The sequence below is a fragment of the Acanthochromis polyacanthus genome, chromosome 14, assembly GCF_021347895.1.
Source record: "Acanthochromis polyacanthus isolate Apoly-LR-REF ecotype Palm Island chromosome 14, KAUST_Apoly_ChrSc, whole genome shotgun sequence".
In the NCBI taxonomy this organism is placed as follows: Eukaryota; Metazoa; Chordata; class Actinopteri; family Pomacentridae; genus Acanthochromis; species Acanthochromis polyacanthus.
In genome coordinates, this window is record NC_067126.1 from 18,713,976 (window position 1) to 18,916,306 (window position 202,331).

Below are 202,331 nucleotides of genomic sequence, written 5' to 3' on the forward strand. Positions count from 1 at the left end.
TTAAGAATGATGCATTCACATTTCATGTCCAGTTTCAAATTAAATGACTGATCATCATATACTAGGAAGAAAAAGGAAGATGGAAAGCTATTTTTATGCATATACCGTGGTTAAAATTGTTCACGTACTTGAATTTGAATGCATCAAAAAGCTGCAAAACTTTCCACGATCAGCCCTTAAAACACCTGAAGCTTGGTGCCACGTTTCAGAGTATGCTGCAACAGCGCTGGATATAATAATAGATCACTGGATCACCAAGACTGCAAAAGAAATCTCACAAATAATCAAGAGGCTCTGCTTTGGTACACGTCATATTGATGGATTTAGTTTCTTTGTGAACGTCTTTGTGCTCGAGGGAGATTAGAAACATGATGGAGTGCATTTTTGTTGTCATACTTAAGCTTCCCCAACACCACAAGAATGAGTGGTAAAAACTGGAATGGTCAGTAGAGAGTAAAAACAGCAGGTCCAAATGTGCATCTAATCCTTCTGAGGTAAAACCTTTCATCTGGACATCCTACTATGGCAGGAGAACCAAACAGTTTTACACATTATATATGTATAATGGATGTACCAAAGCACTGAGCTGAAAATAGTGGCATTATATGAAAGCCACATAGAACCAGCTGCCACAGGATGGAGCACAATACTGTGCTGTAGGTGTGGGCATTATTCATCACGGTTCAATGAAAATCTCTTGAGAACATAAATGAGGTTTCAGTGATGACGCAGGACAGCAGGGGTCCCACTCAGCTGAGAGGAGCTCTCTGTAGTCCACTGCTGATCCAGATACAGTGTGCAGTTAAAAGAAGCTTATATCCACGTGTTTACTGAGTGTTTATTACTTTTTATGGATGTGTGCCAAGCAGCTCTCATCCATGGAGCCTGGCAGTAATTACAGTTGTGATTCTGTTCTGTTGACATAGCTGGATAAATGCAAGTCATCCAAATGTGTGCCATGTACACTTTTTTTTCTCTGTTTACTACCAAACTTGACTCTAGGAGGCTTCTTGGTAAACAGTTTCACCAGGTCAAGGCAACGATGGTTTCCAAAATGTTTTATTTGTGCTGCGTAGTTTCACATGCACAAGAGAGTTCAGTTAATCTTTGACTTGTGTAATCTCCATACTCTTTTCTGCGACTGATTCTTTTTTTACCACTTAAAAATTTCTCAGATTCACTTTCTTTTTTTTTTTAAAGCATGCAGTTACAAAAATATCTCAAATTATGCTACTGGATTTGACAAAAGTGAAGTTACAAAATCACATAAAACATTTCTTCTGTGTCTAGGTCAAATGAATCCCTACTGATATTGGCCATAAATGAATTACTAACATGGTATCTGGCCTAAAACAATCAGCCACACATTGACTGAGAGGAGCCATATAACTGCAACTGGTGACATTTATAACCTATATTGTCCTACATTCAGAAGTGGAAAATCAGGGATGAAAAGTATTAGTAAGTAATAGCGTAAGTAAAACAGTAATCAAGTACAATCATATCATAAATGAAAAAAATACTGCATCAAAATGCCATTCCACAACATTTCAGATTAAAAAATTGAACTTTTTGGGTGTGCTTATTGACTTCAGTTACTATCACAGATTAAGACGTTATGTATAAAACATTAAACTACCCAACAGCGTATACAGTACAGTTATTCAGTGTAGTCACATTGCTGGCTTTGTTAAGAGTTTATTAAAAGCTTAATTGTTAGCTAACAATTACATGATACTGCATCTCGCGTGACATTGTTTAATAATGCAAAAATAATGTAATGATTAGTGTAACAAATTACTTTATAGAGTGAGTAAATAAGTAAAGCAATACATACATACATACTATATTTTCTTTCAAAAAGTAGCTTTTTGAAGCACCAGTACTTTAGTAATAGTTTAATGTTGTAATAAATAATAATGAATAAATAACACATTGAAAAATAAAAACAAAACTTGCTCATAAGGAATCTGGGGAATCCTTGGATTTGTTGGTGTTTCATGTATATTTTTGTGAGGTCATAACTTTAGTTCTAAATTATTCACCTCCACAATTAGTGATACTGTAGGGTCTTAACTTTATTATGCTACAGGTAAAGCTGAATTTACTGTCAGTTTTGTAGGCTTAAATCTTCAATATTTAAAATTCCCAGGTAAACTACTATCATAGATAACATTGTGGGATCTTAATCTTAATATTTTTAATTTGTTAGTTTAGTTTGTAACACCAGTAGTATTATCTTATGGAAATAACACTTGATGTGCTGTTCCAACAGTGAATGATCTTGATTAATAATAAAATAGTTAATGTTACCTCCACAGTGGCAAAGTGCTACTGAAACAACGAAGCAGCAGTCATAGTAAAGAAATAGGTGCAAATTTTCTTCTATATGTGAGATTTTCATCTAATTTTTTCACCAACATTTCAGCTTAAGTAACATCTTGAATGCGTGACTTGTAGAAGAGTATTTCTACATTATGGAGTAAAGGGTACACACTGATGTGAAAAAGGCTTGTCGGATTTTTTTAGTAGTAGAAGGACACACTGATTTATGCTGAAATATCTGTGTTGGTAGCAGACATCTTTGATGAGCTGTGTACCTGGAGCTGTTGGTCATTTCTGCAGAAGGAAACCAACATGTGCTGACAAGAGCTGCTGGGAGGTAAACAGGATTCACACAACAACTCACCAACCGTTGTGTGAGAAGGGCTAAAAGGTTTATCTGTGATATTGTGACAATGACATCTTTTCATGCAGCCTGCTCCGGTGTGTTTCTGAGGGAGGAGGGCCGCGTTTGTTTTTGACACAATGTAAATAATGGCGGGTCACGTGACCGCGGGGTATATTCGAGGCGGGACGTAAACAGAGCAGCAGAGCTCAGCAAACCGTCCACCGGAGCGACGCACAAAGCTGCTCCTGGCTTCGTGCTTCTGCGACTAAACGGCCGTTTAGGCTATTCGGCTATTTCTTTCCAACTTCAGCTACAGTGATAGCTAAGTTTGGAAAGGAGAAAAAGGGAGAAACGCCGTGCCTTTTTCGTTTTTGAGTCGTTGTCGACAATTTGATGTGACGGTAGCCTTGGTTGACCTCCTTTCCATTACAATAGAGGGGCTAGCATAAAGCAAAAAATAAAAAATAAAAAAATTCACCTACGTAGTTGTGCTATTTGGACGGCTTTAAAATGGACAACTCTGGACCTAAAAAGACATGCTGGGGTGAGTTACTTTACTCATTGCTAATTATTTCCCAGGAGAAGTCTTAATATCAAGGGAAAAAGATGAATAAAGGAAAATGTCATGAAATTATTCTGACCATTAAATAATTTCTCTGCAGAATCCATTCAAGATTTCTTCACTTCGGCTAAATTTCTTATTTACATGGGACATGCACTGTCAACATGGGTAAGTTAAGCATTAAAACTATTGCTATTAGTGATCACATTATTGTCTATTTAAATGACACCATATTACAGTAAATCTGTGCATGTTCATCACGACAGCAGGCTGATAATGTGGCTGCCCAGTGTCCAGCTAAATGTAAAACAACGTTAATGTGTTATTGTTACCTTACATGTTATTATAGCTGTCATTACAATACAAAATCACATGTTTTCCATGTGTAGCTCACCACACAATACTGGTCTTTACATGTAACTGTCATGGCTAAAGGACAAATCAAGCAGAAGAATCTATGAGAGCAGAAACAGTTCCTATTATTTTCCCATTATTTATGCAGCACACAAACCATATTTCCTATCACCCCCCCATCTGGATGCCTTGAATCAACTATCAACCAGGCCTATAAATAATCAGAATTTGAATCCCCAGGGTGACCGAATGTGGAACTTTGCTGTGGCTGTTTTCCTGGTGGAGCTGTATGGGAACAGCCTGCTGCTGACGGCTGTGTACGGGCTGGTGGTGGCCGGCTCCGTGCTCCTGCTGGGGGCCATCATTGGGGACTGGGTGGACAGAAACCCCAGACTCAAAGGTAAGGCAGCATGAAAACAAAGCAAGCTATGGCTATTTCTGATAGATGAATTGTGAACACAGTTTTTTTGTGAGTTAAATACTGAAACTTTGTAGACTAGATCCTGAAATGTAGTGTGGAGGACTGTCCATGGAACTGGTTTGAGCGTTGTATACAGTGTCCAAATATACTGTTTTTCTGCCCAACTTTAATTGTTAAATGCACCTCTCGTGGAATGCCTATCCAGAGGAATTTGGCACTATTAGATTAAATCAAGGAGTGGAGAATGCATCCAGCCATCGTGTGGAGGCACTCTTAATGAACTCGTGAATCAGACGGAAATCTGTTGCCTTTGGTCACATTTCTGTCCCTAATGCTGGTTGTGGTGTTTCCCCAGTGGCCCAGACTTCGCTGCTTGTCCAGAACAGTTGTGTCATCGCATGTGGGATCCTCCTGATGGTTGTTTTCCAGTTCAAAGAACAGCTTGTGGAGCTTTACAATGGATGGATTCTGGTAAGATCCCCCCCCTGTGCTGTCTCTTACACACTGGCTGTTGCAATGTGCTGTGATGGGGATTTTCACTGAAAGCGTTTTCAGCCCCTTCCTTCACCTTTAGCACTCTGACTCTATGAATGAAACTTGCCGGCGTTTACTGATATGAGCTTCCATGCCAATATGATCTAGGACTTGAGAGTGAGTTGATTTGTTTTGGTTTTCACAAGATTATTTTGCAAAACAAAAAAAATAATCTAATTTTGATGAACTATTTTGAAATCACAAGAAAACAAAGCTTGCTGTGTTACAGTTATAAATAATTACATTTGCTTGTCAAAAGGAAAAAAGCACGAGAGTACCATACATGCTCTCAACAGCCTGCTATGGAAAAGAGAGTTAGTTGCCTTGTGTTTTGCAAAAGGCTTGTTTACACTTGTTGAGCTATGTGAGTTAACAAGAGCTCCCCCACTGTAAAGAGTTGGACCTGAGTTTGTAAGTGACCAAGCCCGGGATGCAGAATTGCAAAATACATGAGTTTGCATTTGTCGCCGCAGACTGACTGGGGTGTCTGGCGGAGACACAAAAGCCCGTCTGTTGGGTAAATGCCTCCAACATTGCCCTTTGCATTTAAGGGACGTCTTCAGAGAAAGAGGGCGATTTTCACCCTGTGAGAGAATTTAGAGGGATGGCCGTTGGGAGCGCTTGTGGAGGTGGAGAGAGGTTGGTGAAACAGGAGATTAAGTGTTGAACGCTGTGTAGTCAGCAGGTTCTTCAAGGCCTGTCACATGACGGAGAAGTCAAGAGAGGGAGAGAAATGTGGCCAGGCCTGTTGAAGCATTTCAGTTGCTATTCTGGCCAGAGCAACTGCATTGCAGTGTACACACAGGTCAAGTGAAGCATTTGTTTTATAATTACCCTGTCAAACTGCTTTTTCTCTAACACTGAATTTTTTTTCACAGAATGTTTAAAATTTTTTTTACTAAAAGTTATTGATTTTTTTTAGTTTACACATGACATGACATGTGTCAGATGCACTCCGGCTTTGCTCCCAGTTATTGAAGTTTTTTGGCGTCAGTATTAGATCAATCTGTCCTTTCAAACTCATCATTTTACAATTGGATTTTGATTTTGATTTTTAAAACCCATATTCCCAATTTGCACAAATGTATTTATTTCTCAGTGAGTCCTTTTCTATATCTACCTTACAGGGATAATGCTGGTGTTATTTTACCTCCAGCAAAGCCTCTAAAAAAGGCCAAACCCAACAATGTGCTTTTGTTTAGTTTGACTTCCAGCACTTTGCAACATTTCTCACCTGTCTGTTTCACTCACTTCAATGCCTGTTTCCACCTACTGAATATGTGATACTTTTAAAGTGTAGCACAAATATACTCTTTATATTAAAAAAACATTTTAACAAACATTATTTAAACAGGAGAAAATGGTGCATTTGTCATGGGCTCTTCTTAGCTGCAGATTAATACACATTTGGAGCTCTATTTAGTGTCTTTGGCAGCAGGACAGTGTATGTAGGACTGAATCCAAATAAACCACAGTGTGTGTCATCATAATGAAGGAGCATGTCACCCTTTGTAACAGTGCGCTTCACTGGTGCCTTTTAAAGAGTTTCTGGACAACAATACAGCTCTGTTCTAAATCAGGTTGTTGATCACACACATGACATTTGTTGGTAGGATACACTTGCTGCTTTTGGTCTAGCCATGTGATTTAGTGACAGGTGTCATTTTATGACAAAATCAATACTGTGCTCAGTAATGTGCAAATGTAAAACTGCGCTTATTTTGTTTTTCAGACAACCTGCTATATTCTGGTCATCACCATTGCCAACATCGCAAACCTCGCCAGCACGGCCACATCCATCACCATCCAGAGGGACTGGGTGGTGGTTGTGGCAGGTCAGGACAGCAGCAGGTTGGCAGGTCAGTGCTCCTTAGCCTCTGCTGGCTTATCATCGGATGTAGGCCTCACATGATCTGCTATCAGATCTGTTCAGACTTTGAACCCCGGATGCTGACACACTCTCATTTTTTACCTTTTATGCCCTTGCATTTTTTTCTGATTGTTATAAGCTATTTAAAAGATTTGCTCACATGGTGCCAAACACTCTCAGCACTTTAAACTTGTTGACCCTCATCAGTGTGCTGTGCTGGTGCCATCGTTCTAGTGTAAAAACCGCCCAAATATGAAAGCAATAATTGTCCACTGTTTTAACACATTTCCTCTGGTTTTAACTGGCACTAAATGAGTTGTAAAGAAACTGTTAATACATCTCCTTCCATTGTTGTGTCATACAGACATGAATGCCACAGTGCGGATTATTGACCAGCTGACCAACATCTTGGCTCCGATGTTAGTGGGGCAGATCATGGCCTTTGGCTCCCATTACATTGGCTGTGGCTTCATCTCTGGCTGGAACCTGTGCTCCATGTGTGTGGAGTACGCCCTGCTGTGGAAGGTCTACCAAAAGACACCGGCGTTGGCTGTGAAAGCCGGACAGAAGGAGCAGCAGCAGGAGCTCAAACAGCTGAGCCCCACAAGAGGTAACCGCAAGAATCTTGTGTTTCTAGCTTTTGAATTAAAAACCTTGTTAGAATTCTGTATTTTTTTCAGGTAGCAACTGATTAACTGTAACTAAACTTCTATGATTCTGCTGTTTCACAGATTTGGAGAACGGCCAGAGTCCTGAAGAGTCGTCTCAGCCTTTGATGAATGAAACCTCATTAGTGGCCAATCCTGATTCTCCCAAGCAGACCGGCTGTTGCTACCAGGTGTCTGAACCCCTGCGCACCTTCAAATCCGGCTGGGCGGCCTACTACAACCAAAACATTTTCTTTGCTGGCATGTCTCTGGCCTTCCTCTACATGACGGTGCTGGGCTTCGACTGCATCACCACGGGCTATGCCTACACACAGGGCCTCAACGGCTCCGTGCTCAGCCTGCTGATGGGGGCCTCGGCCGTCTCGGGGATCTGTGGCACTGTCGCCTTCACTTGGGTTCGCAAGAAGTGTGGCCTGATCCGCACAGGCTTCATCTCAGGCGTGGCCCAGCTCTCCTGCCTCATGCTGTGCGTTGTCTCTGTCTTCGCTCCCGGAAGCCCCTTCGACCTCAGCGTCTCACCCTTCCAGGACATTTACTCCCACCTGATAGGAGAGAATACTCTGCCTGAACACACCGCTCTCACCATTTTTAACGCCACTACTGATGCACCGGCTGAAGAGCTGCCACCTCTGCAGTCCTACATGTCTGTCAGTCTGCTGTTTGCAGGCGTCATCGCTGCTAGAGTTGGTGAGTTGTTTTCCTTCCAGATCACAGGATAGATATCTAAACACTCGTTTTATTTAATTGGGCGTAGTGGAAAGATACACCATTAAAACCCAAGTAGAAGCTCTAAAGTGTAAGTGATCTTTGAAGATTGACTAGGTTTATCTTTATTAATATATTGTAAAGGAAATGAGCATGCCACTGCTGTATTGGCATGTTCACTTCCTTTGATAGGGTTATACAATTTTGCAAATTATGGCTTCTTAAGCAGGTTTACAGGATGGACTATGCATAATCTCCTGTCTACCACGGATGCCAGAGCAATATTTGCAACCTTTGATGCCCGTATTATTGCCTGATAGTTCCCTTTACAGCTACTGTTGAATTCTGAAGTTGTTTTTATGTGGCCTTAAAAATGCTATTAGAGCTGACCTCTGCCTCTGCCTCTGCCCCGCAGGTCTGTGGTCTTTTGACCTGACAGTAACCCAACTCATCCAGGAGAATGTGATTGAGTCAGAGCGAGGTGTGATCAACGGTGTCCAGAACTCCATGAACTACCTCTTAGACCTTCTGCACTTCATCATGGTGATTCTGGCTCCGAACCAAGAGGCTTTTGGCCTGCTGGTCATCATCTCCGTCTCTTTTGTGGCCATGGGTCACATCATGTACTTTCGGTTTGCCTTCAAGAGCCTGGGCAGCCGCCTCTTCCTCTGCTGCTCACCGGAGCAGAAGGTCGAGACGGATGACAGCCCCTCACTTCCTACCACTGTCTAACCCCTTCAAAGAGACTCTGTCCTGGGTACATACTGCTCAAGCCTTACCCGTCCCCCTGCGTCTTATTTATCCAACTAACATCACTGTTGTAGCTGGCTGAACGCTAATGCTAACTTAAACCAGAGTATGGTAACCTAACATGCTATGCGTAACCATTCATAAAGCATTAATCATTAACAGAAGGAGATTAGAAGAAAGCTTACAGTCAAAGAAAACTAATCTGTAGTGAGACTTTAGAGAAGGCAGGATTTCTGTAACATTTTCAGTCAGATGAGAGCCTCAGCCTTCATCTGTGGATCCATGCTCCTCAACACATGCATGTGTCAAATAAGGATCCATCCTTAATAGGCTCTACTGTGGGTCCTGTTAAAGAAATCAGGGGATACGGCACTGTAAAATGTTCTCCTTCAGATAGCCTGGATCTAGCTGTAAAGATTTTTGCAAGGTGCTTCAGCTAACAAAAGGGCAAAACGAGGGAGAAATGTTGCAGGGAAGCAGGCACTGAGGCTTGAATTAAAGGTAGCAGCTGTCTGCGATTTTAAAAGACAGCACGACCTTTATATTGTTTGCCTCTCAGTGAGTTGATTGGTGCTGTAGCTGTGTCCGCTCGCTGTTCTCTGAAAGCCTGCATGTGGTTGTTTCAGCTTACATATGTAGATACATGTATGATGAGCAGGTTGTGGATGTCTTCCTCCTGGGGGGAGGAGGACACTTATTTAACCAAAACACAAAACTGGGACTGGGATCTAGTGTCTTTATTACGTCTTTATAAGGGTTACGCATTTAACTGTATTTATTCAGGAAATGCCGATGGTGGTTTTTGTAATAATTGTTATCATCAGTATTGTGTTTCTTGCAGTCGTGCCATATAAAACAGAGAAACCCTATGCACCCTTATCAATAGAACTCAGTTACCAAAGTTGAAGTCCACAGGGCATAAAAGGAAGTGAGGGAAACCAGTTATCTCTGCATTCCAAATATATATTTTTACATCCGGTGAAAGCAGTGCAACCTTAATATATCTGAACCCACTCGGAGATTGTACTTCAATTTAGTTCTTCAGGTAGTTTACGTTAACAGTGTCTTTTTGTCACCTTTTTGATTTTCATGTTCAAGTTCTTTAGAGTGATTTTTCAATCGTGATTGTCATTACTCAGGCACTTTAAAGTGATTGACATCTGTCAGTACACCTAATGCGTGATCAGGCATTAGTTTAATATTATTTTTGCACAAGGTTGAAATCCTGACTCCCCCGAGACTCCCCCACCCACCCACTGCACAATCTTATAACCAGCCATGACAGGCTGTTGAGACAATTGGAGGGGATGCGTTTTTTTTTGTTTGTTTTGTTTTTTAAAGGCACATATTCCAACTCGCAGCGCCACATGTTCATGAGGAAAAATTATACTGGCTCCTGTGAACCGCCCCCCAGTTTACCTCAACCCCCCACCCCACCCCCACCCCTCAAAAGAAAACAAACAAAAAAGAACTTATCCAGCAGACCGTATCTGATATCATTTTGCTGCTTCAGACTGCCAACAAACCTTTTGCTGTGATCGCTGTAAGCTTGTACAGGGGCAGCGTTTCACTCAAGTCAAAGTTCTGCCACTTATGCTGACAGCCTTTGGCTTCACGGGTCCAGTCTAGTAATGAAATAGTACCTCACAAAAGCCTTTTTTGCGTACTACTTTTCCCGTGAAGTCATTTTAGACATTAATCATTGTCTTTGGAAAAAAAAAGTGTCAAGTTATACAGGATATTTACAAATGCTGAAGTCATAAAATTAGCTGAATATCAGTGTCTACTATGAGTAAAGCTTGGTAACATACAGACCAAGAAGGACTGCAGCAGTTAAGCCCAAAGGTTATTCCCTGTTAATTTAAACCTTTTATTTGTAAGAGATAATTAATTTCACCACGCAGAAACTATGAAATCTCACTGTAAATATCTGCCCGAAATACCTATTGTAGCTGTGTGTACTTTTTCCCCACATCTGACCCTTAGTAATTGCAGACGCCTTATTGGAAAATAGCCTTGACAGCTGTTTAACGCACATTCATGGCTACTTTAAGACAGTTAATAGCTGGACTTCAACTGAAAAAGCTAGCCAGTCCAGCCAAGATTTGAGTCGCGCTGGAGGGAAAATATTTAGCTTGGAAACAGCTAGCCACACCAGATGTAAGAGAACAGAGGGCCGCTTTTTAGTGGTGCATTCCTGTGAAACCTTGTCGAGAAAATGGATGTCTGCAGGTGTGCCTCGTGGCGCAGGCTTGCCGGGAACAGAGCTTCAAAATTTCATGTTCCACCCACAAAACCTCAGATTCAGTCTGGGCACAAGTACACGACCAGCTCTTAAAACAGCCGGTCTGCTGATTCAGGAAGATCACACAAGGCCATAAACTCTATATTTTTAATGTAAATAACATTATCTGTGAGTCGATATAAACGTAATGTACAATTGGAAAATGTTAAAAAAAAAACACACACACATTGTGTATACTGTTGTTATGCTGTTTGTCTGGAAACTTTTTTATTACACGTTTTTATATACTTAGTGTTGATTGTGATTTTTTGAAATTTGTTTTTAAAGTGCTTACTGCATTTCCTTTGAATACTTCTGTATCATAATGCTTCAGTCTGACTCTCTCTACACATATATACATGCAGCATATCAGTGTTATTGTAGTTTGATAGACAAAAACGTGAAATCGTAAAGAAATCGAATTGATTTTTATGTGTAATAATCACACTCCACTGAATATGAGGACACTGGTACTGCTTGTATTGCATGAGGTCTCTTAAATAAAGAAAATCTTTGAAATTGCTTGTCTGGAAAGTCTTTCGTGGGTGTGTTTGTATTACGTTCGCAGGCTTTCTCGGTCTCAGTCTTGGTCTTGGCTGCTGCTGTGTGAGGTCACATACCACAGCAGAGTTAGCAGCTAGTTTCCTCCCAGGAATCTCTTCTCTTTAGGCAGCTAGTGTTAAACTGACTGACTTTAAGCTGAGCTGGATGGCCTGTAGTTGAAGGGCTGCTGCAAAGACAGTGACCTTGGTTTGCACAGCACGAGCAGGAAGGAAGGGGTTCGACCTCAGACCTGATAGTGACTCGGCATTTATGGTCACTTTAGTATTTAAAGTACTTGCATAAGTCATGACTGCCTGCATTTAATCTACCTGCAACCAAGTTAGGACCGATCAAAGGGATTTATATAACACCAAATACCAATTCACTGCCATTCGCTGAGGCGGCTAATCAGTACACCTGTGCATTTTACAGTGTCTGCAGGCAGTTTGTACTTATAAAGCTGCAGAAAGGAACATCACAGACAAAAACTCATATTTTATCAGGCATTTTGCTTAATTCAAAATGTACACTATTAGGGAGTGAAAACGGTAACAAAAGAGTTCGCTGTAAGAACTGCAAGGATGAATATACCTCAGCTGCATGCAACAAGTGTGATGTTTGTGTAAAGGAGAATGCCATCTACTAATTAAGAGTCCTCAGACGTCAGGAATCATTATGATGTTGAAGCAAAGTCATCTGAAAATGAATGATATACTATTTTACTCTATGATCAAAACGACAAACGTCCGTCAAAAAAAAGACAAAAAATAACAAAAACAAGACAAAATATTACAAAAATGAGACGCAAATGACAAAAACGAGACAAAAAGACAAAAAATGAGACAAATGGCACAAAACAAAACAAAGAGACAAAGAATTAGACAGAAAAGTTACAAAGCGACGAAAACATGGACAAACGGCAAAAATGAGAGAAAAAAATTACACAAATGACACAAACGAGACCACAAATGGCAAAAACGAGAAACGAAATGACAAAACAGTGGCATTCTAGTCAAAGTCAAGCAAAAAGAAAAAAAGGTTCAGAGCTGTGAGTCAGACCTTTTATACCTGACGAACTGTATGTTTGTGAGGAAAAATGCCGCTGAGTGTGTCAAATGGTTGTATTTATATAGCGCTTTTATCCAAAGCGCTTTACAAGATGATATGTCACATTTACCCATTCACACACTGATGGTGGGAGCTGCCATGCAAGGTGCTAACCACAAACCATCAGGAGCAATTAGGGATTAGGTGTCTTGCTCAGGGACACCTCGACATGAGCTCAACGGGCCGAGGATCGAACCAGCAACCTTCCAGTTACGAGACGGCCACTCTACCCACTGAGCCATGCCGCCCCCGTGTCAAAAGTCCAATGTCTACAGACAGGATCTGGGACTCCAGATAAGTGCCCACGGTTGAGATATCATCTTTTTTATGTGTAAGATTTCCAGTATCTCCTAAAAATAGTGAGCATTCAGAGAAACAGACTGTTTCAAAAATAAGGTCACCTGTTTGACCAGCATCTCCTATTGAAGTCTGATGTACACTTATTTTAATGAAGCTGTAGTTACAAGTAAAGAAAAGAAAACTTTTACTGTAATTTTCCAGGAAACTTCAGTAATAATATTTAACCAATACCACAGCTGATAAGGAAAGCCAGGTGTTAGAAGTCCATACATTGCTCAAGTTCACAAGTCAGTCATTAGTCAGATATGCTATACAGCATGTACAGTATTTTCCAGTATATAGTAGTTACAGCAGTATACCCTGGATCTCCTTCATTATAAACTGTTGGTTAGGCTAGTTTGCCACAAGCTGTATAACGTTCCTCAGATGCTTAAGGAATTCTGTCATATTTTGGGAAATCTGCTTGTTAGAGTGAGATGAGAAGTTGCACATCTTTAAAGCTGACTGACACTCAACACAAGTACAGAAATATTACAAATCAATACATTATGTCTTAAGTCTATAAACAGTTTTGATGGCAGGTAATGTGACATCACTTCCGAATGGAAGTCATTACACCGATCCAAGAACTAGTCTGGCACATTATCCAACACAAAATGGTTTTCTGGTTTTGTGTGGACAGGAGTAGTGTTTTGGTCCGTGTATGTTTTGGATTTTCCGTTCTGAAACGGGTATTGAAAAACAAAAAACGAGTGGTTATTTGATTTTTATTTTAAAATACAAAAAATAAAATTGAAATACAAGGCGTTTTTCCTTTTCATGATCAAAAAGCGATATACGAAATTTTAAAAATGCTCTGATTTTCATTTTATATTTAGAGTAACAAAAATAAAATCAAGAAGAGACAAAAACGAAAAAGGTCCGTTTTTTTTTTTTTTTTCATTTTCTGAGACCGGAAGTGGTCATCAGCAAGTGTGGAGCCAAACGACAACAAGATTGTCAGAGGACAGAGCCAGACTACACTCAGAAAGAAAGCAAATGTGCTCATCTCCTACAGGGGTGGCAAACTTAAGGCCCACCAGAGGGTCCAATCCGGCCCGCGGTACGACTTTGCAAAGAGTACAAATTACAGAGGTGAAAATGAATACTTCCCTTGAAAACATTTCAAGACACTGAACACTGTGCAATATAATGTGAGTCAGCAGCTTCAGTATGACAGAGATGTGTTTGGTTGAACCCTATTGTTGATGCATCTTCTACATTTACAAGGCAGGGAGACAACTTAACCTTCTTCCTTAATAGTTCCCACTTTACTTTGTGTGGTGTGTCAGGTTTACTACACAGATGTGGAAATGAATGGGAATTTAAATTATTTTTTGGTCTTGACAAGTTGCAAAATAGTGTATTGTTCAGTTCCAAATACTGAATGTTAGTGCCCTTGTAGATACACTGTGATCTGAAACTTGTGATACACAAATGATCTTATTTTGCTTAAGAAATTTCAGGTTGTTCATAATGTTTTGTAAAAAGATAGTTCTTTACATGTGAACATTGTTAGAATGTGTTATTTTGCACTTAAACAAAGTCAAAAAATTTGGAGTTGTCATTAGTTAGCAGTTATGTTATGATTTTACTGGTCCGGCCCACTTGACATCAAATTGAGCTGAATGTGGCCCTTGAACTAAAATGAGTTTGACACTCCTGTCCTACAGTGACCTACAACTCCACTAATGACACCCTTGGGTCCAAAAATACACACGTCCATATAGTATTTCTACAAGCTGAAAGACACGTTACAAAGGAAATAAGCAGTCAGCACTGAGCATTTCCACCTTTAAGCGGCAGTGTAGTGGTGAAGCTCTCAAGCACATAGACCGCCATGATTCCATGTGTAACAAATCTCAAGAAACAGTTCTGTCATCTTACAGGGTGGGATTTTCTAAATTACTATTCATTTTTAGAATACATATTTTTATCCAAACTGCTCACAGGACTTTCCTTCAGAAGCCCTTTTCTTTGATTCTTGGTTGACTCTTGACCATCCTGGCCAACTGTCCTTCAGCAGCAGGTGATGGTTTGTGTTTTCTCCCTGATCATAGCAGTAACACAGCTGTACCATGCACTTAATACTTGCAAACAATGGCTTGCACAGATGATTTCGACTTTCTGGAGGATTCGTCTCTTGTCACATTTTCTGTAAGGGGATTGTCCAAGTCTGTTGATTAGGTCAAGGTAAAGTGGACTCTGAAAGGTCCATAGATAATACACATGCCCACAATGAATTGCAGTATGTTCCACTCCTTTCTGTTTGGCTGTAAGGGGCGTTTTAGAGAAGGTAGTTAAACATGACCTTTTACAGTTCCAGGATCAGTTTTACAAGCCCTAGATCACATCAAGTCAATAAAAGTACCGGATACAGCTTAGGATGAGGTAACATAAAGGATGGCTCAGTTTTATCAGCAGCAATTAAACCACTAACATCTGTCAAACACAGATCATGACAGAGCACATGAGATGATTCTTCAGCAGAGGGAGGCCCCCGGGCGAACAACAGCACCTCACTGAGAAAGGAACTGAAAAATGCTGAGATTAAAGTATACAGTCTTACCCAGCCGTGAGAACAAAATGTGATCCTCTCCTACGGAAAACCCTTACTCAGGACTTCAGCATTTGTTCCTCAAGAATCTGCAGTACCTGACTTTACAGCACCTATAATGTGCAGTTTTCCAGTTACACATTAAAATAAAGGAAGTGCAGTTTGATTTCAGAAAATGCAGGGAGTAATTGTACCACCAAAGATGTCAGCATGACATATTTTGTTAATGCCTGAATTCTTATCCTTTAGATGTAGGTCACACTTCAGCAGCTTATACAACAATGTGTGAAATATCACTTACATATATAACCTTCAGTCAACACAATAATCAATTGCATCACATAGGAACAATGGGAAAAGGCTGCGTGTTTGGACTCTGGAACTCACACTGATGTATACAAAGGTCAGAGAAGAGGCAAAGTCTTTGAAGCTGGAAGCATGAAGAAAGACTTACATTTTTTATTAAACTTCAAATAAAAAAAACAAGTTTGTATGAAAGATTTTTATCCTGCCATTGGACTTTATGTTGTAACCGACTCGTGGATGTAATTGGACACAAAAATACTTCAGTATACAAGAAAGATCAACAAATCTGATCAAAACAAATGATGCATTTACTGCCTTTATTATGGCATCTCAAAACCACCTGTGGCGCTGCATTTTGTTAGACAGTGTTGATCAAACAGGCATTCAATTTAACAACTCTAAGAGCGTCCTGGTGAAGACTTGGGGTTCTGACCATGTGGTTGTTGAATGAATGGTTAACACTCCTGTCACAAGCCAGATTTCCAAAGCCTAAAAACGCAGTCCAGAGGTGGTGCAGAAGTCTAGTTTCCTCTTAAATCACTTGAGATACAATATGCTGAAAGGTAAGTATGGTCAAACTATGCCAAAAAAAATAAAATACTGCATTTCCCAAGAACTGTAGGGAACACTACAGCACGCAGAAGGCTCCCATTTGACAAAACCAATATGAGAGACTGCAAATGCACGGATTGTAAAGAGTGGCAAGGTCATATCTCACAAAGACTAAAACTTCTGTGGTTAAATTTGCAACAGAGCTCATGTTTGCATGTGATCACTTGTGATCAATGAAATGCAACAAAAGACTTAGAAAGGGTCATATTCTGGTGTAGTTGAGTCCTCATACCCTAACACAGCCCAGAATTTAGCCCCCCCCAAAAAAACTGCTTCTGTAACACAATTTCTCTACAACAGAGAACCAGCAGTTTTAAACACAAGAAACGTAGCAGAAACTTCTATCCTTCAGGAGGGTAAAACCAACAGATATGTCCACAATGACCAACAGCTGCCAAAGCAGCAGATACTTATACAATCAAATATTTATCTTGTCTTTACACACAGCCTGGGCACTGTGTTTTTCTTTCCAGAAGCAATCCACTTTGTGATAATTCATAAAGCAATAACATAAAGAAAACTTCCCAGTGGCTGGTGAAAACCCTCTATAGGGACTGTCTGTGTGAGAGTCTGTTGCTGCACATGGTCGTGTTCAGGAGTCCAGGAGGCCTGCTAGCCAGCTGTGGTCAAGTTTCTTCAGCCTCCTCAGCTCTCTAACCTGGGCTTTCGTTAGGGTGGGGGTGGGGGCAGCAGATTCTGCTGCCTGGACACTCACTGCCGCCTGGTCCGGCCTCACGATCCCCGATTCCATTTCCTCCTCTGAATCCTCTTCCTCTTTCTCACTTTCCACTTCCTCCTCTGCCTTTTTGTTGTTTTCCCTGAGACCATTAGAACACAAATGGGAGGAAAAAAAGGTCAATGACTCTGTATATTTTCAGACATACAACAAAGCCCACATGTTCCTATGTGCACTGGTTTAGCCGGGATCTCAAGCTGCTGAATCATGCAGTGCCTCAGTTCCTCCAGTGTTTTATAGTCAGATCATGCTAACAGTATCAGGCCTGCAGTGATGAAGTTGCTGAGGTGTCATACATATAGATTTTATACAGTGCCATCAAAAAGTATTTGCCCCCCTGTAGAAATCTTCCATTTTTGTATATTTTTGACACTTAAATGTTCCAGATCATCACACTAATATTTATACAGATTGAATATTAGACAGAGACAACCCACAAAACACAGTTTAAATGATAATTTATTAAAGATTTACTGATATATCACCACTGTGAAAAAGCATTTTACCCCCAAAACCTAATATCTGACTGGTTCCTTGGCAGCAACAACTGCAGTTAAACATTTGTGATATCTTCTGATTAGTCTTTTACATCATTATGGAGGAATTCTGGCCCATTATTCTCTGCAAAATAGTTTTCATTCAGGTTAGGGTTACGTTTTTGGACTTTGACTTGGCCACTCCAAAACCTTAATTTATTTCTTTTTGAGTCACTCACAGGTTTACTTGCTTGTGTGTTTTGCCTCATTGTCTTGCTGCATAAACCATTAGTGTTGAGCTTTAGGTCATGAACTGATGATGGATATTCTTCAGGAGGTTTTTCTGATACAGAGCAGAATTCATGGCTCTATCAATGATGACAAGTCACCCAGGTCTTGTAGAAGTAAAGCAGCACCAACCATCCTACTACCATCACCATGTTTCACTGTTGGTATCATGCTCTTCTTGTTGAATGCAGTATTAACTTTACATCAGAAGTAGCAGACCCATGTCTTCCAGAAAGTTCCACCTTTGACTCATCAGTCCTTAAAATGTTATCCCAGATGTCCTGGGGCTCATCAAGACATTTTTTGCCAATGTCAGGCCAACTTCTATGTTCTTTTTGGTCAGTAGTGGTTTGCATCTTGCAGCTCTCCAGTGGGTGCCATTTTCTCCCAGTGTCTTCTTTATTGTAGAATCATGTAGATGGACCTTAACTGAGGCAAGTGCGGTCTGCAGATCGTTTGATGTTTGTCTGGGTTCTCCTGGAAGAGATGCTGCTCTCTTGTAGAAATGTTGGTTGCCACTGTTCCATGTTTTCTCCATTTGTGGATGAGGTCTCTCGCTGTGGTTCTCTTCAGTCTTAGCAATGGCTTTGTAACCTTTTACAGACTGATAAATGTCAATGACTTTGTTTCACATCTGTTCTTGAATCTCTTCAGAATGTGGCATCATGTGCTGCTTTTTGAGACCTTTAGCGACTTCACAATCCCAGGCAGGATCTATTTAATGATGTTTAGATTTAACAAGCCTGGCAGTAATCTGATAGGAATGTGGCTGGTGAAATTGAATCCAACTAACAAATGAATTTGGTCATTTGGCAGATTGTTAGCTAAGGGGGTAATTACTTTTTCACGTAGTGCAAGATGGGTTACACAGCATTATTTCGTCAAAAAATAAAATCGTCATCTAAAATCTGCATTTTGTGGTTTCTTGGGATGCCTTTGTCTTCCATTAAATATCTGTTTGATGATCTGAAACATTGTGTCTGTTCATGTTTTTTTTTTGTTTTACTGCTATTGCAGTCATCACTAGTTGAACATTGATTCAGAAATTCTGAAGAATTTCTGAAGGTTTAAAAAAAGGCTTTCAGACTGGTAGACCACTGACCTGGGGTCTGTGACAGAGATGAGCAGAGACTGCACAAACATGGAGCAGAGGAACGAAGTAGAGGGAAGGACGTGGGCTGGAGTCTGCAGAAGCTGTTAGAAGACAAATCACATCAAAACGATTGGTCAAAGACTACTAATGTCTTTTAGTTGAAAATTTTTAATGCTGATGCTTATGTACAAGTAGAAATGATCCATGCATGGCAAACTACCGACCTCTTTGATAGCCACAGAGCTCTGTGGTAAAGCTGTTCTCTCAGCTGACAGGCTGCTCACTGGATCTTCATTTTGCTGTTGCTGATGCCGGTGTTTCCCCAGCAACAAGTAGAATGGTGTCATGGCTACACTGTCATCAATCACAAGCTTGGAGAGGGGAAAAAAAAATCATGTATATATATATATATATGAAAAAATATCAATAGAGATAAGCCAGAGGTAAATCTTCAACAGATATTGATTGTGAAGATGAGGGAGAGACAAACACATATTTGGATATTTGAAAAGCTTCATGAATCTACAGAAGATTTGTTTTTTGGACAGGTATAGTACCACCTCAGACAGAAATAATAGACTGGTTTCTATAAATTCTTTCAAGAAGAAAACATATGAAGCAACAACTGAACACAGCTAACAGCTTTCATTTTGTTAGTTCTGATATGTTGTCCTTCACTGTTAGCTATCCCATATCAGCTCCAGTGGCTCCAGAGCTTGAAATATCCCTGTTAGCATGCTTGGTATGAAAGATTCTGAGGATTTAAGCAGCAGCCCAATTGTCTGCAACCCTCTCATGGCGAGAAGTGTTTGATGGACTAGTGAACCTCACCTGTTTGCTGGAAGCCATGAGCCTGTCATCCTCTGCTTTGGTGGTGAATGTCATGAGGTCCTGCAGAGGAAAGTCCACATCAGCAACAGCACAAACACACAGAGCATGTGCCAAAGTATTCAGTAGCAGCCCTATATATTCTATCACAACAGCAGTCCAAGGTTTATCAAGGATTTTTTGAGAAAACACGGGACTGAAACTCAAACTTTGGTTTTATCACTTCCCTGCAGACAAATGATTTCATTGAGTAGCTAGCTTAGAGGTCATCTACAACAAGGGGCAAAAAACAACAAATATCTTATCTCTTAAGAAATTACACAGTCATTATCCCTTGGCCAATCAGTAACAAACATGGCACAATATAAAAACCTCGAAGTGTAGCGCGTTGTTCAGACCACTCACTGCATTTCTTAAATTGCTGGAGCACAGTGATCTAATAGAATATGTAAAAGACAAAATCTGAACAAAAATAACTATAAATATATTTTAAAAATTGACATGTTTCCACAGAAAGCCCCTGGAACTTATTGTCTGTAAATATTCCAAGGACCTCAAGGTTTCTTTCAGGTTCTGTTACTTGCTTTTTCACGGCAGTCCCTTGGAAGATTTGAGAAAAACAGTCAGTTGATGTTTCAAAAAGTGAACAAAAAATTATGACAATTGTTGTTTTGAGGAGACTCAGATATGAGAGTCAAAGATGGTGGCTACTGACTTTGACAAATGCCTGGTGCATGAGCCCAAAAGCTTTTCTAGCTTCCACATTTGCTTCTGCGTTGCATTGTTCCCATTTGACACTCTGACTTTACAGAAGGTTTTGGGCTTTACAACGTGAATCCTTCATGGATTAAATATTCACATTAGTTAAACCCAACCTTGTGGGAAAATTTCATCCATCTCTTTGATAATATCGATCTATGGAGAAAATGGTTTGTTTGGTGGCAGGGATTTTTTTGCATTCCAAAACCCAGAGTGTCCACTGGGAAAATTAACAGGAAGGCTTAGTGTCAACACTGTGCCAACTGTCTTAATACATCCATGACCTTAACAAAATATTCAAGAAGACATCCTAAATGCAGATCACCCTCTCAAATTCCCACTGGATGTCTTTCTCTGCATAAATACTTAACATTTTAGAGGGGAAAACAATTTCCAGGGAACTTCCTTTCGACTAGATCACAAGTAAGTGATGTTGAACGAGGGCTCACTGTTGGGGCACAGATGGCAGGAGCTTTAGTCCCATAGACTACTCAGCTGTCTGGTGTTTCATAGAAACAGGGATTAAAAGTGACATTTGCATTGTGATCCAAGGGAAAACCATCAGAAACTAGGGTCTGAAATGGTGTACTGGTCTACAGTGATGCAGAAAAGTGGTATGGTACAGTACAAGCATGAATGCTTGACACCCACAGTGAGGTGCTCTGGTTGCTCTATTTGGGAGGAATTTAGTTCATCTCTCCAGAAGGCTTTCACAGACTTGTGGAATCAATGCATAGGTACACTGAAGCTGTTCTGGTGGCAGATAATGACCCGACATCTTACTAAGAATTGTACTGTTCTTTGATCTTAATGAAACATAAGATATATTTAACTAAGGGAGTTTTTTGTTTACCATGTACTGTGTAAGAAAGTGAAGCTGAGAGCGGTTGAGCCATTGGCCGTTCTCTTCACAGCTATCCAGCATCTTCTCTCTCGGGGCAAAGACAGCACGAGTTACGGTGCCTGAGCACACGGCCTTATGGGAAAACAGGGGCCGAGGCTCACTGGGCTTGAACACAAACACTGAAAGCAGAGAGGATAGAAAATCAGCAAAAAATCACTATTAGACACACAAAAATGAGTTCTGGCATAGTAACAGAAAACAAAAAAAGGTCACAATTTAACAAGTGTAATCATGCTACATTTAATCCACTGCAAGCAGCTTGTTTCTGTTTACTGATAATTTATACAGAACAACTTTGACCAATTTTGTCAACAAGCAGCGCAAAAAGCAGTTTGAAGGTGGTCAGTACTTGGTACAAACAGTAGTATTTTTAGTTCTATGGATAGCAGTGGTAGTCCACAACCTCAGTCTTGTCAGTAATGTCTTATCCTGCAGAATAAACTTGAACAGCTTTGGCGACTGCTTGATGTTTCATCTAGATTCACCATCAGGTCAAAAAATTATTTTTTTCCCCAATAGTTTGATTCATGACCCTTATAGCTAATGACATTTCCATCTTTGCAAATTAGCAACTTTCAGCATGCTAAAACATTAAAGAATGACGCTATATGTAGAACCTACTTACTTACTGTGAGCACATTCGTTTGCATGTTGATGTGACCATTTAGCTCAATTTAGTGCTGAAGCTGAGCCATGAGCATGACTGTTGGTGTGTCTTATAGTTACAGCCATGCATTTATGAGGCCACCAGTAACACACTGCAGCAAAAACAATGTACAGAGTCACAGTAACCTAGTTTTCTATCACAAGTCTGACCTTTAGCACTGGATGAGTTTCTGACAGGCCAGTCAGGTCATACTTTAACAAACTGATTTAAAATTTTTAAATTGTGGTTTTAGGTGAGATTGTGAATAAAGATTTGGGCACCCAGTTTAAAGCTTACAGTCGGTGCATCCAGCTTGACAGCAGAAGGCTGCCATGTTCTCAGAGAGGGGGTCAGCTAGCAGCAGGCTGATGTCCATGGAGGTGCTCCACTCCACTGCCAGACAGCACAGGAGACGAGAGAGGACAAGAGAAAACTAATGTTATACGTAGGAACTTCTTGAAATGCAACTTCAGCTGATTATTTGGACAGTAACTAATTCTAATTTTGCTTCTGTACATCACAGAGGATTAGAAATGATGCAATCACTTAGTGACTTAAGTGTACTTGTTCAACTTGAATGAAGCGCTTCGACAAAAAACGTTTATTCACAATTTAGGAATTACAAACACTTTTACATAGTTTCTCCATTTTCACAGGCTCAACAGTAATTAGACAAACTAACATTCATAAACATAAAGATTATTTTTAAAACCTAGAAGCAAATCCAGTGCAGTCAGTGACTGCAGGACCTCTGGGCCCCATGAACATCACCAAATGTTGAGTTTCTTCCCTTGAGACGTTCTACTTTAAACTGCTGTTTGTGGATCTGTCCTCCCTCAGTTTTGTCTTCAGCAAGTATAAAGTAACTCAGTATTTGAGGTCAAGTGACTGCCATTTAAGAACATTCCATTTCTGAGACTTCAGAAGCTCTTGAGTTGCCTTCACATTATGTTTTGGGTCATTAGCCCTCTGTATTGAATAGGGCCTTCCTGTCACTTTTGCAGCAGCTGACTGGATCTGGGCAGAAAGTAGAGCTGTATACATTTCAGAATTGATCCTGTTACTTTAACCAGCAGTTAATAAACAGCAGTGACCCAGTTCCATTGGCTACCATGCGGAAACACTTCCTCCAACATGTCGGACAGATGATGTGGTCTGCTTTCTTTTCTTCTCCAGACTCTTTTCCTTCATCATACACAAAAAGTTCATCTAGGTTTCATCTGTCTGAAAACTCTTGCTCCAGACCTGTGCAGTATTTTTTCTATTCTGTCTTTGCTGTTCTTGAGTGACACCAGTGGTTTGCATCTTGAGGGAAACTGTCTGTATTAACACTCATGAAGACGTATCTTGACTGACTGTAGACTTTGGTCTGTTCTGCTTTTTCAGCATCCTTCACTTTCATCGATATCTATTTGGACCACATCTTGCAAGTTCCCATGAACATAAAATGCAAATTTACTATTTGGAATAAAACCCTCACCTCTTATCTCATTAGGTTGTCATAAATAGCAAAGAAACAGGTCACACCTACACACGAGACTGCATATCAGTCAACCTTCCAACTACTACTGGGCCTGTAAAACTGAGGGACCACAGTAGGTAAAGAAAAACTATAAAGTCCACACTTCATTCAAAAGTTGATTTCTTCATTTTAAATCCACAGTGTTGGTGTACAGAGGCAAAATTACGAAAACTGTCCCACTGTCCAAATACTAATGCAGCAGCTGATATACATTTGAAATGTACAGAAGTTTTCTTACAGGAGCAGGTGAGAAGGTTCCAACAGCAAAGCAGATTTTTGGTGGTGGTTCCCAGCAGATACTTAGAACAGCTTAGTCGGCCAAAACAAAGATCCCTGATGGAGGAAAAAAAAGTTCCTTTGATTTTCCTGTGACTGTAAAGAATCTCAAGTGTAACCCCCCAACCAGGCATCTACTCACACCACACATATTTCATAGGATTATCTTTTGTGGACTTTTCTGCTTTGGGGGCTTCACATAGTCAAAAGCAAACAAGAGCTGAACACCCACCAAGAACCAAACACCCAGAAAATTTGTAAAAATCAATGAAGGGCAACAATTTATACTCCTAAATATCAACTTACATACAACTCTTACATTTCAATGAAAAAATGTCCCGTCTGGGCTATCTGGTTTATCCTGCCAGTAGCATATGCTTGTCTCAAAGATTAAGCCATTAAATGGCTCATTAAATCAGTAACTGATTAAATCAGTTACTGATTAAATCAGTAACTGATTTAATCAGTAACTGATTTAATGAGCCATTCGCAGTTTCACTGTACCGGCCGTGTGTACTTAGACTTGCATGGCTTAATCTTGTCAGAAGTTCTGTATCTGTTCTATCAGCCTTCACATTACTAATTTCTGAGGATACATGCAAAGTGTTAGGAGATAGTGAGGTGAAGGTCAAATAACTGACCCAGTTCTCCACATCTATAGATGGTAGTTATGTAAGTGGCACCAGGCAGCTGTCAAAACAGCTAACAATTAATGTCTTACCGTTTCCCCCCTTCAACTTTGAAGTCGTACTACTTACAAATTCCAATTCAGCCTTTCCAAAAAAGAGCACTTTTAAAAAGGCTCTCTGAGTAAGATTGGAGCAGAGCAGCTCATTGGTTACACAGTGTTAGTCCAGACAAGCTTACATTTATGTAAGATGCAACACAAATAAATGTGCATTTCAAGTAATGAGCAGGAGATATTTCTAGTCATGTTAACTACCTCCCCTTTAGAGTTTCTCAACAATGAAATGTTCACCTGATCTGGTTCCTATATTTGAAGATAATATGCAAGTCATCATGTTATTGTTTTTCTTGAAAATATGCTAAAAGCTGATTCCATGTTTTTAGAAAAGTGGTACAGAAACTAGCAACAGTAGTTTCGTGTCCTCAGTGACCTGAGGGCCCCACTGGGAGCAGAGAGGACTTCCGCCAACATTTCTGAGACTCCAGCAACATTGCGAAACTGTAGCCTGTCCAACTGTTTAGCTGGCTGATAGGCAGCTCTTCTTTAGCTCAAGCTGCCCTGTCTGCTGTGAGGAAAAACTCTCTGGACTTTTGCCTGAAAGGGTCGAAGAGATCCATCAGTGATGTATCTTAGCTACAATAAACTAAACTCTAAAACAGGCAAACATAGTGAGTCTGTGTACTTTAACTACTGTCACTTATAAGTTTTTTTGTTCTGAATGCGAGTCGTGATGTCAAAGTTATGAGTATAGCCTCTGCTTACAAAAAGAGAAAACACAATAGAACAGCACAGTAGCATCAAAATATGAATAATCAGTTATTCTATCCATAGCAGATTGTTTTTACCACAAGGTGAAGCTGTGATGCTTCCATATTAAGTCTGTAAGTTTGTGCAGTTAGTTACTACAATAGCTAGTTGTATATCTAGACAGTTTCTTTGGTTTTGTATATATATTTTTTCTGTGCATTTAAGTCTACAGATGTTTGGATGCAGAACTATGGATAATTAAAATTCAGTATAAACCATCTGACCAAGCATTCAGTGCTCATTACTAATACCTAACAATGCTGCAAACATAACCAGGTCAGCATGAACAGTACTGTGGTTCGACATCAGCTCTACTGACTGTGCAGGCATTTGTGTCCAAGTCTGACCTGATGGCTCCTGGCGGCTGGGACAGAGTAGTCAGAAGCTCCCAGGAGGTAGAGCTCCACACAGTCACCACCTCCTGAAAGCTGACGGCCAACAGAGAGCTGTCGGCTGAGAAACAGCAGCATTCAGGCACCAGGCCGTGATAGGTTCCGACGAAATCACACGACCAGGAGGGACCTTCATCTGCCAACCAATTCAACAAGAAAGAGAGTGGGAGACAGACAAAAGGAGAAGGGGATTACTGAGAAATACTGCCTGATTTGGCTAAAACCTATCATCTGTCTGATGTGTCGAAAAGCTAAAAGGGTAAAGCTTGGCACCAACAAATTGCTTGCTTCTTATTAATGTTTCCTTGGACTGCAAATGTGTAAAATCACACATTGCAATAATTACATAACATTATGATATGCAATAAATATGTTCTAGGAGAAATTCTAAATGAAAATATGATACATTCTCAAATGCCAAAAAGTCATTTAGTTTGTTTTGTCTAATGGCTACATATAATAAAAAGAACTAAAGCTATATTACAGTTCCTTGCTGAAACATTTGTTTTAACTTGCTTAACCCCAAGATCCACGAATGGGTTTGAAAGGCATGCAATGTTCGAAATAAGAAAGAAAGAAACAAATTAATAAAATCGCCCAAAATTAGATAATTTATCAAAGCAAGAAAATGGAAAACACTGAAAGAATAGTTGAATTACTTGAACTAATGCCTCATGCACTGCTCTGCAGGAAAAGTGCAACTAACCTAAGCTAAATATTGTTACATGCCATCAAAATCACTTCATTTTTCACATCTGAAAAGGTAACCATTTGCACAAACCAAATTCGATAAAAGCCAAAACATGTTATGCTCTTTGGGACAACCAAAAATCCATGATTCACTCAACTGTGACCGACAATGACACAACAAATATTTAGGGACTTTTCAGATGAACTGGGCTGAACTGCAGACTGTGCTTATAGAAAGCAGAGGAGCATGGAAAAAAACACAAGTAATAAATTACCTCTAGTATGTAGAGCCACCACTTTTTCCAGTAATGGTAACAGCTGTGGGCACTTGGAAAATAAATAATCTAAGAAATACTAGTTTCATTTCTTTTTATGATTTATGGCATTACTTTGTTATACTGGGCAAAGTACATTACGTTTCATAAGTTAGCAGAACTTTATGTGACAGCAGCAAAAACACCTGGAAACTGCATGGGGTTCATAGAGTAAAAACAGTTACAGCTATAATGAAGGGAGCTCACACATCTATGCATTTACAGGACAACATATAATTCTTGAACAGGAAATTGGCCACAGGTGGATACAGAAGGCCACAACAAAAGAACACAGTATCATCAGACTTTCACTGCTCAGCCTCTTGGTTGACTACAACATCAGACGCTGAGCTACTCACCCTCTGTGTGGGCTGGTGTGGCCAGCTGCCAGGCTTTGAAATGTCCGTCCTTGCTGGTGGAGACCAGCATGGTGGTCTGGCTGTCAGTGGCTTGGCGAAAGCACATGGCTGTAATCCTGGCCTCGTGGGGCGCTGAGATGGTCGTGTTCAGCACAAAACTGCATGTAACACAATTTCGGTTAGAGACAAAGAAAGAAATAACTAATTCCTTCTATTAAAAAAATAAAACCCTGCTTGACAGGACTGACTGACTGAGTAGCCAAATAGTTACAGCACATGCCACATAACCCAAGCCTGATTCCAACCAGGGCCTGTGTTGCATGTTAGATCCCCATCCCTTGGGCTATGTTTCCAGTCTGCCTCTTCACTTGAACACACAGAAAAACAGTCTAAGAGGAAAGCAGTTATAACTGACATGTCCGCACCTCTGCGTTTGTTCATCAAATGCCCACAGTTTCAAGTTAACCTCTAGCTCAGCAGATTTTTGCTTTCGTTCTTCTACGGTTGCTAGCCAGGTGCCGGAGGCATCGAATGCTGCTTTGACAACCTCAAACTGCTCCAGGCCCAGTTCATGAATGTACTCCTGCTGCACTATGTCCAGCTGTGGGGAACACAAAGGTGACAAATCAGAGCTTATCTATCAAGCTGGCTCATTCTTTAGACAGGGTTGAACTCAGGGGTAAGAAAAGCATATGTCAATAAATGGGACATTATGTGTGACACCTTTCAGCTCAGCTTCAAAAGCAGAGTACTTACATTGTAAAGCAGTTTGTCTCGTTGAAGGGAGTAGAACTGTAGGTGTCCTGGTTTCCCATTCAGCACCAAAGCTTTGCTGCGTGGGTCCACAATCAAGTCTGTCTGGACATTTTCTCCTGCACCCCGACAGAAAGAGAACACAAGCAGATAATTCAACAGGTTCAACCTTCTTCTGTTTGTCATCCAAGTAAGAATAAATTATACACCTACAAATTTTACATTCTTTTCTCCTGGGTCAATCTGCTGAGACAATAAAACTACAAGACGTAACACAAAACAACGTATTTTTTCTAAGTATGGCATAAAAGACTTGCTAAAGAGGTCATTCTGACAATACAATAAAGTTAACAGTGGTAAGTCCTTTCTGTCTGAGTGAATTTGTCACGCTTCGTACATGGCGATTTTTTGATACAGCAGCTAAATCTAAAATAGCAATTAGAAGAAAACAGCAGTTAGCATCTGTATAAGGACTCTGAGTTGTTACATCCTACCAGCTCTGATGTACAAATGTGAATCTTGGAACATAAATAAAAAATGTCAAACAAAATCACTGCAGCAGAGATGTGGTTTTACAGATGTACATATTATACAGCCAGAAAAAGCAATGAAGATGTTTTAAAATGACTAAACACAAATTATATGCTATTGAACAAAAGCAGGAAACAGCAAGCAACATTTTTTGGACACATCATAAGGAAAGAGACCCTGGAATATATCATAACAACTGGAAAAAATGATGGAAAGAGAAGCCGAGGCAGATAGAGAATGAAAAAGATAGATGGACTGACATCATGACTACACATGGAATGGGCAATGGTCTCAATTCAGAAAGCAAAAGATCAGATCAGACGGAGAGAAATGACCGCCTACGCTGAGTGGCATGGCACTTGATTGACTGAGTTATATCTGGCATAAAAGGAACCACCAGGGGGTTGTTTCATTACTTTCTTTTGTTCTGGTGATTAAACACAGCACTGTGACGATGGAAATTCAAATTTACTTCATTGCAACCAAAATATTTTTTATTTTCTACAGCTTCACATCAGCAATATTACAACTGAGGTGACTGGTTTATAAATGAGGCTGAAAGCACTGGTTGGTCACGATCCTTCACTCTTGTAAGGACGATTGTTCTCCTACAACTGTAATCTATGTTATTTATGCACCCATACAGCTTGTTTATGATCACTGTATGTGCTGTTGCCACCTACAGTCTGTACTCACCTTTGACCAGGCCCTGAATGACAGCTGACACTTTAACACAGCTCTGGATGATTGTGATCTCTAAAGGAGAAGACACAGAGGTCAGTTATTGCAGTCTTCCATTACCAAGAAATGACTAAAGAAAACCTACATACACATGTCACAGCTTCAGTCATTACCGCAATAAATGTTAGCTCTGTCACTCAATGACAAGTGAGCTCCTTTCAACAAAATGACATACATTCTACATTCTGGCTCCAAAAAAGATTATATACACAGCTGTTTACACTATTACCATAACTAGAATCATTGTGTGTGATACAGTTTACAGCTTCTTACTGTTGTCACTGTGTGAGGTACAGAACAGCGCTCCATCAGGTGAGACAGCAATGTGTGTGATGGCAGCACCCAAGCGGGGCAGGAAGTCCCGCTGACTCTCTTGGTTGTAACGCCACTGGACCAGCACCGACTCCACACCTCCACTCAGCAGGTTGGTGCCTGAAGAAACAAAAACAGATGGAGATACAGAGGCAGGGATGCTTTTAGTCTTTGTTCTGGTGAACGACCAATAAAAACTAGTCTTGACAAAGTGAGAAAACATTCAGCACACTGTGGGAAACAGATTTGATTTCAAGCTAGTACTAAACTATTAGGAAAAATGAATACATGTAATTAATACACAAATACCTTCTGGAGTGAAGCACAGTGAGCTCACAGCGTTGTGGTGCCAGTGCAGGGTGGAATATGTGTACTCCTTCTTATGGTTAAAGTTTCTCCTGAGTGGATAGACAACAATGTTAGAGAAACAGGAATGTATTGTTAGAGATATTAAAACAAAAATAATCCCAGGTAAAATCATATCAAATAGCCTAAAAGAACAACATTAAACTGGGCCATGAAGTAATAAAACGGTAAGTTTCTTTCACATCATGCTAGGGGAGTGGAGTTCACTGCTGCACTTATCAGAACAAGACATTCAAAACAAGTGAGCAGCAGACTAAACAACTGTACAAAACTATCACCATGCTGTGTGTGAGAGTGTACGCTCAAAGGTCACTCACCACAGGCGAATCTTGCCATCCGCATGCCCCGTGGCAATGCAGTCATCTTTCGGGTGACAGGCTACGCACGTGAACGTATTCAGGCCTCCCTTCTTGTTGTCCTCTTTAAGGGAAAACCTAACAACCCACACAGGGACAGATGTTTGGGGTTATTGAACATTTTCGTTAGGGATGGTTCGATCCGATCCGCTGGATCGATATCGAGTTCGATCCAGGCCAAAATGACGGGATCAAGCATCGGAGTTTTATATTACAACTCGTTCGATCCGATCCATAAGCCCAATCTATCTCATATCCTCATCTTCATTTTTCACGACATGCCGTAACACAGACGAGCTGTTGCCATGGTTGCCATGTGCCCGTGTTTTCGTCACGTGAGGAGAGAGTGAACAGAAGCAGGCTGCAGAGCTGGTCATGTCTGCCGTGTGGAATTACTATATGCGAACGGAGGAGAAAAGTAAAATAGCTGAGTGCAACGTTTGCAAAATGAGTGTCTCAAGGGGTGGCAGCAAAGCAGGACATTTTAACACAACGAACTTAATAAAGCACCTGCAGAAGCGTCATGGAAAGCAGTACGGAGACTTTTTACAGGCGAGTGCAAAACAGAAAGTGACCCGCGGCAACCATCGTTGCAGGAAGCACTACAGAAGAGTACAAAACTCGCTCCAACGCCAACATATAACAGAGGAAATTGTCGAGTTCATTTTTCTGGATGACCAACCACCTTGTGTGGTGGAAAATGTGGATTGTTGTAGTATTTTCGCGTGAACGTGTGCGCCTTACGTTTCACTCTGTGGCCACCTGATGGCTTTTCTGTTGTACGTTTACTTTTTTTTGTTGTTGTTTTCTACTGTTTTTCGGGTTAAATGTGATTAAGTAGTGAACTGAGGACATGTTTTCGTGTTAAATATGATTAGGTGACAGGTCTCTCCTCCTGTCCATCCCACCGGTGTCTAAATGGCATCAGGGGAGATCCTACGCTGCTCTCAGCTTCACTCGCATGAGAACGTTAGGACAAGGTTTAATCGCCAGATATTATTTATATTCCATTAGTGTTGTACACGTGTCAATAAATAATAATATAATTGTTCACTGTATTTTACATACAGTACAACATCAGTGGCTGTATGCAAAAGAAGAAAGACACTAGATTGCACTGTTTACCCTTGTTTTTCTGTTTTTGTTTTGGTGCAGCAAATCAGGTGTATAGCCTAGATTTTTATTGTTTTGATTGTGTGTCTTGAGAAGCCATGTGCAACTTACTGAATACTATCTACATTGTTCTAGTGGAGATGCTATTATTTTATGTTAATTCATATAATTATTATTGGAGTCTTGCAATGCCATTGAGGTGTAATGTGACTTTTCTGTTTATACACTGGGATTATTTAGTTTAATTTAAATATGTGCACCAAGTTGCAGTTTTATTTCAAACATTTGAATGGTGCAGCTGGGTCTGTTGTGTTTACAAACGCTGTTAAAAGCGATATGAGCTTTAAGTTGTAATAAAGCCACAGCAGTTACACATAACTTGTTGTCACATGTTTTCCTTCTTTCTTTAGGGGACCAGAACAGGTGCTGTACAATGAACGTGGTGTTTTTAGATGTCAGTATCAAGCAAATTACATCCATGTATTATTAACAACTTTTAGAATGACAAAAAGAATCATATCGGTATCGGATCGGTATTGCCCGATCCTCAAGGCTGCAGTATCGATATCGGTATCGGATGTGAAAAAGTGGTATCGAGCCATCCCTAATTTTCGTTTTTGTGAAAATGTGGAAAATTAGGGATTTTAGGGTACAACTGCTCTCTTACTCTGTGGCCAAATAGGCACAAATGTTACAAAACAAGTTATGTTTTCTTTAGATTTAAAACTGAAAGCAATGAAGAGTCTTGGTTTGAAGTCTAAAATAAATGTACAATCTGAAAGGTCGAGTCAACAAGTGTAATCCACATCACTTTTGGTCAAATTGTGTGCGCACTGAAAACATTCTGGTGATTGGATAAAGTCTGTAAATTGTAAACAAACAAAGAAACTGATTCACACAACACTATTTCAGTGTGTCCAGTGTATATTAAAGCTTGTGCACAGAAGAAGGTGAGGAGGACAGTTAATAGGAGACTGAAAATGTGAGCAACAGTAACGGTAAACCTGGGACACACTAACTATCTGAACAACAATTGTTGATACCATCTTTAAGTTCCATCTGCACACTTCGTAAGTGAAAAACTGGCTTACTCATATGACTTCTGCTTCTTGAAGAAGAAGACTTTCAACTGGAAACCTTTAGCTGAAGCAATATATTCCCCCTGTGAAGACAATGACAGTGAGTTAAGATCAACACAGGAAAAATGCTGGTGCCAATCTGAAGAGCAGCATTTACCAAACCAATGGCACTATAGTCATCAAAAGCTTATATCTGTCATATAGTGTATTCATTGAATAAGGTACAGTCACTCAATTCATGTTCCCTTTTCCCACAGTTGCATTAGGAACTAAAGCTATAGGCAGCACTCAGCAGAAAATATTGTCTCGTGGACATTTGGCGGTCTGCATACCCCTCTACCGAAGGCGATGTCTGCAGGGTTGGAGCTGACACTGCTGAGCACAGCAGAAAGTTCTCGGGACTCCACCAGCTGATCTCCACTCTGAGGCAGATGCACCGCAACCAGCTGGAACAACTCTGCACATACACATGCACACACAAACTCAGCCTGTTGCACATTCATACTCAGAGACCTCTAACCCAGTTTGTGTACTGACATTGTGTGTATATAGAGACTGCTAGTTGCAGTATCAAAACTACACTTCTGTCTTGGAGGCACAACAATAAACAGGCTCAAATCAACAGATGGACAGTACTTAATTTCACCATGAATGTCTCATTAAAATTACTTCCCAAAATGTCACATAAACATTTAACACCAGCATGAACACATCTAATGGTCTCAGTCTGGATATGTCAGTGACATTTATTCTAATTTTATCACTTATTTCAACAAAAATCCAGAAAACCAATGCAAAACCATTTGAATAATAAGCTACAGGAAGTAGTGGTGGAAAGTTTTCTGAAGACATCGAGCATGCCAGTTATCCTGGTTTTGGGTTCAGACTAAACACATAAAAATATCCACATTACATTTGTTTTACTGAAGACCACAGTGTATCTAAAGCTTAGGCATAAAACCAGTGAAAACTGTGAGATCAGATGTCACACCTACCAGATCTTTTGTCACTAAGCATGGGGACAACGATAAAGATGACTCCTTCATGGTTTGCAGATGCGTAGATGGAGTAAATAGGACATCCGATGACATAAGTCTGGAAGAGATCGAGCTGTCACACACACATCTGAGAAAACACAACACGGGCTCTCTCTGAACCCTATGAGCTATTTGTAGAGTGATTTTACGAGCCTCACTACCAGCTTGTCATCTTGGCCATTAAAACTGCTCGTCATATCTTCTTTTTTTCCCCTCCAAAAACAGTCTACGCTATCAAGATCGTCAATTATTTGACAATGCTTGCAGAGTTCTCAAATTAGTCTTTATAGGAAGGAATAAACATTTTGTAATATGATCTAGTTTCTACATGTAAAATGCAGACAGTAGATACATCTTTTCATAATTGTATAGGAGAGACTATCCTTTGATGGCAGGAAACTATGACTTTGTAATCTGGAGAAATAGATGGATCGTGCTTAACTAAAATAAACGTCATTGTTTTATTTAGTGAAGTTTTCATGTGCAGTAGGTGACAAACCAGGCATACATTTTCATTCCATAGACATTATTACTATTGTTTAGTTATGTAATGGCAAATTTCATGAACAAGTGTAATGGGTGTGGAGATGGACACAGAGCTATATGGAGGTTGAATATATGATTAAATCTCAAGGAAATTCAAGACTAGCTTTTCGCGGACACATCATCGTCATCACATCTTGTGGCAATAAGTGCTTCGCAAGCAATTCTACCAAGAAGGAGGATTGGGAATTTGTACCCAAAATGCATTCATCTTGTTCTTTACGCGCATGTCACACACAAAACTGTGCATGGATCTCCAAATTAAATAATACAGGTGAACTGTGACACAAGTGCAGTTCTGTTAAATTAACAGACACAATGTAGGTATTTTACAATATTAGATAGTAGTAAATAGTAAACACAGTATAAATTACTCCACACACTAGGTTGTAAACTTCCCATTTAAAGACAGCAACAGGAAAGCATGGTGATAGTTTGGTGTATGTTCCTAAAACATTGTTTATGAAGTTGAAAGATGTATAACATGTAAATTTCCTCCATTATCCGGCCATACACAGCTGATAGTAGAAAAATCAACCTGTTTGCAGACTAGCTCTCATCATCCACTTCCAGATCAGGCTAAGTGGTAAGTGTTAATATGGAAAACTCTCCATGGAACATACAAACTGAGGTAAAGTGGACAAGGCAAGTATGTGGAAGCTGGAGTGGGATGATAAACAATAACTGCAAAGACTGAAGACAAACAGCAGGAATCAGCTCTCACCTTGATGAGAATGCCGTCTGTGAAGTCCCAAAGTCTGACAGTGCCATCTATTGAGCAGGAGTAGACCTGCAACACAGTAAGAGTACCACACGAAAAGAAATATGTGACAACTAGAAATATGTAGCATATCCCAACAAAATTATCTTAAAGCTATTTTACTTCTAATACTCAGAACTTACAACTGAAATGTTTTCTCTCATCTATTACAACACTGTTACTCATCACTATGGGGCGGCATAGCTCAGTGGGTAGAGTGGCCGTCTCGCAACCGGAGGGTTGCGGTTCGATCATGTCAAGGTGTCCCTGAGCAAGACACCTAACCTGATGGGGCGTGGTTAGCGCCTTGCATGGCAGCTCCCGCCATCAGTGTGTGAATGTGTGTGCTCCAGGGGCGCTGTACCGTGGCTGACCCTGCGCTCTGACCCCCCCAGATGGGGGGATATGCGAAAAAAATCAGAATTTCCCCTCGTGGGATTAATAAGGGATATAAAAATAATAATAATAATAATAATGATAACAATAAAAAAGTGCTTTCTTTCTATGTGCATATAGTGAACTGGTAGGAAAAACATTAAATGAAACGGCGTACATTGACAATAAATATTGGGCTGTATTTAATAAAACTTAAAATTTGAGGGACTTAAATTTTCCCAAAACATCATCAAATCACCTCAAATTTACAGTATGAGTGCTGCTAAGTTGAATTTAGGCACAGAGGAATCCCTGCAATTTGTTAGTTAGTAGTTACTAGTTACAATTACATGTTAAGTTTTTCATCACGCTGTTATGGCCAGTATTGATGTGCTGTCTGGTTTTGGGTGGTTTTCTGTTGGGCCTTTTTCTAGGGAGATTGCATGTGTGGATTCAGCAGCGGCTGTTTGAGTCTCTGCAGCACACCAGCTGCCAGCCATTCCCACTGACGACTCCGGAGTTGACGACCTACACTGCAGCCCTGTTCTCCCTGCCTCCCGACCTTCCTGATTGGGCCACCCTCCAGCTCCCCTCCACCTCTGACCAACCAGACACGGCCACTGCCACACCTGCAGGCTGTATACCTGCAACTATGCTGTTAGTTGGGGCAGCTGGTATTTGTGACCAGTCCACCCTGGTGCCTCTCAGTGTGTGATCATTTGTTCGTACTTTGATGTGTTTTGGTCTGTAGGTATGTGTGGTTGGGTTGGTGGGTACCACAGACCACTTCGGTCTGTAGACACTCTTGGTGGATCGTAACACACGTGTAAGTGTAGGATACTGGAAACTGTATATAGGTTTTGGGCAATGATTAGGAAAAGGTTCAATCTTTAAGTTAACTAATTCTGTGGTTGTACTTCAACAGCCTGAAAAGTCCTTTTTACAGCATGTTGCATTAATTTTCTGAATAAATACAGAAAAACACAGTACCTGCAGATGGTTGGAGGGTCTGAGCAGCACACCTGTCACCAGGTCAGTGTGTCCCTGCAGGTCGTGGATACACTCCTCTGTGGAGGTGCTGAAAACCTTCACACAGTCTCCTGAGGTGCACAGCAGGAACCTACAGCAACATAAACCAGAGGCATCATTAGCCCTAACCGTCTGAAGCGAGAGCCTGAAAGTTTTATAAAGAGCCCCAGCTCTATCTAACATTTCACTCATGCTTTAAACCCGTCTGAAATTAGATGACATTGTCTGATCAAAAACCCAAGTTTTCTACATTTTATGCATACTCCCGCTGCATCAGCAAAGAATAAAAGGTCTGGACAGAAAGCACCCTGGCCAGCAGCTATTCAGCCTGCTGCCATCAGGGAGGAGACTCAGGTCCTTAAAATGCAGGACAAACAGGCCGAGAAACGGTTCTTACCTATAGTCCATCAGACTTCAGAACTCAAAACAATAACGCAGTGTCGCTTTTAATAATAAAGCTAGAGACTATCAGGTTAAATCTAAAGCCTGCAGGATTTGGGTTAGCATCAGTTTTTCAAGATTGTAACACCACCTCTGGCATAAGCCGTGTATTTTGTAAAGGATTTACACGTTTAAATACCAAAAGACCGTCATGTATTCGTCTGTAATTATGTATATTTGGTCACAGAAAAGAGAGTATCGCAGAATCAAAAGAAACTGGTGACATTATTTCGTAAACAGCAGGAGAAATATCAACAGCTAGCTAACAGTTTATATTGCTTAAGCTAACGGCTAGCATTAGCTTTAGCTCTCTGGTCAATAAAAACTGCATAAACAATGAGAATCTCTCCCAACTTAAAGTAAATGTTTTCGGACTGAACGCACGTACTAACCTTGAATCATTTGTGATGACAGGCTGTCTGAAGTCTATTTTACTGCCACCTCGGTGAACCACGCGGATATCCCCGTGTTCAACCATGTTTTCACTGGCGTCAACTCTCACCTCTGACCGCTGCTTCCTGCGCTCATACAGAAGATTTACCGCCACCTGCTGGACGGGAGTGTGACTGCAACACATAATGAACAGCTTCTCGTAAGGAATTTATGTTTTTTATCTTTCATGATGTCTGTCCAAATCGTATTCTGTTTGTTTATTAATCTGTACATTCAGATAGTTAATTTAAATATTCAGGTTTTAAATCTAAAACTGAGGCGACAGTAGAGTATTTTCTTTGTTGACTCTCTGTCTACATATTTGTGGGTTTTAGGTTATGAACTTCTATTGTTTTCTTAATGGACAGGTGCTCTGTGTTTAAGTTATATCGCCTAAACTCTCTTTTTTTTCTGACACCACCAGTTTCACATAACCCTCATTCCACCAAATGAAGTTTGTCATAATGTGAAATTCCTGCCTGTTTATTTTGTTTAAGAAATATGTGGTCTTGTAAGTTTTCATTTGCTGGTAATCACATGCAACTAAAGCAGTTTTATTGGATTTATTTATTTCTGCTTCTTCAAGCCATTCCTCCAATGTGACGTATAGGCTAGTATTTGTAAAACCCACAGACTGTATATAAAAGATCATTTTATTTATATATAATCTATTGTCAATCTTTGCAGTAAAACATCTTCACTTCAACTTTCATTTGCTGTTTATAATTAGTTACACCCAAATGAAGCATGTTGTAAATGTAGATTTAGTAATCATTTGAAATTAAATTACAATTGCTATCTTAAGTTATAAGAAATTAAGTTCAGTCGACACATGTTTACAATATGAGTGGTTCCTTAGTCTTCTTTTCTAGTCTAATAATTTTTTTTCCATGTTACCTTGTCCATATGGTGTTTTTTTGGATGCTAAAAGACGCATTGAAAGCAAAATAAGCACAACACAACACCTGAACATTTCACCTAGAAATTGCTGTGTACTAACAACATTCTCTAACCCATGGATAGACCTTCTGGTGTTTCATATTTGTCAAACTTAAAGCTGCTGTCCGGAGTTTGAATCGCAGCGTCTCCCAAAACACTGGTGGTCCCACCCTCCCTCCCTCTGATTTCGCCCCTTTATTTGTGCATGCGCGCAGTACATGAGAGAAGTGCCCGGAGTGCTGCAGCATCTCGCCTGTTTTGCTGTTTTCCCCTCTTCTACATTTAGTACATTTAGTAAATAATAAAGGAATTACGTTAGAATGCTGTATTGAGTCTAACTTGTCCTAATACCAAAATAACATGAATCTGCTAGGACGAACTAGTAAAGTTTCAATATGTGATTACACTCGTGTATCCCTCTCAATGACGTTTATCAAACTTAGTGCATTTACACGTGTATATGTGTTACATTGTTTATTTATTTCTATCTAGAGTTCAGAATTGCATGACTCCTCTGACGAAGAGTATGTCCCAGACGCCCCAACATCTTCCTCCAGAGGTCGGGCATCTAAACGAAGCCGTCAGGTGGGCTATGGAGGCCGTGGTCGGGGAGCGAGGCGAGCACCCCGACCACGGCATCTAAACGAAGCCGTCAGGCGGGCTATGGAGGCCGTGGTCGGGGAGTGAGGCGAGCACCCCGACCACGGCATCTAAACGAAGCCGTCAGCCGGGCTATGGAGGCCGTGGTCGGGGAGCGAGGCGAGCACCCCGACCACGGCATCTAAACGAAGCCGTCAGGCGGGCTATGGAGGCCGTGGTCGGGGAGCGAGGCGAGCACCCCGACCACGGCATCTAAACGAAGCCGTCAGCCGGGCTATGGAGGCCGTGGTCGGGGAGCGAGGCGAGCACCCCGACCACGGCATCTAAACGAAGCCGTCAGCCGGGCTATGGAGGCCGTGGTCGGGGAGCGACGCGAGCACCCCGAGCCAAAAAACGTCCTGCAGTCTCTTGGCCTGACAAGCCGTGGGATTGGTAACTTTTCTGGAAGTTGCTGAGCCCTGATGCTCTCTCCTCCACAAGCAAAACAAATGTGCGCGCGGTTGCGTAGTGCGTAGCTCGCCCACCTCTGCATGGGGTTGCTTGCTGTGCGCGTAACCGTTGATTGACAGCATGACAAAGCTGAAGCTCGAACTTGATTGGTCGGCAGCAACCGGCGCTTTTTGGAATAACATGGGGGTCTATGAGAGGAAGGCGGAGCTCAGGAATAAATTTTCATATCGCGTTATACTAACTTTATATTATAGTATCGAACTAGACTAACACATTTAAGCTTTGTTAAAAAATGATACATAAATTGAAAACAAACGGAAACTCCGGACAGCAGCTTTAAGGTCTGAGGACTAAAGAGTGGGCTTTCTGTACCGTTTATCTCCTTCAAAATTGAATTATCCTCTAATTTAAACATGTGTGACTGGATTACTCAAATTTGAGAATTTACAGTTGTGTAGTTTGGATTAGTTTTACAGCATTTGAGCAGATGAGCTGCAGCAAGTGTGGAGGGATGAGCGGAGAGAGAGGAACAAAGAAAGAATGTAGAATTACATCAAAGACACTTTAAGACAGAGAAGAATTATTTACATGGAAATGGCTTCTAATTATGCAACTTCAATACATAGAGATCAGATATTTTAGGAGTTAAATCAACAACCAGAAAGGGACTTCAATCGGATACTTCATGATGTCACAATTTCTTTATATTTTTGATAAGTCATTTTGAAGTTTTATTTCTGCCAAAGAGAAATAAGACAGTAAGGATATATTCAGGGGATCTGGTAATTTCTCTAGTATCTCGCAACTGTCCAACATTTCTTGCTACATTTTTTTACCAGTCAGTCAGTGTTATGTGTGTCAAACCCAGTTGAAATGTGTGTGGTAGCTGGATGGAGGGGAGGGACTTCCTGAATACCTGAGCTCAGCCCCGCAGGGTAAATGAGGTCGCTTCCTGAACAGAGACATCGACTTGAAAACGAAAATCAAAGAGGGAAACAAGCGCACATGTCGAGTCAGACTGACGGGAAAGCAGCGCAGCAACATCTAAGGTAATAAAGATGAATTTAAAGAGCATCTACCGCTTGAAGAAATGAGATGAGGTTTATAATAAGTATGAGTAATTATAGATGGTAAATAAATGCTGCCTTGTCCTATTTTCCCCCATTTGAAGCACTCTTTGGTGACAACAGCTGTGTGTCCTGTGGCATCTGTACACTGCAGCATGAGCCAGTGGAAACAGATTCAGCAGCTGGAGATCAGACTCCTGGAGCATGTGGACTATCTGTATGATGACAACTTCCCTATGGACATCCGACAGGGGCTAGCCAGCTGGATCGAGTCTCAGGATTGGTGAGTCCAAACATCCAAAACTGAAAAGAAGAGTTTAAGAAAATTAAACTTAAAAAAAGGAAAATAATAAATCTTCATCACATTAAAGACAGCTGTTTTTTCAGGTTATAAGATCATTTCATCTAAATAATAGAAAGAAAAAGCATATTTTCTCACATGCTGTTAGTGGATTTGGTGTGTAGGCAGACATTTTAGAGAGAAAGAGACATGTCAAAGAATGGAAAAAATGAGTACATTTAGAACTGTCTGCGTTGACAGGAACTAGATGTGAAGAAAAAATGTTTGTCATAATTTTCGTGAACAGACCCTTTAAGTTCCAAAATAAAATATAAAAAAAACACGTCTTGAGTCTCAAACACTCTTCAGCAAAGCTATGTGAATGTTTTTTTGCAGTGGCATGCCAAGTGGGTAGATGTAGCAAATCACTTAAAGGACATTGTTTTGTGCCTAAATACATGTGTGGAAAACCATTTGTTGGCAAGAAAACTTCTGCAAGAGCTCCCCAAACTACAAGTCAAAGACCTAAAGCACACAAACTTCACCATTCACCTGGGTTTTATTTAGAATTGTATCACCAGGCCGGTGCTAGGGTTTAATTTGAAGCTACAGTAGTCATTCACAGTGGATCAAAACCATGATACTGCCTTCATAGGAAGTTCTTCTACATGGTAAATTGGTGTTTATTAGCTCACAGTTTTGGCTTTACTGCCAACACATCATTGTCATGGACCACTTTAATGCAGGCTTTTATTTTATTTTAAAAATGTCTGGCAGCTCAGCCAGACATGTTCAGTGAAATGGAGACAAAATGGGACTGAAAAATGTATCCTATTGCTGCTCTGTGTCTGCTGGATGTGAAAGCAGGAATTTTGCTGCTATACAAGGTGACATTATGCTGTTTGGTTTGGAGTGTGTTTTACTGCCACCACGCGTTCAAAAACTCAGTGTGCTGCTTTAAATATTTCAATATTTTTCCTGTACTTTCCAGTTTAATTAATGAAATATTGTCTTTGACTGTGTTGCCAGCACCACATTACAAAGGGGTGTATTTCTCCAAACACTTCATTTGTCCAAAATGCAGCAAAGTAACGCATTATATTTCCTAGATGAAATAATTATAAATACTAATAGAGTGTGACTGATATTTTCTTTTCAGGGCTGCAGATTACTATTAATCAGTCAGACCGATATTTGAAACAAATGTGCATTTGTTGCAAAAATGAAAATTTTGAATAACAGAAACTCCAACCCACACTTTGTTGAAATGTTTTTGTTCACTTATGTTTATACACACTATCATTCAAAAAATTGGGGTCACCCAGACAATGTCATGTTTTCCATGAAAACTCACACTTTTATTCATGCGCTAACATAATTGCACGAGGATTTTCTAATCATCAATTAGCCTTTCGACACCATTAGCTAATACAATGTAGCATTAGAACACAGGAGTGATGGTTGTTGGAAATGTTCCTCTGTACCCCTATGGAGATATTCCATTAACAATCAGCCATTTACAACTAGAATAATGTTTAACCACATTAACAATGTCTAGACTGTATTTCTCATTTATTAATGTTATCATCATTGAAACAAGCTGCTTTTCTTTCAAAATAAGGACATTTCTAAGTGACTCCAAACTTTTGACTGGTAGTATTTAATTAAATGAGAACTTTTTATTTGGCTGTTACTTGTGACGTGTAACCAATCAGACAGTGCTATGGGCAGGGCATTACTCAAGAGGACAGAGTGACTATAGACAGATAAAGGTCATGGCATTAGTCAAACTAACATAATTCTATGGTTTATCTGATCTCTAATCAGTTTTAAAAAATAAAGATACCATATATGGAAATGCTGAATATTGGATCTAATAATTGGCCAGATCGATAATTACGTAAATGATCCCTGGTTACTGATCAGCCACAGTAACTACTTTAATTTTGAGGCAGTGAATCCCACTGTCAATGTCACATTGAATCTGTGAATCAGGTCTGTACTTTGGGATGTGTGAGATCATATAAAGTTTAGTGTTAGATTGGTAATTGTTAATTACAGCATGTGGCAACGTATCTCGGGCAGTGTTATGCAAAATGTAGTGAATAGAGTAACTTAATACTTTCTAAAGAGAATAAATAAGTAATTTTTGGAAAAAGTAGCTAGTATGCCAGTGTTTTGAACTCCACTATACAGAATACTTTTTCATCAGTTCAGCTGTTAGGATTTACTAGATTGTGCAGAAGTACTACTTCAGGGTCTTTTTTAAACAAGCTATATATCAGCCACCTTCTTCATGCTGGGAATCTCCTTAACACTGGACTGCTGTGTGTTTCAGGGACACAGCGGTTAATGATGAGTCGATGGCTGCAGTGATGTTCACCAACCTGCTGTCCCAACTGGACAGGGTGCGATCGCAGGAGCAGAACTTCCTACAAAGACACAATATGAAAATTATACAGCAGCAGCTGCAGGTTAGTGTCCCTTCATGTCCTACTTATATCATATTAAGAACTCCCTCTTTGTTTCTTGTTGTTTCAAGCTCACACAAAGCTGCAGACCTGCCTTTGAAACTCTCTTTTCTTCACTTCCTAGTTTCTACAGCATTCTGTAGTCTTACTGTGCCACTTGGGGAAATCAGATACTCTTAGCCCAACAGCACTAAAAGCTGATTGTTCATCTTATTATTTCATACACTCATCCAGTACTCATCAAATGGCACAAACAATTTTAACTGTAAAAAAAGGAAAAAGAAGTTTATCTAGAAAGAACGTCAGCAAAGAGTAAACAAATGAAGTGTTGAAACATGCTGTACTGCACATGGTGTTTACATATCATTGCAAAGGAAAGGTGACGTTTCAGTCAGAGATATGAATGGGAAGGGACAAGGTGCAGGCATGTTTTTTTAAACTCCAGATCTATTACATGATTATACACCAAGGAATAAGGCTTTGGTTAAAAACACAACAACTGTTGCTGCACAAAGTCCTGACAGCACAGTGAATTAAAAGTAAATATAAGCTTTAAATTTTGGTTTTACAGTGGAGACTCCAAGTGTTTGTAATACTCTGATGAAGCAAACAAAAGCCCAACAGCAACACAGATAAACCTGTGTTAATGCCCAAAGACATGCAAAGATGTAATTCTTTCTATTTAAATCTGTGATAGTGCGTTACAGCATGTTAGCATCATAAAGAATAGAAAGCATATTATTATACTTCTGTTGCATAAATTGTTGTACACTTCCTGTGCACTTGCAGCCAAGTGCTCCCTGCAGAACAAAACGGATCAAAAAGGAAAGCTATGGGCTTCATAGTATCAAAAAAATTCAACCAAAGATCAACCATAGTGTCACCATGTATGACAGATGTGTCCACAATAAGGAGAAGTAACGTTGTGAAGTCTGTGTTGTGTGTGTGTGTGTGTGACTGTGCATGTGTACAGGAGGTGAGAGGGAAGTAAATATGATGCTCTCAAACTAAGAATCGCATTAAATGTGTAGTTGTGTTGTCTGCCTGTGGTCACTGAGAGCAGTTTTTTACTATTCTGTCTCAGATATCAATTGAAGTGAGTAAGCAAGTATAATCTTTTAGAGTTTCATGTGCAAGAAATCTGTCTATTCTTTCTCAAATGTATGCATTAATTGGTTATCAATACTCTTAAAAACTATTTATTGAGGTCATCTTGGGTGGATGTAGAATTCTGAGGAGCTCTACAGGATGTTTGGTTGAGGTCAGAGCAGCCTCGCGTCATAAGCCTCGACACATCTTTTATTCTGGAAAAGACATGTACCTTTGCAGAAATAACATACAAGGCTCACACCGCTGTTTCCTGTGTGTACGAATGTGCATGTTCTGTGTCAAAGTCAACACTTCTCAGAGGAAGCAGCTACTCCCGTGCAGCAGTCAGAGGTGTTAGTGGCTTGTTGTTGTTGCTGTGTTGTTATGTGCGGGTGAAATTTGTCTCATCGGTTCATAAAACACAAGAAGGATTTAAAACCTCTCTGAGAGTCACAGTCCAGTATAATCTTTCTTGGGGAAACCCCTTCTAGAGCTTTGACCTTCACTGATCTCAGTGAGAAATTTAAGACGATGTCAGCACAGTGTTGGTTTGATAGTGGTGAACAGTGATGCGTTTAAACACCTCCACAGTATGAGATAAGCATCAGTGATGTTTCCAGAAAACATTTCTGCCGAATATTGGGGCCCAACTAAAAAGAGAAGTGAACTTGTGATTCGCAAATGCTCGAAACACTAAACCAGACATTCTAATGCGTGCAAATTCATCATTGTTGCTGTCATGAAAGCGAGTGTAGGTGTGTTTGTGCATCTTCAGACATTAGTCTGGCGATGATGCTGACGAAAACTTAGTCACAGCGGAAGGCGACAGAAAACAAAAACTCCCTTTTCCCACTGCAACATTTTGTGTACTTTTCGATGTGGGCTTTTGAATGGGCTGCTGAACTGAACAGCGCAACCTTCTTTCAGAGAATCGAGCGGTGATGTGGAGGCAGAAGTGGGGCTGAGGGAAAGTTCGTGGCTTCACATCCTGCTCTCACTGTGGACTTTGTTGCTCTTTAAGCCTTCAATATCCTCCACCACATATTAGTGGTTATGCCACTTCATAAAAAATTTCTCTCGCAGACCTTAAACATGAAAAGTGTAACATTAGCCTTACGCTCTCTCAGCTGCTCCGTGTCAGTAGTCCTGTGATTGCCTGAAATCACCTGTTACAGGTTAGAAGAAGTCTGAAACGGACTCAAGAGGAGATGCAGACGTCTAATTTTTGCTTGAATTACAGTGCACTGAAGGGTTAAAATGCCATTATTTATTAGTATGCAATGCAAAATTATTCAGATTTTAATAACCCAAAGCCTTCTACATAATAAAAATGAGTTACACAGACTTAGGCATTTGACAGGAAGAGAAGGTCTAAAGAAGAGATGCTGTGGTTGCTTAATGGGAAATGGAAGATTCGGTATTTTTTTAGAATTTGACTCATGCTAAGGGTTAAGCTTCACGATTCAGTAGTGCTTCTATCTATCTTACAAGAGTGGAATTGTCTTAATAAATGGCTGGTGTATCCCTTTAACACAATCCACTACACTTAAAACAATCTGAATTATTATTTTTTTACATTTTATTGATGGAAAATTGTCATTATCCATGAGCAAAGGTGATGCTCCAAAGGTATCAATCGTTAAAGTGCACTGTATGTTTTAAAGAATGTTGCAGATTTTACATATCCTGCCTAGTTATGTAAAGTTCTGAGCTCAATTGTATATTCGTCGAGCTGTTTCTGAGCAGTTTTTGCGGTGTGTCAGGACAAACTGGGAGAGTGTCGCTGCCATAACATCACATTGTAACAAGATGATCAGTTCCTCACTTCACCTGTTTGTGGTTTTAATGCTGTGGCTGAGCAGTGAATAGACTGTTACTTTTAAAAGGAATCTCCCTTGAATTAGCTTATTTACGAGAAGCTGTAATTTACCTAATCATTATATTGTTTATGCAGCTACTTTGGTTATAAATGCGGATCACGCCTTTGAGATTTCTCCAAGATTCAAATAAACGTTATGGTTACAGGCTATGTCGTTGAGAGAACTGGCTGTCCTTCAAGGATCTGGTGATGTTATCAGTCCTTGTACTTTGGAGTCCGGTTAAACCTCATTCCATTGTGGCTGAATTAAACATTTCCAGTAAGCGTATGTCTCTGAGAAGGCAGATAGTGCCAGTTCTCTATGAATACCGTTTCTTTGTTAACAGGTACCTGTCTTTACTGACTGCCAAGATCAACATAAACTATGGAAGCTAAAGAACTTAACCCTGCTGTGTGGTTGTGTTTATGCTCCACATTTAAATGCAAACATTTGAATACTATCAGTGAGAAAGTATCTCTATTTTCTTTATGTATTTATTCAATCTATGACCCTCCTCAGCTGAAATACACAACCAACCCTGCCATCATGGCCAGAGTTATCTCCACTTGCCTCAGGGAAGAGCGTCGTATTCTCTCCAGCGCCTGCACGGAGGAACAGGTTTGTCACATTGTCTGTGTTGATGGGAAAGTCCCTGTGCTTCCTGAAATAAAGGTGCTGCTGGTAAATCAGGGCCACTACCAGGAAGACAGCACTGCATAATGTACACTTCCCATTACCATTTCACTTCATTCCCGAGAATCCAAGTTGGACTGCCAAACACTTTCAGTTCTTCTTTAACCACCCTTTAACTTTGATGTTTTACTTCAGTCTCAATGTTATTCTTCAATCTCACTTTCAGACAGCAACTTCAAACAAATACAGAGCCATAAAGCCATGGTACATTACTTGGCCAGCACTAAACAGTAGACAGACACGGTTAGCAGCAAAGTACTGAAGATAAGCAGCTAAAGAGACAGATATGTTCTCTAGGAGATAGTAAAGAACAAAGGAAGACATTTGCCAAGTGACAGCCATGTAAAAGTTTGTTATATCAACCTAAAGGATAGTATCCTTCTGAGAGTCAGCCCGTCTATTGCCCATGTAGACCATCTATAGTTTTCTCAACAGAATCTGCATGACAGCCCTTTAGCACTGATGTTTTTATTAGAATTTTATCACAGGGGTTTATTGTCCATAATGATCATATACATCCTTGATTATTAAAATATCTAAGACTTTATTGGACCCCCAAAAAGGTTGAAAACTACCAAAAAAGACAAGGAACTGCACAATACTTGCTTTCCTTGGTTTCATATATCAGTGTTGTTTTACAACTTCTGCTGCCACAAAGTGGCTTAAATATCTGTGATTGTATCTTTAAACCTAGTCTAAGTTTATGTTTTTTGGAGGAAAAACGGAGGCAGTCCGTCCAGCCAGAATGATCCCACTGATGGAGTTAACATTTTACATGTTCTTGTTGTACATCTAGGCTGAAGCTCCTTGGCATGTCATTAAGTTTGTTTGTTAGTAATGTAAGTCCTTTGTTAGATCAGAAGTGCTGAACATTCCATCTTAAAGCCTAGATTGCAGATTTAAACAGCAGTTATCTTTCAGAAAATAGATAATGAGACCAAAAACTGACTAAACATTTGTCAAAGGGTCCGCTGGAGAAATCGCTGCAGAATTCTGTGGCCTTTGAGAGGCAGAAGAACATGGACAACAGGGTTGGGATCATCAGGGGCAGTGTGCAGGTAAATAAAACACTCGTGTTTTAGGTTAGATCCAAACAAAGACAGCACTGCACTTTATAACTATTTTTATTATTATTTTTAAATGTTTGAAGTTGATGGACCAGGCCGTGAAATACATTGAGGACATGCAGGACGACTTTGATTTCCGCTACAAGACACTGCAGTCTCGAGGTGATTGCTGGTATAAATTGTGCTCACGAGCTGTAAAAAATGATTTCCTAGTTTATAAGTGTCATTTTGTACTAGCATGAAAAGGAAGTGCACAGCCTGCAACACACAACATAGTCCAACATATGTAATTATGGTTTTCTCTGTCTGTCTGTCAGAATCATCAGATAGGAACTCTGAAACCATGAAACAAGAAGTAACGAAACTACAGGAAATGCTGAACAGGCTTGACTTTAAAAGGAAGGTATGCGTTTCTATCAACATACAAAGCTCTGAGTCTTACAACATTGTGTTGAGATACAAAACTGGCAAAAATGCCAATACCTTGTGGCTATACATGTCGCAGTTATTGAACTGTACGAAATGAATGTCACAAACCATGATTTATTAACTGTCTTTCATTCTTGTAACAGGAGATTCTGTCAAAGATGGATGTTGTCATCAAAGAGATCGATGATCTGGTGACTTCTCAGCTCAACCCGGAGCTGCAGGACTGGAAGCGCAGGCAGCAGATCGCTGCCATTGGTGGCCCTCTGCTTACTGGCCTGGACCAGCTGCAGAGCTGGTAATGAGCTTCAACAAAAGTTTGAAATAATTACTTTGACACCCGTTTATTTCACAAACACACCATACACAGGGAACATGCGCACATACAGGTACAGTATATGCAGAAAATACAAATATTAAATTCCCACTTGGATATTTAAACAGTTAGTTACTCACACTGTGAAGTTGTCTAAGCTCCAGTAGTTCAGATTTCTATTTTTAGAATAGTTCAAATGTATCAGGTGTAATATGAAATATGCCAGTCATTGTGACACACTCACAAACAATACTGATTCTGCAGTTCACCTCTGCTCCATGATTTTAGCATCTTTTAGCTCATTTTGTTGCTTTTATGACACGACATGGGCAGAAATATGAATGAATGTTGCCTTAAAGTCCTTCTGCAGTCGATCATTTAACCCCTAAAAACTCATCTGTGTGTCAAAATTATATATTTGTAAGTATATTCCACTAGAAGAATCCCATCATGTTTTACTCTATATTGTTACTTCAATTAAAATGTTTGCATTCATGAAGTCTGTCTGTTCACCTGCCACTGGAATCGGTATTGTGCATGTTAGAACAGTTTTCACTAATGGGGAACACAAACAAAAAAAAACATTTTTCAATCCAACAACTCAAGTACATCAGCCTCATTTCCAAACATATTTTCCTTCAGAGCTGTTTCAAGCTGTGCTCCTGTTGTCGTTACATCCAGTCATTTCCAGTGTGGATTCTTCCTGACATCACCTATGTAAATATCAAATTATCTGAAGACCGTTTACTTGAAATGAGCATAAAGTCTCTGTTCCCTTCGTCTCACCCCTCTCCTCAGGTTCACTCTGACAGCACAGAGTCTCTTCCAGATCAAGCGTCAACTGGACAAACTGGGGGAGCTGGTAGTAAAGGTCACCTATGAGAGCGACCCAATACCGCTGCAGAAACCTCAGATGGAAGAACGAGTTAAATTCCTCATCTACCACCTCATCAAGAGGTACTAACACAACCAACACCACACAGTGCAATGTAGCACAGTAATTATACAACGACACACACTGCATTACTGTCACTGTGCAGGATTATGACTTCTCAGGTGTTTTCTGTTTCTAAGAAGTCATTTTCTGGGAATTGGAAAGAGTTTTTATTAACCCTCCTGATGGCTTCATTTACAGGTACCAAAAAATATTGGTTTCTTGTCTGAAAAAAAATCCAAAAATTCAGGAAAAAAATTCCCCAAATTTCTAAAAATTTGCAAAACCTTCAGGAAGAAAATTCCAGTGATTCCTTAAAAAATGTATTTAAAAAAAAAAGTTCCTCAAATTTGGCAAGAAAATTCTCATAAATATTTCCGAAAAATGAGTAAAAATCTTCCAAAAAAAATCCTAAAAATATCTAATGTGATTACATATATATCAGTAAAACTTCTAATACTTTCTTTAAGAATATTCTTGTAAAAATCTACCAAAATCCAGCGAATTTTGCTGGATTTTGGTTGATTTTTATGTGAATGTTCTTTAACATATTTAACATTTCTTTTTTTCCACTAAAAAATGTTTCAAACTTTAAAAGGCCCATTTTGACCCGCAGGACAACAGGAGGGTTAAATAATCCGTTTTCAAGTTTTATTTTATAGTTTTGAATCTATGCAGCACGAGCTTTTATCCTGTCTATAAGGATATGCAGACATTTGACACGTGTTAACGAGTAATGACGATCGACTTCCTCACTACCTGCAGTACCGTTCACACGTTACACAATACAGAAAAGTGAAAAATATGCAATGAACATGACCAGCTGTGATTTTGAGTGTTCCCTCACAGGCAAGAGCTGTCAAGCGAAATTAACATGCAAATTATATGAGGTGTGGTTTGTTCTCAGTTCATTTGTGGTGGAGAAGCAGCCATGCATGCCCACTCATCCTCAGAAACCCCTCATCATCAAGACTGGAGTGCAGTTCACAACCAAAGTCAGGTAGCATCATGTCATATGATATTATTTCCTGATTTGTAGCAAAAAAAATAAAAATAGTAGCAGTCATTACAAATTACATAGTTTATCTCTTTCTGATTTCTCACAGACTCTTGGTTAAACTTCCAGAAGTGGATTATCAGCTGAAAGTGAAGACAACTTTTGACAAGTATAATCTTTATTCTTTCAGAAATAAATCTATTTATTACACTATCTGTTTGCAACACTGTCTGAGCAGTGACATTCCTATAATAAGTGTGTTTCTGTGTGTCTCTACAGGGACCTCCCTCCTGGCAGAGTGTGAGTACAAACAACCTCAGTACAGAATGTTTCACTGCTATTTAATTTTGAAAAAGAACAGTAAACTGCGCCAGGTTACAGAGATGTTTTTTACTTTTAATGCTGCACACAGTTTTGCCAACAATGTGCAACATCACCTAATGATTTTCTTTCAAAATGACAGCGGATTATAAGGAAATGTTCGATTAAACTTGCTTTTTTGGGGTTTTTTCCTCAGAAGTCGTCAGTTTTTCATCCTGACCAACAACACTAAAGTCATGGATATTGAGGACTACTCTAATGGCTGCCTCTCAGTGGAGTTCAGACACCTGGTAAGACAACATTCACTGTCTGCTTTCATTTTCTCTTAAAAATATTAACTAGTTAACGTTAACTGCCTTTTTTTTAGTTATGTTATGAAATCTGAACCAGCTGTTTGGTTCTTATGTTTAAACAAAACTGACAGTGACTTTGTGTCTTACAGCAGCTGAAAGAGAAGAAATATATCAACGGCACAAAGGGGAGTGAGGTAAGAAATGTAGAGGACTGTTAATGTAGCAGCAAAGAGCTTTCTTAGTGCTGAATCTCTACACTACTGTAATGCTCATTTGTGCATCATTTTAAAAAGATTGTCTGTGTCATTGCAATTATTATCTGAACATCATAGTAATGTTAATAACTCGGCACAAACAGAAGATGAGCTCTGAAACTGTCTGGTGTTTATGGTGTTGTGTGTATTTGTCAGGGCCTGCTCTCTGTGACAGAAGAACTTCACTCTCTCAGTTTTGAGGCGTGCTTCACGGTGCAGGGCCTCACCATCGATCTGGAGGTCAGCAGTGCAGGTTTTATTCATCCACTCTTTGAATGTCTCTGTTGCTGCTGTTCACTTACAGCTTGTGTGACTTTTTTCCAGACATGCTCCCTGCCACTAGTGGTGATCTCTAATGTGAGCCAGCTGCCTGGAGGATGGGCCTCCGTCATGTGGTACAACCTCCTGACTGATGAACCAAGGGTGAGCATCACACCTAGACAAGAAGCATTTAAAAAATGCTGTTAAAATTTTAAATGCCACATACCCTCATTTACAGTTTGATTGGTATGACTGGCCAAAACGATCCCCATGAGCATATATGTGGTGTGAATGTCTAAGATTTCAGTCATCTAAAGCAAAGCTACACCATCAGTGAGGTACAGAGCATGAATTTGTTTAAGAGTTTTGATAATTCGGTCAGTTGTGGGTCAGCCTGACTCTCTGGATGTAGACTTTTGTAGAAGCCTGCCCTTTTAGACACGTTTTACACAGCTTTCTCCAAACCCTGCAATAACTTCATGTCACCATTTTACAAATTCTCTCCAAAAGAGGAAACAACAAACTCAGAGCAGAAACCACACAATGACAATCACAAGTTTTGCTAAAGACTTGCATTATACACAACTTTTTTGGTGAATCATCCATTTTAATGACAGATATGACCTCCCTGCATGCAAATGTTCCATTAAAACAACTACTCTGATGATTTTTTCAGGGGCACCCTGAGTGTAGCATCGCCCAAGACAAATGTGATTTGTGTAAATACAAAAACCACCAGAACATTTTCTCCTCTAGAGCAAATTTGTCAAGAGGTGCTTTAGAGATAGGTTGGCTATGTGAGATCAGTTGTAGGTTGAAAGAGAGATGATTTTGATTAGTGCAAGGGCACTTGTCCAAAATCATAGGATAGAAAAGTAGAGGACAGAAATTTTCAAATTGCAACTTGCAAAACATTAATGTTCAATCAAGGTCTTCAAATAAAATCTTTTAAAAGTGAAGAGCTGTCTCTTTTGAACCTGTTCTGAATGTCTTGGAATAGATGACTGTAGTCGTCCTTTAAACGACTTTTCAACAATGTGAATACAGTCTTATAAAATGGTAGTTAACTTGAGCCTTATGAAGGCTGTGCTTTACAGTTTTTCAAAACTGAGAATCGTTTATTCAACGTTATGTTCATTTTCCATGTTACATAACTTCCATTATTCTTTCATAGAACTTGGCGTTCTTTGGGAACCCACCTCGGGCCAACTGGAGCCAGCTCTCTGAAGTCCTCAGCTGGCAGTTCTCCACTTTTGCTGGTCGAGGTCTCAACAAAGAGCAGCTCACAATGCTGGGAGAAAAGCTTTTTGGTGTGTTTCTCACTTTCTTTTAGAACTGCGCAGTGGAATCAGATTTTAAAATAAAGGATGCGTAGGATGATAAAGACTTTTCTGGTGTAGCTTTAAAGTGCTTCTTTAACCTGGACATGAACTTGTTGTTCGGACCACATAGGTACATACTGATTTATGATGAGTTCAAAGCACTTTAACTTCTAGCAGCTCTGACTTTCTGTATGTTTCTGTAGGTCAGCATGCCTCCTGCAGCGACTATCAAGTGTCCTGGTCCAAGTTTTCTAAGGTAAGAGTTACTATGGCCACACGCTGCACCATGTGGTATGACAGTCAGTGTGATTCAGCCATCTAGTGGCCACCAATGTGCACATTAGAAGAGAGGAACTTCAACAGTTTGAGTCCTGATGAAATGTGGTGAAAATATCAAAGCTTATTCAGTGTCTTCAAATAAAATACTGACACTTTTTTAAAAAATGCACCATTGACTCTCTTCTGATCATCGTATTCTGTACCTCTTGCTGTGCTCTTGATCCTGATCATATATTCATATTTTTACTGCTCTTCATATCAGAGTTAAATATAAAACCAATTCATTGTATGTCATTTAACATTTTCAAGGAGAACATTCCAGGGAAGCCTTTCAGTTTCTGGATGTGGCTGGATTCAATCCTGGAGCTCATCAAAAAGCACTTGCTGCCAGTGTGGAATGAGAAGTAGGCCACTCATTTGTTATGTCTCACCTCCATCACCTCCTCCACCCTTAACTGTCCCAATAAATCTCTGCTTTGCAGTAAAACTGCGACTTTTAGGATGTTACTAAGAAATCACTGGATAAATGTATTCTGTTTTGTGGCAATTGAATAACACTTATGTACCTGAGCAAGGCTTGGATCAGATGTTTAAATCGTTGTAGTGTGAAGTTAAAGCCACCTTTCCCCGAAAAATCTAGTACAGCTGTTGAAATGCTGATTTGAAGTTGCACCTTCCAGTAATTTCTATTATTTTTCCTGCATTGTTTTTTTTTTTTTTTGTTATACAGGATTGTTAAGGAAAAGGCAAAAACCAAGCAACACAGCCTAAAAACAAATTAGACAAGAGATGTTGCTGATAAAATGTAAATAGAATCAGGAAAAAGACATCCATAGAATAAAAATTTCATCTTCTTTTCTCTTCCTCCCTCTTTCACCACCACCATCCATGCAGCTATATCATGGGTTTTGTGAGCAAAGAGATGGAGCGTGCCTTGCTCAAGGACAGAGAGGCAGGCACCTTCCTCTTACGCTTCAGTGAGAGCCACCTCGGAGGAATCACCTTCACCTGGGTGGAGTACAGTGAAAATGGTGAGGCCTCTTTCAAATATGCCATTTCTACCAGACAATTGATTGAATTGATTTGTTGCTCCGCCAAAGAACATGGTTGAGTTGTATGACTATCGACGTTGGTTTGTCTGTCCGTCTGTTAACAACATTACTCAAAACGGATTAACGGATTTGGATGAAATTTTCAGAGAAGGTCAGAAATGACACAAGGACCAACTGATTAGATTTTGGCAGTGATGCTGTTTCTAGTCTGGATCCACAGATTTGTTAAATATTTCTGTATCATTGCGAGATAGTGGCACAGGGTCATTGTAACCATGGCAACAAGTGAACACTATGTCTGCTAACGATCACATGATTGTGATCCTACTACAAAATTGACTGCTGCGGACTGAGCGATTGATTAAATTGTTTGGGTGTTTCCAAGTCCCATCAATTCCCATTGCCCGCTACATATTTAGGTCACGTGATTCAGTATCCGTACATAATGCACACATGCATAACACAGACCTGTACTCAGTGCAAGGTCCTTTTGTTTGTGGGTACATCTATATTAAATAGCCACATTCTATGTTGCTGTGATTTCTTATCCTCAGTAAATAATAAACAAATGCTGCATAATTTTTATTTTTTTTTTTACAAAAAGCTGCATTTCTGACAATGCCATATGGGGGAATGAACAACCTTGGCAGAGTACAGTGCTCTCTGAGTATTTTTCTTGTTCATCTTGTAGCCACTTAGTAGTGAAATTTTATGAAAAACAGCGTATTTTTGCCTCAAAAGGTGTATTTTTACCTACAATTTGCTCCATTTAAGTATTCTCAGTGGGTTTCTGAATGTGATCTGTTGCTTCGCTAACAAAGACTTTTTACAACAGGTGATGCGAAGTTCAACTCTGTGGAGCCGTACACCAAGAACCGGCTCAGCGCTTTGCCGTTTGCAGACATCATACGAGACTACAAAGTCATCTCAGACGGGGTCATACCAGAAAACCCACTCAAATTCCTCTACCCCAACATCCCCAAAGACGAGGCCTTCGGACGGCTTTACAACAGTCAGCCCAGCAAATGCAAGAGAACAAATCTGTTTATTTATTTAGTGTTTATACTTTTTTAGTGGGTGACTAGAATGTAGACAACAGCACTAATCTATCTCATATGTCTGTTAATCTTCCAGTTTATCCATACATATCATCTACCTTGATCCCCATCTCAGAACTGCGGTGAGTTCTTCATACTGCTTCTCTTATTTAGCCTACTCCATACGAACATAAATCTTATTTATAAAATATTAATTATGTATTTTATCTTGACATTAAATTATTGCATCAAATCTAGATAATAAATGTAAACAAGACTCATTGCTTGTGATGTTTGAGTACAACAAGAGGGAATTTAAATACATTGGAAAATCTTACATGATATTTAAAAATGATTTCAATGGCTTGTTATTGATATTTTATTATCTTTCATCAACTATTTCAGCCCAAATGCCAGCACCACACCACCTTCTTGTCAGTCTCCTCAGCCTCCAATGACTCCTGGAGAGTTTGACATGCTGTGCTTCGACCTTGGTGATGTAAGTTTGCATGAGGGTGATGGACCCTCAAATATTCTCAAATATTCTGTATTTTTATTATTGTGAATGAATCCACTGAACAGCCGAAAACAATGACTTGATCGTACTAACAAACATTTAATGTGTATCTAGAGGTTGGTATATATCTGACAAATAAACCATGAACTCCAGCTTGAGTAATGTTTTTTTTTTCAAACAATCTAAACTGCTATAAATCTTAACTACTGAGAGACAGTTATATATTAAAGGGGAACTTCGTTTTTTTTTTTAACCTGGGGTCTGTTTTCATATGTCTTTTCATACATGTGAGTGATGGAGAAATGCATTTTCGACATAGCTCCAGTATTTAGCCAGGCAGGCAGCTTAGCAGCTCAGCTAGCAGCTCAGCTAGCGAAAAGTATGGGGCAACTTGCAGCCCCGCGTCAAAGTCCCCCCTAACATGCTTTTTTCCCCACACTGACCGGCTCGGATAGTCTCAACGAGTGTTGCCCCATACTTTTCGCTAGCTGAGCTGCTAGCTGAGCTGCTAAGCTGCCTGCCTGGCTAAATACTGGAGCTATGTCGAAAATTCATTTCTCCATCACTCACATGTATGAAATGACATATGAAAACAGACCCCAGGTTGAAAAAAAACGAAGTTCCCCTTTAATGTTTATTGGCTTTTCATGGGCTTTATTGTCAATAGCCAGAATGTTTTGGGGGTCTTTTTTGGTGGCTACACTTCTTATGTCGTTTTCCTTTTTGTTTTACAGATGAACTCTCCATAATCAGAGTGAAGTGAGATGAAACGCCCAACATTTTGATCAGAATTTCTCTGACAGTGTCCTCCCACAGACCTGACTTCATGCAGGCTCCATTCAATGTTAATATCATGATTATCATAAATCAGAGTCAAGTGTGTTTACTTGGTAATACAGGGGATTCATTCACCGTACTGTTGTTTTATGTTTTTTTATATATTCACAAGTGTGCTTGAAAGAGATGTTTCAATTGTCAGTCTGTTAATCTGTGATGACCTTATTTTGAATCATTTTGTAGTTTAGCTATTGACTGATTTTCCCTCTAAGGTCAAGACTGTAAATAAGACAAACTTTGATTGTAATCCACCATATTGATTGTAGTTAGATACTTTATGTCTACACCAGTTGTACCACTGTATCTTTTACTGAACTGGAAACAACTGAAATTGCATTGTTACACAATCTTCTGATCCAACATGATACAAACTGTACACTCTTACGTATTTGCATAACTACTTATCAGTCAGAATTCAAAGCTAGCTCATCTGCCACCTACTGGCCATCAGTGTGTACAGACAATTCGGCAGAGGTTAGTGCTTTTATTTTGGAAGAATCCTGAAGTAAAATGCCTGAATTTAACTACAACTTGATGCAAAAGACCTGAGCATTTGTCGAGAATCACGTGTTTCTCGGTGACTCACGCGTGGGCGTCCTGTGTTCAACTCACTGTTGTTGAGTGGGAAAGTCCACAGTGTGGTGGAAGAAGTCTCCTCAACACATTTAAGACTTCCCATTCAGGTACAGGAGATAAAACATTCATGTAGTACGAGCCAAGCACACAGCTTCAGAAGCATGTTGTAGATCATTTACTGCTGACTAGTAATACTAATGGAGTGATAATCTGTAACAACCTTAATATTGCATATTACAAACACACACACACACACACACACACATACACACACATACTCTTTTAGACATGCAGGAAGATACAGGGGGATATTCTTGAATACGGGTCAATGTTGTAGCAAAGCAGATTGCAGACCTGAATGTGATATTATTTGTTCCAGTTCTTGACAAAGAAGGTGAAATATACACTACTGTTCAAAAGTTTGGGGTTACCCAGACAATTTTATGTTTTCTATGAAAATTCACACTTTTATTCATGTGCTAACATAATTGCACAAGGGTTTTCTAATCAATTAGAATTCAATCCCATTAGCTAACACGATGTAGCATTAGAACACAGGAGTGATGGTTGCTGGAAATGTTCCTCTGTACCCCTATGGAGATATTCCATTAAAAATCAGTCATTTCCAGCTAGAATAGTCATTTACCACATTAACAATGTCTAGACTGGATTTCTGATTGTCATCTTCACTGAAAAACACTTCTTTTTAAAAAAAGGACATTTGTAAGTGACCCCAAACTTTTGAATGGTAGTGCATATTCAGTTCTCCAGCAGTAGTTTGTGTTGTCTTGCCAGATCTTGTGTAAGGACAAAGCATAGCAAGGGAACGCAAAAATATAGTGAAGGAACACAAAACTCATGTGGGGGAATGCAAAGATAGTCCTCCAAAAAAATCCTGCTGTTAACTTTATGCGTCTCTGTATGTTTCTGACCACAGTCTGGCCCCTGTCATTATTACTGTTAGCTCTCCTTTTATCAGCTAGGGGATAATTTGTCTTCTGCAGAGAAAAACACCATTAATGAGAGCTGAGATGAAGCAGCAATGAGCTCGAAGAGGTGACAGCAAAACAAAGAAACAACAACTGTAGAGCTACAGAGCTTTTCACATTATGTACACTACTCACCATAAGTTATGGATATTGTTATTCACATAAGTGTTTTTCATGTTTGGTCTGAATTTGAATGAAATAAGTAATAGTTCCCTTTGATATTACTATTAATGAATGAGAAGAAGCAGCATTTTCATTAGTGCAATATTTATTGCCCGAACAATTTGGACTATTACAAAGACAGCCTCAAATAACCAAAGTCGAAAAAGTCAGTAGTGGGTGTTTCCATCATTTGCGGCAATGACAGCTTGACAGTGATGTCTCATGCTCCTAACTAGCCTCATGATGTTGTTCTGAGGCAATGCGTTCCACTCCTCTGTAAATGCTACATGCACTTCTGCCAGGTCACATGGGGGTGGGTTTCGGCCATCCAGTCGCTGCTTCAGCTGGTCCCAGACGTGCTCCATGGGGTTCAGGTCAGAGGACATTGCTGGCCATACCATATGAGGCACTCTGACTTCCTGAAGTTGAGCTGTGACAATTCTGGCACCATGTGGTGGAGCATTATCATTTATGAACAGAAAGTTGGGGGCATGCCGGTGGAATTGGGGGATGATGATGGGTTTTATGATGTCTCTGAGGTAAGAACGTGCAGTGACTGAGCCATCTACAATCACCAAATCTGTTTTGCGCTGACTGGTGATGCCTGCCCAGACTGTTGCACCTCCTCCACCAAAGCCAACCCTGGGGATCATGTTGACCTCGGTGTATTGCTCACCTTGCCTTCTCCAGAAACTCAGACGACCACCATTTCTGTGCAAGGTGACCCGACACACATCAGTGAACAGGACGGTAGACCACTGCTGCATTGTCCAGGTCACATGGTCTTGTGCCCACTGCAAACGGTCACGGCAGTGTCTTGATGTCAGTGGAGTCACCTGCAACAGTCATCTGGCATTCAAGCCAAAGCGGTGGAGTTGGTTGTGAATGGTTTGTCTGGAAACCCTGGTACCCATCATTTCTCGTAAACAGGCCTCCAGCTGTGTAGCAGTTGCATAATGGTGTCTGAGTTCATAGGTCCTTAGGTACCATCATTGCGGTCCGTCACTTCTGGGTCTGTCACCAACACTGCCAGTAGTTCTGTGTGTTGCTGCTAGTCTGCTGGTGACACTTTGAGACACACCAAATTCACGAGCAACATCTGACTGCCTGCTACTGACCTGAAGGCGCGCTATGGCCAGGTGACGCCGCTTTTCTGTTGTGTGTTCATGTTAGCTTAAATAATGAACTGGGAATGACTTACTGACAATACCAGCTTTTTATAGCCCCAGAATGCTGAAATTGATGCCACATTGAAAAGGGTTGTCTTTTTGTACTTTTTGGTATTGGCCCCAATAGTATGTACGGCACTCTGTACACAGTGAGACCATTACGTGGAAAACACAAAATGAGGTGTGTCTAGCACCCTAATACAATTGCCTCCCTATCCCTAAAATCCCTGAAGTGAAACAAACACCTTTTGTATGAAATCCACCGAGGACCTCACAATATCTCTACCTTAATGTGAGTAGCGTGTTCCATGTTCCATGTGATTCAACATTAGAATTAGCAGGACTTGGAGACATGAGCTACAATGTAGCTATGATGATTAATATTAATTACAGCTGTGCTACTTCTGCTTCAGCGTGTTTAAAGTGTCTCATCTTTTTATTTTTATCTTTTTTACACCAGCTGTGTGCAGGCAGGCAAAATGGCAGGCTCTGCCTGAGCCACAGAATATTTTGAAAGCGGAAATAGTGACTGTGAAACTACTGGTGAACTTGACAGTGTCTTTCCTCGATGGAGACATTTCTCGGGAATCACAGGGTCAGTGGGAGTGTCCGCAGTCTATAAATACAGCTCCTCTCGGCTGCCATTAACACTACAGTGTCTTCTGGCTACACTTGTCCGACAGTCCTACTTTAACGCCAAAGCAAACAAAACGCTGGGTGTCTGGAGAAGCTAAAAGGCTTTGGATTAATACACCGCAACGACGAGCACTGACAGCGGAGGTAAGTGGTTTCATTGTTTGAACGGAGACACAGAACAGAAACGGACGTGTTTTTGTTTGTTATAGAACTACTCAGGAGATCCAGGCGCTAGTTGCGATACAGCTGCTATCGGTGTCTTTGCTTCCTCCAGATGTTCGTCGTGTTTAAAGCTGGCTGCTCCTGAGTGTCGTACTTTTTAAAGCTCTATTAAAAATTACTTTTTGAAGCTATTTAGAAGTTGCTAATTATCGAGAGTTGTTTAGGTTTGTCAGATAAATGTAAAAAAAAAAGTAATTCAAAAATGTAAGTTAATCCAAAAAGCTTGGCTCTTACGTGATTGTGTTTCATAAACCTCGCATTACATTGCATTAGAGGCGTCAGCGGCTTTGTGTTATTCAGCCTGTGTGTGTGTGTGTGTGTGTGTGTTGTACCTGCAGATGGCCCAGTGGCAGGCCCTACTGCAGCTGGATTCAGGCCTCCAGAGGCAGGTGAGCCAGCTGTATGAGAGAACCTTCTCAAGAGAGATCCGCCACTATGCGTGCCACTGGATCGAGAAGCAGGACTGGTAAGATGCAGAGGAAGTCTGACACATGCTGTCTGAGGCAGCAGCAGCAGAGGAGGCACTGCATGACTAAGACTTTTGTTTTCATCAGCTGTTTTTTGGAGGTTCACTAGACAGTGCTATTTGGGTGGAATAGTCCTCAAAGACTAGAAAAAAATGGAAAGAAAGTAATATTTTGACTGGAATAAACCTTTAAAGCCGCATTTTAACTAGGGCCCGACTGATATGGATTTTTTGTGGCAGATGCTGATTCTGATATTTGGCAAAATAAAATACAGATAATCGAGCAATTACTTTAAAAAAAAAAAGACTAAAATAGCTTTATTTTTGGTCCCTTAACACGCACAACAACAAAGATATGAATTAAAGGAAGAGCATTTTACTGTTTTACAATACTTTGGCTCCTCCATTGTTTTCTTTGCCATGAAGTCAGGACTCCTATGAACCTAAATACAAACCAGAGAGGCTTTTATCAAACTCAAAACATGTCATCTTTGACAGACCTGCATTTTAAATATATAATGGTCACAACTAGTCTGACACTAATGGTCCTCCATAACAACACTCACAGTGAGCTGCTGTTACAGCCTGTGTCATGTTCTAGTATTTTCTGACAAAATAAAACTAAGGGTGACATCGTGAGGGTTGCTGAAGACAGACAGTAATGTGACAGCAATCATTTGAAAATTAAATTGTTCTTTGTTTCTCTGCCACAGTGTTGTGTATCTGCTGTGTCAACCACACTGCCTTTGTTCTTCTTCTTCAAAAAAAAAAATCAGCTTTTTCGTATTTGATATTGTTTGGCTCTAATGGTATTATTTTAATGTGTATGATTTATTTATTTAGTTTTTTAGGGTCCGAGCACCGAGGGTGCGAAGGACAGGCGGTGCCAGGGCACCGACTGTCCAAGGCACCAGCGGTGCCAAGGACCCTATTGAAACCCTAGGGTTTATTATTATTATTATTATTAGGGTCCGAGCACCGAGGGTGCGAAGGACAGGCGGTGCCAGGGCACCGACTGTCCAAGGCACCAGCGGTGCCAAGGACCCTATTGAAACCCTAGGGTTTATTATTATTATTATTATTATTATTATTATTATTTTTTTTCTCCCGTAAAGTAAATTGGCTTTTTGGCGGCCTTATCATACTCCAAAACGCGTGAAATTTGGCATGTACATCAGGACTGGCGAAAAATTTGATATTTTATGGGAGTTGCGCATGTGCGTGGCAAAATGGCTCTATAGCGCCACCTGCAAAGTTGAAAAAGTAGTCATTAGGCCAACTGCCACAATGTTTCATGTACAGCTACAATATTTGGTGGGCATATGCAGAACATCTGGACACACCAAAAAGTCAATTACAGCCACGCCCTAAACCCAACAGGAAGTCGGCCATCTTCAATTTGCTGTAAATTTTTCAAACTTAATCGCTCCTCGGGAAATGACTTGCCTTTTTGGCGGCCTTATCATGAACCAAAACGCGTGAAATTTGGCGTGCACATCAAGACTGGCGAAAAATTTGATATTTTATGGGAGTTGCGCATATGTGTGGAAAAATGGCTCTATAGCGCCACCTGCAAAATTGAAAAAGTGGTCATTAGGCCAACTTCCACAATGTTTTATTTACAGCTACAATATTTGGTGGGCATATGCACCACATCAGGACACACCAAAAAGTCAATCACAGCCACACCCTAAACCCAACAGGAAGTCGGCCATCTTGAATTTGCTGTACATTTGTCAAAATTTATAGCTCCTAGTGGATAAGTCTGAGAGAACTGAAATTTGGCCAGTACATGCACCAGACCTTTCTGATGAAAAGTTATCAAAAACTCAACCAGAAGCCAAAAGGTGTGGCCATGGCGGAGCCTCAAACAACTGATCCTTCGCCATGAAACAGGAAGTGGTGTCTAATTCTTCTCAACATGCTCCAATCTGCCTGAAACTTTACATGTATGATGACAGTCCTGTCCTGATGTCATCCACATAGGGATATTCATTGACAGTCATAGCGCCACCTTGTGGTTTCAGGAAATAGACATCTTTTACACTTTCATGCCCTATTGTTACCCGGTTGATCATATTCACTTCAAATGCAGTGACAACAGCCTAAACACATTGATGATGCATCCCAGTGAAAATGGTGACTTGTCATCAAAGGGCGTGTCTGTGGCGGCCAAACCAATTTCGATGTTTCGCCATGAAAATTTAACGATTCATATCTCAGCTGAACAACATCCTATCTGCCTCAGACTTCACATGCTGGATACCAGGTCCAGTCTGAACACATCCACACTCATAAATTTTGGAAAAGTCATAGCGCCACCTGTTGGTAATAGTAAGTTTAAGGCCTTATATTTTCAGGTACAATGGCCCCAAACTTGGTGATATCATGCTGGAAATTGGTCAGTCGAGTCTTCACCTCTTGACAATCACACACTGTGAAGGGTGTGACATTTCATGCAACGCTGTTGCCGTAGCAACCAAATATCGCCATGAAAAACAAAGCCCTTTCTGACAGGTTAGGAATACTCCAATGCTCACAAAAATTACCACACACATCACCATTGACCCAAGGAACAACACTGTATGCATCTCGGCACTGCACATGCTATAGCGCCCCCTACAGTATTTTTAACAAACAGCCCCCCCAGCACGTTTCACCTACATCCATGAAATTTGGGAGGCTTATAGAGCACATCAGGACGCACAAAAAAGCCTCTTGGAGCCATGTCCTAAACCCAACAGGAAGTCGGCCATCTTGGATTAATTGTGAGATTTTTGATGATTTTTCTCATTTTTGAGAGTTAATACCTCCAAGGGGATAATTCCAGGAGACCTGAAATTTTGTCAGTCCACACAGCAGGACTTGGTTTGGAAAAGTTATCAAAAGTTTAACCAGAAGCCAAATGGCGTGGCCATGGCGACCATTAGAGTTTTGATGCTTCGCCATGAAACAACAACTGCTGTATAACTCTCCTCTGCATGCTCCAATCTGCCTCAAACTTTCCATGTGTGATCACAATCCAATCCTGATCACATCTACAGGCCAACAGACACTCTCAGTTGCAGCGCCACCTGTTGGAGGGACAATAAATGCTGTATAACTGGCCTCTACATGATCAAATCAGCCTGAAACTTTTCATGATTGATCAGAGTCCAGCCCTCATCACATCCACTGTTTGAAATACACTCTGAGTTACAGCGCCACCTGGTGGTGGATGGGCAGGAAATTCTGTATAACTAGTCTGAACATGCTCCAATCTGGCTGAAATTTTACGTGTGATTAAACTCTGGTCCAGATGTGATTCAGAGGCCAGCACACACTCTCAGTCACAGTGCCACCTGGTGGACGTGCATGGATTCGCCGACCAGCGTGGATGCGAGGACCCGTCCATCGCTGCTTGCAGCTTTAATTATTATTATTATTATTATTTTTTTTTTTTTTTTTCTCCCGTAAAGTAAATTGGCTTTTTGGCGGCCTTATCATACTCCAAAACGCGTGAAATTTGGCATGCACATCAGGACTGGCGAAAAATTTGATATTTTATGGGAGTTGCGCATGTGCGTGGCAAAATGGCTCTATAGCGCCACCTGCAAACTTGAAAAAGTAGTCATTAGGCCAACTGCCACAATGTTTCATGTACAGCTACAATATTTGGTGGGCATATGCAGAACATCTGGACACACCAAAAAGTCAATTACAGCCACGCCCTAAACCCAACAGGAAGTCGGCCATCTTCAATTTGCTGTAAATTTTTCAAACTTAATCGCTCCTCGGGAAATGACTTGCCTTTTTGGCGGCCTTATCATGAACCAAAACGCGTGAAATTTGGCATGCACGTCAGGACTGGCGAAAAATTTGATATTTTATGGGAGTTGCGCATATGTGTGGAAAAATGGCTCTATAGCGCCACCTGCAAAATTGAAAAAGTGGTCATTAGGCCAACTTCCACAATGTTTTATTTACAGCTACAATATTTGGTGGGCATATGCACCACATCAGGACACACCAAAAAGTCAATCACAGCCACACCCTAAACCCAACAGGAAGTCGGCCATCTTGAATTTGCTGTACATTTGTCAAAATTTATAGCTCCTAGTGGATAAGTCTGAGAGAACTGAAATTTGGCCAGTACATTCACCAGACCTTTCTGATGAAAAGTTATCAAAAACTCAACCAGAAGCCAAAAGGTGTGGCCATGGCGGAGCCTCAAACAACTGATCCTTCGCCATGAAACAGGAATTGGTGTCTAATTCTTCTCAACATGCTCCAATCTGCCTGAAACTTTACATGTATGATGACAGTCCTGTCCTGATGTCATCCACATAGGGATATTCATTGACAGTCATAGCGCCACCTTGTGGTTTCAGGAAATAGACATCTTTTACACTTTCATGCCCTATTGTTACCCGGTTGATCATATTCACTTCAAATGCAGTGACAACAGCCTAAACACATTGATGATGCATCCCAGTGAAAATGGTGACTTGTCATCAAAGGGCGTGTCTGTGGCGGCCAAACCAATTTCGATGTTTCGCCATGAAAATTTAACGATTCATATCTCAGCTGAACAACATCCTATCTGCCTCAGACTTCACATGCTGGATACCAGGTCCAGTCTGAACACATCCACACTCATAAATTTTGAAAAAGTCATAGCGCCACCTGTTGGTAATAGTAAGTTTAAGGCCTTATATTTTCAGGTACAATGGCCCCAAACTTGGTGATATCATGCTGGAAATTGGTCAGTCGAGTCTTCACCTCTTGACAATCACACACTGTGAAGGGTGTGACATTTCATGCAACGCTGTTGCCGTAGCAACCAAATATCGCCATGAAAAACAAAGCCCTTTCTGACAGGTTAGGAATACTCCAATGCTCACAAAAATTACCACACACATCACCATTGACCCAAGGAACAACACTGTATGCATCTCGGCACTGCACATGCTATAGCGCCCCCTACAGTATTTTTAACAAACAGCCCCCCCAGCACGTTTCACCTACATCCATGAAATTTGGGAGGCTTATAGAGCACATCAGGACGCACAAAAAAGCCTCTTGGAGCCATGTCCTAAACCCAACAGGAAGTCGGCCATCTTGGATTAATTGTGAGATTTTTGATGATTTTTCTCATTTTTGAGAGTTAATACCTCCTAGGGGATAATTCCAGGAGACCTGAAATTTTGTCAGTCCACACAGCAGGACTTGGTTTGGAAAAGTTATCAAAAGTTTAACCAGAAGCCAAATGGCGTGGCCATGGCGACCATTAGAGTTTTGATGCTTCGCCATGAAACAACAACTGCTGTATAACTCTCCTCTGCATGCTCCAATCTGCCTCAAACTTTCCATGTGTGATCACAATCCAATCCTGATCACATCTACAGGCCAACAGACACTCTCAGTTGCAGCGCCACCTGTTGGAGGGACAATAAATGCTGTATAACTGGCCTCTACATGATCAAATCAGCCTGAAACTTTTCATGAGTGATCAGAGTCCAGCCCTCATCACATCCACTGTTTGAAATACACTCTGAGTTACAGCGCCACCTGGTGGTGGATGGGCAGGAAATGCTGTATAACTAGTCTGAACATGCTCCAATCTGGCTGAAATTTTACGTGTGATTAAACTCTGGTCCAGATGTGATTCAGAGGCCGACACACACTCTCAGTCACAGTGCCACCTGGTGAACGTGCATGGATTCGCCGACCAGCGTGGATGCGAGGACCCGTCCATCGCTGCTTGCAGCTTTAATTTTTTTTTTTTTTTACAATGTTTGACAATAAATATAAATGTTCTGTTTCTCTGTTTTAGGGATTTGGCAACTGTGGATGTAAACACAGCCATCAGCTGTTTCCATGCTTTCCAGGATTATCTTGAAGAACTGTGGAAGCGTTCTGTCCTGGAGAACAGGATTTTGCAGGGACCGAACTTTTTAAACATGAAAGACTCCTTGGTGGTAAGCCAGCCATGATGTTATGTGGAGAGAAAATTAATGTGTTTTGATTACTTTTCTCAAAGCGGAATAATTACATATTCTAGTGACTTTATACCTGCCTGATTTATTTATTTATGTTCCTGAAGAATCAGTTTCAAAATGAGCCGCAGAACCTGGCCAGAATTCTCTCACACTGCCTGAAGGAGGAAAAGAAAATTCTGGCTTTGGCTTCCAAGACGCAGGTGAGATGAGTGACAATATTCTTTGTACCGGCTTTGTATAGTGAGATCCAAAAATGTGACACCACATTGAAAATCTGTCATATTTAATGTAAACTGAGCTCAAATACATCTCCGAACTTTAAAGGAATACTTAAAAACCAGAGAAGATCAAGAACTTCATAATACCACAGACTGTCTTCCATGGTCTCCTGACTCCAGCTCCACTAAACATTACATGAACATCTTCAAGCTCTCCACAAATGTTTTTTGATGTGACAAGATGTTCTGTGGAACATTGTCACAACATGCTGGGATAACATAGTGTATTGGGTTTGAACAAACGTACAAAATGTGGGCAATTTCAGACAAAGACTGTCCAAGATATTCTAAGACTCATTCACATTATTCAAAGCTGATATCATCATCTGTGATGAAAAATTACATTTGAACAGAATACATTTTCTTTTCTCTTTGTTTTTGTTAGGGTTGCAACAATCCAAGCATGGAACAAAACTCTACAGAGTTGGACAACAAGGTCAATGGCCTGAAACAGCAGACTTTGGTAAAGTCATTTGGACTGTAACTTTATAGCCATCCTGAAGAGAATAGTCAGCTTATTGTTTCTAAATGTATGAATTTTAACTCTAACGCAGGAGGTAAAGAGGGAAATTAAGACACTGGAGGATCTATATGAACAGCTTGACCTGATACAGAAGACCTGGCCAAGCAGAGGTATGTCAGGAGACATGCAACCACATTTGATAGATTTACACTCATACTTCACTTGTGTTTGACTTTATTTGTCATCACCAGTTCAACAGTGTAATGAAATGAACCAGTCTCGTGCTGCTGTGGAAGAAGATTGTCTTGAGCGGGAAAGTTTCATCACACAAACAAAGCAGGTACTGTAAATGTGGGTTTGAGTGCAGTGCAAACTGGAAAAAAACATCCATAGAGCAGTTAATGTTTTGAGCAATAGAAAGTAAAATTTTGTCTGCTAAATGAACTGGTTTTAAAAGCCAAGGCAGTTTTCCTTTGTCAGTTAGGTAAAAATTTCCCTCTCCGCTGTGTGATTTTTCGTTTTTCTTTTTTGTCTGACAGATTGTGCTGCAGCAGTTATGTGGCATTTTAAACCACACATCCCAGGTTGTGGCAACTCTCACTGATGTGGAGCTTCCAAAATGGAAGCACAGGCAGCAGATGGCCTGCATTGGAAGTCCAGTTGACACCTCTTTGGACCACCTCCAGAAGTGGTAACAATCTATTAGTGCTACCTTAGCTTCTCATGTTTCATTCTGAGGGAGGAATTTTGTGTATTGAAGAAAATTAGTATTTCTCTCCCAGCTTTTACACTGAATACTTGTAAACACTGTAGTACTCTTGTCTATGTGTGCTTATGTTCTTTTTGCAGGTTTACAGTTGCTGCTGAAGTGATAGTTGGAATACGTGAACAGCTGCTGAAACTGCAAGAGCAAAACAACAAATACAACTGCACTGATGCTTCCAGCCTTGCTGCTAACATGGTGGAAATTCAGAAGTTTGCACTGTCCTTGTTGACAAAGCTTCTCACAAAGTGAGATATGGAATGAAGACATTGTTGTACATACCACATACACACAGACTGGTTTGCAAACTGTCCTGATGTTGACTTGTCTTGTTGTGGTCTTGCACTGCAGTGCTCTGGTGGTTGAGAAGCAGCCTGTCATGCAGAATTTTTCACAACGACCTTTAATACTTAAGACTGGTGTGGGATTCAAAGCAAAAGTAAGGTAAGGCATCACTTAAAACAGAGTTCATGAAATGAACTAATAAATCATTTCTGTTTAGTTCTGATCAAAGAACTGTAATATCAGCTTACACACTTTACAAGAAATATGACTTTGTTTCATCTGCTGTAGTTTTAAATGTACTCTACACAAACAGGTGACAAATAAGGAGAAATGTAAAAATTAATACTAAGGTGTTCGGTCACTATGTTCTGCCAGAGCAGCTTCAACGTGCCTTGGTACTGATTCTCCAAGTCTCTGGAACTCTACTGGAGGAACACCATTCTTCCAGAAGATATTCCCTCATTTGATGTTTTGCCTTTTTATGGATTCCAGCAACTGCAGTTTTGATCTCACAGAAGTAACTGCTGATTCCACTGGTCTCACATCAAACAAAAAATCGACACCTAAAAACAAACAGAAACTTCTAAAACCACTTCTACAGCGTAATTCGGAAGTTTTTTGTCTGTATGTTTATTTGGTTTAATTCGGTCAGCGCTCATCCACTAACACATGCTGGGATGTATGAAGTCAGCATTCCTCCAGCCGTATAGCAAAGGTAACTGAACCCCTGGTGCAGTCAGTCATAATGCATCTGCTAACAAATATGGCTAAATTAGCATGTTAAATAATGTCCACTGCACTCGATTTGTGTTATCAATAATCAGTTATTGATTGATAAAGCTATTGATTAACAAAGTTGTTTAAAATTTGCAACTTTAGTCTTGACATACCACAAAAATCCTTGGCTGGACTGGGGAAAGGGACATTAGTTTTACTAACTAGTGACTGAAACTCTAATATGCTAGCAAGCTTTACTGAAGGTCTGTTTGTTTTTGTATTTTTATATAATTTTGTCCCTAGGTACTTAGCAAACCATCCTGAATTCAAGCACCGCCTCAGACCTGTCAAACCTGTTTTTGACAAGTGAGTCATAATAACTGTCTGAATCTGTGTTTTATTTAAAAAAAAAAAAAAACTTTATTATTATTATTTTTTTGTTTTCTCATCCTCTTTTTGTTGTCATTTTCCCCCATAACCAGGGATGTTGAAGAAGCCAAGACGGTCACTGGGTAGGCGAATGGCAATCTGAAGTGTAAACTGATTAATTGTTTCAATCAGCATAAATTAACACAAACTTCTTGTTGTAGATTCCGTCACTTTGAATTTGGAAGGGATGACAAGAAGGTGTTGGATGTAGAACCACCCGGTGCTTTGATAGCAGAATTTAGGAACATGGTATGAAACTTTACAAAAACAAGCAGCAATTAAAGGACTGAGAATGATGTGTGATGAACATACAGCTTTGTATTTTGTGAACAGTACATGCATGCGTTGCTCGACCCAAACAAATTCGGTACAGCCTCTCACGACTACATTTTCTTACAGACATGTAATTTCTTTTTCAGTCTCTCAAGGAAAGAAGAGAGAAAACTAAAGCATCATGTGAGGTAAGAGAAGACATTTATTTATCTTCAATTGATATTTGTAGGCATAAAAAAAAGCAAACACTTGATACTCCACCATGTGTTTCGGTTGTCACTTACTTACTGGTCGCTCATCTCATTTTTCAATTTATACATCCTCGACTCCTTTCCTCGTGTGCTAGTCCCTCCCACCAGAGGTCGTGGAGGAGCTGAGGAAGAGATACGCGGTGTCGCTGAAACATTTCTCCACTGTTTTGTTTTTTAAAACCTACGGCAGTATCCGGTGATTTATTTTTTTCCACATAAACAAAACATAATTCATGACAACTTACAAGAGGTTTTACAATTCATTTTAATTAAATTCACAATTTGGCACAGTGTGATGAGAATGTTTTACACAAGTGTAACGAAGCGAGTCATGACACAGAGGAGTACTATACACATGTAGCTTTCTGTGAAAAGTAGTTATTTTAATAATTATGATTTAATTATCCTTTTTGAGTCCCACCTTATTTATTCTACTTTTGTATCAGTTTGCTGATTGTACATTTGTCTTTCTGTTTTGTGCTCGTAATGCATTGTTCACTGTATCCAGGAAGCACCTTCTCCACACATACCTCTCTGCATTATGACAGTAGTGTCCAGCCCTCCACACCTGGATGTGTCACTCATTTCCAGTTCAACTAACAGACTGGGTTTTCTTCTCTTCAGGGCTCTGCTTGTCCTGCTGGAGCTCCTGGTGTCCCTGCCTCAGCTGCTGCAAAGGTACGCCACATGTTTACCTAAGTGATACCTCCACTACCGCTTCATCATTTTTTTCCTCTACATTACTACCTAAGTGTTTGTATCATTATATATGGTTTTTTTGCTTTATTCGTTCAGATTCGTCTGGGAGTCACTGAAGAACTCCACATCATCAAGTTTGTGACAGAGTTGGAGTATGCTGGACTGAAGTGTGACATCGAGGTGAGAGACCATGACGCTTTTCATTTCCAACTTCAATGGTTCTCTGCTGCTGAACATCAAATAATAGTTGAAGTCACACAAGAAGGCTGTTCATTAAGTGGTCTCATTCTCTGGTGTCGGTTCAGGCCAGCTCCCTGCCTTTGATTGTCGTCTCCAGCACCAATCAGGTCGCCAGTGCCTGGGCCTCCATCATGTGGTGCAGCATCAGTGGATCAAAGGTGAAGCCTCTGCAGCACAACATTGTCCTCGTGTATTAATTCGGCTCCAAATTGCAACAGTTTTCCCGTAGAACAGACTGTATTAGAGCTCTCTGACTTTGCTGTGCAGAACCTGTCGCTGTTTGTCGACCCTCCTCCACTCATCTGGGAACAGCTGGCACAGGTTCTGAGCTGGCAGTTTTTGTCTGTTGGCGAACGAGAGCTTGATGAAGACCAGCTCTCCATGCTAAGAGACAAAATTGCGGGTGAGTATTTGGCTGAATTGTTCATAGGCTTTACGTTGGTTGATTTCTTGTGGTGATTTGTGAAAAGGTGCTCGCATAAAGAGTAACAGCAGGGAATTTCGTTTCCTTTGTTGAGCCTACCAGGCTAGTGGTTTCAACATTTCAACTGTCTTTGCTAGGCTAAGCTATCCAGCTAGTGGCGGTAATTTCACATTTACTTCACAAACATGAGAATGCTGTCAATCCTGTCCTCTAACTTTGGGACAAAAGTACTTTCAAAATGTCTGTTTCTTTCAAACAGCATTAGTATCAGCTTAGACCATACAAGACAGAAAGTGTTTCTATAATTATTAATTAAGATAAATGAGAACATCAATGACTAAATTTTTAGTGTACTGAAATATACTTTTTGAATTGCACTCATCACACCAGATATGAAGAATGATACGTAAATTTCTCTGTTGGATTCCTCACAGATCCTGATGGTGTTGTGCACTGGAGCAAGTTCTCCTCCAAGGTGAGTGTTGGAGACAGATTCTTCTGTGTTTCCCACAGTATGGACTTGTAGCAGTAAAGGTGAAGGTCGTCATTTAGTGGAAACACTGTTGTTGTCATACAGTGGTTGACACATTGTCTACATGTGGGATTTCAGTGTGTGTGTTCTAAACAATTTGGCTCTTTTGTTCCTCTGTGTCAGAATGAAAGTCCCTGGATTTGGATTGATGGAATCCTGGATTTAATCAAGAAACACTTGGTGGATCTTTGGCGAGATGGGTAAGACATCCTAAATCATCTCAGCAATGTTTTACTGTTTAGCTAATTGTATTATAGTCCTAATAATTATCACAATGGTAATGAGGCAAACCTGCACATATGACTGCTGCAACAATATACCTGGCTTCTGAGTATTATATTTTTGGAATGTGGAAATGAGATTAAATCAACATCCTTCCAGTTAGCTGTGCTTTTCTGTGTGTGGGTTTCAGATACATCATGGGTTTTGTGAGCAGGGAGAGAACCGAGTTTCTACTGAAGCCAAAAAGGCCCGGGACCTTTGTGCTCCGCTTTAGTGAGACCAACAAAGACGGAGCCATCAGCTTCAGCTGGGTTGACCACACTAATGGCGGTAACTTTCTCTACATGTTTGTGTGCTTGGAAAAATGGAAAGCCTGGCAAAGGAAGCAGACATTAAAGAGGCTAATCTAACCAACCTAAGCTAAAAATATATCCTATACACATGATAATTTCTTTTCCTATATTGTAGCAGACAGCCTCCGGTGGTTCGTTTTTCCTGACTTGAATTAAGCTACTTTGACATGTCAGTCATTCGTTTGTCTTCCTGTGTTGACTGATTTTATGTATGTGTTTCCCCTGTAGAGCCTCATGTGCATGCAGTGCGGCCCTACATAAAGAAGGAGCTGTTGTCAATGTCTCTGTCAGACCTTATTTACCACTACATCCTGACTCACCAGGGAGAGACCAAGAATCCTTTGCTCTATCTTTACCCTGACATCCACATAGACACCGCCTTCAGACGCTATGGTATGTCAAGCTTTGGGTATTGTACCTTGCATAATTTTCTTCCCTGAGAATTAAATTCTCTTATTTAATTTCAGTTTCACTTTACTTTGCTTATATTTTCATCAAAAGGACTTAAACATTTTTAAAAAAAACTAAAAAAAATTGAAAAATTACTGTGCTGATTTGACTTCAATGCAACAGTTACAGACAATGGAGCTCCTTTCTAACTTGTTAATGGATTCCTCATGTTGCTGTTTTTGCAAATGATGCTAAATTTGTCCTGTTTGCTCTGCGTCACTATTTAATGCTGTGTGTAGTGACTGTACTATCCTTTGCTCATGCAGAAGCGCCGATACCTAGTGTGAGGCCTGATGGATACGTCGAAAGAAAAATTACTTCTGTATCTGTGTAAGATGCTAATGTACAAAAATGCTGCACATCGCAGATGTTTGACCATTGTCTGTGTTGTTCTGTGCTGTAACAGAACAAATTTGCCTTAATTTTGTGTGTTTTTTTGTGCAGCATTCCTACACCACCTCCCTCTCCACCCACAGAGCCCATGGATGTGAGTTTGAACTTTTACTGCCAGTTTTCTGCCGTCCTTTAAAGACTCTAATCAAAATCATCAAGCTTATTAATGTCTTCATGTGGTTTATTTTATATACAGCATGAACATGTAGTATATAAAACATTTATTTTATATGATGGAAAACATCTTGAAGTAAAGCGTTTTCACTTTGAAACTTGTGAAGGAAAAATTCCTCTTTCCCCTTTCTAAGGTCATAATAGCCTTCAGACAGGCAGATGCTGCAAGAGATTAGATATTGACTACTCTGATGTGACTGAGCAGATGAGTTGTCTCCATATTGAGCTGTAATCTAAATCTGACTTTCCCCTAAATATGATATATACCCAAAGATCAGAGAGAATCCTCCAAACTGGTGCTGCCACTGCTTGCATGTACCGCTGCTTTGTTAGTGTCACTTCTCCTGATATCAGTAAATCTTACTCGCAATTTCAGTCATCTGAGTCTCCAGTGTGTCTCTATGTCTGCCTCCTCATACTCTCGACATTGTTGAATTTCCACAACAAAACTGGAGTCTACCGAGGAGCAGTTATCATATGCGGACTGCTTGTGTAGAGGTGTGTATGCACCACAGCATCCATGCTGCAAACGAAAAAATAGACCATTCCTCCATTTATACTTTCAGGGTAAAATGCATACAGTCGTTTTGTACAGAAATTATTCATAAAATGTCTTTTATCAGTCTATAGCAAAATACCAAGTATCAAGCAAGGCTTTCAGTTCAGAGTCTTAATCATTTCATCTACATTTGTTTTGCCATTACCAGCCAATGATTGCATAGTGACTTTATCCCTTACAGAGTATCCTGTTGTCGATAGATGTTTACTTACCTGCGCGTACTCATTGAAAATCTTGAGGTTTCACAGCACTGTGCTGGGTCCGGAAAGGAAAGGCACACAAATCCAAAACAAAAGTTCACCATCTGGTTTTGCCACAACCCTACACCATACTTGTGCTGAAGGTGTAGCCACTAAAAAGATGCTTCTTCTGTTTTTATTTTTATTTTTATTTTTGGCACATCTGATCTGGGGCTGCTCAGTGGAGTAGTGGTTAGCACTTTTGCCTTGCAGCAAGAAGATCTCTGGTTCGAATCCCAGGGTGGGCCTGGGGTCTTTCTGCATGGAGTTTGCACGTTCTCCCTGAGCATGCGTGGGTTTTCTCCGGGTACTCCGGCTTCCTCCCACAGTCCAAAAATATGCTGAGGTTAATTGAGTACTCTAAATTGCCTGTAGGTGTGATTGTGTGTCTGTGTATGTGGCCCTGCGACGGACTGGCGACCTGTCTGGGGTGTCCCCTGCCTTCGCCCGAGTAGGCTGGGATAGGCTTCAGCACCCCCTGCGACCCTAGTGAGGATGAAGCGATGGATGGATGGACATCTGATCTGCCAACAGTCTGTTCAGTGTCACTACAGCATCAAAAAGACAGATTCAGACTTCCAGGGTTTTAAACATAACAAACCGAAGGATGGAGCTTTCTGTATCATTATTCTTCAGAACCATTTTCCTGTTTGAACATCCATCCATCCATCCATCCAACCATCCAACCATCCATTATCTATACACTGCTTAATCCTCATTAGGGTTGCAGTGGGGCTGGAGCCTATCCCAGCTAACTTAGGGTGAAGGCAGGAGACATCCTGGACAGGTCACCAGTCTGTCACACTTCTCCATATACAGACAAACAATCATACCTGCATTCACACCTATGGACAATTTAGAATTATCAGTTAACCTCAGCACGTTTTTGGGCTGTGGGAGGAAGCCTGACGAACCTGGTCCCGCGCATGCGTAGGGAGAACATGCAAACTCCATGCAGAAAGATCCCGGGAAGGCCGGGACGCAAACCAGGCATTTTCTGTTGAAACATGTATAGCTGAATTACTCCAAAATTGCAACTTTCCACTGTGTAGCATGGATGGATAGATGAATGGATGGATAGTTTATTCATCCCCACAGAGAAAGCACAGACTGAAGAGTAGTTTTACAGTGTTGAGCAGAGCTGTAGATGAGCTGGTGTGCTCCATCTGCAGTGAACAGGGAGGTGTGGGTGGAGAGAAAGGTGGGAACTTATTAGATCCGCACATTCCTGAGTAAGAAAGGTGTTGGGTTACATCCGATCCAATATCAGGCAGGGAGGGATTATTTTAATAGAATAAACTTCAAAATATGTAGCTTTGATACACAGAGATGATTTTTTTAGTTGTTTAATCAATGACTGAGAGGGACTTTTAAGCAGCATTCGTTCTTTTGCCTTAAGGCGTAAAACCAAAACAATGAGCTGTATGATGTCAAAATGCTTCATAGAGCACAGTAGAACTTCAGAGTCAGTATTATCTCTGAATGGCACCTTTCACATTACACCCAGCACATTTGTTCTTTAGTTCATATGGAAATTTGAGTTTGTGCTGCTTTAATCATCTCATCCATCCATCCATTCTCTATACACCACTTTATCCTCACTAGGGTTGCGGGGGTGCTGGAGCCTATCCCAGCTGACTCGTGCGAAGGCAAGGGACACCCTGGACAGGTCGCCAGTCTGTCACAGGGCTACATATACAGACAAACAATCACTCTCACATTCACACTGACGGGCAATTTAGAGTCATCAATTAACCTCAGCATATTTTTGGACTGTGGGAGGAAGCCGGAGTACCCGGAGAAAACCCACGCATGCACAGGGAGAACATGCAAACTCCATGCAGAAAGATCCCAGGCCCACCCCGGGATTTGAACCGGGGATCTTACTGCAAGGCAAAAGTGCTAACCACTATGCCACTGTGCAGCCCTTTAATCATCTCATGATTTGAATAATTCCAGGTTTTAAGATATGGCTTGATGCCGATTTAAAAAAAACAAACAAACAAAAAAACACACTGAAGTTATTCTTTACTGAATCTTTGTTTCACCTTAGACAGACTATCGACAACTGATGGAGGACCTCTTCCCTGATTTATTGAACTCACCTGGAGAAGATGTGCTCAGCTCACCTCCATCCACATTCACCTTTGGACTCCTTTGAATGTCTCTGAATCAGAGAGTTATCAGAATGAGAAATGTATCAAGCACAAGGTAGGTGTTTTGGCACAGATATAGGAATAGAATGCAATTATAAAAAGAACAAGATCTCTTAATGTAAGATTTACATTGCATTATTGTTTAAATGAGTATTATACTGATTGCAAAGTTATTTACACTGGATTTCTGTTCCGTTGCACATGCACAATGTAAATAATCTCAGCTATAAGTTTCTGATACAGTTTGTGATGGACTCTGTCATTTGCTCTAAGTCCGCTGGATAAAATAATGAACAAATAAGGGATGTATGAATGAGTAATGAAATATGTGGTGCTTTGTTGATGTATTGTTTTATTTTTTCGTTTTTAAATGTTTTTATTGATCTTTGAAAAGACAATGCCATACTGTATGGGTCCTTTTGTTTATTAAAATAAACACATTTTAATACATTCCAGCCCAGTGAAATACCTCCTGCATTGTTCAGGCCTGAACCTACAGCATAATAACATTATTTCTACAGAGAAAAGGACAGACACATTTAGTGCTCTCTGGTCTCACCTCCTCTGAAGAATCTGTCCTGGCATTACACCCCCTGATCCAAGCATCAGCATTTCAATCATTGGCAGTACCAAAAAAAATACCCTTTCAGTTCAACAGCAGCTCAATATAAAGAAAAATATTTGAAAAACTAGGAGCTGCACATCAGTTTACACAGAATAACATTAACAGCTTTTTGTAATATTGTATCCTTTGTCCATATTTTCAGTACTTAAAAAAGTGGACTCCCATTAGCAACAAGTGTTACTGATTACATGATGACTTGAATGTACAACTGACTACACCCGCAAACCTTTTAAATTTTCCTCAACCAGTAAACAGCTGAACCAAATCAGATTTCACAACACTTGTTAGTTCATGACACGATTTACACAACTACAGTTTTACAAGGTTGCAGGAGTGAAACTATTCTGTTGTCTCATCTAAATGTATGAAAAGAAAAACACAAAATGCATATTTGCTGTGTAAAATTATGAATGTGAATGTACTGTACCGAGTTCTCTGAAAAAAAATAAACAGATTGGGCTTTTTAAAGCTTCTTTTCCTCCTCACTTGTAATTTCTCGTGTGCTTTTCTCCGTGCTACCAGGGTGGTTGTAGAGTTGGAAGAATTTCAGACTGAAATATCTCAACAATAGAAGTACAGACATTGATAAAGCAAGTGCAGTGGCTTTGGTGATGCTGGCTTTACCAGTAGGGCCACCATGAGGGAATTTTTTGTCTTTACAATTACCCAAGCGAACATTTTAGACATCATTAGTGTCATTTTGCTACTATCCTGGCTGCATACTGACAAAACTATTTGTTTATCTATCCAGAGTGCATTTATCAACCCAAACAAGAATAGGCCCTTTACCTAATTTTAATTTAGCACATTACATTAAATGTAGTTAATGCGCTATATGATACCAACTATGTGTCCTTCCATTGTTGATCAAAACTGTAAACATATTTTCACAAAGCTAGACTTGTCTCCACAGCACTGTGTCAACACTGGAGAATGGTGTGACTGCACCTCATTATCATATTATCATTCAGCTAGAAGTGTGGAGGCCGCTGCTTGGAGGTTGTTTCCTGTAGTGAAGGAGATTTTAGAAATGGTAAGAAACGGCAGAAATGGAGGAGAAACATGTATTCAATGCATGGCAGAAATTGCTGGCTTATACCTGAAATCTACATCCAATGAGCTAGATTAAGTTAAATGTGGATCACTTAAAATAGATGTAAAGCAGCAATGTGTTTAATCACCTAATATATGAATGTGTACACAATAATTTTAACATTTGACTCATCAGTAGTAGTCTGTTATTAACAGTTGCCACTTCTGAGCCTTCATAGAATGTTTTCCTACCAGTGGATCAGTGCTTTTATTTTTTTCAAGATCAAACACCAACAATCACGATAGTGAAATAAAAGCTATCGAGCAAATTTTGATAGAAATAACATATGAAAACAAAATGTGAATATTAAGTAACGATTCTGGGCTTTGCAAGGCAAATCACAGCACACAATTGTGAAGCCCATGGTGTACACTGGCCAGTGGAAAGTTTGAATTAAATACATTTGAAATCAATAAAATTGAAATAAATGGAATTGAACTACAGCATTAGTGTCATTGTTTAATAACTGCACCTCATATATGTATTTATTTCTACTACCGCTCATTATTTTGTTAAAATAATAAATGATAAACAGCCCCATGGAATGTTAAAGTCTATATTTAAGTGTGTGTGTAAACACATTTTGTTCAATTGAGATCACAATAATTGAATGCATTGAATGTGATGTTCATGTTGATACATTTGAAAATCAAATTACACTGGAGAAAATGTCAAAAAACAAAAGAAAACTCCCACCATTCATAGACCCTGATTGCATATGTGAAAAAAAATACAACATTCAGATTTAACTTCTGGAGGTCTGTAATGTTTGACAATAACTGCAAGAAACCAGATTCGATTGTCAGCATTTTCATGAAGTTGTGCCTGCTTCTGAACATTATCAACATTATATTATATATATTCTTTGTAATAACTCACAATACAAACACACAATTGTAAATATATAGCCAAAAATAAAGAAACCAACTTGCCTTTAACCCAAATCCAACAAATTACACATTCTTATGTCTGTTAGATTAATTTCTTACTTCAAAACATTTCTGTGAAATAAATATATACTATTTCTATTGCCAAGTGTCGATACTGAAAAATACATTCGGAATACAATCTTTCATTGACTTCAGAGGTCATGTGGAGCTGCATAAAACCTGCTGATGACCACGCACCAGTCAGGATCTGACAACAGGTACATGGAGATTAACCGAGCAATAGCGGCAGAGACACAACATGTAATTTATAGCATAATTTCCACACATCTCACGATCTCACAACACTACTACGGTGAGAGTATTACTCAAACATTATCAGGTAGAGAATAACACAGTAACTAAACTAATGCACTATGATACAATCTATATCCTAAAAGTGTGACTTACAGTACCAACCACTGTATGTGTAATATACTGTAAACACCACATTACTGATATTCAGATACTGTATCTTTGTTTAAACAGTACTGGTAATGAGCTCACACACACATACACATTAATATGATAGAGGTGAAGAAGAGATAGGAAGCACAACAGCAATGTACAGCCAGAAAGCAGAGCACACCGGACTGGACACAGGAACTAATTCAGACATTTCAGCAAAGCCTGAGCGCAGATGTACAAAGTTATCCCAGAAAAGCACAAAGGTTCACTGTACAGATGTGTGCAGCAGCTCTACAGCAGACTGTCCAGGCTCTTCTCGGCGCTCTCCTTGTCGTCAGCGGCAGCGTGGGGGCTGTATTTGTCTTGGTACTCCTGCAGGATGGTGACGACGTCGTGGTGGCCGAACTGCACCGCTTCATCCATCGGTGTGTTGCCCCATCTGGACAATGACGACAATGCAAAAAGAAAATAAGCACCTCTGAAGCTCAACATGGAGGACAAAATCTGTCCCAATACATAGACAAGGTGCCTGCTGCTTGAAATAAGGCACACTGCAGCTTCTCACTTAAGCTGAAAAGAGAACCTTGAGTTGGACACACGGACATAATTTAAAAATTCTGCTACACTAGGAGAACTGTTGATTGCAGGGATACAGTGTTAAGAAAGGCGCTCTGGACTCACCTGTCTCTGGGTACTGGGTTCACCTTGCAAGCCTCCAGCAAGAAGCGTACCACCTCTGTGTGTCCTAAATGTAGACCACAAGTTAGAAATACATCTGCATATGTGGATGCATGCTTAATCTGGTTGGCTGGATTGTGGCTAAATCTTCTCAGGTAAGTACAGAATTCAGACAAAGCAGTTATACATTGACAAGCCACAGGATTAAATATGGGGTAGATCCCCCCTCCTCCACGAACATGGTGTCAATAAGGGGACCTACGGTGTCTGGTAGTGAATTCTTTGTGGTACTGGTGGCAGCCTGGAGATGCTCAATGAGATTGTGTCTGGGGAGTTTGGAGGCTGGGTCAATGCTATGGGCTCCTCATTTTTTTGCTCCCCATGAATAGTTTTTTGCCACATGGTGAGGCACATTGTCCTGTCACCTGTCTGTGGTTTTATTTTGTTGTTGCTAATCATTGTGTATATTCATATTTTCTTCCCTTTTGTCAAGACCTTGGGTAAAAGCAGTAACATCTCTTTATAAAAGAAGTACAGGCAGATGTGGAAGAGAAGCAGCTGGACCAGATGGGTGCTGCAAGAAAGATCCCCTTCTCCAAAATGTGGCAAGCAGACTTTCATCGTAAGTTCTTGGTACAATCCATTCACTATGTCCTACACAGCCTGATAAACCTTCATGTCTGGGGTAAACCCCTCCTGCTCTTATTGTTCTGGAAGATGATCCTTGGAACATCTCCTTAGCAGCTGTACTGAAGCTCTTAGAGACAAATGCGACTGTTGCTACAGTGATCCAATGTTTAAGACAGTTGCTGAGAGTGTAGCTCCACCAATCAACACCGCCACAAGGCAAACACGATCAAGTCCTTCAAAGCCAGAGAGAAGCCCCACCTACAACCTGGAGCAAAGTCTGGCCTCCTCGTCACTGTTATTGACTGGCAACTGCAAACTGACCTGGATAAGTAAGTGAAGTTCCCTCATGGAACATGCTTCATGGCTCAGTATACCACCAGGCAGGACAAGAGGAAGGCCAACAGATCTGCTACTGATGCTGTGGAGGAAGCTACTAGGTGGTTTTGGGTTAAGAGGAAAGATCTGTGGACACAAACTGGAGTCTGATCACATCTGGCCGTGGTGTCTTTGCAAGGGTGTCTCATGTTAAAAGACCTTAAGCACCCACTTCCCTCATGGCTACATCACTGATGATGTTTCCTAGCACATCTGCAAGGTGCATCCTTGACTGCACAGATGTGACGACTTGTTTGATTCTGAGTTTCTGTGTTTCTACAACTATGTCTATTTGTTGTACCAAATCACTGGCTACCTTCCAGCCCATCTTGGGTGCTCCCTACTGTTTGAAATGTACAAATATCTTATAATGCATCCATGCCGTAGGATGAAGATTTCTGTCATTTGGAAACAAGGCTCCTAGCATATAGAATGATAAACAGATTCATAAAATACAGCTTTTCAGACCTACCTTCGGCTGCTGCCACATGGAGCGCTGTTCTGGAGTCATAGTCTCTCTGCTCCATGTCCATGGATGACAGCGCAAACCTACACACACAAAAAGGTTGTGTGACTAACTTTCCATCGATTGTTGCATTCTTTACAAAAATTACACTACCATTCAAAGATCTGGGGTCAGCCAGACAATTTTCCATGAAAACTCACACTTTTATTCATGTCCTAACATAATTGCACAAGGTTTTTCTAATCATCAGTTAGCCTTTCAAAACCACTAGCTAGCACAATGTAGCATTAGAACACAGGAGTGATGGTTGCTGAAAATGTTCCTCTGCACCCCTATGTAGATAGTCCATTAAAACTCAGCCATTTGCAGCTAGAATAGTCATTTACTGCATCGACAATGTGTAGATTGTGTTTCTGATTCATTTCATTTTATCTTCGTTGAAAAAACTGCTTTTCTTTCAAAAATAAGGATATTTCTATATGACCCCAAATTTCTGAACTGTAGTGTACATGTCAATCTGCCAACAAAGGCAGTTTAAGTTTAAAAGACAGAAGAGTAGTTTTTAATGTGAAAAACCAACAGATGAAGAAAATTCACATTACCCTGAGATGCCTAAACCATGAACAAGTACTTACATGTGGTGATAAGAAGCATGACAGAGCAAAGATTAGTAGGAAGAAGACTGTAAACATGGATGACAATGGTAATTTACTTTCAGATATCTTAAAAATGAGCAATGCTAATGTTTTAAGAGGAAGGAAGTACGTGCATAACTTCAATGATACACGCAAGGAGTTGTGGTGGGTAGCAGTAAATGCTAAGCTCATAGGACATCTCTGAGCAGCCACTGGGTTGCTAGGACCTGTTGAGACTAGTTCAGAGTGGCTCCGCATTGCGCATGAAGACGGAAATGTTTAAACTTTGGCCAAACAAAAGAAGGTTGTCTCCACAATTCAGTTCATTTTGTACAAAGACCTCTGCCCACATAAGGTCACGCCAAGAGCTCAGCAGTTCCATACAGCTGTGTCTGCCAAGATGTAGAAGGTATGAGGTGATTTAAAGCTTGTCCTAGTCATTGTTGTTCAAAGAAAACAGAAATAACTTTCCTGAGCTCATAGTTTCGGCTGTGTTTTAGTTACATACTGAACAACATATTTCAGGAACTGCAAGAGGCTACCTTTCAAATGAAGCTTCACACATGCACTTTGGCTTTACAGGTTTTTCTGGTATAAGCTTTTCCATTTGGGTATGCCAAAAGGGTGGAAATTCCACAGAAGGGGTGGGAGAAATATTTCCTAAAGGTTCCTTTTGCTGCCACTTGAGGTCAGCAAAGTGTAAGGCTGACTCACACAGTTTTCCCACTTGTCAGAATCACAATCAGAATGCGGTTTATTGCCAAGTAGGTTTTTACACTTACAAGGAATTTTCTCTGGTGCTCTTGGTGCAAGTACAGATAAAATAAAATAAGATAGTAAGGTCAATTCAATTCAATTCAATTTTATTTATATAGCGTCAATTACAGTCAAATCGTCTCAAGACGCTTTACAGAACCCATATGCCTGACCCACAGAGCAAGCCCAAAGGTGACAGTGGCAAGGAAAACACCCTTTTAACAGGGAAGAAACCTCGAGGAGAACCCGGCTCTATATAGGGGGGACCCATCTGCCTGCTGGCCGGGCGGGTTGAGAGGGACAGAGGAGGGCAAGGGGGAGGGATGGGAGAAGAGGGAGGGGTGGGAAAGCAAGGAAAACACAACACACATTTGGATACATGCATGACAGGATATGTGACACAGACAAAGTATAAGCTAACATTGAAAACTGACTCATAGTTTACTCTTATGATGTACGGCTCTGACATTAAGCATACTCCATATATAGCTAGCAGTAAAATTCAAACAGTATGTAAGTTAGCATAACAAGTATAGTGAAGGCGATGCAGAGTTGACTGGTGGAAAAGGGGAGTTGGAAGCAGAGGGCTGGAGGAAGGTCAGCAGCAGCATCCCACAGTGGACATGATGGAGACTGGACCAGCTGGTGGAACATCAACCGCAGATCTGAAGCATCCAGCTCTGGGACCAGGGACACTCGGAGTAAATGTCAGTAAATGTAAGTAAAGAGATGTAAGAAATATGGATAAAATAGACAAGGTATGTACAGTTACTACGCAGTAGTAATGATTATAGTCAACAGAGCTGATTTGCAGTGGCACGGCTAGTGTTTATCAGCGATGCAGCAGAGGGGAAGAAGCTGTTCTTGTGGCAAGAGGTTTTAGTCCTGACGGACTGCAGCCTCCTGCCTAAGGGGAGGGGTTCAAAAAGTTTGTGTCCAGGGTGAGAGGGGTCGGCCAAGATCTTGGTTGCACGCCTTAAAAGCCTAGAGGTATACAGACCCTGGAGAGATGGCAGGTTACATCCGATCACCTTCTCAGCAGAGCGGATGATGCGCTGCAGCCTGCTCTTGTCCCAAGCGGTGGCTGCAGGGTACCAGACGGTGATGGAGGAGGAGAGGATGGACTCTATGATGGCCGTGTAGAAGTGCACCATCATAGTATTTGGCAGGTTGAACTTCTTCAGCTGCCTCAGGAACTACATCCTCTGCTGTGCCTTTTTGGTTATGGAGGTGATGTTCATCTCCCACTTCAGGTCCTGGGAGATGATGGATCCCAAAAGCGGAAAGACTCCACGGTGAGCACTGTGGAGTCAGAGAGCTTGATGGGAGCAGGGGGGGCTGTGTTCCTCCTGAAGTCCACCACCATCTCCACTGTCTTCTGGGCGTTGAGCTCCAGGTCGTTCCTGCTGCACCAGGTCACCAAGTTGTCTACCTCCAGCCTGTAAGCAGACTCATCCCCATCAGACATGAGTCCAATGAGGGTGGTGTCATCTGCAAACTTCAGGAGTTTGACGGACTGGTGTCTGGAGGTACAGCTGTTGGTGTACAGGGAGAACAGCAGTGGGGAAAGAACACAGCCTTGGGGGGAGCCAGTACTGATGGTCCTGGTCTCGGAGACTTGCTTCCGCAACTTCACATGCTGCTTCCTGTCAGACAGATCCATCTGCAGGTGGAGGCAGGCACACTCAACTAGAGGAGCTTGTCCTGGAGCAGGGCAGGGATGACTGTGCTAAAAGCAGAACTGAAATCTACAAACAGGATCCTGGCGTAGGTTCCTGCTGAGTGCAGGTGCCGCAGAATGAAGTGGAGAGCCAGGTTGACGGCGTCGTCTACCGACCTGTTGGCTCTGTAGGTGAACTGCAGGGGGTCCAGAAGAGGTACTGTGATGGCTTTTAGGTGAGGAAGCACAAGGCGCTCAAAAGACTTCATCAGCACAGAGGTCAGAGCGACAGGTCTGTAATCATTAAGCCCAGTGGGTCTTGGCTTCTTCGGGACAGGGATGATGGGGGGGGGGGGGGGGGGGGGTGTCTTGTGGGGCAATGCCACTGGGTTGTTGCACGTACACACTGAGAGGCTGTCCGGCCTGTCTGGCCGGCGTTTATAAAGTCCTTCAAATGTCCGGGTTTTTGAACTGAAAATTTTTCGCGCGCGAGCTGGAAGTGTGTCCTCTTTTCAGAGAAACAGAATATGGTCACCCTACCGTATGTTTGGTCCTGTTGTCGCGTCTCTTCCCTCCGCCGGGTGAAAAAATTGCTGGGCATTTGGTGGTTAGAGCGCTTTTCGTAAAATTTCCTGGCATGATTTTTCGTTTTCATGTGGTCTATCAGCACTTGGCATCCTCTGTCGCTGTATTTTGTCTCACCGTTGCACACCATGCACCTCGCTTTCCCAGCTACATCTAACTTTCGATAATGCTCTCCAATCGTTTCCAACTCGTGCTTTTGGTGCGTAAGCTTCATGGATTTCACCAACCACTCCCAATTCCACTTGACGCGACACCCATCGTCCACTTTCCTTGCTCTATTCTCCTCTTTCCTGTCCATAATTCTAGCCTTATTCCTCTTTCTCCCTGTCCTCCTTCTTCGCGCGACCACACAAACTGCCTTCCACTCTCGTAAAATGGTAGTTTTCGCGTTACTGAATTTGAACACGATGTACGTGAAAGTAAACATTGCAAGCCAGCGCACTGCTGACAACTACGTGCGATCCAACCCTATACCCCTTACATCCCATATTTTTTTCTCATCGAATTTGGGCGATTCACGTTGGGTCTCAACATTGATACCTCGATACGCGAATTTTTGCGGATCCGCGACCAAATAACATGCCTGACCAATTGACCTCAGCATGTTTTTGGACAGGGCTGCACAGTGGAGTAGTGGTTAGCACTTTTGCCTTGCAGCAAGAAGATCACTGGTTCAAATCCCAGGGTAGGCCTGGGATCTTTCTGCATGGAGTTTGCATGTTCTCCCTGTGCATGCGTGGGTTTTCTCCGGGCACTCCGGCTTCCTCCCACAGTCCAAAAATATGCTGAGGTTAATTAATACCTCTAAATTGCCCTTAGGTGTGAATGGGAGTGTGATTGTTTGTCTGTATATGCAGCCCTGCGACAGACTGGCGACCTGTCCAGGGTGTCCCCTGCCTTCGCCCGAGTCAGCTGGGATAGGCTCCAGGCCCCCCGCGACCCTAGTGAGGATAAAGCAGTGTAGAGAGAATGGATGGATGGATGTTTTTGGACTGTGGGAGGAAGACAGAGTATCCGAAGAAAACCCACACATGCACAGAGAGAGCATGCACACTCCAAGCAGAAAGATCCCAGGCAAGGACGTGAACTGGGATCTTCTAGTCTTCTAGCTGCAAGGTGATGGTGCTACCCACTGAGCAACTGTGCAGCCCCTGTCTATCTTTTTGCAGCCAGGTCACAATGGGATTATTATTATAGGTAATCGTGCCTTCTTTTACTCTGGCTGCATGCTGTTGTTTGATTGGTTTGATTGGTTGTGAGTGTGTCTGGGTGGGTATTTTGACCCGGAGGAGCAGCCGCCCCAAGCAGGTGGCATCACTGCACTCATCAGGCCCTTTCAGACTAGACCAGGTGGCATCACTCTGCTCATCAGACGCCAGGTGGTTTCTTTTGGTCAGTACATTGTGCCACGTGTCAATGGCGCCCTCGATTGTCTGTCTGGCAGCAAGTGGTTTTCAGTGTTGGGTCTGCGCAGTGGCTATTATCAAATCCCTATGGCTGAAGAGGACAAATAGAAAACTGCCTTCATATGTCCTCTGGGATTCTTCCAGTTTGAACAGATGCCAAAGGCGATCACAGGAGCTCCTGCTACATTCCAACAACTTATGGAAAAGACAGTTGGTGACATGCATATGCTTGAAGTCATCGTTTATCCGGACAATCTGATTGTATTTGGCAAAACTTTGGAGGAAAATGAACAAAGACTCCTCAAAGTTATAACCCACCTTGGAGAAGCTGGTCTCAAGTTTTATGTTAGGAATCAGCTCCACTGTTTGACACACATGCAACAAGCCTGAATGAATCCCTGAGCAATGTTAAAGGCTGTGTGAGTGTGAGCTTCACCTCCTCAGGGCAGATGCGTCTCCTGTGTAGGCAGCAAACAGCAGGTTGATGACTGACTTGACCTGTGAGCAGAGACAGAGACATGGCATTTGCAGGAGGACCTCTGAGTCACACTACTGTCATCAGGGCACCAGCAGCTAGAAGAAACATCAGCTAATTTAACTACCATTCCTACAAAGGACTAGCAGGGATAAAGCACAACACATATACAGCCAACGCTATACAGTTCATGTCTTAGTAGCACTGAAGGAATTTCCTTCTCATTATTATTCAGTCACATTCTAATTTAGTTCATTATGACAAAATATCCATTCATACTTGAACATGTAACTAACTGCTACACATACTCTTCAACATGACTGAATATCAGGAACAGAGATCCCTGCTTTGATCAAGACTTACCATCAGACAGGAAAGAATCATTTCCTACAAGCAAAACTTGAAGAGGTCATGCAAAGAAATATCGGAAATGTCACATTATGAGAATCAGGGCAGTATCTCAGAGAATGTTACACTTTTTGCAGTTTAACTTCAGCTTCTTTTAATCTCTACATTTATTTTCTGATGAATGATTGCAGGATGAAAGGAACGAACAAAACTTAGCACAAGTTCCAAGCATTGGTGGAAAGTAATGGAGTACAGATTTACTCAAGTACACTTTTGAGGTACTTTATTTTAGGACTTACATTTTATGCTAATTTGTATCCCACTCTACCAAGTCTAAGTGTAAAACATTGTACTTTTTTAAGATGAAGATTTTACTTAACGGTTAAGTGACAAACTTTTAAAATTTAATACAGTTACAGATTACATCAGAGGTTTGTAACCTGTTTGACTTCTTACAGAAAGCAGTGTGTAGTTGGACTCACATTTAGGATGTCTGAGTCATTACCAGCTAGACCAAATAGTGATTTAATCTTCTCACATGGTTCCATTTCAATAAATGTCCAAATGATGCATGTCAACATCCAAAAACTAAAACCAGATTTATGTACCAGAACTTTTTTTCCTTCCCTCTCCCATTAACCATGCTTGTACCCCTCAGATTTAACTGCTGTCTCTGTATGAAACTAGATATAAAGTATTACAAAGCAGCCCCAACTGCAACAACTGTGACACGCTCCTGATGTTCACTTTTATTAAACTGTATTATTGGTACTTTTACTTTGGTAAAGGATCTAAATACTTCTTCCACCTTTGTTTACAGGTACACTACCATTCAAAAGTTTAGGGTTACCCAGACAATTTCATGTTTTCCATGAAAACTCACACTTTTATTCATGTGCTAACATAATTACACAAGGGTTTTCTAATAATCATAAGTCTTTCAACATGATTAGCTAACACAATGTAGCATTAGAACATAGGAGTGATGGTTGTTGGGAATTGTGCTCTATAACTGTAGCTATTCCATTAAAAATCAGCCGTTTCCAGTTACAATAGTCATTTACCACATTAACAATGTCTAGACTGGATTTCTAATTAATTTAATGCTGCCTTCATTGGGAAAAAAAGATTTTCTTTCAAAAATAAGGATATTTCTAAGTGATCCCAAACTTTTGAATAATAGTGTTTGTAAAAATGTGTAGAAAGTTCAACATTACATTAATGACAAACAAATACAATTACATTAAAGTAGTGCTATTGAAAATATTGCTAATTCAACTGTTGCAACTCATGAAACTGAAATGAAAGCACACACTGAAAGAATCTGTGAAGCAACCGAGACAAACATCTCGCAACGAGCGGTAAAGTTTCTAGAGTAACCTAACACTCGGGTAATCTTGTTTTGCTGACTTCACTTTGCTGCACTCAGGTAAAGATTTACTATAGGACCCTGTGACATCTCTGCCAGCTGTGGCTGCACTTTATGCAGATGTCTGATGCTGAGAAACACAGCTGTTCAGCCTGAGGGAAAGATACCATTAAAGAAGCCACAGAGGACAGCAATGGAGCCAAGAACGAAACATTACAGGGCATCAGTTCAGCGCTCAAACAGGCCTTCAACTTATTACAACACCTAGAGCCACACAAGCCTTTAAAAGCAAAAGCAAGACCAGGAGCAACACTTGTTTTGCTCATCCTTCTAACTCTGTGTAGCAGTCCGTCACGTCACAGTAGTTTCATCCTGCTCCCAGTACCTAAATCTGCATTTTTCTGTCAGTATCAAGCAAGAACAGCTTTTATTTATAAATGTGTTCTATTAAAATTCCTGGTCAGATTTGACCTCTCTCTTATAACAGCCTCTACCTGTATCTAAACTGACACTGTGGGTCAGTGTGTTCAGTAAACAGCGATGATGTGCAGTGTTTAGAGCTAAACTCCTGAACTGCACCGCATCACAGTGTACAGTTTGTTTTTCCACTGCCAGTGTGCTACTGATGCCACTGTTGCTTTATTTTACCAAGGAAAAAAAATTTGATTGCAAGGTCTTAATTTATGCTCACTGAAGAGCAGTGAATCCTCTGGTTTGTAGCTCAGTTACCATAGTTACAACACATCGATGGGATTATTAAATGTAAAAGGCTACAGTGAAAACAAAAAGGGGAACTGGTATTTTTAAAGACATTTTCACCTTTTAAACATTGTAGCTTTAAATTTTTCTTTAAAGCACCCACTTGTGAAAATCTATTTTTTCCTTTGTAAACATGTCCATATGGTGTGACCACTGTGCAGCCCTCTGGCTCAAACGTGTGCTTAAATTTTCCAATGTTACAATTTGCCATTGTGTAGTTCAACAGTGTCTGAGCTGAGCTGTAGGTGAGCGGTTGTGCTTGAGCAGTGGAGGGGACTACATTTAAGCCATCTTAAGGCAGGAAGAGATTATTTTAATTTAAAACAGAACTTTAAAATATGTAACTTCAATCCCCAGAGATGGGGTTTTTAGGCTTTAAATGAATGGCCAGGTGATTTTAATAAAAAACAAACATCTAAATACAAGTTTTACAGCTAGGTCATGCTCTAAATATGAAGCTCCTTTCAGCATTAATAAAATAATCAATATTTCTTAACATATTTATGTTAGAAAAACAGACCTAGACGTAAACCTTAAATCTATTTCTCTGCTGGATCTGTAAAATGCTGCAAAACAGGAATACAGACCGTAATCGGTGGCTGTTATGCAACCTGACAAAAAGAACAAAGCAGCATTATTGTCAACAACAAGCTAGTTCAACCTTCAACATATCCTGGATAACTAGACTCATTTCCCTCCAAGGCTCTCATTTCTTTCCTTCTTCCTTCTTGTCTCCTCTCTGCTTCATGTGAACACAGGCTGCGATTCAGCCAAAAACTCTCTGATTTAATGACGTGAGTCAGTCGTGGCTTCTCAGCTGCACTGATGTTTAAATGGAAGCTCATAGAAGAAAGCGATTTTGATATATCAGTTTTAAGGTTAGATTTGGCATAGTTTCCTGACAGAACCATCATATGTGCTTACTGTAATTAGGGAGAGTATTTGGATGTTCAACATTCTGATGACTTGTTCTGTTGATACAGTTTCTGGCTCATAAATGTCATCTTAAAAAGCATGCTGATAAATTAAACCTGCTCGCACATTTTGGGGTTCAGAGAAATAACATTTAATCTATGCAAACACGAATGTTTATACAACAAATTGCAAATCAACTGTCACAAAAATTCTAATTGCAACAACTGGAGATGCTGTTCCAGTTTGACATTTAACATCAGAAAATACTTTGAGGCTTTAAGCAAACTAAAAAAAAAGTGTTCTAAACTCCTAAGTATTTGCGACTTTGCATTTTGTATACAGCTACTGGAGTGAAGGGTGGTGGCAGAAGAATCTAAAATCAAGGAACATGTGTTTGTTGATAAAAGAACAGCTGTGAGCGCACAGACAGGGATGATGAATAACAGTGCTTTATTTCGTTTCATACAGGGAACACAAAGGCAACCAAAAAAAAAAAAAAAAAACGGTAACACCACTTTTACTGTCATGTCTGCTCGTCCATCACAGCTAAAGGAGCTGAAGAACTTGGTCAGAATTGTGAAGCTCACGTCTCTGTGTCTCCTCCAAGCAGACAGGACAGTTCAGGAGCTTATGGAGACTTTACATACAGAATCACAAACAGAAAGGTTTGACAGTCAGGAGCTTGGAACTGTATGGTTTCATCTACTGAAGGTTTGAGTTTTCTTTTATGCATTCAGCTTTTAGGATTCTAATGTAACCATTCCGTAATTTTTTTGCATTTCGACAAAGTTCAATTAAATCTTTGGCCAAGAGACTTGCTTGTACGATAACATATACATAAATATCTGATATCTGACCAAAACACCCAAGAACCTTACAATTCCAAGGTCAAACTGTAATGGTAGTGATCATTATAAATGTATATGCAATTTCACAGAGGATAAAAATTTATGATCAGGACATAAGTCAACATAAATAAAAGACATGAAAGGAAATCAAGTGAACCATATGAAGACAGGATTAAAAAAAAAACATTTCTCATATACAACAACATGCATGCAAGATGGAAACTGAGAATTCAAAGAAATATCAACCCATACATGACATGAGCCAAACGATGTCAGGATTTCCATGGAAATGCGAGTAACTGCATTCAAAAGCCCTGCCGTCATGAATTTCTTTGTAATAATCAAACAGTGAGGAATGAGAGAAGGGTCGCTGCGATGCTGCCCACCCCCCATGAAAAGTAATATGAGTTTATCTGCCATTCTGATTTGGAAAGCAAAGAGGAAAAAGCTGAGGTAATCAATGCTGATGGGTTGGAATGAGGTTAAATCAGTGTCCTGTCAGAGCTGGTCTGGTTCAGTCTCGTGGACATTTTCAAGTGATGGATTTCAGAATTTTTGCAGATGGAGAGAAACATGATCGTGTAGCAGCAAAGAAATAAAGATCAGTCAGAAATGGGAGACGGACTCCTTTCACTGACATTCAAGAGAGGCGACCCACATGACTGAGACTGGTCAAAAATCAGAGTCAGGCTGGGGACCTGACACACTGAAACTGGAGTTACACTCGAATGCGACGGAAAATGGTGGTGATCCCACGGTAGCGAAATAGTTGCAAATGAATTTTCTGTTGAGTCACTGATTGTTCCAGATTTACATGTAAGGTAATGCTCCTTCAGATTCTAATATAAGTTGATGTGTTGACACATGGTTACTCATTGTTGCACCAAGAATGTGTTTAAACCACAAGTCCCAGATCCCAAATAATGCCTGATATGTCAACTTTTAGACAGTTGCTATTGTTTGGCAAATATGAAATATAATCAGAACTTATTTTATATCCTAGATAACCTCTGCAGTTATAGTTGTACTGACATGAAATCTCTGCAAAATGTGTGGGAAAACATGGAAAACGCATAACAATGCAAACTACTACAGAGTTAACTAATGTGTATACTGTAGACAACATTTGATTGTTGTAAGATCAAATGCAGCTAATGAGGTTGGAACGCAACAAAACTAAATCTGATATTTACCCTCCTGTTGTCCTTGTTTACAAACTTTACAGGTACCAAAAAATATTATTTCCTTGTCTGAAAAAAAATCCAAAAATTCAGCGAAAAAAACTGAAAATTTGCAAAACCTTCATCAACAAAATTTCAATAATTCTTTAAGTTAAAAAAAAAAACAAATTTGGAAAGAATTCTTGTAAATATTTTCAAAAAATTACTAAAAATCTTCCAAAAAAACCTATAAATATCTAAAGTTATTGCATATATATCAGTAAAACTTCTATTTTCTTTAAGAACATTCACACAAAAAAGTCAACCAAAATCCTGTGAATTTTGGTTGATTTTTTTGTGAATGTTCTTAAACATTTTTAACATTTCTTTTTTCCTCCAACAAAAGTTCAAAGTTTTCCCGAAAATGTGGACATCACTGTGAAAAAAAAACATTTTTGTCCACATTTTCAAACTTGAAACCGGGTCAATTTTGACACGCAGGACAACACGAGGGTTAAGCGTTGTATCAGTTTTTCCAAATGCTAATTTTAATACCTTCCTTAATGGTCCACCATGAAACCTTTAACAGAAAACCAGTTAAAACAGCGGTGAATCCACCCTGACGCGGTCCATCGATTCCAAAGAGAATGAATGACGACAGAGGCTTTTGAATACTTTTTACCTCGACACAATGATGAGCAGAAACTTAATAACACAAAGAAAAACACTAACAGAAGTCTATGAGTTGAAAAATAAAATACAACAGAAATTAAACGACTTCTCAACATGACAGATTAATAACAAGGTCTTCCTGGCTCCAGCAGCCATCGCGTAGAGCTCAGGTCAAACCCACCAGCACACACCACACAGCAGTTGTACATTTTCAACAATGACTGAATAACAAACAGATAAAACTCCCCTCCCAGTACAGTCACAGTAAAGCGACATCTAAGCTAAGGCATCTGCTGACATGACATTCATGTGCAAATATTTCTATTTCCTGGAGGAGATAATGTCACCACGTTGGAACGTTTTAAGTGTATGTATAATCAAACTCACTCTGCTGCTGAGGATCGTCATCACTCTGTATACAGACACACCTGAAAGCTATATACACCTGCTGCTATGTACATTCAGAGGTACAGTAAAATATGTATATGGAAAGAAGCTGTCACGATTTGCAGCCATACTAAAGGAATAACACTTTGAGACATCTCAAACAATACTGATTGTATTTTACGTTTGCATACAGATAGTCACACCACACTTTGAGTAGTTCTCTCATCAAACTCAGCTATCTGATATTGTAGGTTCAAGTTTTTCCCCCCCTCTAAAGACATGCTGCTGCAAGAAGGATGAATCCACCTTACTCTGCCTTGCCAGTAGATTTATCGCCATTAAAGTCTATGCCACAGAAAACGTTGATTTAAAGGTCTTGAGAACCTGTTTTCCCAAGCAGATTCTTCCTTTTAGTGAGAATCTCCTACATTAGCAAAAACTAGAGCCAATTTGGAACAATGAAGGCCTTTCTCCACAACTTGTTCTTCCATGTGGTAATAAAATAAGAGTTGCATCGATTGATTCATTAGTGTATCAATTACCGTCATGCTTAGTGATGCCTAATGATTGACTATTCATTTATAGTTGTTTATTTGCTTAAAATGCATTAACCAATATTGCAGAAGGTGGGGAAGGTGCAGTCTGTCAGAAAAAGTGCTGTAGTACCACTAGGTTGACCCTCTAACAGTTTATTAAGTGTCAATTTGATCTGCACAAATTAGAAAATATTGTCTGTCACTCACTGAACTATTGATAGTTGCCGTCATCAACAACGGTACGAGAAATTATTTAAATCAAAGTGTTGAAAAAAGATTACTCAAAACATCACTGAGTCATTCCCACGTGGCCTCTGTAGTCCAAGTGGGTCAAAAGTATTTAATTTACAGTAGCATAAGACAAAAAATGCTACTTTTTTCGTTTGTTTCATTGAGAAATAAATCCTGCCAAAATTTTGACTCGTACTGTAATTGTGGTATCTGTTATAGAATAATTCCAATCTCATTTTTTTTGCATGGTTGTCAGCTCTTCGGCAGTAGAAGATATATTTTTTGAAATGCTAATATTATTGTTGAAGTGTACACACTAGATTAAAGTTCCCAAATCTTGACCATTCGGGAAGCAAAGTTTTGTTTACTTTTGGGAGCTTATGACAGTGTCACACAGTCTCCATCTTCTGCTTCATCAATACTCTGCCAAGGAACAGACTTATGTGACGATCGGCGTATGTTTGTCTGTCTGTCTGCAACATTACTTAAAACGGATTTGGATGAAATATTCAGGGATGGTCAGAAATGACACAAGGACCAAGTGATTAGATTTTGGCAGTGAAGCGGCTTATAGTCTGGATCCACAGATTTGTTGAAGATTTCTGTACTGAGAGATCCCTGAAACTATTACTACAAGGGAACACCACAACCCTACAAAAATCCACTGCTGTGGACTTATCAGGACTTATCCGTTGTAAATGATAAAGCGATTGAGCAGCCTTGGCAGAGTACCCAGCTCTGAGTGCTTTTCTTGTTTTGTTTACTGCACGTCCTAAATGTAGGATTACATGAGGAACTAACAGAAAGGTTTGGAAGCGGTCTAACCGACTTTCTGTAGTTTTTGAGAAAAATGGGATCAAAGTTTTGTGTTTTCAAGAATGGTCTAACATTCAAAGTGCCACTGTGACACTATATTTGGGTTGAGGGTTGGACCACTTGGCCATTAAAATCTAGACCATAAATATTACAGAAATTATATAAAACTCAATTTATTTTTTGTGGGTTAGACCACTCTGCTTCTAATCTCCTGAACTGCCCTTCTCCTCAATTTTGATACAAATCTAATATCGTAATACAAAGAAAAGGTCACAAATCTCACTAGATTCTTTGATGCCTACCTTTGGCATGGCCCATTATTCTTTGCCAAAATACATTTCAGGCACATAAACACCGAGCATCATCTGCTGCTGTGTGTGTTCTGAATTTCCAATAATCTCAATAGTATTTCAGTAACAGGACAAATAAGTAATTCTTAGACCCTTTAAACTATCAGTCTGATCAATCGTTGCGCAGCCTTCATGTAGAAAGTAGGTTAATGTTCTAGAGAAGCCATCATGTTTGAACATATGCCTGTTTTTGTGCACTGTGCAAACATGCAGTAATAGTTTTGGAATGCAGCCCAGAAAAACACGGTCTTCACCTACTCACAGCAGAGAAGTTAAAGGTTGGATCAGGACTGTTCAGACCTATGGTAGCTATCAGGGGCTTTAACTGGAGGTCGCAGCAGCAGAAAACACACACCACCACCGCCACTAACGTCATACTGAGGATACTCGGTAAAGAACACAAACACAAAAGAAACAGCCACACATGCATACATTGGACCTTTTTTCTTCATCTGTACTCAACAGAATAGCAAAAAGCTGCAGCAGTCCTCTGAGCAGCTGCTCCTGAGAGCGGTCAGATGAGAGAGGACAACTGAGTCAAGTTGCCACGAGAAGCCTTATTAAAAGTCTGATGCTTTAGCTACCTCAGCTTTCTCCTATGCTGTTTGGCTGAGTACACTTTTCCTATCAAAAAAATCTATCCCAAATGCGGCCCAGGCACAAACACTGACTGATTCAGTTCAAGATAAAATCCTATTTTATGGCAATATATCTTTTTCAACATACCATCTCTGTCAAACAGCAGGTTTCTCATGACTGTTTGTGTTTCAAATGCCAAAGCTCACATCACTCTGGCTTGTTGACAGTTGTTCAGTAATGTCTCTTTTGTATTCTATTCCTAACATTAAAGATATGCATGGTGGCACAAATTAGTTATTCATTTGAATGTTTACGATGAAAAACTATTCCAGCACATACAAATGTGCAGAATAAGTTCTGGATATCTTTTGCAGACGAGGAAATGATACTGGTGGAGTTCCAACACAATTCACAGATAATGTCTGTCAGAAGGCTAGAAAATGTTGCATTATAGTCACAGTGACTCTAATAAGCTTTTGCGTGAGCGGTTAAATTTTCCTTCACGGTACAGGATGTAAGACTCAAACAGCGAAAAGACCTGCATTAATAAAATCCCTTTAGAATTTTACGCTCATTTTTGAAAAATGAGAAACTTAGCCAAACATTTTTGCACTCTGGCCCATGCGTTCACAGCTAAATAATAAGTTCATAATGTTCTACTTTGACCAAACAATTTCCAACAACAGTCAGAAACTGCATGCGTCTTTAGAGGCATTCTAATCGTGCACTACTCATTTGTACTTATGTGCTAATATTACTTGAATCTTAGGCCTCAGTGTGAGCTGCAGTGAGCAACCATTCATGTGAAGTAGTCTGACTGTTTAAAGACTGCTGGTCTGAAGGCTGGCTCCACACATGCAACCACACACGTTTGCATTGCTTTTTAAAGTTCAAATTTAATTTCAAAAAGCAACCCTTTTAAAGAACACTGTCAAAATAGGGGAAAAAACAACTATATAGCAATAAAGGGCTTAAGATGGAAAAAAGAGCACAACGTGTACACTGTACATCAGATGCTAGAACCGCTAAGGCAACAAGGAGGTGGAGGCTCATTTGAAATTCAGAGCAAAATAAACAGTAGCTCATCCCACTTTTCCAGCACAAATAAAAAGAACAAATTTCCCAGTCAATTCACTCAGTAACCGCTTCACAAGCAATAAATAATCCTCTATAGAATTTATATATAAATATATGAGGGTGAGGAAAGATAGTGCTGTCGTTGCAAGAGGTGGGGAGAGAGATCAGGCGAAGTGGGGGTGCGGCCTCTCCTTTTACTGTTTTTAAAGTTTCATTTGCTGGCATTGTCCATCCTATAGACTACAGTGGTGGAGCTGTCCTGATGCGACTCAGTGGGAGACACCTTTTTCCAAAGAGGCGCTTTCAGAGCTAGCTCTTGTTGGAGGCTCTCATAATCCATGGGTCCGAAGGAGTGTTGCTGTTTCAATCGATACGGATAACAAATTAGTATCACTCCCTCCATGTTTTTATGCTTGTGTGCTTTGTGGTTTGCTGCAACATTTTTGGAAAACTAGTCCCAAAATCAATACATGTTATTATTTATTATGCAAGTTTCAGTATGGCAAATTCTGAACTGTGCTTTTTTTTAAACTTGAGTCTAGTTTTTCGTCAGCTTCGGCCTTCACGTGATTTTGTCATATTTGTAAAAACTAGTGATGACCACAGAGGTGTTAAGTACCAGTTTCCTGCTTTTGTTATAACAAATTTATACACTTCCCTAAGACTGTTACACCATATACACATAATCTGCAGCAAACTGAACAAAATCTACCTACTTTAAAAGGTGACAAAGTATGTTAACTATGCTAGAAAACAAATGCAGTTTCTGCAACAAGAATTCCAAAGGGGTGACAACACACCCCAGAGAGAAAGGAGGAATATGTTTTCCTCTTTTGCTCTTTATGTGAATTTGTGTTTTTTCAGTTTAGGAATACTATACACACAGTTATGGAGGGCAATTAATGCAGAATGCAAACAGCTTCTAACTACAGTATCCTCCCAGATTGCTTGAGAGAAGATGTGTTGCTTTATGCGTCTGATGAACGAAATGGATAAAAGATTTGGTGTATTTTCCCCTCACAATAAGCCGTTGTGTGTCCTTACCCGCTGGTCCCCTCCTTCTCTACGAGGATCATGCTTCTTGGCAAAGTGTCTCAGATTGTCATAGTTGTGGAAGTTAAAAAGCTCCACCAGGTCCTGAAATGCAAACAGACACAGATGATTTAGAAAGGTAAATATATTCATCTATTATGTTTCACCCTTAAAAAGCCAATGAATCTAGTAGTATTACAAAGTGTATAAGGTTTCCTTTATAAAGGGGGAAAGTAATCTGATTACATATGTGACATGCAGATTCTGGTACCTTGTTTACTAAGATCTGTAGCTAGACCTGGCCTCAGAGTAATTATTAATCAAGCATCAAGTTACTTATTAAACAGGGTCAGTCACGCTGACGCTGTGACAGAGAAGTCGGGACAGAACAGCCACTGTTGAACAATTTGTGATCATTAATAACACTTTTTTTTTCCATTTTTTGTACAAACAATTATTACTTATTACTTCAAGCCATATAAAAAAGTGCATCAAAATTGAAAAAAGGTATAAAGTAAACCAAGTCATTCATACCATGTAAGGATACTTGACATCTCTGCTCAAGATGAATACAAACAATACTGCAGTAATGTTATAATGTACACAGATGAAAACCCTAGTGTAGTAATTTCTTGCACTGACTGTGTATTTATTCTTTGTAAATGCAAACTGCACTGATACACTCCTCTGTTTCCGGACGCTGCCTACCGTGCAGAACTGTATTCCTCTAACAGAGTTGCCCAGTTTGTCTAGCGGAGGCGACCAGCACATAATACCCATCACGTTGGGCACAACCAGCAGGATCCCCCCTGATACTCCAGACTTGGCTGGCAGACCGACCTACAACAGGGACAACAGAAATAACAGTTACATAAGGGAAAATCAACTGTGTTCATCAACAGTAGCAGCACAGCATCAACACAAAACTGAAAGTGGAAAATCAGCAAAGAAAGTGGACACAGCTTCAATAATTTAGCAGATACAGGAACCTGATTCTTACCAGCACTATTTTGCAAAAAACTGAAGATTCTTTACAAAATGTAACTAAAAAATTTGTAATTTTCTTTCACTGAGCACACATTTGATTGCTCACTTTAAAGTAAGACATACGGATAGATAAGAGGTTAACATTATGGCCAGTCCTTTTGTTTCCATTGATCAAACGGACAATTTAGATGAGATACTTCAATAGTCCGTCTACTAGAAGCAGACAGAAGGACCAACATACAATGTGCTGCAGCAGACAATTTCAGCAGCAAATGGATAAAAAACAGCTTAAAAAAGGTAATATATATATATATATATATATCAGATAAGATTGCATTATATTTAGATTATTTTCACCGTTTACTTTGCAGTCAGACAGCCCTTTAAAGCACTAAAGTCACACAGCAGCAGACCAGCATCTCCTCTGTCTTGCGAGATAAAATTACTGTTTTCACTAACAGTAATCTCTGGACTTTGAAGAGAACAATAAAAAAGCTTTGTCTCCTTGTTAGAAAGGTGTCTCTGAAAGTAAGGTAAAGTGCTAACAATCTAAATATAGCATAGACTGCTTTTAGCTGTGCCTTTTTTTAGGTGAAAAAATGTATTTTGCTGCTGATCTTTACCATAGTAGTGCATGACTTTCCTGCAGGTCCTTCTAACAGCTTCTCCAAACCATCTACAACAAATCTCATCCTATCAACTGCAGCTTACCATGAGAATTTACACCCTTCAGATATTCCCACGCATTGCTTATTTTCTCTACATTTCTCTGCCATCAGCATGTGTGTCATTTAAATGTGCCAGCCTACAACAACACCTTGGCCAATGTTGTGTCTCTTGATACAAGCATGTATACTCCACAGTAAATACAGTGTGTCAGCAGTGCTTTAAATTATTTAGCACTTGATCAGTGTGACAAATCAAGCCATTATGATAAATACTTCTGAGTGGGACTCGCTCTATTCATCCCAGAGGCTGACAATGCTGTCTACGACTGGGTAATTCTCAGTGAAAACTCCCCATTACACTTTGGTCTGAGGTTATCCAAGCTGTAAGCCAAATGCAAATAATAGCAGCCTGCTATCAGATAGCACCATCCATGACTACACTTGTACATATAAGTCCTTCTAATGCTCTACTGCACACATTCATTTAGTACTATTGAAATGTTGGGAATGTTTTTGTCCTAAGTAAAGGGTTAATGTGCAACTAAAGGCTTTATTAGGCAACATTTATGGCAAAAACAGATCATAAAGCAATAAACTATGTCATCACAGTAGTTGCTTCATACCACCACACATTAAGAAGCTTCACCTAAAAACGATAACAAAAAAGTTCCTGTGTCCTCCAAAATAATTTGCTAATGCTACTTTAAGGCTGGATGCTAGCTTGACACCATACAAGCACGGGTATTGTGTGTGCTTTGACTGCAACATGCATGAGAATATTGTATAATCTTTAATCATTCAGAATACTAAAATTTTAATTCATAATTCAGATACTATGGGGATATCAGTGTCCAGTCTTGTCTGTGTAGCTTTGAGTCTTTGCTCCTAAAGGTGTTTCCCTTCAGTAACTGACAGGTTCATACTTGCATTCTTGTAAAACGTGCATTGTACTTACATGGAAAGCAAACTGTCCTGAGAAGTCGTACATCCCGCAGGAGTGCATCAGACTCAGTGTGTTCCTCACAGCCTCGGGGCTCAGCACACGCTCACCAGTGATTGGGCAGATACCGCCGTTGGCCAGGGTGGCCGCCATGACACTGGCGCTCTCACAGGTCACCTCAATGGAACACAGCTGTAGGAGCACATAAAGAATAATTTGTGGAAGAAGAAATATAAAGGTTGGGTTGGCTTGATGAAAATGATGTGAATTATATGCCTTCAGTCACCACATGTAAATCAAACTGAACACCTACAGTATGCCTGGTTTTGGGGCAACTTATCAAAGAATATTTTTTGAAGAATTCAGCCTTTTTTCCTTGTCTGAATTGAAAATATACTGGTATCTCAACTGCATGATATTTCAGTGACTACAGACGTTCAGCCTGTAAGTATCATCTGTATAGTATGAAGAAGCTATAATTAGTACACAGTGAAATCAACATAATGGAAAACGCCCTGGTTTGAGGAAAAAAAAACTGTATGTGGCTGAAATTGATAGAGAAGAAGATCTAGCCAGGGTCTGAAGTTCAAGTACACATTCCACAACATAGTAAGAGCTGCCATGAAGCAGAAAAACATTCTGTAATTAAAAATCCAAAAACACACTTGAGTAAGGATAAAGCGGTGTATAGAGAATGGATGGATAGATGGAAAACACAAATAGAAATTACTCGTACTTGAAAGTAGAAGTCCAGTACGGAGGTCATGTCTGTCCCCTCAGGGAAACACTGCAGAGAAACAACAGACTTTAAAACAAGTAACAAGCAGTCTGTAGAAGACTGAGAACTCATTTTCAAGACACCCATAAGAACATGTAACATTTATAATCAGAGCCAAACAAAACACTGTGTTTATGACATGTCATAAAAAACTTGCATAACAAAGCTTTAAAGTTCTCGCTAAAAGAATCCAGTTCACTTCATGTCAAGACTCAACACCTGAGATGAGTTCTGCCAAGGTGATTGAGGATCTAAGGGTATCTGTGGTCAGGCAGTTACTGGACTGTGTACTGCAGTTAATAAATCAAATACTGTATGAACAAAGGTGCAAGACAGTTTAGCTGCCTCGCAGTTTTAACAGTAGACTATTGTGGGATAACCATTTCCTCCACTCCTGTAATGCCACTTTTATGCTTTCAGTATCAGCGAGTACATGAGGGTCTGCTAGAGTCCATATGATGTCCACATGAAGCCATAACACTGCAAGGACAGTATTGTGCCTGCGCAGAATACAAAGATCCTGATCTACTGCACATGTATAGAACATATTCTACAAGCGGCTTACAAAGTAGTATAAGCATCCATGGTGTCCGTGTGCCTGTCTGTAAGAGAGCATAACCTCGTTTTAAGAACACCAATTCAACCTTATAACAGGAAGAACAGGGATGACCATACAATAAAAAGGATTTACTGTAAGAAATGATGTGGAAGCAAGGCAGAACCAAATACTACCGTAATATACACACATTAAAATTAACTGAAAGGGAGTTTTATGGTTTGAAAAATGCAGGTGCCCCTCAATTTAATACGAGGCCTAATTAAAAGTTCGATTTTTGAGTTAGATACTGAACATTAATCTTGAACAACTGAGACTGTGCAGGATAAAAGTGGGGACCATATAAAGATGAAATGCCATTGTCACAGATGGAGGCTGATTTAACCATGTACCAGTCAGTTATTAAGAAGTAACATTTACTTCATCATGGAACGTGGCAGAGTTATGACAATCAGCGTATGTTTGTCCGTTAATCTGTCTGTCTGTTGGTGCACGACATTACTCAAAAACGGAATAACGGATTTGGATGAAATTTTCAGGGAAGGTCAGAAAAGTCACAACGACCAAGTGACCAGATTTTGGCAGTGATGCAGCTTATAGCCTGAATGCACTAATTTGTTAAAGATTTCTGTATCATTGCGAGATAGCAGCACAGCGTTACTATGACTACAAGTTAACACTATGTCAGCTGCCTGCTGACGATCACAATTGTGATCCTACTACAAATCAACCGCTGTAGACTTATTGGGACTTATCTGTCAGAAATCCTACAACGACTGAGCAGCTTTGACTGAGTACTGCATTCTCTGAGTGCTTTTCTTGCTTGTACTGGGATAAGGCTTTTATGTCCCTGATTCAATCCAATTTAGTATCTGTCGATATGAGATACAATTGTCCTATACAATACACACTGCACACATTGCAGACTAGCTGTAAACATCTCACTGTTAAATACTGTAGCAACCAGAGGAGGTGGGCAGTTGTGACTCGGCAAGCAAAGAGCATTGGGGGGGTTTGCTCCTTCAGTGGCCTCATGGCAAAGTCTTCTGTGACGCTTAATGACCTCTGGTCAGTACCACATGTTAAAGCAAGCTGCAGTCAACAAAAACGGCATCCCTGTGTCCCACTGGGGACTCAGTGGCCTGTAACATGTGGATGTTTGGCCTGGTACAGCAACATCAGTGTAGGATCTGTATCCAGTGTGCTGATGTGTATTATAAATAAATGTACTGTTAACTGACAATGTTGTATTTATTGAGAAAATGATATTAGCTGCAAAAAAGGACACAAACAGAGTAGGAAAAAGACTGAAGCTGTTGCTTGACTGAGCATTAACAACATGAGTTAAACAGTCTCAGCTCTGCTTATAAGGTAGGACTTGAGCAACAGTATCAAACGCTTCTGAGAAGTACGTGAGGGGTTAGCACACAATTGTATGTATATCAAGGGTGAAGGCAACGTTATCAATTACTAAAACGGCACATGTTATTGTGCTGAAACCTGTAGATAACGAAACTCTTGCACCTCTAGATAAGGAAGACATCGTCAAGTTTTCTTACAGTTAAACAACTTGGTGAAAGACAAATTGTTGTAATTAAAGTTTCCTTGAGTCAAGCTTCTTCCAGCAAAAGGCAAATGTAAACTTGACAATTATAATCAGCAGAGGCAACCACATGTTGATATTTTGTTTCAAATTAAACATTCTCAATTATATATGTGAGTATGTCTATATTCTTTGGCGAAGAGCATTACTGATTGGCCTTCAGGCAATAAACTACTCTGAGAAACTTTTAAACTCTGGAGTTGAAAACAGTTCAATAGCAGAAACATGTGGACAGATATAAATGCTTCATTTAAAAAAAAGATTAAAATTGAATATGTACACCTCCCTGAGAGACTTTCAATTTTCTGTTTCATTATGTATGGCTCTCCAGGTTGTTAGGTCATTAAAGCACAATAAATTTAGATAGCAGAAAACACAGTTAGCAGTACAACGTATGACTCATCCAAGGTCAGACCTTTTTTTCTTTCAGGTAGTAGCCGATGGCAAAGTTCCTATCTCCTGACTCACGCTCCGACTGGAATCTGTCACACAAACAGCAAAGCACTCCCATTAGAAAGAGGAAGAAAATATTGACTGTGTGTGTGTGTGTGTGTGTGTGCGTGCCCTTTTGTGTTGGAATTCCACTGCCCCACCCGTCATGTGTACAGTACAACCAGAGCTCTCATGTTATCACGTGGTGATATTGCAACATGAGCTCTGGATCTCTTCCTGCCAGCATGTAATGCTGTCATAAATCATGCAAGTGACCCTCAGATGCAAATTCCAGTCTTTACCCTAAAAGAATGTTCATTACAAATCAAATGTGGGTCATTGGGTCTAACATTTACTTTTTGACCAATCTGTTAAAATCAACAGAGACAACTAACACCTATACTATATTCTAACCGTTACATGAGGTTAGTGACATCACATAATTTTAATTACAGCGTTTATGGTCTGTTATTTTACTTTAGTTTCATTGGCAGTGAAAATAAAACTTGGTACGAGATTCAACCTTGACAAGTCATGTAAGATAATTTTTTTTTGTCTAGTAAAAGCTGTAAACAGGTTTGGAAAATTTCTTTTAAACTAGCACTGAGTCAGTTTGTCAACATATGTTTTCTTCTGGTAAGTACAAGAAGTGACCTAGAAACCCTGTAAACAGAAATCATCAGAGTGGGACTTACGTGGCATTGCTGAAACCCACATATTCATTTCCCGCCATCTTTTTCAGAAAGTTCATGACCTGGAGGGAACACAGCAGAAGATTTAAGAGTGACACAATGATCAACAGTAGTTCATGAAAGAGGTTAAATACTCTGAATGCTCTGTGGCCTGTCTGCTGTTACTTTCCATATTTAGAGTAGCTATGTGCCAACTCCAAACTGCCAATCATATGTAATATAATGATTTAGACGGCATACATTCTTATGAAGAAGCACTTAGCTGGTCCAGCATCTCTTGTGAAGAGCAGCACAAAACTGACAACAGCAGCAACAGTGTACATCAATAGCACAGCCAAATGTCAAGGATGTTTTTGTACTTTGTGCCACTTTTGTAGTCTAACCACACCAAGTTAACTAGCTAGTTCATAGGTTCAGTTCACAAATATTACCACTTCATTGATACTTTTGGCTCCAAAGTTTGGTTCAGTTCTGACTAATACTTACATAGTCAAATTTTTCTGCATTGCCTGCACCTTGCTGTGGAGAGAAAAAGAAGAGGAAGCAGTTAGTACTGTTCATTCACCAAGAGGCACTGCAGAGGACAAGCACACAGCATCATTAAAATTAAGACTAAAATGATAAATGATACTGCTGACAAAAAAAATGCTGAATTAGCAGATATGAAAAGGTTTTATCACAAATAAAATGTAAATAATCACACAAGTGAGATTATACAGGAGTTACACGAGTACAAATACAAAATATTAATACGATTGGCTGGCGAATGAGTTACAAAGTGGGAAGTCTTATTGGAGTTAAGGGGAGATTTAGTAGACGTGTGCATTGCCAGAGCTTATTTTTCACCATTACATCTCACTATGGCATCTCATCGTTTGCAAATTGGTATTCAGTATTATGTCAAGCCTAAATTGCAAAACTAACATACACTTGTAATAAAAATATCTAACAGTCCTGACTGTGTGCATGTTTCTACTTAAAGTATGACATGCACAGAGATGTGGGCGTATACAGGAAAGTTTGTATTATGGGTTACCATAATGCAGGAGTGGATGTGTATGTGTTTGAAGATGTGCATCTACTGTAGGTCAAAAGGTGTCACTTGTGCAAAAAGGCTGTCAGCCAAAACAGAGGGAAAAGAAGGAGGGAAAAAAGGAAGGAATGGCTTTTGTGAGAATAAAATTCACAGCTTGTAGTTCAGTGTACATTTATCATATCACAAGGTCATTGTCACTGCCTAGTCCCAGAAAGAAACACAGTAAAAGAGAAATGGACACATGCACACTTAAGTGCTAAGTATTTTATTTTATGTTTAAGATACTGAAGAACTTATGAGTTGGATGAGTTTTTAACTTTACAAATGTCGAGTCATGTGTGTACATTTTAAGCTGTACAGTAAACTCTGCAGAAGAAAAGTGACACTGATGGAGGTGTTAAAGAGTCACTAAATGGGGTTTCTACAGAGCTGATTGGAGGAGAAAGAGAGAAAAGACGAGGGAATCGGGGGATTGGGAGAGAGTGAGGAGATAGATATGGAAAAGGAAGAAAAAATTACCAACGTCATTTGACCTGCAGCAGCAGTCATTATTTCCCACAGTTCCTAAGTCTGGAAAATATGCAACATACAAGAACAGCAACAACATGTAGCCTTCAAGCACCATGTAATAACAGTTTGGGGCATACTGCCAGGGCAGCCATCTCATTTCCCACCGAGGTTAAAAGCTAACTGAGCAATCTGACCAACGGCTTTTCATTTGTGCTTTAATTAAAAAAATAAAAACTTTTTAAAGGCAACACATTTAAGACACTGATGACAATGGTGAGCTGATATGAACACAGACACACATTATCTTCTTAGCAAATGAGAGGTGAAGTCTGAATCATTTCTGGGTTTGTTTTCAGCATGATGAAAGAGTGTCCTGTCAAAATAACTATCTCGGTCTGCAACATAAATCAAGAAGAAAACTGCTGAGTAACCTGCCTTGGCTTCTGCACAGGAGTACAGCTATTATAAGGCTCCGGAGTATGTAGGGGAGCCTTCGTTACATTACGTGGCATCTAGGACAATGGAAAAAGTAAATCTTGTGATACAAATGACTTAAAAATAGAGTACATGTCCTTCTGGTTGGTTTTGGTCCAGGATAGATGAGCTCACACTAACCCCAATCGGTGTTTAAGCAATAGTTCAAGATTTTAGGAAAAGTGTTTACATTCTAAGAGTAACGTAAAAAGATCAATGGTAATAATAATAATGTGTTTGCCCAAACATAGTTGGAGACATGCTTTGCAGTTTAGCAAGATTTCAAGCAGGGGGAAACTTGCCTATGTGGCTCTATCCTAAGTTAAAATAACATGCACATCAACACTAAGGCTCACTATTTAACACAATAAATCTGTACAGGAACATTGGTAAAAATACTAGTGATGTGAGAAGGAGTTACCTGTTGGAGCTATTTCTTGCCAAATAACAATTTAGTAGACTGATCAGAGTCTTGTTGAAACAGGAAGTCTGCCAGCTTTAGCATCATCAGATCCAAATCCTAAGCTTTAGTCAGCAACAACATTGTTCAACTTGTGCTGAAACTGACGATGTAAAAACAAAATTGTGTCTTGTTCAGCTCCAAAATATAACTCCCCCCTACAACCTCAAATCATCATTTTTATAGTGATTGGATGTTTCCCCCTGCTTCTGGTTGTTTAGAGCTAAACTGGCCAAACATCTAGAATCCAGCTCAGCATGAAGCAGCATCAACTCATTACGACATGAATATGCCTGAAGGAAGCTAACTGAGCTATTAATTTGTTCTTCTTTGTAGACTTGTCACTGTGATATGACACTTCTGTTACACACAGGGATTCTTTCTTTTGTGGATGTAAAAATATTGATTAGAGTTTCAATTGCGTTTTAACAGCTTTGACACTCTGACATGACATTTCTATGAATGTCGTCATCATTCTTTGTTAGAGAAAGCAAATGAGTGATCTCTAAAATGTTGAACTATTTCTTCTTTAAATAGGCCACCTGTTTGTGATCACAAACGTGTTTTGCTAGTACACAATTCCTTCTACTACCAACCAATCTTGGACTTAGTATATTGTGACTTCAGACAGTTCTGTCTGTCGATCCTGTTTAGCAGCACAGTAGACAGGTCATTTGTAGCACTGTGGTGAATGTACACAATGTGCACAAAAGTATATCTGATGAAGTAAGTTATAAACACGCCACTATGACTTGGTTTGATGTGACAACTGGTCACCTTCATCAGTTGTGCCATCTTCATTTTAAATGCACAATGGCTGCAATTTAGAACATACATTATGCAGTGCACCTGACCCGGGGTTTAAACGCTTCTGATGGAATCAAATGTTGTACTTTGTTGTACATAACAAATATAGAACTTAGGCAGGAATACTATAAATTGTCTATTGCAAATCAAATTGCAATATCTATCAGAAAAGTAGCAATTACATATTTTCTCCAACTCTTTCAGCCCTAATTTGGGCTCTTGTACTATTTAAATAGATGCAGCAACTGGCTGTATTCTGTAAATCGATTACTATTGCCTAACTTGTGCAGTATAAAGGGTGTATAGGCCAAGCTGGCATGACACAAAAGCACAACCTAACATCCAATGAGGGAACGTTTTTCAGATAAATGCCAATGCGCCTGAATGATCTCCCTGTCCAATGAAACATCTTAGTAAGAATATGAGGCAAGTATATTTATTTAAAATATTCCTACATCTGAGTAGTGACAATGAACAAGAGGCACACGTGAAAAAGGAGAACTTAAAAAAAAAGGAATGGAATTTCAACATGTGGACACTGAAAACACACAGACCTGAGGTGCTCTGTTGCTTATAATTCTAAGTGGTTCAACACCGAATCAAGATCAAACAGGCCACATGCTTCAGCATGCCTCTACATACATGAAGGATAGAGGATTATGGCATCATTAAATTACTCTGGCAATCTTCCCTCTCTATCTTGCTTACTCTCGAGTCAAATAGAAAATACTTATCACAACTCAAAGCTTTGATAATAAACTGTTTCTTGGAGCAACAGTGTTAATGTAGCAATGATGAAGCACTTCATTAGTCATACAGTTCAGTTCAAAGTCTCAGTAGCTGGGACAAAAACTGGGCATAACAAAGGTCACCTCCAGAAAAAGCTACAAATACCAATCCTTATAGTTTAGAATTATGCAGCAATAAACATAAGGCGTAAAGAAACCCCACAATTCATTGAAGTGAAAGGAGCTCATTTAAATGTATCAAAATAAAAATAACAGCAATACTGTGTTACAGCGTGCACACAGTAAAGGTGTTATATACAGGTCTTATGTGAGTATGCATGTGTGCTAATTATTCACTAAATGCACTAACAGAGCAAAGAGATTGGTAGGGTTAAAGAATTAAAAATTAACTTAGAATGATGAATACCAGCTATAAAGCTGTTATGGGCAGAACTATAAGCTGCAGCCGAATGACGGGTGATTCATTTCTCTCACTAGAAAAAAAACAACCGTCAGTCTGTCCTCACCGTGAGTTACCTCGGAGAAGTTCAAACACCAAACTCTGGTGTCTTCTATGATCTGGCTTTAACAGACTGCTGCTGGTGTGTGTGCACCTGCATTTGACTGGCGCCCTGTACAGGTTATTTTCAGCTGGGACAGTAACAGCATGTGTGCCGGGCCAACTAAGTGCCCTTTAGGAAGGATTAGCACAAGTCTTAATCACCACAGCAAGACACATGGCAGGGGACTGAGGTAGTGACCTAGAAATACTTTGAGTCAAGAGTCATAAATATCTGAACACAAGCAAATTCTATAGTCAACTGAAACAATTCAGCAAAATTAAAGAGTTTCAGAAAATGGTTTAACAAGTGAGGAGAGGGTGTTAAATCATTATTATTGTTGTTATTATAGTTATATCATTGTGAGTGTTCTTCAGTGGGTTCTGTTGCATTCAAACAAACATAAAGGGCTTATTGGGCCACTGCTAACAGTTAGTCTTATCTGCTACCAATATTTACCTTAACCTTCATTTTATCTACTAGATAAGGCAGTTCAGTGATACCAAACACACAAGAAATTTTCTCGCTAAGGTTTCAAAGGAAATGACAAAGTAAAAACATATGAAGGGAAAAAAAGTGTGACTGCTTTTACCTTTATCAGTGAAGTACAAACAATAGCGCCAGCATTCACCATGGGGTTATGGGGCTTATCTGTAAAACAACAACAACCCAGTTAGCATACTACAGAGGAATCAAAGTGCAAACGCTCAGTCTGAGAGCTCTGTATATAGACAGATCAAACACTGACAATTAGGTATAAGTAGAGCACACACTGACTCAAAATATGACAGATAGAATATTACAGAGGGTGAGTTCTGCCTTTATTAAAGTATAAACACAACAGCAGCATAATGAAATAAATGCATATTTGCATTGGAAGGTTGGATGACAAGTGATCAAGTATTTGTGTTCATATGGCTGTTAATTCTGGAACATGATAAAGTCTGTGTCCCACTTCTTCTGTCTCTGGTATGTCTTGGTCTAAACTGAGCTTTGTACCTGCACCACTGACTCCTATAACACTTTCTACATACTGAGTCCTGGTGAGCAAAACGTGCCTGTACAGTATTATGTGTATGTATATGTATTACTGTCCCTCTCTGGCCAGGCAGGAGTGCTTCCAGTGTGTGGAAGTGTGGGGGAGGATGGTTATCTGTATTCACCAAGAGTCAAAAATAATCCAGAGCTGGCGTACCAAATACACTGTCATTTTTAGTTAAAGAAAAACAGAAATACTAAAGTTAAGCACTGTATTCTCCTAAATCATTTTCAAGCTGATGACCTCATATGCCTCCTGACATACACCCTCTTCTACCCCCAACAAGAGAAACAGCAGACAGTAGCTGCCATTCTTCTCTGAAGTGAGCTCACTTCATGTTCCCATTAATTGTAGCAATGCCGTGTGAAATCCATGATGAAGGAAGAAGCTCTCCTCCCTCAGACTTCTAAAAGAGTTCACACTTACATCACCTACATTTCCTTGCTGGTGTGTGATCCTCTTACACAACAGTACAACCACGAGGCTATCCTGGCTGAAGACGGACAAAACTCCCACACAGGACATGACGATAAGATGTCAGCAAGTTAAGCTTCAGCCATGGGGTTATGGCATTTCCTCTGACAGCCCAGTCGCTACTTTGATAATTATTCATGCTCCCTCGTGAGGTTGGGAGCCATTCCCATTAGTTTGACCCAACAATGTGTACTTTCACAATCCTGCTAAAGCAAAAAAAAAAGGAAAAACTGTGCACAAGTCCTAATGCCAGCGTCTGACTCATGTACTTGGCAGCTCGGTCACAGCGCTCATTCTTTCTCTCCCTGATGCTCGAGCTAGACAGTCGATCAGAGCTGATGAGTAATTCACCAGGGAGGTAGTGGCAGACTGCTTTACCAAGAATCACTGGGGTCAGGGGGAAATGTAGCAGAAGCACTCTGGGAGAAATGAAAATTATGCAGTGGGAGAAAAGCATGGGAAGCATGCCTGTTTAATAATGTGTCTACACCTTTTCCATGATTTCCATTTAATAATCTCACACCCTTGAACTCATACCAACAAATAAGCATTAAAACAGTTGCAGTTAGTGTCACTGGCGGTTTGCACAGAAGGATGCATTTACAATATTAACTGAATGATTTAAACACCAACAATGCTATTCTGCACAACGGGAAACATCAGCTGCCTGAAGAGAGCAGAGGGCCTCTGCTGACACCACACATCATCAAGCCCACATCAGGTCTCCACTGCATTATCGTGAGGAGGAAAAATCGTGCATATGGGTTGTTGAGCTCCTCACAAAAGCAGACGCCATTAATGTAAAGAGTGAGAAACAAAGAAAACTCTTAAATCTCACCATCTTCATTCAGGAAGAGCTTATTAAAGCGGAGGCCACTTGGCTCCTTCCCAATGAAACTGTGCACATATTCTGTTCCATGGTCATGAACAGCAACGGCGTACTTGAGAGGCTTGACACAAGACTGCAAACAGAAGGGGACCTTGGTGTCTCCGACTGTGTGTCTGCAACAGCAAAAACATCACGCGTTATTGAAACAGTTGCTATTTAAGTGGTAGACAGAAATTCAGAATAAGAAACTACAATTCAAACAAATTAGAAAACATAATAATTAATAACAATTATTAGCAATTTCTAATAATTAATAAGGATACACTAATTCATGAAAAATGTCTCAGTATTCCAGGAAGCCATAAACTGAAGTTACACCAACATTGCAGCATAAAAACATAACTTTCTTATCTTTACGACTTCCGCCGTTCCACAAGTACACCTATGTGGAATTTTACAAGTGCCTATCAGTGGACAGGCTGATCAAAACACCTGCTGACATCATTCCACTACACGTTGGATGACTTTCTTTGTACTAGTTTGTACTTTCTGGAAAATACAAGTGGCTTCATACATTAAACCCAACACTTGTATGTAATACTCCAGTGCCTTACAATAAATGAAGTTAAATCAATCGTATTCTCTAAAAACACTTTGAACAGTTTAAGCTTTGCAGAGCTTCCTTTTATTCTGTCCACTTTCATCTTATGAAACATCAGATTAGCCACATTTAACCATCTACAGACTGCTAAAATAAACTATTTTAAATTTAATGTTTGCTAAAATACTCACAATGTCTTCAGTTGCTTCATTGAAAGTAAACCTGGCCTGTTAGCATTCCTCACTGAAAACACTGGATGACTGCAGGATTGCTCAGCAGAAAAGCTGCTGTTATAATGCTAACTGAGACACGTCAAGCAAATTAAAAAAAAAAAACGGCAACAAATCAGAAGCAAAATTGAATCTTTTAATTCTTATGTCCTGATTATGACTTCCTCTCACCTCTGTCCATCAACTGTGCACAGAGAGACTGCCCACAGGTCAGGGCTGAATCTGGCAAGTTGAGGAATGTAGTCTGCAACCTGAAAGAGAGATAAGGCAGTTGAAAGACTGTCAGCACTGCAGCGGGTCGCGTTACACCGCTGACGTCTGCTGAGGCTCAGGCTTCAATGGAAAGCCACACACCACTGACAAAGCACAATGACAACGCTGACTGAGGTCAAATCCTCATCTGCAGATAGGTAAGGAAAAATCCACCCTCGGACACTCATTTGAAACATGGTTAAATTAGGACATCCTATTTCTTTGCTTTGGTTTCTAACCAAGACTATTTCAGAAAAAGTAATTTCTTGCATTTTCATCTTTAAGGCTAATGGCAGCCTTACTTGAAAACAGATTTTTCTCTCCATTTTTGCCTTCTGTCTACATTAAGCAGTTGCTTTTGACATCTGAAAACAGATTTTGTTTTAATGGCTTTGGTCGTGCATAAGTCTTAAAATGTTAGCCATGCAACAAAGTGGCAAACAAAATAGAAACAACTTCATAGTACAGAAATGCAATGGAATAACCGTTTTCTTGCTTAACAGGTAGCATTGTTGAACAAGAACTATGATGGAGAAATCAATCAGTTTTGCTCTTGTTTTGTCACGTCAGTTTGGATGAAAATATTTGGGAAAACAACCTGAAAACACTGAAATTGTGTTCTCTAAACCGGTAGGCTTAGTGTGGCTGTATACATACATGCCACTGCACCATTTTCAAAGCAAACATTTGACTTGTTAAAGCAGGAAAGGCACAGATGTAGAAAAAAAAAGACCAATCGCTCCATTGCATTATTTGTCCCTGCAGCGTTAATGATGTTCTGCTTTTTCTGATTTCAAATGTCTGAACTGAAAAGGATCCAACCAGCCCTTTCGTGACTACAACCTCTACTTTTGGCGTCAGGAAGGCATAAACTACCATGTACTGCCTCCATTATACCACTACTTACCACATGCTTTTCAGCTCAAAGCAGGAGTTTTATTGTGACAGAGTTATATAATCTGAGAATCACTGCCATTTATTCTGCTATATTTATGATTTTGTTGCTCTCATTCTAAATGTCTGAACATCTTTTTTCAGCTAGGACCAAAGAGATGACTCAACAAACAAAAGTGCAGCCAAAGAGAATCCTACACTAATGTGTAAAAGCAGCAGCTTGCTGACTGTTGCCGAGAACACCACAATGATACTTTTAACGTGTTTAAAGGTGGATTTTTCCTCCAAGAGCAAGATGACGGTTTGCTAATGCAGTGATTTATAATGGATCAGCATGCCACTGGCTTCCATTCTAGATACGTGATCAAAGACTCATCTACACCTTTGATAACATCTGAATGCTGACTGAAACCAGACTGTCCAAACTGACTGATGGTAAGGAACCTGTATGCAATAAATAAAAATTATGATGCACTGGGAGAAAAAAAATGTTGTGGATGTAAGGACACACCTGTCCTCCAGAGAGATTTTTGGCACTCTCATACAGCTCATCAATATGGGAGGAGAAGGACTGGAAGTCTGGGATGACGAACTTCTTGCGGAAGGCCTGAGTGAGCAGGACAATGTTGCTCTGGACACACCTGATGAATAAACCACAAATAGCATGCTAAAACACTGTGACTGCATGCAACTGAAGGTAAAGTTTGTCAACCAAGTTTGCAACCCTGAAGTCTGACAAACTTCTGTGAATGTTAATAGAAGTGTTTGATGAAGAAGCTTCATCATCACATTTTGATCAGCTACTTATTTTATTCATGTGGCTCGATCCAACATGAATCCATATAGCGATGAATGATAGTTTTCACAAACTGTAGAAAACCGTAAACATCATTATATAGGATTTCACAGATGCTGATGCTCACATTTTTGGTCACTACAGCCAAATGAACTGTACCAAGTAGAAGGAGCTTGTACGGACAGATGAGCGTCAACCGTCATGACAGACTATGGCTGGCTCGGACACCAGTGTCAGTCACACAAACAAACCCCAAAATCCCCCAGTCACTTCTTTTTTTTCTTATTTTTTAAGATTTCCACCAAAACACACGCTACAAAAAGAGAAACTAAACTGATAGAGATCAACTTCCTGACTTCTACGTGTTTTTAGAAGAAAGGAAGGAAGGAAACTGGGGGTTTCCCAAACACAATCCAGAGTGTTCTATCAGAAAGTATCTAGAAGCTATTACAAAATCTGTCTTTGGGGATGTTGAGGGTATACTGGTCTGCGTATGACAAACAAGTCACTGCAGTCCTTAGAAGTCTGGTGTCTAACACACAGAAATATTTGTGGCATAAATATTTCATTTACACTCAACTAATTTGGATGCCACAATAAATACATCGAGAACCTCACTAAAATACTGCCTAATTATACATTACGGCTGATTAAGGTGATTTCACTCTTCCTTCAACTAGGAATAGTGACATCAGAAGGATCCTGAAATGTTTGACTTTATTTTGTTTTTCGCAAAAATAAAAATCACAGTGTAAATTTGCTCATTAAAAAACATACGACTATCACAATGTATGGATACTTTTTTGAGACCAGAGTGAGTGTAGGTTCTTGAAAAATATGGTTATAAATTACCACTAATGTGGGTGGAGATGAAACATGCAAACAAGTCACAATAAGCCCTACTTCTTGAATAGGTGCCTGTCCAGAGTGACGCCATCTGAAGTGTTCTTTAGAGTTTCTTTGAGGGTTTCCATGCATTCCTTCAGTCGGGGATCTCCACTGCGAAGCCCAGTGGCTTTAAGTGCCTGGAATAACAGAATGACAACAACAAATATAACTGTGGATATTGTTACAAATTAGCTCAAGAAACATTTAGTAAAAACTCTGAACTGGAACTATGTATGAGCAAAAAACTAAAGTTTGGACACACCTTGGTGTCATTTCATGCTAGTGTGGTTCTCACCATGAGGTGTGTGACCACTACTATAGGCGTTAGTGTACTTCTTGGTACTGTTGCAAACCGGCGCCAAGCTGAACTGAACTGAAAGAACTTACTGTGAGGAACTTGTGAGCAGGCATCGTCTCTTGACCTTCTGCGACTGTGTAGAAGAGCAAATCCTCCAAACTGGGAAGAATTCCGGCATTTCTTCTCCTAGATTACAAAGGGATAGAGAGACATATGTATAACCTTGTAATGTAAGAGCATTTGAAGAAGTAACCACTTCTAAAATGTATTTAATGCGAGAAACTGTAAATAAATATCGAAGAAAAGTAGATTATGCTTTTATATTGTGAAGTCTTAGGTATTTTTAGAGTTGATTCTGGAGTGAAGCAGAGAAGCAGGATAAAATAAATGGCTGTTCTTATAAAAACAAAAGTAACTACAGTCCAGCGACCTAGTTGATATGCAGCGTGATTGCCCTTTAGCATGTGCCACAATAACTCCTACTCCCACCTGTCATGCCATTGTAAACACAAAGCTTATCTATAGCTGTCACAGACTTATCACATTAGTGAAGGATTTTAGAGACACATACAAGATACAGGAAATGCAAGCGAAAGCATTAGCCACAAAGGTATGTGTATTTGTACCATGTAGCGATCTAAGACTTCAGTTTGGATAAAGAACAACATTAATTCATATCTAAGGTTGGCAGTGCTACATGATGAGTACCTTTCATGGGTTCATCGAAGGACAATGAGGAAGTTAAAGCAGCACTGGCACAAAAATGGGAATAATAGAGATTTTTCACCGCTGAGATTTTGACTTGTCATAGCTGAGGCAAATTTCATGAGCAGTGGCAAAATTCCAATAGGTGTCTTATGACAGCGAACAAGACTGCACAACACAAGGCTCTTTCAACTATCACATTGTCACATAGAGACAAACAAGCACACTGACATTCACACCTACAGACAATCTAAAACCACCAGTTGACCTCAGTATGTGTTGGACTGTGGGAGGAAGCTGGAGAACCCGGAGAAAACCCAAGCAGGGAAAGGAAGAACATGCAAACTCCACACAGAAAAACCTCAGTTATGAATTTCCCTTGTGTCTTCTGCTAACAAAATGTCTGCTGTGAAAAAGAAGTATTGGCCAAACTAACAAGTAGATAGCTCCTGATTCTGATGTAAGTTATGCAGTATTAATTAGAGCATGTATAAAGTATTAATCTAATGTATGTCTTCTACTGTGATAGAGCTACACATGTGCAAACTGAAACAGTCCTATGCAGTTCTGACAGCTTTTGCAACCAAAAAGTCAAGGAGCAAAAAATAAAAAGGACAGGAATGAGATTTACACTGAAAACAACATCAACTAACTTTGACACTTGCTTTCAGGAGAGAGACAATAGTTGGTTAGATACCAGTGACTTAACACAGTCTGGTGACTGGTTAGTAGTACAGCATGTCGAATATATGGTATTATTTTGATTGAACACATTGCCTGCCCAATGTGTGTCAACTCACGTACATGTTTGGTGATAGTGTCTGAAGCAGTGTTAGACTCGGCCTAAATTCCAGAAATTCTCTTGTCTTTAGTCCTGGCTGGTCCTCTGTGGTGCTTGGATTAATAAAGCCAACATCCTGGTCTGTTCACACGCTGGTCATGACACAGCAGCGTAGTCTGCAGTGGAGCAAACCCACCTCAGTACAAAGAACATCAAATTTAGGTTTTCAAGAAAAGTTGGAGCTTGACACCCTTGTGACACAAGTTCTACCAAAGCTGCAGTTTTGTGGAAAACTGTGCACTTTAAGGGATGACCTCACTTGGCCACGTAACCAAGACTGCCCACAAAAAATAAGGAAAATCAAAATCACCGTCTGCAAACACCTGGCAGTAATTCTTCACAGGTTTTAATACTAAAGTAAATGTCTACACAAATCCCTTCAAAGCTGTATTCACACTACACAGATTTAATGTTTCTGATTTAACTCAGTGAGACTAGCTGCACTGCACAATGGCCACATCAGCATTTCAAATTTCAGGATTCAGTCCACAACTACGCCTTGCTATCATATCTTCTCCGTTTGGCACATTTTCTGTTCTCCACAGAGTAAACACTCTAGATACAGCCAAGGTAACAGCGACTGAACGTGTGCAAACAAACCACGATCCGTGGAAGTGCTGTCTGTCATGCATGCATAATCAAAAGGGAGAGTTATTGACCTGACATCTGTCCCTACAACAGCCCTTTCAAACAGCATAATAAAAAGGTGCACCACACAATCACAACCAAACTGGTCTCCAGGTAAAGTGTGCCTGTGTGTACAGACAGATGAACTATGGTGAAAAGTAAAAAGGTACCCAACAAAACTGACAAACTTATACAAAATCTGTTCAGAAACACCTAAAGTGTTTTTGCTACTGCAAGTGGGACTGAGAAATTATTCCTGTTTGTGAAAACTCATTAACCACCAAACATGCTCTCTAGTGGGGGAGGTGTGTTTGCATTTCTTAAGAGCACTTTCTGCTCTAAGACGTGCAAGGGCCACATGGCAGATATTTTGTGCAGTGACTGCGAAAAACACAAATCTGGATGTATTATATGTAGTCCTACTTAGCCTTTAAAAAACATTGTGTAACACCTCCTGTGGCTCTGGAGGAGTCTGATGAAATCTAATGTTGCCAAGATAATCCATGTTTGGGACTGGACAGTACAAATATAGAAACTGTAAGTGTTGTAATTTAACATGCATATCTACTAGGAAGTCCATGAAGGCAGAACCATTCCAGAGACACCAAATATTTAAGAGACCATTGCTGTATTGTCAATGCTAACCACAGCAGGAAAAGTAGCAGCAGCGTCAAGTCCTGTACACATCCTTCCACTGCCCCACAGATGGCACAAATAAAATGTGCTACATGTTCTGTTCACAAAATCCTGTCATTTGTGTGACTGATATTCTTGGCTGTCTCCAGCCAACGTGAACTGAACTAAATGAGCAAATGCACCAGGGTCTGTTTTAACTGCAAACATATCACATGTGAAGACTGTCTTAAACAACTTGTTTATCTGTATTTGACCATTTAAAATCCTCATGGGCAGATGGCTCTGTCCATTTGACATTCAATGACTGCTCATTGGTGTATGCGGAACACTCTCAGTTTCCTGGATACAAAGTAAAGACAAGGCTTTGTTTTAACAATCTTTCTTTGCTATGAAGGAGTGACAGTTCATAGAAAGTAGAGGACAGTATCAGTGGCAGCTCACTTGGTTGTTTTTCTAGTTTTGAAAAGTGCTCAGAAATCATACTTTGGGACACATGACCTTTAATAGCTGTACAACCATAAGTACTTTAGGACACAAGGACTCCTAAAATGACCATGGATTAAAAGATTTGAAAGGGAGACAATGTGGATCCAAGGTTTAGATGCAGATTAGAGGCTGCTCACAGCTTACTGTAGAATTCAATTATTTGGCCTCAGAGTGAGGGAATATCCTTACTGACTTAACACTGAGCAGTGGCATAGAGCTTAACATCAAGTGTATCACTCACTTTCTGTTTCTGTCATGTGTATCTCAACAGTCATTTGTCTGTTTTTGATATCTTAATCCTATTCATTATCACCCACTTAAGCTGCAACTTATCTCACAGATTGCTCAAGGTAGATGGCACTGAGCCAACTAAGTTATTACTACGACATGTCTGTGACGCCTCAGTAATAATATTGCAATGTAGTGCTGCATTTTCCATGTGTTACCAGGTAATATCTCCAAAGAGTTTTTTTCTTTAAGTCACAGCTGGCTTACAGCTTTAGAGCTAAGCTTTGCAGTGTACAATCATATTTTTGAAATAATGGAATCAGAGTTGAGATTCCACCGTTATACCTTGCCTAATTTAGAGACCGTTTCCCAATGCACAGAATGAGATGGAAGTGATTTACCACATTTCCTTTGGTGGTTTAAGTTGTGAATAATTATCGGTAACTTGACAAATACAACATCCTCATTATGCACGTTAGCATTTTTGACCTGTTAGCTATGAATCACAGTACTGAGAACTGTACACTCACATGGATGGAGTTATCTTGTCTTATCTTGTCTGAGACTCTGATGAAGACACCTGTTTTATCCCTCAAGCTAAAAGCTGTTTGCGTTCAAAACGCCACCATCTCAATGCAAAGACATTTGCATGACATTGACTACAGCAACATTTCTATTTGTCATTCTCTACAGCATCAAAGTAATAAAATAACCTGAATGTCGAGTCTTCGTTGGTAGTTTCATTCTTGTGTTTGTTCTTGTGGAATTCAGCTCCCTCTAAAAGGCCTCCTCCCTTCACAGACTGATGATATCACGTTGTTTAACATGAGCCCTCCGTAGCTCTTCATTTTTAAAACTGTAACTGTCCTGGTCAATACAGACACAGACTGTTACAGTTGGCGCTTCTGTAATGTGACAACAGGTCTGTTAGACCAATCACAATATACGCTACTGCAGACAACCCCTGAAGTTACCTTGAACTTACATTAGGTAACACAGAAGTGTGAAAATTTAGTTCCAGGAATTTATCCCCAAAGCATGGAAAAAAATAAGATGTGAGGGACAGTGGAAAATGATTATTACAGACAGGAAATCCACTGACGAAGGGTGGCTACATTTCACAGTCTTGTAAAGTAGCACCCACATTAGCAGGGCAAAGCCAACGCCCTATTCCATATCTTAGGGATGACGCCACCCTGTCCATGTGCATCTTCATTTCTGGGTCAGGAAAAATCCCAGCAATTCGGCCTGCATTAAGCTGACAAGTAAAAACTCCCTTGCATGGACTTCAGTTGTTATACAGATTGCCAGCTAGCAGCTGTTAATGCAACGTGAAATCTGAAATTTACAATACAACAATCTGTCATAATGGCATTGATTTTACATTTCTATATGAACAATATGGACTTCAAAATCACTACAGGGCTTTGTAGTTACAATTATTTACTTCAAACTGCAGTTCTGAAAGTATAACCACAATTCTTTAGAAAAAACTTGAAGTGAATATAAATAAATCTGACACGGTGACTTACTCTGTCTCATCAGCATTTACTTTCATCTTGAAACTGTAAATCTGGGGATAAACTAAGTTATTAAATTTTGTAAAATGCATATTATGTTAATATATGGTACCCCAACAATAGCTTTCATTGCATTTTCATTATTAATTGCTGGTAGCAAAATGTGTTCATGTGGAACCTAGTATTGATGTGTTACTTAGTTATTACAAATAAGATATAAAACATCAAGGTAAAAACTTTTTATTATTATTATTCTAATGGTGTCATTACTGTCACGTGTACAGTTGAAGCCACACTCAGGATTCAATTGGTTTTCCCCCACAGATTTTCTATCATGGGACAGAAAGCAGACGCTGTCAGTAGTGTGGAGCAGCCCACCAGCTGTGACCTACAGTCACTTCTGGGAGAGAGTGGGAGGTCACTGCAGAAATGACTAGAAGCTTCATAAACCAGTACACACAGCCCGCCCTCCTGTAAGACAGCAATTATTACTATAAGCAACACAGTGAAAAGAGTATCAAATATGAACTCTCGTAGTTTTCTTATACCGACGACTTTGTGGTACTTTTTCTGTCCTGAGTGGGTACAGTCTATGGGTAAACCCTGCTGGCTCTGCTTATGTCTGACCTTATAGCAGGCCCGCTACTGTTTCACTTTCAGAACTGTTGCCCCATGCGGCGTCTTATCTACACAGAAACAGATAGCTAACCTAACAATACGTACAAGCCGGTCTGGCTAACCTAAATTCCAATTAACTGTAGGTTAACTTGGTATTTGATGACAGGATATTTATATCGGTATTTGGCATAAAGCCACGGGAGGCTGCCGGTATGAGCAAGTCACACATGGTGTGATAGCGGAGACAGCCATCATAGTTAGCTTGCATATTCTTACATATTACTTACAAGTGTTTGGGTTAAGGCTTTTTGACTATAATACATGTATTACACTTGTGTAATATGAGAAGAGGATGTTAAGTTCGCAAATTAATGCCCGCTGTCTGATAACCGCGTTTGTGGCGCTCTATGAACGTTGCATCCGCCTCTCTGCGTCATTTCATGGAGTCAGACGGTTCATTCCTCAAGAAACTACTTGACACCTACTTGTCGCTGGCACCATCCTTCTTCAGCTGGTCGTCCAGCTCCACAGCAGCACCTTCAGTTTTCGTGCAGTACGAGCGGAACGGGGCGGCGAAGGGCGCGGTGCGGACCGAAGGGCGGTGAACAGCGGCATGGAGAACCTTCAGTTGCGGAGACACAGCTCGGGCATCAATGGACGAGGCGCCGAAGCAGCAGTGGCGTGTCGGTAACCAGGTCTGTCTGGAGCCGATAGAGGGACGCTTGAGGGTGGCTTCAAACAACTCCTTCAGCACTGTCGAGAACCTAAAATGTAACATCTCAATCCTGTCAGGCAATGAGAGAAAAAATTTGTGGTTCCAAATATATCCGGTATAGACTGCAGCTTTATTAAGGATTTACTCCACTTGCGTTGCTGTGTGAGGCGATGAGTCACAGACGCCGGCGTCCAACAATATATATAAATGAGTAGGCCCCACCCCCGAGATTTCTATTGGACGAAATGAGGTGACGTAGGTGTTTAACGATAATTTATGACGCTCCAAAGTTAACTATTGGCCCATTCTAACGTCTATCAAATTTGGACCGGAAGATTATTGGCCCGATTAGCACTGACCTTTCTTGCTACCGTTGAAAAGCGTTATGGATATGGGTTATTAATGACTGTGGCTGTGCAGTATGCTTTCAGTATAGAAATAATAGCATTTATTATAATGAGTTCTGCATCAACGCCTGTACGAACGTCTTTAATCGGCTGTATTTTTTAAATGTATTTTTACATTTTTTTATTCATACATACATACATACATACATACATACATACATACATAACGTTTTTAGGTTTCCTAATAATACATTTTAAAAAGTCCGTATATTGCTACCACACATTGCTTCATGCTGATTAACAGAGTCTAAATACATTTTTAAAAATATGTAATAGCTATACTAAAGTGGCCCTGTGACAGACTGGTGACCTGTCCAGGGTGTCCCCTGGCTTCACTCTAGGTCAGCTGGATAGACTCCAGCCTCCTTCGACCCTACAGAGGATTAAGCGGTGTACAGATAATGGACGATGGCTATACTCAAGTGCAGCATTTTCTACTTTGGGCTTTTTAAAATGGGTGTTGACTTAGATCAGGCACATGCAAACTTACTTTGTGTTTATTTTTAATGTTCCTATATTACTATCTTGTCATAATGAACTGGTGAAACTTTGTAAAAATCTAAATAAAGCTCTGTGGTAAGACACAATTTGGGCTGGAAGCTCTGGACCTGCAGCTCCTCTTAATTTTACATAATAAGATGCAACATTAATGTTCCACATGTGTTGGAGACTTTATACTCGTGAGCTGTGTTTTTCATATTCTGACATTATTTCATCATTTTTAAAACTTAGTATAATTGCTGTTTAGGAAGTGGGTTGTTATTGCCCTTAGTTGGGTCTGTCAGGAAGAGTGTTACAACAAGACTGTGTGCCGCCCCTAAGTCCATGACTGCCCCCAGCAAGTTTCTTCAGTCCAGACAGCGACGTGTAGACAGTGAGAGCCAGCAGCACCTTCAGTTTTCTTGCAGAGTCCACAGTTTGAGCCTCTTGCACCGAAAGAGGTGGGCTTTGTGGGAGTCTTAACCCTGACAGTCTAAACTCAGGACATAATAAATTCCAGTACTACAGCTCCTCCGACCTCTCCCTTCGCTGCATTCAAACGTCACTTTCAGAAGTTGCCACGAAAGCAGAGCTTCATGATGTGGAAGTTGGTGAGCTGCACATTTTGCCTCTTTGTGTCCTCACAGCTGAGCTTGTGGTCCGTTTGGGCTTCAGCTGAGGAGCTGGAGGGAGAGGTGAAGACTGAGGTTTTATTTAAGCCCGAGGAGTGCACTCAGAGGAGCAAGAGAGGAGATCTGGTCAACGCTCACTACGATGGGTACCTCGCCAAAGATGGTTCCCAGTTTTACTGCAGGTTTGTGGGATAAGAAAAACATCTTCATCGAAAAAAATATCATCTACAACTTTAGGACTATAATTAATATTAAGTTTCCTATTGCCTGGGGTGAGTAATGATTAATCTGAAATCAATTTGCAGAATCATGCTGAATGTTAAGTTTTCCTTTATGTGTCTCATAGAATTCAGAAACCCTTTATTTTAATTTGATATATAAAACTATTGTTATGGGTACAGATGCAAAATGTTTAGATCTGTCCTTAATCCCTATTTCAACAGTCCTCATCTGGATCCACACTGAAGTCCTGTTGTGTTCACATTTATTCAGACTCTTATGTGCCCTGGTTGATTAGATGTTGTTTGTTTCTGTATCGCTTCTGCTTCAGTCGATCAGACAAAGATGGGCACCCTCAGTGGTTTGTGCTGGGTGTCGGACAAGTTATCAAAGGCCTTGACATTGGGATGATGGATATGTGTCCTGGAGAAAAGCGAAAGATAACAGTTCCATCTGTGTTGGCATTTGGTGAACAAGGCAAAGGTACTGACGAATTACCAAGAAAATAAACTATGTCCACACATTTTACGAGAGGCATTTTGACTTGTCAGTGCAGGGAAAGCCTACGTTGAGTTAATGGTGGTGCACTTCCATTAAGTGTTCCAGTAAACCATGACAGTGAGTGAGCCCCCATGCACTGAAACGGCACCAAATTAATGCAGATACACTTGTCCTTTTCCTGCTAAAACATGTCAAAAAGTTTGCTGTGAGAAAGATCATGAAGATACACTTGAATTGTTTAGTATTACACTTCACTCAGTTGGAGAATTTGCAAGAAACCCACTTAAAGACACAAGAATGTTCAAAAATCATGCTCCAGGCCCTGAACAACTTCTAATTCCTAGTTTGGGTTACTGTCAAGAACAATCCATCCTACATTTTTCACAGCTCAAGCATCTTTGCATAAACTGTTCCCTTAAAACTCCACGTCTTTAAAAAGTCCTCATTCTCCGTTAGTCATACAGGCTTTGAGGTATAATTTCTACTCCCAAACCAATGCTGATGACCCCTCTATGACACCAACAGAGTAATTTTCTCAGACAATAGAAGGAGCCACAGAACACATTTACCATACTGAGAAGAAATGATCATGTCAAATAGACAGACGAATGTGGAGCAATTTTAACACATTGAGACCTGATGAAACACATGTATGTACCTGTGTGTGCGATCATAGTTAATGAGTTAAAAAAGTAGAGAAAAGGTAATACAAATTATATAAAATGTCTATGCTATTTGGTTATCGTATTTTTGTGACATTAATACCTGCCATTTTGGTTTAAGAGTGGTTTATGAGTCACATATTCAGAGCATTTCCAGAGTTATCAACTAGTAGCTGGGACTGCATTGTGCTATTTTGGTTCAGTGGTACAAGAGCTGCCTTCATACTGTTTTGTCTTCTTTTGCAGCAGTTTAGCGTCACAAGCTTCACAATGTTTGGCATTCATCTCCACATGGCATGTACTGTAAGCATGCACACAGGTTAAAGGTCTCTGCTTCTCCTCTTCCTTGCATGTATTTAAGCACACTGTGCGAACTAACAGCTGATTGGATTTTTTTAACCTTTGATTACTTTTTCCTACAAACCTCTTTGGTGTTTATGTGACACCCGGCGTTTGTGTGTCTATCTGTCTGTCTGTTAGCAAGATAACTCAAAAACGCCTGGGCAGATTCAGATGAAATTTTGAGGGGATGTAGACTATGGTAAGAGGAAGAGCTGATTTAATTTTGGTGGCAATCCGGAAAGAATCCTGGATTCTGGATCACTTTGAATTTTTTAGTATGTTTTAGTATGTGGTCCAAAATATGACAAAAAAAACATCATAGGTTAGTATGTCGTCCAACAAATTGGAGCGAGGTGTCTAGGTAGCTCAACTGGTTAAGAAGGTGATTCGTAAACAGAACTGTGTCAGAGATGCAGGTTTGATTCCAGCTCATGATCCTTTACTGCATGGGTTTCCTGTTTTCCTCTCTATCCTTGGCGGAGGTCTGCACTCTCTGAGTGCTTTTCTAGTTTATACATGGTATTGTCTGACGTTGGTGTTGCAGAGCTGCTGTATTTTAGTCTGAACACTTCATTTCTGTCTTTATAGAAGAAATGGTTTTGCTGAGTGTGCATGTTGTTGCCACTGCATCAGTTTGCGACATAGTTTATATGTACTGCAGGACAGTACATATAAACCTATGCAAGACTATTTAATGGCTTTAATGTAGCCCTCTTCTTCTTTCTCTCAATTTCCTTCACAATTAAAAACTAGACAAGCACTCAGAGAGTGCAGTACTCCACCAAGGCTGTTCATTCTCCCATATGGCATTGTCAGAAATGCAACATTTTTTAAAAAAAATGCATTGATTGGTGTTCATCGTCAGAGTCCGACAGCGTTAGAATGGATATCTCAATCTCTGGTATTTTGTCTTCTGTTTACAAACACTGGCAAAGTGAAGCGTGATGTCACAGTTGGTAGGTCCTCATGATACAGTCAGCCAACTGGCTGGAAAAATTAATTTTCCGATGCCACCACAACAACTGAATATTCAGATATTTGGGTTCGCATGTAGTCATAGATAGAGTGACGCCGTGCCGTTATCTCGCAGTGGTACAGAAATCTTTGACAAATCTGTGGATCCAGACTATAAGCAGCATCACTGCTAAGATCTAATCAGTTTCTGACCTTCCCTGAAAATTTCATCAGGGACAGTCACCGATTGTCACATAACTCTGCTGCGTTCCTTGGCGGAGTAATAATCTTTCTTGCATGTTGCTTTCTATTCTCTCTTCTTGCTGGATGATGTGTCGAATCATTTTCAGGACTTTACAAATTTGGATAATTTTGCTCTTGAAGCCAAAACTATGTGATTGAGTGATTTGTGTTTCTCTGTTGTTTGCAGCTCTTCAAATTCAATTCAACAAAAAGTCTGGAAATGTACCTTAAACACCAATGAACTTAGTAAAAAATGTTTCTCCTCGACATGCAACGATCCAACAATTCCAGCCTTTAAATTGACGTATTATACTAATGTTTAGTAATCAATGATTACTTTTGTGTTACATGGTCTTTCAAAATTGTGATGTTCTGCTTTTTTCCCCTCCTAATAAAAGGTCCAGTGCCACCCAATGCTACTGTGGTCTTTGAGGTGGAGGTGTTCTCTGTGTCCAGGGGCCCACGCAGCATGGAGGCATTTGGAAAGATGGACATTGATAAAGACAAAAGTCTCACAAAGACGGAGGTAATTTATTTGTACAAGCCGGTAACCATCACAGGAGCACCTCAATTAGAACAGACATATTTGACTAGGTCTCTGAAAATAATGTAGAGTAAAAAAAAGTTGAAGTCAAATAAATTGGGTAAAAATCCACAAGAATTAAAGTTACATTGCAATGCGAGTTATGTATTGTCTGAGGTTGTTGATTCTGTTGTTTCAAAAATCAAATTTATTAATAGGAAATGGAAATGTGAGCTTGATACAGATTTGTTCTGCATAAAAAGTGAATGCTGCCTCTGTATCAGTTTTGACTCTGTGGACTTTAAGCAGATTTGTCTCACAACATCTGAGAGGTCTGGATGGTTAAAAATGGAGCAGCATTTAGTTAGTATTCTGTGTTTTATAAACCAACTAAAATGTTAACGTCTATACTTTGATCCACAAGAAACCCCTATAAAGACTCGGTGTGATTTATAAAAATTTGCCAGCTTGTTATTATGGTAATAACTATGGTCAGATGAACACATAGGGGGCCACTGGGGCAGAAATGAGCAGCTAGGCCTCTATTAACCACTCTTACTCTGTGTGTGCACTAAGTACAGTTGTTTAACACAAGAATAATACACCTCCCAAACATTGTGTTCAGGAGGGGTACATGATTAGGCATCAAAACAGGATCCAAAATTATGGAAAATATGCGTATTTCCTCTTTTTCACAAGACAGACAACATTCCCACTCTAATGTCTGGGTATAAGGTGTGGCAATAAAGGCAGGAGGTAATTAGTTTACCAAGACAGAGTTACATCACCTAATGTAAATGTGTGTTCACTTTTCTGTAACTGTCACAACAGCAAGCAGTAGAGGACTAAGTCACATTTTCATATCACTTTCAGCTGCTTGCTGTAGAACTTTGAGTCATATGAGAGATGTTTCCCACATTTCAGTGCCAATATTGTTCCAAATATTGGAGACTGGATCAATAAGGATCTAACAGAAAGTCTCACTGTGTTCCTTTTTTTCTGACAACGTGGAGATGAGCTGTCACACAGTTTCTAATCTGCAGATAAATTATTTGTTACACAACAGAGTTTTGTTTATGAGCGTGTTATCAGGCACTACGTCACTTGATGTGCTGGCTGCCCTCATATGAATGGCAAATATTACGTGAGTACCAGCTCATGTCAATGTGGACGGTATGTCTGCATGAAGCTGTGAGGAACATGAATGTTGACGTGACCTTTAAGCCGACACTAACACACCGGAGAAGCAGCCGGGTTGTATATCCATGTCTGAAAAGGTCTTCTTGCTCTAGCCTCATACAAGCACACATGGGATGTGTATCATTGTTGTTGGGCAGAAAGTATATAAAAGTTCAATTAAATCGGCATAAACCAGCTGATGTAACTGTAGTTTTAAAGGCCCTGGGGCATTTGAAAAAAAATAACCTTGGGAAAAATGTGTTTTCCATCATGGTGTGCCTTTGTTTAAATATGCTGACCTATTCTTACCAATCTTACATCTTTATATTAGCACATCTTTCCAAACAGCCTTGGGTAACCTTATCGATTTCCCTCATAAATAATGAAGGCTAGACATGTTGATAATCTTAATACCACACATAAGAAACATTCATTGATTGTACAATAAAGTTATTAGGCTGTCAGTCAATTTATTATCAACTTAAAGTCCCAATGTTATCTTTATTATTGATAGCACATCTAAAGAAGATAGAGAAGGTATCTGCCCTGCTTTCAGTATTATGTACAGTGAGATATGATATATGGCTAGTAGGGGCACAACAGTAGCTTGTTGTGTAAGAGCAGTGTGATTCAAGTGCAATATAGTTGTTGTTTTTCTGAAGTGGGAATGTTAAACTCTTCCTTTATTTTCAGGTTAAAGAATATTTGAAGCTGGGGTATGAAAAAAATGGGAAGCCTCGTGATGAGCCTTTCTATGAGAAGATTATGGCTGATATATTCCGCAAGATTGACCATGACCGAGACGGACTGATCAGTACGAAGGAGTATAATATTTATGAGCATGATGAGCTCTAATGTCTGAGGTGGTTGATTCTGTTGTTTTGTTTAGTTATGGTTTGTACTTTGAGTATTTAGAAAGAAAACAAGATTCGTTCATGAAATACAGGAAATGTCCATCAACAGATGTTCTTGCACTGTTAGATATACAGTATATTTAGTTTTTTTTTCAGTCTACACCTCTTTATGTCAACATGTCTCACCACTTCTACTTCAGCTAGTAGGTTATTGCTTTTCCTAAAGTGCCTTTTGAAAATCCCTACTTGTTTTCAGGCGTGCAGAAGCTGCTGTGGATTTACAGAAAAGTATCTCTTCCTCTTCTGTGGTTGTCTTTTTCTTCATTTTTGGCATCAGCTCAGTGGCATTAATACAAAGAGGATTCTTGGCTCTTTGTGTGACTGTTTTTTATGTTTTAAAATGTTTTGCTATGAAAAAAACTGTAGCAGTGATTATTTGATAATCAAAATACTGGAGGATGAGCGTTTTGTGGATGCATTATTTTTTTCTTTTAAGAGCAGACAAGGAATAAGTGAGATAGTCACTATTTCCAATCCAGCAAAGAACGTCTGCGGAACCTGTGAAAATGCGTACTTTTCTGCAAATACCACTAAATTTGATAATCTAAAAACATTTGTTCTTGGTTAACATATACATTTGCGGCACAAACACAAAACCTCAAGATTGCACAATGTTGTTGAATCATTGGCTCTTGAAACTTTAACGTGACTGTCATGTGAGAATGTGGTTTAACAAGACACAAGAATGAACAACTCTGACTTTCCCTACCCCTTTTGAATATTTAGTCCAACAATCTGCAATATAGCATTGATGTACAGCTCCACAGATAACAGTGGAAACTTTGAAAAAGAGACTGGCGTATATTTTTAGAACTAATCATATAAGAATTCCCAAACAGGATGTTTAATGAAAAGAAAATGTAAAGGAAATGAAATGTGAGACATCATTAATTGACAGTAAATGCACACACACGTTTTATGTCTTTATATGGTCAAAACTCTGATTACTATTGTACTCTGGTGAAGCATTTTTTCATTTAGTAACTAAGTCAAGAATTTACTACACTGTGTTTGATTTTGCGGCAAGAGAATAAATGAGAGAGATTTTGTATTTGCATTCAACCTCTAGCTTCGGTGCTGTAAGGACAGACCTGAATAAAAACATCACATTTTGCAGAACTGCGTGACTTTCTGACCAGAAATTACAAAATGACAATTTACTTGTCATATGTTGGTGTTTTCTTTATTCTGTGATAAATGCATTTTGTTTTTTCATCATCAGGTCAATTATTCTGGTTCTTTTGTTTGTTTTGGTGCACATGCATTAACTCACAATGAGACGGAGACAAGTATGTGGCTTATTGAGATTCAAATCACAGCTGCTAGACAGAGGTTGGACAGAAGTATGTGCCATGGACTCATGTCTGCCCCCTGCCTGCAGGAAACACTCAAATAGATCCATCCATCCATTATCTATACACCGCTTAATACTGATTAGGGTCATGTGGGGCTGGAGTCTATCCCAGCTGATTTGGAGTGAAGGCAGGGGTCACCAGTTTATGACAGGGTTGTAGCCTTAGAGACAACCACGCACGCTTACATTCACACCTATGGACAATTTAGAATCACCTATTAACCTCAGCATGTTTTTGGACTGTAGGAGGAAGCCAGAGTACCTGGAGAAAACCTACGCATGGACAGGGAGAACATGCAAACTCCATGCAGAAAGATCCCAGGACCAGGCTGGGACACTAACCACCAAGACTCAAATAGATGCAATACAGAAAACACTTAAACAGTTGTTATTAAATCATCTGCTCACCCAGCCTTACAGTGGTCTAGACTTCTCTTTTATTCCAATTAGGCAGCACATTAAATGTAGTTCTCTTCAGTTAAAGGAGATGGCAAAATTTTCCAGTGAGAACCAAGTTTTTGGCCCATGCACAATAGCTTGGTGGTTTGCACTTTTGCCTCACAGTCAGAAGATTCCCGGCTCGCCTCCTGGCCTGGGCCTGGGATCTTGCTACGTGGAGTTTGCATGTTCTCTCTGTGCATGTGTGGGTTTTCTCCAGATACTCTGGCTTCTTCCCACTATCCAAAATGAAAGATATTGAGTTTAAATGGTGATTCTAAATTGTCTGTGAGTGTGCCTGTTTGTCTCTATGTGTAGCCCTGTGATAGACTGGTGGCCTGCTGAGACAGACTTCAGCCCCACTGCGAGGATTAAGCGTTGGATAGATAATGGATGGATGGACAGTGCCATTGGTGCGTGTGATTAGGTGAAAGAGGAACACATTGTAAAAGTGCTTTGTAGAACCTGGTTAAAATTAAAAAGTTGGACCAATCTTGAATTAGCTGGAAAATATCACAAACCTGAAAGCCGTGCTGTATATACACTCGACAAAAATATAAACGCAACACTTTTGTTTTTGCTCCCATTTTTTATGAGATAAACTCAAAGATCTAAAACTTTTTCCACATACACAATATCACCATTTCTCTCAAATACTGTTCACAAATCTGTCTAAATCTGTGATAGTGAGCACTTCTCCTTTGCTGAGATAATCCATCCCACCTCACAGGTGTGCCATATCAAGATGCTGATTAGACACCATGATTAGTGCACATACTTAAATACTTTTACTTGAATTTTTGAAGGTAAAACTTTTACTTTCATTAGAATATTTTTCATAGTTTGGTATTAGTACTTAAGTAAACAAACTGAATATTTCTTACAGCTCAGGTAATTTGTGATCAGGAGCATATTGTTTGACTTATAATAAACTGAACTCATTCTGTGCAGTGAGAAAAATTCTTGATTAAACATCTAAAATGCTTCAGAGATTTACAAATATTTATTAATAAATATGTGCATGAAGCTTTTTACATGTTGTACAAAAACTATCAAAGACAAAACACTGTTTTACAGAACATAAGCAGCAGTCTGTCAGTTGGGGATCTTCATCCTGACTGATGGCAACCTGATCGCTGCAGCTTTCACCTCCGCTGAGATGTCAACACCTAAGGGTGCCCTGCAATGCAACAAATATGGCTTTTAATCAACAGTACAGCTCAAAAGGCCAGAATGTTTTTGTTTTGTATCTCAACAGTAAGTGAAAATAGTTTTACTGTGTTATGTTATTTTACTCAGCGTTGACTTACTTTGGCTCGTAGCAGACATCCACATTTGGAGGCAGTATCCCTTTCCCTTCTCTCAGACGTTCTACACCGTTCCTGGTTTAAAAAACAAGTTTGTCTCAAATGAGCAATTATCATACACTGCCTGTCCAAAAAACAAACTAAGCAAATAAGTAAGAGCCTTCCATTGGACAATTACTGCAGTGATGCTGGCAACAATTTATTTAACCCTATATGAAGCACTGAGGAGCTTCTCATTTCTTAAACAATAAATGTCGGAAGACATATCCCGTGATCTTAGAAAGGATGTTAATCTGTTTCAGACAGATCAAATTATTGGGCTGCTTTAAGCAAAGAAAACAACTAACAAGATTGCTGAAACTACCAAAATTAGATTAAGAACCATCCAATGCATTATTAAAACCTCAAAGATAGAGGTGAACCATCATCTTTGAGGAATAAATGTGGTCAGAACAAACTTTTAGAAGATCATAGGAAATCAGTAGTAGAACTTACTGCTATGTTTAATAGTTAAAGAGCAAACTCAAGGGATTGGGACTAAACAGCTGTGTACCCTTAGAAAACCACTGATCAGTGACGCTAATCAGGAAAAAAAAGCTTCAGTTTGCTAGGGAACATAAAGACAGGACTCTGGAGCAATGACAGAAGATCATGTGGTCTGATGAGTCCAGATTTACCCTGTTCCAAAGTCATGGGCGCATCAGAGTAATGAGAGAGGCAGAAGAAGTGATGCACTCATCATACCTACTGCCTACAAGCTTGTGGGGGTTAGGGTTATGATCTAGGATTAGTCAAGTTATGCAACTCTGGACAGAAATTAATGCTGTGACACTGCAGAGGCTAACTGAAATAATGCCACGGTGAATGTGTGAAAAATACAAATATTAGAATGTGTGACTTTTTTTTGGACAGGCAGTGTTTATTAAATGAGAGCTGATTCACTGACATTACTGTATACATACCATGCAATCATCACTCCGTTGTCGGTGCAGAATTTGGCTGGAGGACAGAGCAGGTGTAGTCCTGTCATCTCAGTGATAAGCGTCAAAGCCTTCCGGATGTACTGATTGCTTGCAACTCCTCCAGACACCACCTAGAAAAGAAGAGTTACTGAGGAATTCTTTAAATCTAAATGTATATCCACTATGTTCAGATGTATGAAACAGATGTTATCCTGTGTTGTTCTTACTGTCAACACATTCCATGAAAAGACTAAAGGCAGCGATGTGTCGGTGTGTCTTCTCTTGCAGCATCATAAAACAAGGTTAAATAGCATTCTAAAACAGCTGGGTACTGTAGTTTTTCCTCACAAGAGCAGTGCATCTGTTAAGGACTATTTTCAGCTGTGGATCAATATATTTGGTATACTAGTGAATATTCAGAGACTAATTATTGTTCACAATGAGAGAAACTTCTGACAGGCTTATTTAAAAAGTTGATCTACAATTGATTTATATTTGTGGTGCTAAAGCTTGGTGTAAAAAAGTTCAAGAGATCTACATTTTGTGTTTAAGTACAATACAAATTTTATAAACACTGGCTTGGAATGAAAGAGCTACAGCCACATGTAGACTTGAGCAGAAACTCAGAGACATGCAACGGTCTCCTGGCCTGGGACATTGTGGGTGATGGATTACCTGCTTGTTAGACCACCATGTAATAAGGATCCTGAATTCCAGATAAGCTTCTAAGCAGCACTGGACTCAGATAACTGTTCCCCATACCCTCTTCTGCACTCTCTATACCACAGATTTCCACCAGAACACTGCCTCATGAAATCCACCACAATCCAATTAAATAACTTAAAGTAACTCTTCTTTTGAAGGGGGTTCACGTAAGCATTTATAACACCTACATACACACTGCATGGTACCTGACAAATGTAAACAGTCACACATGCTTGTTCCACCCACTGATAAAGGGTTATTACTATTCTTTTGATGTCAAAGTGATATATATATATATATATATATATATATATATTTATATTGCCTCTATATGTAGCCCTGTGATAGACTGGTGACCTGTCCAGGGTGTCACCTGCCTTCACCCTAAGTCAGCTGGGATCCCAGTGAGGATTAAGTGGTGTATAGATAATGAACGGAAGGATGGATGGTTGCTACAAGGGTTCCATTTACAGCCATTTACACACAAGCACTCTGAAATCATTTCTAGGCTCCTGTTGCAATATGTAGTTGTTAAGAATCAGCAGAAACACTGTAGCAATCTTAGCTTCACTCTTTAAAAAAACACCAAGTGAAGAAAAGCACTCACCAATGTGGGACTGTTTGATTGCAGCAGACCTTTAGCCTTACAAAACAAGATGGCTCGATGCGTTCGCTTTGCTAGATGAGTGGCAATGGTGTGCTGTGTGGCAGCTGCAATGTCATTCACACATGTCAACAGTGTCCCCTGTTTTACACCTGCAGAAGGACGTACAAGGGACAACAAATTTATTGATGGCTGTGCATCACTGGTAAATGTGACACATGGCTGTCACTCACAATTATCTTTGTGTGTTTTCATACCTTCCTCAGCCTCTTGTTTCATTATCGTCATTGTAATTTGATTCCGCAGTCCAGCAAAAGAAAAGCAGCAGTCATAAGTTTGTCCCATAGGTGTTGTCAAAGGGAACCTTGTCCTGTCACCATCTTTTGCTAGCAGCTCTATAGCTTGTCCTCCACTCAGTGTGGAGCACTGTGGGTGTTTTATGAGGGATAAACGTCTGGCCACCTGTAAGCCACAAAAAAATATTTAAGTTTTGTTTATGATCACAGTTTAAACATCAGCACCTTCAACAAAAGCTTAATGTTAGCATTACTTTATCCAGTGTGTCCCCTGGAGCTTCATCCAGCGTGTGACCCAAAAGCAGAAAGTCATCAACACCACGAGCCACAGCGAGGAGGGAGTGACCACCGGAAATGAGCAGCACCAGAAAGGGGAAGGCAACAGGTTGAAGCATCCTGACAGTCAGAGCGTGGGCTTCCATGTGGTGGATGGGGATGAACGGCTTGTTGTGCTGCCTCACAAACCTCAGGCTGAACTCAAGACCAATGCCCAAGCTCAGGGCCAAGCCCGGCTTCACAGTGGTGGCTACAGCTGAGAGCTGCCCTGGGGTCACACTGCTCCTCTCCAAAGCCTCCTGGACCACACGCTCTATGTTTTCTCTGTGGAGCTGTTGAGCCACTGTGGGGATGATGCCACCAGTCCTACAGCATTCAGGACAGAAGTAATACGTCAAATTAAAACTCCAAACAGCACCAATGACCTTACTATGTGACACCTACCTCAGATGAACTTCTTTCTGTGAATGCAGAGACTCTCCCAGTATTGCACCCTTCTCATCCAGCACAGCAGCTCCAGTGTCATCACAGCTTGTCTCAATACCTAAAACCAGTCTGGAGGAGGAGGCTTTTCCAGACGGAGGACTGAAACACAGTGTGCGTCTACAGCGCAGGAGCCGGCGCGCAATTTTTGCATTTACAAGGAACATGGCCACGAATCTTAAGTTCTACCTTTCAGTAACTCAGGGTGACCTCACCTCAGTTCCATTTGAATTTTAAACAAACAACATGTAATAAAAACACAGACATGATTAAATCGATGCCATTAGCCGTCAGAGCAATGAACCAGTAACAGAAAACATTGGAAGCACCTAAGGCTATGAAGGAAATCACTTGACTTTCTTTCTTTCTTGCTCCAACCATAGACTGGCTCCATGGGCTCCAACGAGGTCTGACTGCGTCACATGTAAATAATTCCGTCCACGGCCAACTTGGTTCCCTTTCATTAAGTGCAGAAAGTCAACGTAAAGACATTAACAAAAAGGTGGACTAACAATTTTCCATTAGAACTTCCACACGGACACTTGAACGGAGCCACTATTTGAATATTCCTTTAGAAAATAAAGCATGGGTCAAAAAAGTCGAGGTTTTGTTTTTTACGGACGTTTTAGTCAGCTGTACATGTATATATGCTTGGAGTCGTGCGACAGTGCTTCTTGACAAAACGGTGTTTACTTCAAAATATTGATGTCGAATGAGGTAAATCTGATTTTGTTGATGTCTGTTCTTGGTTATAATCTAAGAAAATGTAAGTCTTTATTGGTAGCGGCCCTGTCCAAGTGGCGCTTCGATAGTTATTTAGTCTTCTTCCGTGTAGTAAGTCGTGCTGCCTTCAGGTTTGCCAATAAATGTCATACTAATAATAAAAGCGCACAATAACTCTGGAATAGAGTACTGTGTTGTTGACAGATTCCTCGGAGTTGCCTACACATTTGCTGAAGCAGACGGTGTTGTGTATATAAAGCCAACATATACATTTGGCATTGCTGAAATAAGACAATACTAACGTGTGCTGTACGTCACGGTGTGGTTACTTTAAGGGTTTCATGTAAAGACACAACACTAGTAAGCCGCAGCACCATTACGTTCAATTGAACGCGTACGTATGGATTTTTTTTCTGTTTTTAACTGCAAAAATCAAACCTGTATCGTCTTTAAAGGTGTCAGTGAACTTGTAACACATCACAAAATCTATGTGAGGCTCTGTATGTACTGTATTGGGTGTGTTGTAGGCACAGAATGTATGCAAAGGTATAAATAAGCTAAAAGTTGCTAATGCTATCAACGGACCATGCAACATTGCGGCGGTGAAGTCAGCTTCAGATTCGTAGTTAAGGGAAAAGTCAGTGAGAACTAAACTTTGTTCACATTGGATAATGATGTAAAACAGTGTTATACATTTTAGGTAAATCCCTAATCATTTCCTAAGATCCACTCCACAAACAGCTAGAATAGACTGATCAAATCTGGGCAGGGTTATGCAAGAAAGGATATATTCTTTAAACTCCAGTCTCTGATTTATCAAGCATTTATTATCTATTTCAGAAAATGCAGAGAAATAACCCGTCTTTTGTGCATGGAACACTGGATATCAGGTCCAAAAACCACTATGCCTGGACTTACCAAATGTGCACTATGTTAAAGAGACTAAAGACTCTTTATACTATGATCTTTTGTTTGTGAAACTTTAGTTCTCGTATTGAAAATGTGAAAAAAGGGAAGATTTTACTGCTTTTGTTGTGTGCAGACCACATCAGACCAGATCCAGATCTATTTCCACAATATATACAACCTTTCTTTTTACAAAGTCACTAAGCGAGGAAAGGTCTCACAAATCAGAAACTGTGTTTTAAAGACTCTTGGGCCTCTCTGGCATAATCCAAGGTAGATTTAACCAGTCTGTATGTAGTAGTTTTTGATCTGAACCAAGGCTAATATGGTCTATGCACAAAAAAGCAGTGAAACCCCAATTTTCTTTTTGCATTTTTACAAATATAATAAAGGTTTTATAAATTTGAAAATGGGTTTCAGATGGCATTAAGGATGCATCTTACACATCTAAAAGAGTTTTCATTTTATTTAACTTTTTCCTTGGATGTTGAAACTGAAGCTGACTTCAGTGTTGTTGCACATGCAGGGAAATGCCTGGGAAGAGGTGTGACGAGGATGTCCTGCTGCACGTACAGTACATTCAATTATTAGTTTGGATAGTCTGGACATTTTAATACGTATCTTAGACATTTTATTGGTTGTTAACGCAAGCTGAGGTACACATACTTCCTGCTGTTAGCCACTGCCAAATGTGACAGAATTAGCTTTTCTTGACTTGGGTTTTAATAAGTATTTCATGTTAACTTTTCCAAAGGAAGCATGGAACACCCTGCTTGCATTTCGGTGGACTTGAAGCAGTTTGTCGTAAGTGATGCCCCACCAACAGTGTATTACATCCCAGATTTCATATCTGAAGATGAGGAGTCCTACCTGCTACGACAGGTCTATAACTCTCCTAAAACTAAATGGACACAGTTGTCAGGTAGAAGGCTTCAGAATTGGGGAGGGTTACCACATCCCAAAGGCATGCTGGCAGAGAAGATCCCTGACTGGCTCCACGTGTACTGTGAGAAAATTTCCTCTCTCGGTGCATTCAGTGGGAAAACAGCCAATCATGTGTTGGTGAATGAGTATAATCCAGGAGAAGGGATTATGCCCCATGAGGACGGCCCGCTGTACCACCCTACTGTCACCACTATAAGCCTGGGCTCTCACACGCTGCTCAACTTCTACTCGCCGATCAGCAGCCTGGAGGACGAGACACCACAGACAGAGGAGAACCGCTATCTGTTCTCCCTGCTGGTGAAGCCACGCAGTCTTCTTATCCTGCAGGATGAAATGTACCAGCGACTCCTTCATGGCATTCAGGGATGCGAGCAGGACACGCTGACGGACAAGGTGGTGAACCTGTCTGCTGCCGGGGCCATGCCAGGGGACACGCTGACCCGAAGCACCAGAGTGTCACTGACCATACGACATGTGCCCAAAGTTATGAAGACGAAGCTTATGCTAGGAAGAAAATGAACGCTGACACTGCAACACCTGATATACATGAGAGTAACCTACAGACTAATGACGCGTCCATGCTGAATCAGTTTACTAAATATCTGTGGATGACAATGCATCTGGGATTGTAACTAGAAATCATTTCAATTGTGGATATATTGCTTTAATATTTTAAGGGTTACTAAGACCAATATAGAATATATCTATGTAATAAATACCAACACTAGTCCACAAATAATTACCAGAGCTCAGAATGGCTCCTTTAAACGTCTTACTCTGATCATCAGCCAAGAAAGATTTATTTTGATTTTAGTTTGCATCTGTGAAGCTGTAATCACACAAAGGACAAACATTTATTTTGTACATATCAGTTGTAATTATTATTCAAGTTTAAGAACTGAAATAAGATTTTTGTTGACTTCATACATTGTTGTTTTGCTAATACATACATGAAATAAATCTGACGCTGTAATTTATTTATGCATTCTATCCTTATTGAAGTTACATAATCGGGGGGATGTATGGGTTGGTGTCTTCCTTCAGGGCATTTCAGCATAAGTTACTTCATTTTCTGCATTCTGGTGGATTCTTAGGCACTGGTTTATGCCTTTTTTCAGAAGTGCTGTTATGCTGGAAAGGTCAATTCATAATATAATGGAAAATAATGCGATAAGGCTCTTAGGCTTTCTCTATTTTAAAATATTTATTCTCCACATCAACTTTTCTCATTTAATATTATCACTGCTGAGTCAACACAAATATTTTTTTTTTTTTGAAAAAGTAAAAGCCTTTGTTTTTATTGTGGGGGATAAATATTGAAATATGAGTGCTGCACAACCTGTGTAAACAATTCTTTAGCGTTTTGTGGCTCGTGATAGTGGTTGATGTGCGTTATAGGAAAAAAAATGTTTAAGTGCCTTTGGAGTTTGACTCATGCAAGTGATTACAAGTCAAAATATTTCATAGGTCAGAAAGAACCAAATGGACACTGGTTCTCTAACATTTCTTGTGTTTTTAGCAGCCACTGCACATTGTCCTACGTGGTTGGAGAGAAGGTGAGGTGCAGGGTGTTCATTTGGCTGCATTCTGCAACCTCACCACTAGATGACACTAAATCCAACATAATACACCTTTAGTGCAGTCCATCAATCTAAGTCTTAACTATACTCCCTTTAAGACACATTCCTTGAATGCACTGTAGGTAATATCAGCTTACTCTCACTACTACAGAGCATGTGCATTATTACCCCTGTACCATATTCTGTACAAATACAAGTTCTGGGTTGCTTTGCGGACTCTTGCAAACTTTGCGAGATGATGAAATTTATGTCTTGCAGGCATGGAAAGTATAACACTGGCCTTATAAGAGCACACTACTCTGATGGAGTGCACCTTTAATGGCTTCATATCGACCTGGCTGAATAATTTACCACCAAAACTGTGTACTTAATCAACTTGGATTTGTTACAAGTTCACCGTTACCTTTGAAAGATGAACTGGCTTGTTCGTGTTTTTTGCGATGTTAAAGAATTGGATAAATGTCTTCTGGCCAAAAGCTGTTGTATTATAGACCAGTCCTGATTTGTGTTCAAGACAACTGAAAGGTTTTCTCATCATGTGCTCTGTCCTGCAAATGTGCTGACAGGAGGACACCAACACAATGGAGCCACAGATGAAACGCTGGAAAGGGTCAGTGTGCGATGCCGACTCCTGGGTTGCTTATCCTGTACTGTCAGATGAGCAGTCACAAGACGTCGAGCTGACAGAGGCGTTTGCTGCACCCATTGTCAACAAGAAAGAGACGTCTCGACTTGTCAGGGAGCTGAACAGCCTCTACCCGCTGAACAGCCTTCCGCACATAAAGAGGGTGCGGGCGTGCAAGGCGAAGGGCAGCCTTCACCCGCTGGAGGTGCTTATATGCCTTATCAGTGATGCACCAGACATGAAAGAGGTCAGCATCGACTCTCTGCTGCCCTCAGATGGAGTTAAACCTGACGGACTCGGTGAGCTGTTTGTGGTGAAGGTTCCTGCACGTCCCCCCCTGACCCGGCCCCAGTTTGAACTAGCAAGCCAACACTGGCCAACATCCTTCCATGAGGACAAACTGGTGACAGTGGCCCTGAGAGGAGAGCGCTTCACCCCTACTCAGAAAGCCACGATGCACTTGTACATGATGTCGGCTTTGACTGCTGCCAAAACTGGAAAGGAGTTGGGGATGGAAGCAGTCGGGGCCGTCGTGGTCGACCCAAAGACGGAAAGAATCGTTGCAGTGGGCCACGACTGCAGAGGTGACCACCCTCTGCACCACGCAGTCATGGTCTGCATCGACCTTGTGGCTCGGAGTCAGGGCGGCGGATGTTTTTGTTTTGACCGTTATTCCGCTTGCCGATTTACCCCAGCTGCATCGAATCCATCTCAAAATGTACCTGATTCAGATGCAGGTTCTCAGCCGTACATATGCACTGGGTATGACCTGTATGTGACCAGAGAACCTTGTGTTATGTGTGCCATGGCGCTGGTGCACTCCCGGATTGGGCGGGTTTTCTATGGGACAGCCTCTTTAGATGGGGCGTTAGGGACGAAGTACAAAATCCATTCACAGAAAGATCTCAACCATCGCTTTGAAGTGTACAAAGGAGTGTTGAGCAAGGCGTGTGAAGATCTTAGCAGTTCAGATGACCACAACAAAAAGGACAGCGTACAATAACTTGAAGTATCTGTTTTGTCATTGGTAATTCACTAGAAATTCTGAAGATCTCAAGAAGTGCGAAATAAATATTTTACATCAACATTTATTTAAAATAAAGTTTTAATCATATGATTCTTGCAGCTGAGTACTATGTTGGTGCTGACTTTTCATAAGGTTACCCACAGGCTCGGTGGACGTAGAGTGGCAAGAGTTCGTCAGTCAGTTGTCAACTGTTTTGACAATGAATTTACTAGTGTGGCTAATTTTTTTTAAGGAATAAAGTAAATAGTAAACATTTTCTGGTTTCTTTCTTCTGTGACAGCAAACAGAATAGCTTTTGGTTGTGGACAAAACATTTGAGGACGTCATCTTGGGCTCAAGCAAACACTGATCGGCATTTCTAAGTTTCTGAATTATAGACTGAATCAAGAAAATAATCAACAATGAAAATAATCTTTAGCTGCAACCCTATTTAGAAGAAATGCAAAGATAATCAGTGACACTGAAGCCTAACTCAGGAGTAATATTGCCATTTTGTGAAGTATTGTAACAGCTACTGCAAGAATCAGGAAGCAGAGCTTCTCAGTGCAAACGTCTAAATGAGGGCATTGTTTTTGTACTTTTTTAAAGAGATGCAAAGTTTTAACTCTTCATTTTTTGCCTTTGGGTGCAGATGTGGAACTCTTCACATTACTTCTACCTACCATACTATGTCACTTACCTACGGTAATAGAAAAACAATAATGTAAGAGGTTTCAAACTGCAGGTTCTTTCTTAAACAGCCTATGGTTTGGAGATGTAGCGGTTTCCTTCTACTGGCAAATAAAGTAATGGCAGCTAACAGTTTGACACATACGCCACCTGCAGGTTATGTGTAACTACTGCAGTATGATTTGTTTATAACTTAAAGCTAGACTACTGGGCTTTTGCATGTAATTGGACGTTTTATTCAAGCCCTTGCCAGACAAACTCACAAAGTGATGATGGATTCTAAGAGCAACAAGTGAATGTCTGTATTTCCCAGTACACTGGAGTTTATAACTGAGTTGAAGAGGAGCACAGCCATAGCAACAGAGACAGCGCTACAGGATACAACTGTGGCTTCATGTCAGGTAGATGGAGCAGCAAAAAGTGGAGGGTTAGGGTTAGGCAGGAGGCATCAACAGTGGCTTGATGGGTGTTGATGCCTCTTCTGACAGGCCTTGATTTAGCACTATTACTGCAGGTCAAAAGTTATGGAGTATTCTGTATTGTCTGAAATGTATAAAATAAGTCTTATCTAAAACATGAGTTTCAGAACAGGTTTTCAAACATGTTCTTTGCATACTCGTAAAATTCTTTGATAATGCTTTTTTGTGTGTGTTTGCCTTTTTTTGATAGCTACAGTAGAGAGAGTTGGGAATGCTGGGAAGGAGAGCAGCAGAAATAACTGAAAATGCATTTCTTATGTGTTAAATAGCCTCGCCACTCAGGCATCCAATCACCCCGAGTTCCCCGATAATTCTGAAAGAATCCTCGAATGACTTGACTTTTCCTTTGTGCAAAGTACCAGAAAGTTTCATCACTATCCGGAGAGTCCACAATGAATGGGAACCATGCAATGAATAGTCATGAGATGCAGCAGCTGGAGGGCACAAACTTTTAATAAGATTAAGAACAACAAATATCAAGTACTATGAGCGATGGCCAAACAAAGCAGGACTAGCTGCCTTGATTATAGCAAAAAGTCCTAATCTGAGGACAGCAGCTACATGAGTGTAAGTTTATCACAAAGACATTGTAGTTCTCCCTCAGTAAACACTTTAAACCCGACAACAATAATTTGTCTCATTTCTACAGACAAGATTTTTTCTTTAACATACAGGACATAACATTCACAAAAAATAAACTGTACAATGAAAAAAGTCTGCTCTGTTTTGATTGAGCTACAAATGAGCAATGATTTACATACCAAGAAAATCATGCTAATAAAGAGAACAATTCTTTTCTTCGCTCAGCATGAATATGTTTGACATCCATTACAAAATGAGAGTACCAATAAACGGTGAGCCACAGGCTCCTCTCCTTACAAAGTAAACATCTTTGAAAAATACATTTGGAACATCTCTGTGACTAGAAACAGACTCATACTCACAATTTGTGTCACTGTGTGAATTGAGGGTAAAGAAAGGAAAGAAAAATTAAACTCAACCAAAAGCCTCACTGATGCCTGGGCCAGCCCAGGTCTGTGCAGGCCAAAAATACATCATTAAATATTCACATAAGTTAGTAATGCATATGGCATCCTGTCATCTACAAATGTCTCCTGTTTATCTTTTTTTAAAAACATTTCGTCTTAAACCCGATATATCTCAATGACAACAGGGGCCTTTACACAAACTGTATGACTTAGTACACACATCGGCGGTACACACTACACAGGAATTAGCTTCTGTTGCTGAGAGGCACAGCATTTACAATAACTTAATACTTGTTGATACCAAAAATTCTCACTCCGTGTAGTTGTGGCAGCTTCGGGATCAGGACGCTTAATAGTGAAGCGGTGTTGATGACAAAGTGTGTTGTGTCATATTTTGTGTAGAAACTTGCGAGGAAGTATCTGTGGAAAAGAACAGACGCTTTACTTGAAAAATTCATCAAAAAATAGTTCTAATCCAAGAAGCTGTCTGCAAGATATTAACTGTGACGTGCATGAGTTGTTGCAGAGAGTCTGTAAATTGTAGCATTTCAGTTTCCATGACTATTCTATGAAAATGAAAACTGTAGCTATCATCAAAAGTTGTAAAGCTGAGGATGAATTAACTTCCTGGTGTTCAGAGTGAAAGATCAAGGACTTGGTAAAATGTTACTTTCCTAAAATATGCATCTATCTTGAGACATAATCATAGGATCTAATACATACAGAATGATTGGGGAGATTGTGAAGAATTTTCTAGATGAGGTGAACTGTACGCCGTAGTCGAGCTGTTCCCAGTGAGTAAGAAGTCTGGCTTTTCCTTGGTCAGGGGTCTCAAAAGGTGTGCCTTTCACGGCATGCATAAAGACATACATTCCCTGTAGAGACAAAAAACACAGCGAAGTACAGTAATTAGAGCGTGTAAAGAACAAGACTGTACAGACTGAATAAATAGAGGAGCTCTGTTGTAACATCATGAAATGTCAGAAAACATCTGATTTTCGAGTGTTTTGAAAAATACAGAAACAGTGATGTAACGACCTGTTCTAACACTTATCAAAGATCATTTGGTTCAGGAATGCAAACACAGTGTGTTAAGTCTTCTGGTGTTTACTTCTGTCTGACAAACTATAGAATAAAAACCACCAACTTTGAGCTGCTGTATGAGTCTGTCTATCTGTCCCAACAGAAGCAAAACAGCTCAAGCCGGGTGCTTGTGCTGCTTAGGGCCTTGATAAACACACATTTAAGGGACAAAAAAAGAAAACTGGCATAGAATGACGTCCTCTTACTGCAAACTAAGTTAGCTATCTTGGGAATGACACTAACTTCTAATTACATGCCTCTGTGTCAGAACACTGGAATTCAGCTTTAGATGGAAAACCTTCATTACAGAGGAAAAAGTAATAAACTAAAATGCTGAGGTACAGCCAAGGCATAATCAGCACACTACTGTTGTATTGTGGTGGGAAACAATAGGCTATAGTTAACCTTAGCCGTTACTGTTAATAGCCTCCCGTATTGGCTGCTATACACAATCTTTGTTAAGCACTTGGAGCTTGCACTATTCAATGATATCACACATGTTCACTTTGTTTCTTTATTTGAGGCCAGCCGTGTAACAATGAAAGGTCAGTTTTGTCTACAGACCTTATGTGGTGTGGAGAAATCATTATAATAGGTCACGCATCTGGCTGTCACAAGAACAGCCTCCCCAAAATAGAGCATTTCTTAACAAGCTCACACAAGCACAGGCACGGCACAGGACAACAGACGCCTGGCTGTTGAGATAAACATGCATGCAACCTTCAACTAGCATGAGATGCTAACAGCCAACTGTGTGGTATTCAAAATGTTATCTGAATCCCTGTGAGATCAAAATGCTTCATTGCTTTGGTATGTGATCCGACTGCATAGTGAATAGCCTAGTTTGTGGGTTTGGTGCAGGGAGCAGCACTGTGACAGTGGGGGAATTTAACTTACAAAATTGTGTATGACATTTGTTAGAGTCCACACCACTGGCACGCTGAAGAAGGGTATGCTCAGGAGCACAATGTGAAGTATTCCTACACCAAGTGCATAGGTCAGCCAGATCCCTCGGCTGTTCATCACCCGAGTGTTTGGATTCACCTCACTGTGTGCCACACCCACATTCATTCTGGTCTGCAGACAGAAAAACATCCACACAACAATATTTCACTTCAATGCATCTCATTTGTAGTTTTTCTTCCCCTACTAAAGTAAATCTGTTTTGATTCATTACATCTGGAGATTAAACATTCATTTTTTTTAGATTATCGGTGCACTGCATGTACTCCAACACTTTAAAATGTCAGATCAATGATTGTGCCAATTGCTGTTAAACAAGCTCTGAAGTCTACTGCACTGTGCTGTATGCAAAGTATCTACAAACTTCTGGAATATCTTTGATCTCAACTAAAATTATGCAACATTTATGATTGCTTATATGGTATCGCTTCAGTTAAAGAATCAAATTGTCCTACTGAAGTGTCACAGGAGCACTTTGCCCTGCCTGAGTCCAAATGTGATAACAGATAAACACCTTGTGCAATCTCGCTGAACTTTGCCCTCTGGCACACTTTTAGTTGCCAGGCTGTACTAAAGAATAAAAACAGCTCAAGTTACAGTCATTAAAAGCAATTATAACCTAAATACCACAGCCCCAGTCATTTAAACTTTATGTGTCATTGTACTTGATAATTATGTAATTATTGAAACATAAAATGTGCATGAGGATATTGCTGAACACACGCTCTGATTCCATCTAAAAGCAGCTGAGCTTTTGCAAATATCCATATAAGTGTAAATAATTTCTAGTCTAGTCAGTGTAACATGAAGCTGTGTATTTGTTACATGTAGGTTACTGTTGCACAGACACATTCGAAGTTGATACAGTGTGTAACAGATGCATTAGGTCTGACAACTTATCTTATAACAAGACCACTGACCTGTGAGAAGACAGTCTGAAAACTCAATTTAACTTAAGTTACAAAGAAATAATAGGCGATTTGGTGGTCAAGCTACTGACACTGGCTTCGTCTATTTGCTGATTAATTATCGTGACTACAGCAAAATTCAACCATTGATCTGACTAAATAAACCATTATATGAAATCATATGGTTTGAAATTCGTATTGATCTAATGTAAACCAGTATTAACGATCCTTTAACTTTGTCTCGATAAATAGATGTGTAAACATGAGACGTCCCTTGGACATTTTTTCGTTTCCAGCACATAGCCCGACCCAGCCCACTACCATCCATAAACCAAGTTAGTCTTTACACAAATAAGAAACGCTAAGTTACTTAAAAGTGCAAAATAAAACACCCACAAACGCAGTATTGCAAACTTACGAGTAGGAGCGAGCAGTGGAGGTATTTCTACAGACTAACTGCTGTACACAGAAATGGTTTATCCCTTGTTGTGCTCAGTCCCCCGCAGGCGCAGACAGCACGACGTAACTGACCTGAGCGGAAGTAGACGTGGTTTCAAGTGGGGATATTTGGTGCTTTCATTTGACTTCCCAGGCGGTGTCCCGCCCACAACAAGTCTCATGGAGCAGTTGGTTATGTCAAAGACTGGATTGTACGAGTAAGCTTTAGCTAGAACCAGACTGTGTTCAGGTGAATTGTGAAAATCCTCTCGAAGGCTGCCAACTAAGTATAACAGCAATATTGCACCTGTCAGCTTAAACTCGGGGCAGAATGATCGCGATTGTTCGTCTGGCTCCGCCCCTCGCGTCTCTTCCAACCAATCACCGTGCAGTGGAGGGGGCGGGAAGCAGGACGTTTCCGGCGTGTAGCTCGTGTGTGTTCTGTTATGAAGGATTGAAGAAGGACTTCAGGGAGAAGTGGGAGTGAAAGTCTCTATATAAATGCATTATTCTGATAGTTTTGCACGTTAAGAACTATTTGAACATGGGACTGTAATCTCTCCAGGTAAGTTTGTTTAAACTCAAGTTTTATTTGAGATGTGACGACACCAAGCTGGTCCAGTAGAGCAGTTAGCTGTCGTTAAGTTAACGCACTGTAAGATCTGTGTAAGCTACTTAATTCTAGTGTTAAATGTGCCCTAACAGTTACCTTTTAAATCAACTTTATTATTCTTTGACTGCCTGTACCTTTCTTACTTCAAACTTAATATAACCTCCATAGAGCAAGTGTTTCTTTTAGGGCATGGTCAGCATGCTGCCTGTAGTTCTGACTACAGTTTAAAATTGGTGATCAGTAATCTAATTCATACATTCCAATAACTTTATATGTCTCAATGAGAAGTCATTCCAAGTGGGAAACTGTCTACAATAATAGGAGAGTCAAGTGAAAGAGTTTTAGCATTTCCAGTACTTAGAATAAGCTGCTGGGGGGGTGATTTTGCTTGACAGTAAACTTAATTTAGTCTGCATACACTAAAGGTAATGAGTCTGCATTACGTTAATTGATAGAAATTATGTATTGTCCTGACATTTCTATGCAGAAATTTCTAATATGCTTGACTAAATGAAATTCCATTCAGCAAAAGTAGTTAAAAAAAATGCAAATTTTGTTCTCAACTCTTATTTTTTCACACATGTGATTTTCCTTTGGTGCTAGTTAAGCTTTCTTTTGGAGCTGCCAAAAATTCCCTTATACAAGAACTTTTATTACTGCGTTCAAATTCTCATTGGCAAAATCAAGGTTTGATCCACTTCATGTCACCTTGTTATTCTCAACCACACATACAACCCCTGGCAAAAATGATGAAATCACCAGTCTGGGAGGATGTTCATTCAGTTGTTTGATTTTGTAGAAAAAAGCAAATCACAGGCATGCCACAAAACTGAAGTAATTTAAAAGGGCAACTTCCTGCTTTAAGAAACACTAAAAGAAATCAAGAAAAAAATTGTGGTAGTCAATAACAATTGCTTTTTTAGATCAAGCAGAGGGAAAAACTATGGAATCATGGAAAAACTAACTAACAAAAAAACACTACAACACACTACTAGTGCTTTGTTGTACCACCTCTGGCTTTTTTAGCAGCTAGCAGTCTCTGAGGACTTGAGTGACAAACAGCACTCTTCATCAACCTGGCTTCAAGTTTCTCTGATTGCTGTTGCCAGATCAGCTTTGCAGGTTTGAGCCTTGTCACGGACCATTTTCATCAATTTCCACCACAGATTTTTAGTTGAATTCAAATCCAGGCTGTTTGCAGGCCATGACATTGACCATATGTGTCTTTCTTCAAGGAAAGTTTTCACAGTTTTTGCTCAATGGCAAGATGTATTATTATCTTGAAAAATGCTGTCATCATCCCCGAACATCCTTTCAATTGATGGAATAAGAAAAGTGTCCAAAATGTCAACGTAAACTTGTACATTTATTGAAGATTTAATGATAGCCATCTCCCCAGTGCCTTTACCTGACATGCAGCACCATATCATCAATGACCGGGGACATTTGCATGTTGTCTTCCGGCAGTCGTCTTCATAAATCTCACTGGAACGACACCAAACAAAAAGTTCCAGCATCATCAATGCAGATTCACTCTTCATCACTGAATATGACTTTTATCCAGTCATCCACAGTCCATGTTTGCTTTTCCTTAGCCCATTGTAACATTGTTTCTTTCAGTTTAGTTGTTAATGATGGCTTTCGTTTAGCTTTTCTGTATGTAAATCCCATTTCCTTTAGGGTTTTTTTTTACAGTTTGGTCACAGACATTGACTCCAGTTTCCGACCATTTGTTCCTCATTTGTTTTGCTGCATTTTCAGTTCTCAAGACATATTGCTTTAAGTTTTCTGTCTTCACCCTTTGATGTGTTCCTTGGTCTACCAGTATGCTTGCCTTTTACAACTTTCCCATGTCGTTTGTACTTGGTCCAGATTTTAGATGCATCTGATTGTGAACAGCCAACATCTTTTGCAAAGTTCCATGATGATTTACCTTCTTTAAAAAGTCTGCTAATCCTCCCTTTTGTTTCAATTGACATCTCTCCTGTTGGAGCCATGATTCATGTCAATCCACTTGGTGCAACAGCTTTCCAAGGTGTGAGACTCATTTTTGACTGCAGACTAATGAGCAGATTTGATCTGTGTGTGATCTGCTTTTTTTTCTACAAAATTAAAAAACTGAATGAACATCCTCCGAGACTGGCGATTCCATAATTTTTGCCAGGGGTTGCAGAAGTACTAAATTAAAACAAGACTTTTCCTCAGCAGGTACCTGGAATCATGAAGCAGCTTCCGGTCGACACTGTGCGGCTGCTGTCCAGCTCACAGGTCATCACTTCTGTGCTGAATGTGGTCAAGGAACTGATGGAAAATTCTCTGGATGCTGGGGCTTCAAACATTGACGTTAAACTGGTACGTTAAGCCTAAATTACAGTTTCTGGAACACAAAGAAGTGTACAGTGCCTATGAAAAAGTATTCACTCCTCTTGGAAGTTTTCCCTGTTATTACTTTTCATTATTGAATTGTGGTCAATGTAGTTTGGCTTTTTTGACCAGAATGTCAAATTGAAAACAGATCTGTACAAGGTAATGCCAACTAATAAGAAATATAGAATATATATTTTTTTAATGATTATGTAAATGTTCGTCCCCTTTAAAGTGACTCACTTAATGTAACACTGTTGCTGCCAGTTGATGTTAAAAGACACATCTAGTGAAATAAAGATCATGTGAGTGCAGTGAATGTGTCTTACGCGATTGTAATATAAAATTATAAGTCAGGGGAACTGTTGAAAAAAGCTCATATAGAATCTCATGACTAGTTCACCAGAAGGCATGTGGGAGATTGAAGTCAATTGGAAGAAGGTCGGATGAGACCAAAATTTAACTTTTTGGTCATCAGACTAGACACCATGTTTGGTGGATACGAAGAACTGCACATTATCACAAACACACCATCGCCATGAAGCATGGTGGTGGCAGCATCATGATATGCTTCTTAGCAGCAGGCCCCGGAAGGCTTGTGAAGGCAGAGGGTAAAATGAATGCAGCAAATCTTAAAAGATAACCTAATGCAGTCTGCCACTTGTGAGAAGGTTTGTTTTCCAGCAAGATAATGAGCCAAAGTTATGCAGAGCTCTGACCTATATCCAACTGAAAATTTGTAGCTGGACTTGAAGAGGGCTTTTTAAGATCCCTGTGCAACCTGACTGAGCTTGAGAAGTTTTGCAAAGAAGAAGGGGGTAAAATTGCGGCATCCAGATATACAAGGCTCTACACATGATCGATGCTATAATTGTGGCCTCAGATGCACCTACTACATACTGACAAGGGAGGAGGGGAATACTTGTACAGTCACTTGTTTTACATGTTATGTTTTCAATTAACTGGCATTACTTTGTGGAAATCTAATTTGACTTGGACATTAAAGTGTCTTTTTTTTTGTTAAGAAACTAAAAGTAAATTGACCATAAGTCAATGCTGAAATGTAATAAAAGGAGAAAACTTCCAAGGAGGTGAATACTTTTTAAAGGCACTATATTTATTTTTGAAAAATATGTCATCATCTGTGTCTGTTCGATCGATGGAAATAGATCCTACCACTATTCAGATTTGCTTTGGGAGCAGAGAGTACAACCACCCCTGTCAGCTGCTGTTTTCCTCCTTTTTGAGCAATGATTGTTGAATTGGAAAATGCAATTTGTAGAATATCCAAATAAAGCATGGTATGATGCAACACATTGCTGGAAAGATGTTGTGGTAGGGAAGCCATATTTCTCCTGCAGCTAAAAGTGTGTTGTTGCCCTTATTCACATCCTCCAGCTCACAGTACTGACTTGGGCTTTCCTTCATTTTGCATTGACTGTCCACTGTATGTATTGAATTGCACATTTCAGGAAAACTACGGCTTGGACCGGATAGAAGTACGTGACAACGGCCATGGCATCAAAGCTGTGGATACTCCTGTGATGGCTGTTAGACATTTCACTTCAAAGATCTGCAGCCACGAAGACCTGGAGCATCTGGAAACATATGGCTTCAGGGGAGAAGCACTGGGCTCCATCTGTGCAGTGGCTGAGGTGAGAAGTATTCAACAGTTGTAGTTATTAAATGATGGTCATATTGAAGAAAAAAGAATGAATAGATGTTGTACTTATTGTTAACACAATTAAGTTAAAAGCGAACATGTTCACATCACTCATGCATTTATTTAAGTATTTGTAACTTTCATATGACACAACTCATACATTTTTCTGTAAATATTTGGACTTAAATACACAAGGCTTCCAACCTAATGTGGATAAACCTGATAAAATGTGCTGTTTCCCTTCAGGTGGCTGTTACCACAAAGACAGAGGAGGACGATGTCAGCACCCAGTACATGCTTGACTTTAAAGGGAACATTGTTTCTCAGAAGCCGTCTCACTTAGGTCAAGGTATGGAAATGAGTTAAATATGTCTTATTGTGAAAATGAAGGAAGCTAAAGCTGTCGGATGGAGACATTGTAAATGCTGTGATTGCAGAAATGTTTTTACTCCTGCTAAAGATAAGATAAGATAAGATAGACTTTATTGATCTCACAAAGGAGAAATGTACTGTTACAGGGCCACAGAGAGATTTAGATGAATGGTTACCAGCACACACATTATATTTTGAACTATTGTTTCAGTGTTACATGAAGGTGTCATGTGATTTGTTGTAATCCTAAAGAACAAATAAAAACATGAAAAATTGCTTTCACGAAGGAAAAAGAGGAATAATGCCAACCATGGTAAATATTTCTGGTATTGTCCAGATACATTGAATCTGTGTGTGTTGCAGGAAAGGTACATTTTATGTCAAAAGCTGTGGTACACCTCTGCTCTGTGCTTTTTCCAGGTACAACAGTGAGTGTAATGAAACTTTTCAGGAATCTTCCAGTGAGGAGGCAGTGCTTTTCCTCCACAAAAAAGTGCAAAGAGGAACTAAAGAAAGTGCAGGACCTGCTGATGGCCTACGCCATTGTCAAGCCTGAATTGAGACTCGTACTTGTTCACAATAAGGTTAGTAACTTATCCCACTGTTCAGAATTAACCAAGGAGAAAATGTGAATAAAAATATACAGAGAAGGAAAGTATTTCATGTTTCCACCATGCAGACAACAAACTGAAACTGCAACAAACAATTTTTCTTTGAAGGTGATGTACACCCCCTGTCAAAAGGTTCTCATTCAAATGAATGAGAAACTTTTGACAGGGGGTGCACAACGCAAAAGTGTCTGTTCATCAAACACTAACCTCCTGTCTTGTAAGGTGGCAGTAAAATATATTTAGATTGTTATGTCATTAAGACTGGCAGCAGAGAATGACTTGTTTTCATATCGATTAGGGTGGAATTTATTACTCCACCAAGGAGCACGGTGGAGTTTGTCAGATGGTTTGTCTGCCCATCTATTTGTCTGTCTGTTTGCAACATTGCTGAAAAACGAACTGACAGATTTAGATGAAACTTTCAGGGAAAGTCAGAAATGACACAAGGACCAACTGATTAGATTTTGGCAGTGATGCTGTTTATAGTCTGGAGCCAGGGATTTGTTAAAGATTTCTATATAATTGTGAGATATCACTGTATCTATGACTACAAGTGAACACTACGTCAGCTACCTGCTGATGATCACATGATTGCGATCTTTCTACAAATCGACCATTACAGACTTATTGGGATTTATTCATCAGAAATGATAAAGGAACAATTGATTAAATTGTCGGGGTGTTTCTGAGTCCCATAAATTCTTGCCACCCGCTGCATATTTAGGTCACGCGATTCAGTATCTGTACATAACGTACACATGCTTAGGACATGCCTGTGCTCAGCGCAAGGTCATTTTGTTTGTGGGTACATCTATATTAAATGGCCACATTCTATTTTGCCGTGATTTTGGTCATCAATAAGTAACAAAGAAATGCTGCATTTCTGACAGTGCCATATGGAGGAATAAACAGCCTTGACGGAGTACTGCCCTCTCTGAGTAACCTTGCCAGCAAGTTGATTTCTCGCGATATTTGTGAGTTCACAAATCTCTCAAGAAACTATATATATATATATATATATATATATATATATATATTGTGGAGTACTATCAAGTACTACACAATTATTAATCTGGCTATTGCCAGGTTACTCTCTGAGAGCTTTTCTTGTTATCATTATTATTATTTTAGATATATACACTACCGTTAAAGTTTGGGGTCACCTAGACAATTTCATGTTATCCACAAGACTCACACTTTTATTCATGTGCTAACATAATTGTACAAGGGTTTTCTAATCATCAGTTAGCCTTTCAACACCATTAGCTAACACAATGTAGCATTGGAACACAGGAGTGATGGTTGCTGGAAATGTTCCTCTGTACCCCTATGGAGATATTCCATTAAAAATCACCCGTTTCCAGCTAGAATAGTCATTTACCACATTAGCAAGTTTTTCTTTAATAAATAAGTGTTCCTTTCAAAAATAAAGACATTTCTAAGTGACCCCAAACTTTTGAATGGCAGTGTGTATATATATTTTTTAAGAGGTGTTATATTGTTTTTGTGTGTTTTACTTTTGTCTTGTTTTGTACCACTATTCATGCTGAAATGTTGATAAAGCCCTCTCCAAATTGCTTCACACAACTCCAAGTATCTTGTGATGTGCTTGTCTATCCATTAATGTTACAGTAAAACTGACCAGGGTTCTTGATTCAGACATGAAACGCCATCAGGTGAAAGGAAGTTAACTCTGAAAGTTGCTACAGTTTAGAACTTGCTGGGCATAGAGGTAGCTTGCAAAGCAGTGGATGAAGCTTTCGGAGAAGTGTGAGAATTCAGAGGACACTGCAGTGTTTCTTGTCCTTAGTAAAAACCTGTCACCATTGTAAACCATTATAACAGATATCATTCAGGCTGATTAAATCACGGGTAAAGCTGCTGTTCTTGAAGCAAAATGAAACTTTTAATAGTCACCGTTCTAGTGCATAACATGAGAGTAAGACTCTGGAATCTGGTGTTAAGTTGTACTGTCTCTGCAAATGAATTCAAACCATGGCTAACACAACAAAGGAAACTTTTGATGATTATATAAACTGTCCTGATTTAAATCTGTGTTCATGCTGTTTGAAGTCTTCTGCATCTTGCAACCACTAGATGTCCACATTGGTCTTCAGATGACCATGTCAACATGACTGGCTCAGAATCCCCTACAGTTTTTGTTAACATGCCATGTAGTAACAGCATAACACTGACATGTGCCAAAGCACTGAAAACCCCGGTAAGATCACGTACTGTATCAAAATAATGCATGGAGATATGAACTTCATTTAGACTTTAGTGTGAAAAACCCTAGATTTCACAAGATAATGTGTAGTTGATTTCCCCTAACAGATGACTCGATTTAACAGGCATTTTAATCCAGAGGATAGCTTGTATATACTGACATTAAATCAATAAATGATAAAAAGGAACAGGCAAAAATATGCAGAGCATGGATCATCTACTCTTGTCACACAGTTCCATCCAGTTTCCTTGGCTTCATTTTGTTTGTGAAAAATTGCATAATCGCAAAATAATAACATTCTTCTCAGCTCACAGTTGTAATGTTTACAAGGCCTATTTTAGCAGTAGATTTGCTGTTTGTGCCATTCTGAAGATTCTCTGCAAACAGAAACTTGCAAAAGAATATTGAGAAGCTTTCCCAGTAAATTATTAATCAAAGGCCTTGTTGAAGACAGAAATTGTCCCCAGCCGCCTGCTGTTTCGTTGTCAGTGCTAATGTGAGTCACTGAACTGTGAAATTGTTACGTGTGACGGAAAATATTCATTTGGCTTGTAGAAGCACTTTAGTAATACATAGACCAAAGCTTTTGTTAAGCAAAAGGAAGAATAGACTGACTAAGCTGATGTAGGGACGCTTCTGTGCTGGACATAGGGTCAGAAATTGTCAGAAGATACACTGAGATAAAGGTAAACAAAACACAAAACAGGAAATCCTTGTGTCTGAGAAGCTGGAACCAGAGAATAGTTGACGCTTACAGTTAAAGTATGCCAACCTTGAGAACAATGACTTATGTGAGAGGATTATTGGCATGTACTGTACTGATATTCACATGTTTTTAAAAAAAAAATCCCTCTAACTCTAAACCCCCTCCAAAGATAGTACTCAAATTGATGCGATCCAGAGCAAAAGCTATAGATCTATTGCTATTTTTTGTATATATAGAATGTATATTATGATATTTATGTGTTTTCCTGTGCATAATGCCACTGGAAATAGCTTGTTTGCTGTAACCAACTTTGCACTGATTCCCAGATTGTATTTGAAATGTAAAAGCAGGGTCTAATGTGAGCCGTGTAAATTTCTAAAATGTGTTTCCCTTTAAGTTTGTTGAAGTCTTTCTGCAAATGGAAACAAATACTGAGGCAGTTGACAATAGGGGCTAAACTAAACATATTCGATACACATGTCAAAGCAATAAATTCTGTTCCACAATGTCAAGTTAAATTTGAAAAGATTAATCAGCAGATATCTTTGGATTCAGTCATTAATCACCACAAGAATTATATTCAGGTTACATGTTTTAAGTATGAATAGCAAAATGCATAGTTTAAGTTCTAAGTTTTTAAACCAGTTGTGTTTGGCCGTTTGTCACCTCCACACTTGTGCACGATCGCATGCATTTGGTGTTCACAATAGAAAGGCCACTTGATTTGGGCTGTTCCATGACATAAATTGAAATTAACCACCTGTAGAATTATTTATCCATGAGACATTTCCATCCCTTCTCCACTGTCCCACCACAGCTAAGCGTAGCACAAACACAAATATGGCTGACTCTGAACTCTGATCGCTGTGGACTTGACCCCAGATTTGGTTTCAGGCTGCAGCCACTTTGTACACATGAGTGTATAGGTGGTGCAGGCCAGGAAGGGGGCACACGACCACCGTATGACTTTCATAGAAATCAATTTCAAGGTTGTCAGGGGAGGGTAGTGAACCCATTTTGTACAATCAGCACTCAGTTGCCCCTATCCTTTATCTCCAACTCTGCCATTTGGCTTGTGTCATGTTTCATAGCTTCTTCAAGAACCGTTTACAGGAGTTATGCATTTACATGTGCCAAATTGTATATTTAATATCTGAGACATGTCCTGCAACAGAGTGTGTGCTTTTAGAAATCAACACCCCGGAGATATATTTACTGGTAGACACAAACTGGGTGTTAACATATTTCGTATGCAAAATGTTCTCTGTGCTGATCTTTTCTGTCAAAAATGCAAAGTGTCTCTCTTTTGCTTCGGTGCAGGCAACAACCATAGCTGGAGGCCTCATGTTTTTGGGTGTTTTAACATTTGCCTGTTCTGCTCATGTGAACGCGAAGTTTCTTTTTTGAAAGTTTGCCTCAAACATTCACTTAAAATCGAGGGTGAACTGATTGAAATCTGATGCTCAAGGATCATTGTGACTTCACTAAACAGGATTTTTGGCCATAAGTCATATGCTAATTATGACAAAATTGATGTCTAATGGGATAAAATGATAAGGTCATAATATTTTAAATTCAGCAGGTCAAATGCCAGCTTTAGAGTGACATCATACTGTTCTGCAGAAACTCGTCTGGACATTATTCAACACAATAACTGAGCTTTTTGTTCATAGAGTATACTGATTTGGTGACGCATGCTTACTTACTGAATTTCTTCGAAGTCTTTTACATATTTTATATGAGTGTGGGCTGAAATGGAAACAAACTGCAGTTAGAAAGCCTGGTTGAGGCATACAACTGCAAAGCAGTAATTCCTGACTCCATTACTTTCACAGCAATAAGGCTGTTATTAGTTGCAATATAGAATCTTGGTCATGCATTAGAAATGTATTTCGAATCACTTTTTTATGTTGATTTGGTATTTGATAATGTTTTAAATAACAAATTGTATTTCCTACTACTCCTTCATATCATTGATGTTTTCAGCCCTAAAGTTTGACATAAGCTAATGTTGCCACGCTGCAGTTTTTGTTCATCTCTTGCTGGATCTCTTGACAACCAAACTATATGAACCCTTGATATGTTGGCAACATGGTGGCCCAGTTACTATCTTGACAGGTGTTTATACGGTGTGATTCACCTGATGTGGACTAATAGAAGTTGACTGGTGTCATATTGTTCCAGGTGGTGGTTTGGCAGAAGGCCAAGGTGGCCGATAGCAGAAGTGCCCTCCTTGCTACGTTGGGGTCCAGTGCTGTTGCCAACTTGCTCCCTTGCCACCATCACCAAGAGCAACCAGAGGTTAGTTAAGGAGAAACTGCAGAAATGAGAGAAAATGGAGGAATTCTTTCAAGTTGCCCACTTTTTTTGTTCTTTCCTAGCAGGAGAGCAAGTTGTGTAGTAAAACATTTCACAATTTGCAGAAGTCCAATTAAGAAATGTGTATGTTAAAGTCATTAACCCTCTTGTTTCACACGTAATATAGGACTTATGTTTACATGTTTTAGGTTTTCATGTCAAGTGTTATGTAGGTTGTTTTGCATGGACTATTGCTCAGCTGGACAAAGTCACAATTCAACATCGTAGCGTGACACTGAATGTGAAGAGGCAGCAGGACTGCATGGACCTGGATGGATGGGTGTCACTAGAAGGCAAAGAGCTGCATGCTCACCTCACACTCGTTGGCTCTCATGACTCGTTGCCCTTCATTATGGGGCAATGATGGCAGTTCATCTTCAAAAGGCACATACTTGCCCCTTGTTCACTGTAAAAGCTCAGTGTTACATGCTTCCAAAATCTTCTAAAACTCAGTATCATCGAAATTATGTGACACAAGGCAAAAATATTAATTTGAAAAAATCTGCTGATTTGCACTAATAATCAATGATGATGATTCACTTGTTTCCCTTGTTTTGGAGAGGTCTCATTTTAAATGTCTAGATTGCATTAAGGCCTGTGTAAGATGGATCATTTTTGCAGCGCAAATGAGAGCATGCACGTTATACTGGACTGTGAGCTAATAACCTCATCATGAACGCCTGGTCTCCGGCCAGCAAATGTGGTCAGTTGGTGGCTGGCCAACTATTCCTTTGCCCTTTTCTCTCGAGTTCTTTCCTGATGAGGAGTGAGTGATTTTTGTTAGCTAAGCTTTGCTGTGCTGATCGTAATTGAATTACTGTCGAGCTGTAACTTTCTGCTTGGTCACGGTAGGTGTCATGTGGCTCCTACCTGCTGTCAGGCTCCCAGCTAATCTAGTCTGACAGATATGGAGCAGCCCTTTTCACCCTGTTTCTCTCTCATTTTCCCCTTTGTTGTTGTTATTTTGCTGCTTGGTGCCCAGTTATGAGAACAACCTTTCACCTTTTCCTCTTACTCCCTGTAGCAATGAAAGAGAACTTTTCTCCTCCTTGTCCCCAAGAACAAAGCTTAGTGATCAAGGGAACCAGGTTGACAATTTCACCAGCCTCTCTTGGGGAGAGCTGTAGAGCTATTCCACTGCAGAACAAAATGTGACACTCGTTTTTGGCAGCTTAACTACACATAGCCGAGGCCCTTTGGGGCCAGAGGTGCCATTCGTACTCTCATAAAGTGACCCTAATGAGCAGAAATAGAGAGAAGCATATGTGCCCTGACCTGAAACAGCAGTTCATTTATTAACTTCATTGGCGTGCGTTGCTGCTAATAATGAGCCTGAGGCCATGTGGAAAAAAAAGGACAGCTATTTACCGCTTGCAATCTGTAGAACATTAATAGCTTTCCATAATTTCTTACTAGCTTACATTCATAATAGCATTTTAAGTACAGTTGTACAGTTTTATGTTGAGTCATCAATTTCAGCTCATGAGAACTCCCTCTGGCATGATTCTAGGTGAAAGGTCATCATGTATGATGCAGGTTTGAATAGAAACATGTTCAGCACCAGCTGGTTGAACATGTTCATAGTGAAGCCTTCATATAGATATATGTAAGAGGACACAACAAAGTCTGGTGTTGCATTCCCTGTCTCTCTCGCTGCTCTTTTCAGTGCTTAGATAGTTTGATATTTAAGCATCACATTTGTAAGCAAGTCTATTAAAGTCACTGTCTTCAGACGTGTAGCCTTACTGCCCTTGACAGTTTACCTACAATATTAGGTATATTTACAGTACCTACTGATGCTGGGCCTATTTGATGCACACAGGAGTTAATAGGTGATTTTCCAGCTATGCAGCCGTGCTGTCTGTGGAATGGATCAAATATGCCATCCTAACTGAAAATTAGATTTTGAACAAACCTTCTAGGCACATTTATCCCTTTTTTGGAATCGGTATATGTAACATAGCGTATGGTTTCCTTACCTTTGTTTTTTGCTTAGTAGTGAAACACAGCAGTTGGCTAGTTTCTTAGCAGCTGATGCATGACATTTATTCTCTGCTCTGGATTATTAAGAATACATTTTTGTTCTGTTTTACTCAGATTGTTTTAGAGGGATTTTTTCCCAAACCTGGAGCTGATTATTCCACTACAAGCTCATCTAGTCCTGACAAAACATTTCTATTTGTCAACAACCGACCTGTTCAGCTAAAGGAAATAATGAAGGTATAGCAATTTTGTATAAATTACAATGATTGATCCATTTGCTTATTTATTTATTGTATTTAACAACATTCTTTTCTTTAATTTTCCTGCAAACTTGATGCGTGTATGGTGTGATTGCGTGATGGATCATCAGCTGCTGCGCCAACACTACAGTGCTCAATATCCGGATGACCCAGCACGGAATCGTTATCCAATGCTCATGCTTAAAATCACAGTTCCACCTTCCTCAGTGGATGTTAATCTGACACCAGACAAGACCCAGGTTCTTCTTCACAACAAGGTAGCCGTGAAATTCAAGCTTTCATGATGAGTTGAATACAGCTTGTAGTAAATGGAAAGCATAGCCTAGAGGATATCATTGAATAATATTCTCTGTGTATCTTCATGCCTTTTGTTCACCATCTATCATTGGTCTGATATTTTTAGGAGGCTGTGTTGACTGCAGTGGAGGCATTGCTGGTCTCTCTCTATGGCTTTCGACCTAACACTGATCTCCCAGCTGAGAAGCAGCTCAGCCACAAGACATTTGCCTCACCATCTAATCCTTTGCAGCCTCATGATTCACTACTGGACAGTGAGCCAAGTGCAGAGAGGGATAACAGTCTCACCAACCACAGTGATAACTGCCCCAAAGATGCACTTCAACATGGTGATGCAGCTTCGTCAACAGCAAGCACAGATGCTTCACTGCACAACCAGACCTCAAACTGCAGCTCTTCATCCTCTGTAGCAGACGACTGGATTGTCAGCCAGATCCCAGTTGAGATTGTCTCCAGCTTTTCTCTTTGTGATGATGAAGTGGCACAGAACTGCACTGAGACAACAGAAATGGGTTCAGCAAGCAAATCCCCAGAGAGAATTACAGACAATGTAGTGTCAGCTGCAGACAAAAGCAAAGACCAAATACTAGCTGAGGACTGGAGCCGGGGTACAGCTCTGACAGATCCCATGTCAGGAGAACCTCTGCAGCCCGTGACAATGCATCAACCCTCCACACATAAGCACTCTGACTTGGATGAGGTCAAGAGTCAGAGCAGCTCGAGCAAAAAGTTCAATGTTATAACAGAGAAGCGGGCTGCTCTGACAGCCTACGATCTGATTAGTAGCCGTGCCATGAGGGCACCGCTGTCTCCTGCTGCCCTGTTTGAGAAGGAGGCCAGAGCTGAGGTCCTAAGAGCAAAGCCCACAGCCAGTCTGCAGGATATCAGCATCGCTGTCCACGAGAGGTGGAAAAACCTGGGGGAGGATAACCGTAAGAAGTGAGTTTCCAGACCTTCACCTTTCCAAGCAGTTGTTTCCATTTCTTATTTGCAAGGCAGAGAGAGGGAAAGTCTGACCTGTCATTTGCATGTGAAAAGTCTGCTCTGGAAATTTTATCGATTTGAGCTGTGTTTCTAATTTCCAAATGGCTGTGCCTAATACAGGGTTAGCTAGAATACATTTCCACAGTGCAACAGGTATTACTACTGATGAAATGTCACTCATATTGAATTTTGTAAGCATGCGATCTATCCAGAGAATTCACATCTGATTTTCTCTGTTGTGGCAGGTTCATCGTGTATTTAGTCTTTTTTATTTCCTATATTTGAAGCAGTCTGCAAACATGGGCATTAGTAGTGGCACTAAGTCACTGCTCATTTTCTACATTTTAACTGATATGAACTAGTATTCATTCATTCTGTTTAGGCACCTTATTATCTAACTGTAGGTTTCCAGGTTCACACAGGAATCTTTGTCCCTTTCAAAAACTCACCTACACTTGCACTATTTAAGTGGTATGAGAAATTGGCACATAGTTGGCTTGTCAAGAACTGCCTTGGCACAGAACAGATGAAGGTAATGAGCATTTCTGTTTGACCCTGCCTCCCCATAGTGATAAAGAATTTACATGAAGATTAGACAAGGATGGAATTTGTATAAAGTATAAACAAGAAAACAGAAAATAAAAACACAGTAATCAGATGAATGTGCACAGTTTTGGTCGAAAAACAGTATTTTTGTCTTGGCTCAAGACGTGCGTTTGCCTCTGACTTAACTCTGAGATCTGGTGAGCACACCAAACACTTAGAAAATGGCACTTTTGACAATTCCTAAAGCACAGGACAATACACAAGCCATGTGCAACACTTAATGTTTTTTGTTATTTGGTTACATCAAAATAATTCTCATCCAGCAGTCATTAGTAACTTCTAAAATGGTCCAGATGGACGTGTCAGTGATAGAAAGTGCAAGCTGTGCCACCTTCAGATCTCTATCTGCTGAGCTGCTCAGTTAGCATCATGGAATAACACCATTAGACTGTGCTGAAAGCATTTCAACCCAATTATGTTAGATTACTGCGTACCAATTTAAAGTAACTGCAAGGTTGGAAAATGTGTATCAGCAGTACTCGAGGCCTTATATAAGGTATGGAGGAGTGTATGGAAAAAGACATCTGTTTAGAATCCTGCCTTGCTGTACTGCTGTCTTAAACATGAAATAGGATGTGGAAAGGACTTGGTTCCTTTCGCTGCCACTGTTAAGTGACACATCACTTCTAGGAATTACACGTACACAAGTTCATGAAACAAGTTATTTGAATGATGGGGTGCTGAAGTGTAAGACCTAATGCTTACATATGAAGATATATGGAGACATGAGTTGGCAAATAACTTTTTGTTGTGGGAAAGTACCCTGTGTACCCCTGTATCAAATTATCTGCCAGTACTCTGAGTAAAAGGTCTCGACTATGTAAATTCCTATTTTAAAACAGTGTAATATGTTCCGAGTAGACAACAGATGGAAGCTTAGCAGCTGTGCTACAGACGAAATTACCAACACGTACAAGTGTTGATGGAATTATGCGGCTGAACCTATGCAGAGAAGGTTGTTAAGAGTCACTGTAGGTCACAGAGGAGTGGGCCTGCCATATCTCAGCATGTTGCATGGACCTGGGTCTCTAGCAAGCTGTTTGATTTGACACCTGTCAAAATACTGGTTTAAAATGGACATGGAAAAACTGTTAGCATGCTACATACAAGATTCCAAGAAGCTGCCATGTAAATACAACTGAGCAACTTCCCATTCACATTTGCCTGTATGCAATTAGAGAAGTGTAATCCCAGCTTAAATTATCAATAAGCTCACCACTAAAACAAGATCTGCTAAACCTGTCAGACTTATTTACTGATTAAAGAACCCTTATGGTGAAAATCAAGTTCCTGTTTTTTGGGTTTTTTTTCTTTAACCTTGTTAATGTGTCCATGTGGTGTTTTTTATATGCTGGAAGATGCATCATAAGCAAAATTGCCACCATCATTGTTGAACATTTCCACCTAAAAACTGCAGTGTACCAATGACAGTTTCAGAAGCACAGATTCAGACTTCCAGGGTTTCATAGGTAACAAACCAAAGCAACCAATCCTGTTAACTTGCAGGCAGGGCCGGCCGCTGGCATAAACACTCTATGCCGTTGTTTATAGCCACATCAACTAGAGGGGGCCACACCACAATAAGTGTGTGATTCGCATGTTGTCCCTGTCTTTATTCCAATAAAGCATAAATCTGTTAATGCTGTTAATCATGTGCATGTGTGTTTTAACCCAATTACAAGCTGTGCACGTGATTTGGTAGTTGCCCCGTGCATGTTTTGGGGCCACAAAAAAAATCTTGCTTAGGGCCACCAAAGTCCTAGGGCCGGCCCTGCTTGCAGGGTGGGACTTTCTGCATTAATATTCTTCTTAAGAATTAGTGTCTTGTTTGAACATGTTGGACATAAACATTACTTCAAATAGTACTAGCATTTAGTAGTTTAGAATGTTTCAGCAGAGTTGCAGGTGAGCTGGTGTGCTTGAGTTGCAGTGAGTGGGCAGGGATGGGTAATAGTAGAAGCAAGGACGTCATAAATTTACATACTAGAGGAAGCAAAGGTGCAGAATTACATCCAAGTAATTTTTTTTAAGGCTATTAGGAATATTTTTTCACGGACAAACCTTATAAATTGCTAGCTTTGATACAGAGAGATGTGTTTCTATGTTTTTATTTCAGTGACTAGAGAGGGACTCTAATACAACTACGTGTATGTAGATGTCAAAACTGAATATTACTGCTGTTTAAACATCATTTTAATGACGAATTTGAATGTGAAGCAGGTTTCCAAATTGATTTAAAATGTGGTTATTTAAGTGCTTTTGCAACAGCAGCCATACATAACTTAAGCCTTAAGGGATTTAGGATTGTACTTCCATAGAGTAGGGGGACTGACAAGAACTGAACTGAACTGAAATAACGAATAGTCACAGTGAACAATGATGCTGAATGAGAGGCTGTTGTCAAGTCCGGTCCAAGATAACCCTGATGACTACATGGTCTTTTCCCCTTAAACTCCCTCCGAAGGAAATCTCTGTTCAGAACCCCAGAAGACATTAGTAAGTTGTTTTCCCAGACTGAACAGCGCTAATTCGTTGATACATAAAATCAGAAATGAAAGATTGGTGCTTCTCAAGCATGTTTAGGTCAGCTTTAATCCAGACATTTGGGATATTTTGTTTCACAAATCAGTTCATGCTGGGATGCTAACCTGGAATAGATTTATTTATAATGGCACTTGACACGACTGTTCTAACTTTTAAAGCTTTTACCCTGCAGGTATGAAGAGCAAGCAAAAAAGCACCTAGAACAGCACGACAAGAGGACCAGGTTAGCTTCAGCTGAAGGCCGCAGGGAGCTCAGTGTGAGCACCTCTAGCAGCCACATGCAGGGTCAGAAACGCAAGGCCCCATCATCCAACCAGCAGCTGCTGGACGAACTCTTCTCTGCACAGCCCCAAAAAAAGATGCAAAACCCTGCGCCTAAACTCTCACAGCCCCTCCCCTGCAGCATGGTTGCCCTTCGGCTCCAGCTTCAGCGCCTCTCATCCCAGAGCAGCACAGCACCACGGGGCCTCCGTCTTGTAAACCGGCTGGCCTCTCAGAGCGCCTGGGTCATTTTATGTGGTCAGAGGCTCATGTTGTTAAACCCATTTCGAGTGGAGGAAGCCTTGCTGTTTAAAAGACTTCTCGAGAATAATATACTTCCAGCAGTGAGCCTGCAGAACCCTATACAGTTAACAGATGGGTAATGTATCACTCACTTCTCACCAGCAAAATGCCAACCCCAACAGTTGTTTTCCTTATGGAAAACACACCTCAATGTTCAATTTCTTTATATATACATATTCTTGACTGTTGTTAAGACAAACAAATCCTGACCATTAATTCTGACTTGATGTACAAGAATACAGTGCTGCTGTATGTTAAATATCTCCTTGTCTCTATTTTATAGAAATCTAGGGGGGCTGAGTATGCTGAGACTTTGTGCAACATGGAGAAACACAGCCCTGAACTGAACGGAGGGGCCCTGTTTTCTGATCCAAGGCTTGTGGCTAATGGCTTTACAATCAAACTCACTCCAGGTACAGTGAAAAGAATGTTTGAATAAAAATGAGTGATACTGATTACACATTTATCTCCTAATGACATGTTACATGCCCTTAATCTGACAACAAAATAGATCCTTAACAATAGTATAGTAGTAGTGTAGTACAACACTGAAGTTTATGCCCAACTCAATAAATCAGAACATAAGTCTTTCCTATTTTTCAAGTCAGGTTGTTCAAAAGTGTCATTCTTTTTTTATATTTTATTTAACACATTCTTGAGTTGTTTGCAGATTAATGTCATAGTTCACCATTCAGAAATGTCAAGTACAGTGTCTGTAACTGGATTATAGGCTATTATTTTTGACAGTGGCCCTCTGTCGAATTAGTTGTGGATGAGATGAAAAATTCTCAAATCCTTCACTAAATTGTCCACAGTAGTAAATAATAAATATGAATTATGACTGATGTAGGAACAAACAACGACACTTTGTTCTAATGCTAATAGGTTCAGATGACAGAAACATGTAAAATAATGTAAGAATAAAGCAGAATAACTCTCTCAGTTGAACTTGTTTTTGCCAGTTTATTCATCATTATTTGGACTTCTACTATGCTTGCTTGCAAAGGCTGTACAGTGTCCTGTGAATGTTGGTTGTTTTTGTTGCTGGAATGGTTCACCTCAGTTGACATTGGCTGTCTGCCCAACAACGTGGTCTCACAGTAGGTTTGTACCCCAGTGTGCAGGTGATGAGAATGGTTGCCCTTTAAGAAATTCAAGGAATTTTCATTTGGCACTGCCAGCCTCTGTGGGTGTGCATGGGACTGAAGTTAGTGGCATAATATAAGATGGTTTCACTGCACAAAATCTGCTGAATATCTTTGGCCGTTGTTGGTATTGTTGAAAATGTATTATTTAACTTGTGCAAAACTTGTGGACACTGTGTTTCTGCAGATACTGTCCGCCATGTTCCCCAGCTCTTACAATCAGGATATTTGCTATTGCCAGTTGTTGTCTTCATACATCTTTAATAGGAAATGTTTTCAACTTTGCATTCCTTTGCTGGCAGCACAACCAGCACAGACGGATTCTGTCACTGCATCTCCAGGTTTTTCCTCACCATCTAAAGTTATGTGTTAGCAATATAAACTGTGCATGATTTGCAGTATTTCCTCACGAAATGAGAAGCCATCATTCTTCAACCCTACAAGACAACTTCCTTCCTGTCTGCTGGGGCTTCTATTAGTCATTTAACACTCCATTTGGCCCTTCGTTTGTTTGACTTGGTCATCAGTCCGGCCGTAAACCACAATATTTATTTATTATTCTTTCCTGGAGATAGTAGTAGCGTCTGGAGTATATTAATCCTTGTTTTCTGCTTGCTTTGGCCAGGCCTCACGTCAGCCGAGAGACATCTGGAAGTGACAGCGATGTCAGACTGCGTGCCTTTCCTCGGTGTGGAGGACCTCAGGGAGATTCTGACTGCCGTTCTTCACAAGAAGGCCAGGACTGTGCAAGAGTGCCGGCCACTTAAAGTCACAAATTACCTACAAGTGAGAGATTCTGTGAATTTGGAATGGCACCATTTTGGCATATTGTTTTGTTTCATTACATTTTTCAAATTGCGACTCGTCCCTCAGGGGGAAGCTGTTCGTCTTGCCCGTCAGCTGCCCACAACCTTATCAAGGGAAGATGTGGAGGAAACCCTTCTGCGGATGGAGCAGCAGCTGGGTGAGACCAACCGAACCTGCATCCATGGACGACCTTTTCTCCAACATTTATCTGACATCCCCTCTACAGACCAGCAAGCAAAGGCTCTGCTGCGGCCTTTGGACCTATAACAGTAGACAACTGGCTGATTTAAAAGCAGCCAATTATTTTTGAATTAGGGTTCATAACCGTATTTTCCATTAAGTTTTATTGCACACAGAACTGCTTAAGGCTGACTAATATAGTTGTTCTATAATAAGAAAAATAATTAGACTTTATAATGTAGACAAGCCAAAAGTTTGATTTACTCAAAACATGGATGTGTTGAACTCAGTTTAAGTTGGATATGTTGATTCCAGCATCTTGAATCTGCCTTTTGCTGGTTTTCTGGAATATCTTGAGTTGTCAACAGAACAAGACTTTTGGAAACATTGGTCAACATTTTTCACCATAACCTGACATTTTACAGACCACCCAACAAATAGATTGTGAGACAATAATGGGTAATTATTTAAGAATGAAAGAACTGCTGGTTGCTGCATCTAAGTGAGTGTGAGGCTTTTTAAAAGCCAAACCTATTCATAGATGTTTGCTAGGAACTGATAAAGTTTTCTCAGGACTGGGAGTTGTAGGCATTTTAATTTGGACTGAAGTTCAGTAAGTGGTAAAACTGCAACGCTTTGGTCTCATTCAAGTTTTATGGTTTAACCACAGTGTCCTCACACCGATGAATTACTCAGATTTCAATCTCAATTCAGTCATTTAATAAAAATGAGCCTACAAGACCAAATAATCAATGTGTAATTATTATTAGCATTAGCATGCAAAATTAGTGCAGCTTTACAACATCAGTTTCAGTTTGGTTTATGTTTAGATCTGCACTTTGGAGGTGTTTTATTTTCTGCAATATGCTTCATATTTTGGTTTTGAGGCATGTTTCTTGCATACATTGCATTTTCTTGGCTTAACAACAGTCTCCAAACTGCAATGACACCTGACTCTCTAACTTGATTTCTGTCCAAAAGCCAGAGTATCTCCCGAAGCCTCATTGTGGCACCTTCGGAATGAGTATTGGCAAGCTCCAAGTCAGAGATGTGCACTGTGCCAGCTACTACCCATAATTCTTTTCCCTCAATTAGTGTCAGCTGCTCGGCCTTTAGTATTGACAGATAGTTGTATATTATCCCTGGCTGCATTAAATGCTTCAGAGATTTGCACTGTAATTTCAACCACAAAGTTTAACAAATCCTTGACACTGTGCTAACTTGTAGTAGTGCCACTTCCTAAAGACATTAGTCCATTATGCCACCATTCTGGTGTTTGGTGTTGCTTGAGGTTTTCTGTGGGGAATTAAATTGAACTAGGGAAAAAAAAAGAAGCCGGATGAGGGTAGAAGAAAGAAAAGCTTGTAATTTTCTTCATCATTCACATAATTTCCTCATAATTTTTTGTACCTGATGCAATGATGAGTGGTGGTATCTCAAAAATGTCAGTATAGAAGTACAGTCTGATTTGACCACATTTGGGGAACAAGAATACATATAGCCACACAAGGTTTTCAGTCATCGCCTTTTCATATGGACACTGAATCCCACCACAGGGAAATGTGCAATCTGATCTCTAAACTTATGATAATATTATAGTTAGGACTATGAAAGGTCAGACCACAGCACACGTCTTGTTTTACGTGGCCTCTGCTGACAGAACTCACAGATGGCTTCAGCATTGCTGCAGGGCCAACACTCTGCAAAGTGCCTCTGGGAAAGGGATAAATGCCAGTGAGGACCCATGCCCCTCCTTTCACCTCTCTCCCCTCAGCTCCTCACTCCCACATGGACTCATGTTTGAAACTTCTCACTGTTGGATGCGTGCTCCTCAGTTGCTTATGTCCAGAAATGCGGACAGCAGCAGAATCTACTTTGCACACGCTGCCTTCGGCACCCAGGGGCATATCCGAGTAATTGGGGAGGATTAACTGATGATCATCTTTTGACCATGTGACCACACTGTTTAAAAGGTCAGCAATGGTTCATTTTGCCAGCTGTCTTTTAAACCACCTGTTGCACTGTTTTTGACATTTTCTGCAATCAAATTCAGGTATTTGCTAATGATTAACCCGGCGGGAGGAGCGGAAAAAAGGAGCAGTTTTGGAATGCGCGCAAAATGTTTCACTTATTCATTTCACATACAGCGTCATCTAGATAGTTTTCTGCTCTCTTATTACCGCCTTAATGTGCAGAGCTACTTCTTCTCAGGTCGTATTCAGCAGCTAGGGCAACTGTACACCACTTTAACAACCCAGAGGTAACCGTAGACTTTAACAGAGTCATCAAATCCAAAATAAAATGACATGAACTATATTTAACCCCTTTCCTTCTCTATTTTTGGAACTGTTATGAGAGGTTTTTACATAGAATACTTTGCCTGGTACTGGGTATGAGCACCACCTGTTTCTGTTTAGGAATATAGAACTAGGTGGAGAGAAAGACAGTATTTTTATATACCCTGAGGGATGCCTGAACATATAAAGTTAACTGCATCACCCTTAAATGTAGTAATGACTTGAGAAAATAGCACAAAAACATGATCTCATGTTTAGAGCATAATCAAAGTTATTAATAACTGTTGCATTTTTCCTTTACTGTATTGCTTAAATGGCCACCAAAGCGACTAAAGACAAAATACTTTAACTGAAGTGGCAGCCTCCATCTGAATTTCCCTTTTCTCCACATTTGAGCTGCATTTGACAACTGTAATTTCCCAAAAAGAGCAATTTGATAAACTCAGTCCTGTTGGGATTGACCAGGTGTGAGGGGTTGAAGGCAGGGAACTTCTCTCTCAAGTCAGCTGTTTATATCCCTTTTTTATTTGTCCTAAAGTGTGCTCTGGTTGACTGTCTTGCCACCTTCTGAGACGGCCAGCTGTTTACCCTATATACAGAACCACCACAGTAGGAACACTTTAAGCATGGTTGGAAGATGCTTGATGCAAACTAGCTCATTTCAAGCATACTCCACCATCTTTGTTCTATTGCTGCAACGCTAGCATATTGATGTCTTGTAAGTCCATGAGGGTTGGACACACTTATGTGCATGACATGAAAATAAAGAAACCAATCAGTCAATAAATCAACCTTTACTCAAAAACAAATCAAAATATTCAAAACAAAGCAACAAATAATAACCCAACATATCTGAAAAGTAGTAGGCCGAAGCATAAACGTATTTACTCCTACCCCTTCTCCATCTAAGCCATCAGTCACTCAGTACCCTACTCCCATAGTTATTTATGTCCATATTAACAAACAAAATGGGAAATAAATAACATAAAAAACAATTATTAAATAATTAGTGATATACCTGTGTCAAAACCCCTCCTCCTCGTACCTCGTGAAGACCATATTTTTATATTTTTGTACTGCTTTTTAAACTGGGTTGTGCTTGGACATTGCTTGAGTCCCACCTCCAATCCATTCTATAACCTCTCTCCACGTATAGAAGGACAAAATGACCTTAATGTTACGCAAAATCTTCCATGTTTAAATTTTAAATCCTTCCTCCATTAAATAACCCCCATCTTTGTAAAAAAAACAAAAAAAAAAACAAATTCTGAATATTTACAGGAAGTTGGCTGTTTGTTGCTGAGTGCATTATTTGTGCTGTTTGAAATCCTTGATAATTTTTTGGAATAACATACTGTAGCTCTTAGGGGTTCTTAGAATAACATATGCTTTTTCTCATACTGTACATTACGTAAGCACCTCCTGCCCAAAACACTCCGTTTAAGCTCCTGTCTCTTGAAGGCTGCTCTCCTGAAAAGCAAGGTAACGGTTATATACTGTAACCTTAGATCTTTAGCTATGCTGAGATTGTCCACCTGTCCACAGTTATGTGCTGCATATTCTGAATTACCTTTTTCTCATGAACATATACCAGAACATCTGCACCACATTTGAGACCAGTTACACCAGTTGCTATTTTTGGACACTTTGTACACGTTGTAATTGACATATCTCTTCACTTTGTGGAAAGAAACCTGTATAACACACATATATGCGTATGAAACTTTACTTACAACGTACTTCAGTTGTACTGTATCCACCTGCATATGTACTGTCTTCAATACAGTACCTCTGCAAAGCGGCTAAATAAAAATAAATAACAGTTTGTTTTTTACAGTAGCAAGAGCTCAGATGTTGTTCTAGATCCAGTGTAAATATTTCATAAGTGAACCACTGAACTGTCAAAATGTCTGAGTGGTATTATGCTGAGCAAGCACTTAGCATGGGTGAGAAAATCCCAGCAGCTAGCAGCTACTGTTTATTTATACTGTTTATTATTATTATCATTATTAGTAGTAGTAATAATAATTATATACTTTCTTGTCATATAATATCTATCTGTCTGTCTGTCTATCTGTCTGCTTATTATTATTAGTAGTAATAATAACAGCTATGCTCACAGCTTGTTAGCATTGCTGTAGACGCTGCAGTGGTGCTTTGCGCATTTGTATATTAACCTTTTCTAATTGGCACAAAATGTACAGCACAACTGAACTCTTTAGTCATGCAAGTACTTTGCCACAAACCAGTCGGCTCTAAGGGAACAGCTTTGGGAGCCTCAGAGCTGTTAGAATTCATTCACCAACACAGGTTTCCACCTGCCAAACAAACTGAGCACACCCACCAGCTTGTAGGCATTGTTCAAAATTTATTTGATTGTTTCCTCATTTCCTCATTAACCTTTTAGTGGACATGGAATATCATTAGTGTATAGTCACTGAAATACCTGATTGTCATGCTCAAACTTTTTTTCTTTTTTTTTTTTTACCAAACTTCTGCACACTGAGAGCTATTAGCCAGTATTTTAGTATTTCCACAGGTATTCGTAGTGTCATCTCTACGTGTCATCCTGCCAACACCATTTTACTCATTCCGCCCCAGATCATCACACTCCCACGTCTTTGCTTCACTGTCAGGACAATGCATTCACTGTGGTTGCTAGGTTCATGCCAAACATGTTCATCTGAGCTGAACAAATCAATCGTGGTCTTATCTAACCAAGCTATGTGCTCCCAGTATTTATCTGGCTTCTTTATATGTTGTGTAGCGAAATTTTATCTTCTTCTATGTCGAAGAGTAAAGAACTGACATAATGAAGTATTTTTCACACTGTCTGAGCTTCCAACAAAACCCTGTTTTCCAAGGATAAACCCTGTGCCAAGTCTGAAACACTTACTCTAGATTGTGCAAGTAGTGCATTGTCTGAGGCAATCATTTCCGAAGGACAACTACTGCGGACTGATGAGTAGTACTATGGATCACTCTGTACCTCATGATTACTGCTGCTTTTCTATGTGGAACCCTGATGCAAACATGCAGCTAGACACAGATCACAGGTCAAAAACTTAGAAAGTGCTTGTATTCACATGTCATTTTAGAACCATGATCATGTGATTAGGCTCACTGGAAGTCAAAGCTGTACTCAATTTTGTTTTAGTGATCACAGGTTTTCTAACTTGTATGTCAGTGATCCCAGGTGTTTCCACTTTTAATCCACTGAGTTTCTATTTTGGGGCCTGTATTTTTAGCATAGTTTCTCTGAGGTATCTGTTTTTGAGTGTCTGTAAGAGGAAATAAATTACTTGTCAACATAGCAATAAAAAAATGTTTAAAAGAAATGTGATGGGCTCACTTCTGTTGTGGACTGTGACATAATAGTATAACAGTTACATTTTTCGGCATTTTATACTTTAATTTTTTAAGTACATTTTTGTGATAATACTTTCATATCTCTGCTTTAAGTACTACAGGGTACTAAAGTCTAGACATGTAGGAAATGTCATGATTATTTTGCCTCCACACATTAAATATGGCTTTGTCAAAAGAAGAAACAGTTGAACTGGTACTTCTGAGTGGATGTGAAAAATGGACATATCGAAAGACAGCAGATTAATTTAATGCATGCCATCCAAGGAGAATTCCACTTAGCTTTTCCACTTTGGTGATGGTGGTTGAAAAGTTTAAATAAACGGGCAGTCTCATGGACAACCCCTGTTCAGGACGACCAAAAGTATCAGCTGAAACTAAAGAATTGGTCATGGCTAAAATTCATGCTAGCCCCAAAAATCACTGCCCTAACACTAAACCTAAGGATATGGGTATCCTTCACGTCCACTGAGAAGTTCCACTTCAACTGCTCCATCTTCAGACAAAGCCATATTTAATCCATGGAGGCAAAAAAAATTAGAGTTAATGAGATTCCCTGTATATTCAGACTTTAGGGACACTCTGTAGTTAGGGTTAGGAATTTAACATGTAACCATACTTTAACAGTCCAGTATTAGTTATTTTACTGATATAAATGATGCCAATACTTCCTCTTCTGGACATTTAACTCATTGTGGATAGAAAAACATTCACTAACGTAACCTCAAAACATCTAATTGTTTCTTTGAAACAAAAGGCACATTAAAGAACCTTTTAATCAGATACAACCAACTGGTCTTTAAATCTGTCACCAAACCTCAACAGTCATCACCACCAAGTCCCAGAACGACTTAATCAAAGCTGTTAACCATACCATGGGCCATATGGGACTAACTATAAAATCTTTGCTGCATCTGCTTTTTGTTTTTCAGCTGGTAATTGGTTGTGGAGCCTTGCTGTGACTGTGCACTTTTCTGCTACCACTGAAGGGCCACTTAGTTCTTTTTATGGGCAGCAGGAACACACTAATGTGATGGGCGTTAAAAAGCCACGGGTTCTCAACTGTAGGAGAGTTTACAGTCACACCACATTCAATTTCATGGGTCAAGGGCATCCACAGTGGGGCCATCAAGTCTACTCTTTCTAAATTTTAATCACTTGTCATCAATTCCTACAGCACGAATAGAAGCTATGTTTTAAGACATGCTACTTGGAGAAATATGTTTTAGGTAATTAAAGAAAGGAGGAATTTCAGCTTTCGAAGGAATATCTGTATGCATGCCTGTAGATCATGTGATGTTTTCAGGTTTTGATGGAAGCAAACCAAGAAAACAACACTGTTTATTTTTCAGATAAATCTGCCACAAACATACCCAAACGTATCAATAAATGTCAAGCCTGTGTTCAGACAGTCTCCTGGATTTATCCACCGAGGTCTTAATTCTTAAGTCCTGCTTGCTGCATGAATGTCTCTCAGCTTAGCTTTCCGTAAAATTAATTGTGCGCAGTAATCTGTAAAAATGTACCATAAATGTTATTTCTGAGATGTCAAAACCTATCCAGCCCTCTTTGACACATACCTGATACTACTCTACATCCGTCTGTGTTAAGAGCACGGCCATTTCATTGGGAGACAGGAGGTTTCCATAATCTGCCCTCCTTCAGTCTCCTTAGAGGAACATCTATTCTTCATCACTGTCAGCTCTCTGTCCCCAGAGAAACAATGCTTAGCTTCCTTGGAACTCGGGGCCACATTTTTTGCTCGTCACCTAACCCCTCCTCGCAAACAAACACTGACAGTGAGGAATTTTGTAAACATATCTGGAGTGAACACCAAATCTGTCCTCTCTCCAAACTTCCAGTAGCTTTACAAAGCCATTAATCATATGATAGCTTCCCAGAGGTGACTGTCAGTTTTGGGGTAGGAATAGTGATTCCTCATCCCTAAGTGAAAAAGCAAGCGGACTGCAGACGGAAAGGATAAATCACTGGAGAAGTGACGACAGGTAGCATTCAGCAGCTGGCCATCTGGCCCTTATCATGCCCCAGACTGGCTGATTTTATTACTTTTCATTGCTTTCCGTAGGCCCAAGAGGGATTTTCATAAACAACCTGTCAATCTGGACTGAAATGATCATCCTCTGCTGGTTGTTTAAGTGATTACAACGTGGATTTTAAACATCACGCCCTCATAAGATAAAGTGTCTTCCCAGGGGAGCATTGTTAAAGTCAGTAGTCAGCTGGACATTGGACACTGTGTTCTACTACCTTGTTCAATGCTTTTTACATTAAATAAGACATACGTTAACTATAGCACAATTTCAGTTACGCATTGTATTGTTTGAGCTCATGTTATTGGTCAAATATGGACAACTAAACTGTAGAGTTTTTCCTTAATTTTTAACATTGAATGCAAATAAAGATGGATAAACCCTGTGTGACGTCTCACAGAGGTTTCCTGAACAGCAGTTTTAAAGCTCAGTGTGGTGGCTACGGCCATTGCCATCTGAACAGTACGTGACTCAACTTAACTCCTGGCTAATCCAAAAACAAGCAAAGAGGTGGCATGTGAGTGGAGCTGAGGCTGGCCATACAAGTGTACCTGTGCTACTAAAAGTGGCCAATCACATTATCATGCTTAACTTTAACCCTTTATACTATTTAAACTAGTGAGTTCTATAAAAATTCTCCCCCTGTATACCTTTACGAACAGGGAATTTAGCTATCCAGACCATAAAAGTCTTTTATACCATGCTGTAAACATGTATTTTTCTGCTGTGAAGTTGGACATTTTAACATGAAGTCTATAGATCAACTCAGTTCTGGAGTTGGTCGCAAGTGGACATTCATGGTACTACAGTTTTTGGCTTCATTCTTCAGTGTCAGAGGTTGCCATAATATGTTAACCTCCCTTGGTAACATATGAGAGACAGACACAGAGGATGTCATATCACTTCAAATTTTCAGCAAAACCAAGACAAAAGGAAAATGAAAGGTTTAAGTTGATATAAAATTTCCGCAATTTTCTTAAATTAGTTAATCTTAAATAAGTCAATAGCTGGTGACATATTTACCCCACCACAATCATTTTAAGTTCCCATAGAATGGTAGCTGGGGCAGATGGATATGGAGTACAGAATTTTCACACATAAATGAACACATTTGAACCCTTACCAAATTAGTAGAGACAGTTATTATCCCTTTCAGTCAGGTAAATCTTTTTGTATTTAGCAGAACATCAACAACAACCCTGAAAGAAATGTCCGTTATCTTTTGCCTCAGAAATGTGTCCAGGTATCAATGGAAAAAAAGCGTTGTTGCGTTAAACATTGTTCACAGTTATTTCATGATTTTGCCAGTCTTTGTGGACTGTAACCCCTCTTGAACCTTGTTGTTGTCAGGAAACACTTTTTGCTACACAACTATCTCTCTGGTTTGTTTAGCTTGCACATCTATTGAAGGATACAGATGTTTTGGGAAGCACCTGACAAGCCCCTTTTCTCTCCCCACCCCCATGGATCAGTGCCATGCCCAGGACAGAGCATCACTCTCCGTTTTATAGATGACAGAGAAACCCTTAAAGGGTTGCCGTGGGAGGTGAAAGAGAATAGAATTTTATAAATTCAAGATGCTAACCATTGTCAAACCTTCACATATTGTACTGAACTTTGTGTATTAAGCCACACCACAACAGACTCAACCATTTAGTTGATAAGGCCAATCATAAGTACACTGTATCAGTTTAGACATTTTTCCCATTTTAACATCCCAGATGAGAATGATTTTCTGCTTGAACCTTACAGCTTTATCATAGCCTCTAAATTTAGGTCTGACTCCAATCATGCATTTAGGATTCCTTGAAAGGTCCCTAGAGGTCACTCTTCTCTTGAATGGCAGCTGTCATCCATCAGATGTCTTGCCTTTCTAAGAGACTGATTAGACTTTCCTAAAATGAAGCAGGGTTTTGGTTCTCTTGTGTTTTCTGCTTCCTCATTGAAAGTGTACATTAACTGACATTTATGATGCCCATTGGATAAATTGTCATTCTTCTCTTGAACTTTACTCTAGTAGTATAGTGCCTCCATGAAAGGGGCATCAATGGCACTGACTGAAATATCTCTCCAACTACTGGGTTGATTATCATAAAATGTGGCAAAGATATCCATTCAGTCCAATACTATTGTATACACCTTTCATTTCCACCTCATCATCCTTTTATTGTTTTTATGCCTTTTTTCCTGGCTGGCTGTATGGCTGTCAGTCAGTAAGTTGATCCACACCTTTGGTCTGTATTGAAATATCTCGAAATGTACATGTTACAGCAGTTCTGTACGTGTACACATGTACAGATGAGAATGATGAATTTATATAGCAACATACACTACCTTTCAGAAGTTTGGAGTCACTTAGAAATGTCTTTATTTTTTAAAGAAAAGCAGTTTTTTTCGCTGAAGATACCATTAAAGGAAGAGAAATACAATCGAGACATTGTTAATGTGGTAAATGACTATTCTAGCTGGAACCGGCTGATTTTTAATGGAATATCTACGTAGGGGTACAGAGGAACATTTCCAGCAACCATCACTCCTGCATTCTAATGCTACACTGTGTTAGCTAATCACGTTAAAAGGCTACTTGATGATTAGAAAACCTTTGTGAAATTACGTTAGCACATGAATGAAAGTGTGAGTTTTCATGGAAAACATGAAATTGTCTGGGTGACCCCAAACTTTTGGAAGTTAGTGTATATAGATATGGCATGATGGAAGATAAAGGACACACACGGCCTATAGAATTGTACTTTTATACAGTGTTAAGAGATGTTGTTGCAAGAGATATAAAAAGAAAAACAGTGCTACATGATGAAAATTGTTGTATCTAAAGGTCTGAAAAGATAAAACAGTGTTGCGATGTGTAACTGCACTTGAAAAAGTTAAAAAGTGAATAGTTGCACTTGAGTAGAAATGTCATGTCAGAAGCGTGTTAAACATTTTGACTGCAGAAGGACCAAAGGACCTGTGGTAACGTTCCTTCTTCCATTGTGGATATAGCAACCTCTTGCTGAAGGAGCAGCTTAATGTCCCCACAGTGTCATGCAGGGAGTGAAAGGTGATGTCCTTGATGGATGTCAGTTTGGCTAACATCTACCTCTCACCCACCTCCTAAATGGAGTCCAGAGGACAGTCCAAGACAGAACTGGCTTTCCTGATCAGTTTATTCAGTCTCTTTCTATTTTCATTCATGCACTGCGTTGCCAACTTCCACGCCACCTACTATATAGATTGCTTGGAAAGTTTGTAGACATTCATGGTTCCCAAAGGATGTATCCCAGTAACTGTACAGTTTAGTTAATTTTTCTTTTACCACCACCATGAAGTCTCCAAAACTACTGCATGGATCACTTCTGAATTTGGTACAGGTAATCATATTTTGGGCTGCACAGTGGATTGGTGGTTAGCACTTTCACCTTGCAGCTAGAAGATCTCTGGTTTGCATCCCGGCTTGGGCCTGGTATCTTTCTGCATGGAGTTTGCATATTCTCCCTGTGCATGTGTGGGTTTTCTCAGGGTACTCCAGCTTCCTCCCAAGGTCCAAAAACATGCTGAGAGTAACTCTAAATTGTCTGTAGGTGTAAATGTGAGTGTGCTTGTTTGTCTCTATGTGTAGCCATGTGATAGACTGGTGGCCTGTCCAGATGTTCCTTGCCTTGACCCTAATTCAGCTGGGATAGGCTCCAGCTGACTCCATTTTTACTCAAGTAGGATTCTGAATGCAGAACTTTTGCTTCTAACAGAGTATTCTCACCAGGTAGTACTGCTGCTTTTGCTGAAGTAAAGGTTTGGGTTCTTTCCCCAACACTGTATAGTACTTGCTAAACATTAACTCAGTTCAACTTCACTTCAATTCACATTTTTTCATACAGTGCCAATTCACAAGATAAATAATCTCAGAACACTCCACATAGTGAAATTCAGGGTCAACTGAGCATGGTCATTCAAACAGGAAAGTTTTAAGTGTAATCTTAAAGGGAAACTTCAGTTTTTTTCAACCTAGGGTCTGTTTCCATATGTAATTTCATACATGTACTCACATGTATTTCATACATGAAATCGTGTGATAGTTCACGCCAAAACTAGTGTTTTGGCGTGAACTATCACACGATTTCGGAATGAGATTTGCTTTCTAGCATCCTGAGATTTGGATACAACAAAGAGCAATCGCCAGGTAATGTGGAGGTTTTCGTTCACTTCTCATCTCTAGTATGTTGTGGGACACTCATTGAGACTATCTGAGCCGGTCAGTGTGGGGCAAAAAGCACGTTAGGGCGGACTTTGATGCGGGGGGGCCAGCTGCCCCATACTTTTCGCTAGCCGAGCTGCTAGCTGAGCTGCTAAGCTGCCTGCCTGGCTAAATACTACTATGTCGAAAATTCATTTCTCCATCAGTCACATGTATGAAATTACATATGGAAACAGACCCCAGGTTGAAAAAAAACGAAGTTCCCCTTTAAAAGTAGAAAAGGTCTCTGTCTCAAGAACCCAAACTGGCTGATTCCGAAGAGGAGCAGTCTGACATCTGAAAGATCTGCCTCCTATTCTGTTTTTGAAACAAACCACTAGCAAACCTGTACTCTGAAAGCGAAGGGATCTTTTGAGACAATATAGTGCAATACGGTCTCTAAGATAAGGTGGAGCTTGGTCATTAAAAGCTTTTATATGTGAGAAAAAGGATTTACATTTTACAATAGTCCATGTTTGTAGACTTCATCTGATTTTAAAGCACACATTAGACTCTGCTTTAGGATTCCAACTAGCCTCAGCTGGACTTTGTATAGACCAGAGCCCTAGAGATAGTAAGAGTTGTGACACTCCCATAGGGTGCCGACGCTTTCTTTCGGTCTACTTCCGGGTTGTGGAGGCTTGTTTAGTTCCAAGCACCGCTTCGACAGTGATAGCCACCGTTCATTTGCACTGCAGGTTGTTGAGTATATGTGGAGGTAAGTTGATGAAATGCCTACCTCTTTTGAATTGTCAACTGCCTCTATTTTATCAGAGGCTCTTTATGATGCATATGTTGAGCTTTATTTGTATTTGCGCAGCGTAATTATATATATTTATCTTGGTAGACGACCGAATTTCTGCTACTTTTTTTTTAGCTCGACTCTGCTGTTAGCTGTGAAGTTGACGGATTAATTGTTGATGAGTCGCTACCTCTTTTTAATTTTGACGTCTTTATATTATATCAGAAGCCCTTTGTGGTGCATGCATTTATCTGTGTTTGTGAATATTGGCCGATGACCGACTTTCAGGCATTGCCTTGTGCTTGTTAGCTCTTCTTTGAAAGCTACCTAGCTACATCGCTACCTCTTTTTAATTGTCAAGACTACGTCCTTTATATGAGACCCTTTATAATGCATAAACTTATACTTGTAAGTATTTAACAAATATATTTATTAATATCTGTAGTATCTATCTATCTGCCAGTATCCCGAGAGCCCTCACTGAAGACACAAAGACCCTCATTGTTTCTCCCATTGTCAATAAAACATACTATTTCATTCATCAAAGCATAATGAGTTGTTATTCTTGAATATATATTTTGTGCATGTCTTAAAATGGTTATAGTGAGTCAACTCCTGCCTCATCAGAAGTGGCTGGACACTATCTGCTGAATGGACTGTTGTTACTCTGCTTTTCAATAACTCCCAGACTACAGGTAAGTGAATCAGAGAAATATAGACATTGTCTGGAAATACAATAATCCAACTGGGCAAAAATTAACATCTTCAATCATCTTACATTTCTGTGTAAAAGTTGATTTTCCATGCTAACACGAATGTAAAACATTCCCTCCAAAACCCCAAAAGTGTCTTTAATATGTCACCTTACGGCTCAAAATGTAAAACTGACATTTACATACATACTCCAATGAATTAATAATCAAACAAGTACTTGGGGGTGTGATTTTTATTCCATTTTTACCGTGAAATCGCCGCTCTCAGTCCCATAGAAGGAAATGACAGCACTGCCTGTTTGGAACTACTCAGGCTTACATGAACCACGTGACCGCCCCGCTGCCAGAGCATGAGTGTCGCAACTCTTACTGTCTCTAAGGCTCTGGTATAGACCCTTTATTTGTTTACAAACATTGTGACGTTTTTTTGTGGGCGGGGCTTATGCTGGAGGCAAAAGCGGAGGGAGAAGTCAAGCAGGACTGGGAGTATTTAGTTTGCGCTGCAAACTCGAGCATTTTTAACCCGTTAAACTTCAGTGTACCACCGGCGGTACACTTACTAATTTGCAAAGGAATTTAAAGAATGTCCGAAGGCTGCAAACGCGATTATATAAACATTATACGCCGATGGAAAGCTTAGATTCTCATGAATCCGCCGGTATAAACCACTTTCAGATGTGATTACCACAGCGGGTAATATAAACACATTTGTCCGACAAACAACATCCTTTCTCTGTACACGGCTTTAACGTACACAGCGCGACTCACATTTCCGGGTTCATTATTACACACAGATGAAAATATTCCACAAAAAACGGCCATAATCTAACCTTGGTCATCCAGACGACACAAGCCAGTAAACTATTTTGTCCAAAACATGTCTTGAAGTCTGTATATAATCCACGAATCGGTCGTTTTCAAGGAAATGCACCTCACGATGCGCGTCCAATATGCCCTGTATTTCTCGTCATATTTAACGGGTTATTGTTTTTGATTGTATTTTTTTCTGTGTCTTGTTGTGTCCTTGTTCTTATGGTGTGTGTATTTGGACCCAGTGTCTGGAATAAAGCTGAATTGAATTGAATTGAATTGAATATTTTTTATTTACAAATAGAATATTAGCGATGTTTTTGTACTGAAAATGGCTGGAATTGACTGCAGCTGATCGTCTCTGTCCAGTCTTTTCGCCTCAGTGCATTTAACCACAACTGTCTTCGTTCCCTCTGAGCACGAGTGTTCGGTGGAATCCTATAAAACTTTAATTTGCGTTCGCCAATGTCATTCCTCCTATTCTAGCATCCAAAAACACAGCAGGACGACATTTTAGAAAAGTTAATAGAGCCTAGTCCCTCAGTCTTTCGCCTTTCTGTCCGGCCGCGGGCTTCCTCTTTTGCCTCCAGCTAAAGCTGTGACGTCATTAGTGACGTGGGTCATTAAAGGGTCTATTTAGTACTAATTAATACAAAATAACACGGTTACATGCTGCACTAAAATGGTGACAACAGGGAACACGATATTATGCTAAATATTAACATGTTATCATGCTGACAGGCATTTTACTTAAAGCACCGATATTCTTAATTTCAGTTTGATAGAGGGACTATAGTGTCTTATTTGGTGTATTGCTCACAGATGGCCAACAGATAACCTGTCATCAGCTTGACAGCAGTGTGTCTTTACAGAAACAATGTCCTGGGTGCTCTGGAATACTGAATTACTCACTGTTGATCTGCACTTTTGGTAGCAAATATGTCTTAGGGCAAGATCTCACAAGTGAGCTTTGCATTTTACTTGTTTTTCTGGTAAGGAATGCTGCTGTTGAGTTTTATAAATCATATTTTTTATGCTTTGAGCACCGCAAATCTAAAATATTGAAAATATTAAGGCAAAACAACAACCAGACTCCACTTCGGATGTTGTAAAGCTGCAGCACATCACTTCCACAAATCTGAATCCATTTTTACATTATAAAACATTGTTAAACAGTTATGTCGTGCATCACTGCTGACTATTTATTAATGAGTACTTAATGGGGAATACATGTACTATTCCATTTCTATTAATTTTACACATCAGGAATCCTGTCCAATAACGGGGTCTCCAGCTGCCTTGGACTACTCCTTTACCCCCTAACATCCTTCTTCCCGTTCTCTCACTCTCACTTCCTCACCTGTCAGAGGTGGAATGTCGCTGGCGGATACAGTCCTCCAGGGTCTGATCTCTTGACAGATGTAACGATGCTCAGTCAAAATGTTTCCCAGCTCTTCTTCAGATACAACAGACAGCAGCAGTTACTGCAGGACCGAACCGAATGAAAAGATGCTCCAAGGCAGGCAAAACATTACTGAGTGAGAACAGTTCATTCAGTTGCAGGTCATTAAAATACACATTTCTTTAGTAGAAATTAAAACAACAATGCTGATTTTCATCATCTTTTATTTTTTATTTTATCTGAAGAAGCAGAATTGCCTCAAACCAAATTTAAATGCTTGTAAGACACAACTATAAAACTGAAACGTTGGTTCTGGAGAACTGTGAAAACAGCATAAGTAGTGTTTAGAAATGTAACCTATGGGCAATGATGTTTTAAAGTAGTTGAGCTGCTAATTTTTAAAGCAAATATCATTAGTAATATTGTGAAATTCAAGAGTTGGAAACTGTTGGAGACTATTAGACTCGTAAAAAGTTCATGTTCAAGTCAACTGCAGATGGAAGCAGCACTGCTATAAGAACACATATCTTGATGTTTAATGGTACAGATAGAAAATAGGCTTTGTCTTTTACTGCTCTGCTCTTCAGGAATTAATTGGGCTTATTTTGAGTTTAGCTATCATGCTCCCCACAAGTGTTATTGGTTTAGAAGTCTTTCCATTTCTTTTTTCTCAGCCACCAGCAAACAGAGAAGTTTGAATCTCTAATCCTTTCAAGAAGTGCAGAATTTATAATCCTTCTCCCAGGGAGAAGAAGTTCTGTGGATCCACTCTGCCCAGGGTCTGCTCCGCGCTGTGGCCGATCTTCATGGCAGTTTTCCAGTTCTCAGCAGGAAAGGAAGTGGCTCTCACGGGCAGTGCTCAATTCGCCCTCTACTGGGCGGAAGTCAGGCCTCAATGAGGCCGTCAGAGGAATAGGTCATGCTGTCAAAGCGCACCAGAGTTCACATCCTCTCATTAGACTGCAATACTTTCAACATCCCTTCACAGGAAAAAAGCAAAGTCAGGGAAATTGGACTGACTTATACTTGTGATAAAACAGGCTTATGGTGATGGGATTGTGCAGGTGTAGTCAGGTAGAGTGAGAGTGTGTTGGCATTCATTTTCTGCACACACACACACACACACTCATGCGCACAGTACACACACAGTCACACGTTGCCTGTGTAACTTATCAGTTTACACCATGTGCTGAAGACATAAAGATTCTCAGCTGCTGAAGAGTGAAATGGGGCTGTGATGTTAAAGTTCAGGTTGTTGTGTTGTGATACTGAAACATCAGGTTTGGATATGATCTGTGAGTCAGCAGAAACACTGAGATTTGTCCAGAAACACAAGGATGTCTAGTTCGAGGCTTTCTGGTTGCATTTATCCCAGGACACAATGTCTTGTGTTTTGCAGTTGACAAGATTTAGAATTTAAAAATCTAAAGTGTGGATTTTTGTGAGGTGCAACTGTTACAACATACTGTGACGTACAAACAAGCTACTCAAAGAAACAGAACCCAACAAATAAGCTAGAAACTTTATTTGTTAAAACAAGTATATAGAGTTGCTGTATTACATCTTTTATCTTGCTAGATTGTGGTTATATACATTTACCAACAGTGGTTTAGAAAGGCAACTCCTAATGGAAACAATGGCATATGTATACAATACAAATTAGCAAACATATCAAAATCAGTTTTTACAACTTTTGTAGCAACCAATTCTTTCTATTGGTGTGCCATAGTGCAAACTGTGTTGTTTGTAAGACAGAGTTTGAGCATGATGTCAACATTCATACATCTCGACAATTCCTTTTCTGTCTTAAACACATTTCATTTGTAGGCTGCATTCATTGTGCCTTCAGTTCAAGTCCTTCTGTCCAGTAATGTGAATTTACAATCAGAATAATTCAAGTGTATCGGGCAGGTCAGGCTGTTTTGAAGGATAGTGATGATTATGACTGAGCAAGGACGCTCGTCAGTCGGTTATGTTGCTGCGTGTATGTATGGCAGAGTACATGAAGATCTGTCCAGACCTTATGTGGTACTTCACCCTGGTGGAACATTCCTGTGCTGACAGGATCTCAAGAGTGATCACTCACCACATCACCTCCTGCACTTAGGATGTTACTCCAAACTATTTAGCATTATTAAAAAAAAAACATTAAAACCGAAAATGTTTCAGTTGTGACTGGGTTTTAAAAATGGCAGTAAAGTGTTAGGGATGAGTAAGGGTTTGCCATATTGCCAGTTTTCATCTTTTTTATTGACTCCTACAAACATTTATGTTCTAAAACGTGTTCTACCAGTGTGAGATATCACTCTAAAGAGTCTCCAGCTGTGTTTTTCCAAGCCCTTTCAAAAAGTCCTTGAGGATTCCTGGTTTCACTCTGAAAAAAACAACTCAAAAATGATTATCACAAACACAGAGCTTAGCAAAAAAGGTGTAATAGCTTGTATGTTGGCTATGAGTGGAGTGTAGTGGAGTAGATGGTGTACGAGTATAATCAGGCAGCATGTTTGTCTAGATGTGCAGAGCACTGAGAGAAAAAACAAGAGTTTTTGGATAATTTTGATTGTTTTTGTCTACATTCACTCAAAGGTCCAGCATGTGTGTGTGCGCACGTATTTCTGCTCCTGCATCCATCTGGCTTCAAGCCTCTATGGCTAATTTCACTGGAGGAAAGAAAAGTAACAGCTATGCCGGTAGTGAAAGCACTGCCCTGTGGGGAGGTCGGGCTGTTTGTGGCCTCTACTCTGGTTCTATTGCACTGTGTTCTGCAGGAAAGCATTGGAACTGGTGAATTGGTTGTGTCAAATAGTCTGAAGTTGGGGGCCGGACTGAGCCTCAGCCCCTCCGTCCTCCCCTCTCTCTTGCCGGGGCCACTGTTCCAACTCAAGAGCATCCACAACGGTCCACCACCATGGAGGGGATCTTGCCATAGATAATTTGCTCTTTGCGGTTAAAGTAGAGCATGTTGATGGGTGACATCTTGGTGGGGGTACAGCAGGGACCTGCAGTCCCTCTGGGGTTAGCCTTGTTCACCAGATGGGTGTGTGGGTACTTCTGCAGGTGCATGTACTCACACTCCCCGGAGCAATAGTTGGCCTTGTAGCGCTTTGGAGCAATAATCCAGTCCCAGCCAAAGTCTTCAAAGTCCACTGTGAGTGGATAGCGGCAGCACCGGGACTCTGGAGAGTTCTCATCACAGTCCAGGCCAGCATCTCTCCTGGCACGTTTGGGGCCCTCTGAGATCTTCACCTCCATGAATGGTTGCTGAAAAGACAGAGCGTTAATGAACTTTTTGAAAAATGCTGGTTTTCAAAAGGAGGCAGATTGCAGCAGTCAGCTTTTCACTTTTTAATCCGATGCCCTTGGGCAGTTAGTTTTCAAACATGGCACGATAATATTATGAAACTTTGAGTTATAGAGAAATTAAATCATCTGATGGTTGGTTACCCTCTGCTGTCAAGGTGTTCTAATCACCCCAGAGCCTGGTGCCAGCATTTTGGCCTTGTGATGTGTGTTTGTTATTGATAGTAGCAGTGTGTGTGTGTGTGTGTGTGTGTGTGTGTGTGTGTGTGTGTGTGTGTGTGTGTGTGTGTGTGTGTGTGTGTGTGTGTGTGCAGGCAATTACTCTGATTTGCACAGTCACACTGAATACTTTAAGGAATGTGGAGCAGGTGAACTTTTATGTAATCAAGCAATAAGATTTGAAGTTATTGTGGACTGGGCATGTGTCCAAATGCAGGTGTGCGCCTACATGGAGTCTGTGTTGATTAACAGCTTTCAAAAGTCTTTTATATCTTGATTCCTTCGTCCAGCAGTGAAATGCAGGAATGTTTAACCACCTGCTGATTCTGTAAAGCCTCTCTGTACACTAAAGCAATGGAAGTCCAGAATTAGAATCGAACCCTTTGTACAGTACAACAGAGAGTTTTACACAGTTTTAAGCAGCTGGAAACAGGTCTTTAGAAGTTATTGCGCTGCTATAAAGAATTGACTGATAATACATTAAAGCACTGATTGTGACTTGAGCCCCAAAAACTGAACCAACCCGACGGTATAATGAATCAGCTCTGCACCAAAATACGCAACAGTGTGCGTTAATTGTTCAATTAAAATGCTATTTTTTAAATTAAGGCAAAAATCTAAGCTCAGGTCAAATGTAAAATATAAGCTGGGCTCACCAGTCCGTCCTCTCCTGGCTCTGCGGAGGTCACGGCTAAGTCAATTCCCCTTGAATCGAAGGCGTTAATCTCGATGCCCCAGTTGGTCTCCGGCTGCCGCAGCCACACACTCAACACTTGTTTAACGTCTATACTTTGCCAAGAGCTGACCCCGGCATTAACATCGATCTTCAGGGAGCGGATTCGTATGTGCCTGTTCCCGTCTGTGACCGGCATCAGGCGGGAGATCTGCAGGAACACCGTGGTCGCCTCGTCCGCCGGGCGCAGATGCACCCAGAGCTGCGCTCGAACGATGCGATTGACTTGAAACTTTTGAGTGAGAGAGAAAAAGCAGCATTTTGGTTCCCCGTTCGCCTGAACGATGGACTCGGCTGCAAACAGATGGGGAAAGAAAATATTAATATGTTCAATGATCATGCAGGATCGACATTTGCAGATGGAAGTAAACATGGGTTGGGGAATAAATTGCAGGAGGCGTGCGTAATGACCGTGCCAAAATGCAGTGTCTCTTCTACTGTTTTAAATCTTGCTAATATTTGCAAAATCGTATTTCCAAATGAAAACCTGGCAATAAATAAATAAATAAATGAAAATCAAGCTACGTGATGTCAAAATAGCGCCTCTTGATATGGTCTCCTGTGCGTCCTGCCCGGTGCGTAAAAGTCTATTTTGGAGACATATGCGCGTACTTAGTACCTTACAAAAAACACAAGCAAAGAAAAAACTTAGCACTTACGTTCAGTGGCCATCATCATTATTGTCTCCGTGGTAGCGTGCTCATCGTCCTCCTCCATAACCGCATCCTTGTTGTCATCTCCCAGCACGTCGTACTGGTCGAGAAGCTGCTGCAGCGGCGGCGCTTTGGGCAGGAGCTGCTTCACTATATCTCTGCTAATATTGGGAGCCTCCTTCATTCGCAGTTTGCTAAGAATCTGAGATTTAATTGCGTTTAATCGCATGGTTTTAATCTGCTGCCGGACCTCGCAAGTAGCGCACTGCTCCGTGTCTCCTGGGCTGGTGGCGGACGGCTGCTGGTGCGTTTCTTGGTCACTCAGAACAACTGGACCCAAAGCAATCAGCAGGCAAACATACAGCGCAATGTGAGACAGATTCATTGTCTCAAGGTGTGTAGGTTATTTCGTTTGTTTGTTTGTTTGAAGAAGAAAAAAGATCCCTTGCTGTGTACTCGACTTGATGCGCGCCTGAACTGGGGCTGGATTAATGTCCCACACTGATAGGCATCATACTTTATTAGCGCGCACCTTTTTATACTCCAACTTTAGCCTCTTTTGTGTCGTCAAAAACTATGATTGGCTGGACAGGCAACAATGAATTTTAACCGACTGACATGAAAACTTTTTTTTCGCTGTCAAACCATAAAGGGATGGAGACTGTGGGCATGTGCTGAGCATGTCCACAGAGGGATAAAGTCACTTCTTGTGGTGATTGTGCAATCAGCACACAGAGGGTCTGACCGGCCCATAATTCACATCACCTCAATTTACAAAACAAAAATGATCTGATACATTTTTGAAGAAAAACGAGGTGATAAAATTTCACTCACAGCTTGATTTTCGTGGTTAAAGTGCCCGTTTCCCTGAAAAACATAACTGGTCTGTCGTACGTGCTTTCCTCTTTGCGCTGATGGGAGTCTTATAATGTGTGTGGATGCAACTGTTTCTGTCGTGATGAGGGAATAAATTTCACCCTTACGGAAAAATAGGGATGGAATCTTATCTAATGTTAATCAAACCATTTATGTAGCTGGTTAAGAACAACTTTCCTTGATAACTTGATTACAGCTGGTACAATTTAAAAGAGGAAATGCATTGTTTCTAGGGCGGGAATTTAAAAATAAAATAAAATCAAGGGAGACATAGAGAGTCTTTAGTCCAAGACTTGTCAAATCATTGCTGATGAAACCTGGCTGGAGTTCATGAGAGTATGGTGCCATCGTGTGGCAAGTTATTACAGCTAGAAACGTCAGTTCTGGAGTTCATGGAAAAACTGAAAAAGAACATGATGATGAAAATACAGATATAAATACAAAAACAGGCGTACATTAGAAGTGGCAGGACAGTCGGTGCCTTATAAGGGGAAAAAAAGAGTACGTGACAGCAGGTTTCCAAACAGTTGTTGTGATATTCATAGTGATCATACGGTAATTTAATGGCAGTAATTAACAAAATTACAGAAGACTGGATGATCTCAACCACCCCAACAATAACAGATCAATTAACCAGATGCACGTTTGTCTTTATAGTGCTGAAATTTGTACAGTGAGTGACCTTATGTGGGAGTGTTATCAAACTGGAGGAAATATGTAAAGTTCTGTGCATCCAGTGTATTTTGATGATTGTTCACTGTTAATTGCTAGCAGCTGAATTTTAAACAAACTACCTATTTAGGTCTGTGATCAGTGTTGTCTAATGTATGTGAGTTAGTTGTACTATTTCACACTATGTGTATATACACGACCGTTCAAAAGTTTGGGGTCATTTAGAAATGGCACTATTTTTGAAAGAAAAGCATTTTTTTCCAAAGAAGATAAGATAAGAAAAGTCCTTTATTTCTCCCCATTCCAGGGGAAATTCACATTGGTACAGCAGCAATAAATGGAGAATCGAAATAAAATAATAATAAAATAAAATTGTAGTAATAATATTTAGGATGAAAACACTACAGTATTGACACTGCAATACAATACAATATAAAGTGGCTTGAAAAAATGAGTTTAAAAAGTGCAAAATATGTAGCAGTGAAAGAATGTCTGTGCAAATTATTATGGTATGAGGTTATATGATATGAGTCCAGTTTATGTTAACAGCAGTCAGTGATGCTAATGTTATAAAGTCTAACAGCAGATGGGATGAAGGACCTGCGATAGCGCTCCTTCTTGCAGGGTGAGTGTCTCAGTCTGCTGCTGAAGGAGCTGCTTTAAGACCCCACAGTGTCATGCAGTGGGTGAGAGGGATTGTCCATGATGGATGTGAGTTTTGCCAACATCCTCCTCTCACCCACCTCCTCTATGGAGTCCAGGGAGCAGTCCAGGACAGAACCGGCCCTCCTGACCGTTCTGTTCAGTCTCTTTCTGTCCCTTTCAGTGCTCCCCGCTCCCCAGCAGACCACTGCATAGAAAACAGCAGACGCTACCACAGTCATAGAATGTCCGGAGCAGAGTCCTGCACACTCCAAAGGACCTCAATCTCCTCAGCAGGTGGAGATGACTTTGGCCCTTCTTGTACAGGACCTCTATGCTGTGTGTCCAGTCCAGTTTATTGTTGAGGTAAACACCCAGGTATTTGTAAGAGTCCACCATCTCAATGTCCAAACCCTGGATGTTCACCGGTGCAGACTGAGGTGTCCTCCTCCTGCGGAAGTCGATGAACATTAAGTGAATCAGAAACCCAGTCAAGCCATTGTTAAAGTGGTCAATGACTATTCTAGCTGGAAACAGGTGATTTTTAATGGAAAATCTACTTAGGGGTACAAAGGCCCCCAATTATATATTCACGTAAGGCAATTAAGTGACAAATATTTTGCAAGAACAGCACTATATACAACCCTGTTAATTTCCACTTCTTAGAATGTTTACTGATAATTATCACACCTAAAATAAGAAATAATATTCTGTACTTTTAACAACTAGTCCTTAGCTGTAAACCAGAAATATCATAGGGTTCTATATGCTAATCAGTCTAAATCAAAATGAGTACTGCCCAATACACAGTGAACAACAACAATCTGTACCCTTGATTTGTGGTAAAATAACCTGAAATGTTCTTTGTTAACTTTCTGCTTCAAATTAAAACTAAATGTGGTTTAGTGAGGTTTTCTGTAACAGTTCTACAAAGCAACCTGCAGCAGAAGAGACTTTGAGGGTTTTTAGGAAGTTCTGGAGACCAGACTTTAGAGCAGCAGAAACATTTGTCAGCAGTTTGAACAGCAGAACGTGAGCTTCAGAGTAGAAATGAGAAGGAAACCTTCTTGACCTGTGTGGTGAGGTCCTGTACCAAGAGTTTGAGCAGCAGGTTGTGAAGAGTCTGTAGTTCTTTGGTCTGAAAGCACCAGAAGAGTCGACTCATTAAAGGAGAAAACGGGAGATATTGTTGGTTCTTCTGTCGCTCTGCAGTTTCCTTAGACTGAATATCAAGTTTCGATTTTAAATGATTTATCATGTGAGCGCAAGAAGATTTCAATAAACTCCCTCCATCCCCTGGACACAATATATTTTATGACCATGTTAAATCTTTATTTTAATTATGTTTTTGAGTTAATAGTTTTAGCATAGTTTTTTCTTTGCTTGTGTAGTTTTGTCATCTGTGTGAAAGGTGCTAAACAAATAAAGTTGAATTGATAAACTAAATAACTAACTAACTCATTATTTGTGACAACAGAAATATTATTCTGATTTAAGGGTTTGTTTCATTTTTGAGGTTGGGGTTAAAATCTTGACAGAAGAAAGACTAAAGAAATAAATTGTACTAAAAAAGCAATTAAATCAAAGGAAAAAAACATTTAATACAACAGAACTTTTAAAAAGAAAATGAAACATTAGATACAATTAAATTATATTAAACAGACAAAATATTTAATTAATTAAACAGAAGATACAAAACATGTAATTATGAAATGAAACATTTTTTCAACAAAAATATGAAACAATGAAATATTTTAGATCAATAAACATTTAAAAAAATATAATTAAACAAGAATATTAAACATTGAAAAAAATACAAAAAATTAAATTAGATTATTAAACCTTTAAAAAGATAAAATATTTAATTAAAAAAATAAATGTTTAATTAGAAAAATAAATCTGAAAGAGAATATAACTATAAATAGGAATTAAACAGAAAATACAATGAAGCATTTAAAAAGAAAATTAAACATTAAAAGGTGGTGAAAATTTTAAAAAGAAAGACCTTAAATATTTAATCGAAAAAATAAACATTGGGAAAGAAAATGAAAATTTTCAAACAAGCCGATAAAACATTTGAAAAAACAAACATTAAAAAGACAAAACATTTCAAAATCAAATCAGAAAAGAATAAAAGGTGAGAAAAGAGCAAAATTAAACATGTAACAAGAATCAAAGTAAAGGCAAAACATTTGAAAAGACACCAGTTAGACTTTAGAAGATCAAATTAAACAGAAGAGACAAGAAAATGATCAAATACAGCAAAAACAGATAAAGGTTTTAAAGCGTTTTCTAGTCTGAAATGAAAACATCAAGTTGTTTCTTCAAAAATTTCCTCTTTGTGTTCTTGGTTTGATTGTAGACAGATTTACTAAGAGCTCATTTCAGAAAACTGCTTTCCAGATAAAGTCTACTAGTAGCTGAAGGCATCGATCAAACTAATGTTACCTTCTGATCTCCACAGACTTTACTGTTCAGTGAAGAGAATCAAAGTTTGTTCAGGATTTCTAAAGAACCCAAAGGTGAAGTTCTAAGAAGAACTCAGATGGATGGTCTAAATGTGAAATCAAGACTCATGGTCACAAGTTTTAAGACTTCTGTTAACCACAAAGTTCAACTTAACAGAGACGTACTGAGAAACTTTAAAACTTCAGTCACCAGACTGTCTGAAGGTTCAAACTAAAACAGAAATACTCAGGAATGTCGAAGATATCAGTCCTTGGACTGCCTGAAAGTTAAATCTAACAGAGAACTGCTGTGGGACTTAGAAAATTTCAGCCCTCAGACTGTGAAAGCTCATGTCCTGAGGACTCGGGAGGTCTGGAGGCTTTGGAAAGTCTTGGAACTGAGGGTTCAACCCTCCAGCACAAAAGCTGAAGTCCAACCTCCTGAGAAAAACGGTCGAGACGAGACTCAAGTAAAAAAAAAAAAACTCAAAAATGGCAAAAAATAGATGATAAATGCACAAAAAAAGAAGAATTATTATCTAAGCCAGCAGCTTAGGGGGTGAGAAGAGAGACTACCAAGTGGAAGGTAGTAGGTTCAAGACCCACCACTGGCATTTTCCTTTCTTTGTCTAAGTTTTTCAGAAAACTTAAGAAGGGTCTAATCTTGAACCAGCAATCTGCAGCTGCATAGGCAAACCCTTAACTCACTGAGCTACAGATCAGATATACGAAAATAATTTCGTTGTCTCTTTGACATTGTAGTTTCTGTTCCTGATAAAGTGACCACATGGGTGGAGCCAAGGTGGAATCTAGGTGGAGTCAGGGCGGAGATTAGGTGGGGAGGTGGGTGGCGGCCTCCCCCCTTTACTCCCCCACCACCCACCACACCTTCCCCCGCCCGACGAGAGTTTCCGAAAATCCGAGTTTCCATGAGGTCGGAGGCAGAACAAGTTGTCATGAAGAGGTGTTGAAGTCTGCGAGGATGGAGTGAATTTTTACAGTGACTAGAAGGAAGACGACTAGAAGAGCAGGTCTTTAACCAGCATCCATAAAATCCGTGGAGTCGGCTCCAAAGAAATGAAGGGAGGTCAGCTTTTATCAGCCTCCATCCAGATGTTCAACTTGAGATCTTTACTTTGAGATTTTTATCACCACAAACCTTCAATATCACACTTTATGATCATTTATTAGGACTTTAATGGAATCCAGCAGCAGATTTAGTTTTTGTTGAGAAACTTCATTCTTGCTGTCGTGGGACTGCAGGATTTAAAACTGTTCCTTCTATTTTATATCGTTTATTAGTTTTAGTGGAGAAAGTTATTTTAGTTCTTGATTAGTCTCTTAAAAACCAAATAATAAATTATACCCTCAAACTATGCCATTTTTGGTAGTCACGAATCTGAACATTACCTGTTATGCATATATAGTGTGCATATTTATGCTGGTGTGTACAACTGGAGTTGGAAAAATAACTTCCACATTTTTTAGATAACTTGCAAGGGCTGAATTGTGCCACTAAACTTCTGAATTTAATAGAATAAACATACCTGCTTTCATTCAAGAAATTACAGAACAAATGATTTCACCTCGAAAATTTCCTGGACATACCTTATCTTGAAGAACAAAACTCTTTCAAGCCCTATGTCACTACATAGGCAAGTATAATTATATTTAAAATACCTGCAATCAACTTTTTATAGAGCACAGGATGAATTAAAGATATTATCAGAAGGATAATATCACTACATAGCTATATCATGTACATAAAAGGATGTATGTATACAAATGAACTGAAGATCACTTTCAAGTAACTTATGTGTGGCTGGCAGTGTAGTCTGCAAATGCTTTGCTGATCTTCGTTCTTGTTGCAGCATTCAGTTTGTACTGGCATGCCCGCCCGTTTGTACTGGGTGCTGGTATGGTACAGAGAACATGCTCAAATGGGACCCAGCATCTGTCTTCTCTCTCTGGCCATTTCAAGGAGACTGCTGGTCCATTTGGGTGCATGAACAGGATCCTTGCATCCCCATCCACTTCAGACTTCTCTTCAATGATGCCAAGCCACCATTTGGCATCATATACACATCCAACATACTGTACATATTGTACATAGTGCCCTATAGCGTAGATTAAGATTCGCCAGTAGCCAGTAATGGCCTAGTTTGGGGGTAAAATTGAGCATGATGCAGTGATGGCTAGAAGTTGGGACTTTGCATGGCTATAGTAAGAGGATAGATGAGTTTCTGTGCAAATTTGCAGATCTTTACCATCTGTGCTACATTGACTTCAGGGTCCTTGAAAATTAGGCACTTTTCATGGGGGGCAATGTTCAGCAGGCCATATCTCTCTAAATAATGTGCTTAGAGGGCTCCCCCTGTATAAGTCACAAGCCAGTCTGGTCTAGAGCAATACTAAATGGTGCTAAGACATTAATCTGTAAGATTTCTAGTATTTTTAACACCCTTAACCCTACTCGCGAGTGGTTTTTACAAATAATTTATACATTTTGGGCAAGCCCCCCTGCTCTGTAGGGACTTCTCCTGAGTGTGTGTGTTGTTTCTAGGACATCACCAACATGTAGAGAGCTTGGAGAAAAAAGTTCATGTCTCTGTGATATCTAGAAGCAGAGATAAAAGCATTTTAAAACCTAAAAATTCCAGGCGAGGATTGGGGGGAGGGCATTTTGGCCTAGCTCAAAAATTTTTGGGAGTATAAGCCTGTAATTTTACACACAAAGCTTTTTTTTTATCATCATCTTCCACCACCAGCACCCATAGTAAAATTGAAGATGGTGCTGTACCACCTTCCTGAATATTTGGTGTTTTGGGATGGAATAAGCCAGATGTGTTCCAGTGGTTGGTGGATGTGTGGGGAGATAGAGAGAGACCTTTGAATTGTTCAGAAAGGGAAACAGAGAACCCATTGGTAGTTTTAGTTTAGGGTGCTACTGTGGTGTGTTTTAGGGTTTAAAGAGGTGAACAGGAAGAGTTTTTTTTCACATTGACGATCTTCTACTTTGTTCCTGTTGGAATGCCCATCAATGTCAACGTGAAGTTCACTTTTAGTTCCGTATATTTATTTTTATTTTACTAACAACCATTTGCTTTTAACCCCCTCACATGTTGTGTTGTTGTAAACTTACTCTTTCAAATAAATACTCATCTAACCCTCTGGAAACCAGCATTTGGACTGTTTTTGTGTTGCTCTTTACCTACTTCAGACAGCCCGGACAGAACAATGCTTTTTGGATCAAAGGCTAAACTATGACGTTTGTTGGGCAACATGCTATACTATAGGCTTTTTTAATTGGCATATTACAATGACGTTTTTTGTTTTAGTTTTTTTTGTTTTAAATTTTTTTGTTTGTTTTTTTAGCAACATAGAAGAATTTGAACAGTTCTAAAAATTACTATACTTTTACTTGTGCAATGAACTATTATTCCATGGCATTTTTTAGACCACATATTATGCTCTGATGTTTTCTTGAATAACACACTATTTTGACAATATACTGCGCTGACATTTTTTGAACCACATATACATGACAATTTTAGGTAACATCCTATCATTTTGTGCTTTTTGAACTACATAATAATCTATGTTTTTTTGCAGACATGCTATACTATGAACTACAGGCCATACCATGTTATTCTTGAAAAGTATACTGTACTTTGACATTTTCTGAACTACATCCTATACTATGGCATTATACACAGAGTGCTTTGGTTACATGGTGATTGATAATCTGTATTTTTTTCTGTTTTGTTTGTTGATGGGATTACCACAGACCTGACTGTGAACACCGTTGACACCCACCTGAGGGAGACGCTGCCTAAGATCTCAAGGCTGCTTGGTCGTGGTCTTTCTGGCCCTGTTCCAGAACGCCTTCATCAACTACGTCTTCTTTTGAAGAGGAGCTCACATGCTGCAATCTCTGACCTTATACCATAGATACCACAGATATATATCTATCGACTGATTCATATCTATGCTCACTAGTCTGGTCAGACGCAGTCTCGATGATGACGTTTCATGAGTACGTGAGAACCAAGTATGGACAGTTACGTACTGAGAAACGGCCATAGTCTTCTTACCGCAAAGGTACGAAGCTGCCCGTCTTCTCCTCTGGCATCCAGCAAACGTCTTCAAAGTTTCTTCAAATCAAAGATCAAACTTACGTCATTGGTGCATTCAGGTGCAGTCGGACAAAGAAGTTGCGTTCAGGAGCGTCGGAAATCAGATTATCAGTAATGTTAGCCTAGCCATGCTAGACCCATGTTTCTGACGGCACAAGGGTCTAGGGAAGCTCGACAGGGAGGGAGGCGGGCTAAAAGGTTGTCTATCAAATCCCTCTGCAACAATTGGGTAGGTATAAAACCAATCAACGCAACGAATAGGCTGACGTAGTTCCGAGAGCACCGGCGGATTGTGGCTAAGTCCCATTAGCTTCCCAACCAGCGGAGCCGCGGAGCCAACTGGTGTATTAAGGATTTGCCATATCCCGTCGGCATAAGTCCAAATACGTCTTTCTTCTCAATGAAACACTTAAGTGCCGTCCTTTGTTTATCTTTCAAGTTGAATTTTAGCTTCAAATCTTTAAGGGCTGTGGCCAAAGTCGAGTCGAAAGATAACTGTTTATTGTGTACTGGTTGTTTCTGTCAGAATCGTCACGCCTCTGTCGTCACTTCATTACGCCCGCCTTCTGACTCTACACTTCATGGTGATTGGTCCGGCCAGTTTTAGGAGAATCCAGCCTCGAGCCTTATGGATTGTAACTAGACCCACCCTGGCAGAGAAATAAATTCATTGCCGTGGGTTGTCTAGCGCGGCTAGGCTACAGTAATGTAAATTGCCAACGAAAACTTTTTTTTGGGGGGGGGGGACACACGGGATGGTCAATGAGACCAAGGGGGGCAAAGGGTTGTATTTTGGGGGGATTTTAAATTTCAACCTCAGCTTTCACAATACATTCTGAGAATTCTGACTTAAATCCCATAATTTTGACTTAGGATTTTAGCCTCAGAATCCATATCTAATCCAAGTCTAATTTGAATCTCCACATACTGACTTAAATATCAGAAGTCTGACTTAGCCAACTTAAATCTTGGAAGTCTGGCTTAAGGCTCAGAATCCTGACTTAAATCTCTCAAATCTGACTTAAGTGTTAGAAATTTGACTTAAGACTCCAAATCTTGACTTAAATCTCTGAATACGGACTTAAATCTTAGAAGTCTGACTTAATCTTCCAAGTGTGGCTTATGTCTTAAAAATCTGACTTAAAACTCAGAATCTTGACTTAAATCTCTGAATCCTGATTTAAGTCTTAGAAATGTGATCTTAGAAGTCTGTCTTAAACCTCAGAATCCTGATTTAAATCTCCAAATAATGACTGAAATCTTAAAAGTCTGACTAAAATCTTAGGCATCTGACTTACAATTCAGAATCTTGACTTAAATCTCTGAATCCTGATTTAAATCGTAAAAGTCTGACTTAAATATCTCAAATCTGACTTAAATCTTACATGTCTGACTTAAAAGTCAGAATCTTGACTTGAATCTCTGAATCCTGATTTAAGTCTTAGAAATGTGATCTTAGAAGTCTGTCTTAAACCTCAGAATCCTGATTTAAATCTCCAAGTAATGACTGAAATCTTAAAAGTCTGACTTAAATCTTAGGAGTCTGACTTACAATTCAGAATCTTGACTTAAATCTCTGAATCCTGATTTAAATCATAAAAGTCTGACTTAAATATCTCAAATCTGACTTAAATCTTACAAGTCTGACTTAAAAGTCAGAATCTTGACTTGAATCTCTGAATCCCGACTTAAATCTTTGAAGTCTGACTTGAATCTCAGAAGTCTGAATGAAATCTCACAAGTCAGGCCTTTTTAAACTTAGAATTCTGGCATTTTCTCAGAATTTCGACTTTAATCTTACAATTCTGAGTGATCTGAATTTGAACGAAAAAAAAAGAGAAAATGCAGAAGTAGGCTACATTTTGTCAGTGGCCTAAATCCGTATCTCTATGGTTCTTGCCAACTTATGTGACTATTTTTCCACGTGTGATGAACTGAGATCCGTGGGGCAGGTGCTATTTTGAGCTTAGTTTCTGACAGTGACCACCAGGTGTCAGGGCCGCACCGTGTCCCTGCAGAGCCGCGTCGGTCGGTGCTCTGCGCCTGGACTCGCTCTCCTCCGGAGCACCGCTGCAGCGGGTTACTGCTGTGGAGCGTCGCTGCGCTCAAGTCAGTCCAGACCTGCGATTATTCTCCTTCTGCTGTGGAGCTCCACTCTGCGTTGACCGACGTGAAGGCAACAGGGAAACCGGCTGCCGCCTGCTCCACCAGCCTGGGATGTTGTTTTTTTTTCCTTTCAGAGATCATTCTGAAATCTGGCACGGAGCGCTTCCTGCTAAATAACCAAACCCGCAGCAGCGGCTGCAACTTGGGAGATAATTTTGTTTCTTTACACGTTACATACAGCCGATAAGGCTACAGCCCAGATCGCTCGGATGCAGTGTGAAGAGCAGTGGAAAGAGCAGAGGATCCGACGCGACACCAGATGATGTCCGGATTACTGTTTACTTGAACGACCTTGGGTTATTTCTTCTGCCGCCGGATTATTTTGGGGTGGAATGGAGAAAAAACTGACGTCTTTGCCACACTCTGTAAAAAGTATGTACAGCTCGACTGGATCACAGCACATTCTGTCAACATTTTCATCTTTACACAGATATTTCCACTGAGGTTCAGAGCAGGTTTGCACAAGCGCCACGCTGTTGTTTAAATAAGTCAGTTATCAGGTTTAATCCAAATCCCATATGTCTGTCCCACATCTGACGGATGCTTTCCCAGTGTGGCACACATTTACGTTAAGACATATTTACAACCATTCAAGCTCATTAAAGATCATATCAGCTGTGGCAGAGCGTTTTGTGACAGATTCCTGTGTTTGTGTCTGCACCTCCAAATGTTGTTGTACTCACAGGGATACTCCCCACTCTGCATAAATCATTCAGGGCCTGTGTAGACTACAGCATGAGGCTTTCTGAATGAAGCACATGTCTGCCGGGCACCACAAGGCCCGTAGTCCCAGAAAAGGATCTGTCACTGTGAATCAGGCTGCAAGGCTCGGTTAGTGGAACAGATGGGAGACAGGCTTACAACAGCACAGCATCAGCGCACTCCAGCCAGAGACAGACGTCCCTGTGTCATGCTCTACAAAATAGGGCGAGGGCTTGAGTCATAAAACACTCTGAAGTAGAGGAGGGGGAGGTGAATGAGTAACACAGTGGATGTGCAGAGGAGCAGAGTGTGTTTAAAGATGATTCAGTCGAGGTGAGGGGAGCGGCCAAGACCTTGACCTCCAGCCAGCCACTGGAGCTGGGTCATGTAGTTGCCACAGCCACTGTGAAAATCGTTCACAATCCTTTCGTCGTTCCACGCCATCTGGTATTTTTAGGCTGTCTCTGCTGGAAAATAAATCACTGAAATCCTTCCTCTCCCCATCTCTTTCCACTTTTCTTCTCTTTGCAGTTCAGAAAGGCATGAGTTCTGGACAACAAAGGAGCAGGACTGTCTGTTTCAGCGCAGCCATACTCACACAGGGATGGGCCTCCTAGCTGGTCACCCCCCACCACTTTCTACATCACCACCCTCTGCTGCCTAATAACCCCTGATTATCACAGGTGTTGGCACCCAGACATGGATGAGAGTGGAAGTGGATGACAGTAGCACCAAAGTGACTGCAGCAGAAAGAAGTCGAGGGGAAGCACGGAGTCGCTTATGGGAAGTACTGAGTGCTCACCTACAGTCGAGATGATGAAATGTTAATGTGAGTCACAAATCTAACCAAAGAGTCTGGCACCTTACTGCCGCCACACATCTCCCACTCTGAAGTGAATCAATGCTACATCCTCCAGAGTATGGGGTGTGTCAAATCCAAGAGGAGCAACTCTGCTGGCCAAAATGCAAACTCCACAGACAAGGTGGAAGGCAAAGGCAAGGGGACGAGAGGCGAGAAAGCCTATTTGGTTCACTCAGACATGGACTCAGTGGAGAACTCCCCTCAGGTCAACCCAGTGCTGCTGGAGTATGCCCAGAAGCTCTCCGAGGAGATCGTGGCTCGGGCTGTGCAGCAGTGGGTGGAGGTGGACCGCCGCTACAGTGACATCCCCTACATTGAATGTGATGTGCCGTGACATGGGACCGTATTATGGTGGTTAAGACTGGGCTGAGACTGCTTGATACCTGAGGTTCTACGTGTGAAACAAGGCCAAGAGTCTCAAACACTGTCATTCAGAATGAATCACTCAAGCATCTACCTGCTGTGAAAAGGAGTGTGAATGAGCTGTCTGTAATTCATTGTTGACCTACTTGTGGATTGGATTGTACTCAGATTGAGCCTAAATACCCTCCTTCAAAGTGACCAAACCACTCTGAACCCATCTACGTTGCTGTGATTATTTGTATCAAAGATGGAGCCCTTGCTGAAGCAAAGTGTCTTCAGCTGGATATCATCTTTCTCTGTTCTTGTTTGTCTCTTCTTTCGCAGTAGGTGCTGGACTCATATTGCAAAGCAAGAAATCCTGTCAGAAATTGCCTGGAACCATGATGCTCCTGCTCGCCAGTGAAAGTCTATCCTGCCCACTGATGTTGTCCCAGGGCCAAGATTTCTTCCTCTTACGAAGAAGGGTATTAATAGATGCCTTCATTTGGTGAAGGCTCTCACTTGAAAACTCTTACTGGTATCACCGGTCACAAACACAACCAGCTGTCTGACTCCTTTTGGTCTGACAAAAGCGTCTGTGGGCTGAAGTTCTCTCTAAACAGCCTCCCTGGAGATGCTGTGGCAGAGAAATAAAGAGCATCATCCCCAGCTCTGCTTATCCCACTGCCATTAGGCAGCGTTGACCGCAGTCCTCCATCCAACAGGCAAGCTCTTCGAAATGGGTCCAGGAAATTATGTTCACAAAAGCTTCATTTCCTACCCACCAGGATACTCTCTGTGCACAGTTGGGGAACTTCACCAGGACTTGGATCATTGTGGGCCCACTAGTCTCTCTACAACAAAGAAATCAGGGGAGGAGAAAGGATTGACACACTTCTAAAAAGGATTTGGCTTATCAACAGAACTAGAGTTTAAAATAACAAAGCAAAAACACTGGGCTTTGGCTAAAATGTTGAAGGCCTAATTTTTTGTCCACATTGTGTCACTGCATAATGCCTAAATGAGAAAAACTGCCATCTGCCATATAGAGAACAACATAGATATGCAAACCTCAGAAACCATGATAATTCAGTCCCATATAAATACATGACTTCTTAAGGTAGTTTGGTGCTGTTCTATAGCAGAAGGCGCTGATGCATACCAGGGGTTCAGTACTGCCAAAGTCTGTAATGAATGTTACTGTGTTATGTTCCAGGTTGAGACGCTCCAGTGAGCTGTTTTTCACTGTGTTTGTTTTTTGTGAAGGGGGGGCGCGATACAGGACTGTACCTGTACAGAGAGATAGTGTGGCTAAAGGTCGGGGCAGGGGCAAGAATTCATGTCAAATTGTGCACAGGTACTCTTACTGTCAGTGGGATTTACCCAAAAATGAAAGCCACTGATACTTAAACTGTTTAGAGCATTGATGAGGACACTTAAACTGCCAGACAACTATTTGCAGCGTTAACAGTTTTGACAAAAAACAACAACATTGTAATGAAATACTTGTAAAGATGAAATATAACTATCAGCTGATAAGCCATAAAAGTACGTGGCAGGGTTTTGTCACCTCTTGCCTTCTCAACGGGTCTCTAGTAGCAGTAACAATGTTTCTGTATTGATTTAAAAGAGGCCACTACCAATGGAATACATGTGTAATGGGGAAAATAAGAAAATATCGATGCTATTTGAGTGCAGTCTTAATGTGGTCATTAAAAAAAAGCAGCATTATTTAAAAAAAAATCACAAAGTTAACAGTGTGTCAAAGCCACAGTT

The 202,331-nt window shown here is 40.1% G+C and overlaps 12 protein-coding genes across 23 annotated transcripts; 7 read left to right on the forward strand and 5 right to left on the reverse strand.

The window, feature by feature from the left end:
• Nucleotides 1-2,538: 2,538 nt before the first annotated feature.
• On the forward strand, nt 2,539-11,341 carry slc40a1 (solute carrier family 40 member 1). 2 transcript variants are annotated; one of them, XM_051958552.1, is made up of 8 exons: nt 2,539-2,662; nt 3,334-3,401; nt 3,828-3,987; nt 4,364-4,479; nt 6,275-6,401; nt 6,777-7,022; nt 7,144-7,767; nt 8,201-11,341. In XM_051958552.1, the coding sequence occupies exons 2-8, from the start codon at nt 3,378-3,380 to the stop codon at nt 8,515-8,517; spliced, it is 1,614 nt and encodes a 537-aa protein (XP_051814512.1). In that variant the 5' UTR covers nt 2,539-2,662; nt 3,334-3,377; the 3' UTR covers nt 8,518-11,341. The 2 variants fall into 2 exon arrangements, with proteins under 2 accessions (XP_051814512.1, XP_022045924.1); XM_022190232.2 differs by having other exon boundaries at nt 2,543-3,215.
• Nucleotides 11,342-15,796: 4,455 nt separating this feature from the next.
• On the reverse strand, nt 15,797-37,025 carry wdr75 (WD repeat domain 75). Its single transcript, XM_022190233.2, has 21 exons — nt 36,890-37,025; nt 36,018-36,147; nt 34,617-34,682; nt 33,308-33,407; nt 32,645-32,769; nt 32,325-32,395; nt 30,082-30,198; nt 29,708-29,796; nt 29,360-29,518; nt 29,042-29,101; nt 27,818-27,933; nt 27,487-27,662; nt 27,062-27,219; nt 25,654-25,834; nt 23,774-23,868; nt 22,311-22,406; nt 21,317-21,486; nt 19,708-19,767; nt 19,101-19,247; nt 18,886-18,977; nt 15,797-17,101 (listed from the first exon to the last, which is right to left on the reverse strand). The coding sequence occupies exons 1-21, from the start codon at nt 36,973-36,975 to the stop codon at nt 16,876-16,878; spliced, it is 2,520 nt and encodes an 839-aa protein (XP_022045925.2). The 5' UTR covers nt 36,976-37,025; the 3' UTR covers nt 15,797-16,875.
• Nucleotides 37,026-39,660: 2,635 nt separating this feature from the next.
• stat4 (signal transducer and activator of transcription 4) lies at nt 39,661-56,820 on the forward strand. 3 transcript variants are annotated; one of them, XM_051958548.1, is made up of 24 exons: nt 39,661-39,967; nt 40,140-40,268; nt 42,604-42,739; nt 46,204-46,302; nt 47,343-47,435; nt 47,528-47,606; nt 47,762-47,847; nt 48,017-48,168; nt 48,985-49,143; nt 50,028-50,120; nt 50,227-50,286; nt 50,397-50,417; nt 50,638-50,728; nt 50,881-50,925; nt 51,142-51,225; nt 51,310-51,408; nt 52,421-52,556; nt 52,772-52,824; nt 53,157-53,251; nt 53,742-53,878; nt 54,735-54,926; nt 55,034-55,079; nt 55,342-55,435; nt 56,188-56,820. In XM_051958548.1, exons 1-24 carry the CDS (start codon nt 39,858-39,860, stop codon nt 56,200-56,202), a joined length of 2,304 nt encoding a protein of 767 aa, XP_051814508.1. In that variant the 5' UTR covers nt 39,661-39,857; the 3' UTR covers nt 56,203-56,820. The 3 variants fall into 3 exon arrangements, with proteins under 3 accessions (XP_051814508.1, XP_051814507.1, XP_022045926.1); XM_051958547.1 differs by having other exon boundaries at nt 39,662-39,967; nt 50,635-50,728; XM_022190234.2 differs by having other exon boundaries at nt 39,663-39,967; nt 40,090-40,268; nt 50,635-50,728.
• Nucleotides 56,821-59,730: 2,910 nt separating this feature from the next.
• LOC110948599 (signal transducer and activator of transcription 1-alpha/beta-like) lies at nt 59,731-77,501 on the forward strand. Its single transcript, XM_051958549.1, has 25 exons — nt 59,731-59,966; nt 60,383-60,510; nt 66,326-66,470; nt 66,596-66,691; nt 67,155-67,232; nt 67,324-67,402; nt 67,484-67,572; nt 67,772-67,923; nt 68,082-68,243; nt 68,347-68,439; nt 69,301-69,363; nt 69,480-69,509; nt 69,588-69,675; nt 69,846-69,887; nt 70,575-70,628; nt 70,746-70,829; nt 70,955-71,047; nt 71,157-71,292; nt 71,748-71,788; nt 71,969-72,045; nt 72,258-72,397; nt 72,649-72,813; nt 73,137-73,200; nt 73,315-73,357; nt 76,289-77,501. Exons 2-25 carry the CDS (start codon nt 60,383-60,385, stop codon nt 76,394-76,396), a joined length of 2,250 nt encoding a protein of 749 aa, XP_051814509.1. The 5' UTR covers nt 59,731-59,966; the 3' UTR covers nt 76,397-77,501.
• glsb (glutaminase b) lies at nt 76,800-122,283 on the reverse strand. Of its 4 annotated transcripts, XM_022190236.2 has the most exons (18): nt 121,867-122,282; nt 115,810-115,906; nt 115,438-115,559; nt 114,250-114,379; nt 112,764-112,843; nt 111,771-111,934; nt 110,012-110,070; nt 105,331-105,363; nt 104,848-104,906; nt 104,136-104,202; nt 101,520-101,570; nt 100,799-100,975; nt 98,897-99,028; nt 98,201-98,293; nt 87,071-87,132; nt 81,599-81,675; nt 80,125-80,188; nt 76,800-79,882 (listed from the first exon to the last, which is right to left on the reverse strand). In XM_022190236.2, the coding sequence occupies exons 1-18, from the start codon at nt 122,157-122,159 to the stop codon at nt 79,735-79,737; spliced, it is 1,908 nt and encodes a 635-aa protein (XP_022045928.1). In that variant the 5' UTR covers nt 122,160-122,282; the 3' UTR covers nt 76,800-79,734. The 4 variants fall into 4 exon arrangements, with proteins under 4 accessions (XP_022045928.1, XP_051814511.1, XP_022045930.1 ...); XM_051958551.1 differs by lacking the exons at nt 114,250-114,379; nt 121,867-122,282; XM_022190237.2 differs by lacking the exons at nt 76,800-79,882; nt 80,125-80,188; nt 81,599-81,675; nt 87,071-87,132 and adding an exon at nt 90,934-97,514 and having other exon boundaries at nt 121,867-122,283.
• Nucleotides 122,284-122,595: 312 nt separating this feature from the next.
• On the forward strand, nt 122,596-130,367 carry fkbp7 (FKBP prolyl isomerase 7). The gene is made up of 4 exons (XM_022190239.2): nt 122,596-123,797; nt 124,166-124,317; nt 126,935-127,062; nt 128,932-130,367. Exons 1-4 carry the CDS (start codon nt 123,580-123,582, stop codon nt 129,091-129,093), a joined length of 660 nt encoding a protein of 219 aa, XP_022045931.1. The 5' UTR covers nt 122,596-123,579; the 3' UTR covers nt 129,094-130,367.
• Nucleotides 130,368-131,928: 1,561 nt separating this feature from the next.
• osgepl1 (O-sialoglycoprotein endopeptidase-like 1) lies at nt 131,929-136,009 on the reverse strand. Its single transcript, XM_022190240.2, has 7 exons — nt 135,539-136,009; nt 135,073-135,460; nt 134,780-134,984; nt 134,526-134,674; nt 133,214-133,344; nt 132,255-132,326; nt 131,929-132,124 (listed from the first exon to the last, which is right to left on the reverse strand). Exons 1-7 carry the CDS (start codon nt 135,742-135,744, stop codon nt 132,040-132,042), a joined length of 1,236 nt encoding a protein of 411 aa, XP_022045932.2. The 5' UTR covers nt 135,745-136,009; the 3' UTR covers nt 131,929-132,039.
• A 177-nt stretch (nt 136,010-136,186) lies between these two features.
• Nucleotides 136,187-139,128, forward strand: alkbh6 (alkB homolog 6). Of its 3 annotated transcripts, none has more exons than XM_022190244.2 (2): nt 136,187-136,294; nt 137,961-139,128. In XM_022190244.2, exon 2 carries the CDS (start codon nt 137,966-137,968, stop codon nt 138,668-138,670), a length of 705 nt encoding a protein of 234 aa, XP_022045936.2. In that variant the 5' UTR covers nt 136,187-136,294; nt 137,961-137,965; the 3' UTR covers nt 138,671-139,128. The 3 variants fall into 3 exon arrangements, with proteins under 3 accessions (XP_022045936.2, XP_022045935.2, XP_051814518.1); XM_022190243.2 differs by having other exon boundaries at nt 136,210-136,294; nt 137,965-139,128; XM_051958558.1 differs by lacking the exon at nt 136,187-136,294 and adding an exon at nt 136,327-136,694.
• On the forward strand, nt 136,200-141,470 carry adat3 (adenosine deaminase tRNA specific 3). Its single transcript, XM_022190242.2, has 2 exons — nt 136,200-136,294; nt 140,298-141,470. The coding sequence occupies exons 1-2, from the start codon at nt 136,283-136,285 to the stop codon at nt 141,357-141,359; spliced, it is 1,074 nt and encodes a 357-aa protein (XP_022045934.2). The 5' UTR covers nt 136,200-136,282; the 3' UTR covers nt 141,360-141,470.
• A 1,496-nt stretch (nt 141,471-142,966) lies between these two features.
• On the reverse strand, nt 142,967-147,032 carry ormdl1 (ORMDL sphingolipid biosynthesis regulator 1). The gene is made up of 4 exons (XM_022190245.2): nt 146,893-147,032; nt 145,501-145,680; nt 144,244-144,395; nt 142,967-143,940 (listed from the first exon to the last, which is right to left on the reverse strand). Exons 2-4 carry the CDS (start codon nt 145,672-145,674, stop codon nt 143,805-143,807), a joined length of 462 nt encoding a protein of 153 aa, XP_022045937.1. The 5' UTR covers nt 145,675-145,680; nt 146,893-147,032; the 3' UTR covers nt 142,967-143,804.
• A 265-nt stretch (nt 147,033-147,297) lies between these two features.
• pms1 (PMS1 homolog 1, mismatch repair system component) lies at nt 147,298-172,831 on the forward strand. 4 transcript variants are annotated; one of them, XM_051958546.1, is made up of 13 exons: nt 147,301-147,477; nt 149,731-149,877; nt 151,362-151,544; nt 151,799-151,901; nt 152,345-152,508; nt 157,653-157,769; nt 159,924-160,046; nt 160,180-160,326; nt 160,473-161,305; nt 164,673-165,140; nt 165,356-165,477; nt 166,835-166,995; nt 167,083-172,831. In XM_051958546.1, the coding sequence occupies exons 2-13, from the start codon at nt 149,746-149,748 to the stop codon at nt 167,281-167,283; spliced, it is 2,754 nt and encodes a 917-aa protein (XP_051814506.1). In that variant the 5' UTR covers nt 147,301-147,477; nt 149,731-149,745; the 3' UTR covers nt 167,284-172,831. The 4 variants fall into 4 exon arrangements, 2 of the variants coding, with proteins under 2 accessions (XP_051814505.1, XP_051814506.1); XR_007946279.1 differs by lacking the exon at nt 167,083-172,831 and having other exon boundaries at nt 147,298-147,477; nt 149,734-149,877; nt 165,348-165,477; nt 166,835-166,957; XR_007946278.1 differs by lacking the exon at nt 167,083-172,831 and having other exon boundaries at nt 147,299-147,477; nt 165,348-165,477; nt 166,835-166,957.
• Nucleotides 172,832-184,315: 11,484 nt separating this feature from the next.
• On the reverse strand, nt 184,316-188,231 carry mstnb (myostatin b). The gene is made up of 3 exons (XM_022190247.2): nt 187,717-188,231; nt 186,981-187,351; nt 184,316-186,066 (listed from the first exon to the last, which is right to left on the reverse strand). The coding sequence occupies exons 1-3, from the start codon at nt 188,093-188,095 to the stop codon at nt 185,686-185,688; spliced, it is 1,131 nt and encodes a 376-aa protein (XP_022045939.1). The 5' UTR covers nt 188,096-188,231; the 3' UTR covers nt 184,316-185,685.
• Nucleotides 188,232-202,331: the final 14,100 nt, after the last annotated feature.

Bases quoted from the DNA above. Each gene is read 5' to 3' on its own strand.
- pms1 (XM_051958546.1), top strand. From the start codon at position 149,746: ATGAAGCAGCTTCCGGTCGACACTGTGCGGCTGCTGTCCAGCTCACAG. The intron at 161,306-164,672 runs GTGAGTTTCCAG...TTTACCCTGCAG, and splicing joins GGGGAGGATAACCGTAAGAA to GTATGAAGAGCAAGCAAAAA. The intron at 166,996-167,082 runs GTGAGAGATTCT...CTCGTCCCTCAG, and splicing joins AAGTCACAAATTACCTACAA to GGGGAAGCTGTTCGTCTTGC.
- LOC110948599 (XM_051958549.1), top strand. From the start codon at position 60,383: ATGGCCCAGTGGCAGGCCCTACTGCAGCTGGATTCAGGCCTCCAGAGG. The intron at 60,511-66,325 runs GTAAGATGCAGA...TCTCTGTTTTAG, and splicing joins TGGATCGAGAAGCAGGACTG to GGATTTGGCAACTGTGGATG. The intron at 66,692-67,154 runs GTGAGATGAGTG...TGTTTTTGTTAG, and splicing joins CTTTGGCTTCCAAGACGCAG to GGTTGCAACAATCCAAGCAT.
- osgepl1 (XM_022190240.2), bottom strand. From the start codon at position 135,744: ATGTTCCTTGTAAATGCAAAAATTGCGCGCCGGCTCCTGCGCTGTAGA. The intron at 135,461-135,538 runs GTAGGTGTCACA...TGAATGCTGTAG, and splicing joins CAGAAAGAAGTTCATCTGAG to GACTGGTGGCATCATCCCCA. The intron at 133,345-134,525 runs GTGAGTGCTTTT...CTTCTTTTCTAG, and splicing joins AATCAAACAGTCCCACATTG to GTGGTGTCTGGAGGAGTTGC.
- mstnb (XM_022190247.2), bottom strand. From the start codon at position 188,095: ATGAATCTGTCTCACATTGCGCTGTATGTTTGCCTGCTGATTGCTTTG. The intron at 187,352-187,716 runs GTAAGTGCTAAG...ATCTGTTTGCAG, and splicing joins AATGATGATGGCCACTGAAC to CCGAGTCCATCGTTCAGGCG. The intron at 186,067-186,980 runs GTGAGCCCAGCT...CTGTCTTTTCAG, and splicing joins AGCCAGGAGAGGACGGACTG to CAACCATTCATGGAGGTGAA.
- fkbp7 (XM_022190239.2), top strand. From the start codon at position 123,580: ATGATGTGGAAGTTGGTGAGCTGCACATTTTGCCTCTTTGTGTCCTCA. The intron at 123,798-124,165 runs GTTTGTGGGATA...CTTCTGCTTCAG, and splicing joins GGTTCCCAGTTTTACTGCAG to TCGATCAGACAAAGATGGGC. The intron at 127,063-128,931 runs GTAATTTATTTG...CTTTATTTTCAG, and splicing joins AAAGTCTCACAAAGACGGAG to GTTAAAGAATATTTGAAGCT.
- glsb (XM_022190236.2), bottom strand. From the start codon at position 122,159: ATGTTACATTTTAGGTTCTCGACAGTGCTGAAGGAGTTGTTTGAAGCC. The intron at 115,560-115,809 runs GTAAGTTCTTTC...CTGTTATTCCAG, and splicing joins CTGCTCACAAGTTCCTCACA to GCACTTAAAGCCACTGGGCT. The intron at 104,907-105,330 runs GTAAGTATTAGT...TGTTCCCTCCAG, and splicing joins ATGCAGAAAAATTTGACTAT to GTCATGAACTTTCTGAAAAA.
- wdr75 (XM_022190233.2), bottom strand. From the start codon at position 36,975: ATGGTTGAACACGGGGATATCCGCGTGGTTCACCGAGGTGGCAGTAAA. The intron at 36,148-36,889 runs GTTAGTACGTGC...ATGTTGCTGTAG, and splicing joins GTCATCACAAATGATTCAAG to GTTCCTGCTGTGCACCTCAG. The intron at 30,199-32,324 runs GTAAGCCAGTTT...GTGGGTTGTTAG, and splicing joins AAGAAGCAGAAGTCATATGA to GTTTTCCCTTAAAGAGGACA.
- ormdl1 (XM_022190245.2), bottom strand. From the start codon at position 145,674: ATGAATGTGGGTGTGGCACACAGTGAGGTGAATCCAAACACTCGGGTG. The intron at 144,396-145,500 runs GTAAGTTAAATT...TTGTCTCTACAG, and splicing joins CAAATGTCATACACAATTTT to GGAATGTATGTCTTTATGCA. The intron at 143,941-144,243 runs GTATGTATTAGA...TCTTTTCCACAG, and splicing joins ACAATCTCCCCAATCATTCT to ATACTTCCTCGCAAGTTTCT.
- stat4 (XM_051958547.1), top strand. From the start codon at position 39,858: ATGAGGTCGCTTCCTGAACAGAGACATCGACTTGAAAACGAAAATCAA. The intron at 47,436-47,527 runs GTAAATAAAACA...AAATGTTTGAAG, and splicing joins TCATCAGGGGCAGTGTGCAG to TTGATGGACCAGGCCGTGAA. The intron at 53,252-53,741 runs GTAGGCCACTCA...CCATCCATGCAG, and splicing joins CTGCCAGTGTGGAATGAGAA to CTATATCATGGGTTTTGTGA.
- slc40a1 (XM_022190232.2), top strand. From the start codon at position 3,182: ATGGACAACTCTGGACCTAAAAAGACATGCTGGG. The intron at 3,402-3,827 runs GTAAGTTAAGCA...TTGAATCCCCAG, and splicing joins GACATGCACTGTCAACATGG to GGTGACCGAATGTGGAACTT. The intron at 7,768-8,200 runs GTGAGTTGTTTT...TCTGCCCCGCAG, and splicing joins CGTCATCGCTGCTAGAGTTG to GTCTGTGGTCTTTTGACCTG.